The 288358-nt window shown below is 32.9% G+C and overlaps 1 protein-coding gene across 1 annotated transcript; it reads right to left on the reverse strand.

The window, feature by feature from the left end:
- Nucleotides 1-58843: 58843 nt before the first annotated feature.
- OdsH (Ods-site homeobox) lies at nt 58844-197022 on the reverse strand. Its single transcript, XM_085949883.1, has 5 exons — nt 196744-197022; nt 188873-189077; nt 90862-91034; nt 61795-61934; nt 58844-60705 (listed from the first exon to the last, which is right to left on the reverse strand). The coding sequence occupies exons 1-5, from the start codon at nt 197020-197022 to the stop codon at nt 60135-60137; spliced, it is 1368 nt and encodes a 455-aa protein (XP_085806009.1). The 3' UTR covers nt 58844-60134.
- Nucleotides 197023-288358: the final 91336 nt, after the last annotated feature.

Below are 288358 nucleotides of genomic sequence, written 5' to 3' on the forward strand. Positions count from 1 at the left end.
GACCATTTGTATTGATCTTAAATACACCATCGTCATAAATGATGATTATTTCTTTGCTTAATACTCCAGTGTCCACTTAATGCAATATTTATAATAAATTATTGGGGTTTTTGATAACTAAATATAAAATCTAAAACAGTAAACCTGTTGTATTCAATCACTAGGACAATGGTCTCGACAATCTAAATATAAAATTCGTATCTTCACTTCACAATAATTCTGAGTGCCATTAATATAAACAAGTCCATGATAAGATAACTGTATGGAGTTACAAACCTTCCTGTTCCTATTTTTATCTATCAGTGATTATCACCAATTCTATAATCGACACATTTTGACTACTTAATCTGCAAACGGCAAGATATTTTAAGTTTTTATTAAAACTGTCAGTATCCTACATAATAGGTAGGAGAGGAATTTTTGGGATAAACTAAAAAAAACAATTATCAAATTTTAACGCAAGTTATAAGACATATATCTGAAGGTAGGTAGGCATGTATATAAATTATTGTTTAACCCTAAAAATATTATTAAAAAAAATAATCACTTTAACTGGGCAGTAAAAGAAAGAGAATCACCTCAAGCTTGGCAAACGATCAGGGGTTTTCAATTTCTTAAAAAACGGGTAATAACAAAAAGTGAACCGGACAATATCGCAAGCATATTTTTATTTGATTTAATCAGAGTACCTACCTTTGAAAAATTCCAATAATAACCAATCTACATTATTTTGAAAAAAAAAACTTTTTTTGTATTAAAATGAAAAAATCAGAAAAAAGGATAGGTAGGTACTCTGAGATACGATAAATTAATGTATCTTGCTCAATCAGTCATAGGTTTACATGTAGCTATGATGTTGAAATAATTTAAATAAACAATTATTAAAATATTGTCATTTACTTGTTAAAATTCCATTTTACAATAGCTATAATAATTGTATACAATTAAAAAAAATGTTAATAACTATTTTTCTGTCGACTGCGAGATATTAACTAAGATCATTTTGAATTTAGCATTTTTTGAATGGATAAAAGAACATTCCGATAATAATAATTATATTAATCTGTCATAAAATACATATATCGAATGATTACCATTGAAAAATATACGAATATATTGTACTATATTATAATGTTAAATTAGATGAAAATAGTTATTACCTATGATTTTATTAAACCATGTCTGATTCTAAGAACATCATATGGGTAGAGGTTGTATTTACAGATTTTTGTGTTTTTTACGAGAAATGGATGTCAGCCACATGCTCAACATTTATTTTTCATGGATATGGATACAGAACATGGAAAGAAAATTTTACAATTTTAATGCAATTCATTATTTAATTACTTACTCATTAAAAAAATATTCTTATTGAAAAACCCCTGTGTTGCGTGCGCCAGTGTTTATAACATAACAAAATTAGAGATAAAAACAAAATAGAGTTGTTTTATTTCTACTTTTTTTGTAAGATATAAATAAGTAGGTACGTCACTAATCTCCTCCACATGTCCATTTCGTATCTTCTGGCAAGAGAAAAGTCATGCAATTCGTGTACCTAATAATTATATTATGTAAGTTTCATTAGTAGGTAGTATTAAACACTGTTTTTTTAACAATACAAAAAGATAGATTTTAATATAAACTGGATCAATTTATCAAACAATTAATGACTGTTCTATAGATATACTTTATTTTTTTTCAATTGGACCAATAATAAATTAATTATTATGTGTCTACATATAATTTTATTATCTTCAGACGAGTAATGTCATTCTAATCCATAATGTTCAAGAAACAATTTTATGGCATTTTTCTCTATACTAATAACCTTTTTGGGAATATTTAAGGTAGAATTTATAATATATTACTATTTTTCTTTAAGTATATGGACATAGGTACGCACAATATATATACATCTTGTTTCATCCTATCATAGGAAACTCTTTTAGTATTTGGAATATGAATTCTACGAGGTGGCAGGCAGTTGCAACGCATCGGCGCAGGTTTAACTCGATTCCAAATGCATCCTAGTTGATTTTTTTGATTTGTTTTTTTTTTATTAACTGGAGATTTTAATCGGATACATTTGGAATCAAATAAGACCTCCGTCAAAAAGTCATTAAACGCGCCACTGAACGTGCTTTTCTCTATTGAAGGATCTTCGATCTGTGAACTGTGGAGTGCAGGAGAGAATGGATCATTGAAGGTAATGAAACCTATTCAATCAGTGAAGGTCGTGGCCATTAGCGGTGAGGATAACGACTATAAATAATAAGAATTCAGTGAGCTTAAATAATAATTCACCAAGATGCTAGCCTTGAGAGAGTTATAGATATTCAAATTTAAATTAAAATTTATTTAGTTTTTACATACCGTGAACATTACAAATTATAAATTTAAGACGTTCACAACATGACATTTAAAAACAAAGAAACAGTGAAAAGAAGAAATAAATATATTATGTAGTATCACAAAAACAGTATGAAAAGTAAATTAAAAGGAACAGGAAAAACCTAGAAAAATTGTAAAAAATATATATAAATTATAAAGCATGGAAACACAACGAATGAGCTAAGTGGACCCTATTTTATGAAGTTATAAAACAACGTCCACATATACTCGTCCTCACGTAGATGGAATATATCAATATCCGAAGCGATTTAGTTGAACAGAGTTATTGTCCTCCAAATTGGCATCACCAATGGCAGGTTAGTTCTGCTCCACGGGAGAATAAACAACTGATGCTCCCTATTCCCAAGATAGTTATCAGGGATCAACATTATAAGTGGTTTATTAGTTAGAAGAAAGTTGTAGTTTATATTATTAATTTATTGCCAGGTGGACGTAGACGCAGATCGCGGTGTCCACGCAACAAACGGCTAATCACGAATGACGGTGTGGAAACAAAGGGGGCTCGCCGCTCGCCTTCCCATTGGCCGCTTCTCGCCTCGGAAATTATGTTTTAATTGAAATGTTAAAAGAAACGAGAAAATATTTACGGCCGACGACGACTCATCAAAGAAGATGTCGGACGCGAGCTTAATAGATGACGTGTGATGCCACAGCGTGGTGGATTCCTCTTATTTTACAACGCGGCAACACTCAGGGGCTCGGTTGCGTGAATGTGTCTGAAGCTTTCAAAATATTATTTGATATTTGAACTTTCCCCATGTAATCTTCTTTCTTCTTTACGTGACAAACTTTAATGCACATTATTATATGCAGACGTAACATTACTATTAAAATTAAATAAATAATAAACTATTTATTTTATTCACTGAATAAAACACAAGATTTGAGAATGTAAAATTCTATAATATATTGATCACACATCTCATGCATATACACACTAGAAAAAATCTTTTAGTAGAAAAAATACGACACCCTTCCGGACTTGAACCTGTATCCGCTGAATTCGCGCCAGTGTGCTTAACAGTTAATCTACCGTCATCTTACTCAATTACGACAATTTTAACAAGTAGTTGTTACATGAAATGCTTATCGAATTGCGTTATAACGTTGGCTATAGATATAATTTATTTTAAAAACACCTCAGAAAAATACATAATACTCGTATTATAATATACTAGCTGAGCCAGCTGGCTCTCGCCAGTCTGTCTCGCTAGGTCTTGCTGACAGCTTGGCGTCCTAATGAAATGATATTGGATTTTAATAAAATTGTGAAGTATGCAGAGACGGCGCCGTTTGGCATGTCGCTGATTTGTTACTTTTACAATTTGCAAGTCGTTACTGTCGATATAAATTTAGCGTCATATGTATAGTCTATTATGGATTTTGGCCTTCAGGATGTCATCTGATACCATCCCAGGCTGCTAGACCTAGCATAATACCTGACAATTTGATTGCGATTGAATATAATGTAATAGAAGAAGGTTAGCCATATAAAAAATAAATTTAAACTATTAAGTTATTTTGTTTCATTGTCTAAAAAAATGGTTGCAGCCATAGAATAATATTTAAAAAAAAAAAAAAATTGAATTAAAATTTTAGCGATAATATGTTTCACGCTGCGGGACGTTCATATCGAAACAAATGTTGATAAAAGAAGAAACATATAGATCTGAGAGGAAGTAATTATTAGGTTGGAAAAGAATTCGTCCAGCAGTGTATTGATATAAACTGATTATGATAATGGCATTATAAATAGGTAGATTATGTATATTATATAGCGATTATTCATAGGACCAAAAAGAGTAGAATCGGCTTAGAGAAGCCTTCATCCAGCAGTGGATTGACCTGGTCTAATGATGATAACGATGAAATGAATATATTATGTTGAAATATTTGATAAATGCAGCAATGTATATATGAAACAGGAATGGAATTAGTTTTGAGAGGCCTTCATCGAGCAGTGGATTGATCCTGGTTCATGATAATAATGACGATATAAATGGGTAGGTAAATTTTAATATCACCAATTTTAATAGATATAGCAGTTCATATGACCAATAGGATTATTGATACAACCTTCATCCAGTAGTGGAATGCGAATAAGCATAGTGATACATATTAATTCTTCTATATAACCACGCGAATGGAAATAATGGATAATACGACGTAGACGACTCATAGTGTGATTAGGGTATGAAATTATCATAATTCACTATTTTATTTGCTTATACGCACGCATGCATTTTACTAATATTATGTAATAAAATATTTACAATATAAAATGAAATAATATTATATACGTTGTGTAATAATTACCTATAGTAAATGTCATTTTTAATAATTTACCTCCCTAAAAATAATTATGTTTACGTTGTCTTTGAATATAAAAGTTCGAATAAAAATATTTTAGTCTATGTTTGTTATTGTGAATTATTGTAAAGCTGATAAAATAAATGACAGTCGGATAAATGTCAAAAAATGCAATTAATAAGATTCTGCGGTACAGTTCTGTTATGAGGTATTCAGAGGAAAACACATTTTGAAAATAGCCGATATGTTAGGTTTGGTTAGGTTAACCTAACAAATAATCCAGTATATCAGCTATTTTCAAAATGTGTTTTTCGCTGTATTCCTCATAACCGAACTGTACCAGTATGGACATAATAGGTTAACCGAGTGGCTAACATCCATTTATCGTAAACATAAAAAAATCTGTAGTAAATGTGCCGCAGAGGTGGACATGAGATTTTACAACTTTCTTTTTAGACCAAACCAAACCTAACCTGGAGAGTGAAAATAGTTAGTTTTAACACCACATTTCATAATTGGGGAAAGAGAATAATTGACCTCAATACTTATAATAAATAAATTTACTTCAGTGGGTCCAATTTCAAACAGTTTGAAAAATGTAACACTGATCGGTACTATCAAACATAATTGAAAAACGTGAGCAGAATAGTGCATAATACTATTATTTTAAATAACTTAATAATTTGAAAGTCAAGACAACGTACCTATCACAAAATATGTTATATATGAAATCCATTACAATTTAAATTCAAATACCATCGTTATACATTAATATATACATATCTACGTACTCACCGTAATTACTATATTACCAGATAAATAGAATTAGGTTGGAGAGAACTTCATCTAACAGTAGATTGATCGAGGATGATGGTGATTATAATAATGATTTGAATAGGTACCTAGGTAAATATTATCACAAATTTGATAACATAATTTGTGTACGAAAGGAATGGAATTACTTTGCTTGAACAGTTTGATGAAGGTTTGGATTGATTCAGGTTTTTGAAACCCACAATGACTGAGTGGCTAACATGTCGGCTTATAATGTCGTGGACCTGACAAATACATAATATATTGTTTTTCACGGTCTAAAAATATAATATCAGATATGAATGTGACCGTAAATAATATACGTCAAGTGTTGCACTAAAATAATGTCATAATGACCAGAAAACCAGAATGATGTTTTAAATCAGGAGCATATGCACTTACCTGTCGTATAACTTCATCAACAGTAGATACACAATAGGTATTTGCTTCACAACTTAAATTAGAATGGTGACGGTGACACATCATAAACATACAGCTGTCAGATTGATGTGACATGGTATACTTCGCCGGTAATATGAATCTAATATTATAATTTTATATTATCTAATAACAACTTCAAACGATTGAATGTATTATTAGGATAAGTATAGTGTTTTAATATAATATAGGTACACATGTATTAGGTAGTTTTATTTAACCTCTACTGAAAGCGTAATATTATGTTAATTAAGATCGCACCAAATCGCTTGATTGAGAATAATATCCGGATTAAAAATTCACTAAAACATAAACAATTCGCCAAATCACTTGATTGAGAGTAGTATTCGTTTCGAAAAGTCACCAAAACCTAAATAAACATCTCTTGTTTCTAATACAAAGGCATTATTTATCATATTGTCATTACGATTGACGGAGTAGCCGCCATTTTGAAATATAATATTTTCAGTGTTGCAAACACATCGAAAAAATAAATTCCCTAATTAATATGTGTTGTAAAAAAAGTCACGTGCCGATCGAAAATCTATTGTAAAACAGTCAAAATAACCCTAAAAAACCCTAAAACACAACGAAATTTATCAAATTCCATACTTTTATACTTGAATAAAGAACGTTTCTCTACTGAATTTTTCATTTAAACCTATTGGACATGACGAATAAGTCACACAATCGCTCGCAAAAACGGGCACAGCTGTAGGATAATAATATATAGGAGATTATATATTAGAAGAAAAAAACTCTGGGCTGGACTAAAGCCTGTAGGTATCCATCGGATTCCAACCAATGTGCTTTACTAATTTATCTACCTGCGTCCTATCTGAGTACGATTAAATTACTAGTACTTAGGTATAGAGTAGAACTATTGCCCTTGCTGACATTGTCCAGATTGCGATTTCTTCTACTGCGCACGAATTGTTACCATTATTATTTCTGACTGCTCTTACGTGAAGCGCAATGCATCGTTTTCTCTCACTTGGCGTCGCTCTAACTACGTCATATATTCTGTCAAAACTATTAAACTTCACGTTTATGTGGTATGTATATTTATAGTCATGCAATTGAAGCTACAAAATTGCCTAATATTATTGATGACTGGCTTTTGTGGTGTGAATCAAGCTACTGCTAGTCGCTGATATAATGGGTATGTTCTACGAAATATTTCAGGTAGATACTAATAAAAATGTATAAAGAAATCATTCAAAATAAGTTTTTTATTTAAATTTAAGAATATGTCAAAAATTAGATTATAACCCTTTGAACGGGGTTCAACGCGTTATGGCAACACATTCGTCTTTTTGAATCATGCGCGCTATACTGTTGGTACACCTGTAATTACCTCCATTGAAAAATGTACTCAAATTATTACAAGCGATTACGTTTACACTTTTTAATTAAGTACCATTTTTTTTATTTACAGTTGTTGTTAGTTATTACTATTAGTATCAATTTCTAATATTTTTAGTAGAGGGATTAGGTACCTATGCACATAAACGTGTAGGTACGTGTATCTACACTTTTACTTAATCGAACAGTTTTACAGGTTTTCTATTCTAATCATATAATCAGCAAAGCACTGTAATATAACGAGAAGATAATCAATTAAAACAGGGACGCGTCAAGCGGGGGTGTTATGCGTATGGAACACCCGGGCGGCAGGATTCAGGGGGCGGCAATAGTTCGAAAAATATATTTAAAATATGTTATTTATTTTCAAAAACTAAATATTACGATAAAATATATAAAGTAATAACCTACGTGTTTTTCTTAGTGTCAAAGAGCGGGAACTTACCACAAGGTAAAAAAATCGAAGCATCAGAGTGAATTATAATTAATAATATTACGTATAGGTATTCTTATTTGGGACTAAAAGCTCGGATCCATTATAACCCGTTTAGACGTGCATGGATTTACCGCTAACAGTATGTATTATCGCAGCCATAACAAAAAATGCACGTGTAAACACGTATTATCATGAAAATTCCAAGACTGCATGCATGGATCAAAAAAGTATCGTGGCTTCTGAATTTTCATGCGACGTATGCGCATTCGCAGTAGAACGATAATGGCAAACCTACTGGAAACACAAACTATACCGCGCAGAGACTCATTTTGAGGTTAACCGATTTTCACGACCTGTCAAATAGTACCATAAAATAACAACATCGCGTCTCGCTTACTCTTGAAGAATGAGATTGGCGAGACAGTCAGCACTTTTACGTGTGAACAGTAAAGTTATTATCGCGATAGTTTAAAATACACTCTGTTGGTAAATCCATGCACGTGTACAGGCACTATTATTAATTCATCACAGTTGTATAGAAAATAAAGAAAAACAACCTTTTTCAAAAGTGGCAGCAACCTTTTGCGCGTCTTTGAATCCAGATGTCATTCAATGTAAGTGATAGAATTTCATTTTACGACAGTCTTTATACTAATATTAATCAGGTAATAGTGATCGCCTACATTTACGACCACGTGAAGACCACAATGAAGAAAAATACTTTTGGTATTTGGAAATTTTTGGTTCACTCCTTTATGATCACGTCACTGGTTTGCAGCTTGTTGATTATAGGTACATCTAGCGGATATCACGTGCTTAGCCATGTCACAATCACTGTTTCTGTAGTGGTTCCAAATAAAGTTTTTTTGTTAAATCTAAGATATTTCAGTTATTAAATGTTCAAACACGCGCGTCAATATCATTTTACTCCCTACTTTAATTATAGTTTGTCAATTTATGGCTATGACCGTATGTTGTAGCTTAACCACTGGGGAATGACAAAAGAAATGGCGTATTTAAAAAAAACACTACCTTATTCTTAGGCCAATAATTATTATAAAGCAATCAATATTCGTAAGATGTTTATCACACTTGAATGGTAAAAGATATAGCTTATAATAAGTACCTTTAGAATCATCTTCAAATGTGTTAATCTTGCCGATTTTTTGAATAATAAAATGCCTAATTCTTGTCAAATTTGGGATCACAGATTATCAATATAATTTTTTATCGTAAATATTTTACTAAAATTATCTCGTCATAAATTATACTAATAGTTTTATAAATGCGTTTAAAAATTAATAAATGTAAAAAATCTTAACACCACTGCACATTCATGTACCGAAATATGACTATATTCTAAAACATTAGAGCGAGAGGTTTAAAAGAATACTATTTTATGTAACAAAAATACTTTATGCAGTCATCAAATGTTTAAAATAAATATAAAGGATAATAAGGCTTCAAAATCATATAAATAGATTATCTACAATGTTTAAGGAGTGTCCATGATCATCGTTTGAAAATACAATAAAAACTCAATTTTGACCTACGACGAGCATGTGGGCCGTTGCTGCTTTGGAACAACGATTATCGTAGTATCTCCACTTTGCTTCAATACGATTCGTATACAATATGTATATCGTTAAGTACACTGAAAGTCCAGGATAAATCCAGGTGAAAGCTTTTCACCTGGAACCATCGGGTACACTATCTTATGGTCCATCTCTCGCGCCACTTCCATCACTAACGGCTCTGAGAAGCCTGAGACTCCGGTCGTGACATTACCTACTGGTATTACAGCCAAAATAGCTACAGAGTAAAAAAAACTAATGAGAAAATAAGTTGCTAAGTAATAAGTACATAAAAGCAATCAACCGCAATATCGCTGCATATTTTCCGTGCTAATAAGTATGATTTATCATACAAAAAAGATTGAACAAAGCAAAAGTGTAGAAGTGCATCATTACTCAATCTGATACATTTTGTTGGTATATGAGTAGGTACTATATAGGATATATCGCACCCACGCAACTAAACCACCACAAGTCCAAATTTACGTGTTTTGAGTTAATTATTACGTTTCATTGTCTATCGTTCATAGTATATGTACCAAAAATTTCATATCTCTAAGTCATCAAATTCATGTCAAGACTTCATTCAATATCTAAACATATTTCAAAAACACAGTACAAAAATGCGAAAGGTAAAAACTTCAAAGCTGATTTTCTCTGTTTGACGTTTTTTGGATTGTGGCAGTTTAGTTGCGATGGTGCGATATATGTAGGATATAGCGATACAAAAATATTCTGTTCAAAAAGAAAAATACACTTATTAGAAAACATGATATGGGTTACTGGGGTGATAACATTACAAAAGATGCCAACCAGCTGCTAAAAATCAGGAACTGGAAAAGACGTGCGGAGGACCGTTCCCGCTGGAGGACGGCGGTGGAGGAGTCCAGGGCTCGACTTGAGCTATAGCGCCACCGAAGAAAATGAAGATTAGAAAACATAACCACAAAAATAAATTTATAAAAACAAAAAGAACTACTCATATAACAAGTCAGAGTCATATTGGGACTGGCAGACCTAAATAACAGCGTCCGGTTGGTCTGATGTGTTGCCAATGGAGCGTTTAGTAACGTCGACGATTTGCTCACATTTAAGATTTTGTTATAATTTAACAATGACTAGTTTGCACGGTTTCGAGGCCCATTTTTATTTCTACTAACGTAAATATGTTTGTTGTAGGACTTTTTTAGTTACTTACCTTAGCCTACTTCCCTTCAACAGGCACCTTTCACCACTGATACCTATGGCTTCAAGTGTTGGGACTAGTTAAAATAAGATAGTGCAATAAGTAATTAGAAATAAATTATTTGAAGAATTTGCAGTTTTATTATTCATTAAACACTACATTTACGGCTTATATCTCGAGATGATGGTAACTTTGCAATCGTCCAGTGGCGTAGTCATTAAGGCCACAGTTTTTCGGAGGTGTAAATTACAGTTGCCTCAGACAAATTATTTTTTTTCGCATTTTTTTTATCCACCGTCGGTTAATTTTCTCTGTTCAATTAATTATTATTTACGTCGAGAGGTGAGCTTTGCGATGATTCTTCCACTGCCTGAGATTATTTTGAAAAAAAAATATAAGTGGGGTTTCTTCCTATGTAATTAAAAATTTGGTTGCAACAGGAAACGTGTTTCAATTTCGGCGAATGTTTTTTTTAATTTCCATTATTAACAAAAAACAGTTTTCACTTCACAGAATTATAAAAAAAAAAATTAATTCGATTGGTGTATACAGCCAAATCGAAGTATATTTATAATAAACAAAATATATATATAACATCTAATTGACTTAGTGTAAAATATAGCAAGTAAAGTTAATATGGTGAAATACTACTGCAAGATTTCTTAAAAAAATTAGGTAGGTATGTAAATTGTGAATAGGCACATAGGTTTTGCGAAAGTTGAAACTAGGCAGGTTTTCTTTGTTTGACTGTAACTACCAGTTTCTTTGACTTATTTGCACATCTCAACATCTGAATGGAAATAGAATATTTTTATGCAATTGGTATCGCCAATGGGAGGTTAGTTCGGCAGTTTCGGAAAACAATTGCTCCACCGGATTCTCGTGGTGTCTTAGATGATAATATCTTATATGGCCCCCGCATCATAAAGCGGGCCACCCTGTCAGGATCTTTGGCGCCCCCCCTACCTATCGCTTGTTTAATAGCATGTGTGACGCTCAACAGACGCGTTTTTTTTTTTTTAATTTTAGAGGTAAATGTTATTTTTAGCGATTTTTTTATTTATGACTTGAATTATGGATATTTCGAAAATCAACACAAAACAGTCAAAAATTGTACTTACCACAAAATCTCATGTTTTGTAACAGGCGACTTTTTTAATATTAGAGCAAATTCGTGATATGTGTTTATCTCACATATCTGATCAACCCGCCACACCAGCCCCCCTGAGCGCGGGCCCCTAGGCTAGAGCCCTATCAGCCCCTCTCTTGTGGGGGCTATGGTCATAGAGTTGCAGAGTACTCGTTTACGTCGCATTTAAGTCGCAAAAAACACCTAGACAAACGTCTCTTTGTGTGTGGATAAAATATGATGTAGGTTTTTATATTATCTTAGGGAACCTTAAAGTGCGGCCACACCGGCAACAAGTCGCGCGACAACTCGTTAAATTTTACGATAATTATCATAATTGCTTAAGAAATTTTACGATAATTATCATGCTTATCGTAAAATTTAACGAGTTGTCGCGCGACTTGTTTTCGGTGTGGACCCGGCATTATAGCCAAAAACCAAATTACAATACCTAAGACAAATATAAATACTGACTGGTAGACGGAAAATATCTGAGGCGTGCTTAAATAGTATTCTCATTATAAAATATCCATTAATAATGTTACCATGAATACGATAACATTGCTTTGATTACTATAAAATCTAAGCAGGTGCCTACTATCGATAGTAGAATATTCGAATTAAATGCTATTAAAAGTATTTATTTTAATGTGATTGGTAATAAAATGTGACATGATAACTTCTTCATTTTAGACAAATCATAATATTTACAAAGTTGCATTTGAATTTAGAACATGGTTTTTGACATATAAAATAAAACAAACGCCAACGTAATATTATGTAATACGAAGAAAAATTGAAAGAAATCTGCGTAATGCATCAGGATTGTACGACAAAGAAAAATAGTGGCACCATCTAATGTATCTTAACATATTAGATAATACGACATCTAAGCTTACACAACAGAAATTCAGTTGGATAAAGCCATGGATAACAAAACAATGTGTTAAACGTCTGCAATGGGTGATCTGACGCTTGACCAACTGGCAGACTTCCCTGAGATCCAACTCTCTCGAAAATACATCGTAGGCCAAAGCCAAAAACACTATGGACATACCCATTATGCGTATAGTAAGCATTTGTGGAGTTTAAATTCCTCTTCTTTTGTGTGAGTACAGAGAATTCCAAACCACTATGTTATTAAAACCTTTTCCGGTGGACTATCTGCCATCTACCAACCTGATAAAAACACGCTGGCATTGGGTTTCTTCGGGTGCCTCTCTAGTGGAACTATTTCTTGGTAATATGCTTTTGCGTTGGTGACTGTGATTGTGTTTCTGCGGTTATTTTTTAGTATATTGTAGAAATTAACTCGATAATAATTGCTTGTTGTGTATATTGAAAGTGTGTGGATACATTCGTTTTCATAGAGGACCTATTTAATATTTAGATATGATGTTTACTATCACCAAAGTTGCTGACTCACAGTCGGACATGAATGATGCATGTTATGTTAAGACGTTTTCTAAATACTATCTAGGTACTTCATTAATATTCTCTTACTAGCAAATATTGTGGGTTCCGGATGCCGCCAAAGAGTGCGACACATCGTACCCTTGTGGCACAGCCTTGAGTCAAGGGTTCCGTCGTCGTGGCCGGCCCTCCCTCACCCTGCAGTGGTGCTACAAAAGCGATCTAAGCGCTGCAGGTCTGGCATGGCGGGAGGCGCAAGAGTTAGCAATGGATCGAGGGAAGCGGCGCGAACTTGTGCTTACCCTATGCCTCAATGCTGGGTCGTGACAGGGTGAAAGAAGAAAGAAGAAGAAAAAAATATCACCATGTGACAGTACCACCTGTCAACATTCTCATACGTCTTCTCCCTATCTCGCATGCGTTTATGTGTATGTCATGTCTAACTGCTTTGTTATAGTGTTTCAGATTCAATTACTTGTCTGTGAGCTACCTGCCATCAGCCTGGCGGAGACTTTGTGGAGTCTCCTGACTTTTCCGAGTACGCCATCGCTGAAAACGTCCATTGGTCAAGCAGCGACGTTTAACTGAAGGTTTTTCCTCATTCATAATGTTTATATTTTTTGTTTTATTGTGTATATTGCCTAAGGTTACAATTGGTTACATATCTGTTACATTACCCTTAAATCTCTTGGATATGACACTAATTTATCAATAATATAATCACTCGTGCTATTACAATACCTACTGTAAGCATCTGCCAAACTATTATGAGAGTACCTATCATTTGTTTTCTTTCACGACCCGATTAAAATTAACGATTCTTCCGATTTTTTAAATTCTGAATTTGTGTTTATACGTGTATGTTTAATAATTCTTCTACCTATCACACTCTCTCTTACATATTTTCAGATATTTTCTCTCATGCCTTAACGATATTTCAAGACAAATATATGACCTTCTTATTTATGTATGATGAATTCAAATAGATAATATTTATTTCAGGGCTTGAAATAGACCGGAGCGTACCGGAACACCGTTCCGGTTAATAAAATCTCCAAATTTTTTGGTAAAGACCGTCTGACCATAAAATTAGATAATTATGTTCATATTTTCGTAAAATTATCGACCGCTCCGGTTAGTAAAATTTTTCATTTCGAGCGCCGATTTACTTCCATAATAGGGTGGTGGGACTAAAGCTTGCTTTCATGTAGGTATAAATGTTTTCTTCTACATTTTGACGACGTATGTATTTATAAATCCGTCTTATGTTTGGTAATGTAACCTGTACTCTATGGAGGTAGGCTTCGTCTAGAAAAGAAAATTGCAATTTATTCTTTTGTAACAAGACGTGTCTTTAGGCAGTAGTTATCCCTTATCTAATAGCCATTTTACATACCTACATAACGAATTGAACATTATTTTTTGTAACTAATTGTTATTAAAATATTACGAATTATTTTTTAATTGGTTTCATGTGATTACGTTTCCCAATATTTGCACGACCGTGCGCCGGCAGAGCCAGTCTAAACGAAAGCACCGGCGCTGCCTTCTTGCGGATAGTAATTATATGAAACACACTAGTAGATGAGAGAAGAAAATTGAAATTTTTGAACACGCCAACTCAAAGTTATCTCACTACTTGTAGAGACAATTACCACACGTACAGTGTGACTAAAAATAATATTATTATTGCTGTAGGCGCTCTAATATAATTCGTTAAAAGAATTATTATTTTCGTGAGAAAAACACCACGATAAAAATTGTAGATTATTTAAAAAAAAAAACGGATATTATCTTATATATCTCTTTGGTGTATCTGGATGACTAGTGTCTATCTCTTTTAGCTATGTGCCCAATTTCTCGTATGTACTTACATAATATATGGTTTTATCAAACTATGACATATCATTATATTATTATCTACTCATGTTTTTTTTACTTTACGCGTTATGCCCAGCATGCACCTCTCCATATCATACTGTATTAAGGAACTCTAATTTTCTTGTTAAATACTATAATATAACGAATTATAAGAGGATATGTATGTGACTGGTAGAGCATTCAGACACATGCGGTAGGTTTTTATTCATTTGTGAGTCGGTTTTTCGTTACACATTTTTCAGATTCACTCCAACTACAATTTTTCTGTACCGTGAGTAAAAAAATATCCTTTAAAAAAACACAATAAGGTGTGTCATAAAATTTATAATTTAGTAAACTATAGACATTTCTAATAGTGGTAATTTTAATCTTAAATTCGGCATCTATTAATATTACTATAATTATTATATACCGGTGGATGATTTTGTTGATTAAATGTTTTAAATTCTTTATCACCTATTAAATTACGCCCATACATGTGTATAATAATTATTTAATAATTTTTATAGTACAACATCTTTCTAGTTAACTAATACTAAAAAACTAAAAAAACTAAATGTAACTAAGCCACTGTTTGAAAAAAGATTGAACATATTAACACAACGCACCCTCTCCTTCTGCTCTCGTTGGAAGAGTTTTTGATTTTAAAATTACTTATGTGCCGTTCGGAAGATGGGTTTATAGCCCGAAATCGTTTCCAACGTAAATGATTTAGATAAAGTTGAATTTAATGGAAATGAATTTTTTTGAAAACCATTATAATGAAGTTCTACGTCATGTAAACGCCATGTTATTTAAACAAATAATAATGTTATATTATATACATTTGTTGGTAGAAGTCTGTTTACTGGAAGCCAGGCGGGAATAGTGGCAATTTCCATTGCCAATTTCGGCAAAATTCATGGGTTCAAAAATGATAACCGAACCTAAGCTAACAAAATTAAATCCTGTGTATCGGCAATTTTCAAAATTTGTTTGTCTCTGGCTACCACTAAATAGTGAAAAACCCATTTGTTTTATTATAAAATTTATTATTTGACAAAGACAATAATACTTATAGTTATGTACGTACCTCCATAATTATATTGTTGTAGCTTTTACAAAGTTCAGTAAAAATGATAAGTTATTCAATCCATCTGCCGGGCATAATCCAAAGTGTATAGTAGGTATAATTTATATACCTAAGTAATAAATTATAATTTGCCAGAGCAAAGCACTAAGTCAGTTCTTAATGTTCCTAACTCAATATAAATAATTAATTTTGATCATATAAACTTCACAAAAACAACTACAAAAAACGAAACATATAATTTATACGATACCAGAAACGCTTTTGTTGGTACTATTCGTCAAATAATACGCCAAACATTTAATTAGGGTTGGCAGAAAGGTTCCATCATAAGTGGGTGTAATATATATATGATTCCATATTATGAAATAATAAAACACACAGATACCTACCTTTTTATTTAATACATTGGGCACCTTCTTGGGTAGGTACCAATTCTTTCAGACTCTGGCAAACATTGTAGCGTAAGTCTCCATACCAATACCCATCGGTCCAGTCACGGATATTTTTATCCACGAGTTTTGATTTTTCTTAGTTTTTTATAAATCCAAAGTTCTTAGAGTAAAATCATCAGACTTAAAATTTTTGTTTACGATATGCTATATTGTCTTAAAACCTATTCGTTTATTGGTACACAGCACTCATTTTGTTGTTCGTTTTTATGTCAAAATAAACCATCGTATTTATTATAAACCATTAGTATAACATTGTGAACAATAACTCTCACGACGTTTTCTCATAAATTTAAACAAATTGTAAGACCGTTAAGTTTAATGCATTTTAAGTATTGAAACTATAATCTGAAATAATTAGAAATAGGTATTAAATAAATTTATTTCAATTTGTTTATTTTTTGTTACAAAAAAATAATAATTGTGTTTCTTCACTTTTTATACTGAAATTTTAAATTGTTCACAGTGTATAAAAAGTGAAGAAACACAATTATTATTTTTTTGTAACAAAAAATGAACACATTAAAATAATTTTATTTAATAAGTACTCATTTATAATTATTTCAGATTATAGTCTCAATACTTAAAATGCACAAACTTAACGGTCTTACAATAATTTGTTTAAATTTATGAGAAAACGTGAGAGTTATTTGAACTGTTCCGCTGGAGCCATTCCATATATATTTATTTAAAATATTTGATACCGATTAAGCAACTTTTTTTAAACAAAATTTATTTACATAATGAAAATATAGCATGGATTTGCCTCAAATTCGTAAATCAATTAAAGAAAATATCAGAAAATAAAGATTCTCAATCAAAACTAAAAGTTGTTCGGGTAGCACCATTTAATCCTACCTAATTAAACCCAATTTATGTCATGTCATTTCCATCACGAATTGTATTATTATTTTTTTATAATTTTATAAATAATAAAAATGAATTCCATTGTAATAATTAAACCCAACATACAGAAAATGTTTTTAGTAATTATATTTCGATTGGAATGTGAATTAAATAAATTATAATAAAAACCAATGCCAAAAACAAATTAATTATTATGTTCGTAAATATTTTTAATTCAAACGTGATAAAATATACAAGACACCTGTGTACATAGAAAAACGTTAATAATAATTTATATTGATTAAATTCACATTTCACATCGTACCCGCAGTCGTTCACTATATTATTCACTTGGCCATTTTTTTTATTAAAATATCTCGTTTGGTAACTTTTTCGCAACCCTGAATATTAACTCATAAAACATTCGCCTATCAAAATAAGACACCTTACCAATTGTTTATGTTTATAGCGCAATCGAGTCAGCGTGATTGCTTGATTTAAAGAAGAAGAAAAATCTTTTATATTATTAATACAGTAGAAGAAAGATCAATAATTACATTTGCAAGCCTTTAGCTTACATATTGGCAGTTTTAATAAGAAGTTATAGACTTCTTATTTACATAATATATTTAAATAAGACGCACATAATAATAATTATACTTGATGAAAATGTGGCGCCTCCTTTCGGGGTCCAAGCATATTATGACAACGTTTGTGATGCTTCTAAAAACGCCAATGTGAAACCGACCGTATGAATGGAAGTAGTGGGAATAGCATATAGGTATATTATGTAGGTACGTAACAAGGCGGGTAGATTTATAGTTCAGCAGATTGCATCCACAGAAGATTACATACTATACATATTACTACAATCGCTGCGGCAGAACTAGCTGCTAATCACTGCCACCGGTTATAGCCACACGCTATGGATTGCATTTCATAAACTGTTTTAAGTGAGACGTATAGATGCAACTCGCTGTGGAGTTTCGAAAGTCCACAGCAAGCCAGCGTGACTGACCACCACGCGTACCCCACCACTTTCCTTGCCTAATACCTAATATCATGACTCCACGTAATTTCCTGCGTGCATCCCACATGTAAATAGATTAGGCTTGTACCCAAAACCACTGGTAGGATACTCTCCCACCAATTACTGCGACCTGGCGAAGTCTAAATGATTGTATTGTATGAGAATGATTGTATTAGAGTAACTTGTTTAATGTTGCAGCATACAATGCGTTTCGTATTATACAGCGGGAAGCATATCTATGCATATATAATAATATTATATAAGCGCAAAAGTGAACATCTTTTCCAGAAAAGGTTTCTGACGTAGGGCAGAAAAATATGACGCAATTTATAAATCGATATCTTTTAATCACAACGCACGTAGAGTTAAATTTTTAATCATTTTACAACGTTTTTATTAGGTCGTATTCTTATTTGTCCGGTGGTTCTTTGTCCAGTACAAATCTTGCAATCGATTTTTAACTAACTTCCCGACTAGCTAGACATTTGAAAATTTTAAAATATATCAGAACACGATGACAGTGATTTTTTTTAAATACTTTTAGCCATCTTTAAGTAGAATTGAATTCATTTTCAGTTAATTCTGTTTTGTACGATAAATTATTTCGGAAGAAATCCGTTAAAAGTAGAACACTATTATTGGTTGCTAGGGGTCTGGGGTCCTAGCAACTAAATTATTAATATATACGTGCGTTACTATGGAAATCAATATGAAATGTCAAAATGACATTTCAGTATTCTATATTTATTCAGTATTTTTATCAAGAACATTTTTTTTTTTGATCGTCTAAGCTAGTTAAGTCAAGTTTATATGATTCAACAGAAAATTTAAAAACGTTGTATATGAAAAGTTATTTTTATCTTGTAATTATTTATATTAATATGTGTGTTTATTACGACCTAATAAAAAATATATGATAGGACTCAGATAGGTTAAAAATGTATGCGGCATTGTGTCGTTTTATTCTTCATACAGTTGGTCTATTTAATATGCAAAGGCTGGAAGAGAAAAGATAAGTTTGCTTAGTTCGAAATCATGTGTAGAGGTTCCAAAATGACCACTTGAAGGCGATTTACTTCCACGAATTGTATGCTACACGATATTAAAAGCCGTGAAGTCCGCATAGTTAGATGGATAGATGGACTCATACTATCTACCCGACATTGTTTTGTATTAGGCCGCCCCGGGCTCTCCGATAGAAAGAGCGGGACGCACCCACTCGCACGACACGAAAGCGAGCGAGAGGGAGAAAAGCAGACCGGCAGAAATAATTTAGATGTTTTGTAATTTAGTGTAATTTAGCTGTCAGGTCGAGTTATTAAGATATCACGTTCGGTGCTTTCGTATTGCCGACCGAAAGGTGTTTTGCTCTCGGCTCTGTCCGTTGGGACGACCGTACGCGGATACACTGCGTCGAATGGGAGATGTAATATTTTGTGGATTAATTATTAAATTAACAATGGTAAATGATCTTTTTATTAAATTTATATACTTATGTCATTATATCTACAGCAGGTGTGCCTCATATTAATTATATTGCTTGCAATTTAGACGGTTGGTTGTTATTGAATTTTAATTTTGGGGTGTAACTGTGTAGGTATGCTTAATCATTATTTCAAAGAAGAAGGTGAAAGATGGACGAAAAATATACGTTGACAGCAGTGTTATCAAATTTTACCAAAATAATTATAAATTACATTTGGTAAGAACCTAATGTTTTCCTCTAGAATCAGATAGTTGCGAGATTTTTTTAGCCTATACCCCTTTTACACGTGCATGGATTTACTGCTGACAGTACGTATGATCGCGGCCATAACAATAAAATGCACGTGTAAACACGTATTGTCAAGCAAGTTGCAAAATTGCATACATGAATCAAAAAAATTCGGAAACTTCTGAATTTTCATGCGACATTTCGATCTGCACATTCGCAGTAGAACAATAGTGGTGAACCTGCCGGCAAAAAACGAACTACGCCGCGTAGAGACTCATTTTGAGCTTAACTGATTTTTACGACCTGTCAAATAGTACCATAAAATGAACATCGCGTCTCCCTTACTCTTGAAGAATGAGATTGGAAAGACACCACGTTTACGTTTAAACAGTTATTGTCACGATTGTTTAAAATACTCACTATTGCTGCAAATAAATCCATGCAGGTAGGTGCACAGGCGCTATTAGGTATATAAAAACAATCATCAAGATTTGAAGTGGAAAGCTTTTTTTAGCTTTTCTTTTAAATATTTTTTATTCATTTTTCCAGATTTCCCCAGACTCATGACCTTTTCCTACTTTCCCATATTTTTTAGTCATCTTCTGAGCTGCCGTTTTCAAACATTGGGGAACTTGGACGGTAGTTGATAACTCTGGACAATCCTGGATGATAGCAAAAAACCAAATACAATAAATGGCCTTACGTTTATTATCATGAATGTGGACGTCATAGCGGCAATACCGTTGCAAAAGATCCCCCCACATTTTCAAGTAAGAATATCTGAACTCTTTAAAATTAAAAAAAATACGAGTAGTACAACGTGGCATGGAAAGTTGCATGCATGTTGGGCATAACGCGTAAAGATAACAAGAGAAACCAATGGATAAGAAAGCAGATACGAGTACGCGATTTGACAGAGGTCGCTGAGCAGATAAAATGGCAATGGGCCGGACATGTTGCTCAGCGAGCGGACAACCGTTGGTCAATTGCCGTCGTACAATGACACCCAAGGGGCACTAAGCGCACACAGAGACACCCTAAAACTAGCTAGATAGAGCATACATTTCAGTAGATGTATGTAGCAGCAAAGAACTAGCAACCGATAAGAGTGGAGAGAGCAAGGGGAGGCCTTCATCCATCAGTGGATCGACCCTGGCTGATGATGATATTTATAAATGTTATCTTAATTTTCTGTGCGTAATGCTAATAATTGATTTAAAAATATAAGCATTAGCGCATCATATTTAAATTAACATATTCCTATACTATGTTCTTCTTTACTGTCTTTAGCGCTGCATACGCGCCATAAAATTATAGCCAAGATATGGTGGTTCTAGAATTAATAGACGTGGTGTAAAAGATGGTGAAATGTGAGCAACCAGGCAAAAATGTCTCTCAGTGAGCGAATGATGAAAAGAAGTGAGAAATTAAGAAGTGTTTTCATGATAATTAAAATAATTATGTTTTTACAAATTCAATAATTGCAAACCTTTCATAATTCGTAATTCCCACAGTATCGTAAATAGGTAGGTTTTATCGTTAAAAAATATTCCCAATTTTCTACACAAGATTTATAAAATAGCAGCATTAAAATATTAATATAATTTTAATGAACTTTTAAGGCTACTGAATGGTAATAAATAATAATTTAGTACATTTTTATAGTTTCATGTATTAACTAAAATAAAGCGCTGGACATTAATTTTGGTTCAATTATGCCGTCTAGGGTTTAGTGTAGTATAATTATTCATTCAGGGTTATACCTACATTTATATACAAATTGGCCACTGTGGCACTATATTAGATTATACGAGAATAAAGGGACGCTATGTAAGTAGGTATATAAAATTGTCTACTATCTCGAATATAAAAAATAAATATTTACCTATGGTGTAAATAGTCATTGCCAATATTGAGTCGAATAGGCATTAAAGAGGTACCATTAATGACAGAATTACGAGATAACGAAAAATACCAATATAATTTAATAATATAGGACATCATAAATATAAAATTGCTGGAGTGGAATACAGTGTACTGTAAAGAGTAAAACTATTTTGCAAATTAAAAAAAAAATACAATAAATCCATTCTGCGACTATAATACTATAGGTGAATATATTGTGAGAGTATAGAATTATCCAGTAAGTTTGCCAATTCATTCAATATCAAAGGTAAAATTAACGGTACACGTAGTAAAAGATGACGCTTACAACATCGACTTCACGGCGGTCAGTCTCCGATAAGTGATGTCATAACAGAAAGAAGAATTAGAAAATGAGAAGCTCAAAGCTCAAGTCACAAACGCTACAATAGCTTTATGAAAGATTGAGAAAGAAAGCTCGCATATTTCTTAACTTCTTAACATAAAACTTCTTCTCTACACTGCGATTAGCGAAACATTTAAAAACATTTAAGACTATACTAAAAAAAATGTGCACGGGTGGACCGTTAAAGTGCCCACCACCACCCGTCATATATGCACAGCCGTGGATATGCACGGCCGCTTTCTATGACGCTTTAAACGTGTCTGAAAGAAGTGATTTTAAGTGCTCATTCCGTCCCGAGACTGAGCCGCACGGGACTGATGCTGCAACCATCCACCGTAATACATAAAGAAGAAAGTTAAGAAAGAAAATCTTTTTGTTTTTTGGACTGGCTCTGCTGTCCGCTGACGTTAAGCGCTTTGGTTTATTCGTTATACCACTCTGTACAGAAACTGCCATGATTATGTGTTGAAACTGTCGAATAAATACTATAGCTCCATGACAGCAGACTTTTTCAATCAATTGATCAAAGATCTGTGGCGAACAACGAGTCCTGTGAGGATTCTAATTAAGAACTTTTACCTCAGTAATATTTATTAATATTTATTATGTTAGAATGTATTTCTCACCGAAGGTATGGGACACGCAGATGCAGCATTATTCAATCTTAAGGATTTCAATATATAGGCTATCACGATTAAATGAATATCTCACTCCGCATTTTATCTTTGTAGAGAACTGTCACTCTGTATCATCGTACCTCAGGCTAAAATATCTACCACGCTGTTATCTTTTATAATTGTATCACTGTACTTGTGATAATTCATCAAATAAACACGCAACCGATCCCAACAATCATACTTCAGTTCTTCACTCATCTTCTCATCACACCATCATCCGCTTACTTCCAAAGATCTTAATAATAACGATCCTCAGATCCTGCTATTGCAACAAATTTTTTGAGACCATGATTAATACGTCAGATGAATGCAGAACTATTCTAAGTGACATTTGATTTTTCTTTTTGAGAAAGAAGTTCTTAGAAACAACTTACTTCATGTATTTATTATTTGTTTAGATAAATGTATACATCATATTTTAGTTGGACTATTGATGAAATTAATGATACCAGTGGCGAAGACTCCATACTAGGCGATTATTTGAAGCATACCTTCTTAAGAAAAATATTTTTTAATTGCATATTGACTTGTTTATATATTCACTTAATTATAACGTCATATTCTATAAAATAATTTATTTTTCCGACGAGAGTGATGCCGTATGTGTAGGAATGTATTACAAAGATAATTACAAAACAATCTGCAAAGATTTTGTCTTGACGTAAATAAAGGTCTAATTCTCAATTTTTTTCATATGGACTTTACGTCACGTAGCCCCGCCCAGTCTATCAAATTGTATGAACTAAGGTAAGCTCCAATCGCAGAGCCTAAAACCGAAAAAAAATAATTTCTATGGTGTTTAATCGAATATAAATAAATATAGACTCTTTTTAAAAATAAAAAGAACTTTTATCTAATGATTTTTGATGTGTATGAATTTTTTGAAAAAATACTTAATTTAAACTGATCGCTTAATTATTTTATGTCGTCAGTGAGTTTTTGAAGTTTCATTAAATTAGTGTGTACCTATTCATTAGTAGTAATATCGTATTATCTTCTTATTTCTCGTAAGTATACCTGACAAGTGTGTTCTTTTTATCAGATCTCCACAGCCTACGTCTTTCCAAAAGTCACCCTTCGCCACTGAATTATACATACATATTATGTCTATATAAATAATAATTGGATAATTCAAAGAAGAAGTCTTCTGTAAAATATTTCAAATGTTTGTTAGAATAGTTCTGCATTCTTTATGTTTTTCCCCATTGTACCAATCAAAAGAGAGGAGTTTCTTATTAATTTTCTATGACATATTAATACAGAGATATCAATTTTATCGTACTACTTATTCGGGAAATAATTGTCGCAGGTAACTCCTATTTTCCCCCTTTTCATTTTTCACCTCCAGACCCACGATCAAGGGCTATAATATCTTCTTTAATTGGTATACTATCGCGAATAACCAGGCTTGAAAGACGGATTGAAGTTGCTCAATCTATATCTAAATAGATAATACAATATTTTTTCTTCATTTAGATGTTTAAATGTAATTGCCATAGAGCCCCTTGCGCTTACACCCCCGAAAATAGCGTCGGGGTACAAGTGTTATAGCGGGGATTTCGTGTCACCGGGTACTTAATTTGTTGTTATTAAACAGGGCTATTATTAATATTTCAAATGACTCTATTGAAGGAAAGTGTCGCAAATTCTATTAGGGTCGTTGGCTGTGTGCCGGAGCATGCCATGGAATTACGTAGCACGTATCGACAGGGACATACAGCTATGCCGTCAACGAGGGGGTAAACCAAAAATGAAAACCACTATTGTTCGAAAGTTTATTTAAAAGTGAGAAAATTGCTAAATGGAATTTACGATTGACGAATGAGTTAGTGGAATGTTTACTTGGAGTGGCGACATAAACCAATACTCTCCTTCAATCTTGATCAATATTGCACTGTTCAGGTTACTTCAGTTATAATGAGTCCAGTCACTTTATTGAGAATACCTACTGACTGCCCTGCTTAGTAAAAAGACAATGTTTTTAGTTTTATTGAAGCTTTTGTAGGAGATTTAAACTACCTTTTATCTTATAGTATGTAAAATAATTATCGGATTGTTTTGACATAATCTCTAAGTGTCCGGAAATTTGTATGTATGCAGTTCGCCGTATCACACTTCACCGTGAAATGTTTTATCGGAAATATATGGTCGTATATTAAAAACCGTCCAACCTCTTGGGGTCGTATAGTAATTGAGATAAAATCATGTCTAAATAAAGCACGGTTCTTGTCGGCTTATTTATCAGGAAGCCAGCGATATTTTATTATATATTTTGAAAATAGCTGATATACTGGATTATTTGTAAGGTTAGATTAATTTAGGTTAGGTTTATAGGTTAATTTAGATTAGGTTAGGTTCGGTAGGCTTTCAATGTTCTCACAATCTAACATGATAATCTTGTGAATGTCTTTCAACGGTCATTTGTAATAGATCAGAAATACATTTCATTTCAGTAAAATTAATGGAAAATATATACATATGAATAATTGTACCTATCACCAACCCACATATGGTTATTTTTATTGAACCCTTCATCAGCTCTGCTTTTGTGACTTCACTGCACTCTTGCATGCCGTTGGTGTTAGGTTAGCGTGTTTTTTCACTAGAAACAAGAACAACACGGTTTTACTTATGACATGTCGTTTCTTACAGTTGTTGGCTTTTGTTCTAGCAATAAAACATGTTGAAGACGTTAACAATTATTATAAACTAACTAACTAGCCAATTAAAATAAGCACGTGGCTAACTTATTGTGAATTTACTTTACTTGATAAATAAAATATTTATTTTAATAAACAATAATGTGTATTTATTTATTTAGATATAACAGCGATTTACCAATGTACCATAATACAAAGGAAACGTATAGAGTATGTATTAATTATTATAAATATAAAAGAAAATAATATATAGAGACGCTTCACGTGGGTGGGACATGTGTTCCGGATGCCACCAGAAAGTGGTGACACTTGTAGCACAGCCTCAAGGGTTCCATCGCCCCCCATAACGTAGCAGCGGTGCTACAAAAGCGATATATGCGCTGCATGTCTGGCATGGCAGGAGACCCGAGAATTGGCGATAGACCGAAGGAACTGGCGAGAACTTGTGATTTCCCTATGCACCAATGCTGAGGCATGACAGGTTAAAGAAAAAAATGAAAGACAAAAAATAGGTAATTATTAACAACAGTGTAAGTATTAATACTTAAATAGAAAAGATGTTCATTTATTAATAACAACAAAAATAATTATATACTAAGTACCTACTCGTATTTAGCACATACCTAAACAACAAAAATAGGAAAAATATATCAAGTTCTGTAGTGTTATAAAACTAGGTTAACCGCACGATTTACATCATCATTAAATATCACATTTTTCCTGCGTGGAGGTAGCATGAATACCGCAGAGTTAGGTTAGATAAATAGGACTATTTCTGCAATCAAGATCTAACCCACACGTGTTTACAATTAATTATGTATGACTGTTTAATTGTATTAAAGTATTCCGTCAGATGTTTAAATTAATTAATAATCACACATCATATTTTTAAATCAATTGTCTCTCAAATATTGAATTTTCGGTACAAGTCGGTTATGGGGAAGCCAGCGGCAAACACATTTTGAAAATAACCTATATACTGTATTATTTGTTAGGTTGGGTTAGTTTAGGTTATGTTAAGTTAGGTTAGGTTTTCATTCTAGAAATTCATGAATTTTTCCAAAATCGGCTATGACAATTAGCGCGGTTCCCGCCTCCCCCCCCCCATAACCGACTTATACCGGTTGATTACATAGAAAATATGAAAATGTCAGTTAACATCTTTTGAAACTATGGGGGTAATTTATTGTAAGATGGTAGATGTATACTGTAATCTCTTAGGTATATTGTTTATGCCCGGCGTTTTGATATTTGATCGACCAAAATGAGATTCGGTAACCCCCTAGTATATGGGGGTGAAGAATTTCATGCTAATACATAATTTTCTATTCGGTTTTGAAATAATAGAGTCATTTCACTTGTAAATAAGCCCAAATTGCAGAGCCGTGGTGCGCCGTAAGAGCGAATATAAAACAATTTATTCAACTTGCACGATGGGTTATATTTTACTTTGCGCATGTTTCCTGACGATATTATTATTCATGATTTAAAACACCCTATTTATTTATGCATTTGGAGTGAAAAATTATTTAAATTGAAAAGATAAACAAATTGTAAGGTTCATTATTAGTTTTCTAGCGGCTTTGTGGTTGGCCTATGATCAATACCTCCGAAATATGAATGTGTTGAATGATACCGTGGATGAACTAGGTGACACAATCTGGATTAGCCCGTTTTGTACTAAAATTTATTCATAAGTTTTAATATTTCTCCTCCCAGTCACTTCTTGAAGGGTGGGGGAGATGACAGAGTGATAGTTGTTCTTCTTTGCCAGCAAGGAAAGGACATTTTAGAAATCTTCTGGAGGAATAAGAGAATGTGCATCAACTGGGTGACATGGCCTAGATTGACCATGTATTATTATACTATACACGTGTTAATACCGTTCCTCCCAGGTACATTTAAAGAGTGTGGAAGATGACGACTGAATGACGATACCTCTAGGAGGGTAAGTACGTGTTAGAGATCTTTGAGAGATACACCTTATTGTAATGTCAAAATACGGTATTTGGCAGCCCGTCTTATTCAGACATAGGGTAAACATCGAGGTAAACAGTTTACTAAAAAAATATTTAATTATACCCGCGTTAACCCGCGGTAAAATGTTTAGGTTCGGACTACAGTAGAGGTATATGGTATATTCGAATAACAGAACAATTAAAATTAGTAAGTAAGCACCCTTCGTAAACAAACACGGTACAAACACATTTTTTGTAGTTACTTTGAAATAAATAAATAAAAAATTGCACGAAGGCGATTATTATCATCTCGTAATATATAATAAACAAAACAGTAAAATATAATGCGCTTTAGTCAATGAGGATATTACACCGAATTTTAATTCCGATTTGTTATTAGAGGTACATGATTTTGGACAATATCGAATGAGCACAGATAACTACCGCTCAGTTCATGAAGCTACGGAATGGATTTCCATGTAATTAAGCATTAATGGATTCACTATGGATTGAAAATGTCTACAATGACGCATTGTGGCGAGTTAATGGAAATATGTTTTCTTTTTTAGTATACGTGGTACCTGAAAACACATTTTGAGTACATACTTGAGTCATCAATCAAATGACTAATGGCCCCAATATAGAGCTATTGTTAATATTGTAAAGAACTCAAAAAAATGAGCTAACTAAAAATATGTAAAATTATACTATAAGTTACGTAATAAATAATATCGATAATAAAGTAGGTAATTATACATACACAGTTATTTTATTATAATATTATATAGGTTAAGTTAAGTTCAAAAACATATTTTTGTAACCCACCAATATAATAAGTATTTTTTCACTCAATATAAAAATAGCACAGAAACATTGTTGGCCAGGACATTTCTCAAGAGTAGAAGATACCCAATAGAATAAATTCTCTCCAATAAAATAGCTGAAGAAAGAAAAATTGAGAAACCTAAATTAGAATGGTTGGTTTGTGTAAAGAAATATAGTGTTATAAACATAATTATGCTTAATAAATTTTAGATCTACAAAATGTTAATGTGGAAGTCCGTTGAAATGGATTCAACAGGATTGAGAAGAATGAAATCAGGTGAGAGAGGCCTTCATTGATTTAGGCTGACGATGATTAAGTTATATGGATTGTTTTATTAGTCAACAACTACCATCATTGCTGTCACCCCATCATGGTCCCCACATCTTGAAGTGGGCCCCCAGGCCAGGATGCTTGGCGGGCTCCCATACCTATCACTAAGGTTAAAAGGAGTGTGATATTCTACAGCTACACTATAGTGTTCCCTAAATGGTATCCCTAATGGAACCCCAGGGTTCCGCAAAGTAAAATTAAGGGCGTTCCATGTATTTTTTTAGCAATTTTTCGTATTTTTATATAAATCCGCATTCAATTATGAAGCACCCCTTTTTGTGTTAGTCAAGTAACATGCGACCCTTCAAATAATTAAAATAAATCTCTACACGTGAATTATCATTCTATTATATCAATCATCATATCACATAGAATTGCAACACATAGATATATATTTATAAATGCTCATACTCTTCATGTGAAATAGCGCCGCAGGCTACTTTTTTACTATCAGAACAAATTTGGTTTGTGTGTTTATCTCACTTAACTGGTCGACCTGCCACGCCGGGCCCCCAGGCTAGAGCTCTGTCAGCCCCTGCCTTCTTGTGAGGGCCATGCACCCCATTATCAAGACTACGCGTGCGTCGATTAATAGACCGACCTGGATAATTTAATATAATTTATAACATTATTTTGTAAATGGGTTTTTAGGTGCTAGATAAATGCAATTTATGAATATAAACAGCTGAGTATTTATTAGGTTATGGCAATGAAAGAATCTTTCAGCAGACAGAAATGATGGAGACGTTTCCTGGGATGCTGTGGATTCACGTTGCGTTGGAGTGCCAATAATAAGACTATTTTATTTTAGGTCGATGATAAAACTTTTCACAGTATGATCAACACACAAATGAACAGAAAATATTTCACCCCGTAGTATACCTAAATATATTTTTATTTCACAATGTTTTCTTGTTGAAATAATTACTTAATATACAATAATTAGATTTTTACATTTCGTGTAAAAAACCTCTCTATAAACCCAAACTTTTACTTACACCCACTGAATAATCCTAAAATATTATTTTTTATGACCCATTAAATCATTAAACGTCAAACACCTAATTGCCTACAAAAATGAAAAAAACTTGTTATTATTATTTTATTTATGGTTTGGACACCTATTCGAATTAACAGTGCATTAATCATAGCTAAAAAAGCTCCGCCTGCGTCAAAGCTTGAACGAGCTTTTACTTGACGTACCTAATGATAATTGCTTTTACTTTGAATTGGGCACATATTTAATGTAGATAATTGTATTTAATTCTTATTCCTTATGTATAGAAACTTTTCTATTTGAAATAATAAAAGAGTTTGTACATAATATAACAAAGAAATACATGAATAAATGATAATATAACGTATGTTGTAGGTGTAGCTACAATATGCCTACTTACTTCCTGATATAAAAATATAAATACATGGCTGTTAATTTTTCATTGTTATTTACCAAAGATAAATCAAACAATTTTTGTGTTGACATATTATATATGAATAAAGTGGTATATGCTTACAAGAATACACAACTTAAGAAGTGGACAAGGAATTATTATGGAATAATCTGTGGGTCAACAACCTCCGGCCGTGTTAGCAAATACTCGGTGATTACAACAACTCGATAATCATCGAATTGCCAAATCACTTCATCTACGGTCAGCAAATTCTGCAAGTGTGATATACGTTGGGGAAGGTCGACAATCCCAAGCCTTGTCAGCGAAACACTACGAGATAGCAGCAAGCTGACTATCACCTTATTAGCCAATTGTGACCTACATCAATGATAGCTTGCCGCAATTTATCGAATATTCATTTCAATAAACAGAGAGCCACAGTTGATGGGATATAGTACTCACTATCAGCACGCCTCGGATGATGGCACTCTACCAACACGCCTCGGACGGTGATACTTACTATCAGAATGCCTCGGACTGAGCAGACCTTACCGCGCGATATATTTCACGGTCAACTTCACACCTAAACTAAAATAAACGGTCGAGCTACATTCAGTCTGTTCATCTTCAACACTTTCATCCTAAAAATACTTTTCGCCCACCTGACGTGTCTCCATACCGTGCTTAACGTAAATTACAAAGAATGTTTATTCATTAAAAAAAAAAAAATAGTAGGTATTACAACTATTGTCAAATGCGCTATAATAATACATAATAAATTCAAATGTATATAGATATACAATTATTGTAAAATGGATACCCATAAGAAATAGATTTAAAAAATACTTAATTCGTACCACGTACAAGTGCCTAAACTCACCATTTGATGGAAGGAGAGACTTTCATCCAGTAATGGATCCAGAGTCACTAAAATTATGATGATTAGGGGTTATAATATGCAGTGGCGAAGGGTGGAGGTAGGCTGTTAAGATCCGACATAATATATAGTGCACATTAAACTATGTCAGTCATAAGTATTTGTTTTATTTGAACTACTATATTTACATGTAGTGTTGGTTAGTTTTTAAAAATCAATTAAATCCTGACTAAACTAAACCAAAATAGTTTTGGTACGCTTTGGGATTACAAAATTGTGTAAATTTTTTCATTCATAAGTACTTATTTGTACTTTCATACTTTGAATTATACATGTTAAGACCTGCCTAAACCAAACCATAATAAATAAAAAATTTATTCCATCCATAAAATATTCAAAATTAGATATGATTTAATGACATAATTTTAAATTATTTTATCGATAGACAAATATTTTTTGACTATTATCTATTATGGCTTGGTTTCGCAGGGTTTAATTGACTTTAAAAACTAACAAACATCATCTGTAAATAATTGTGGTCTTAGTTCTTACTGACAAAGTTTAGTGTGCACTATTTATATCGGATTAACAGCCTACCTCCACCCTTCGCCACTAATAATATGTTGTGTTTTGTTTGTATTAATAATGTATATTATTCCACCGTGAATTGACAGTTAACACTGTTAAACTGATATAGAAAAATAAAAATATCAGTGCAGTAGCACAATCAATTAATTTTGAATAATTACCATGCAGCTTTATCACGAAGTCGCATGTATACGCGTCCTATATTTCGAAAATAATATCAAAGCTAAAATTGAAAGCATACTCGGGTAATTTGATTTAAATGAAGTATTCAAAATGTTTTAAGCCCCCTCCCCCTCCACCGAAATGTGAAAATAATTCAGCGTTTAAAATCAGTGAAATAAATTACACGTTTAACAATATCCGTAATATTTTGGTTCGGTCCCCGCCGAAAACACGAACGATTTCGTAAATTATTTCTCGAATTTGGGGAAAATAAATTAAAGTTTTGCGACAAAACAACTGTTCTCGTACCAACGGACTTTGCCACGAGGCTTGTTTATTATTCATAGGCTATATTAAAATTGCCCCAAGACGATGTGGGACTTATACTAAAACCATACTCAGTTATCACATTGAAATTTAAAAAAAAATCTTAGGTACTATGTATATTTATCTATTGATGAAAAAATGATGTATCACGATTTACCCTTCTGTGGGGCTATTCTATACTTATCGAACACTAAAGTGATAAATAGTATCAAACTTAGGGTATGTTTGTATCAAAATATTATCACTTATTGTAACAATTACACGAAGTTGGTTTTTATTGTTGCAATAAGTGCGATATTTTAACAGCAGCAAGATATGTGCTACCCACTGAAGAACATATTATTATATATGTGGCTGTCATCAGATTCCTGTAACCCAGATCTCAATTACAATATTATTTATTAAATAAATAATATTATAATTGTAATATTAAATAAATAATATTCATTAAATAAAAAATAAGACACACCCACGGTGGCCGCGTGGCTTAAGCGTTGGACTATCACGCCGTGGGTCCCAGGTTCGAATCCTGGGTCTGGCAAGTAGCAAGTACTTACACATATTGTTTTTCAATTTGTGTGTGAGTCAGGCATTGATATACTACTAGATGAGCAGTTCCCATACAAGTGTCATTTTAAAAATGTACCACAAACGAATATCGTCTTATAATATTTCCTTGTAAGTATAATGCGTTAAGACCGTTAACATGGATTCCCGAATTTCACCCGTATTGCCCTGGCTGTAAAACTAAATTTGCGTTCTTGGAATAGTGAACCTAAGGGTGTCTGCAATGCAAAACAGACAGAGCAAGTCGTCATGCGCTGACTATTAGTTAGAGTAAGATGCAAGCTAGACCGGGCTTACTTAGTAAGTTTTAACAAAGGCCGACTCGCTGAAAATCGGGCGTCATTTTAAGAAGCATATGATTCATCCAGTAGTATATCAATGGAGTCAGGGTATGGACATCTATAGTCTATGGTATGGACCTAATAGGTTGAGCAAGTGGCAATTACAACACTAAAAATACGACACCAATCGGGACTTAAACCTGTAACCACTGAATTCACGCCAATGTGCTTTACTAATTAAACTAGAGGCATCCTTAGTTATTACGACGAAATTAACTAGCAGTTTTACATGAAATGCTTATAAAATAGCGTCATGTTTGGCTATCGATTTTTATGATTTAAATCAAGATATTAATTAAGTGCCCTAATTACTAACCGACACCTGGATCACTCCAAATTTTAGTTTAATAACTTACTTACACTTGCTAATAATGCCAACCTTGCTAAATATTTGTTGAAGACAAAGTTTATTGAAGAGAGAATTGTATGAAAAGTACAGTCTTGCGATAGCGATATGTCTCATTCCTAAAGTCGTAAAATGACCAGGAAAATATGACGCTATCTATATACTTATAGCTATATTTTTACAAAGTAAGTATATCTTTTTCAAAAACACAGCTGTATATATAACGGATAGCCATTAACCAGTGATTGTATTTTTCTGTTCGGCATCAACAGCGTTTTACGGCTAATCTTGTCATTTTAACAGTTTTTTGAAAACTTGAGTTGAACTTTGAGTTTTTTGAGTTGGTTTAACAAAAATTACAATATGTCACAGCTCAGTACTGTCATGAAAAACATCTATATGCCACTCCACGATCAATAATATCTAAATTACACAAACAGATCATCTGGCCCGGTCGAAAAATGTAATTTTGAATCTTTTAGTCAAGTCGCGATCGAGATATTTTTACCGTTTCCAACTCGACGTTAGGGTGGCAAATTGACTCGAAGGTGTTATGTCAGGTACCCTGTAGAACGTTTTGTCAATGTTCTCAGTTGGTTAAATGTTTGCTTTCATAATGATTGTCGCCTGATTATATCCATTATTTTTAGACAATAATAATAAGAAACAGAAACAAAATTCTGGTAAATACAATGGCTAGCTTATTTATTGTCCAAATACAATCTCCAATAGTTTGCGGTGGCATTTGAAGTAAGAAGATACAAATATAAGACTATTTATTACCAAACTAACCAATAGATTTTTTAATTTTAGGTACCTAATGAAAACATGATAAACCATTCAAAACAGGTATCGAAATGATCTAATAGGTACCTGAATTGTTGCGTGCAATTGGACGATTGCCCAAGATGATCTGTGGATGCAACTTCAGTACTAATTATTAATATCCGCGAATATTCACAACACAGAAGTCATTTAATTCAAATAGATATTTATTAACATAATATCACGTCATCGTCACCTCAGTACTACAACTAGATACTCGTAATTTGATTTTCACTGTTTTTGAGATAGCTATTCAATATGATTCTACATTTATTTCTCTACAAAATCATAAAACTAGGGTCAGAAGTTAATGAGAACTGTATTACTTTTGTGTTTGAAAATATTAGATAACTTCAAAACCATAAATGCATTAAATAAATAAAATAATATATCTACGATATTTGTTAATATAATTGAACATTATTTAATTGTTCCCAATTAGACAAGCACAATTTTTCATTTTTATTTTAAATAATTTTTATAGCCTAGATTTATGTTAATCAAGTAAAGTTTAAATTTCATTTTCCCATCAATATAGTTGTAGGTGACGATATAATATATTATTGAATTCTACTAATGTAACAGCATTATCATGAAATTATAATATTGTGCAAGTCAAAGTAAATTTTATTAACTTTGATATTTAAGTTTGGTTCTGTTTCAACGTAACAAATATGAAAAATCTTTTTGTCGTTTTATTATTTTGATTGGTCAGAGTATAGTGTGCCCCCGCGAACAGTAATATTTGTGCTTTTATTATTAAGGGTAGTTAATTATATATTTGCAACGCATTCAAAATAACATTTCAAGTTGGTTTTGATACAAGACTCTGATAAGAGACCGAGATTTTAGTTCCGCGCCCCAACTGTTGGTAAACTTTCAACTAAGCTTATGAGCCCAGTTCCGTATTAGGATTTTTTTTTTTGTTTTTGTCAAATATCTTCGTAAATAACTAAATCGCAGGGGCGGTTTTCATGAAACAGATGGAATAATTGCTTAATAAAAAATAGTTATAAACCTTTGGGAAGATACTCCTTATTTTAAAAGTCTGCATATTATATTATAAAACGTTGTTGAAATTAATATTTGTGTTATTGTTGAGAGACGTGAGTATTAATCCCATTCACTCTCAGGCAATGACATTAATATGGACGAATCATCTGGAAAAGAAAATGACACTCACTTTATTGTCGGGTCTGCCGAATGGCATAATCTGTTCTAACGCCATTACAATAAAGGTGATATTGCTATAAATTCCTGATGCTTTTTGTTGGGTCTGCCGAATGGTTCGGTTCGAACGGGTTCGCTCAAATGAACATTGACATTAGAAACACTGCTCTAACGCCATTACAATAAAGGTCATATTGCTATAAATTCCCGATGCGTGATATCGCATAATGGAGATTGCGTGACGTCTACCTATACATGCGAATGCACGAATTTACTTGCTAGCTACTGTATTGAGTGCGTCGTCCATTAATAATGTCATTGCTCTCAGGTATTTAAGCCCGGTCGCAACATATAAACTTACGTATAGACTGCAAAATATTGAATTTGTTGTCATTCTCACAACACAATATGTAACTTAATGTACCTACCTACTGCCGTACTGGTATGACATTTTTGGTAGAAAAAACATCTGCTTGTCGAGTGTAACAAATTTCACTCTACATGGGGTGCGGGTAGAATAGCCAAATGTTGCATCGGCGCATGGGCAGAGTTGTTTTTCATTCGTTTTGGCTAACCGGATGACGGCACTATCCCGGAACTCTAGTATGTGCAAACGGAAGAGAGTTGCAACAGTAGAGACGATCTCTATGTGCGACCGGGTTAAAAATGTCGACATTCTCGAAGTTCTGCCCGTCGCAAACCAAGGGGATATCTGGATCAAGACCATTGCATATAACATTGATTTCCTAGCGTCGATTTTCAAGTCAATGCTAGACGAATTATTATGGAGCATATCGATTGTCTTATGAATGCCTCAAGAAGGAAATCTCTTCTCTGGAAGATACGCATGATTACCGAGGTAGCGGACAAACGAGAGCAACCCCTTCAATTGCGGTTGCTACTAGCAGTACTAGCTAAGATTGTATGTACTTATTTTATATAGTTTTTTTTAATCAATAATGATGTAATCTCAAGTGATCGTTCTTATTACGAGCTAATTACCACGTTTTTCTTAGCTCGTATTCTTGTTTGTCCGGTGGTTGTTTATCCAGTACAAATCTTGCAATCGATTTTTAACTAACTTCCCGACTAGCTAGACATTTCAAACTTTTAGAATATATCAGAACACGATGCCAATGCATTTTTTAATACTTTTAGCCATCTTTAAGTAGAATTGAATTCATTTTCACTTTCAATTAATTCTGTTTTGTATGAAAAGTTATTTCGGAGGAAATCCGTAATCCAATCCAACATTATTGTTTGCTAAAGGGGTGGTCCTAGCAACTAAATTATTAATATATACGTGCGTTACTATGGACATCAAAATGACATTTCAGTATTCTATATTTGTTTGTTGGTTGCAAAATAGCAAAAAAATGATCTGTTGACAATTGCCTTGTTTGTCAAGTTTATAATTATGATTCAACAGAAAATTTAAAAAACGTGGTATATAAAAAGTTCTTTTTATCTTGTAATTATTTTTCGTTTAGTTAAAGACTGCACATTTCGATACAAGAAGTGATCCGTGCGGTGCAAACGTACGCACTGTAAAAATACATAATTTGTATTGTGGTTTCCTATTCCTATTTTCTTTTTGGGATACTTATTAATTGGATTGATTTAATTTGCAAAGGTAAGAACACAGTTTTAACGTTATAATTTAGTAATAGTGTGTTTAAAATTACTATCCAATGCGTGAATTAATATTCTGCCGAAAAATCAACGCTTTGCCACTTAGCGAGGGTTACATGTAAGTTGTACGTATGCAGTGCATCGTGGGACACTTATTCGTGCGCCGCAGTACGTGAAACATGAGTTCGTATAACATTTTATCAAATGACGAGTTCTTCGTTGAACATTTCACCGTGGAATACATTTGTACGTATCTTACAAAATGTGGCGATAGTTTGCAAATAGTACTGTTCCAATTAGATTAACCCTAACCTAACGTAACCTAACCTAGTAAAGACATCTCATAAAATTCGCTACATGCACACAAATATGCTCCACGGTGAAATTTTCAACGAAGAACTCGTCATTTGATTAAATGTTACACGAACTCGTGTTTCACGTACTGCGGCGCACGATTAAGTGTCCTGCGGTGAACTGTTTACGTACAAATTTCCGTATACGCTAAGCGAGGCATAGCCCTTCTAATGAATCTGATAGATGATAAGACAGACAACTTGCGGAGTAATATTTGTATTGTAAATTGTCCCTACGTCAAATTATTTATGTTTTAGCGATCGAATTTAAAAGTAGATAAATCAAAAAACAAAATATTTTATCGATATATGGTTAAATATTATTAGGTACGAGTGTGTTATGTCCTATGCAACTTATAAAAACTAAACAACTTTTATTTCGTCAATATTATGACGCAAACTTTTAATGTTGTATTTGCGTTGCAGTGTTTCCCAAAGTGTGGTACGCGTACCCCCTGGGGTACGGGAAGAGTATGGTGGGGGTACGCACTGCACCGGGCTTTGGCTGCGCCTGGTGCAACAAGCATTAATACGACATCAATACAACATTCATGCTAGAAGGTTTATCGCATGCGGAAATAGAGCAATTGTTGGAATTATCTTCATACGGATTCTTGAAAAATGAATATAAGGAGTGGACTTTAACATCATTCTGTGTGCAAATGCATGCACAATGTGTATCCTGTTTTAACAGAGAAAGTCCTGAAATATATATTATATTTTCCAACTGCATATCTATGTGAAGTTGCTTTTTCAGCATCTATAGATATTAAGTAAAAAAAAAAGAACAGGCTTTTGGATGTAGAACCGTATCTTAAATTAAAATTAACAACCAGGGAACCAAATTATGATGACCTATCTCAACATAAACAATTTCATCCTTCTCATTGATTATATTGAATGTGATTTATAATATAACTTTTATTTATGTTTTATTATGAATGTTTTTTTTTTAATAAATATATTTTGATTGTTATTAAAGTATATGCATTTTTTTTGACGAGGGGTACTCAGTGTTACGAATATTATAGAAGGGGTACCAACACAGATGTCGAAAGTTTGGGAAAAATAAGATATACAATGATTTCTGAAAATTGAATGAAAAAATACTTTATACTTAAAATATTCTCATAAACAGCTTATCTCCATTTTGTAAGAATTATATTGGTTTGGTTTTTTTTTTCGACCATGTTCGATCCTAATAGGATCATATTATTATGGGCCTCTACAGAGTGGAGGTTTGTATTAACAGATTTTGTTTTTTACGAGAAATGGATGTCAGCCACTTGCTCAACCCATTAGGCCATACCCTGACTCACACACAAATTGAAAACAATATGTGTACTTGCCAGACCCAGATTCGAACCTGGGACCCACGGCATTATAGTCCAATGCTTGTTTATTTATACGATGTCTGTAATGAAAGCCTGGCATCTCTAAAACGTTTGTATTATACTCGCGTATCGTCTTGGTAAGTCAAGTGATTATCAAACGATGTATTCATAGAGGCTAAAAAAAGTCATAGTCGGATCCGGACCTGTCCATGGTGATTAGCGGTGAAAAGTCAGCCGTTAATGTCTTTCTCTCCTTGCCAGGCAATATTACGACGTCAAGTTTGACAGCGGCCTCGCGGGGCAGGGCCGAATCACGCGATCCGACACTTTTGTTTGTCAAATTACCCTCTAAACTGTCGTGCCTTTATTCTAATATGGGAGTACCAAATTCATCTACCCACTCGTATCTCTAATATATTATGTACAGGTGCTATGAAATATTTATTTATTTCATCACCTGAGATCGACACAATGTTGGATAAAGTAAACTCCTAGCATTTTTCCATCTCGGTCCTTATCTTTTCTATGGTAACCGGTCAAAACAAAATTGACAAAACAGAACAGCCAGGGCAAAAATAAAACATTCGTTTTTGTAGAATCTATTTATTAATTAAATACTTAGGTTTATAAACGAAATATGTAATTAAATAAATATTACTTATTTTAAGAAATTTAAATTTTTAAGTGAAATCATCAACTGTATATTAGTAAGTAAGTATATACAATACCCTTATTTTCAAAATAATGCAGCTTTTTTTAAAAATATAATATAAAGTATAGACTATAGAGTATATACAATTTTTATAATGTAATCACTGCATGTCGGCCATTCTGCGTAAAAATCTCAATTTATCTGTTTGATTTTGGTAATCATGCACAACTATTGCCACTCGATTACTAAAGGTCTCATACTTTTTCTTTATATCTTCAAGGTGACCTGTATGACTGTATGAGCATTGGCTAATAATAATCGCTGGCTAAAAAAATGCACTATTTTCAAAATAACGGTTTTGTAAAAAAAAATGTATATTATGCTTAATAAACCCTTGATGATTTCACTTAAAAATTTAAAATTATTGAATATTTATATATATTTTGTTTATAAACGTAAGTTTTATAAGTATTTAATTAATAAAATAAATTCCACAAAAATGATTGTTTCATTTTTTCCCCTGGCTGTTCTGTTTTGTCACTGTTCTGTTTTGTCACCGTTCTGTTTTGTCGTGTTATGTTTTGGTCATGTTCTGTTTTATCACTGTTCTATTTTGTCATGTTCTATTATGTCATGGAACCCTTTCCTATATCTACCAAAATTTTCTTGATAGCCAATTTATACGAAAGGACTCACCGACGACCGAGTATCAATTGGATCATCTTGCTTATTGTGCTGTTAGATTTTATTTTAAAAGATAAATAAACCAAACAATATCTTTTGCACATGTTGGTATTGTAACTAAACAAGCTTCACTTTTTTTAAACTGGTGATCGCTTGCGATATGAAATGATAAATTAATATATTATTAATAATATGTTTTTAATGAAAAAGTTAAAAAAAACACCTTTGAAAGTAAGTGTCATGAAAATGATGTTGTTTTCGCCGGCAGCGCTGACTTGATATGCATAGTCAGACTGTTAGTTAATATTGAATATAAATGATGGAAATTAAAAAAAAATCACAATTATTGTGAATTTGATACTATCTAAAAGTTTCCTTTAAACCAACGCGCCCCGCACTACACTCAGTCTTAATCAAGCGTATTGCGATGCCCTATGTTTGAATGTGAAGAATATGCAATTGTTTATGCCTGGGAATGTCTCAGGAGCAAATGCCCAAGTTGGGCTGAGGTCGCCACGCACTCAAGTGAGCTTTGACTGAGTTTACTGAGACATATTAATATAATCAAAGTGACCATGGGAGAGAGGATCACGGATAATTAACAAAAATGAAGGATTCTAATTAATTTACATATTATGATATATAAAAACAAAGCTAAAACAATATGGACATGCTAGACTATGTGAAGAGATCTTCACGTTTGCAATAAGACGCTGCATTTTTTTTTAATACTAACAATATATGAGGGTAGTATTTTAATTCTATTTTAAGGGCATTATTTTCTCTAGGGATGTCATTAAATGATGCTGTTCAGCATCCACCAAAGATAGATTAACGAAATAAAATAAGAATAATATAGGTATAAAAATGTGGAATCTTTCAACAATCACCATCGTTTTTGGCATGGCAACCCTGAACTGTATTGGCCTCTTCCAAAAACTTTCTACACTTTGCCGAGCATCCTTAAATGGTAGAATGTCTCTTCTTATAGATTTCCATCAACGTTTTATAGTCTAAAACCACACCAGCCATCTGAAATACATAATATTATATAAAAAAATCATATTATAATTATTACACGGCAGCCATTTTAGTTGCCATTTTGGATTTATCTTATCGTATGGACTTCCAATAAAATTTGAGAGCTTTTCATAAAATTCAAAATCGCTTAAAACATATAAATATATACATAAATTACGTACACATCTTTAACTAAATAAGGCAATTTCATTTCTTTGGGGGGATAAGTTTCAAATGGCTTCCTTTCCTAAACGTTTACATCAGGGAACACAGAGTTAATGGGAACTGAAATACCTAATAGGTGTGGAGTAACGGGCAACCGACCTCGAGTATGGAAGAATATCGGATAAACTTAAACACGTGTCAAGAATACGTAAAAGTTTTTCCTTCGTTCTGACAACTGCTCTCGGTTTATACACTGACGCTCATTCAATATTGGTGTATTTAAAGGTTGCAACATACACTATTGCACGTCTATAATGTTTGTTTAATTTTCGTAGGACACTCACACATTCAAAATCCTCCTTCAAAATGTAGTGTATTGGGGTACCTATAGCCTATCGAAATTCTATTTATTAATCTTTGATGTTTATGTACCTAACCTTTGATATAGGTACGCAAAGTTGTAGCATTAAGGTATATAAAATATTATATTTTTCATAAATTAAATGGTTATTAGGATCCATCTATCTTTAATTGAAATCCAATATGAATGTTTAATTTTCTTACTTTCATTCGGCAGTCTATGTAATGTATTAATAATTATGTAGTTTCTAAAATTATTCGTATTATTATTTTAAGTGTTAATATAAATTTTATTACACCAGCCTATTATGATACTCAATCACAGATCTAACTGAGGTTGACATGATGTACGGCAAGGTTAGTCTTCTCCTTAAAATGTGCAGCTTTTTTCTTTAATCGAAGCCAATACAGGGAAGTTCTGCATTTTCATATGCCATGCCTCTCGATAATACTTTCAATAAATGGCAATTTTACAAAAGCTCAGTTAGTAATCAATAAAAATGAACTTTAAAGCACATTCCCAGTATTTCGACGAACGCCGACAGAGCTTTTATTCTCACAATCAGAAATCAAACAAAGCATTAATTATTTTAAAACACAACACTCTCGTCGAGTGTTTCGAATTGAAACACTCGGACGCTGTGGCGAAGCACTAAAATTGCGATGAAATTTAACGGCCGATAAATCGAAGGCTGCTAATTATTTTGCGAATAAAAATTCGATTTCGTGCATGACTGTTGTTGTAGCGATCTGCGGTGTTATTAATAAAATTGACATTAAATTTAGTTACTTTTGTATCGACCTGATATCGATATTGAAAAAGAAGTGTCAATACAGCAAGTAACTGTTAGGTGTGCCCAGCAGAAAAAATCTTAACCGATGAAATAAAGTACTGTACGACAACATTATTTAGGCGACAACAGGAAGTCGCCCGTGTCACTTATAGAATATTTCTCAGTGTTGTCATTTTTTGAGAAAACAAATCCCGTGAAATTAGGTTTTTAATTTATAACAATTCTATTCTCAGTAAGTAATTAATTTATAAATCTAATTATTGTTTGATAAGTATCAATAGAAAAATAATTTCACCTCATTACTATTATATTAGGTTAATTAATACAGCGTAATTATTGAATTTGTAAGGAAATCTATCATTGAACCCACATTAACTGATAATATTGCTGCAGGTATTTATGAATTAAATAATTAGGATAACACAAATTATGACTAAATAAGTAGAAGTGAAAGATATAACATATTCAATATTATATTGATGACCTAATCACATTTTTTTATAATTTACAAATGACGTCTTTTATATCGTATTTTTAGTAAAATTGTTGTAGAAACACATACCTACTGTGAAAATAATTTTCTATAAATTAAATTATATCCACCTAACATTATAAACTTTAAAACAATATGTACCTACTTATCGGTTTAAAAATACAAGAGGACAACTAATTAACTAACCGTAAATACAAATAAGATTAAAATAATTTATAACATCATATGTAAGGTCGTCAACACAACTTTTAAAAGTACATTTCCAAGGACACGACATTAAAAATTGATTAAACCAATCATCATGTGAGGTATTCTACACCAGACATATTGGCTTCATCATCACTCGATACTAATTTATTCACTTTCACTACTGCTATCAAAATTGACACTAAAAACTAAACTTTGGTCACTCATAGTCTCACAACATCTATCTTTTATCATATAATCCTCTTCCAAATGTATTGTGTGTTCACATTGTTTTTTCCAATCGTCCGGTGTTATCGTTCCAAAAGCATCTTCTGTTAGCCTCTGCATGTCAGTTGCTCGGCAATCAACATTATTACTTGCAATTCTTCTTTTCACAAGTGACCACATAAATTCTATTGGGTTAAGATCACAGTGGTATGGTGGTAGACGAACTACTGTTGAGCCTTTTTCTTTGATCAACTCGTCGAATAAATACTTTGGTGGTGGTTTATTTCTATCAATTATTTCTTTTAATTTAGTTTTAACCATATTTTCTTCGAATATAATATTATTTTCTTTCAGCCATTCTTTCATAACGCTTTTTTTATTGGCCATAGTTGGCGGTTTATTTATTTAAACGCTATGGTAAGGGGCATTATCGATAACTATTATAGAATTTGTGGGAATGTTTGGAACAAGGCGTGTTTCCACCCATTGTTTAAAATTATTTGTATTCATATCGTCATGGTAGTCTCCAGATTTTGATTTAGATTTAAATACTACCAATCCATTATTAATAAACCCATTTTCACTCCCAGCATGTATTATGTATAATCGAGGACCAGCGGATTCCGGTTTCAAAACTCCTCTAATATCATCACTATGCCAACATTTATTCATAACATAGGATGCGTGCACGTATGTTTCATCTACATAGAACACAGGACGATTTTCACCAAGTCGATTATTTCACATAGTGTTGAGATATCTACCTCTCCACGCAACTATGTCGTGTCTCTCTATGATAACATTTCTTTTAGAAAGGCTTTTTTAAATTTAAACCCTAGCTTATGTAACCATCGCCGTAAAAATTCTTTGCTTCCTTGAAAGTCCATGCACTCTCTTAAAGAAACTAGTAAGGTTCGCAGCGTCGGAACTTGTTTGCGGACAGTATAAAACTCCTGCACTTTTTGACGTATGGTACATAAGTTCATACTGTCCAATGCAATCTTATTTTTTCCACGGCGTTTTTTTTCCAGGCGTTACGATTTTTGAAGAGGAGGCACTCGCTGTAGCCATTTCTTTCTTAATTCTCGAAACTGTCCTTGGGGATATTCCTGTAAATTAATGATACACTTCCTGTAAGTATCTTTATAATTTTAAGCATTTTTGTAAATTTTACATCTCTGTAATAATTGATTTAATTACAATAATGTTTATTCTTGAAAATATTCTTCTTGCCAATTTATTATAACACTGCCAGTGTACTTAAATGACCATTTATACTTTATTATTATACGTCTAAAAATATGAATAAAACATATTACGATACACACAACTATATAATAAACAAACATAATTTCCAGTATTTGGGGAAATATTTCTAGTATTACAACACTGAATTTTGACATACCAGACATGGCCGCCACCCGTGATATGGGTTTGTTTAAGTATTGTATAGGCTCGCCTTTTAAATGCGACTCTTTTTCTTCTTCACAATACATCAAAAGTTTACTAATAATATTTCGAACACCACTTCGTATAGTTTTGGACATCTTTTGAATATAATAAGCTTCAAATTACGTAATAGATAGATGCGTCCAATGCAAATGTCAAAAATGTAATGAATAATTTAGGGGCGTTCCTAATTTGAAACCGGAAGTTCGATTGTAGTTCACAGTTTTGCCACGTAGCCAAGATCAAGTTGCCGGACAATAGGTATCGTATTTATACGACAGAATATTTATACCTACTAAAGTATTTAAGTATCGGTCATTTTGACATCCCTAAGTGGACCATATTAGGACCTTGCAACTATATTGATTTTGCAGCGTAGCAAATTAACAAACGCTGGATTTGGACTTTCAATATTTTTATTCAGTAGACATGTGTGACCGAACCGGACAATAAATTGACGGCGCAGGCAACTGAACACACATTCAGATTCACATAAATAAAACTATTGAAGAAAATTAAAGCGCAACGCACATTGAGGTGCATATCACGGTGCATGTCGCCTACTGTCACGCTGAAAATTTAGTGTATGGTTTCATCATTTTGCAGAATATTTTGAATGTGCACCCTCTCCGTAAATCTACTGAAGAATGACACTGATGAAGAGTGCCTACTATAATTTATTAGTAATTTGAATTATTATTAATTATTCATGCTAATTTCTATCAATTTTAACTGTTTCTACGAGTGCGTACGTTAAATTTACTTTTGACATTACATCCATAGATAATTTATTGAATATAATCCAACCTGCAGACCATAGATAATAGACGACATTCTCATAGAAAATACATAGTGCCAACCACTAAAAACAAAAATTGTGATTTTGACATGACATTCGAAAAGTATAGGCATATTGTGAAATATGATAAAAACGTTCAAAACGTCATGCAGGTATCGATGCAGTCAAGTTCAACGTGAGGTGACCTCATTGTTGTTTTAGTGATTCTTAGTGGCAGATTTTGCCAACTGACAATGTTCGTTTAAAGGTCCAAAATGTGCTACGGGATGGGAGCATCAGTCTGATAAGATTTTAAATACCAAGAACAATGACATTACATACTTTTTTCCTGTAGCGGCAGCCGTGACAGTAGGTGACATGCACCTCAATTTGGGTCGCGCTTTATAATCACAATGATAACACAAAACTGCTTTCAATTTTTGAATAAGTACCTACATAATTGAGATCTTTCTTCTCTTCCCGGTTGTTCCTTAATGACTGAGGATCGTAACCACCCTGAAATGTCATCTCATTTTGTGCCTTATTATTTCCGTTTCACATCCGATTTTCCCACTAATTTTTGATCCCAGATTATAAAAACTCGTCTACTATTTTGAGATCTCGGGGTACAAATTATTAATTGTTTCACAATAAATACCATTTGAATAATTCGAGATATTTTAGTCAATTAAACAAAGAAATCACGAAGGTGCTCCACGTGGCTGGGACATGACGTGTCCTGGATGCCGTCAGAGAGTGCGATGCTCCGTACCCTTGTGGCACAAACTCAAGAGTTAACCATATAATCTACTAAATTAACCAAAACTATTGACAAGGTACTTTATATTACGCATACAAAAAAAAACTATAATATATTTTAACAATTTGCAAACTAATATTTACCGACTTCACTGTTAGATACACTAAGTTGATTATTCATATGTATACTATCTTACTCTAAGCCGGCTCTCACATCAAAACTCGTCCGCCTGCAACATGACAAATATGTCGATGTGGCGTCATCTTTATTCACAAAACGCACGTTGTCAAATTGATCCCCTAAGATTGGTCGAATGAAACTTATTAATTTGAAAAAAAAACATCTATTGTTGCATGCTTCTCCGACTGCGAGTCGAAGATGCCAGTACGCATACGAATTCTTACGAATTGGTCACTCCTATACCGGCTCGCCGATTGCCGCATACAAATATTTATACCTTTCGAAGGTTACGTGCGACTATCGCAAGCTAGATGTGGGCGGACTTCAGATGCAATACCGGATCGACGTTCTTGGAAGATTTGATTTATGGCTGTGCGGCAGACGAGGCGAGTTTGGATGTGAGACCCGACTAATGCATATTATGAAGATTATACGCGTGCCGAATGCTATCTCACTCAAACTTATAGGTAGTTCAGGCCTTGATTTTACTTGATTTCATTTTAAAATATTTAAATATTTAAAATATAGGTATGTATTTACACTTCTATTAGGTAGATTGATTGCCAGGTGCTCTAATAATATTTTCAACGCGTCAAACAAGATTATACAATTTTCCTAATTTGTAGCAATTACATAATATGTAAGTAATTAGTACCTATATTTTACATGCATAGCCCGAGCCTAAGGGAGGCCCCGGCGTAGTGGGACGAACAGTTAAGTGATATAAACACACCACAGATTTTCTTTAATAGTAAAAAAAAGTCGCCTGCGTTACTATTTTACTTTAATAGTAATAACATTTCAAAATATGTGGCTCTGCGATGAAATAAAAAAATAATAATATATCATGATTGATATAATTAAAGGATAATTCACATGTAGAATTTTATTTTATTATCATTTTTAGTGATAAAATGAGTATTTAACATAAGCACATAATTCTGAAAACACTCGTAAGAAAATATAGCTAATAGAAAAAAACTACCGTAACTCAATTTGGAGAGCACTAATGAGCAGGTTTTAATAAAATTCCAATACTTAGAGGGCTCGCACATCAGAACTCGCCGCATGCGTCTTACGACGAATTCGTCGATGTGACGTCATCGTAAACCAAGAAACAAACGTTATCAAATGGAGCTTCGCAGATTGGCCGATGCAACTGCAACTCTGCGACCCTGCGACATTCGTCTAGTTGCATTGGCCAAAGTCTGCATGTCGATCTCAAAAAATGTCAGCTCCGCGCAAGCGCACAGCCCGCGGCCATCGGCCATTTCTGTCTCTATCTCTGTCTACACTGTCATCTCGCTCATCGCTGGTCACCGCGTTTGACGTTTGTTCATACAATCAACACAATAAAAATGCGGCGAATGTCGATATCGCTAGGCAGATGTGCGAGGTTTTATCAAGGAACACCGCCTGCCCGTTATCGGAAGCTTTGATTTATGGCGCTTAGGCACACGAGGCGAGTTGTGATGTGCGAGCCGGCTTAAAGTTTGTCGCAATTAAGCATGGCAGTTGTAAGTAGCATAGTGGTCATGCACAAGGCGCGAAATCCAAGAGACGCTGGTTCGATTCCAGCCGGGTGTCTCACTTTTTTCGAAGAAAGATTTTTTCTATTGGCAATATTTTCTCATGAATGTTTTCAGAATTATGTATGTTCAATAATTAGAATGATACATTCTTAAATCTTGTAAATTATTCGTTGAATAAAAGAAATAGTTAATTAAAATTGCTATTTATCAAAAATGGCGAATGGTACCATGTTATTTGGCTACCGCAATAAGGGGTGATATGATACCGAGCGCCGACTACTGAATAATTATTCAAGTGGATTTATTTTTAAATACAAAAAATCGCTAAAAATAAACAGAATCCCCTTAATTGTACCTTGCAAACCTATGGAGTTCCTCGGAATACAATTTAGGGATCACTACTGTAGGAAATCACACTATCCTTAACCTTAGCGATAGATAGGGGGCCCGCTTCATGATGTGGGTACCATGTTTACAAGACAGGGTAAAATTATATGGTTTCTCAGTACCAACTCTTCGCCACCATCCATATGTTTGGCAGTCTATGTCGTTGGATCTAAGACATTGTCAATAACACATAATAGTTATATCATAGCCTTACACCGCCATTGAGTCATCAATATTCACAAACATCACGATTGAGTTACAACTTTACACGCCCAACCATAATACATGCTCAGTGCACACTCTTTACTCATCAAAGGATTATTTACTCCTTAAACGGCACAGCTGTTTATTCTTCATCCTACATTTCATGAACTGTGGCGCGCTATCGTCAGAGGGTCGTAATTTTGAATGAAATAACTAGCGAACACAAAATTAATAGGAACTGGCTTACCCTACCAGATGTGGTAGGCGTCAGTGGCGAGGGGTGGAGGTAGGCTGTTAAGTTTTGATATAAATAGTGCATACTAGGCTTTGTCAGACATATTTATTTGTTTTCATTGAACTAAGAATACAATTCGCAGATGGAGTTGGTTAGTTTTTAAAATTCAATTAAACCCTGCCTAGACGAAACCAAATAGATTTTTCTTTCTTTTTCTTCTTCACTTATTTGTTTTCGTTGAATTAAAAATACATATTTAAGATGGTGTTGGTTATTTTTTTATTTAATTCATAAAGACCAGCCCACTAAACCACGGTCGATAAAAATATTCTTCTATTTATGAAGTATCTAAAATTATATATAATTTTAGATATTTTTATATAGATAAACGAATATTTTTTGACTATTATGTACTATGGCTTGGATTAGGCTGGGTTTAACATTTCACTAACAAAGTTAAGTATGCACTATTTATGTCGGACCTTAACAGCCTACCTTCACCCTTCGCCACTCGTAGGTATAATATGGTATGGATTATTATTTCACATAATACGCATTAAAGTAAAAAAAAACACCATTCAATATTTTTGGACAATCGAGGCGAACTGTGTCCCTTGGTTTTATGACATAAAAGTAATAAAGCGAACTCTGCTTCAAAACTTTGGTCCATAGCAACTGGTAAGTAACATTACATTCACGGTTACAATATGTAAATTGTATGTAGGTATTATATTTCGTCGTAGCACATTTCACCGTGAGCTGTATTACCGGAAAGAGATGGCCGTATAGCATTTACTTTTGAAAAACGCGTTGTTTGTGGAGAAGTGCACATAGTAATGTGCAATTGTGGAATGTTCTGATTTTACTAGATTCAATAAGAACATTAATTAAATGATTGGGATCAAATATCTGATATTAGCGTTTTCATTTTATCATCAGAAATTTGGTACGACTTGATACGATCACTCACATTTTACATTCTCGGAAGGGCATTATGCGAAATTTGGGTCAGTCTCGGCCAAACTGGATCGTATGGGATATTTTTAATTTAATGATATATTGTAGTCATGGATCGATGCGACTTATCGAGGGTGTTGTCGTGTCGCAAAGTTTCAGAAAGGCCATTTTAACCTTCAACGCTTTCTTCTAGACTCCGCTGTTTGCTGAAACAGTCGGAGAGTTTTACGATCCGCGGCGAATCTCAAACCTCTTTGTTACCACGCGCCTCCTTTCTTTCGCCTCTTAATGTCTCAATCCGGCAGAATATATTATTATTTGTGTTGCAAGACAAAATACTCGTAAAAATGCATTAACCCTTCGACGACTGGACGACTTTTTTGAAGATAAACTAGTGACCTAAAAGTAGAATTCTACGCATCAGCTCAGTAACTCTACCTTGCATTCAGTGATTTTTACTATGATATTTTGATTATGACGGTTACACGATTTTTCATTGATCCCCCTGTAAATACAGTGATTTATTAGCTATGGTATTTTTACATTTTTATTATGATTATTAGGTACTATTCTTCTTTTACTCTCGTTTTCTATCAAAAGTTGGCGTCCAACTTAAAGTACACTTCCCTATCATGGGCCAGTTGCTTGGCTCAAATACTCAAATATATTTTCAGCCGGGGTCGATTCACTGCTGGATGAAAACCTCCTCCGGCTCCCTCCACTCTTTTTGGTTCCTTGCCTTTCTCTGTCACGTATTTCTACCAAACCTGACGAGTTCGTCAATCCAGCGGCTTTGGGGCGCCCCTGTGGCCGCTTGGTGCCCTTCGGGTACGACTGAATGACTGGATTCATCCAGCGGTTGTCTGTTCGCCATGTGATATGTCTGGTCCACCGCCATTTCATCCATTTCATCTCTCACTCTTATTTGCTTTCTTATCCATTGGTTTTTTCTGCGGTCCTTACGCATTATGCCCATTTCCATGCCACGTTGTGTTCCATGCAATGTTTGGATCTCTCGTGTGTTGAGAGTTTACGTTTCGTAAGCATACGTTAGCATTGGTAGCACACATTGGTTGAATACTTTACACTTCAAGCATAATACTCAAATATTATGTTTAAATCTAGCTTACTCACGAATAACCAGAATGGACTTGGTTCACTATGCTTGTGAACCACTCGAATATCCTAGTCTGGGGGCCCGATTTAGGATGTGGGGTTCATGGCCAGTCGTATCAGATATCCAACACCTTGGATATTGATACACTTACAGAGGTGGCTTAGCCAAGATAATATTTTCCACCTAGGTACACATTTGCTGCCCTTTACTCTTTTCTGTATTATGAGTTGTAGTAAATAATACTTATACGGACGAATTATGCAGTTCTCTTGTCTTATTTACTTCGTCATTGGTAATGTGATTAGCCCATTCATGGTACGTCGATACAGCTACATTTAGAAAGTCTTTAACATCAAAGCTTTGACCCCTTAGAGTTTTAGACCAATAAGGGGTATGATGTAGCACCTTATGGCCCTCCATCGAGTGCCCACAGTTATGTTTTGATTTCCGTTATTTTTTTTAAAGTGCTTCTTGCCATCTTAATATCATGGTGTGGGCTTCAATCTTCATGTACCCGAGGTATTTTTCATGTTCCACACTGTCTTTACAGGACTCACCTTAATGTGCAGGCGGATATTGCCGACATCTTGTTTATTGAGGCTAGTAGCCACTAGAAAAGTTGGAAAACAGAGGAAGTGAAAGGATCTCAATTCGTTCTAGTGACAAGTTGAAGGATGCTGTAAGTGCAGATGTGCAGAGAATGGTGGGGGATCAACGAGGTTAACGGTAGATACTGTACACGTCTCGGTCTTGGCATACATCAAGAATAATGCCTGCCAAAACGAAGGAGAGTCAATAATATTTTCCCCCTGAGTTTAATGTTATTTGTTGTGATTTAGTCCAGTTGAAATTAATGTAGGTATCTTCACAACTTTTTGACGCATCGTAAAATGCATACTAGCTGCTAGGCACTGCTTCCAACGGGAGAAAATGTGGTGTGGTATTTATAAGATCTGAGTGAAAAATACAAATAGTATACTAAAAATGTATAATTTAATTGAGATTAACTAAAATTTTTATTAGTGCCAACAACAGAAATATTATCTACATTGATTTTGTTTTTAAAAAGCGAGTATTCGAAAAAATAATCATGAATGATCATCTTCAGTGTAAACCTGTCACGTTATAGTTATTATATTATATAAACTAGTAATTGTTAAATACTACCGTCCGTATTTTTAGTCTGCGGTTGTTTTAGGGTTAAAAGCTCACAATTAGGTAGGTACTCAGGTAGTGTTTTGCGCCACTTTCTCGAAAAGGCGGTCCACTCCTTTGATGTTTCGACATGCAACCATTAGAATCATGGAAGTTAAAATAATATCCAATAATAATCATTGTTTTGCCGGTTTTCTACCACTCACAGTGAATTTTAAAGTTAGTGTAATTTTTTGAACTAAGATATATTTTTTTTATATATAACTGATTTGTGGAAGCAACGGCGGTTTTCTTTGACGCAAATGACGCAATCGACTCGTCAAAAAATGGACATAATGAGACTCAAATTGATGTCTAACATTTTTCCTTTGAAGGGTTTAGCCTCTAAACTATCGATTTTTTATGATGTATTCGAATTATTTCTTATAACGACGTTTCAACCGAGGTTCTTCAAATTAAAAAAAATCAGAAAGTAATCTGCCTTGTTATTAATTAAGGTAACACCACTTCTTTTACGATTAACAGTTAATGAGGTTTTGCAAAATTATGTTGTTTTCTATACTTAATATAATAAAGAATCTAATCTTTTAAAGTTTATACTTATATTTTTTTCAGTATTGCGTTAAAAAATATTCCATTTGTGTCATTCTTGCGTCCGGGGTTTCACCTTTTGGCATCTCCATACACTATAAGCACTCACCAATTAATTGGTAAATGCACATTGATACATAATACAGTTAATTCTCGTTTACATATTAAATTGATACAAAAAAAGAAAGTGAAAACTTTATTACAATGTAAAGAAGCAAGTATAAAAACTAGTGTTGAAAAGGTTAGTGTTTGGAAAAACTCCGTAGTAAATACATTACAATATACTCACTTATACATTCAGTAACCGCATTCAAATGTTATATATTCTTTATAATAAAGCAATAGGTATATAGTTATAATTGTATTCTGTGTCAGTGTACATTCACCATTGATGACTGCGCATAGTGCCGAAAAGCCGAAACCCAGGTCGCAAAAAATTACGCAAAGGTGTACAAAACTTAAATCAATTAGTATCTAAATTCAAATAAAGTACCTACCCTGAGTCGAGACTCGAGAGCATTAATTTTATAACTAAGTTTGATAATTTAGTATGTGTCTGCGTAAGTTTTACATAGTAAGCGTAAGTGTGGTTTTTGTTTTTGGTTGTTGTTGTTGGTACCTACCAACCCAAAAATCGTTTCTCGCAGTTACAAACCTCTTAAATTGTTAACGATACAAATACAATGTGTTTTTTAATTGTAAAATTTATTGAAGTTATAATTTTTAGGCGCGTTTGGAAAATAAGACCAAAGTGTATTTTTGGCGTGTGACATGTGACACATAATTAATTTTTTCACACAAAAATAAACGCACTCGATTGGATTCGAACCACTGATTGTTCGGTTATCAGCCGAACGCACTACGATTACGCCACTGTATGATACTCCAATTGTGACGATTATACAGTATAATATTATAGTTTAGAATTGTTCCGTTGCCTAGGCAGCAAATTTATTATACAGTGTAATATTATAGTTTAGAATTATTCCGTTGCCTAGGCAGCGAACTTGTGCGAACTCATAGTGGCAGTTGTTACTTTAAAAATAAAAACAACGATAAATAATTATATGATTTAGTAATATAAGTTAAAGTGTACAGAAATAAACCAACGGTGTTCCAATAAGCGGTCCTTTTTATTGAGTGTGTAATTTAACAAGATAATTAAGAGCTAGACTAACACGGAACTATACCGCTTATACCAAGATTCAAAACTCTCCAACTTCATAAAACTCCAGAGGCTAAACTGGGCAGGCCATGTCCAGCGCATGCCTGAGTCACGGATACCGAAGAAGATCCTCGAAGGAAACCCAGGAGGGAAAAGGCCAGTGGGAAAGCCACGCACACGATGGGGTGATAATGTTACAAAAGATGCCAACCAGATACTAAAAATCAGGAACTGGAAAAGACGTGCGGAGGACCGTTCCGGCTGGAGGACAGCGGTGGAGGAGGCCAGGGCTCGACTTGAGCTGTAGCGCCATCGAAGAAGAAGAATTAAGAGCTAGTCAAAGAATCTAGTTTATGACAAGTTTTGTTTTTGTATTGTTACGCCAAAGAAGTATAACTTCTAACGCGCGTACATAAGTACACACACCGATTTTTTTAATTGTAAAATTTATTCTTACCCATGCTATTTTTTTTATCAAGAATCATATCGCTGCGTGTCACAAAGTGAGTAATTATTTTGTAATACCAACATGACCGGTATTGGTCGGTTTTGACTATTTTTACCTAACTAGATGTCTAACTATTTTTTTTTATAAATTAAGAAATTATGTAGAAAAACATTATTATATGCCACTTCTATTTCAATCAAGCTCATTGGAAATCACTGAAATGATTGAGGATAATCACGATACACGTAAATCTTTTTGTAGCTCTTGTCGGTTATTCCATTGCAACCGAGGATCGTATCTGTTCTAAAGTGTAAACATCTTTTGAGCGACCAGACCAAGACTTCTCCTCACAGTAGTCTGCCTATCCCATGTTAGAATGAAATGAAGGTCTCTTCAGTTGATCGCCCCATCGACGCCGACGGTACCTTGGGTAGATTCGTAAGGGTGATCACAATGCCTCCGTTTGTGAATTCAAAAACTTCAATTAAACATATTTCATTGATAATTTCCATTAAATAATCGATACGATATCGAAAAAGTTTTTAAAATAAAAAATTAATTCCCAATCTAGAAGAACTGCATACAAAGTGCGATATTTTTATACAATTTTTTATAAGTACCTACATCTATTTCATTTTTTTTTAATATTAATATCATAATATACATAATTTTTAAACACTTGTGAGGAATATTATATAACCTCTGGGAAAATTTTTTTTGGTAAAAAAAATACGACAAAGTAGGATTCGAACTTGCGCCCCTCGGTTTTTCTTTTCAAAAAGATTTAAGTGTTTTTAAATTATGTATGTTTAATAAAATAATCTTACACTCTTAAATCTTGTGAATTATTCGTTGATTAAAATAATGTGGCAACGATATTTTTGATTCTGTCACCTATTAAAGAACTTAACAAACCACAATTTAACGTTAAAATATATACAAAATATGATGTAAAAATCACTTTCCAAAATATACACATTTTATGTATACCTATCCTTTTTTTAATTTGTAAGCTTATTTATAACAAAAAAAATATATATTTAATATTCTAATATTCTAGATACGTATTAATTATTTTTAATGAAAATGGTTGAATTGAAGGTTTTGTTAAACACGTTATCCTCTGCCTTAAAGTAAGAAATAATTATTATTACTTCTACTAAATAAAATTGAAACCAGCTCAATATTGGTGCACACTTTTCTTTCCACATCCAAAAATCACCATTGCGGAGGAGATATTATATCATAATCATTAGAGGTAACCAATAAGTAAAACAACATTGCTTCTCAAATATTCTCATTTAATAAATAATTGTTAATTATTAATGTTCTATCAATTCTACTAATTCTAATATTGTTTTTTTATAATTTATTGTATGTTATCAATTAATATTGGATCGACGGGTCTTTTCTCGTAGAGGAAAGAACATTTTTTATTACAATTTTTACCTGGCGTGTTTTTCTTAAATTTTAATTATATATTATTTAAATATATCTACTAATTATTTATTAAATACATCTTAGTATAGTTCTTAAATAGTAAAACGTTCTTAATACATAGTTTATACAGTGATATTTTCGTTTAAATACTACTAAAATTAATAATGTTGCTAAATGATGCTATTTACTATTTATGTAGGATGATAAACCAATTATTTATTTATAATGTATTTTTATAACCTTGACGCAACAATGATCTAAGTGCCAATTATGTATTATGTAATAACGATACATTTAGTATATTATAGAAGTGATAATGAAATTATATAGTAACATACATACTTTATGGCATTAATTATTAATAGAACTACTGAACAAGGTGCTAAATTTTCACTTAGAGCCTTGTTGCACCAAGGAGTTGTGCAGGAATAATATGTGAATGTTTTTTTAATAAATAGATATTTTACAATAAAAATCGGTGTATGATTCATTATTAGCAAGTTTCGTTTATAATCACTTTTTTATTTAGTTGAATTTAAAAAATCGCTGTTGCGAAAAAAAATCATTGAAATGAAATGAGAATAAAATTATAGTGGAATTATATTATTTAAATTGTGGTGTTTATATTATTTTAAAACAGTTCCTTGCATTCAGTGGCGTGCGGTTCGTAGATACTGTGGATGCAGCGCATCTCTAAATAAAGAAACATATCAAGTAAAAACCATGGCAATAAATAGATTACTATCACACTTTTATGATGAATATAACGTAAATATTAAAAGAAAAAATATGTATCTACGTAAATATTATACATGGCTGTTATGGCGTGTTAGGATGTCATCATGAAATGTTAATTTATTTGTGGATTAATACATGGAATAGTAATAGCATAATACATTTCGTACAAAGTCTACAGATAGACACCGAGGTCTTTATAAAGAAGAGCATCCCCGATCTCAATAGTCACCGCACGCCAATACTTTATATGCCTAGTGATATAATTTTAAAATTTGTAGCTTTTTAAGGCTGAAAACTGTAATAAATACTAACATCTTGAAAATGCTTTCAATATGTTAGAAAATTATATTCTTGATATTGTATTATATTTTACAACCCTTTAATAAATGAATCCTAATTGAAAAAAAATATTTGTGACACATTGTATACAATGAAAACATTATGCATAGAATACATTTATTGTTTTAACAGATAATTAAACAAAAAATAGCGTTTATTTTTCACAACCTTAATGACGTATATTTACTCAACCGTGGTTACTGGTTTATGATAGCTGAAGTAACTAATAAAATTTATCGATTCAATGTTCTCAATAATATATCAATGCACCTCTTGAGAACGCCGCAAGGGCGACTGACGGACCGACTTCAGCCAGGGACCACAGCCCTCCTCCACCCAGCCGAAGGTGGACGGAAAAGAGCGAGCACGTGTGATTAACCTCCCCATCATCACGCCGCACAATTTTGATAAATAGACGTTAACAAAAATCGTGACACTACCGCGTCTTGCCAAGAAATGTATTCTACGTTAATAAAATAATAATGTTTAATTTCATGATATTTGTGTTATGTGGTACATTAAAAATTATAATAATATTTAATATTGTGTAAATATTACATTTAGTTTTTGATATGTGTACCACAATACTATGGCGGTTGACAATATGGACAGATACGTCGATTGCTTATTATGTTGTTTTTAAATCATACATAATTATAAAACGTCGACAATTAAATATAGTAAAAACAATTCATTATTTATCTCCGGTCTATAAAAAATATATCTTTTCAGATACAGATATAAATAAAGAATATATGATTTTAGAATCATAATATTAGGTATTATTATAATAAAATGGAAATTAAAAATAAACTTAAATTTATTCGTTGGTTTTGGATAAGTTCTGATCAAAGATCTTTTAAGCGAATGTCTAAAAATCATCCAAATATTTTAAGTATAAATATTTTGTATTACAAACCGGGAAAAAATTATAAAGATATTGCACGTATAAAAATCACTTACTACGCTACTGTGATAATTTTTGTACTCGTATTATGAACGAAACAGGCGTAGTTTAATATTTTTATTAACGTTACATAATTGATATCGATCACAAAATCTTTATTTCATTCTAATTATTTAATATGTAGGTATGTAAGTACATCAGATAGTATTAAAACAACAAATGCGTCAATTATAAATACATTCACGTCTCACACACAACTTTTCAAAAATAATTTACAATCACAATGATAATTTATTATTTTATTATTACATTATAAATTAATATGTTACATGATTTTAACATAAGTTCGTGCCCGTGTATTTTCGATCTTATCATGAATTCGACACTGGAAACATTGATTCATTACTATGGAAATCATGACAATATATTTTCTAACGTGTTACTGTTAATATCTGTTAATTCCATAAAAATAACTTTAATTAGAGAAAGAAACCCTCTCATTGTTTTATACACATTTTTTGATGGTTCGTATAGTTTCTCTTTGTGAATTATGATGTTGTTATGTGATACTACACAATAATATGTGCTCATTTGTCAATAATAAATAATAATCACTAGAACTTTTAAAGTATCATAAAATAATGTGTCATTTGACATAATTAATATATTTGTAGGAATTTTTGTTTGACAAATATTTTTTTGCTATAATCGAAGAAAATTTAATAACTTTTAAAGCATGTAAAGTGCTATTTTCGAAAAAAAACGGTTTAGACAACTTTTTTAATTAAAATGACATCAATCTCAAAGATCAAAAAAAATTACATATGTCGTTTTTGTAACCCACCCTTTAATAATTGCAGTGACAATAAATGATGGTGTTTATCATGTGACATAAGTTTACTCAGTAGATTCATGCATGTGTGACATTTAAACAGTTAGTTTCAAATTACGTCAAATCCCAGTTAGAAAATTTTTCAATAATTTTAATTTCAATAATATTTAATTAATGATCTACCTTTTAAATTGCAATATAAAATATTTTTTTTGTGTTGATTAAACAGTGCCACAAAACTTTCCCTTTTTCTCAAGCTTTGAAAATTTGAATTAATATTATATTTATAGTGTTTTTTTTTTAATATGGTGCTAAAATTAAATAAATAATAAATATGTTAGTAGATTATGTATGTATTTAGCTATAATAGCTATTAAATATCTTTATGATTCTTCGTAATAAAAACATAAGACTTAGCGGATATTAGCAGTTCACAGTTACAAATAAGCAACAAATAATTAGCTTTCAACGTCCTTGCAATTTCAAAAGCTCTGAACGTGATCGTATTTGACTTGCATATAGAATAAACCTACAATTTTATCACACCTGTACAGCGTCTTACAAAAATTATTACTTTATAATTTTGAATTCAGATTGGAACCGATTTAGCAACTGGAAAATAATATATAATATGGAAGTATTAAAATATATTTATAGTTTGAATGAATTGTGTTGAGCATACGTCCTATTCGCCACTATTGTCCCTTCCAAGTTAAATTTAGTTCAAAATTTACATAAAAAATATGAACTGTATATGTTAAATATTATCATTATCACTTTTAATGTGAGGTTACAAAACGTTATTCTGGTTATACAGAATTTACTAATTTCCAGTGTCGATTTTCACCTTCTCATATATTGTGAGACTCTTCCAACAGATTAATTTTATTCTGGACGTAATATGATGCAATAATTGAAGGTAAGTAAATGGAGTGATCACAAAATGGAACAATATTATAAACATATTATCATAAATAAAATTTGCTTTCCGCCGACAAATCAGTATGTATATTATTGTTTAAAAAAAACTTATCTGAATACTATTTTAGTTTACTTTTAAGGAACTGAATACATGGCATGTAATAATTATTATCAGAATTCAAATACTAATCTATATTGAATTTAAGGGGTCATCCATATATGAAGTCACGTTTTAATGGTGAGAGGAGGAGATCTGACGATTTGTGACTAACAATATTGGGGCGTTTCAACAAAATAAAAACTCTTTCTTTGTCCGAGAATAAAATATTCCGAGATGACAACAAATACCTACCCTATTATACTTACTGAAAATGTGAATTAAGTAATTTAGACAGGGGGCTAAAATATTTTGTGACGAAATGTACAATGGATTTTTTGTAGGGAGGTAAAAATACCTAAGTACGTGTGACGTCATTTATGGTTGACCTCTAATGGCATACAAATAAAACGAATTAAAATATTTTAATTTGACTTTGAATATAATATGATGCGTGTTTCTCAAACTGTTTTTGTAAAATATTTTTGTAAGTTAAAAATAATCAAAACTTTTATTAATTTGTATTTACAAAACGAGATCCTTTACATTAATCGTTCCGAAAATGTCAAGTCTAATTATTATTAAAAACTAACTATGTACACATTAAATTTCACAAAATTCACGCGTTAAGTAAAGACTCTATACTAAACGGATTCCGCTTCCTATTACCAACACTAGATTTGCTGACGTCACTTCCTGCGGCCATTGAAACGCCCCCTCCACTCAAATCCAGCGATCTCTGCATCCCAAAATCAAATCTCCCTGAAGCTGCCGCAGTCACGAACGGATTTGATAGGAAACTAGCAGCCGGATGACTCTGGTGATGAATATGATGATGATGATTCGTGAGGTTGTTATTAGGATTTGTTTTTCCCGGCGACGGTGTGAAGTGTCTCGACGTCTGTATGTCTGACGTCGAGCTGTCAGAGTTGTGGCTTGAGTTAAGGTTTTCGGCCCGCAGTCTGCTACCCACTGAGAAGTCTTCGGGTCCTGAATCGTCGTCTGAGTCTCCTCCGACGACGTCGATGGTGCAATCCTCGTCTCCGTCGGAGTCGGAGGCTACACCGGCGTTCCTGTGCTGGGCGATATACTCCTGACGCAGCGCTTCCAGATCTACTGCGATGCCTTTCGCTCGCAGCTTTCTGGCTTGCCTGTCGAGAGCTTTGGCGAGCTTTTTTCTTCGTCTCGCTCTATTGAAAAAAAAAACACATATAATTAATTATTAATATCATTTTTAGTGACTTTCTGTGAATTATAATTACCATTTTTTTCAGAGACCATTTCCAAATGCACTCTTTTTTATTTCAATCACCCTAATCTCCATAATAATAGCAATTTAATTTAATAATTTTCCGTTCGACATGATGGATCTTGCAGTAAACAGACGTAAATGATTTTTGAGGTTCAGCGACTCTATTATACTGTATGCAATAATATGAAGTCGTGAGTCGCGAGCTTGAATCGCACATTGGTAATTTAATTATTTTATTTCAATATAATAATATTATGTTAGGATCGTATTCTAGAGCATGGACCTAATGATAAGCAAATGGCTAGCATCCATTTTTTGTAAAAAAAAAATCAATTTTGGGATCTAGCCATAATTCATAGGGTCTTTGACGACTCGGCGCCGGGACAACTGGGTGGCGCAATCGAATGAAATTCGAAAATAAATAGACGTTCGTGAATTATAGGTACTTTTGAAATTTTATTATTTATATTTAAATTATTATATTATCATTTAATACTTGGTGAGAATTTAAATATGCACACGTAAATAATAATTTAATTGTGCATAATATGTTTAAGTTCCAACGAGAAGACATTTATTTCTTATTTTTATATAAAGCCTCAGGCATGATAATAATTCTCAATCCGCAATAAAACAAAAATGTTAAGAGCAAAATGAATTAAAACTACTAAGCAGTATTATATAGAAACTGATTAAAATTACTTATCTACTTTATGTATAAAATTGTAACGAATGTTTATTTATTGCATTCGACAGAGCGTCGCCCAATTGTCCTGGCGCCCAGTTGTCCCATTCCAAATTCATAATATGATTGTGGAATCATTGTGGATTTAAAAATGTATTATGGTCAAGCTGTAAGACGCCACATTTTTCTAGAAAGCTGAAAAGTTGTCCATCATATAAACTACCCAGCAATGTGAAAAAACGAGATTCAAACCCGCAACCTACGGTTACAGAAGCGGCCACTCTACCACTCGGTAATTACGAGAAGATGGTATTTTAGCAGAAATATTAACATTCTTATTACCTTTCTCTCGCCTTTAGTTCACTGGGGGGTATCGGTTCGCCAGAGCAGGATTGGGGGTGGGCGTTATGTGCAGGCCGTCCGGGGCCCTTCTTCGTATGCTCCTTCTTGCGCCACTTTGCCCTTCTATTCTGGAACCATACCTGTTGAAAAAAGACATCAAATAAGACTTCAATAATACCTACATGTACATGTACAAAATTATTTGTATTCGATAATGTCCACCGTGTAGACCAGTGATTCCCAACTTCTTTTTAAAATTTAATTATCTGTCATTTAAATTTTCACCAATTCAGTGAAATGTGGTAGTGTCGAAATTTGTGTAGCTTAAATATCTTGGTAGTTATAATAAAATTATTATGTATTGTTACTTTTTTTTCGTTTCTTTTATGTGGAAAGGGTAAACAATTTAGATTGGTACCTTTAGCGCGGGACTTTCCAGTGATAATGAAAATAATATGCGCTACGAGCAATGCCCAGTTGGTGCGCTAATGCACATCACAATGATATATTTGTATGCTTTGGTGGCTGTTTTATTCAACCAATAAAAATGTAAATGTATTGTTCTTCCCTTATCGTCACAGTTGACAATTCATCGTATATTTTTAAATTTTAGATGAGTGTTACATTTAACCGTTGTGACATTTAAATTTATTTTTCTTTATTTCAAAATCCCACAATAATATGTTTGTTTAAATTCGTATGTAAATAATGCCTAAAATTCTTCGCATAGATTATCACGGAGAAAAACTTTTCAAAAACGTTCTCAAAACATACTTTTTCTGACCATGTCCAATCCTAATAGGATCATAATATGATCCTCCTATTGATTATGGGCTATGATTATGGGCCTCCACAGGTTGGAGGTTTTTATTAACAGATTTTGTTTTTACGAGAAATGGATGTCAGCCATTTGCTGAACCTATTGGGTCCATACTCTGACTCATACACAAATTGAAAAACGATAATATGTGTAGGTACTTCCTAGACTCAGGATGCGAACCTGGGATCCACAACGCTATAGGTCGATAAAATATAATATTTTATGACTAATACCTATCTGTAATATCAAAATACTATTTTCAAATAAATAAATATTTCATGCTCTAACATTAAATTTAAAAGATGTTTTAAAGACATCCTCGGTGGGTATTTTGGTAAGCGGTTATTTTTAAGTAAATTTTCTCTCGTTTTTGTATTTCACGCTGCTTAAAATTTTATTGCGGTATTTGGTATTTGAAACAAAAAAAAAATCTCACGAAAAAAACGCTATGAAAATGTTACTTTTCATACAAGTCACGTTGTTCTCGCATTTGTTGAAAGACCCTCACACATCTTCGCATATATTTTCGTAGCGCAGTTTCAATACAATCAACAGAATGAACGAAAAGAAGTATTAGTATAAGTATTAGAGCAAGAAGTATTCATGGTTAAATGTAAATAATTATCATGTTACATTCGAAGTGGATAATATATTATGAGCCTTAACAGAATGAGCGTTGTATTAACAGACTTTTCAACGATAGGTGTGATTGATTTTCCGAATTTTCCTGAGATTTCTCACTTGTCGAGAAATCATCAATGAGATTCTCAAGAAATTGTCACTAGGCTAAGCCACCGATTGCTACCGGAATTAAAAAAAACTGATTGGAATCTCTTCATTTTTATTCAAAACAAAATATTTTAAATATCCTGATTTTTGACCATAATAACGATAAAAAATCTCTAATTTCATCAGAACGAAAGTTCTTAAATTTGTCGGTAAACTTATTATATTATTACCTATATATCCAAAAATCCTATCCTTAAATATCCTAAAAATAAAAAAAATAGCCAAGAGGAAGTAATTTCGTAATAACGACGATTAAATGAGAATCTAGAGAATTCTCGAATTCTTGAGAAAACAAATATTTTTGATTTCGAGAATCGTTGAATCTCGAGAAATGAAAAAAGTCGAGGAATCACCCGACCCATTTGATCCTTGGTACTTGGTATCTTTGATACAGATATTACAATCTATTCGTTAGAAAATTTAAAAGGGGGCCTCGAAACAGTTTAAAGTCATAAAGTTAAAAAAATATTTTACCTAGATCTTAAAAATATACGTATTTTACACAAACTTAGTATTATTACAACTAACACCAAATAAGCCTATAACATAACTCCTATAAGTATCTACTAAAAATCGATTATTTCCATTGGCCTCCAAATCCCTAAGCTCGCCACTGGTCACTGCACTGGATCAAATACACATTGAAAAAAACTTGCATTTTTGACCATCTTGACTCACGGCATTACATTTACATAAAGACGATCGGTCTAACTATTTTAAGCGACGTTCTATACACTTTAAAATACAACTTCCATTACTTCAAAAGTATGCTAATATAACCTCTACTCTGTAGAAGATCAAACGAATGTATTTATGTAGGTCCTAGTAGGTAATAGTTGAGAAATATAAATTAATATTCCGTACGTTGGTGAATTTGGATATGGACGGCTATAAACAAAAATTTCGACGTTACCTACTTATTCGGGGTTACATGTAAGTTGTACGTATGCAGTTCATTGTGGGACACTTATTCGTGCGCCGCAGTACGTGAAACATGAGTTCGTATAACATTTTATCAATTGACGAGTTCTTCGTTGAACATTTCACCGTGGAATACATTTGTACCTATCTTACAAAATGCGGCAATAGTTTGCAAATAGTACTGTTCCAATTAGATTCACCCTAACCTAACCTAACCTAGTAAAGATATCTCCACATGTTGTTGCATATGTACAAATATATTCCACGGTGAAATGTTCAACGAAGAACTCGTCATTTGATTAAATGTTACACGAACTCATGTTTCACGTACTGCGGCGCACGAGTAAGTGTTCTGCGGTTAACTGTTGTAATTAGTGATTAATAAATAATGCAATTCATTCATAAAAAATCCAGTTTCAGGGTTTATATTAGTAATATACCTATTATGTACAATTAATATTAATCATATTTGGAATTAAGTGTTTAAGTAAAGATATTTATATTATTAATACTATCGACCGAAGGTACTTGATGGAATTTGAATTTAAAGATATTTAGTTTATTACAAGAATCATCCAATTTTAAGACATGTAGGTTGGTATATAATTGTATTGTATTGAATATTGATAAATTTAATAGTATGTAAAATAATTAATATGTGAATTCATTTAAGTCAGTCTGTATATTTCCCACAAGTACATCGAGAGGATTTCCCGTTTTCGTGGCAAGGCATTTAAGTCATCCCCGAAGTGCGTACAAAAAAATCATCCGATCACGTCGCAGAGTGAAGCGACGCGTGCCACCCCTGGCAATAAAAAAAGCGTCTCGCTAAAGCGACTCCATTTTTCTTCAAAAGCCTACATCCAGTGGAAATAAGAAAAACACAGAGGCGACTCGGAAAAAAGAAAATGTATACAAACAATTGTATTTTACAACGTTTTTATGAGCTCGTATTCTTGTTTGTCCGGTGGTTGTTTGTCCAGTACAAATCTTGCAATCGATTTTCAACTAACTTCCCGACTAGCTAGACATTTGAAACTTTTATAATATATCAGAACACGATGCCAATGCATTCTTTTTATACTTTTAGCCATCTTTAAGCAGAATTGAATTCATTTTCAGCTAATTCTGTTTTGTATGGAAAGTTATTTCAGAAAAATTCGTAAAAAGTAAAAGACTATTATTGGTTGCTAAGGGGTTGGTCTTAGCAACTAAATTATTAATATATACGTGCGTTATTATGGAAATCAAAATAAAATGTCAAAATGACATTTCAGTATTCTATATTTGTTTGTTTGTTTGTCTTTTATTTACTTCATATCAAGTACAAGTTTGAACATATTGAGCATAATAATTCATCAGAAAATCTAAAAACGTTATATATAAAAAGGTCTTTTTATCTTGTAATTATTTTTATTCAACTCATACCTTCGAGAGTGACTTCCGAAGTGGGAACAATAATTGCCTTCCCACAGATAACTGCTGGAGACCTGGACTGTCCAAATGGGACAAGAATGCAAATCGATAGCGCAGGATTTTCACATGTACCTATGTATCATTTATTAGTATGTGTTTTAAAGCCTAGAAACGTATATAAAAGAGCACACATCATGTTTTATCTCTAGTAAGTGTCGTCACTCTTTCTGTTTAAAGATGGCTTAAAGAGAATTGTTGACTAAGAGTTTTTATTATCAATCAGGTTTGACAATAAACAGAGAAGATATAATGCTGAGTTCTATGGCCTTTACGAAGATTGCATCGCAGTTGAATTAATCAAGATTCGGAGACTACGCTGGTTAAGTTATATGCACCCAATCAACGACAATGTAATAAAATAAATTAATAGGGCACAAAAGAAGAGGTACAGATTCGCCAGATGGAGCCATAGGTGACTGCCGTATGCTTGTGGTACCGAATTAAAAAGCGGCCGATTGGTAGAAACCGTGATACCACGTCATATTGTCGTAATTTTAATGATGATGATGATAATTATGAATGATCTTTCACCAAGATTTTGCAATTAACTCCATTATGATGATAAAACGGAACGACCTAACAATTAAAAAAAATGTTAAGATGATTGTTTTGATATCAAGTTACTCATTTGATTAGTTATTTAATGGTTGACAGTGTAACAATAACCATTTTCATATACCTATTATTATTGTAACGTTTCCATAGAATAAACTTACGTAATTTTGTAACACCATAATTAGAAAACTTTTGAAAATAATATGATACTAGACAGGATTAGAACCGGCATCCATCGAATTCCAGCAAATGTGGTTTACCAAATAGGCTACGTGCGCCCTACCTAATTACGACGAAATTAAGCTAGTATTAAATTCATATTAATTTATTTTACATAATATAATGAGCATGACAAAATTATAAATTCAAATCGTTCATGACATGGCATAAAAAAAATGTTAACAATATTAAAATAAAAATACAGGTTTATATAAGTACCTACCTAAATAATAACGCCTACCTACAATCATCTCACGTGAGTGGAATATATCGATAGCCGAAGCTATTTGATTGAACATAGTTATCGCTCTCCTAATTGACATTGTTAATGGCAGATTAGTTCTGAAACTTGAGAAAAAACAATGGATGCTCCCGATTTCTAAGGTAATAACTATCAGAGACACACAAGTCAATACTACCAAGAATCGTATAGTTTCAATTTATGCCACGTCCGAAAAAATATGTAGCTAAATAGAGATCCCTTATAAACTTTAAATACCTAAGACAAAATCAGTCGGATAGAGCCACGGATGTTGGTATTCATATATATTTGAAATGAATAAGAAAATGCGTTAGTTTTGGTAATCAGCTTTTGTGATTTGAATCAAGGTAGGTACTGAGAATAGTAATCAACGTACATGCAATTGCTAATAATTTAATAAAATATTTTTTTATTCAACAAATAATTTGCGAGATTTAATAATTTAATGATAACATTATTTATTGAACATAAATTACGGCCCTGTTCACTTATCGATGTACTTAAACGGGACGCCATATCGTATCAGACAGATAAAATTCGATAATGTGGGGGTGTTGGTAGTATCGAGCGTTCACTTGCCTTGCCACAAGTCAATAGGGGTGGCTTTAGCTCTCCTTTTGTCGGAGGAAATTGGGGGAAAATGACGCGCGCCTATTGGTCAACGCGCTAATGAAAAACGTTTTAACCAATCATAAGCAATTTGCGTTTGATAAAAGATTGTGGAAAATTTTGTAAGAAATAATTTGAAATTCGTTCTTTTATTTTTTTTTTGTAATATTACCTTCCTATAAATAAGATGAACCCACATACTAAATTTTATTTTTACAACGTTTTTATTTGTACGGTGGTTGTTTATCCAGTACAAATCTTGCAATCGATTTTTAACTAACTTCCCAACTAGCTAGACATTTTAAACTTTTAGAATATAGCAGAACACGATGCCAAAACATTTTTTTAATACTTTTAGCCATCTTTCAGTGGAATTGAATTCATTTTCAGTTAATTCTGTTTTATATGAATAGTTATTTCGCTAGAAATCTGTAATCCAATCCACTATTATTGGTTGCTAGGGGTCTGGGGTCATAGCAACTAAATTATTTACATATACTTGCGTTACTATGGAAATCAATATGAAATGTCAAAATGACATTTCAGTATTATTTCTATCAAGTACAAATTTTTTTGATCGTTTAAGCTAGTCAAGTCAAGTTTATATGATTCAACAGAAAATTCAAAAATGTTGTATATAAAAAGTTCTTTCTATCTTGTAATTATTTATATGTGCTTATATATTAATTTACTACATGTGTAAATTGACTTTAATGTTTAATACACAATTGTAAATATTCTTAAATACTAATATAACTTCTGATGACTTCCACAAGTATTATTTTACTTACACAAGTAGTGTTATTGTCTATCTAAATTATTATGGTCAATTTATCACTCATAATTATTTTTATTGGTCAAATATTAAAACACTTTTTTATGGTTACTACACTAAAGCAATGCAAGTTTTCTAAGCATTTGCATCTACGAAGAAATATTTTTTTATGAAATTAATATTATATTACCCCAAGCGCACATTAAAAATCTTCTCGACTGCGATATAGGTAGTCATAAATCAAAACTGAGTATGCAACATTTTTTCGTGCGTATAGACGAGGCCATGCTGGGACAGTGACGTCACACGGTAAGCCAAAATGCATGATGCAGTGCAACATTTCGGGATTAAACCTGTGCTGCATGTCGGGTGAAATTTATTCCATATGACACCAGTGAGTCTATTATATACTTATCGACCGCTTAAGTGATAAAATGACAAATATTATCAAACTTAGGGTAGGTCACCCCTCTTGCTGCTGTTAAAATATAGCACTTATTGCAACAATTGCAGCCAACGTATTGTAATTGTTACAATAAGTGCTAATACTTTGATACAAACCTACCCTAAGTTTGATAATATTTATCATTTTATCACTTTAGCGGTCGAAGTAGACCCACAGTTTGCTTTTTTTTCAAACTAAAAGGTTGCAATCATGCGGTGTGCGGCGATACATTTACTTACATGCGTTTTGTGAATGCCAATAAAATCACATCGAGACGAGTTTAGATGTGCGAGCAGACTTACGTCTAGGTACTTTTGTCAGTTTTCATGTCTACTTGGTATTAATAATAGGCCACCCTGAGGATCATAATATAATATATACTTTTGAATTTGTTGTTCTGCCGAATGGTTAACAAGCAAATAAATAATAGCGCTCACTGATATAAAGTCGTCTTCATACATATATTTTGTCTTTGGAATTTTCCTATTTTCGTTCGGTTTCCCTATTCGAGAACAGTTAAGCTGTCAATGTGAAATAGATATATTTTCCCTCTCGAGTGAATCATATGAATTTAAATGCGCCAGATAAGGACAGATGACAGTCTCCGCTTCGATCGCTCTCGAATACTTGTCGCGAGGGAAGCGTACTATATCGCCATGACTTACCGAAATAATAATTTACCTACCTACCAACTCAGTTAGATCTGAGATTCACATGGTTCTAACTATCATAATAGTCTATTTTAATATAATTATTATTACGTCGAAAATAATTTTAGAAATGAATTATTAATACATTACATAAACCGCCGAATGAAAGTAAGTATATTAACATATTAGAATTAAATTAAAGGCAGATGGATCCTTATAACACCTTTGTTTTTGAAAAATATAATATTTTATATATCTAAGGCCTTGTCCAGATGACGAGATTTAACTTGCGTGCATTCCAGGTACACGTGACCTCACTGAGCCGTTTACATATTGTAATCACCGCGTGTCACTTCTCGCGTGCGGTCGAAGTACAGGTGACCTCATTGAGCTGTCCACGTGCACTCGCGGCGTATCGCGGTAAGACACGCGTCATCTGGACAAGCTCTAAATGCTACAACTTTGCGTATATCAAAGATTATGTAGGTATCATAATTCTTTTTTTCCGAAATCGGGACAAAAAAAATCTAATTGAAATAAGGTACCATGAATGGTAGAAATCAGACATAAATAATTGAATTTTGACTATTTACAAAATCGAGAAACTTTGATGTTATTGTAGAAGTGAAATTAGTCGTTTTGAAGCTCAGGTTGTATGTATATTATGTACTTAAATAAATATTTGAAATTGTGTCGGAAATTAGTAATAACTTCAAAATCGCGGCATATCAATTCTCTATAATTAACTTTCGTACTTTATCTAGCTCATCAGTTATAGCAGTTAATATTAATTAAAGTTATAATAGCAGTTAACGGGATCATCTCGACCTGCGTTAAAAAATATCACGCTTGACAGTTCATATCCCGCGATAATTAACTGTCGGAATACAACATATCATATTTATCATTCTTTTATTGATTTTGATGTCAAGTGACATCTATAGTGTGTGTGAAACGTATGGGTAGAGTTGATTATAATTTCAACCACATAAATCTGTTTTCTCTACATATGTTTTCTCATACACGACATATTATGATGGCATACATAATATGTGTGTAAGTATGGATCGTTTACGAAGATTATTTTATTATTCAGATGCAGAGTCTATTAGAAGTTAGTCAATGGTTGTAGTAGATATATCTAGGTATTATTATGATTCTGGTTGATCTTAAATAAAGCAGACATGTTTCCCTTCTCCTCTTGCATCTTTAAAGATGGCTCGCCAGCCCCTAACGACTCCGTAAGGGGGTAAAAAGCGGGGTGTAACGTACCCTCCATCTGTGCGTACAACGAGATGCAATCGCCGCCATTGAAGGGTTGTTTTCTTTTCGTATTGAAGTAAATGTAGCTTGTCATCATACCGAAACGTGTGGGGAATTTAGATTTTTCACTCAATGATGGGTATACTATTGTGTTCATCATCAGAAGTCCTTGCTATACTGTTTTTGTTTGTTTGTTGTCATTCTCTTTCAACTACCAATCTAATCGAAAAGTTTAAACCTATCTAACCTAATCTGAAGGAGATAGGAACAGGTGTGTATTCAGGTGAACTCGATCTAAGCGCCGTGATCGGTTACTACGAAAATAATTATGATGCTATCAGTCACAATTATTGCCCAAAGATTTTTTTGTTTTTCAGTAATAGCATTTAATAACACGTTGCAAAGGATTTATGCTTACGGCTAACAGATCATTTCGTGTATACCATTTAAATCAATACAGATACCGACTAGAAAATACGAGCACTTTCGGAAGATCACCGTCGGTGTCATTTAGGTACAAAATATAATATTATTGTCATTTAGGTACAAAATATAATATTATTGTCATTTAGGTACAAAATATAATATTATTGTCATTTAGGTACAAAATATAATATTATTGTCATTTAGGTACAAAATATAATATTATTGTCATTTAGGTACAAAATATAATATTATTGTCATTTAGGTACAAAATATAATATTATTGTCATTTAGGTACAAAATATAATATTATTGTCATTTAGGTACAAAATATATTATGTTTAACCATAAATAGTGCACATTGATCTTTGTTAGTCATTCGTATTTGTTTTAATTGAACTAAGCCTACAATAATTTACAGATGGTGTTGGTTAGTTTTTAAAAATCAATTAAACCCTGCCTAAACCAAACCATAATATTTTTGGTATACTTTGGGCGATACGAAAATATTGATTGCACACTTTTCCATACTACTTACTTGTTTTCGTTGGATTAAGAATGCGTATTACACATATTGTTTGTTCATTTTTTTAATTCATTAAGCCCTACCTAAACCAAACTATAATAGATAAAAAATATTATTCTATCTATAAAATATCCAAAGTTATGTATGATTTAATTGCATAATTTTAGATATTTTATAGATATTCGTATACGAGTATTTTTTGACTATTATTTATTATGGCTTGGTTTCGCAGGGTTTAATTTAACTTTAAAAAGTAATCAACACCGTCTGTAAATTGTAGTCTTATTTCAATGAAAACAAATACGTATGTCTGATGAAGTTTAGTATGCACTGTTTATAGCGGATCTTAACAGCACACCTCCACCCTTCGCCACTGGGTCATAGAGTATACGAAAGATGAAGAAAGCCAATCCAAGATTTACAAGTAGGTGCTTACATATTTCAGAGTAATAATGATCCTCAATCATGATGGTGAATGAGGAAGAGAGAAGTTTAATCAAACATTTTTGAAATATATTTATTTGCAACGTATATTTAATACGTCTACGTAATACCTATAGTGGATAAAATATTGAAAATTCAAAATCATAGATACACTGTTTACTTTTCAGGATAGCGCCAAAATCTTCTTATTTTCTATTTCATCCGAAATCGTTTTCCATCTGACCCCATAAATTTCCCTTTGGCTCGAACATCTTCTAGATAGTTTTCTTTGAAGTAAATTTTCTTTCGAAATTTTCCGCAAGGATTCACTTTCATTCACTTCAGCTGACTTGGCATAAATTATGCGAAGCCTTTGAACTCAAAAAGGTTTGCTTTCAGGATCTAAAAACTTTCAAACCGGATATCCGCAAGTCAATAATGATATCAGAATCTTTGATATTTGAATTTTATTCGTTTTTTTTCTATTTGAGAAGAGATTTCAGATAATATTATATGTGCATATCTACAACGAGATTGAATGATAAAGTCGTTATGTTGGGTTGAGTTGTGTATTTTGCGGTTAATGGAAAAATTAACTCAGACGTAGGATTTTTTAATTTTATTTTTGCTGAACTGTTCAGGAATTGAGAATTGAAAAATAAATTAATACAACTCATTCAATTTGCTGTTAACTGAAATTATTTAAATTCAAGACAACTCTAGACAACTTCATATTATTGAATATTATTTGTAGTGAACGAAATACACAATAACTACTGTTTTCCAGTGGCGAAGGGTGACCTTTGGAAACAGGTAGGCTGTGGAGAAAGCACACTTGTTAGATGTATTTACGAGAAATAAGAAGATAATCCGACATAACTACTGATGAATATGTAGGTACACAAAAATCGATGAAATTTCAAAAGCTCACTAATGGTATAAAATAAGCAATTAATTTTAATTATGTATTTTCTTAAATATAAACCCAAAATATGCTCAAAATATATTGAAAATATCGGTTGTTGTGAATCTGTTCCATAACAATTTATAATTTAACCCGTAAACTAGACATTTTAAAATACTTCTATATTTAAAACACAGACTTAGATACAATATCAGATTTCAATCCACATAATTGGCAGAATAAATTGTCTTAGCCTATGAATAAACTAACTGACAAATAAAAATCACGAGATAAATTATTTATTATTTTTAACAACAATCAATATTTATATGTGATTGAATCCCTAGAAATATTTTTTCAAATTATCTTATAAATTATTTTGAATAAATGTGCACTTACGTAAAATGTGAGCGCTCCTTAAATAGCTTACCAATTTATATAAGCCGCCGCAGACGTCTTGAAATTATGAGAAAAAAACTTCATATAAAAAAGTTTTCGATTCACGCGAACGTAATCCATACAATATGTGAAGCGAAACGAGATGTCGCTTATTTTTTAAAACCTTCAAGACATGCCATAAATAGTGCTTATTGAAATAGTGGAAAGATCGTAAAATTATTATGACAATTATACGATAGATGTCGTTGGGCATATTGAATATATTATTATGTGATTATATTATTTAATATGTCAATATAAAATTAAAAAATATTTTTCTTAAGAAGGTAGGATTTAAATAATCGCCTAGTATGGAGTCTTCGCCACTGCTGTTGTCTAATGTAATAGTGATTAACTTATTAACTGTTCGTACTACTAAATGGTAGTGAAACGGTGTGGTACTCGTATTTCGAATTAGCTTATGAACAGATTCATAAACTAATTCGTACTAACAAGCAATTTATAGGTACATTTTCAGATATAAATGATGATTTTTTAACCATGTCCGATCCTAATAAGATCATAATATGACCCATATTATGGGTCTCCATATTAGGGTGGAGGTTTGCAATAACAGATTTTTGTTTTTACGAGAAATTGATGTTAGTCACTGGCTCAATCTATTAGGTCCATACCCTGTCTCAAACACAAATTGAAAAACAATATGTGTATTTGCCAGACCCAGGATTTAAACCTGCCCCACAACGTTATAGGCCGATGAGTAAGCTGCTCGGTCATCGTAAGTGTTATTTACTTTCGTTAATATTAAAAAACTAGAAATTGTTAAACTAATAAAATAAATACGTATTGTTTAACTCATTTTAACAAAATTTAACATCAATGTGTTTACCAGATAGGTATTGATTCACAAAATACCTATATAAAAATTACAAGCCTAAGTAAATTCCTAATTATTAAGAATTATACTTACCTGCATAATATATGTGTTGACAGGTATAATATAATCTAAGTATATAATAAAACTTAGGCTATATTTCCATTCAGTTTTAAATTTTTACCATTGATTTTTTATTAGGTATAGTTTGCATATTTTGGATTCGATTATTTTTTATTATTTTTTATAATATATTGGTACCTATGTCATATAAATATACATTCGTTTTTAACACTACAACAGGTTATTAGATCCAATGACAGTAGCGTAGTAAAACAACAGTGCGTTAGTAGAAGCGAAACGATCAAAATATAAACACGCAAACTTTGGAAAACACAAATATATGGTGATCTAACCAGGAATTGTACAGAATCAGAATTATTTTCATTTTGATATATTGTTTGCCTATATACAGCTACCTATTTTTTAATTGGAAAATGTTATTATTATTGTTCTTTTTTATATATACATATAATATATCGATCAATGAAGTGACATTATGCGAAGCCTCATACATTAGTTGGGCTTTTAAAATAAAATATAAAAAATGTGTTCTTCCTTAGAAAAACAGGGTTTAATGAAAAAAGCTAAACATTTTCTTTAAAAATTAGCAGATTTTTTCTCCAACATTTTAAGTAACTAAAACCTTATAAAATCAGGAAAGCAGATCTCAGTTTTCAAGTATGGAGCAGTTGAATTTATATTTCATAATATTATGTAACTCATCAATTTATATATCATATCTACTTGCTATAAAAATCAATTGTAGAATCGTTTATATTATATTGAAATGATGTAGTAAATTCCTATTAAATATATATATATAATATATACCTATTATAATTATTTATATTCTAAAAGGCTGACAGAACAACGACCGCATCGTCTAAAATGCACAATAACCAAAACACCCTTCAAAATAACACATGAACATATCGTTGCAATTTCACACGAGATTATCACATCATAGGGATTCCTATTTTCCGGGAAAATCCCCGGAAAAGGAAATAAGATGGCCGTTCACAACCCCCTTTTAAGGCTGCGGTCCGTTCGCACCACCTCCAGTAAGCAGCCTCGGGGGACGGGGTCATCGCAGACAGATGCCCCCTATCCGATCTTGTGGTTTTTTCTCTTCCTTTTGTTTTGGCCTTGATGTAAATACGGTTCTGTTGCCCTTATAAGCGCTATTAACCCTCCTCTGTAGAGGAAAAGGGATGAAGAATATGTGTATACTTTTCCTGTTAAGGGTTGCTTTATTCGTAGATTTTCCTGTCTCGGCTAAATATTTTAAGAACCCGTAAATATACGTGATGTTATATTATAGTAATAATAATATACAATAATTAAATTACCTAACTGATTTTTATTTAATTTTTTTAAAGCTTGTACATATTTTAATGGAATACAGATAATTAGGAAGTATTGTTTTTCTTTAATTGTATCAACTGTCAATTCTTGTAGGAAAGACATTGTATCAATAAGTTGAAATAAAATACAATAGTTAGTACCTACGTACCAATTTATTTCACATAGATTAATAATTATCATAACTGGTTTCATTAGCTTTAATGGACCATTATCAACTGATGAGTTATTGTTGGGTTATTATTATAACATTATCATCAGTTGATAATATATCATTAAAGCGGACGAGACCAGTCTTGATAATCATTAAATTATGTGAAATAAGTACATAATATTATGTTTAATTTTAATTAATAATTCAGATGACTTAATTAAACTTTTCATATAAGAACATATATATATATATATATATGTTTTTAACATACAACAGGCCATTAAACCCCTTTAAAAGTAGTGTTGTTAGTAGTAGAAATGAAATAATCACAAACATCCAAAATTTAAAAAAAATCCCATAACTATATTGTGACCTCACGGGAATCGAGCTTGGAGTCCCCGGATGATAGGACTGCGCTTTACGCTCTGGACTACAAGAGTCGGATGACCTTACTTAATAATAAATTAAATACCTAATTTGGTACAATTAAATATAGGTAGATACTTGCGTAAATATACTAGTATCAAGAAATAACTAAATAGTTACCTACTTAGACTGTAATATCAGAGTTTCCAATTCTTCTTCGACCATGTCCGATCTTAATAGGATCATATGGGCCTCCACAGATGCCAGCCACTTGCTCTACCTATTAGGTCCATATCCTGACTCACACACAAATTGAAAAACAATACGTGTACTTGCCAGACCCAGGATTTGAACCTGACACCCACGGCGTGATAGTCTAACGCTTAAGCCGCGCGGCCACCGTGGGTTATTATGGTATTATCCAATTATGGTATTTTTAAATAGATGTGTTGCTTCCGATACGTAGGTACTAGGTAGGTAGGTACATATCCCCTCGCGAAGAAAAAAAAAATGGCGTCGGTTACATTATTTAAATATTATATTTACTACCACGATGATACAGAACGGCTATCGTCCAATTGATCGTATTGAAAAAGAAACAAATGATCGCGCACCTTGTTTCACTCTGTCCGATCGGGCGTAATGTGGCGCAAACGGCGCGAAATTTAAAATTTATAAAAAATACCCGGCTATATGTAAGTCAAACTATCACGATGGCGATATTACTAATGATGGAGTAAGTAAATCATACTTCAGAGCCAGAATGTCTTAAGTCCGATTTTTCGAAAATTAGTAATACGGCCAGTTCACACTTTGAGTTTATGTATAACATCAACACAATAATCTATTAACACCAATAAAACAATTAAACCCTAAATACATAGGATTAAGGGCATGGCAAAATAATATGGTAGGTATATTGCGTTTTTCCAAAGGTATTCTTTTTTTTAATGAAGTAATCTCTAACAGAAATAATTAGGTACACTTATTTCAATATTACCTAATATACACAGAACAAATTAATAAATATAATTTAGTAAGGGTATCTGTACCCCAATACACTACATTTTGAAGCAGGGTTTTGAATGTATGAGTGTCATATGAAAATAAAACACACATTATAGACGTGCAATAGTGTATTTTGCAACTTAAATACACCAATACTGAATGAACGTCAGCATATAAGCCGAGAGAAGTTGTCAAAACGAAGGAAAAGCTTAGAATTACGTATTATTGACATGTGTTTAAGTTTATCCCATATAATATGCATAATATTCTTCCACACTCGAGATCGGTTGCCTGTTAAAAGTACTCCACACACGTTAGGTACCTATTTCAGTTTCCATTAATTCTGTATTCTCTGTTTTGTCAACGTTTAGGCAAGGAAGCCATCTCAAACCTATCTCCCCAACAAAATGAAATTGCCTTATTCATTTTTAAATGTGTACCTACGTAATGTATGTACTTATACATATTTATATGTTTGAAGGGATTTTCAATTTTATAAAAAGCTCTCAGATTTTTTTAGAAGTCCATAGGACAAGATATCCGAAATGACAACTAAAATTTCTGCCGTGTAAATAATAAAATTATCATATTATGATGTATATTTAACTATTTCTTTTATTCAACGAATAATTCACAAGATTTAAGAATGTATCATTCTAATTATTGAACATAAGTTACATAATTTTGAAAAACGTACGTATGTTCAATAATTAGAATGATACATTCTTAAATCTTGTGAATTATTTGTTGAATAAAAGAAATAGTTAATTATAAATTATTAGCAAGTTCAAGTAAGTTGCATCATAAAAAATATTGGAGAAATCCACGACGTCGGTTAGTAATCAAAGTAATAGGTATCTACTTTGATTTAAGTAACAAAAATCGATTGCCAAAGTAGCTTGATTTGAAATAGCGCTGATGAGTGGGTATTAAAAGTGACCAATAGTTAAAAATTTGTCGCAATTAGTACCTATGTCACTGCGTAGCATAGAGGTAATGCGCGGATGGGGCGTAAACCCGGGAGATGCAGGGTTCGATTCCCTACCGGAGTGGCTTATTTTTTTCAAAAAAGATTTTTTCTATTGGTTATAATTATATTCTCTCAGAAAGTGTTTTTCAAAATTATGTATGTTCTATATTATAATGTTTTTATATATTTAAAAAAAGACTATAAGGCGATATATTCATCATGGTGACCAAAATGAAATCAATTGGAAATCGGCAGCACTGATTCGTTCGCAATGTAGAGAGTTTTTGGAGGAGGCCAATACAGTCAATGGTTGCCATGCCAAAAACGAAGATGATTTTATTATATCACAATAATATATCTTATTCTTATTTAATTTTGCTAATTTTTTTTCGGTGGACGCTAGACAGCATCATTTAGTGAGATCCCATTCTGTATTCCCTGGTAACATATCTTCTCAGTGATGATTATGAATAATGATTATTAATAAATTATTTCTCATTTTGGAGTTACTTACTACTACACCATGTAACATGTATGCAGTCATTACTCTCATGAATCACGGAGTAATGGAGTGATTGTTAATTATTTCCACATTGGGAAAAAAATATTTATGTTCTCATAGGTAATGTGTGGCGCGGATCATATTTATAATTGCATGTCATTAAAATAATTAAGAATTATTTATGAATACCTCTAACAATTAGCAACGCGTCGGAAATATTCATTAAAGTAATAAAAAATCCCGTAAATTACCGAAACTTTTTGAATTATTTTACGGCTTTATTATGCGAGAGTTTTTTTTAATATAACATCGCTGTGTGTTGACGCCCACAAGCAACGATAAATTTTGTTCAAAAAGACATGCTTTATGTACTTATATGGATTTAATTGATTGACATTGCAAGTTTCTTTAAATTCCTATATTTGTATTTTTTTTACAAAAAAATGGTAGAAGTCGGTTATGTGGGATACAGCGGCAAACACATTTTGAAAATAGCCGATATACTAGATTATTTGTTAGGTTAACCAAACCAAACCAAACCTAACCTAACCTAAACTAAGCCAAACTAACAAATAATCCAGTATATAGGGTATTTTCAAAATATGTTTGCCGCTGTATTCCACATAACCGACTAGAACCAAAAAAAATAATACCAGAGGTCGATAACGTGGCACCCGCGAAAAAATTTAATAGTGCCCGCCACTAACTTTATCAGTGATAAGCTGCCAGCAAGCATATAGCAGCTGAGGCATGGTCTAAATCTAAAACGATCGTGACTACGCGACGCGCTGATTGTGCAAACTTTTTTTGTCATAAAAATTCAACATGCGTCACTTTAATTTTTATTCTTATTTAAGTAATAATAATAATATATTCATTAACATGTGTTGTTTTTCGAGTAAATATGTAACGTTTTTAGTCATTTTTACACGATTTAAGAATTAATTCCTCCGACACCATCACAAAACAAATTGACGTGCTCACAGGTTGACTATCGCTCTCCGAATGGCAAACGCGGGCGAAATTACATCCCACCTATTGCTGAAAATTATTTCCCGTTTCACTAAAATATGCTCTTAAACAGACAAAATGCCGTCCTCTATGATTTTTAATTTCAAATTGCCCAAAAATATACCTATTTTGTACAATGTGACTAAAGTTGATGTCCAAATTTAGCAACGATTTTTTCATATTTTTATAAAATTTACACGTTTTTTATTTACGAAATAGGTAGGTAATTAGGTACAACACTATATTATTTTTTGACAATTACATAACGTCAATGATATTTTCATTAAAAACGCTATAATTTAAAATATGACAAAGATACCAAAGTTTCAATCCTTTGTTAGTGTATCGCGTTCATATAATAATATAGTAGTTGACATTTTTATATAACGTATTATATGGAAAACCGCATAGTCCTGTGGGAGCTTTTATATGTTGAAGTTGTATTGAATACATATTGGAAAACTTTTGTCAGATCGACAAAGTTTCCACAAAGTAACTAACCAGGTTGTAACATCGATAAAAAAGAAATGATTCTTTTATACGTATAAATAGATTCGATATAGGTAGATATATACCTAAGTAATAAACGATAATATATAGGATATATAATGTTTAGTGTAATAAAACTATTTAATTCTACTAATAAATAATACTTAAATAATGTATAACTAGTAGATATGATTTTCACCATTTTAAAAGATCTGTAAGAAGTATATAACCACTTTTTTTAAAAATACGGTACCCAGCTATGCTCGAACTCGCACCCCCTGGGATTCACGCCCGTATGTCCTGACCGCTAAGCTACGTGTGTCGTATCGAATGTTGACGAAATTAGCCAGCGGTTCTTAAAATTCTTACTAAATTGCGTTATTGTTTTTGGTATGTAACCGGCTTTTGTATTTTAAATCAAAAAGTATTAATAATTTACATTAATTACTAACCGATGTCAGGATTATTCAAAAGTATAGTTAATGTACTTGCACTTAAAATAATAAATTAATAAAAAATAGAATGACTTTTCAAATATTATAATAAATATATTGACAGTGATATAGGTGGGTAACAGCGCCATTTGTAAATTAGTATGCAATCATTGTGACTAGGGAATCCAATCCCGAGCCAAAATTCTGATCCCGGGATTTTGAGATTACAATTTGATAATCCCGGGATCCGGGACTGGTCCCGGGATTGGCATTTTTTTCCATTGTTAATATAAAATTTCATATTTACAAATAACATTGATAAAATCGGTCAAAAATAAATCTAGTATAATTTATACTATTTATATTATATACAATGGAGTAAATAATATTGTAATATAAATAATAATGTGAATTTAATAAATAAGATTGCTGATTCTGATAGTTAAGACTTAATGAATGGGTTAGCGAGATTTAAAATAGTAAAGCAAATCATGGTGTACTTATAGCCTTTCCGCTTCATAAATCTAATTAGTCAGCCAAAAATGAAACTGCCGTAAAACGTATGAGATCATGGTGGAATTACTTTGTAAATAGTGCGAAGAATTGTTTTTTTCCAATCATTCTCATTTTTATTAATTTATGTGAAAAATAAAAAGAATCGGCAACTTACACATGGGTATAAATCAAACTTCATTCAAACTTAGTTTATTTCTAATGTAGTTATTTGTTATTAAAAGTATTTTTTCTGTTATATTTTCGTTTTTATTTTATTTTCCATAAAAATTGATATAAAAATCAATCCCGAAAGATTCGGGATTATGTTTATCAATCCCGGGATTCATAGGTATCGAAAATAGCTCGGGAAAAATTGTGACTTGGAAAACCACCTAATTGAAAATATTCATAACTGTTTTACAATCTGTCAATACAAACCTCTACTCTGTGGAGGCCCATATGATCCTATTAGGATCGGACATGGTCGAAAGCAAAAAAGAAAAGCGAAGAAACACCTATAATATAACTACTAAAAAAATATTTTTGAAAAGAGAAATCAGCGAGAGAAAAGAAAATTGATCAATAGGAGAAGAGATGCACTAGGAGCTTATTTATTTTTATGGAGCGTAGATTTAAAAATCCACAGGCACTCATGGTGTTTAACAAATTTTAAATAATCCGACATTTTTTTAAAAGTTGTATCTTCTCTCGAACGAAACGACATTTTTGCGAGGATACTAATGAACTCACCTAAAGATATCGTATTCTGACCTAACAAAATGACTCCACTTAATGATTTCACTAAATTACTCGCCTCTAGACAAAAATACTAGCATAATCTGAACAAGACTTTCGGTAGCAATTATAATTTAAATACAACCTCCATAAAATGCCCTCAGTCGATAGTAGGTATTGATTAAATAAGCCAACTTACAGTGCAAGATAATAACATAAGTTAATCTAGCACCTAAATAATAATAAAATGTGTTTAATTAAAAATTACAAGTCTGATTACATATTTATTTTATTGTCTGACTGTACATGGTAAACGCACCTTGCAACGTTGATTAAGTCATTAGTTTTAAGTCAACCGAGACAGACAATGCATTATTGTAGTAAGAGTAAAAGAGATAGTGAGTGGATGGTAAAGAGTGAAAAAAGAAACAAAAAATAACGCCAGAGGGAAACATACTGCGAAGAAATTATAGCGAAAGAAAGAGAGGAGTGACTAATAAAAATGTTGTCAGAAAAGGACAACAGCTTGTGCTGTAGAGCGGGAAATTTTCAGAGGAAACAAACCGATTGAATTATTTTTGATTAAATTAAAAAAATATATAAAAATAATGTATACATTGTTTTTATTCTCGTTGGTTCTACAATCCTATGTTTTTCAGATTTTTTTTTATGTTCATAATCTTAGCCCAAAAACAACATGTAACTTTGCATGACCTGGGATTCTAAGCCGAGACTCACAGCTTAATAGGCGGACGCATTACCACTGTGCATCGGTGATGATACAAATATAGTATACCTACTTGTCTATCATATTATAATCTTATTAAATTAGAGGTGTTTACGACAGGAGGTTGTTAATAAATTTTGTTTAGAGACCTTTAAATACTATCCACAGAGTGTATACGGCGGAGCTATGGGATGCTGGCATGGCCTGTGAAGACGCGAGAAGACGGGTGCATGAGAGGGATGGATGTAGGTACCGTGTGGTGTCCATATGCTCCAACTAGGGTGCGGACATGGTTAAAAAAGGAGGATAAAGTTTTTACTTGCCGGATGTGCTGTCACGATGAACATTTTTTAAACCAAGAAATTTGCAATATACTGTATTGACTGATGTGCACACAAATGTGTTATTATTGACATATTTACGTATCTAATTTGAGTACGTGGATATATTATGGTACTGTTTCATTAACTTAACTAAATAAATACTCGCAAATAATGTTTTATTTATAAGTATAAAGCAGTAACGTGCACTGACGCTCGATACGTCACCATCCATTGCTTGAGAGCGGCAGAAATAGATAGAAAGAGAATAAAACAATTTCTGGGAAAATATTTCATAAAAAAATTAGATTTATTCAGCTGTGACAATAACCGATTTTGTCAGCCCAATATTAAGTATGTCAGAATTTTAAATGTTATTTCATTTGTCCAACACAAATAAAACAAAAGTCAAACAAACTTTCATTTTATAATATTTTTAAATATTATATTACAAACATTATCGAGTGCTCCGGTTCGTTTCGAATTCAATTTCGAATGACACCCTATTAAAAGCTAAAATACTAACAAATATATTGAATTAGCTGTATATTGAACTTTTAAGTCGATTTAGTCAAGTTGGTTAACTATAGACTTTTAATTATGAACTCCTCAATTGGTCCACGCGTCCCACGATTGGGCGCCACTTATATTGAGAGCGCTAGAGTGAGAGAGAAGGTGTCGTGAAGGGTCGATGCGAGCTTTTATGGCGTATTTAACGCGCCGCAACTCAATTACTTGTCCACCTTTATTATGATAATTTCAATACTGAAAAGGCAATCGGAATCGCTTGACCTCCTCCGGCGGTGAACGGGTTAACTCAGAAATCACAACGATAATAAAATTATGAATGAATCATTATATTATTTATGACCCGTCTAGGTAGGTATAAATAAATATGTCTTGACTGCTTTGTAAGTGAGATGATAGGTATTGTATTGTTGGGTAATTACGATATTACCTTGTGTTGCTACCTGGTTTTCTCTCCACTATCCGTCATGTCTCCACATGCGTTATAGTAATGGTGAAGGGTGTTTAGGCTGTTTTAATTTCGACATAACTAGTGCACACTAAACTTTGTACTTATTTGTTTTCATTGAAACAAATTCGTTGTCAAAATTATTTCTATACCTCAGAGGAAATGTGTCCTATGTCAAAAATAACACTTTCGGGAAAACGTATTTTTATGAACTTTCGACTTCTAAATGGTATCTAAAGAGAAAAGGTAAACTGCCTCAGAAAGAATGGTTACTTTAGTTAGGTACTAAATTTGTAGGTAGATGCATACTTAAATCATTTTCTGCAAAATAGCACATACGAAACACTGGTTTTGAGTAAAGGCCGACTATAGACAGACCGGGTAACGATAATAATGCTAGATATTGATTATTTTCTAATAGAATGCACTAAGCTATTCGCAGTAAATGAAGATTTTTTGTTCAAATTAATTATTAATTTGTATATGAAACTTTCATCATTTTCTACAAACAGAACAGTTTATCATATTATTGTACTCGAAATATGAGAAATAGCTATCACTGTGACAGAAATTTACAGTTTCATGCCACGGCCTGACTTTTACGGTGGGCCTTGGCTCGGAGATAAGATTTATTACCTTATTGAAATATTATATGATACAAATTTCAAATCCACAATATACCTACCTACATACAAAACATTTATTTAATAATAATACCTATACAGGTTGACTATTTTTGACATATAAATTACACCTTTATAACTTATTTAGTATGCTCATCATAATTCCATTAGGATTAAAGTGATTAGATAATTCAAATTAAAAAAAAAATAATAAGCAAACGAGTATAAACTCGTGCGTTTACGAACATACATATTACATACAGCACTACCTTTACAAATCTAGTGTGATAGTTGTTCTATTTTTTACAAAAACATTACAAACTTTATGACTTGTTTAACGACAGCTTTATGACTTGTGTGGTAGGTACTTTTCGTATGTAACGGTCACATTATCTTGTCATCAATGTCATACAAGCGTGTTAATTGCCGTGTTTTATGGCGATATATCACCATATCAACATGATTTATTAAACTGTACGCGTAAACTAGTTACAATATAATGTTATATGGGCAAGACTTTTTATACAAACTAATACCGATACCTATCAATCATTGACTAAAATTTATGGATTACACTATTGAACACAAATATACAAACCCACAAAATACAGGGTTTACCCCGATAGTCAATTTATATTCATGATTATCATTGATGTAGATATATGTAGTATATTTGTGTTCAATAATGTAACCCTCATCAATATTAGGTACGAGGGTGGGTCAATAATTCCTTAGAAAAAAGCATTAAAACAGTTTTTATTTTTGTATTTTTTTTTTTATTTCTCAACATAATCTCCTTGGAGCTCAATACACTTGGTTAGACGTTTCTCAATTTTTTTTAAACCGTCAGAAAAATAAGTTTTCGGAAGGTCCTCAAAATAAGCATTTGTCCGATCGATGACTTCTTCATTTGAAAAAAAACGTTGTCCACTTAGCCATTTTTTTAAGTTTGGGAAAAGGAAAAAGTCACTGGGGGCTAAATCTGGCGAATACGGTGGGTGGTCGACCAATTCGAACTTCAATTCTTCAATTTTAGCCATTGATCGTAAACATGTGTGAACACGGGCATTGTCCTGATGAAAGAGGATTTTTTTCCTGTTTAAATGAGGCCGTTTTTCTTCAATTTTGTTTTTTAGCTGGTCCAATAAAGATGCATAATAATCCCCTGTTATTGTTTTTCCTTTTTCCAAATAGTCAACGAAAATAATTCCACGTGCATCCCAAAATACAGTAGCCATAACCTTACCAGCTGATTTTACGGTTTTCGCCTTCTTTGGACATGGTTCGCCTTTCGCAATCCACTGCTTTGACTGTTCTTTCGTCTCGGGAGTATAGTGGTGTATCCATGTTTCATCTACAGTCACAAAGCGACGAAAAAATTCATCCGGATTGCGTTGCATGAGCGACAACAGGGCTTTAGAGGCCACCACCCTATTGCGTTTATTGTCGACTGTGAGCAAACGCGGCACCCGTCTTGCAGAAATTTTTTTCATGCCCAATTTGTCATGTAAAATAGAAATGACGCTACCTTTTGAGATCCCTGTAACCTCAATTATCTCACTCAACTTTAATCTTCGGTCACTTAACACCATATCGTGGATTTTATTGATCATTTCTGGTGTAGTCACCTCTACAGCACGTCCTGAGCGTGGTTCATCCTTTGTTGATGTACGACCACGTTTAAATTCATTTAACCAGTTATAAATAGTTGCAAGTGAAGGAGCAGATATGCCGTGAACTAAATCCAACTCATTTTTTATTTCCTTTGCTGTTAACCCTTTTATATTAAAATGTTTAATAACAGCTCTAAACTCAATTTTCTCCATTTTCCATTTTTCCATTTTCCACAAGCAAATTTTTTTTTAAATGTACGAGAAACACACAACAACCCGACCAATCTGATTGAAATTTCGCAGCATACTGAATCGGTAGTGCCGCTGCATGAAAACAAACCGCTTACAGTACTAGTCGCGCCACCTGTCGGCTTTTCTAAGGACTTATTGACCCACCCTCGTATGTTACACACAATATTATGAAACCACGTAGATTTTGATAATAATATGGCAGGTATAAGTTATAGTTATTTTAAACTTAAAAAAAACGAGAATTTCAAATATCAGGTAGATACCACTGGCGATGGGTGGAAGTAAGCTTTTAAGACCCGACACAAATAGCGTAGGTACACTAAACTTTAATAGACATACCATATTTTTTTTTATTCAACTAAGACTACAATGTGCATATATTGTTAGTTAGTTTTTGAAAATTAATCAAGCCCTGCGTATATCAAACTATAATTAATAGACAATAAATAGTCAAAAATAGTAGTCTATAAAATATCTACAATAATGCCTTCAAATCATACATAGTTTAAGATATTTTATAAATAGAAGAATATTATTTTTTTTATCTCTTATGGTTTGGGGAAACCACCAACAACTGTAATACCTATTATAGGTATTCAACGAAAACAAATTAGTATGACTAAAAAAGTGTGCACTATTTTTATCGGATAGCACATAGCATACCTAAACTATTGTGGTTTGGTTTAGGCAGGGTTTACCTGTATAGATTTATTAATATCCAGTAAACTGAAGGTAAAAATGCGAGAGAAGCGATTAGTCAGTCCAATTCCGATGTAATTATGAAAAAATGTATAAGGCATCTTTTTAACCGAAAGTGGTCAATTTATAAAGAATTATTGGTAGATACATCAAATGCTTTTGGATTGCGGCGGGGTGGTTATTATGATTTAAAATATCCTGCGGCACTATTTTTCCTAACACTACCCCATTGATGATTACTATGTCAAAATGATGTAACGTTAACAAGTCAATAAATAGGGGTATAGCGAGGTGTTTTAGCACCCGGGTCATTAATAAAAAATGCGCCCCATACGCAATACAAAACTTTCACCTCTGCGCATTTGTACTTATAATACCTCATAAAACTGAACAATAATTCAAGGAATTAGGGAGGAATATAACAATCATATATGTACCTACTTGCCGATAAATAAAAAACAGTAAATTATATTTTCCTTCGAATTAGTGGTGAATTGGGGGTGAATTAGTGTTGGTATTATATAAATGCGAAAAAATACTAAATAATTACATTTTTTTTTATCACGTTTTTAAATTTTCAATTCGAAAACTTGTCAATTCTATGTATCAATAATTTAGGACAAATAAGGCAATTGTCAACAAATCATTTTTTTGCTATTTTGCAACAAACAAATATAGAATACCTACTGAAATGTCATTTTGTTTTCCATTGTTACGCACGTATATATTAATAATTTAGTTGCTATGACCACCCCCTTAGCAACCAATAATAGTGGATTGGATTACGGATTTCTTCCGAAATAACTTTTTATACAAATCAGAATGAACTGAAAATGAATTTAATTCTGCTTAAAGATGGCTAAAAGTATCAAAAGAATGCATTGGCATCGTATTCTGATATATTCTAAAAGTTTAAAATGTCTAGCTAGTCGGGAAGTTAGTTAAAAATCGATTGCAAGATTTGTACTGGATAAACAATCATCGGACAAACAAGAATACGAGCTAAGAAAAACGTGGTAAAATAAGAATATCTAATTAACAATTAATTCTATAATCTTTTATTTTTCTTTTAACCACTTATCCAATCTAAAAGTCTAAATATATCTAACCTAATCCGAAGGAGATAGGTACAGGTCATAGACTATAGATACATCGTACAGGTACGTATTCAGATGATATCGATCTACGAGCCGCGATCGGTTGCTGCGAAAATAATTATTATGCTATCAGTCACAATTTTCCAAAGATTTATTTGTTTTCAGTAATGGCGTTTAATAACACGTTGCAAACGATTTAACACCCGCTGCGCCGGCAGCGCGACACGAACTTATTACGCATTTATACCTACAGCTTATATCATAACAGATGATTCTGAACATTTCCGTGGATAGGTACAGGACCGACTAGAAAAACACGACCACTTTCGGAAGACGCATATTTGCATCATTATTTTCGGTCCCAATAATAAGACTGGCCTCCATATTTTGATTATTACGAGAAATGGATGTTTACCACTGAACACAAACTATTAGGTATATACCTGGGTCCATGGCCCCCATATCCTGAAGCGGGCCCCCAGGCAATATTGTTTGGCAGGCCCCCTACCTATCGCTAAGAGTAAAGTCAGTATAACGCGATACAGTAGCGTTTTCCATGGTGTACGCGGTAAAATTAAGGTCTATTTTTAGAGATTTTTTGTATTTTTAATATGTACATCCATTTGAATTATGGAGTTGTCGAGTTAGGTACACAGTTAAAAATTGCATTGTACAATCAAATATTTTAATTATTAATAATTATTGAACCAAAATAGACTTTTTTTACTATTAGAGCAATTTTGTGGTCTGTACTCTATCATCGATCAATAAGTATCTCACTTATCGGTCGAGTCGTCACGCCGAGCCCCTAGGCTAGAGCCCTGCCAGCCCCCCCTTGTGGGGGCCATGCCTGGGTCCAATGAAAAATATCATGTAATTTTTCACACCCGGGACCCAAACCTGGTGTATTTTGATGGTCTCGAACCTTGGATATTGCCACATAAAAGATTAATAAAATATAAATACAAAATTAGTCACCATACCATCACCATACCTAAGCGTCGACTTAGATGATGGTCAGGCCATAACGCCAGAAGATGGTCAGGCCATAAAACGCAAGAAGTACAATTTCCACCTGACTTTTATAAAATATTACTAATATTGGCCTCAGCTTTTGAGCTTTAAGAATCGATGTCTCCGTCGAATCTTAGGAGTACATCAGTACGACCGCGTTACAAACACTCAAGTTCATGAGCGGATACAGCAGCCTTCGGTGATTGAGGTAATCGCGAAGAGAAGCTTTACGTGGTTGGGACATGTGTTCCGGTTGCCGCCAGAGAGTGCGACACTTCGTACCTTTGTGGCATAGTCTCAAGGGTTTCGTCGCCGCGGCCGGTCCTCTCTCACCCTGCAGTGGTGGCAAAAAAGTGATATACGCGCTGCAGGTCTGGCATGGCGGGAGGTGCGAGAGTTGGCGATGGACCGAGGGAAGTGGCGCGAACTTGTGCTTAATAATGCTGGGGCGTGACAGCGTGAAAGAAGAATTACGAATATTGAATGCGCGTATCGTTTGCGTGACAAACTTTAATGCGACCTTCTTAGAACCAAAACACATGGTAACGCAGGCAGCATTGCGTCAACGAAGGTCTTACTTGATTCCAAATGTATTCAATTGAAATCAAGCAAGGCCATTCCAATTACTATATACATTTATTGCGATTGAATACAATCTTAATCAATTAAGACATCGTCTGCATTGTTGTATTTATTAATTGGCCATAACAGCTTCACCCAAAAAGCAAACCACTTCCCAGTATATTTGCGTTCCCCGATCTAATGAATTGTCATACATTTTGAAACAAAAATGAAAGGGAATTTAAACCTACTAGAGTAAGTTGTAGTAAGTACAATTCAATGATCAACAAATATTGTCTACCAGTGCATAAAATGAATGCAGGTTTTCTAATAGAGAAAAGTATGCAATATCATAGTATTTTTTCTTCATTTTTTCTATGATACCAGTAGGTAAATAAATGTCTTTCGCCAAGATTGTTCACTGTTCGTAATTTCAATAATGCCTACTTAATAATTTCTGGTTATAACTCACCGCTAATTTATTCATCTATATTACTCAATCGTTTTTAATAACTCGCAGTGTAATTTCGATATAATAAATTTGACGTTAATAGAGTCTTCCCACGACAGTTTTGGAATGTGTTGCTTCTGGTTCTAAACATTTACGGTTTTTTTTTTATTTATTTTTTTACTGTACCTATACTACATTAATATTTTTTTTTTGATCATGTCTGATCCTAAGAAGATCATAATATGGGCCTTCACAGAGTGGAGGTTTGCATTACCTAACAGACATTTGTTTTTAAAAGAAATGGATGTTAGCCACTTACTCAACCTAGTAAGTCCATACTCTGACTTCAAACACACATTAAAAAAACAATAATATGTGTACTTGCCAGACCCAGGATTTGAACCTAGGACCCATGTTATTATAAGCCGATGAGTTAGTTGCTTGGCCATCGGCCATAATATTTAGTTTAAGACTGTTTTTTAAGTAGGTACCTATCTAATCTAAGTCCTTACAAGTTTTATAATCTATCTTATTTGAGGATCAAGATAAAAAAAATGCACATAGACAATTCTCTCATTTGAAATATACGGACTTTTTTCTGAACCATTTTTATTCTACTAATTACATACGTAGATATGTACCTACATTAAATGTTATAAAATAGTATATTATTTGACCAGTTTAGTAATATTATTACCAAACTAAGATAAGTCCATTACAAATTTTACCAAGTCCAAAAGTCCTAAATGTTTCATCCCCAAATAATAAAATAAAACTTTAATAAATTGTTAAAATATTTAAGTTACCCTTACCGCAACTCTGCTCTCCTTGAGGTCCAGTCTCATGGCCAAGGCCTCCCTCATGAAGACGTCGGGGTAGTGCGACGCGAGAAATGCCCTCTCCAACTCCTCAAGCTGCCATGAGTTGAAGTTGGTCCGCGACCTTCGCCGCTTTCCACCGTCCGCATCGTCGCAGTCTTGGTTCCCTGGAAAAAGCGGAAAACGTATTTTATAACAAAATTAATAACGAATAGATAGATACGTTTTAAGTTTCCATCCCCAATTATTGAACATATGCCAATGCAAAAAGGGACGAATTTACATGATAGATTAACATTATATACCTAATTATGAAACATTTTGTCAAACACTGACTCATGACTGACTCGCACATACAAACTCAACGCAATCGCAAATTATTCGGAACTTAGTTGAAATCTTTATACTTGTTAATTATAATATTTCATATTCTCCAAAAGAATTAAATATCAATTCTTATGTACCAGTGGCGGCTCGCTGACTTTCTAGGTGGTGGGGTTTAGCCATTAATTATTAAATATACATACCTACCTACTTTATCATATTATACCTACATTATGTACCAAGCTACTAATAAGGAAATGAATATTTTTTCAGAATAAATAATATGATTATCTGAGTCGTTACTTAAGCACATCTAAAGAGCATGCTTAAAAATATAAACGTAATTAATAATTATTATTGTTAGGTATTATTGATTTAAAATAATTATCAGTGTTGAACAACGACATACAGCGAGCGTATTTACTCACTTATTGGTTATTTGATTCGCTCCCCAGTATGCGTATACTATCGCTAATGCATTATCATACTTTGTAGAACGAGATTTTCACTACGGCGATGGGATAATAATAACGGGAAAATAGACGCTATATCTTTCTTAATTAAATTTGTACATAGGTGTCACTTTATAATCGGACGTATTTTATTAAATTAATTATTTTAATACCACGCAATCATCATTATGTTATTACATAATTAACAATCATTGCTTTATTTACTTGCATAATAATAATAAATATCTCTATAAAATTGCGACGGATTTAGACGGATAAAATAAATTAAATAAATCATTTTAATCAAGTAATTAAGTAGGTATATTATGACAATCATAAACGGACGTGTATTTTCGTCATTATAGCGATGTGGGGATGGTCCCTGCGAACCTTTAAGGTACAGCCACCCCTGCTATGTACCTACTATCGATAATTTAAATTCAATCTTTATCAAGTACATACCCTTTACTTCTTGTAAATTGAATTCATAGTCTGATTGACGAGATTATTGTACTATTCCATATCAGTGAGTAGAGCTGTTATAACAGATGGGGTTTGCTGTAAGGCGAACTTTTATCTAAAACTGTGTCAAATTACATGCTAAAATTTTGAATAAAATAGTCGTATTTCAGATAAAATATTAGGACCGTGTGCGAGTTGGCTATCGCTTGGAGGTAAACGATTTAACTGCAAACATTATTTAGTCGATGTTGCATTAATTATTATGTATGTATACAAACTGCATAATACTCGATTTCAGTAATAATTTAACATTATGAATTGCTAGAAAAGATACAAAACAAATGATTCATTAAGGTGCTATCAATATAATATGGTTGTTTTCAAATAAACGCTAATAGTAAATAAACAAAATATATTTAGGTACTTAACCAAACCGTTACTTGCTATAAAATCTGTCAATATTAGAAATACGACAAAACAGATTAATTTGTGTATTTCCTGATAAATACGGACATTAAAATCCACGCATATAACAATAAAAAAACTTTGAAATCATCCCTTTGTGGGCTTTTTATTAAAGGAAAGTGGGATAGTTTCTCAAAATTTACTGCCGTTTTTACAACGCAAATTGCTAAGTGAAAATTGAACGGAATATTTCGCTCCCCTCCCGTGGCGCTTGTAAAAATATAAATCTAACTTAGAAATTATTATATCCGCTGTCTCTGCAACGCGCTCCCTTAAATGGGAAATTTTTAACATACTTTCGCTGCTGTACCTTGGATTTATTTAATATTAAATTTAATGTATGTAATAATTTAAGAATTGGGTTATTGCTAAAAATGCCGGTTAGAAATAAAGTATTTTTTGGTGGAAATGTGTAGGTACATATACTTTATTAAAAAAAATAAACGTACATTATGTAATTTTCTCTTAAGAAACCTTTTTCGGGAGGCAGGTAAGATCAATGTCAGATTGTACAGCCTTTGGAAGAAGATACATTACGTAAAGTATTTTTAAGAAAGGACTATAATCTGTATCCAGATAATGGACCTTCTACTATAATACAACTAACGAATGTGACAGAAGATTAATATTTCATGTAAATAAAAAAAATGTGTGAAATAAGAACCCTAAAATATGTAAGGCAGCAATAAAGTTGACGTAGTATTGATATATACGTTGGGCTTAAATACGGAAAGACTATTGCAGAAAAAATATGATAAATGTTGCCAAGTTATGTTGGATATTGGTTGGATACGTTGCTTGGTGATTTGATGAGCTTTGGTCAATTAATATCGTCATACAGTGGTAGTCAAGAGACACCAAGAGGGAAAATAGCACAGAAAAAAACAGTTCAAACAAAAGCTCAGCAGAAATACGTGGCAATGAAAAGCTCACGTTCGAGGAGAGTGCAATGAGTTAGGGAAGACTTTTATCTAGCGGTGAATTGACCCCGGATGACCAATAAAATATATTTGTTTTTATTCTACGAATAATTCACAAGATTTAAGATTGTACCTAACCCGTAGAAAACCTTAGCGCTTTTAAATGTTTCGGTACAATAATGCCTCAATTTATCGATAGCCAACATTTTGCAATATCACATTTCAATTAAACGTTTGGATTGGATTGTAATGTTTAGTGTAGTGGTGCCGGAGCGCACCGAGTGGTAGAATATAGATATGCTTCACAACTTTGCACCCCGGCTCTAGGATGAAAATGATATAGGTACCTACATAGTACATTCTAAAAATATTTTTTTTATATATATTACCTATTTATTTATTACTAAGTAAATAATGCAAGAGAATATCATTTGTCTAATTTTATGCAAGGTAATCAGGCAAAGAGGCATATCAGTGTAGCAAAAAGTGGAAAGTTATAAAACGTATACTCTAACCTGGGACTTTTGTGTACTCACACAATAATTTTGAGTAACTCGAAAATGGCAAATTATATCGTTGTTATTATTTTATACATATGCATTAAGGGCCCGCTGAAGAGCCCGCCGTTCAAATATAATTTAGTATAAAAAGGACCTCGGCGTCGTAACTACGTCAATTTAAATCGATCTTTTCGCAAAAATCACTAATCATCGGAGATTTTATTTCAAGAAATATTATTATTATTACTGATAATTTCTGCCGCGCGGAGAATTATTATTATTTTATGAACACCTGCGACATGAAGCCGATCAGAAAACAGGGCTGTCAAAATAATATTAAGCATTCATATTTTTTAAATGTTAATTTCATCATGGTTTTTAATCAAACCTGTGCAAGTACGTACTGATAACTTGGGTGGATTTTGTAGCAAACATACTATTGATATATATACGGGTATATTATTATTATAACCCAATTCAAATTGAACATAGGTTGATACTCAAATACTATAATAGTATGTTTATGATTTCGAGAAAATAATACGATGGTATAATTAATCCATATCAATTATTTGAAAACATTACATTCGCACTTTGCACAAAATTACAAACACATTCGAAGTTTGCCGCACACGTACAGACGACGTGATATTTGTTTACGCAAAATCGTCGCTTTTCAAAATGGCGAATTTGATTACCAGATTTTACTGCGATGAATCAGTATGTTCCTTTTTGTCTTTTTTTATTCGTAGGTTTGTTTACTATGTACACCGAGAAATTTCCATTTATAAACTCGGAAACGATTTTTACAGAAGAGTTTTGGAATATAATGCAACCAAAACTGGAAAAAATTCTATCATGGGTGTTGACTTCCTGAATTAGCTAACCCCAGGTCCATGCCACTACGTGAACCACAGTGGATATTAAGCCATTTCCACACTGGCAACAAGTTGCTGGCAACCTCATTAAATTTTACGATACTTACCATAATTGCTTAAGAAATTTTACAATAATTATCGTAAAATCTAACGAGGTTGCCAGCAAATTAACTTGTTGCCAGTGTGGACCCGGCATTAGATGCACAAAACTTAAATAATATATATTATAAATAAAAATTTAAAATTATAAATATATATTATGATTTATGTCTTCGACAGCCCTGATGAAATAAATGTGAAATATGAGTCGGATCAGTCACAGAGCAAATTTATTAACACAAACAACTTTGACACGACCTTTTTATATTAACTAGTAGACCAGATATTATGGACCACATGTTAAAAAATCATATTTTCAATTCTCAAGGCCATTTCTGTAGAACGTCCTCTTAAGAGGTGTACATAGTAAACAAACCTACGAATAAAAAAAGACAAAAAGGAACATACTGATTCATCGCAGTAAAATCTGGTAATCAAATTCGCCATTTTGAAAAGCGACGATTTTGCGTAAACAAATATCACGTGGTCTGTACGTGTGCGGCAAACTTCGAATGTGTTTGTAATTTTGTGCAAAGTGCGAATGTAATGTTTTCAAATAATTGATATGGATTAATTATACCATCGTATTATTTTCTCGAAATCATAAACACACTATAATAGTATTTGAGTATCAACCTATGTTCAATTTGAATTGGGTTATAATAATAATATACCCGTATATATATCAATAGTATGTATGGCAAAATCCACCCAAGTTATCAGTACGTACTTGCACAGGTTTGATTAAAAACCATGATGAAATTAACATTTAAAAAATATGAATGCTTAATATTATTTTGACAGCCCTGTTTTCTGATCGGCTTCATGTCGCAGGTGTTCATAAAATAATAATAATTCTCCGCGCAGCAGAAATTATCAGTAATAATAATAATATTTCTTGAAATAAAATCTCCGATGATTAGTGATTTTTGCGAAAAGATCGATTTAAATTGACGTAGTTACGACGCCGAGGTCCTTTTTATACTAAATTATATTTGAACGGCGGGCTCTTCAGCGGGCCCTTAAGCTTTGTGTAACAATGAGAGATACTTGATTTGACAATTCAATTCTGAAGTGATTATTGGACAATTATAGGCCAACCAATAGTGCTCCATTCACGCCCCTATTAGGTACGTCGATATACTGATAACATTGCTAACTTCTGACTGACTGATTGAATTTTTTTAAATGCAGGTAGTAGGTAGTACCCCACTTACATAATATTACTAATACCTACATATCTTTTAATAATTGCGTAGGCAGGTAACTATTTCATATTTTACAACGTTTTGATTAGGTCGTATTCTTGTTTGTCCGGTGGTTATTTATCCAGTACAAATATTGCGATCGATTTTTAACTAACTTCCCGACTAGCTAGACATTTGAAACTTTTAGAATATACCAGAACACGATGCGAATGCATTCTTTTAATACTTTTAGCCATCTTTAAGTAGAATTGAATTCATTTTCAGTTAATTCTGTTTTGTATGAAAAGTTATTTCGGAAGAAATCCGTAAAAAGTAAAACACTATTATTAGTTGCTAGGGGGTCCTGGGATCCTAGCAACTAAATTATTAATATATACGTGCGTTAATACGGAAATCAATATGAAATGTCAAAATGACATTGCAGTATTCTATATTTATTCAGTATTTCTATCAAGTACAATTTTTTTTGATCATTTAAGCTAGTCAAGTTAAGTTTGTTACAACGTTGTATACAAAAAGTTCTTTTTATCTTGTAATTATTTCGACTGTCTTTGTAAAATTTTCAGTAGATTAGGTATTCATTGCTGCGCATCTATTCTATACACAAGACTGCTATCGGCCGCTATCGGCAGTTATCGCGGGTAGTTTATAATATTTTTGTGTTGAGGTATTATAATTGTTATCTACAATTTGTAAAAACAGTCAAAAATTGTCTATCTCACTCTAAAAGTTAGCACAGCTAAGAGAGGTGCTGTTAAAACATAGCACTTATTGTTACAGTTATAACTATCTTATTGTAAAAATTATAATACTTAAATACAACAAATTGAAAAACTACCTTCGATAGCCGCTGATAGCGGCCAATAGCAGTCTTGTGTATAGAATAGTTGCGCTGAAAAGTTAAAACGTAGATTAGGATAAAGCGGAGGGGGTAATTACAGCTACATATTATGTTTATATTAAAAGGGAGTTCTTAAAATTATTATTTTAAAAAAATCAAGATAAATAGTAGGGAATGTTAATAAATTCATTTACCTACATTTCAATTTGAATTGACTGAACATTTGAATCGAATTATTAAAAATATATATCTACTTATAGGTAGGTACTCAAGCATTATTAGAAAAAGCAAGCAAAAGTTTGCAGGTATGATTAATCGGTACAGTCCGGTTATGAGGAATACAGCGGAAAACATATTTTGAAAATACCCGATATACTGGATTATTTGTTAGTTTGGGTTAGTTTAGGTTAGGTTAGGTTAGGTTAGGTTGGGTTAGGTTAGGTTGGGTTAGGTTAATTTAGGTTAGGTTTGGTAAGGTTAACCTAACAAATAATCCAGTTTATCGGCTATTTTCAAAATGTGTTTTCCGCTGTATTCCTCATAACCGAACTGTACCGATTAATCAATTAATTAAAAACTCAAAATTACAATATTATGTATCATTATTATAAATATGGAAAAAAATGCAAACAATTTGAATAAAATATTGAATAAAAACAAAGTTTATTTAAAATAAATAAACATTAAACAATAAACAATAAATAGTAGGAAGGTACCTCTCATTTGTATCGTATTATAAAATCAAGATGCCAGATTGCGAAAAACAGATCACATTTCAATTTGATTAGAATCAAAACATCTTAATTAAATTAGTTATATTTATGGTGTTTAATTGGATAATACAGAATCACAAAACGGAATACAATTAAACCGACTCAGTGAGGCAATTCCTTTTATTTCACTTTGAAATAATACCGTTCGGAGTCCCCAATAAACTTGGCCGCAATAAACCAGTTGCCTATAATTAAAACGAACTCCCCTTTGGGCTGGCGTCTTCCCGGGCCGCGCGAGTTGGGGAGGGCGGCCGAAATCAAAATCACCCCCCTGGGGGGGACCGCGACGGCGCGATCCCGCCGCCTCTGACGACAGACAGGGACGGCGATATTGTTTGAATTAAAACAAACGACACCCGTCACGGCACTTCGGGGCATTGCTTAATTCACTCACTTCATTTCGTGCGGAGAGAGACACTCTTGAGTGGCCGCACTATACTTGCTATACTACGTCTTGTACCTACTAACTAAGATGTCAGACACGCACAGGATGATTGTTAGAATAATGCCAATTTTAAAAATGATACCACCCTGCCCTCGACGTCACGCAGCCGTATTTAACGGGTTGCAACTTTAGATGTCAAGAATATAAAACTAATTTACGTTCCTCACTAATCAAATTTTGGGGAAACGGGAATGGAACGACTCACTGCCGCTGATAAAAACCCACATGCTACCAATGCCGTTCCTCGAATAAAAGCTATCGTTAATTATAATTATAATGTCGCCTTTTCCCATTAGCTGCCTCTGACATCTAAACTCGCCTCGTCTGCCGCACAGCGATAAATCAAGCCTTCTAGAAACGTCGCTTCAATGTTGCATATGAAGACCACGCACATAGGCACCTAGTGACAGTCGCGCATAATATCTCTAAACGTGTATAAATTGGTTATTCCTGTACCGACGAGCCGGTAAAAGAATGACCCATTCGTAGGTTATATATGAGTTCTGGCGGCTTCGAGTCGCAGCCCGAGATGTGTGCGATTTGTTGCTAGCAGCACTAGTTGTCTTTTTCAAACTAAAACGTCGTATTCCACCAATGTGCGGAGCTTCATTTGGCAAAGTGTGTTTTGTGAATATCGATGATGTCGTATCGACGTATTCGACACGTTGCAAACGAGACGAGTTTTGATGTGTGAACCGGTTTAGACTCAAATTGTATGTCAATTCAGTAGCGCAGCGTAGGCACCAGATGTATTGAATTATTAATTATTGTCGGATATTTTAAATTTAAACAAACAAATTTCAGTATTTAGGTAGGTACGTTTAGAGTAGAGAAATAGTATCAATGCCACATATAAAATTATCTAATATCAACGAAACCTGCTCTTAAACTTAAATCCTTTCTTTCTTTATTTGGCGTCCCGTAGAATGTGCCGCCCGTAAGCAGCGAATAACTTGCCCACTCCTACGAGGTTTAACTGAACAATTTTGCTTGAAATAGCAACGACAGAAGATAATCTAAGCCCTGTAAGAATAATGTTAAATTAAATTTAGATAGAATGATAGATAGATAAAAATATTCTCGAGTTGTCGTAGTGTTTATAATATAATAAATCTCAAATTACCGTACATTTGGCAGAAGAGCATTCAGAAGGAATGGCATTTTCATCAATGCTAATATTTATTCAAAGTGTAATTGAGATGAATTTTACAATTCATACTTGTGAATATTTAAAGTTGTTGAACAAACTTCGAATCTCAGGTGTGTGGCACATGTTTTTTTTTTAATTTTATAAATTGGCGTTTGGCAAAATGCTAATTGATGAAAACACCATTTCATCTGAATGCTCTTCTGCCATTTTTTGTAAAGTGTAAAAATGTTTTCAGTCATAATGTATTCATATAGCCTCATAGAGGTACCTAAGTGTTTTAGTAAATTTTACCAGACGCAAAAAGTTTCTCTAGTAACATGAAAAGAAGTCTTGCTGGCAATAACTTTATTTCTGAATAAAATTATTTGTTCGTGTTTTCCTTTTGAATGAATTTAAAGCCCATTCTATTTAAGTAGGTATATGAAAATTATTAATAATTAAAGACATCGGTATGCATTTAACATTACACTATGCGCGGCTGTAACTGTTCTCGACAAGAAATAACCATTTAGATAGCAATCGTTTAAAATAATTAATATTTCGGAAGCATAATAACAACGATGCGAGCTTTCGTGTATTTCGGGCTTGCGCGCCATCCTCGTTATTTCGTTATTAAAATAATAATAATGATTAAGACGCACAAGAGAAAGATGTTATCGCGCAACTGGCTGTATGTATGGCGTAAGGGCAAACTGAATCTTTACGGCTCACTCGTCAAATTTCAATGGAAATTTACGCGAGGCTGTGTGGATAATATTCCGCGAGGATAGCGACAGTGTCTCACTATACTGTAAAGCGCGAATTATATTTTGGTGCACGTCGCGTACTATCATGTGACGTCACAGTAAGCTGGCGCTATGGGGGAAAAGTGTGTAATCTCGTTTTTCTTGGTGTTTAATTTGTTATCAGACTGATGTGCCCATCCCGTAGCACATTTTCAACGAACATTGTCAGTTAGCAAAATCTGCCGAAATCATCAGAACAAAAATGAGGTCACCTCACGTTGTACTGCACTGCATCGTCACCTGCATGACTGATGACATGAGTTGATCAACTGTATAATAATTAATCGTTGGTCACCCTATTTTCAAACAATAAATTATAAAAAAATGTCTAAATCACACATTTTTATTTCAGTGTTATTAAAACCCCTAGTTAGGCAAGTATGTATATTGCATTCTTTTTAACACAAATGCCATGTTTATGCATTGGAGTAAGAACAATATTTTTTTATTATTTCTTCGAGAGGTAATACTTTACATTGTATCTATTTCACCACGCGCTGATCAAAAATGTCGTTTTTGCCCATGCCTAGCGTAAAAAGTATAAGTAATACAGTTGGTACAAGAGTTACGTTAGCGGTTAGAGGCTCGGTGCAAGAACTGCTGTGCGGAGCGATACGGAAACTGAGATCTGACTGACACAAAGATTGATACTAAGAATAACAATAATAATAATCAATTATGACTCGCTTTATTATATACATTATATGAATACATGAATATTCGGTAAATTGCGAGAGTCATTGTTGATGCAGTTTGCAATTGGGAAATCTACTGGCCTCTGCATTATTGCAACTTGTGTGTGGAGTGTTTAGATGACCAAGTCCGAAGTAGTCGAACCCCATCGAAGAACTTCACGGGTGTAAAATATGGTGACTGTAGATGGGACGTATATGTGATAGTTAAATGACTTGCTAATTACTACGTTGTCGAAACAATGCTGACAACGCCCGAGGTCATGGACCGCTACATAAATAATATTACCTACGATTACAGGTCCAATAATTTTATAGTAGTTAAAGGCATTGATAGCGTTTTTCACGTTAGTTTTACGTCATTAGAAGGAATATTTAATGAATTCGCAATGTATGTGGTTATTGCATTGTTAGTATATTATTTAATTGGTATTTTATTTATTTAAATTATTTTTACGAGTCAGGTTAAACACTTAAGTCTTCACTGGTACTAGACAGACAAGTCAAAACCATAATATTTAAGATAACATATAATTGTAAAATATAATATGAAAACTTTATAGAGACTAATATTTATACCTTATATTTTACGAAATATAGAGAATTAAAAACATAACCTATGTGAACCAATTTATTATTTAATTCACAGATTTTATTTAGATTATTAGTCTATAGTATACTTAGAATATGACAATATATTATGCCGGAATATCATTAAATCTGATGCCTATGGAATAGTACAAAACTGTAATCGATTAAAATTTAAAATCAATTTCCATCAAATATCCTGACTCAAAGTTATTCTCTTTCTGCACTGGCCAGTAATAATGCCTTACAGTCTTGTTATAAAGCTCAGAGCGATATGGGACGTTAAATTATATGACGTAAGAAAATACAGGCTGTATTTTTTCTTAACCGTACATTTTCAGACAGATTTTATAATTTATATAGGTAAGTAATACGAAAAAAGATCTCAGTTAAAATAACAAGATGAGTAAATACAAGTATTTAAAAAAACAGATTCATTAATTCGACAAAATATATATAAAAAAAGTATCAATTACGAGATCATGCAAGAAAATATTCTCTAGAAGACCGAATCTAAATATATTAATGTAAAGCTTAAAAAGCCCACTGGAAACGACGATACGTGGCTTGGAGGTTGCGAAGGGTTTAACGAAAATTTTTGCTCAACTTGTGCATTGTAAAAGCCTTCTCGACATCCACACTACGCCACTTAGCTTACTGTGAACTTTGCTCCAAATGATTAAATTCATCGTTCATAGCAACCTTCACACTAATATCGTCAATATTTTAACATAATTTTAGGCTCATTCAATCGATCAATTTTTTAAATATTAATAGTGAAAATGCCTGAATTTTTAATTTCATCATTTTAAACATGGTCGACTTGTACTGAAACTAAAACATTTAAGATGGCCATGTTACAATGCGCCAATTTACAGAATATTATATTTCTATGGTTTATTGAAATATTTTAAATCTTTTGTTATACTTACATCATTAGAATATTCTTTTGTAACTTAATGCAAAAAAAACAATGTTTGCTATCAAATTATTTGCCACAATAAATTACCAGTTATTATTAGGTAGAAAATTTTCAAAACAATGATATCGCGGTGCTTCAGTTTATGAAAGGAATTCAGCAAACCAAGACGTCTACGAGAACAAAAGACTCGACAAGTTCATAAATTGTATTCGCTAAGTGAAACATTTCCGAGTTTCATTAAACTTTGAAAATTATCATTTAACTTGTGAAAAGCGCGTAAGTTTTGAATCCCCGGGAGTACCCGGCGATAAGTCTTCATATAACAATGGCTTAATGGGAGTTTCCTCGGTAGTCGTTATTACGTCTTGCTACCTATTATAAAACAAGCAGTCGAACGAGGCGTCTGATTTTAATACTCGCTGTTGCTATTATGTCGTGTTACGAGACTGTGGATACATAATCATATTACCAATCTTTAAAATAAAAAGAAGAATAAAACAGTACAAAAAATTTTATGGCTAGGGTCTACGCATATTTTTGGTACTCGTCATATTGTCACGTCAGTCCATGGACGAGTTAACTCGTGCATTCTTGTAAATGTCATGACCTTTGTATAAACTGTTTATGTATATTTTATAAACAATATTTATCATTTTAGTGTGAAAATATTAACGATAAACTCGAAAAACATCTTGATTTGGTAATTTTTCACAAATATGTATCTTTCTGTTCCTATTTCATATTTTTAAGGGATCTATTTTATTCCAAAAATAGCTGGCCTACAAGTCTCTAACTAGTAAAAATTGGCTGGCAGTGATAACGTTAAATAACAGAAAGAAGCCAATCATCGTCAATACTAAAATCTCATGACTAAGAATCATGACACGGGTGAGTTGGTTTTATACAAGCTTTGACTCCACCTCTATTGGCATTCGGCGATACGCAGAGCTTGTGCCAGTGTAAAACCCGAAGTACTTTAGATTTAGCCTGAAAAAATCTCTTTCTTGTCCTCTCTGACCTTTGACATGACAAAATACCACGAGTTTCTCTAGGTTACAATCATCCCTGTGGGCTATATGACAAAAAAATGAAAGTTCAGCGCAGGTAAATTGAGGAGTCTATATCAAATGTGGTGATCGCTGATGATGGACTGGTTCGTCCGTATGGCTCTTAACATCCCATTCCAGCACCACATATCTTCAGTACCTACTGTTAAATTCAAATATTATTTTTTACATAATCATACTCAGTGTTAATACAACGTACCTATCCCAAATCACAAAGTGATTTAATGCAATTATTATAGTTTTTAAATATGGCAATGTCTCAGTAGTTACCATCCAAGACTTACATTGCAATGCAGTCAAGTATGCTTAATGAATATAACAAACTTGGACGCATGGGGTTACTCAATTGATCGATATAGGTAGGTACATTTATCTCACATAACAAAACAATAATATGTAATTTCATTCTTAAATATTAAATTATCTGTATACAGACATACAAGATATTAAAATTAAAATAATGCTGATAGCCACGTCAAACAAAAGAAATTAAAATTGAATCCAAAATATTATGCAAACTTTGTCCGTCGTAAAAATTTTAATTTAGAATTGGCAGGAAAGGTGATTTGAACCAACACACTTTGTATTTTTATATGTAGACGTCAGTTGAGGCCAAGTAAAATTAAAGACCAAAAGATAATTAAACAAACATATTTTGACTTTTATATACTTTCATAGATAACATATTTTTAATATAGATGACTATATAGGTATATTCCCGCGTTTCAGTTGTTTGAAACTGGCGCGAAACTAATGCGAGACTTCGATAGGAAAGTGTCGCTACCGTCCAAATGAAATAAAATAAATTATTTAAATGTTCGTTACATTTCCACGCGAATTATAATGGTGATTTTATTGCCGGCCATTTCAAGGTGGCTTTTGTTTCGTTTGACAGATTTCACGCTCGCTCCGGAAGCTTGCACAACTTCGAAGAAAACAACACAATGGTACCCAACTATGTAGGTAGATGATACTTTGATGATATACCAATACCGAGGTGGGGAGGTCTTCGACAAATTCTATCTTAATACAATAACGTGACAATGAAACAATGAAGATATACGCCTACCAGTCTACCTATCAAAGTAAATTATAAGTAACTTTGTTACTATTAATCCTTGATTTCAATCCAAATTTCAAATGGTATCTCAGTTCATATAACTATTTAAAAATGTTTGTTACCTACTTGTGTTGTTTTACTGAAGGTATACTTCTTTTGGGGCGTTTGGTAGAGAGTGAAATTGAGAGCTGCGCGCGCACACCGTTACGAAAGTGCTCGAAAGTTCAGCTGCAAATCTGTCAGCTGTATACAAACGCAAGTCGGCCATTTGCAATTCCTTACGTAAACAAACGATTAAGCGTCAGAGTGACAGTTATTACTTTAAAAATAAAAACAACGAGAAATAATTATATAGTTTAGTAATATAAGTTAAGGTGTATAGGAATAAACCAACGGCACTCCAATAAGCGGCCCTTTTCTTTCTGGAGTGTGTAATTTAACAAGATAATAAAGAGCTAGTCGAAGAATCTAGATTATCACAAGTTTTGTTTTGTTACGCCAACGTGCGTAAATAAGTACACACACCGATTTTTTATTATTCATTACTTACCTATATTCTCAGCTGATAACAAGAAAATAATATATAACTTGGAAAAGAGTCAGAAACAAACGTTATTCGAAAAAATCCAGGATGGAGTGGAATATTATCCCATAGCTGTCGTTAGGCAAGCGAGTGCTTTAACCAATTACTAATGACTAATTAGACCACCGACATAATTATGCAGGTACTTAATAAGTATTCATGTCGATATTTCGTATCCATATAAAGGCCAAATTACTCATGCCGATTGCCCCGGATCATGAAATGTTACTTTGTATCGTTCACTGGAGTCTCAGATAAAATAGAATAATTCATTCTAATAGATTTAAATTTGTATTATTCCATTTGAGTCGTGTTTTTTCTAACTAAGTTTTGCCTTTCAACATCTTCAGGCACTATGTGCACCCGCCAAAAGGTAAATACGTAAAAAGTGTGTATTTACCTTTTGGTGAGTGCACATAGTGCCTGAAGATGCTGAAAGGCAAAACCCGAGTCTCAAAAAATACTCAAATGGATAATAGTACAAAACTTAAATCCATTATAATTCAAAATAAAATCCCATCAAGTACCTTTGGTCGACAGTATTAATAGAATAATTGATGATTTTTTCTCACTACTCAATCAAAGATCGGTGATAGTTTGATCAAAAATTAATGTGTGTTGTCGGAAAGTCGACTGGCTATAGATACCTAATGTGTGTTTGAATCCCATTAACATAATTTTTACTTTTTATGACATTTATTAAATGCAACAAAACCATTAAACACCACGAACTACATGGTGACCGAGTGATCCAAAGCCACGAATAAAGTTTTCACACAATCATCAAATAAAGGTTAGTGACTGGATTTCCCCAGTCCATCGTAATGATCCGAACCACCGAAATAAAGTCCACAAAAATACCGCCACTCAATTTAAAACATAATCATCGAAACTTTAGAAAGCTCAAAGCTCACGACTAAGTAAACTTTCAAATAAGGAGAAGCTTTTTAATTGGTAAAAACAAAACATAGCTAAAAACTTCCTCTTAAGAATGAGACGAAGTTTTCTTTAAAGCATTGCAACGTTGTCAGTACTAGAGTCTAGAATAGATGGCACGGCATCCGCCGGAAGTGCAATTTTCAATTCCGATTCAATTTCTTTCCGCAGTCCCCCGCCAAGTGTGTATATTCATAAACGAATATTTATTTTTCAATGTTGGCAATAACGCAACGCGAAGTGGCCGCTATTTGCAGCCAATTTGGAATTTTAAATTGCCTTATAAAACCGATTCCAGTGATACCAATTTCCCATTTCCAGAGCGTTATCATTTTAGCGGGACGGTATATGAATTGTTTTATGGCTATTTTTCGTAAATAATGATTTGTTTTCTCTTTTCAAACTGTCTTACCTACGAAAACTTATACCTACAGTTATTAGAGTGAATTGCAATAGTAACTAGTGACATTTTAATGACGGAATTACATAATTTATTAAATAATTATATAAATTGACTGAAACATTAAAATACATACCTACTTCCTACTTAATTTATTATTAATTATCAGATTACTATCAGTATATTGATTTGGAAGCACCATATACCCGTCCATTAATATTTTATGTATAACCATCCCTATAACTATAAATATGTAATTATTATTAAAAACAAATGTAAATTGTTATAAGTAATAATAATTTATGTAAAAAACTATTAATTATTTATTTCATACCGTGTTTAGATATGTAAAATACACTAATATCTAATACTTAAATATTTTTAATTCATATAATAATTGTTCAGTAAATTGTATTAATATTATTGCATGTCCCTAGTGGCAATCGATTTGTAAAAAAGCTTTAAAACGGAGGCGTCTAAACAGTTCCAGAATACCACAATTCTAAAATATGTGTATTTCTCACAAATCTAGTTTAAAATATTATTACCTAGCGCAAAGGCTCTCGTGGTACAGTGCGTAAGGCACTGGAATCTTAGAGGTCATAAAAATGTGTGGATTTCTCAAAGTCTGTGTATTTATGTGATCGTTCTGCTTCTACTACTGAACTACTATTTCACTACACTACTCTAATTGGGCCTCGTTGCCTATTGTAGTGTTTCAGGAAAAATATAACATTTATTATTGAAATTGTATTTCTACATAATATAATATGTTGTATAGATTTTTAATAACACAGGTTTTCAATACGCCGTAAAAAAAAAAATCAAATAATTATATAATTTCTGCATTCCTAATTGCTGGAAAGCCTCAATACAGGACTCAACTCAGTGTTGCCGGCAAGCTAGGTACATCTTGTCATAATCAATCTAATATGTTCAAAATGCTTCCATAACTAGGTACCTACAACGAAATAATGAGTTTAATAATTCTGCGGCGTTGTGTATGATTATCAAAATCAAGCAGATAAATTAACGTTTTTACGTCGAGTGGCCAATATGCAGTAATTATATACATATTATATTAAATATTTATATATATTTCATTTATAAACTTATAAGTATTTAATAATTTATAAATACATACGACAAAGATAAATGTTTTATTTTCCCCCTGGCTGTTCTGTTTTGTCACCGTGCTGTTTCTTCATGTTCTGTTATATCATGTTTTTTTTTGTCCAGTTACCATTATTTTCTGTTAAAAATGTGAATTATGGTATTTATTTTATTTTTATCTTGGAGGGGCTCTAAATTAGTCATTTTGTTTGGCTTCCACATACCTAAGTCCGCTAACATGTCCCTTAATTCCGACATTAGATGTTACTCGGAACTATTAAACACAGTTTCAATGCGTTACGACCGTTACGTCATATTTAATGAAGTTGTTACAATATATTGTATGTACTTACTAACAAAACTAACATATAGGTACTTGACAGTATACAATATGACAACTACGGAAAATGTTCGTCCAAATAATAAAGGTTGTGTATCAATACTAACAATAAAAAACAAGTAAATATTGTAGTAATAAAGTAAGCAGTTAAATACGTAAATAATCTTATTTAAAAAACTGCTTTATTGTGTAACAGTTAAAATAAATTATTTCGTCATTAATATTATATTTTTATTAAAATAAACAATTTAATAGTCGTCGCAATCGGACGGTAAAATTAATAAATGTAATCGGTACAACTAAAACAGAAGCATTGTATTTGTAGCACAGTGAATTAATTTGTAAAGCTACCAGTTTCCTTCTACTGTTTCGCCAGTGGCTTGCATAGAGTGAGAATGCAAACTGTAATAATATAGAATCATAAAATGGTCTTAAAAAATAATATATACTCAAATAACAAGTACGTCTGTAGTGTTATTTAATTGTATAAGTGGGTGCACACTTATTTCATCGGTCAAAAATGATGCATTGGAAATTGAATTTATAAAAAAACTATTTATAATGCTGTGTTTATTTTTGTATAAGAATAATGATTGCTACTTAAATATACATAACATAATTACACATCATCAAGCTCGCTGACTTTAGACTTCCGCGCAAATTTATCATGTGTGCAGCGAATCCAGGATTGACCACTTATACGCAGTGTAAATACGAACTCTGTAATTCTAGGTTGCATTGACCCGTGTAACATTACGTCGCTGTAGGATTGGTTTCCCGAATAGACCAAATGTTCAGGAGACAAAAAACAAATTTCATAATCCTATATTTAAATAATGGAGATATTTAAATTGTTATTTTTACAGCATATGAATGATGTATTCATTACCATTACAAAGTAATTTAAAGAAAGGGATGGTTCTCGTCCAATTAGATACAAAAAGACATTCTGCATTAAGACGTCGATTTCGACAAAAAAGGATATTCGGGAAACCAATTCTATAGCGACGATTAGCTTAGAAATCGGGAGCATCAGTTGTTTATTCGCCCAGACGAACCCGAAAAAGTGCAGTACTTCCTGCCATTGGTGATGCCAACTGGGAAGCCAATAACTTCAACCAAATCATTTCGGATACTGACATATTCCACATACGTGTGGACCCGTTTAAGTCGACGCTATTTTATATAGTTTTTAAATAGGGTCTACTTAGCTCATTTGGTATACCTACCTCGTAATTTTTTACGGTGTTTTTATTAACTTTTTTAATTATTCTGCCTTTTGTATTTATATATCCATATATTGTTAATACTGTAACGTTGTGATCGTATTGAACTTGTAATTTCAAAGTTCACTACATGTCAAAATAAAATACAACTAACACAAATACTAACTGAAACGGAAAATTGTTTAAATGTGTTCTTTTACGTGTACCGACCGAATCTCATTACTTCAGAAATATGTAGGTACATAAAATTATGCATAAGGTATCAATCTGGATTATTTTCTACTTTCGACTAGGTCCCCGCACCACCCTTGTGTCTTCCAACGACCGTCTTGAGTCTTTCCCTTCTAGCGTATCATCGGATATCTGATAATTAATTATTTTATTTGTGGCAAATATTAAATGAAATGAAAAATACTTAAACCCTGGCGGCTAAAATTATTAAACATGGCGCATGCTTTGCCTACTGATTTTCTGAATGCTGGTTGTCCAAATTCTAAAGAAAATCAAATAAATTGCGGGGCGCGGGTTTACACATCATTCCCGAAGCGCTGTTCGCAGCCGACTGGAGTCTCTCGCGGCCGCGCTACTTTTATGACTTTATTTTTCGTTAGGCCTGTGCGATTTTTTGTAACGAATTCACCCGGAAGGTCAAGACAAAAGCATGTATCCATGCTAAAATGATTAATAGGAACAGAGCCATCTTATATTGTCGAGTGCTCCACTGTTCTAGCGTAGGATACTTTTAGGGCTTATTTTAGCTATATATTATTATTGTTATTTGCGGAGACCGAAGCGAAGTGATTTGTCACTGGTTTGACAGAGTTAGTGCGTCGCGTCGATAAGGCGGGAAACTGCACTTTATCGCTGCTATTACACGCGACTTTTCAAATGGCCGTTTCGATTTTGCTCCTTTACAACTCGCGTTCAATTGTTTCAAAAAGTAATAACACGCACATGTTCCAAACATTTCGTATTTTTCATGCATTATAATAACATTTCAAATACACAATAATTATTGTATTAAATAATTAATTCAACAACTAGTATTATGAAATAAGAGATTATACCTATCTTCATTTTTACTATTCATGCTAAATACTTAACAAAATATACTGCTTTCAGTGGCTAAGGGTGAGATCAGAGAAAAAGAACACACTTATTAGGTATACTCTTACGGGGAATAAGAAGATAATACGATATTACTACTCATGAATAGGTACACACTAATGATAGAGACACGCTAATTCGATGACATTTCAATAACTCACTGACGATATAAAATTGAGCGATGAGTTTCAATTATGTATTTTCCTAAACATATTATCTACTTAATTACTTTAATAATAATATATTATACCCAAATATGTTAGAGTTATGCTAACGCAGTATATCGTTTTCCATACACTAGGATAGACATGCTGAGGTCACGTGACATAAAGTTCATACAACAACATCACAATTCCCTGAAAGTAATTCGACAATTATTTTAAAGACAGATGTGCTGTAATCTGTGTTTCTTTATAATACATTCCTGATTTCCTACATATATCTACATGTCGTTGGAAAATTAAATTATTTTTATAGAATACCTATAAGTGATTATAATTTTATTATACGTCAACACAAAAACACAAAAAACATTTCCCTGAAGAAAGTTGGCTTTAATTTTAAATAATCGCCTAGTATGGAGTATTCGCCACTGTTTGCTTTAGAGTTTAGATGATCTTGCACAGGAAACCAAACGGCAAAAAATACCAAGAAGAGTACACATTTATTGACTGAAGAATCTGCGTCCGTGCTTTTATTTACCATTTATTTCAATGTGAGATAATCATCATTTTCTACAAACAGCTTACCATATCGCATTTTAAGTGTAAGCAATAACTAGCATTACCTAAATTCATAGTGTTTAGTGTCGCGGTCTGAATAAAGTGGGCTTTGCTAAGAACCTAAATATATTATATTATGCTTCACTGTTCCTCCTATGTATCCCCTCAATTCTTTTTTATGGCATCGAGTTATAAATACTAAACAAAAAAATATAACGAAACCTAACAGGCACCTACTTATTGTATAAATGAACATTCATTTCGGCGTGCTGGATTCGTTCAGTGGTCCCGAGGATTGAGCGTCGGACTTTTGTGATACAATAATTAATAACTCGAATTGCGATCGAGGCGGTTGGACATATTTTTTTAAAATATCATTCTATTTTAGTGCCTATCCGTGTAATATATATTATAAAAAGGTAACGTCATATAATATTGTTTTGTTCAGTAAAATATTGTAGACAAACAAAATTTTAATTCAAGTAGGTACCTACTGTAAATATGAATGTTTCTTGACTTGTTTTCAGTTATCTACCAAAGCTTACTTACCTCCAAAAAGCACCTTTCGCCACTGGTATATTGGATCGTAGACCCTACCGTTGAAAATAAGCTACCTTAAAAAGACCAACATTTAAGCATATTGAAATAATATTCTCAGTAAGCACAGTGTGTAAAAACAACGTATGCATGAAAATATTGTGACAAATACCAAATTTCCCATGAGGATCAAAATAGAATAATATAGTCTTACTTGTCGTCAGCTTCGTGTTATTATTTTATAAGCAAAGTCAGCGATGTATAATATGATAATATTATATGAGAAGGAAAGGTTTGTTTTCGGGGTAGATATAATGCATCATCAGATTCGTATCTCAAAGCAATAAAAGCGGAGATAAATAAACAATAAAATGAAAATTCTGTTATACGAGAAAAGTACCCCGCCAAATACGTCGGGAGCGGACGTCTGTGGACTAACCAGTGGCTGCAGGTGGCGTTAAAAAATACATTTGACCATTATTACTTAAAGTTTAAAAAAAATATTTAATATTTTATTTGAAAACAGAAAATAATAGGTACTTAAGTAATTTTAATGTCATAAAATAAAATGTATTCATTTGACGGTTGGATGACATAACGACACTATTGTTATCATAACAGCATAGTAAAAAAAATATGAATTCACAAAGCAATCTGAATTTTAAATCATGTAATTTGTTTAAGACGTTAAAAAAAAGTCTAGAAGGAGTTATTTTTACAACGTATTTCTTAGCTCGTATTCTTATTTGTCCGGTACAAATATTGCAATCAAATTTTAACTAACTTCCCGACTAGCTAGACATTTGAAACTTTTATAATTTATACCAGAACACGATGCCAATGAATTTTTTTAATACTTTTAGCCATCTTTAAGTAGAATTGAATTCATTCTCAGTTAATTCTGTTTTGTATGAAAAGTTATTTCGACACCATTATTGGTTGCTAAGCGGATTGTCCTAGCAACTAAATTATTAATGTTCGTTACTATGGAAATCAAAATGAAATGTCAATATGACATTTCAGTATTCTATGATGGTTTAAGCTAGTCAAGTCAAGTTTATATGATTCAACAGAAAATTTAAAAACGTTGTAGGTATATAAAAAGTTCTTTTTATCTTGTAATTATTAATGTGGTTATTTGACAGACTGAAAATCATCAATATTATAGATACAAACATGAATTCTTATTTTAATTGAAGTTTTAAGAATGTTTCTTATCAAAATATTTTTATAAAAAAACTGTTGGTTTATTGAGGAGATCCATTTCTGAATCTAAATCTTTTTCCGTGTGCAGGATTTGAGTCAAATATCCACAAATTTTAAAGGCATTCCGGTACTGCTCCAAGCTATTAATTCATAAGTATACTCTTATCTTTATATTAATACTGTTTTAATTAAATTGAGAATGTAAATGTTTGTATAGTTATAAAATTTTAATTCATGAATATTTATATATCAACGTTTGAGTAGGTATTTAATTTGACAATTTATATTAGAAGGTTAATAAAATGCGACCACCAGAGAAGACGGCTTTATGATGAAGGAAGAATCTAAGATCAAATAGACATGAAATTAGTATCAGGCTATTAGGTGGAAAAGCATACTGCTAAAAGTTGAATTATATCTCTCGTTTTATCCCATTTTTTATTTTTGAGTATTGGTTATTGCTAAAATTATATTACAATATATTCTCTAGATACCTATTTAAATTATATATAACCTATATAAGAGTACTCACTCCTAAAGTGAAAGATGTGAGCTCGAATTCCACTAGGCCTAACATTTTTTTCTATAATTTCTTCTAATATTATGTATATATACGTATTAATAAAAATCTAGCATTCTTAACATCATGTGTACTTACCTATATTCAGTAACTAACTAATTATTTACTTAACTAACTATTATCTACAAAAATGTAAGAATTAATATATTTATTTGGTGATATAACACCTGACGCCGTATATAATCTTGTTATTATAGATGTACCTACCATCATAAATCGTCAGGTGTACGAATTTAGAACAAATCTCACCGTAGTATAAAAAAGTATTGAATGATATGTCAAATCGACTGTTTAATCTGCAAACCAGCCTTTTGAGCGAAAATGACATTTTAATGACATTTTGTTATAAAGCATGTTTTCTATGCTTACACAAAATAACAAACTCCTAAACCTATAAATAAATGCGTTATCATGTCATGTTTTAGAGGACATTGTACATATAGCACTACAATGCCCTAAATATGAAGTTCACAGAGTACAGCTGCGAATTGCGGATATCTATGAGAATGTCGACGAATTGAAGGGTGTCCTGGCGGTGGGTAAGACGGAAGAGCTAGGCAAAATTGTAAAGTTATTTGACAGAATAGGAGTGAGGACCTGATCGACGGATCCTCTTCTAGAAGAGAAGAGGCGATATGACAGCGAGTCGCAGTCAAAGCCTCGGTAAAATCACAAAAAAAAATGCGTTATCGTTCTTCACACAACACAGCCAACTGCAGGTGCCAAATTTCGAATATCATAAATGAAACAACTCTGCTGTTTATATAAAAAAATTCTTTATATATAAAAAGGGAAGCTAAAATAGTATATTAATTCATAGTGCACCTTATTTGTAAAAATAATGTTAAATTCCACTTGATAGTTAAATTGTCATTCTTGAACAATTTTCCCTAATAGAGTTAGCCAGTTTGTAGATTAAGCAGTCAAAATGTTAGCATGTGGCGCCATCATTTAACAACAATATATACTGGTGGATCTGTCTATAGTAATAAAATTCACCCTGATTGATCACAAAAACTAGTCCCTTCCAGTGGCGAAATTCAAAACACTCGATTTATGTACTTATTACGATTTATTCTCGTGATCTCGTGATCATGGATCGGTAGCTTAAATTTTAAAAGATAAGAACACTCACCTTGATAGTAAAAAAGTAGGTTCGCATCCCACTCGGTCCATCTTTTTTATAGTACTTTTTAGGTTTGTTGTTAAAAATTGCATATTCTCATTCATCATAATCTTATAGTTTTAATCTGATATGAACCGTATTTTTAAAAACTTCAAAGAACTGAGAGTAATTATTTAATACAAAAAATAATAAACGATTATACTTTACCTAAAAGATATAATTGTATGAACCTACCGCAAAATTCTCGTTGTAAAATGATAAATGAAATGTCACCACTTTATGTTTCTGAATGTTATTATGGCCAAAACTCCCCCAAAAATATTTTCCAGCGAAGTACTGTTATCTATTGAGTTGTGCGACCTTTTTTGGTTCGTCCAATCCTTCACAGGAGTACCTACTGTCAGGTTTGGCCAACGCAAATTCATTCTCAATTGTAATTAATTTCCCCGTGACATCCAATGAATTAATTGGCCAAATATGAAGATTTCGACGTTATATAAAACTAACTAATTAGGAACCCTATGCATCGTTGATAGTTTGGCAAAAAAATAAATATGGTGGTAGCGTTGCCAATTTTTAAATACCGATTTTCCGTATTTTTTTTTAATATACTTACACACAATGACAAAATTATGAACACATATTATACTTATATATTGAATATCTACCATCATTCATTAATAGTTTTTTTTCTACTATTATAATTATTAATAATGTCCTTGTTTTTCATACAAGGTGATTGTTAGTAATTTTGAACAATCACAAACACCCAGGCTTTGAGAAAATCACATACATAAATATATTGTGTCCTCACCGGAATCGAACACAGAGCTCCCGGATGGAAAGCCACCGCCTTACGCACTGCACCACGAGAGCCGCCCATTCATTAATAGTTAATTTGAGATAGTTATATGATTACTTTATCCAGTGACGTCTCGTGGGGTTAGCTGGCCATGCGTTGATTATGGCCAGCAAACTAAAGAATGGATTATCATTACAACTTTTGAAAGCAGTGGTAGTTTTCCATTAAGCGGAAGATGCGGTCGCTTCGTTAATAAGTACCGATATGTTAGTTTAAAGAAATCAGAATGGGGCGTCCAAACCTGTCAGTGCCTCAGACTATAGAAAACTATAGCTTTTTTGAGATAAGGTTTCGTAAAAATGCTCTAATCCTTAAACTATAATATTAAATACTTCAGTAAATGGTCTGTACATAATTTTTTTACAAGATTTTTGTTGCATTTGTCAATGCATCGAAAAAAAATCGCATACAATTTAAGACTAAAAATGAAAAGGAACATGTTTTGGAAAAAGGTTCCCGCCTCCGCTCCCGTTATGTATATGCAGTCACGTCGATGCGCGACCATATATCATAACCCTTAAGTGTGCCAGTTCAAAGAATTTAAGCCCTCATTTTTGTCCCGAGCGGAGCCGCACGGAACTGGTGATGCAACCTTGCACCGAAGTGCAAAAGTAAATGTATTTTATTTATTTATCGGCAACTATCAAAGTGTCTTTAGTTTGACGAGTCGCAAGGGAAGTCGGGGTTGTCCCGCTCTCCGTACGTTCTGGTGAATTTAGTAAAGGCCTCAAAATTGGCCTCGGTTGCCACCATATCCGCGTGTCCTATTGGGCCCGAATGGGGTCGGACTCGGGCAAACAACTCCGCTCGTTCGAGGCCCTTAAGTGGACAGTCCCACAGTACGTGCTCTGCATCCTGCTGGTCATGTCCACATGAGCAACCCGACCCATGTCCTGCCAGGCCAAACTCCTGTAATTTGGCCGCAAAGTTTCCATGGCCAGTCAAGAATTGACTGGTCCAATGAAAAGGAACAGCATTCTAAGTCTGCCTAAGGGCGGCATTTTGCCTAGGGACGTCGCTGACTTTATCGGCGTTTTATTTAAATGAATACACGCATCGCTGATACAGTACCCCAATAATTTAGACAAAACCTACCACTTAAATTGAAACTTCATATTTACTGTATGTCAGTTGACGTATGCGTAAGAAGAAAATCAAACTATATTTAATATTTTGAATAATAATATTGTATAATAATATGATAACGCTGGCCCAATATTGGATTTTATTTTATAAATAACATGGTTTTACTTTAAAAATCACTTCAATCTTTCGAGCTTTGAAAATCATAGGTATTTTATATTAAAAGGTTTGTAGATAATAATTACATGTACCTATATATTTTAATGTTATTTTTTGTTTTGACGAAATTTGCATGTAAGTATTTTTAATAAGATTTTTATTACTTAAAAGTGAAATATACAAGTAGGTACCTACAATTCTAGAAGTTCTAGAGTATAAGTAAAAAAAACCCCCACTTAAAATTACAAATTATACTATATTTAATACTACCTACAATTTTATTGTTATCAGAATAATAGTTAATCATAAGTATTGTAGCTATTATATAGAATTAAAATTGATAAAAGTACCTAAAAATAATTGGTTTTGTTATTTCATACATATATTTTCAACAGATACCAATTTATTGTTTAATAATGCATTCCAAACCATTATAAAAAAATTTGGGCATACTTAGCTTACTAAATAATGTAAATGCAATAAAAATACAAATACATATAATAATATAATAAAATCACTCATCATAACTTTTCAAAATATTATAATCATCCCATTTCTCATTTGATTCACTTATAACGAAATAACAACACGTTATTTTGCGTTGAATATAATATTATAATAATTTATAATATTATTACAATATATTAATGCATCTATTGGGAAATATGTTATAGGTATTAAATTTGTTGATCCCTGACATTCATCAAATTAATGGTAACAAAAAATAATATTCGAAAACACTTGTCTTGTATCGTTTTGCACGAATAGCACTACTACAAGACTACTTCCCAAGTACACCCTTCTACATAAAATAAGAAGTAAATAATAATATTAATATAATAAATTGTATTACAGATTATTAACTTTAAACTATAGCATGGATTGAATCAACTGGGATGGATAACCACACAAAACTGGAACAATCGTAAATATTTATTTTCAACTGTGTAAAAAGTATTGGCTCCTACTTATTCGGTCAGTATAAATATGAAAAAACAGGAAGTATCTTAATAAAAGGATTTTAATAAACGTTGGGAATAATTTAATACCAACAGGAAGAAAAAAATGCTCATTGGTAAGTATTCAAATAATATATGAGAAAGTATTTACTAATCATATTAAGTAAATCACATTTATAGTTATTTGTATCGGATACTCATAAATTTGGCATGCGAGCATAGACTAATATCCTTCACATACGAGATGGTAACCCTGAATTGCTTTGCGTCCCATATGAATTTGTTTACTTGTAAAAATATCATAATAATAATGGATATATTATGTTTTATCTACTGACACACGTAATTTAAATAATGATTATTTAGTTTTACAACCGATTTTTTAATATTATTACTTGCTCAAACATTATTTTATTCTCCATATTAAAACTGGAGTCTGTATACCGACGCTTCAAAATAAATACTTACCAATGAGTAAAAAGTCTGAGAGTTGAAATTAAAAAAAAAATCAAAATTGTCTGTTAATACTTACTTCAAAAATACGCCCCAAAAGTTTTTCCTTATGTTAAGGCAGTCGAAGAAGATTGCGCCAAGAAGACGGGAATAAGGACGTTTTTTGAAGGAGGCCTAGACCTACATTGGTTTATAGTGCTGATAATAATAAACTTGAATATTTAGAGAAAAATAAATAACTAATACTGGCAGCTTAGCCATGACCGCTTTATAATTAATCTCTAACTAAAGCTTGCAAAAAACTAGTTTTAAAGATATATTTTATTTTTATAATAAAATAAAGTCGAAAATTTACGACGTCGTCGGCTGATTTTATGCGCTCTAATTTTTTAATGTATTAAAATAATTTTAACTAAGAGAAAATATATAATTGTATAATTTCATTGGCGCAAACGGAAACAATAGTTTTTTCGACAAGTCAATTCAGATTTATTTTAATTATATTCCTAAGTAAATTAATAGAAATGAATACTATCGACCGAAGGTACTTTACAGAATTTGATTTTTAATTCTAATGGATTTAAGTTTTCTACTACATATTCCATTTGAGTCGTTTTTTGCGACCCAGGCTTCGCCTTTCGGCATCTTCTGGCACTATAAACCCAAACTCACCAAAAGGCAAATATACACTGACAACGAATACAATTAACTCTAACTTATATAACAAATCAATATAATAAAGTAGGTAAAAACTTTATCACCTACCTATTAAGTCAAGGATCACATTTGCTTTTTGGTGAGTGTACATAGTGCCTGAAGATGCCGAAAGGCGAAACCATGGTCGCAAAAAAACGACTCAAATGGAATAGTACAAAATTTAAATCCATTAGAATTTTGATATAAATGAATTGAAATATAATATAGGTATTAACAGTCATTTCCAATAATCATAAATTCAAGCTTCATGAAGTATCCTCAGTAAAAACTTTAAAGTTTTGGAACACTTAAGCTTTGAGTAGCACACATATGCATTGTGACCTCACTGGAAATCAAACCTGGAGCCTCATAGATAATAAGCTTGTGCATTGGATTACGAATGACGCCTATATCCTGACAGTTCAATAAACGCTTTTTATAGTAGATAAATTAATCAACGATCCTCGTTCTATTAAAAATAAGCAAATAAAATTACAAAACAACTTTATAAGTATTTAAAAAAGGATTTAAAAATAAAGGTGTGCTTTTATATTTAATTATTGTATTGTATGGAAGATAAAAAGGTATTTTATTAATTACTTATGTATCTCAATATTGCTTTAATGCCTTATAAATTTAGGATAATAACTGGAGATCAATAACTAAATGGGAACATTGTAAACAGTATCATTATTTTTCATACGGGCTTATTCTTACAGACCCATATACCTACCTACCTTTAAAGCTTAAATTGCCATCTGCGCACGCATCCCATTGTCATGGTTATAAAGAATGGCCATACACTACACCAATGTACGCGCAGGTGCTAAATTCCGCTTTAATTGTGAACGCAAATACTATATTATTACAGAATAAGCACAGTGTAAGTTATTATTGCAGACGCGGGTAACTAAACGTAACAAGTGCAGATGCTAAATTCTGCATGACATCTAGAATGGCCAACTCAGGTCAAAACTGACTAAAACTCAAGGCATCTGTTACGTCCTCGAAATTGTTTAAAGTAGAAAATCGAATTGGGATTTTCCATATTATGTCTTAATGCAACGGAAGCATATAACATCAAATAAAATAAATCAGCAGAACGAAAACGGATCGATGTAGTTGAGAAAATATTGTCTTAGATGCGAATGCTTAGAAACCCCTGAACTACGAGGCGTACCTATTAATTAATCTTCGAATAATTAATGATAAAAAACTTTGAACCGTATCTCTTTTTCTACTTTGGATATGTGGCTTGGATAGACAGTAACAGTAGGAAATAACTGATCATGATTGATAGCATGAACGGTGAAAGAGGAATGAGAAAAACACTCAGAAGCTGGACTAATCAAATGAAGAATGCGACAAGATCTTCATTGGTATCGGCATTTAGACCAGAAACAACTGGATGAGAATCGGGTGCACAGCTCATGAAGACTACGCATCACTATTAGGCGACAGCTGAGAAAAAGATTAATATACCCGTATATACATCATTATTATTTGTCTAGATAATGGTTATTCAGTTATAAACTCTTGCAATTGCTGCAAGTTACAAGATTCTATCTCCAAACTCAGATTTTTACATACAAATACGTCGCCAGTCCCTCTGTAATGATGTTTAAAACAAATTTAAATTATAATCATTGAAGAAATAATACCTATAGTAAAACAAAACATAATATACAAGTGTGTAGACAAGAGTTCCCTGATGGTAAATATGTGGTTTAAACCAGTTGGACCCTCAAAGTGAGGAACACTATCCTTTACGACTGCGTTCCATTGGACATAAGTCCATCAAATTGTTGGACTTTACACAACATTTATCAATTTCGCTTGAGCCGGTTTCTCTCAGCAACTTTGATCTACGTCCATGAACTCTGCGGCGCACTTCACTAGTGAGCTTTTTATTAATCGTAGTAGTTTATTTTTAATAGGGTATATTTTTAATCCTTATTATCATGAGACGCTACTGTATGAAAATATATATTACGTTTATTTATATAATTACATACCTTGCAATGACTAAGTATGACAAAAAGTTAAATACGTAAATAAGCATCGGTAATATGGTTACCGTCAGGAAATTTGAGTGAATTGCAGAAAAGTTTCAATTATTTTACAAGGAAGTCAAAACAATTAACATAGTTTTTGTGACTCTATTTTAGTTACTGATTAATTTGAACACTCGGTAGTGATAAATTATCTACGTTACAATGACAAAAACTAAGTACGTTTATGCATTTCCGCCAGATATTAGATTCGGTCTTTTTTGTAAGGTTTGATTATCAAGTATTCGTTCAATTCTTTTTTAGTCAGGTAAGTTGGGGCTTAAATAAGAATGGTAATTGACAAAAACCATTTTCTCTAAATATAAGTGGCGCTCGGAGATTAGGTAGGTACTTTTCTGTAGATCATTGGACTTCTTAGTTCTACGTCTAATCGAATACTATGATTCACGTTGTTAGTTTAATAAAAATGTAGAGTAATTATTGTTTATCTTTAATAAATTCGGATGAGCCGAAGCCATCTAGGCATCGTTTTGTATCATAGATTGGCTTATATGTGGTTTTCCAGTCTTATCAGAGTAGCAACGACTTGGAAATTAAGCCACTTACAGAATATGTTGCACACATTTTGACAACTCTCCTGCCATCGTTTTCACGTTATTATGGTTTGGTGTAAAATGTTTTCCTCATTGCGGAAAATATGGCTGAAGTATGCAACTTTTCTGCATTTGATTGCAGTAATAAGATTTTTTTTTAATATATCATTGATGAAGTGATCAAACCAGTCTTATCATTCCACGTTATATGACTGTATAAAGTATTAAATCTTTTTCAAATTATGTAAATTTTGCAATAAATTTATCAATTAAAGATAAAAAAAATATGTATGTAGTTTTAAAGCTTGAAATCTTATGATACTCTTAGTAAATCGCTGTAGCTAAAAAATACTATATGCACTTTCATATAAAATAATGAACTTTGAAATTATAAACAGGTATGTTTTAAATGATTTTTTAAGAATATGATCCACTTAAGGCCTGAACAAAAACGATGCATAAGTGCGAGTGAGAAAGTATTCCGCACCCTTATAATCTCTGCGACACGCGCTAGAGTAAGATAAAAGGTTTACAGATGTGTCGCCAAATCTTAGCTTGTTGCTTAACTAAGCATCGATAACCTGCGAGCGCGTGTTGCTAAAATTGTTTTTTTTTTGTGTTAAACATAAAGTCAGTGGTAAATATTTTTAGTTAATTAAATAGAACAGATGGTTCTGTGTGTTGTATTAAAATGTGGTAGCCGTACTGATAAGCAAGAAAATGGTATTACGTATCATAGGTAAGTTGATACATGTTCGTGATAATTTATTTGTATTGTTATATATTTTAATATGAAGTGACCTAGTTTTTCTTTAAAATAACTTAAATTATGGATAATTTTACCAAATGGTTGCATTTTGACCGCTTAAAAATAATATATAACGTAAAAAAAATAGAAAATTATATTTTAATTCTGAGCATCTAGTGCGAGCACTTTGGACGAGTACTAGCGAAATGGTATATGATATGGTCTCAAACATTTGTATACGAATGCGTTCGCTCGCCCACAAACCAAACGTACGGCACGCAGCTTCATTTAGCAATGCAATGTGTGACGTCTAGATGTATCTATTGTCTAAGGATCCATTTCAAAAATTACCCAGGAGGATTATATACCCCTAAATTCTAAATGGCAGATAAAAATTCAATTATCTACATAAGAACTATCTTATTGTTCATAATTACCGTCTAATTTCATTGATTTCAGTGATGATTTGATGTATATTTATTTTTATGGTGCTGACTACTAATTCGATGTTAAACTGGTATTTATGAGGAGGCTGCCCTCGTAGTCCAGTTCTTAAGACAGTGGCCTTTCCAGGCTCGATTTCCGGTAAGGTAACAATATATTTATATGATTTTTTGAAAGCCTGGGTGTTTTTGATTGTTTCACTTCAATTACTAGCTACAAACTACTGTCGTTAGGATTCATGGCCTGTTGTAGTGTTAAAACTAATATGTGTGCATTTTATTAAATTCTAACTTAGCATTTTTCAATATTTAAGTCTCATAAAATTCCACGATGGCGGCCAAACATTCTTATTATGTTACTTATTTTAAGCGATTATATTAACTCTATAACATTCACCTTTTCACAGAAATCATTCTTGATTTATATTTACTAAAAACATGACTGTTTTAAATGTGATAGATACAAATTTCATCATAACGTGATATTGCTTGTATGAATAGATGTGCTTCATTAAGAACCAATGTAAAAATGTGTTTTAAATTTTTATTTTTCATAAAAAAAATAATAACTCCTCGCTGATTTTTATTGTGTATTTTATTGTTTCTGAAAAGCTTGCATGAGCTTTCGATGCTTTCTGTACCCGAGCGTAGTACCTCCACCCAGTCCCACACAAAGGGGGGTGAGGGACGGTAGAAGATAAGGGACGATTTGTTATGGATGGTTATTCTATTAACTTTTACTGCGTCTGCCATACGTCAAGAAATTGATTTTTATTTTTATTTATTCAAAGCCTCGCTCGAATATCTCCCATCTACATACAATATTTTCCTACGAATACTCATATCATAATAATACCAAGAGAACGAAATTGTTTTTGATATCAAAAGAGGAAATAAATTATCTAGAGTCTAGATAGGACGAGTCTTATACGCATTCAGTATTCGGATATTTGACGTCAGTTCGATTTTTGAGTTGAAACTATTGTACCTACGTGTATTTCTGTTAGTTTCATTATTTTTCATCTTCTATTCGTGGTTTGCATTCTGATTTGAAGTATCTTGCTTTGTTTACTTAATCAACGTACGCATTTTTACAACGTTTTTCTTAGCTCGTATTCTTATTAGTCCGGTACAAATCTTGCAATCGATTTTTAACTAACTTCCCGACTAGCTAGACATTTGAAACTATTAGAATATATCAGAACACGGTGCTTATGCATTTTTTTTAAATACTTTTACCCATCTTTAAGTAGAATTGAATTCATTTTCAGTTAATTCTGTTTTGTATGAAAAGTTATTTCGACACCATTTTTGTTTGCCATGAGTCTGGGGTCAGCAACTAAATTATTAATATTTACGTGCGTTACTATGGAAATCAATATGACATGTCAAAATGACATTTCAGTATTATTTCTATCAAGTACAAATTTTTTTGATCGTTTAAGCTAGTCAAGTCAAGTTTATATGATTCAACAGAAAATTTAAAAACGTTGTATATAAAAGGTTCTTTTTATCTTGTAATTATTAAGTTTTACGTGGTTATTCACAGGTGGGAGTTTGAACGAAGAGGCAGTGAATGATTTTAAGCCCTCTCACGATAAAAAAAATAAAAATCATAAATTCCAACCACCAGCGCAATTAGTAAAAATATCAATGTAACCATCTCCTAGAATCACATCTTATAGGTAACTAAATATATATATACCTACTTATATATACATAAATGGATTAATGCACAGTGATGTTGTTTGTCCAGTTTTATAAGCGTTATTTAGTAATTATGCACAAAACTTCCTTTTACACAATAACTAAATAAAAATAAATTTAAAATTTGTCGAATTCAAATTCATAATATTAGGACTATTTCCAGCGCTCGAAATGGAAAAGTTTACGAACCGGAGCGCTTGAAAATTTTCTGAGGATATTAACATGGCTATCAAATTTTATGGGTATTTTATAAACATAAATGTACTAGATTTTTTGTTATATGGCATATCTAGCTCAGACGGTCAAAATATTTTAACCACGAGACGGAGCGATAACTTTACAGATTCCTCGAACCGGAACGGCGCTCCGGTGCGCTCCGGTCCATTTTGAGCCCTGACTATTTCGCTTTACGATTAATAATTGTTTTTTTAACAAACAAAATTAAGCATACTAGAGTAATTCGCCGTTTACATGTGCATGGATTTACTGTTGACAGTAAAAGTATTATCACGGCCATAATAAGAAAATGTATGGGTAAACATGTATTATCCTGCAGTTGGCAGGATTGCATGCACGAATCAAAAAAGTTTGGAAGCTTCTGAATTTTCATGTGACAGCAGGGATTTTTTCCATCTGCGCCTGCGTAGTAGAACGATAGTGGCGAACCTGCTGGCAAAATAACGAATTATACTCATTTTGAGGTTAACCGATTTTCACTACCTGTCAAATAGTAACATAGACTAAGTTGAATAGTACCATAAAATGACAACATCGCGTCTTGCTTATTCTTGTAGAATGAGATTGGAGAGACAGTCGGCACTTTCACGTTATTGTCACGATAGTTTAAAATACGCACTATTGCTGCCAGCAAATCCATGCACGTATACAGGCGCTATATTGCATTAACCCATCAATATGTAAGTAATTGAAACATTTTTTGTATTCAATGAAAAAGTCACAAGAAATAAAAAATATTTTTTTTATTAAGCTACGAAGTCTCAATTGAGTCTTATTTATGTATATATATATATGTATATATTATTTACATCATTTGAAAAACCTCAAAAACATTTTGCCAGAGTACGTCGGTTGGAATTCAATGAATGCGGACTTGAGTAGTACTCCGTTCCAATATTTATCTCAATCTCTATATTATGTCAAATCAATCAATGAAAAAAATATGCAACTAATCGCATATGCATTTGTTTGCAAGGGAACTCCAAACCTGTAAGTGCATCGAGCGTCCATGTATATAAAACCACCACTCAGACGAACTGCATGTTAAACTGTTTTGGTTAAATATGAAATAAACGTCGAATTACACTCATTATAAAACCGCAATGTACGCATATTTTTATTTATTGATGCTGTTGATAAAAAATTTTATTGACAAAAAAAATCAATGACACAAAATTTTGTCATATCTTTTAATCATTTAAAGGTTTTTAGATATTTTAAATTATATAAATGAAATAACTATTACAAACGTAAATTGTTAAGTAACTTTTTTGTATTGTAAAATGAATGTGTTTTTATATACTTGATATATTTTTATTAGATTTTTTATATTGATATGTAACTAGTTAGCAATACCACAAAAAATCTCACGACAATACATCTAACAAAAAAGTATGTACTAGGTGGGTACCTAAGCAAAAATACAATAGACAAAAACTGTATTTCTGAATTACCTACACACAGATAATTAAATACATACATACAGCACTCTTAAGTTGTGATTATATTGAGATGCACGTCGCGTACTGTCACGCTGTCACGACGACAAATCTAGTGTATGGTTTTGTAATTTTGCAGAATATTTTGAACGTTCAGCATCTCTGTGAATTATATGATGAAAAGTGCCAACTCTAATCTATTAGTATTTTGAATTATTATTCATTATTCATGCTAATTTCAATTAATTTTAACAATTCCTATGTGTGCGTACGTTAAAATAACTTGCAATATTACATAAATAGATAACATTTTAAACAGAATTCAACCTGCATACCATAGATAATAACCAATATTCTTATAGAAAATATAAAGTGCCAACCACAAATACGCGATTTTGATAAGAGTCGAAAATGTATAGGCATGTATAAAATGATAAAAAGTGTTCATTGAGTCATGTAGGTGTCGATGCAGTGCGGTACAGCGTGAGGTGACCTCATTGCTAACTGAGAATGTTCGTTTAACGGCTCAAAATGTGCTACGGGATGGGAGTATCAGTCTGATAACATTTTAAACACCAAGAAAAACGACATAACACACTTTTTCCCGTAGCGGCAGCTTACTGTATCGTCACGTGATAGTACGCAACATGCAGCATAATAGAATCACAACTTTAGTGCCCACAAAAAATATTGGAATGTTAACTTAATAATATGGTAGTTTATAGTAGGTAATCCACTGGTTAGATTAAATTAATAAATTAGCTTTTTTTTACTTTTCATATTTATTGATTTATTTTACACAGCTCTAGAAATTTAACTTTCGGTGATCAAAACTGGTAGGAAGCGACTTTCAACAGATATGACTGGAGGCAGATGCTAAATGAGGCATAAAGGAGACTTGATAGATAAATGTCTTAGCTATCGGGAGTCTTAGCTATTTGTTCTTCAAGGGTACAGAACTAACCTGCCATTGGTAGGCAGCTCTTGTGGTGCAATGCATAAGGCGCTGGCCTTCCACCCGAGAGTTCTGGGTTCGATCTCGGTGAGGACACAATATATTTATGCGATTTTCTCAAAGCCTGGGTTTGTGGTTGTTCAAAATGACTAACAACCACCTTGTACGAAAAAGCAAGTAGATGGTTATTTATAATTACAAAATACCAATTGGGAGGACAATAACTGTGTTCGACCAAATCACTATCACTATCACAAAACAAGCTAATTCAGTGTCATTCCATATCCATTGTTATGATATGTTTAATAAGGTACCTACTATGTGTTAATACTGTTAGTATTAATTTGTTCCCCCCCCTATGTCCATGTTGTGAACGTCTTGAATTTATAATTTGTATAGTTCACTATAATGTTAAAATAAACACATTTTTATTTCAATATTTTAAGAACAAAAACTGATGGAAAACCATTTAAATGCGATATGTGTTAATTTACAACATGTGCCTCTCTCGCATCTCGTAGCTTTAACGTATGTACATAATATTAATACTATCGACAGAGGGTACTTGACTTAGACTATAGATACATCCTATAGATTCATCAGTACTTGATATAATTTGAATTTAAATTCTAATGGATTTAAGTTTTGTACTATTCTATCTGAGTCTTTTTTTTGCGAAAAGTCGAAATCCGCTTTTGGCATCTTCAGGCACTATGCGCACACTGACAACGAATACAATTAATTCTAACTTATATATAAATTAATACAATAAAGTAGGTAAAAACTTTATCACCTATGTATTAGGTCAAGGATCACTATACAAAATATAACAAACAAATTATGAATGGTTAAAGTGGTAGAAGGTTGTAGAAATCTCTACCCACTAATAAATAATACAATACAACATTTGTACATACAATTATGTATAACCTATCGATATGTATTATTTTCTACATTTGAGTAGGAAGAGTCCCTGCACCACCCTCGAGTTTTACAACTACCCCATTACCCTTCTAGTGTATCTACCGTCATCTTATAATCAATTATTTTTCACTGTAAAAATTAATTCCAATTTTAATTTCGAAACTTACGTAATATGATCGTATACACTACAGTGACAGTAACTAAATAAAAGTCAATTAAAAAAATAGATATAATCCAAATAAACAACGTTACCAACGAATATTTTTTTATTTATTTATACTTAAATGAAATTCTGTCATACGTCTCAAAATTTAATCAATCGATATCTTATATGAAAATATTGTCAATATGTTTTTACGTACCATATAAAAATTACAACGATCATAAAAAATATTCACTTAAATTGATAAAAATAAATATGTATAAAATTTTCATTCTTATAGTCATCTTTAACGATCAAAGTAATATATTTCCCGAAGCAAAAACGCTCCGTTGATCCTCTTTTATCTCGTGAACTTTGCATGAGTCTGTCCTGCTTTGTTGATCGAAGGCTATATTATTTCGCTGAGATTGGATAATAATATGGCGTCAATCGATCGTTTTGATTTTTTGAAAGACTCTGATAGAGTCATTAAACTTTTAAGTCGACGAGTTCAAAATAATATTTTTACGACTGGCATAAAACATGAGTTTATAAATTTCGTCAACGATGTCTGATAATAAATGGATTGGTTTAGTAGTAGGTAAGTAAATACATACAGATTTAAATTTTATCTTCATTGACAGTCTGTCAATTATAATACCGTTTTATTGAATATTAATTCAAATCTTTGTAAATGTGTAGATTATGTAACATATTTATTTTTCAAATTTATCCTCTACGCTTCTACGGCGTAGGCATGCTGGCGTAGAATATAATATTTGCTAATCGTATTCTTCTCTGTCGTTATTTTATGGCAGTGGATCATGGCCACCATGAAAATACGTCATTTTCTGAGCGACTAACACTCTCCACCCTTCGTGGCCCACTGCTTCTCTCATGGCAGAGTAAAAGCTGCCCCCAGTAAGCTCCTTTATTTGGTCGCTCCAGTGCACCGACGCTCTTCATATACTTTGCCTTTCCTGAAGGCTACTTAAAATCATCAGTATCTGGTCTGTCCTAAATAATGTATTCAAAAAACTGCAGAATGCGTCTCAGATATATAGTCTGGAGTCTCTGGATAATTGACTGATTCGTCTTGTGCTCTTTCCAAGAAGTACGAAGCGTTTGAACACCACATTTTGAAAGCATCAATTGTCTTCCGATTTTTTTCCTCTGGGTCCATGGTTCGGTACAATTAAAAAATATGGGGAACACTAATATTTACACAAGTTAAATAATGAAAATTATTTATTCTTTTATAAAATACTTACGTTATTTACTCAGACATTTGTGTGGCTTTTATTATAGGTACCTACTGGTTTTTAAATCTTATTTTATACTTATTTATATTACCTATTTGGGAGTTTGTCGCCGTTTCACGTCGTTATCACGTCGGGGTCATCACTTTGACGGTAGATGAGGTGGAGGAGAGAAGTCGTGTTGTTTGGAGTTTTGAAGAGAGTATTTATTTGTCATTTCAAGAATACAGTAATACTTCGATAAAGATGACAGTGTGAGATTATAATCGCAGGTAATGATGTACCCTGGTGAGATCGATGTGCTTAAGAGATTGATTGCAATAATGGACTGAGAGACTTGATTCGATTGGAATGAAGGTTGACTATGTCAAGTGAAGAGCTTGTGATAATAGTAGTTCGTCTTATGACGGACTCGATGAGTGAGTGAGAATACATGCATTTTCCTTCCAATTTCTACAAATGCATTACATATATTACAAGATGTGCTGTCACAATTAACAAATAATAACAGACCCTACTGATCTAGTTATGATTAATGCTGATGATAATTATCGCTGTATTGGTTTGTTTTGAGAACAAAACATACATATTAAAGTGTTTCACTGATTTAATGTTGAGTGGTATTATGATTGCTCCACTTAAATCAATTAGTATTCAAATTCCATCAAGTACCCTCGGTCAATAGTATTAATTTTTTTATACAGGTTTTTGATGAGACTGATAAGATGTGCTGGAACTCCCATTTCCAGAAGTAGTGCCTCAAAAAAGAAAATATGTAAACGCAAATAAAAAATTGGTTACATTACCGTATATAATCGCACTTACTTTAGACCTTAAACATTTCAAAAACGGCTGAAACCGAAGGTGAGGAAAGAGCAAATATCATACATCTGAAACAATAATACATCACTTGGAAAAGCTTTAAAAACACACCTTGAAAATAATACTGAACACACTTATATCGCATAATATGTAATTTATCAATTAAACCACCGATACAAGTAAATATTATTCACTCTTAGAAAAAAATACAGAAAAGCACTGAAAAGTGTTTGTAGCTTTGTTTGTTTTTTCTATTGTGTCGTTATAGCCAATAACAGATGCCTAAAGCAATCAACAAGCATCCAGCCAATTGGTGTATAATGGCGGTTTACTACTTAAATCTGTCAAAATTATTACCTTTAATTGAACGAACATAAATATTTATCAAAATGGAAGTCACCTAACAGACCCGAGATAGACTTGTGGTAACTCATTCGTTAATTATGGAGTCATTGGTCTTAAGTTTAAATACCGAGTTTCACATTCACATTTTGTTGTTTTCGTGCAGAATAAAAAAATCGGCAACAAACCCTTTTTGTAAGATGACACAACCAATTATTTAAACAAAAATAAATTATAATAACGATATCTCTTGGCAGAAAAGCATTTCGTTTATAAACGAAAGATTCTCGCAACGATAAACTCGTAACATCAGCAGTACGGTGCGGTGGTAATCATCAATTTTACCAAAAATGTATTGGTAAAAATATAATTGAAAATTTTATTACAAGTAATTAACTTTGAACTATTGTCAAAATGACATAAAGATTTTCATCACTCTGTATTCAGTGGTTAACATTTTTTATGCGAAAAGTTTCCACGATTAAATTGATGCCAGGTTATCTTTTAATCAATTTCAATCAGCCACGCAATAATCGCAAGCACTAATTTATTCACAAACTAAATTGTATCGTGTGCCAAGGGGTAATAAAAATCAAAATTGTACGTCTCAATCAAAGAGCCCGGGCTCATAACCAATCATAAAGATTCACTTTCTTGGACGTTTCCACGATGTATTAAGTGAATACCTAATAATAAATAGAATAATAAATCGTTAGAGTACAGTATTACACGTATCAACGCATCGTTCATATAAAAGATTGTAGTTCATAATTGTGATAAATAAACAATACTACATTTTAATCATTCCATAAAAAAAACAGCACAAACCCACCAATTTGTCACATGGTTTATTTGGCAACGTACTTAACTACTTAATTAGCACTCTACCATGTCGAAGTTTCTACTATAAAATTCTAGCTTACACTAGAATTTCATGTTCTTATTTTTTTAGTATGAATTAAATGTATCATTTGAAAGCTCATCTGTATCTCTTGTCTTTCTCCATTGTATCATTTACCGATAAATTAATATGGTTGAATGTCTTAAAATACGATTGGGAATATAATTTTTAATCTTTCATTTTATTATCTTATACTGGTTTACAAAAAGTGGCTGGATCGATAATTTCAAGAAGAATACAGGGAGATGAATAATTATTTTCAATTAGTCACAGTGACTGACTGGAAATAGGAATTAACTGAGGAATTCTGAAAGATAATCATTTGACTAGGTTTAAAGCAAAGGGTTTCTCTCCATAAATTCTCCACTGAGACATGCATACAAAAAATATTACACAGTTTTGAGAGGGTTGAGGGTACCTACATTATTAATAATTGTATTAAGTATAACTATATTAATAGAGTATATTGAGCTACATTGACCATTGTTTAAATTTAAAATAATACAGTTATATGGTCTCATCTCAGTCACCATCTTGATGATTTAACATAGAATAAAAAAATCTACTCTCTATATAGGTATATTTATTTTATAGTTATGCTAGTAAACCTTAAAAAAACAGAATAACAGTATTCCACTGAAAATCCTGAAAATCATGACGGCAAAGTGAGGTAATATGCCAGGACAATAATAATCGTTAGAGAGATCGATAGATTTTTGACAACAAATGTTACTCAATTTCATTTTAATAACCCAAAAAACTGTATAAAAAAGCAAAGAAAAATATCAGTGTAAATCTTTCAATCCCATATGCTATAAACTGCGACGCATTGCGTTGCCTCTTGTAATATTGCCTTTATCGTGCTTCTTTAGGCAGGGGCCGAAAGATATTTTGATGGCAGCCCGTACCTGTTATTAGTTCCATGTATATTCAATTAAGTTATTCCTCAAAACAAAGGTATGTCCGCGGGCACTTATTTTATTTTTTGAGCAATTTTCAAATACCCCGACAGCTGCGGCCTATTCTCTACAGAGATTTTCACTAGTAAAATCATATTGATAGCGTTTTTATTATAAATTAATCACATTTATTCTTGTTACTAGTTGTCTACTAAAAAGCAGACTATTCGACCTCATTCGACGATGAATCCGGCTCACCCATCTGAAGCCAAACATTGGCACCATAAATGGCGCTTAATACTAATATGACAAGGAGTCTAAGGTGCTGGTATCCTAATTAGCCGCGTGGTCACTGCCATAACTTCTTCTGAATAAAAAAAAATGTATTCTCTTCCCATGCTTATCAAACATATAGCAAGATATGTAAAACCAATCAATGCACTCCGTAGACATATAAAATAAGTACATATTATTACAGATGGTCTTGGTTAGTTTTTTTTAATTCATTAGCCCTGCCTAAACTAAACCATAATCATTAAACATTATTCTTCTATCGATAAAATATCTAAATTTATGTATGGTTTAATGGCATAATTTTAGATATTTTATAGATAAACGAATTATAGATAATGAATAACGCTTCGATTAGGCTGGGTTTAATTTAATTTAAAAAAAAAACTAACAGACACATACTATCTACACACTTTAGTCTTAGTTCAATGAAATTGAATGCGTTTGACTGACAAAGGTAAAGTGTGCACTATTTATGTCAGGTCTTAACAGCCTATCTCCACACTTCGTCACTGAAATATAATATGTATGAATTTAGTGATATCTTGTAATAGTTTTTGAAATAGCAATGCATCGAAAAATTTCTTTCCATCAAACCGAAGCATTGGTTGAAAATTATTGCCATAGAACATCATAAATCGTACTTATAATATCCACAATACATTGTATTGATAATATTATTACAACGTTTTTCTTAGGTCGTATTCTTATTTGTCCGGTGGTTATTTGTCCGGTACAAATCTTGCAATCGATTTTAATTAACTTCCCGACTAGCTAGACATTTGAAACTTTTATAATATATCAGAACACAATGCCAATGCATTTTTTAATACTTTTAGTCATCTTTAAGTAGAATTTAATTCTGTTTTGTATGAAAAGTTATTTCGATACCATTATTGGTTGCTAAGGGGGTCCTAGCAAATAAATTATTAATATATACGTGCGTTACTATGGAAATCAATATGAAATGACATTTCATTATTCAGTATTTATATCAAGTACAAATTTTTTTGATCGTTTAAGCTAGTCAAGTCAAGTTTATATGATTCAACAGAAAATTTAAAAACGTTGAATATAAAACGTTCTTTTTATCTTGTAATTATTTTGATTATTAACTTAGTTGGTATTACAACTTACAAAGTAAACCTTCCCGTCGTAAGTCGTAACGATATATTGATAATATGAAATTAAACGATTTTTCCCATTCTATGGCAGTGCTTAACCATCGTCGCCGAAGCGGTCACATAAACCAAACCACCTCGTCTCCTACCTGAGTAAACGAGATGTTAGCCGGCCGTACTTACCTGTGGGTTAGCAGTATAGTAATATTACCTCAAGTGGGCTCGGGCACCGCTCGCTCACAAACTATGGGCTAATTTTCTGTTATAACTCAATCAATTTCCGAGGTTGATAAAATACAGACATTACGATGCTCATAATGGCCTCACGTTGTACGATAGTAATTCTCAACCATAAACTTTAGATACATTTATAAAGAAACACGAAGATAACACTCTTCTAAATTGGTACTAATAATCGATAGATTAAGTACAAGTATGTGTTCAGTTCTGTGTATTATGAAAATTGGTTTTAAAATATTCAAATTAATATAAAATCGAAAATTTTCTAAAATACCCTATTTTTACTTGTGTTCGGAAACTTGTACGTATGCAGTTCGCCGTATTTATACTTTACCGTAAAATGTTGTATCGGTAAAATGGCCGTATATCATATAATATAAAATGGACAGTCCAACATCTTTGAGTCGTATAGTACTGACATAAAATTCATCTCTAAATAAAACACGGTTCGGTTGTCGGTTTACACTTTACAGGAAGCCAACAGCAAACGAAATTTGAAAATAGCCGATATATTGGATTATTTGTTAGGTTAGGTTAGGTTTTCATTCTTGAATTTATGAATTTCGCCAAAATCAGCTATGAAAATTAAATTAATGTTCATATTAAATCTAATACAATGGAGACCATATAGTATATGGTCATCTCTTTCCGATAGAAAGCTCGCGGCGAACTGTGCCACGGTGAATGTTTTACGTACAATTTACATGTAACCATTTTTACAGCAAAAGGTATGATGCATACTGTTATGTATAACTCAATCGCTAGATAACCTAATTGAATATATCGCAATGTAGTATATCGTGGGTAACTGTCAAAAGTTGGTATGTCGATAATTTAGGTATTTAGAGTTCACAACGGATTATGTGTATACCTATATATAAATATCTATGCTAGAAAAAATGAAAGGTCATACAATATTATAGAGCATGCATATAAAGCACAAAGCAATTACCATTATGCATGATTTTAAAGGGCATGTCAAACTTCTAATTATTGCAATACAAGATTAGTCCATAACACGATTTCGACACTTAACAACATTTGGCAGTAATCTCACGATATAGGCTACAATATTTTCATCAATATTGTTCCATTAGTGTTTGTAATGAAATCATAACAATTTTTGTGAGACAGGTAAAACAAATTTACTCCCTTTTGCGCTCAAATTCACTCTAAAATTGTTGATTGATAAATCCAGATGTTAAAAGATACGTCTTTATTAACTGAATCAAAAGATATGATTAATATCTCAGAATAAGGTAGTAACTCAAGAATAAGATACATTTTTAATGTAGCCAACGATTAACCAAACGTAACTACGTTATTATTAGAGATGAATATTGTTTCTCTACTTATTGCATTGACCTTAATGTAACCTAATAATAAATGTATTACGCATAATACAAGTTTATTAAAAAAAATACGTTATCAATTGACATGACCCAAGTAATTCAGAAAACCTGGTCATTTTATTTAATTATGTAGATTAATAATACATGTTTGTTTATGTCGGGTCTATCATATTTAGTAAAGGTGGATGAGACTGCGACATTATAAAGAGAATAACAAAGGCAGATATCTCATGTTGAAACTACAATATTTTTTTACGCACACTAATATAATTTGTCAGGCTTTTGTCCTGATCATGTCCCAAATGTCACGCATCACTGTAGTGGGAAGGGTTCTACATACAAGACGCATCGTCTCAACTGTTGTTATTAATACTCCTAACACTTTCAGGATTATCAATTTGGATCTTGGTAGTTATTTAACCGATAAGATTACATTTTAATAACAAAGTATAGCCTGCCCAGGTGAAAACCATGTCACGAATGTAATCATAATCAATAGAGGAGAATTATACATAGGTTTACTATTATGGTGTCGAGATTACTAAGTCAAAGTAAGAGACATTTAAACGAGATATGTAGGTACCTATTTATAAAGGACGAATTGTACAAAACTAGTGATAGTGGTAATACAATTCTTAAAATACCGAAGTTTGTTGATTTTATTCTTTCCTAAATAGATAAATACCATAGAGGTAATAAATAAAAAGAGGGGCAAGGAATCGGCTTTCTCATACAACTGAATGAATCAGGCTAACAATAGCTGACAAATTACGAGAAATAGCGACACGATAAAAAAAATGCAGGGCATCACGGAGGATTTACTTTGTTCATTATAACGTAACCATATAATTAATAATATTAACGTTAATTTTGCCGCAAATTGATTACCAGCCTGTCTCACCATACTTTTTTTATATAACCTGCCCGCTTTACCATACTTTCATATAACCTGCCGCCTATCAAATAGAGATGAAAAATGTTGAAAAATTAACTCTGACAACATTATAATATTCGTTATATTTTGCACATCTGCGTTTACTTATATTATCTATTTTGTTCACGTGTCTACAACTATACCAATATGACTAGATATTTATTTTAAAAATACATACGTCTTATAAATAAAATGAACTCTATGCCTATATATCTACGTACATCCATATGGCTGGTGCAGATCTAGGTGTTTTCCAGTATCATGTACGGAGTGGAATCCTGGACATTAAAAAAATGCCAAAAGAATAAATTGGTCGACGTAATTGAGATATAGTGCTGGCGACAACTGCTGAGGGTGTATTGGACGGAACATAGAACCAATGCATCGATACTTCATGAGCTGCGGATCAGTGAAAGACTGTCATCTGTGTGAGCTGATAATGGAAATTTGAAGCATATCCGGAACTGCACAAGGCATTATTACCTCGATTGTTTTGGCTAGCTAAAAGGTCAAAGGATATACGCTGATGAAGTGAAATGTTCAAATGTAGTAATTTCACCATTAATTGAAATTGAATTGAAAATGAATTGGAATTGAATTGAAATTGAACTGAAAATGAATTGCAATTAAATTGAAATTGGATTGAAATTCAAATTAAATTGATTTGACATTGAATTCAAAAAAGTATGTGAGTATAAATATATATGTACATATTGATTGTATTATCTTCATAACTAAATAGATTTGCCTCAAAAATATGTGTTTAAAAGTCGCGAATCCGCGAGTGTTAAATCATTTTTTGCCGTCATAAACGTGTTCGGGAAAAACACTGTCGGTAACTAACCATCCTATAATAGCTCGATAAGTCGAATGTCTTCATAATGGCCTCTTCACATGTTTCGTGAATGTCGCGTAACCTCTTACTGAGAAAAATCAACACTTTTCTCTCCGCCTGCGACACTCTCATAATAACTATTTCCCGTTAAATTTTTGTATAATAAACAGCTGTACTTTGAGATTTTTTTGGTAATAATTTGAGACTCAATTGAGATGAGCGGAAAAGATAAAATGAGGTAATTCAATGAACTCTCTACACTCAATGTGTTCGTAAATCATTTAACATACATACATAGACTCACTTGGAATACGAAGAGAAGTAGCTAACCAATACACTAACCCAGGTGGCAGTGGCGAAGACTCCATACTGGGCGATTATTTAAAGGCGGCATTCTTAAGAATATATAGATATTACATTATAACAATATATTTATATCAATCTTTCTTTGCGATCTTTGCGAACGATTCATAAGACCATATTATATATCCTGACAAACTGTTGTTTCTTCAGACAAAACGTCAAACACCGTATATTTTGAAATTATGAATGGGCCGTAGTATGCCCATAGACGACAAAATATTGCGAGGCAGAGAGGTGCAAAAGGAGGTACCCACCTTAATGTTACAACAAGTTATTCTTCGGGTGTTATAGAGCATCTGAAATACGTATCTACCTTTTGTAACGTCTCTTTTAATTTGCTCAACTATAAATCAAATGTTTTCTGGTTCATCCTCAAATAACCAGAAAACTTTTCATCGTATTGCCGAAATTATTTGTAGAGTAGTTGAAACTCTCCAAGAGTACTTCGAGATGCATTGACATTATGCACCCAACAACTTCGAATTAAAATTCTTAAATTCTCTGTGAGAAGTAGCTTTCTGGTTAGTTTTGAGAGTGACATTGTTGTTGACTTGAGCGCTCCCAAATGTCAAATGAATTTATACCTAAGCACGTAGCGTGCAATGTGGCAGTAGCACAGAACAGAGAGAGTTCCCTGGGCAGTAGTGTTTTTAGTAAACAAGCATAGCATCTAGCTCAGGACTAGCGAAGCACCTGCTTATGTGGCCGAAGCCTAAAAGTTTATATTCAAAACTATTTTTTTTCTGATTTGGTGTTTGTTTTGTTCGCATACTTACATTATAGTAACTCTTAGATTAATAGTTAGCTATAGGTACTTATCGTGACTTTCATGAATAATCATTTTAGTTAACTGTCAATATTGGAAGACATTATTCTTACAAACCACTAAGGAGTCCACTATGATCACTAATACAATATACTTATATTATAATTGTGTTTGCCTATACAAATACTAATTCTTTATACTTTGTCTGATGGCGCGTGTCCCATCGCGCTTTACGCTCGAGTTCCAAAAATGTGATGCGCCCATATAGCGCGCTTCATTTCGCAGTGACAAGCTAGGTGACGTTATTCATTTTTAAATCGGCATAAAACAATAAGCAAGGCCAACAACTTAATCATGACATACTGTTCCTTTGAGATTTTATATGCCGCGATAATAAGATGTATTCTTGCCATTGTACAACCAAGGTGACGTAATTTATCTTTATATGGCTATAAAACGGTCATTTCGAGCTCGAAGCGGTCGTAATTCATTTTGGAATGGGCATAAAAAACGCCGTGTTGTCGAGAGTAAGCGATCGCCGCTTGTCGCGCGACAGGCGTCACGCCACGAGTGCATGTGCACGGCTCAATGAGGTCATATAACCTGGAATGCGCCTTCTGGACCTGCCCTTAAGGCTATACCTCAGTTGAGGCATGGTCTAAAAAGATCATGGCTAGGCGATGCGCGGATTGCGGGTCGCGGGTGCAAATGACGCATGCCGAACGAAATATAATTTATCATATAAATCCAACATGCGTCCATTTAATGTTCTGTTTATTGTTCTATGATAATATATTCATTGACATGTTTTCTTTTTCATGTAAATGGGTAACGTTTTTAGTCATCTTTACACGATTTATGAATTAATACCCCCGTCGCCATCACGAAACAAATTGACGTATTGACACCTCGACGTTCGCTCTCCGAATGCCAGCGAGTTCAAAATTTCGTCGCGCCTATAGTTGAAAATTATTTGCCGTTTCACTGATGTATCGTCTTAAGGCTTCAGGATTGAAAATTCTGTCCGGCATTTATAACACGAGTAAGAAAAACCTACTAAATAAATATTAGATTTATTTTAAATGTCATCTGGATTAAGTAGATTGTTAATACCAACAATGTTTGTTTCATGTGAATTAATATGAATATTAAATTAAACCTATACTGTTTACATCTTTAGGTACTTGTAAACTATTCAAATGAATATACAATATTATGGTATAGTGAACGCGAATAATAATAATTACTGTCGTTGAGATACAATTTGGCGGGAATTTGACATAACTCCCGCTTAACTGATCAAACGCTTGTATAGATCGTGTTGCCCATAAATATTGCTTTATATTAAAGTAGATTACAACCATCGACTGGCGTTACTTAAGCGTGACTTAATTTAGAAAGAATTAAAAAATATTTATCACTAATTGATTTTACTGCGGCAAATAATTGAGCAAACATACTTACTTAGTTATATTTAATTTTTATGACTTAAATTGCTTTTGAATGGAGTGGTACATCATAACACAACCGGGAGGAGCCCGCCAAGTCATGTATCATCATCATCATCAGCCTGAAGCTGGATGAAGGCTTCTTCAAGCTGCTTCCACTTCTCTCGGTCCTGTGCATTGCATTGCCACGTATTTCCGCAGAACTTTATCATTTCATCGATCCAGCGGTATTTAGGTCTACCTTGCGGACGTTTTGTACTAACGATTGTCTGTTCTTCGAGCTATGTGTCCAGCCCATCTCCATTTAAGGCTTTTAATAAACTCTATTACATTGCAAACCCTTGTCTGCTTCCTTATCCACTCATTCCTTTTTTGTCCTTTCGCGTTATGCCCAGCATGCACCTCTCCATACCACGTTGTGCTACTCTAAGTTTCTGGATCTCTCTTTTACTTAGGGTCTATGTTTCACACGCATATGTGATCACGGAAGCACACACTGGTTGAACACTTTGCGCTTTAGGCTTTAGTATATATATTTTTATAAGTACTAGAAAATTGCAACAAAACAAAAAATATGCAACTTAAATGTTATTTTACATGTTATTAGACCTAATTATAGAAGATTTCAGAGTTTTAAATAAAGGCGTTATTATTTATCAACCTCTTAGCTCAGTTATTCTGATCAGCATAGATTATTAATTAATATTATGCTGGCAATGTGTGATATTGCCGTCAGTAAGCTATCACTGCATTGTATTGTCTATTGTGGCAATGAATTTCTCCTGAGATTCGATTTTATCAACCACCAACAACTTCATTATGGCATTCATATTCGATCAAACCACACTTATAGTGTAATAAACTGTTATTTATATTAATTACGCTTATAAATTAACAATAATTTAATTTGTAAGACTTTGCTACTGATAATATAATAATGAATTGAATGTTGCTAAAAAATAAAGCCTTAGTATTATACAGAGCGAATGAGTCATAATAATTTGAGTTATTATCAAACTAATTTTCTGATAACAAACTTCTAACACTAATGGTACCATGATGTGAATAATATCAAATATTAACTTATATACATTCAGTCTTATGAAAAGTATTTATTTTGATAATATTATATTAGAAAAAACATAAACACCGTAGAAAGGAAAAATGACGTAATCCCTTAAGCGTCAATTACATTGAGCTTCTTTACGAGCTGTTTGTTTGCGAATTTAAAAGCGGGAAATTCAGCTACTGTGATCTGATGATTACACACAAAACTTTCCATTCGCTGATAAGCCACAAGCCAGCGACTATTTAGACAGAACGTAGTTCGTTTTTTTACCGGGAGATTGCTACTGCGCTCTACTGCGCAGACGCAGAAGGCCCATACGCCGGCGTGTAGCGTGTAAAGTTGACCGGCTTTCAACTTTTCTCGTTAGAGTGTTTACAACCTGCTTGTTAGCTTATTCGATGATTACACTGGGCGACTTTACAGGCAGATTGTAAATTCGCCAACAAACAGCTCGTAAAGAAGCTCAATGTAATTGACGCTTTAGACTATAGATATATCCGTAATCCACACAAATCAAATTTTACAGGAGGCACAAAACATTTTTGTTTTGGTTTTCGGTCAAAGTTAAAATATAAAATAGATAATTATTATATCCACAAAGTACATACTTAAAATTATTAATTTGGTTTTTATATTCATAATCTGGTAGGTATTACCTATTGAGTTAATAAAGAAAAACCAACAAAAATTATGGTTAAGTCGTTTTTCTCACTATACTTCCTTCTTTTTTTAATTGACAGCTAAATCCTTTGGACACAACGTATATTTATACAATAAAACCTATTTTGAAAGAAACTGATGGTTACGTTCTTTTTCGTTTCTACAGTTTTTAGATACATATAACCTAAATATCGTAACGATATGTATCGTACGAATTAATTATCCATGAAGCCTTCTATTTTGGCAAATACTAAAAAGAAAGAAGACTGAAAGAATTTTTCTTCCAAAAAACGAGTCGGAACCTTTTGTAAAACTATCACTGGACAAATTTAGGCAGTCTAGTACCCAAAAGGTAGAAAACGTCTGAAAGGTCGACATAGAGGCGACTTGGTCAATGAAATCGTTAATTTCTGCGAGAGAGCTGAAATCAGCTTTGAGATTTGTTCGTTCACCATTGGATGATCAAAGATTATGATGCTATTTATTGTGAAATGGTCCATCAAGTACAGACTCTACATGCTTTAATTCAAAAATTTACGATTCGGCATAATACATGAATGTTTGAGTAGCATTGTTAATATAAACTCATTCGATATAAAGATCTCAAACATATTAGTCAAAGGAACACAAGATAAATTGTACAAGAACATGCCTCCAAGGCTGGAACAATTCATCTTCTCTTTTCTCTTAAGCGGAATGCAATACTAATAATATGATTGAGATCGCTTTTAATAACAACTCGAAAACGCGTCAAAAATTACTTTAATACGTTTTGAACGATAATTTCTTTCTAAAGTGTAGCATACACTTACAATGTCTTCAATGTGCATTTGGTGAGATTTACGTTGGTTTTCAAACTTCCGTATATTGTGGTAGGAGAAAAAAATTATAAAATAAAACAACATAATTAATAATATAATATCACAACAGACCCCTAGATTTTAAATATTTGTACTTTATATATTTTACAGTTATTTTAAAAAACATCGAGCTTCAATATTTTGACTATACCGAAATTTTAAGTTAAACCAAGCTGGCGACTAATTTTCATTTTTCTTATTATTATTGTCCGATATGATTGATTTTCAATTAAGACGTCCTTTATGATACTGAATACGAGTTAATCAATTAATTACAATTGGAAGTCCATAAAATCCAAAGACGCTGGATCATGATTGGATTATTTAATATTGTAATAATCACGCAACAAAATCAGAACGATTTATAACTGCTTAATAATTTACTTATTAATAATAAGTATTTAGTTGGTAGCGATTGTCCACGACTTTGTCCATGAGACATACCTACGTGTATAGAAAAAATACAAAAACACAAAATGAGGAAATATATCTAGTGTTTCGAATTATTAATTTTTAACCGCGCCTCACCTCATATTTTTACAATTGCATTATTTTCTAAAAAAATCTTTTAAATTATGTTCAGTTCACATAGTTTTTGAGTTATAACTGAATAAATAAACAGACGGACAGCCCAATGTTATTTTAGTAGACGAAGTAGTCTATGGATTGTTTTCGTACGCCCTGGGATGGGCTTTCCATCTAGTAAGTAGTGGGCTTAACACACGTGGAGAGCCAACGCACTGACTGAATTTGAGGGTCCCACGATAAACAATTAAATTAAAACCATAAATTCCAACTATTTTACCACGTTTTTATTAGCTCGTATTCTTGTTTGTCCAGTACAATTTTTTTCTTGTTTGTCCAAGATTTGTATTGGACGATTGAAGATTTTTAACTAACTTCCCGACTAGCTAGACATTTGAAACTTAATTATTTATTCAGTATTTTTATCAAGTACAAAAAGTATTTATTAATATCTACATAGAATTGTCAAGTTTATATGATTCAACAAAAAATTTAAAAACGTGGTATATAAAAAGTTTTTTTTATCTTGTAATTATTTTTATATGACTTACCTTAACACGTTCAATAAAACGAAGTACAAACCCGTTTCATACGAACACAGCAAAAATATCAACTTACCTTTGAAATCAATGAATTAATTGATAATAATCATTATTAATCACAATTTTGTAAACAAGTAGGTATGTACATATATACTTGAATAGTTATATTATGGCCCCTTTAATGCCCACGGTGGCCGCGCGGCATAAGCGTTGGACTATCATGCCGTGGGTCCCAGGTTCGAATCCTGGGTCTGGCAAGTACACATATTGTTTTTCAATATGTGTGTGAGTCAAGGTATGTACCTAATAGGTTGAGCAAGTGGCTGACATCCATTTCCCGTAAAAAAAAATCTGTTAATACAAACCTCTACTCTGTGGAGGCCCATATGATCCTATTCGGATCGGACATGGTCGGAAAAAAAATGTCAGTTGCAGGTTAATTTGCAAGAAATTTAAGATTTTGATATACTAGCTATACTAGCTTGAAGTATTTCGAGGCCCCCTTTTAAAGTCATCTGACGAATCGATAGCGTCATTTGCGTCAAATAAAATCGCCGTATGTAATAATTAAGTGGCTACCTCGTAATGTCAGTGCGGCCTTTGCCACGTCGTTATGAAAAAATGACTCCACACGAATCAGTATAGAGACATTATCAGTAAATTAACCGACTTTATAAATCGATGATATCAGCCCAGTTATTAATAATATGATTATTTTTCGGAGCGTTTCGGACGCAATATGTTCTCCACGCTCCAGGGCGCTACCGATTAACTTGTTTTACCCGCGACGCGAGTTTGCGCGGAACCGGACCAACACAGCAGATATTTAAAACTGAAAATAAAAAGTCAATCAAAATAAAAATAATGTCCATTATATTTTATTTAAAAATAATTGCTTTTGTACGGTTGTCATCGAGATATCTGGAGAAATAACGAAAACATTTGATTCTCATGTCTCGAGAAATACATGAATAAGAATCTTGAATATTTGTCTATCAGTAGTTTGTTCAAAAATGACGTGTGAAAGAAGCGCTGCCAACAAAAAGGAAAAAAATCAACCGATTGGACGGAAATTGTTTCTTTTCCGGAAGAGTAGAAAAAATACCGGGAAAACAACACGAATCTCGACGGATTTTTTTCCGGAGGTAATTCACAAAATTTCCAGAAATCAATAAACCAATCTCGGGTTCTTGAGAGTCGAAAAATGTCGAGAAATTACCAGCTCTACAAAAATGTACATCTCTACGTTGGTTGCATTGTCTGTAAATATAAAAATAACATATTGGCTTATGGGTATACGGTATACCATGTTGATTTAGTTACCTATTTTGTATTTACATAATTATCTACCGTTCTTCTGATATTTTACGTTATTGATCTTCTCAATATTTATCGTTCTGCATAAAGAAACCCTCTTTAGGCTCGCAATACTAATGCAAGTCATTTAAAGTAAATACATTTTAAGTAAATCCGCATAAATTATTGAGTTTTCGGCACTCGTCATCACATTATGAAGTACTGATCGTGAGCCCCTTTTGTGATACCCAAGTGACATGCAACCCTTCGCCATATAGGATAAATAGCCATTTTTATTTCTCAAGAAACATACTAAAAATAAAATTTTACTCGTGAATATAATCATTTAATTATATTAATCATCATAATATTATACCACATCAAATTGTATCGCATAGCCAGCCATATATTTTTAAATGTTAATATTCGTATTAAAATAAATTTATCGTGTGTTTATCTCACTTAACTGCCTGGGGGCCACCATAAGCCCGGGGCCCCAAGCTGTAACTCTGTCAGCCCTCCTCCTTGCGGAGGCCATGGTGTCAACCACAAAAGCCTTTACTTAGTTTACAAGCATCTGCGGTGATAACCGTGAATGAAGTGACATTAAAAATATTCGCTTTCCAAACCCGGACCAATCGTATCGCTACTGCTAGATGCAACCAAACATAGTTGAAACTGTATTACTATTAGAGTTTAATAATTCGGGATAAAATTTTACGGTTCCGTGCATGGCTCTAGGCCACACTACCCCATTATTAGTGGAGGGCAACCCAATTTTGGATATTATCCATTTTTTGTAAATTTTATTTTCACAGAAATTGTTTAAAAATATTTTTATTACACGAGGCAGTTCACAGCACTGCCGGGCATGCGGTACGTTAAGAATTTATAATCTCTAGTAAAAGTTGATTGTTTTTGGTGATTTTTTTATTAAAAGCTCACCGAAACCAATTTGCAAAAGGTGACGATATTATATTCTGAACACCCAGTTAATTATTTTTAACTTGACATACCGGTTAGGTTAGTAGGTAGGTATGTGTACACACTATTAACAACATTTTTTTTTCTGAATGCTACTATATTGTGTTACGAAATATTAGGTCTTTAATATCATATACATATCTACCAATATACTGCCCTGCTACGGAAAAATACAGTGTTTTTGGGTTTGGTGAAAGAGAACCCTATTTTTAAACTACCTTTTCTCTTATATTATTTAAAATTATTGCATTGTTTTGACAAACCTAATCTCTAAATATACACATTTAGAGATTATGACAAAACAATCCAATAATTAGGTATTTTACATAACATAAGAGAAACGGTAGTTTAAAACTTGGGTTCTCATTTCACTAAAATCAAAAACACTGTATTTATACTTAGCAAGGCAGTATACTTCATCTGCCAAGTGAGGGCACAACATTTTGCTTAGCAGTCAGTATTATTTGTACTATGATAAGCTGCTTAGTTCCGAATTCCAACAGCGGACCACTTTTGTTGACAATATTTTTTTCTACCATGTTCGATCCTAAGGATACCATAATATGCGCCTCTACAGTGTAGATGTTGTATTAAGAGATTTTTGTTTTCGATCAAAGTGGATGTTAGCCACCTGCTCAACCTATTAGGGAACGACATGTGAGATTTGTCAGAGACAAGATTTGAACTTGGGACCCACGGCATTATAATCCTGACGCGTAACCACTCGGTCATCGTGGTGTAGTAACATTAATGTAAGTTCTCAATACAAATCAAGTACCTAATCGAATCATATTTTTTATTCAATACTAACTATAGGTATTATAGAAGTGCCTTTTTATCATAGTACACACTTATAATAAAAACTTTCATCATTTAACGACTATTTAACTTGTATGTATGAGTACCTATTTCTTATGAATAATCGCTAATATCTAACTACAATATAGGAAACGTATCAAATTACGCCAATAATTAAATACCTATCAACTTTTTCATTTAAATCAATGTACTTATTACTAACAATATTTATAATTGGACATAGTTATGCAGAAAGTAGCCAGTCCACAAAAAAATAAAAAAATGAGATATGATATAGATCAGATGCGAGAAGGTTTTCTCTACGTTCGGCTGAAAATAGCCAAGCCGCAAAAAAAATATTCTTGAAATAAAATACTATTTACAATTTTACATTTTTAATAATCATGTTGTTGCTAAAGTGCCATTATCTCAGCTCGACATTATTGTGGACTGGCTACATTCTGCATAACTACGCTCAATTGGCGTCAAGATCAAACCGATTTTTTTTCTTTAATATTAACCATTAGATTTAAGATTTACATTCGACATCACCCTTAGATAATACATATCGTAGGCTTCGAAATATAAATTAAAACATATAACCTACCTACCTAGACAGGGCTCGAAATGGATCGGAGCGCACCTGAGTGTAGTTCCGTTTCAAAAAATCAACAAAATTATCGCTCCGAAAAAATTGAACACATAAAATAATTAAATAACTATGTTGATATTTTCGTAAAATTATCAAGCGCTCCGGTTCGTAAAATTTTTCATTTTAGAGCGCTGTTGTAATCGTACATTATTTAATCAAAATCACAATTCAAACTATTGGAAATCTGATAAAGACTACCATTCATCATTTATTATGTTATTATTAAAATATTTTTAGTCCCTGTGCTGCCCATGGTAAAAACAGATCTACACGTTACCAATTATTGACAAATGTGATGAAAAACGAGGCAATCACATAGTACTAAATAATATGAATAATAATGTTATTATTCTTCAGTTTAGATATATATATTATGTATATAATATAACAACACAATAAAAAAGGCTTTAGATGGCAATAAATATACCTATACTTAGCCTTGTTATCTGTTTTATAATCAACGCCGACATTTTTTACTGACAAATTTAGATTTATTTTGGTTCACTGAGTAGCTTGTTTTAGATTTATTGGTATGTTGCAAGATTCGGTTCAGGTATTCAGTGATATTTCGTATTCGTTAATAAAAAGCGTGAAATTCTCCAAGACTCTGGGTTGCTATCTATTTAAATCCATTTCGATGAAAATAATCAATTACTGAAGGAAATAGCAGTAACAAAATAGAGTCATTTTCCCACGGCCATTTTGTCCTTTTTATTAGCAGGTTTTCTATCATTATAATTAGACCACGCAATGCGTTGGTAAATTCAGTAATATTTCCAAAAGCTACTAACGGTTACATGTAAATTGTACGTATTACATTTCACCGTAGCACAGCTCGCCGTGAGCTTTCTTATATAAAGAGATGACCGTATACTATACGTTCATCTCTATAATATATCATCGAGATGAAAAAATTACGCGTTGTTCGTGGAGAATAATGTTCTAATTTTATTAGATCCTAACCTAACAAATAATCCAGTATGTAGGCTATTTTCAAAATTTGTTTGCCGCTGGCTTCCTGTAAACCGACAAAACACGTGTTTTATTTAGACATTTTATCTCAGCACTATTAATACGACTCAAAGGGATTGTACGGTCTTTATTATACAACCATATATTTCCGATACAACATTTTACGGTGAAGTGTGATACGGCGAACTGCATACGTACAAATTTCCGGACACGGCTACCAACACTATCTGATAGTAAAACCTCCAATGTAAGGGTTTGTGCAATGGCACGAGAGACATCCTCTGACAGAATTACCAAACATGCAGAAAAATTACATTTAAAAGTATTTTATTCATTCAGTACCCATGTATATAAAAATAATCAGAATTTTTTATTATTATTTAAAAAAAAAAACTTGAGTCCGTATTCATTAATAATTTAAGTTTTAGTATTAATACTATTTTTAATGAATATTTTAATCAATAAATTGTCGTTGAATATTTATTATTATATTGTACAGATTGTTTTTGTACAAACTGACTTCGTATAATAAAAATGATCCTTTTTTCAAATTTTATATATTAATTATACCAGTGGGTCTATTCTATGCTTATCGACCGCTAAAGTGATAAAGTGAAAAATATTATCAAACTTAGGGTAGGTTTGTATCAAAATATTAGCACTTATTGTAACAATTACACGAAGCCGGTTTTTATTGTTGCAATAAGTGCTATATTTTAACAGCACCTATCTTGCTGCTGTTAAAATATCGCACTTATTGCAACAATAAAAACCGGCTTCGTGTAATTGTTACAATAAGTGCTAATATTTTGATATAAACCTACCCTAAGTTTGATACTATTTATCAATTTAGTGTTCGATAAGTATAGAATAGACCCACAGATCAAACCTCCCCTCCACGCCTTGATAATAATTCGTTTTAGTCATAATAATTAAACACAAATAAAATTTTCATTTACATATTATTAATTATATTTACTTAAATAATACATAGTTTTATTAATATATTAGATATTATTTAAAAAATCATTGTGGATTATTATTTTTTTTCCATAAAACAATTCTTGCCGACTGTTTTAAATCTGATCAATTTAAAATTAGATATAGTATAAAATCTGTGACAATCATTTTTCGTCTATTCCATGAACCATGAACGATCTATTAATTACGTAGAGGATGTTCTACTAATGAATGCTACATTCCAGTGACTGACAATAACCTACATGACAGTAATTTATATCAATAATTTTGGGGTGAAATTCTTCTCAATCACTTGAAAAATTAAATTATATATAAATTGTTTTTTTTTTAATATATTACTCTAAAATTCTGTTTGTTAAAAGTTTTTTCCTGGAATGAATGTAATATAAATCCTTCTACTTTATTTATATAGTTTAGTTAATTCAGACATCAGTATCTTGGGTCTTCGAAGTGTACTATGTAACAGGCTGCGTGCACAGTGTCCTATAATTATTAACAACATGCACAGATGCGATTTCTTCTAGTGCACACGAATTACACAGAAACAATTCAATTAATATTATATATTTCTATTTTAGACTTCACTTCCATCCAGCCAATTGCATCGCTTTCTTTTCCTCGGCGCCGTTCCGAATATTATGACTAATGTTCTGTCAAAACTATAGAACTGTACGCTAATGTGATATTATATTAACCTAACCATGAGGAGCATTTATTGACTATCCGTTGGTATATATTTATTTTCTTTTCGATAGGTGCTGCTTTGAAAAACTTTATGGTTTGGGTTACGTATTTAGGTTCACACTTCAGAGTAATAATATAAAGAAATCGGGTATTGTTCAACAAAATGAAGCCGTGTTTCTTGCGTATAAAGCACAGTAGAAGCTCAATTTTATTATTATTAACTTAACTATGAAACGTTATACCATCAAGTTGTTTTTCAGTATGGCTACCAAATTTAAACATAACATAGTTAACTATATTTTCTACTAAATAACTAAAAATAATTAGATACTACTATCTTTATATTTAATACAAAAACAATTAATTTCAGCAACACGTGCTCGCAGTTTTTAATAATGACTGTAGTCATCCAAATCAATATTTACCGGCGACGTGTATAATATATATTTATTTCAGTCGTAGAAATTCTACCTTACTCTAACGCATATGGTGAAGATATAAGCGTGCCGAATGCACTTATGATACGTTTTTGTTCAGGCCTTGGTTCACACCTTGTATTATATAACTTTAGAATATTATAAAACTCCCATCAGTTCCAAAATCAACTTTATTTTTATCAAGTATCCTTAATCAATAGTATATTTTTTGATATTTTTTTAATTTTTATTTTATTAAAATGTATTTCTACTATAACTACATGAAGCATTGCATGAATCGTACTCTATTAAATTTCAATGACCAATTAAGCCAGACCCCAGCTGTTTAGTGACTGACAAATTCTGAAAATAAAATTATTTCATTCGCTAAGTAGTATGGGTAGGTATTTATTGAAAATTGTCTAGAAAATTCATTACCGCATTCGTTTGACAGTTGCCGAATGACTTGTGAAGACTAATTGACCGTATCGACAACTGAATGGTTTTGCCCAGTCAATAGTCGCTCATTTTGGCGGCAATGATTTATTTCATGTACCTACGTAAAAAATATATGTGTACCTATCGCCTAACCTAACTATTCATACCAAGGAGGTTCTAAATTTAAATGTTGGTGCTGCACTGTACGCGAAAAAGCCCACATTCCATTTTCCGCCTAATACCAATAAACAGACCAAATCGTCAAAACAAAATATCTAAAACTATGCACTATGTAATAATATTATTATGTAGCCAGTATCGAGTACATAGCATGTAATAGAAAACTAATTATAGTAGGTTGTATTTGAAACGATATCGTGGAATTTAATGTCAGTTCTCTGATAATCAACCCGTCAAGTGCGTCGCAAATTTTCACACTGAAACTTTAACTATATCCTACAGCTTTGCTTATTTATTTGCTAAAAAGTTGCTGTTTTGTATTTTTAGATATAGAGATATCATTGTAAAACTGAAAATAGTTCACCATTTTCCAAGATGGCGGCCATAGTACCTACAGCAAAATTATGGCATTAATAAAAAGAAAATCAATGATGCAAGTGATAAAGTAATCGACACGCGTATAGTCTCTGCAAAATGTATTAGAGTAAGATAGAAGATAATATATGAAAAGCCAAAAGTGAGATCGTTAAATATTGATTCGATTTATGCAACAAAACTGGTATTTAACAAAAAGTAGGTATTTTAAACATTTTGGTAAAATATATAGTTTTGTATGTAAAATATAATGTTACTGGTCAATGTTTTAGTTAGTCGGCTCTCGTGGCGCAGTACGTAAGGCGCTGGCCTTCCACCCTAGAGTTCTGGGTTCGATTCCTGGTGAGGACACAATATTTAATGTGTTTTTATGTGTTAACCACCTTTTACGAAAAAGCAAGGACATGGTTATTAATAATTCTAAAAAAATGTTTTCGTTAATTTCGTAGAAAATATAGTAAACCGTGTTGTGTTTAAATTTGGTAGCCGTATTGAGAAGCAATATTATAATGGTATATTGTTTTTTAAAATATAAGTTAATAATAATAAAATTAAGGCTCTACTGTGAGTCATACACAAAGAAAACGGCTTCAAATAGCCTGAAGATATCTCTTTATTATTACCGCTTTGATTGAAAAATATAACATTCCTTATTTATAATATGTAACCTTTCTGTGGAGTTTAGAAAATGAAATGATCATAGTTGGGCAAAATCCCACTTTGCCAGCCCTAATACAATGCAGCGTCCTAAGAGTAAGGGCGCCGAGCTAGTGGGGCGAGTGAGTAATATCTCCCTAGGGTCTGATAATTCAAGTGGCCGCATGAGGAAGTCTTCAGGGGACGCGGCGGAGTCTGTTATTTTTGAAGCAGCAGTTGTTTGCTCTGTTCGGCCAACCCCAAATTAGGGGTAGATAATGAAACGAGAGTTAGTCGATGTTGATACTGACAACGAATTACAGACGATAACAAGTTTTTCGATAATTACTTCCAGCAACACGGCGAGATTTGTAATCATTCTGTAGATCTGTATTCAAATGCTAATAGTCTGTGAGAAGTCAGACAAATATCACTAATTTTGAGTATTTTTATGTATTTACTTTATTAATAATATTATCATCATTAGTAACTTAGAATATAATAAAATAATCAAGTTATGTAATATTATAATAATATATTCTGTTCTGTGGTCGAAATTTTAAATGAAAAAGGAATTATTTTACATTTTCCAAAACATTTAACCAGAAATACGCACGGGTCTTTTGCCCAGTTCTAATTTTAAAAATAATTTGTAAGTCGAGAGCAAAACAAAAAAAAAAAAAACAAAAGAGCATAGCTGTCATTCACATTAGGTACTGAAAAATAGTTAATTACTTTAAAAAATACGTGCATATTATTTATTGTGGTTGTTTTTTTAAATATTGTGGAAGATTTTGCAAAGCACAAAAGAGATTTAATGGAAGATTATAGAAAACACCCTTAACTGGCAATTTGGGTAATTTCATTGAATTGTATTTTTGAGGAATTAATAATACCTTCTTTTACATACGCAAGACAGTTACATCGACAGTGGTAATATAATGGGATCAGGTACCAATTTTATAATATTCTTTACATTTCCACGTTTCTTTAAAATTAAATAACCATATCCTTGCTTTTTCGTACAAGGTGGTTGTTAGTAATTTTGAACAATCTTTCAAATCAAAATTGAGAAAAAAAAATATTGAATCGAACCCAGAACTCTCGGGTAGAAGGCCAGCGCCTTATACACTGCACCACGGGAGCCGCCCTACATTTTAGGGCGGCTTATTTACACGTTCCTGAACTTTGGAGGTAGTTTTAAAATTTGGTCAAACCCACTTTTTGATGAAGTGCTAAAAATGTTTTCATTTCTTCTTCCTTAAACGTTTGTGTTTCTTCCTTAACGTATGGCATTCAGCAAGATGGCATCTGGCTTTGCAATGACGTGATCGGTTGAAATGGATTTGATACTGTTTGAAAAGTATTTAGTTCCATATTAAAGAAGTAGGATTTTGAACGAATTGATGTTCAATTTGGCGAATTCCTTCAAGCTCTCCCGAAAGAGTAAGCTAGCATTAAAAATATATTTTTTGGAGTTTACCACTTTTGAAAATTACCTTCTGTATTATAGATATCAGCATAAAGTTTGCGATTCTCTTTTGATGGTTGTATGGCCAATTTATACACATTTTTAGCATATTGACGTAATATAGTAAGTTTTATTGAGAATGGATGTGCCATGTGTCTTATCGGATAATTCTGACATTATTAAGGAATTGTCAATTGTCGTTTGATTTTTTCGTAATATTTTTTCCATTCCACTACAGCGGGATTCACCCTATCGCGCATAAGAATTTTTACAATCTTTTTATACCCCAAACATAGTTCCAGCTCTCGAAATGGAAAATTTTACGAACCGGAACGCTCGACAATTTTCTGAAGATATTTACATTGTAAATTTATCAAATTTTATGTGTATTTTATAACAATAAGTGTGTTAGTTTTTTTTTGTTTTATGACTTATTTAGGTTATATGGTCAAATTATTTTTTCCACGAGACGGAGCTATAAATTTAGAAAATTTTACGGAGCGGAACGGCCCTCCGGTGCGCTCTGGTCCATTTCGAGCCCTGCATAGTTTGTGTAATAGGTACGCCACTACATAATACATATTGCAAGAATACTTATCTTATGTACCTAGGTATGTTTTGATCCCTGTAATAAATCACAGGTCTGTTAATGGACCGCCATTTTAACATTATTTAAAACGGCCACAGATAAATTTAAAAATATATTTGACAAATTCTCTCGCGGCACACCCATGGCCACTTAATTTTATTAAAATCTCACTTAAGCCCAAGGCGCGTTCACATTAAACATTTTATTTATAACTCTTTTATACGTTTCCAATGACACTGTTTTGAATACCAAGTGAGAGATTTTAATTATTAATCAAGCGCTTGCTTGTTTATCAATACGCCGGCGTCAAGACTCGAATAAAGCAAAAAATAATAAAAATGAAAAATACAATCATTAATATAACATGATAAATGCCTTGGAGACGTGTTCGATTTTATCGTATCAAAATCTTGTTACATTGAAATAAAACATAAGCAATTATAATTACATTAAAAAAAACATCCTACGCAGTTTTTCAACGTGTTTTAATAACTACTATTGCGAATCTGTGACGTGGTTTATTCACTAACCACCACAAGAGATACAGCCGCCTGTGCGTGAAAATAATGTTGCTTCAAATTTGAAACAATCTAATAACAAAAAAAATCGTTTACCATTAGTCATTAAGTCGACAAATATAAGTAACAAACACAAATCATTAAGGCGATACTTCAGTGAAACGGCAAATAATTTTCAGCTATAGGCGCGACGAAATTTTGGACTCGCTGGCAGTCTGAGAACGAACGTCGAAGTGTCAATACGTAAATTTGTTTCATGATGGCGACGGGGGTATTAATTCTTAAATCGTGTAAAGATGACTAAAAACGTTACCCATTTACTTTAAAAAGAAAACATGTCAATGAACTGTTACTAATACTGTTACTAATATAACAATAAACAGAACATTAAATGGACGCATATTGGATTAATATGACAAATTATATTTCGGTTGGCATGCGTCATTTTCACCCGCGACCCGCAATCCGCGCATCGCCTAGTCACGATCTCTTTAGACCATGCCTCAGCTGAGATATAGCCTTAAGTTGGCATACTTCAATAATTCAAACATTGTTTATAATCAGACTGATATCATGTTTCTCTATGTATAAATACAATAGATTAAAATATAAAGGGTGATTATAATGATATGCTTATACATAGTGGAAATTCACTATTGTCTGAGTGATCACGGGTTGGTCGATGTAGAGAGAAAGTTAAGAAGCACCCTGTGGTCGCCCCATTCTGCAGCCGCTAGTATACTCTGCACACATTGCACATAAGGATGCGGCGCACCTGATTAAATATAAACGAGGTAAAAGGTTCTAATCAGAAAATATACTGTGGAATATTAAAAATACCTACAACATAAATTTTTCTCAGAATTCTCAATCAAATTCATCATTTCATGTCTCAGTTTTCTAAGAAATCATTGGTACGTAATTCAATGACTAGTTATTTTATTAGTCGTCAAAAAACTTAGGTGTGTACTAAAGTGTATACAAGAAGAAGCAGAGGTTTCGGTACCTAATTACTATATTATGATAAGTATATTTAAATATAATATGTAGGTATATGATTGTTCCATCATTATTATAATATACAGAATTATTAATTTTCTGTAGGTGCTGTTGGTTCTTAGTCAAATTTACATTATCGTGTCATTGTTTTGTTCCTTAATCTGTCGTTTGTCAGAATATGCAGCCGTGCATACCTGCCTTTATACCTCGGAAGACAGTCACTACTTGTCATTACCGGGTTCGTCTGGCTTATCAAATAAACTACCTACTTCACTTTTCACTTTTCGATTTATATAAAGACTGCATTATTAATAATATTACGACAAAAAAAATGACATAATCTCAACATATTTTTATTTAAGTATATAAAACATTTTTTATTCGGTAATTTTTCTCTTGAAAAACTGTATGTATCTACGTTATATTATAACATTTTCTATATTTTACTGTGAATATAACTATTTATAGTTTTTCTACTCTGTAGTGGATACATAAAAAAATGTTCTATCATATTATGATGATTACATTCCAATTCAAATATATTTTAATAAATAAATTCAAATACCATTAACAATATTATTCACTGATTTAATCATACATTCTACAATTTGTCAATTATACTCTTTTGTAACTTTACTATTAATAAATTAAATACATCTATTTAACGATGTATTGACCAATCAACAGTTGGAATTACATTCAAAATTAAGTTGGCCTCAACAAATTAACAGTTTTGATTTAATCTGCAACAATTTATTAACGTCTTAAATTTCAGTTTTATGAGCTTGATCTAAAAGTTGTCTTCTCACGATAAAAATCATTTGTTTCGTTAAATATCAGGTCTTTACATTAATTATATACATAATATCAATTGAAATTGTGTGAAAATTATAGTAAAGTATGTGTCAGTGGCGTGCGGTTCATATATGCTGTAAATGAAAAAGATCTCTAGAAATAACCAATTAAATACAAGACTATCATATTTTATCAGTGCTACTAAGATTGCAATACCATGCGCCATACTAGGTTTTCGTCCGCCGATATTTAATTAGTAATAAAACCCGAAGAACATAGTGTTAATTATAATCTAGATTATGTTTTTTTTCCTTGTAGCATTCATACAAGCAATAGTCGCTGTACGCAACTGGTACGTACATATTATGTATTAGTGGCGAAGAATGCTTGTTATACTCAATACTGGAACAACTGAACTTTGAAATTGCGCAGATTGCGATTTCCTCTACTGCGCACGAATTACATGGCGTAAATATAATTATTGTTATCAATATAATTTCCGAATGCTTAAGTGGTATATTTATAAAAAAAAATGTAGACAGAACAAGCGCGCACAGATAAAAGTAATTTGGGAGGGGTCCATTTATTATATTTTTTTCATCGATTTTAAAACTGACGGGAAGGGGCAGGGTTAACAAAATTTAGAAGGTGTCACTGACTTGGAATAGCAGAATACCGCACTTTTCCAGGTACATTCTTCATCCCCATGCACTACGCACTTTGACTCTAGAATTATACATCTGACTTGCAGGTATTATTACGAGCTGTCGCATCTACAATAAGATTGGTTTTTGAATGCGCGTCGCTTAACGCTCATTATTATTAGGAACTTTAGTAACATCAGAATTTTAAAGCTAAAATTTTATTAGATACTCCAAATAGTCGCACAAATTTATTAAGAGTGCTACAGGTCTTCCAGTTACTACAGACCCTGCATGTCGTAGAATGCCGAGAATAATAGAGCCAACCCGTTTCAAAGACTGTCCATTCAGGCCGTGACCCTTAGTCAAGAACTAGGTAATATTCAATTTAAATATTTTTTTTTAAATAATCTGGGGGGGAGGAATCGTGGATAGTGTAAATAAAGTTCATTCTCTAATCTAATACATTTTTATCTACATTATTTCCCGTTGTGAGAATCTTAAAATAAAAAGGCCCATTCACACAGTGCGGAGTGCGGGTTCACCCCACAGGTTGAACCCTTGCGCGGGTTTGTTGGGCAATAAATAAAAGACAGGCAGCCCCTCGGGTTCGCCGGCGTGTAACGGTTTGCGCAAACCCAATTTGACGCCATGTTAAACGACTCAAAGTGACCTTTTTGATTCACATTCGTATAGAAAAAAAACCTACACCCAATCCTCGGCAATAAAATAGAAAAATATAGGTAACATTATTCTTATATTTATTATTATTGCAATAAGTATACTGTATGAGTGTATGACATGATATTACAGTGTTCATACTATCTATACAGTCAATATTATATAATTTTAATATTTATACTACCTGGATATTTATTAAACTTACAGTTTAGTTGTTCCATGTTCAGGAATTTGTACGTATACAGTTGGCCTTATCACATTCCCCGTGAGCTGTTGTATAGAAAATGATTAAGATCAAATTCATGTATAAATAAAACATAAATAATTACAAGATAAAAATAACTTTTTATATACAACGTTTTTAAATTTTCTGTTGAATTATTGTGCTCAAGATGCTCAAACTTGTACTTGATATGATGTAAATAAAAAACAAACAAATATAGAATACTGAAATGTCATTTTGACATTTCATTTTGAGTGCCATAGTAACGCACGTATATATTAATAATTTAGTTACTAGAACCACCCTCTTAGCCACCAATAATATTCTTTTACTATTTACGGATTTTTCTGAAATAACATTCCATACAAAACAGAATTAACTGAAAATGAATTCAATTCTGCTTAATGGCTAAAAGTATTCAAAGAATGCATTGGCATCGTGTTCTAATATAATATTCTTAAAGTTTCAAATGTCTAGCTAGTCGGGAAGTTAGTTTTGCAAGATTTATACTGGACAAAAAACCACCGGACAAACAAGAATACGAGCTAATAAAAACGTTGTAAAATACGTAATAATAACTACCGGTTACAACAGAGGAAAGACGGAAATAAAATTGGTATGTAAATTATAAATACAATCATATAAGTTGTATATATTTATATGAAATTCTGAATGATTCCAAATCAAATAGGTGACTGTAAGTGTAAAGACGAACCTATCAAATATCTGATAATAATGACAGCGTTATTATCAGACATTTGATACCAATCAATATCAAATTAATGTTCTTATTGAATCTAATAAAATTGGAGCATTGCCATCTGTAATGCCCTACAAAAAAATGTGACATTAGTTTTATATCAATGCTATAAGGCCATCAATATCCGATACGACAGTTCACGGTGAACTGAGGTATGGCGAAATGTAATGCGTACCTACAGCCTAGTTATTCCTTTAATATTATTGTCAGTTTAATCCTTTCTATGGGGACGACACACCTGTTTTTCCCTCGTTAATTGGCCATTCGATATAATTAGCATGTTATTTAAATAGTAATTAAATGCTCTGCGGTCAACAAGTTAAGAACATTTGTCTATATTAAAGCAGAATTATTATATACTTACCAATGTGTTTGCATCCAGAGCATGGATCCTATGGATAGTGTCGGTATCCGTATAGTAGATGCACTAACTATCATCGCTATATTTTAAGCACCCAATGGTGGTTTATTGCATACATAACATTTTGGTAGAGTGGCCTCCAAACTTTGAACGTCTAAAACCGCCACTGCTCATGAGGTACGCAAATGGTTAATAGAAAACTGTGCAAGTACATATACCTTAGAATCTTAGATTTATTTTTATTTATTTATTTAAGTATACAAAATATTGTGGACATAACAAATCTAAATTCAAGACGTACACAACATGAGATTTACATTATAACAAATATTACCCTCACAAGAGAGAAGAAGAGAATATAGAATATTTATAATAATAATAATAATAACAGAAAAAAATTAAATCAAAACATACTTATTAAGTACAATAATTTAATACAGGAAAATAAAATTTTGAAAACAAAAGACACACAATTTTATACAGTTAAATCATGTAATTAGATGTATATAAATATTATTTTTTGAATTATAAATAATACTTACTATCTAATATACCCACAATCTGAAATTTCACTGTTTTTAAAAAAAAATACCACGTACCTATTTATTGAATGATTTTACTAATATGTACGTATTGATTGATATTGCTGATTGTAATATTGAAAATTAATCATTTAAACACTTTCTCTTTAAATTTTGCCACTTCTAAATATTCCTAAATAAGTAATCAGATACCAAGCTTAATTAAAAACTTTCGATCTTTTCTGTTGATGAAAAAACACCACCTACCTATAAAAAGTCCCACACGTTAGAATAGTATTTATAAATAAAAGTCATCGCAAACTCATGGCATTCGACTCATAGATATTTTATTATGTAAATGTATACATATTTGTATTTTGGCTTGTAGGGATTTGGATTTTACTGCAATTTTATTTATAACTATATTTTTTTAGGTACATGCACATGCTTCAAGGGAATAGGCCCTGCAAGAAGATGAACCTCATGGCACAAGAACCTCAGAAACTAGTTTGAGCTCAGCACTCCATCCTTTTACAACAGCGACAGACATGGTGAAATAGCCGAAATCATTGCCGACGACGATAACGGATATAATACAGAAATAAGATAGCTTAAAAATAACTACTTATCATTTTACTGAGGTATTTGCCACTTTTCACTGATGTTATCGACCCAGGACTAGATATTACGTTATAAGTTTTTAAATAAATATGACGAGTAGGTATTAAAAATAAACAAATCCATCTTCTGTATTATAAAAAAAATAATTTAAGATAAGAATTGAGAAAAAAATATTCTCAGTATCTACTCAGTATTTCAATAATATTATTAACACGTTGAAAATTCTTGAATTCTATTTTTAAAGCACCAAGAAAAACTGCTCTGTGGTGTAGGTACATTGAATTTCTAATTGAAAAGTGCAAAAAAAGAAGAACGCCTATCTATCAAGTAGAATTATAAGGCACACATAATGAGAGGACACAAGGCTTGTGTCCTCTCATTATGTGGCAAAGGTACTATAGCTTTCTGGTTTTGATACTACGCAGAACTTTGGTCAAACAGTTTTTGTCACTCGGCCAGTCCACTTACTCTCAAATTATATTGCAGTCGCCTTTACTGCAATATAAATAGAGTTAATTAACAATGATAATATTACGTACATGTACAAAAACGTGTGTGAACAGACACCTATGTCTATATGAGCAGGGTCGTTTTGAGAGACCTTTCATTCTACAAATTATGTATTCATCACTAATTTCGTATAAAGTTTAATACAGTCCAACTTATCATATCTGCTTGTTTAATCAAAAATATATTATGCACAGGACCGTCAAATTTAAGCTCTTGATAATTAATAGCCCGACTTGATTTGATTTAATTACATTGACATTATTTATGTTTTTTCATGTAGCAAAATCTTCAATACTGCAATAATCTGAATTGAAGGCATTATTAAATTTGGCAATACATAAATAATTTCTTGAACGGTGTTAACTGCAGGAAGTTGTAATAATTTAAAAAAAAAACACATAATATGTAGTAAGTAGACACATAATATGTAGTAAGTAGGTACGTAGTATTCTACATTATTTAATATTAAAAATATGTACATGTAGTTACGTGGTTTCGTTAAAGCGGTGTCGTATATTAAATTATGTGAAACTACCTTAATAAAGAGATAAATGATTTATAATACTATTAAAAAAATAATGTTGTAAAATGTTTAGTGTCCCTATCGATCACCTCTCTTTTGTATCCAAAAAATTAAAACCCACATTGGCCTTTCGTTTTGGTTCTAACAAATAGTTTAAAAAACGATAAGGGGGGCATGGTGGTAGCGCGTGGCACGCGTAGTGTGTTGCGTATCATTTTGTTAATTCAAAAATAAATAATGTTAATTAGCCGATCAAACTGAGGGCGATCATCCCCTATTAAACCATAAACGGGAACGTCACTGGACAGGGGTCTTGAAACATCGATTGTCAAGTCACATGATTTTATTGTGTAACTATCATTGACTTATTTTTAGCCATAGAATGAAAAAAAAGGCCCTCGTAAACGATTTTTTTCATATTATACACATGCGTTTGTCCAAACAAATTTTATTATTTCATAAAATGATGAAATTGCTTGAACTACTCTTCTACTCTACTATGCTACTCTGCCTGCATAGAAATTGGCGTCATTATTGCAAATCTGCGTACATCTCTTTGCAGTACCTACGTATGCTTGTTATATTTTGACAACGTATCTGCAGGTATCCGCGTATTGTATGTACATAGTTCAAAAACTAACTCTACGTACATTGCAATAAGGGTGATTATTGCATATTTACGTTCATGTGTTTGTCCTATTCTGCCACAAAGTGTCCATTATATCATTTTGTATGTGAAAGAGTATCCCATTAATCAATGATAACAATATTCAAGGTTGGAATAAATAATTTTGTAATTATTTTATACTCTATTGCATAGACTATAGATACATCTCTATTGTAATTTAGAAATTAACCCTCCAGGCATACGCCCTAGTCTAGAAGGTGGCGATACTTAATTGGGCATGTTAGCATAATAGGTCAGAGACAGCGAATTTGCAATAATCACCCTTATTATCATGTTGCTGGCTCTAGAGCCAATTTCGTAATCAATATACATTATATCTTCTCCATAATATGAAGAGATAATCTAAAATATGCAATGATTTTATGTCACGCCCAATTTTCGCATATTTCTACTACTCAGAGACTCTAAATTCGGTATACAGGTAATACTACGGAAACAATATATTACATTATAATTTAGGAGCGGTCTGATACCTTTAATATATGGTATTCATAAAACTAACTCTTTTGTTAATGAAGCTATCGATCTAAAAACCTACAGTAGTTGATTACTCGTGGATGATTTCCAGAAAGAAATGTAAAAAAATGTAAGTACCTATAGTCGATTTAGTTTTCTAGATAATGAGACTTAAGTATCGTATTAGTGTGTGTTATTGATTTTCATGCATCGCAAAGGGACAGTAACAGCTCCGGTGAAGGAATCAAGACTGATGATCCCCACTATTACGATATTTCTTATTATAATAAATATTCAACGGCTTATGGACCGTCATCAAAAAACCATAAAATTTAGGGAATTTGTCGAGAGTTCCTTTCAAATTTCGTAGTGAACTCTTTCACCTTCCCTGACATAAAGGGTGTTTGTATGTTGTCCAATGAAATGTTGCCAGCCATCAAAAGATGACTTGCTATTATTAAGTCGATACTAAGTCATTCTTAGCTAATTTGGTTCACCATTATCCTCGAAACATTTTACTTTTCACACGTCGTATAGTCAGCACAACAAAAGCACAACTCACACTCAAACCCTTGTTCCTTGATTGAAATGTCAAAATTAATGAAGATATTTTATCAGGAAGCAATAAATAATAGAAAAAAACAATTTTAAATCGACGAAATATTGATTATTTTAATATTATATTTTCGAAGCAAATTTTTGTAAAAATATATGTGGATAGAATGTCGTTTGTTTAAATACTGTACTTATCTTACTTAACCAAACAATAATTATTCATTTTTAAATATCAAAATAACTGTACGTATCTAGGCATATTAGACAAGTACAAATTTAAAAAAATCTATAAAATCTATATATAATCTATAAAAGTCAAACAAAAGAAAACAAATTAAAATCGAATCAAAAATATGCAAATTATTTTCTTAGTCTATGGTAAAAATTAAAAATTGGAAGAATGAAGAAACATACAGACCTACAAACTTATCTAAGAATGGCCAAAAATGGAACTACGAACTACCATAGGACGCCATTTTGAAAATGTCATTCGAATATCAGATTTTGTCCAGTTACGAGTCTTGATTGGCTACTTTTCGACAGTGGCTCCCACATCCCATTCTTCAGATAGGTATGTACATTGTATTATATTTTATAGGTATATTACATATAAAGAACGTCACTCGTTACCTGAAACATCTAGGGTCCAGTAGAGGAAAGATATAAAGCAGATTGTACTTATGTATTTAAAAAAAGTAGGCAGAGTTACATGTACTGTTTATAAATAAAATATTCAATGACAACTTGTGTTGACATATTATTGTTTTGATTCATATGTAGCAGTGGCGATGGGTGGAGGTAGGCTGTTAAGATTCGTCATGAATTAATAGTGCACTACTATTAAACTTTGTCAGTCATACGTACTTGTTAATTTTACATTTTCCAATTATTTTGTGAAAACATTTTGGCCATATTTTACATACGTAGGTCATTTTTCTTGGCAGTAGTAAAATATAATGATGAAATTATAAACTTTTTAATTTTATAAGGGGACTTTAGACAATCTTTTTCTGTTGGCACGTTCCTAAAATATAGTAATAGATACCGGCATAAATTTCCTAATAACTAACAAGAATTTAAATATTATTTGATAGGTACCTACATCCTTGGATGGGTTTTCTAACTAGTTATATAAGTAACATCTGCAACATCTTTAGATAGAACTATATCTTACTAGTCAATAGATACTAACTAACGATTGTTAACATAATATTAAAGTTTAAAATAAGTATCATATTATTGTTACCTTTTCAAGCCGTCAAATAAAGTAAGGGAGACTGGTCGAACCAACTTCTGTTGTTTTAACCCCCTCCCTTATCCTTATTACTGCTCGGAGTTAACTACAAAAATGACGCGAGTCGTTTATTTCGTTAATAGAGTTGCACCCTCCATGAACACTTGGGGGATGAAAGATTGTCGGTACTGTTACTATATAAATAAAACGAATCAAAATAAAATTGTGAGTTGACTGGACTGAAAATAGTCTATTCTCATATTTATAATAATATTTTAATGACTACTGATCAAATATTTGTCTAAAGTCGCAAGCACTTTATCATAGCTTTGATTCAAACAAACTTATCTATTGCCAAGATGTTTTTGAGTTGAGTTTAATTTGTTTTGAACCGATTCTATTGACCATTTAAAGCATATACACTATAATAGTAGGTAATACATCGTAAAAGTCTGAAAAACAAAAAACAAAGAAAGCAATATTGTAAAGCCCCCCCCCCTCCGCTCCTTTGCATTAGTACTTTTTTGTATATCGAATGGTATTATTAACTCAAAACCTTGAAATTTTGAATTGTTTCCCTATACTCCATATAAATTAGGAAGGTATCGAATTATGATCATTATTTGATATTCCGACTAAAGTATTAATCAGATTACATTTTAATAATAAAAATATTCATAATATACGATGTTAATAATAATATAAATCTAACTTCCAATAAATGCCTATTTTACATTGGTTTTTATTCATTTTAACTTTTAATCTTGTACCTACTTATTATTTTTAGATAAGTATGTACGTATTATAGTATAATGAAAATTATCAATAAAACATTACGGTGAGTAACCCTTAATGGAGTTTGACAAGACTTAGTTGATATACTTACGTTCAATTCACCTCATTCAAGAAGAAAAATAGAGACGGCCATTGGATATGTATATATTACTTAAATAATCTAATAAATAAATAATTTAAATGCATTTTTAAATATAAAATGCAAACGAAGTCACTTTCTGTTATAATAGTCCAACCCAGTGAGGGGTGCATTGCATCTGTTAAAGCACACCGCTATAATCAGAATCAACCCCAAAACAAGGCCATTTCAAGGCTCATTCCCTGCCACCCTTACAATGTTATAACAACCCCCTCCACATCTTTAAAATGGCTAGTCTGACTTCAGCTTACTGTTTGTTTTGTTTCGTTTATTATTCATTAAAATCTAGAACTCTTGATTGGCGTCAAACGAATAAAATTTAACCAAGATTTAATAGGAGGCAAATCTCACTTAGACAGATATCAACGTACTTTATTGAAAATTTATTGAGTCAATTTATCTCAATTAATTATACAGCATTTTAAAATGTGCACGATGATTTTTTTCTTATAGTAAAAATATTAACACATTTTAATCGATCCCTTTCTTTTGAGGTTATCAGCTGAAGTACATGGCCTTTCTTGAATGTAATGGGTCAAATAAATATTGGTACTTATACTAAATTCGAACTAGTCGTAGTTTCTTATGTTATTTTTTGGGACAACTATTGATTGGTTGCTTTCTTTTTTTAGTGTAAGCATAGAGACTATCAATGATGTTATTTCACGTTTATTATTTTTGATAAAACAAAAAAAAAGATCATAAACTGACCATGAATACAGATATATCTGTGAAATAAGATCATTTGTAAAATTATCTATGTCTTCTAAGTAGAAGTTATTATTCCTAACAAAATGAAAAATAATCCTGTTAAATTGCAATAATGCTCTCTCAGCTATTTATGTATAGATGAATAAAAAACGAAATACATATTTACCTAAGTACATCTTTAAGGTGAATACTCCGCCTACCAGATTCACTTAGCAGAACAATACAAAGCTTGCAGCTTGAGACAATTTTTTGATAATTTTCATTGTAAAGTAACTAAGTATATTAATTAATACATACGGTTCTTAAAACGATAAAGAGAAAAATATTTATATTTAAAGCCAACAATAAACTTAGGCAATTTAAAAAATCGTTATAAAATATAAATTCGTTAAAGGATCCCATCTTATGAGTACATATTATTTCATGGTCATGTTTTTATCAAAATTTAGTATACTTATTTCTTTTAAATAAAAATGTCTATGACTTGATATTATTTTTATTTATATCGTGCAAACTAGTAATTTATCATTTAATTCTTTACAAATTATTTTCTACACATGATGCGGTTATAAAATGCTATATTTTTTTTCTATTAGAGAGTAACTTATCGCTAAGTAATCATTTATTTAGTTAACTTTTTACTTTAGTTAACTCACATAATTTTTGTTAAATTTAATATACTACGCCATTTAAATATTGATTATGTTCATATTATGCACATCATACAAACCGGGTCAAACGACGTATCCGGAATTTTGTACCTAAACAGTTCACCGCAGGACACTTATTCGTGCGCCGCAGTACGTGAAACATGAGTTCGTGTAATCAAATGACGAGTTCTTCGTTGAACATTTCACCGTGGAGTATATTTGTAGGTATGCTACAACATGTGGTGAATTTTATGAGATGTCTTTACTAGGTTAGGTTAGAGTTAATCTAATTGGAACAGTACTATTTGCAAACTATCGCCGCATTTTGTAAGATACGTGCAAATGTATTCCATGGTGAAATGTTCAACGAAGAACTCGTCATTTGATAAAATGTTATACGAACTCATGTTTCACGTACTGCGGCGCACGAATAAATGTCCCACGATGAACTGCATACGTACAACTTACATGTAACCGTCAAACTACGTTCATTTATTGCCGTACAAAAAATGCATTCGATCATCAATATGATTATTCATACGTCTGGAGAGTCGAGCCACCGGACTGTACCCAAGTAGTAGTATTTGAGATTAACTCTGTATGTGTGGAAATTTTATAGCAAATTAACAGTGATTGAGTGATCAATCATACTGTCAATTTATATGCAGCGACTTTTCGCAACACGCATGCTTTTAAAATAAATTTACCAAATTATCTACACAGAAAAAAACATCGTGAGAAAAAATCTCGCACGGGAGTCACATGACATTTTACAACTTTCTTTTCAACCCTTTCTACTATTTTTTTTCTGCACAGTATTAAACATTTGGGGGAGTGAATTTACTGTGACATTTTTTTTTATTGATAATATTAAAAGACATCATGATGTTTAATGTAGATTTAGTCTTTTTTATTTATAAATAATATAAGTACTTACTTATACAACGATGACACTATATTATCATCTGTGGATTTGTGGTAGGTATAACCTCGAAAATATTAAAAATATCAACTCTATAACTTTAAAATAAATCATTATTTAAACAGGTAAGCAAATTTTAAATATCCTGGTTAGATGCAATGTGACATTAATAGCTGTTCGTAACTTATTATATATTTTTTATTTTATTTCAGAAATGTTTTTTGAATCAATTTTATTTATTGAACTAATGAATTTATGAATGTATTACCAAGTATATATTATAGTATAATTAATATATTCGAATTGATTGAGATCTCACGGAATTATGTGTAGGTATAAAATGGCACCGGAACGCAGTTATCGAACCCTGTTTTCTCCACCCGCCTTGTCGACTGAGTGTCCGACCGGTTCTAATTTAATATTCGCCGTCCAACGTTTTTCTACACATTGATATTTTTTTAATTCACTATGTTTATTTTTCCAAAACTTTTATACATCATTACCGAGCAGATGGCTACAAATCTTGCCGAATAAAAATACGTAGATCTATGTTTTAAAAATATATTAGGATATAGATAAATTTTATCGGTTGTTTTTTAAGTTTGGTAATATATGTTGATATGTATCCAACGGTAGAAAAAATGTTTCAAAGGGGTTAGTGATAGCTACCCTTTTTTGAACAGCAAAAAAGTGAACCAAATTGTCGTCGATTTAGATTTGTCGGTAAAAAATAATCATCACAAAAACAAAACTCCCCTGTCGCTGTGGCTAATTCACAAATAAAAAAGTAATTTCACACTAATTATAAATAATTTTTGGGGTTGGTTAATTATTAAATTTATGGCGCTGCAAACTGTGGGACGATATTTTGAACTAAAAAAATGAAAGCCTACAAACCCGTCGGATATAATATGATCTAATCAAGTTCGGTAGATGCGAAGCACTAAGGGCACATAATAGTGGATTGAACTAATGGACGACTTCATCCAGTGCTGAATCGACAATAGTAAAGTTGGTGATGGTATTGTATTAAATCATTCTAAAAAGCAACAATAGATACTTCTGATTTTCCTAAAGAAACCGGAAGTGTTATATAATCATATAAATTTAATTAGGTATTATAGACTTTATAGCAGTGGCGAAGGGTGGAGGTAGGCTGTTAAAATCCGTTAAAAATAGTGCGCACTAAACTTTGTCAGTCATACTTATTTGTTTTCATTGTACTAAAAATAGGTACAACTTTTAGATGATGCCGGTTAGTTTCTAAAATACAATAAATTATTGAACCCTGCCTAACCAAACCATAGTAGTTTAGGTACGCTATGGATATTCTGACAAAAGTAGTGCAAATTTTTTAATCATACTCATTTGCTTTCGCTGAATTAAGAATAAGTACCTACATAATATTTATTTTTATTAAATGTGTTAGTTAGTTTTTTAAATTCATTAAGCTATGCCTATAGCATATCATAATAGGTATATAAAAAATATTATTATATCTGGCTTGGTTGACGCACTGTTTAATTGAATTTTAAAAACAAACCAACACTATCTTGTGGTCTTAGTTCAATGAAAACAATTAGGTATGACTGACAATGTTTGGTGTGTACTTTTTTATGTCGGATCTTAAATTGTTGAAGAAAATTGTGCCTCAGGCGAGTTTTTATTATAAGAATAATTTCGTATATTTTTTAATAAAATCATAAGAAATATTTTTTCCACCCTCTGAATCCTGCTGCCCGGTTTATTCGCACCCCTGACACCCTCACATAGCGCGCCCCTGTCAATACTTTACTCAATATATTACACGTACTGTTAAACAGGTAGAGTACCTATATTTTTAACCTTTTTACTACACTGATACGCCTCTTTGTCTGATTACCTCGCATAAAATTAGATCAAATGATATTCAATTAAATTAAATTAATATAGGTATGTAGTAATAAATAAATAAATAGATAGGTAATATAATATTTTAAAAAAATATAATATTACAACATTTTCATCCTAGAGCCGGAGTGCAAAGGTATGAAGAGTATGCTCTAAGAGGTTCTTGTCAGTTTAAGTTTAAGTTAAGGGAAGCCAGTGGCAAACAAATTTTGAAAATAGCAGATATAGTGGATTATTTTTTAGGTTCGGTTAGGTTAAGTTTAGGTTAGGTTAGGTTTGGTTTTCATGAATATGAATCTTTTATGTATTACTAGCTGACCCAGCAAACGTTGTTCTGCCATATAAATTATTTCTAGTGAATATTTTGGTTGTTAAATAAAAAATAACGAATCTATCGTAAGTGTGTGGGGATGAGATCTATGACAGAAAGAGGAATAGAGCGCTGTAGACGATGACCGCCGATAAAAACAAAAAACATCAACCATTCATTTTCTCAATTCAAAATGAGTAATGATGTTCATAATGAATGAATTACCTGTGACAGGATCTCGTTGTTTATTGTTTATGCAATATCCGTCTTGTCCCTTCCAGAAAATTAGCGGATATTGGAGAGCGTCGTATGAACGGTGTGTGTCAGCGATGAACTCCAGATTATTGTTTCTTCTTCGAATCACGATTTCTCGCGTCGATGTGCGGTCGCCAACCATGATTCCAGCAATGTCGTCAACAACAGTTACATTGAATCGACGTACGTGCTCTCCAGCTGGTGTTTTATCAGGATTGATGACAATAGCGTGATTGTCACTTTGCAATTCGTGTATGTGTGCTTTGAAGAATTTTAATAATTCATTGTGCTCATTCAACAGGGCGTCCAGTTTGCCGACGATGCGCCTGGCATTAGGCGAATTGAGGTTATTGTAGCCGCAACATGCATCCACACGATTGATGTCCTCACCGCCCATGAAGTAGATTTGTAAAAAATGATGTGGGTCGTTTGGTATTGGCAGCAATGAGCCTACTTTGTGGTACACTTGGCCTTTGATTTTGAACGTTGAATGGAATTGTTGACCATTGCTGCAGTATTGTGAACTATTTCTGTTTCTCCGAACGAAGTTATTTGGAAGCATGAATTGAATGTGTGAATGGACTTCAGGAACAGGTTTGAATCTGGAACCGTGCAGATGAGCAAGCCGTTCAATGGTTCTGGTGGTGTCTCAATTTCTGGTAGTTGCACTTTTCCTGATGCGCAACACATCCCGGCTGACTCATGTTTGAATTTGAGCGCATTGCAATGGGGACATTCTTTGTCCATAGCACCAATCAGCACTTTCGGATGAGCGGAATATTCAATATCTGGCTCGTACTCGAATGCGAGACGAAGGAATGAAGCGGATGTAAATGTTCTATGTACCTGTTGGCGTTGTCAGTTATTTGCTCTGCGTGTGTTAACCACGAACCGGCGCGCTTGGCTCCGTTCCAATTGTCGTTGTTGATTTCGTTCAGCTCGTGCCTCTTGTAATTGAGATGCACGCAATTGCGACATGCTTACACGCACGTTTTTGTTATTTTGTTGGATTTGTTCGTCTGTTCTTTCTGCTCTACTATTTCGCATGTTTGTTGCTTTATTTGTTCGACGGCCCAAATGGCCCCCCTTGCGTCTTGCTGGCATTGTGCACTGTAATACACGCACATAAAAATAGATAAATTAAAATAAATCGTACAAAATTTTGCAGGCACTGCGTTGTGAAATGCCGAATTAAATTTCAAAATGATGCGACGCTTCTCTTGAATTCTTCTCGGACGTAGCGCCATCTGTCATTCAACAACATGAATAATTTCGTTCTGTTTGAAATACGAACGACGGTTAAATTTGTTCATAGAAAAATAATAAAATCGCGATTAAAAATGGGAGGGTAGGGGTAGGAAGGTGAAAATTTGAGGTTATGGGTATTTTTTTATGCCAAATAATAAAAAAAATACAAAAAAAATGTCAAAAAAATAAAAGAAAATTTTTCTGGATAGAGATACCCTAATCACCTAGCGGTATGAAATATACTTGTTGACCTATTCTCATACCTAACAAATATACATAAAACAATTCATAAAAATCGGTCGAGCCATTTCGGAGGAGTTCGACCACAAACATCGTGACACGAGATTTTTATATATTTATAGAGATATATAATATTTATGAATTTTGCCAAAATCGGCTATGAAAATTAGCGCGGTTCCCGCCTGACTTCCTGAAAACCGAGGATACAAAATTACCGATTTTTATAATCATTTTTGCAATTTAAATTGAAACATCCTGGGTCCACTCAATTTCTTAAATAAGTAAGTGCAAACATTTATGTGTCATTCGCCATACCTTTACTGACAACAACCTAAAAATCTAAAGACCTCAGCTATAGAGAAATTAAATACTTTTTCTAATGTTTTTAAGTTGTAGGACGTTACGTTTTATCACTTGTCTGATTGAAAGACAACAAATGATTAGCTGCATTATCATTAATTATTAATATTCAATTGTTGTCTTAGTCGTGTCTGAGCTCAGATTTATCTCCGTGTCTTAACTAAGGTTAAATAAAATGCATTATGTATAATTTCTCAAGATAGCTTGCGACACTTTCTTAAATGACGTAATATTGCTAATTAGGTTTATTAAATTAATTACAATCAATGTTAAATTAAGAGTCTGAACTTCGAAGTTGACCTTTTATTGTCGGCTTTAAGACACATATTATATCTTTAAGTGGTTCCGGTCCTATCTATTTCTTGTACTGCGATAACATTTATCAATGAGACGCTTCACAGGGCATCACTAGGATGGGCAATAATTATTAACTTGATTTCAGCCCGGGGGCCAAACCAGTATATACCAAACAGTATTTATGTAATTTCTTTTATTTTGCTAACTGTATTTTTGTATGTTAAAACCATTGGAACCTTCAGGATTCACCATTATATTATACAGTAAGTATCTGAATAAAAAATTGTGTACATTTTTCAGAAATTGTTCTAGACATATGAAAAAAGCATACTTCAAGACACCGTACAATGTGCGCACTATGCTGTGTGTAAAGTAAGTATTTTTTACACCTCTTGCGCCACGCGCGCGTTGCACGGCCACTCGCAGTGTACTTTGTCGCTAAGAACCAATGTAATTAATACTTTGGACGCTGAAGACGCGCATGCGCGTAATGGCCAGGCGGCCGATCGATGTAATTAACGTGCATTTTAAAGGGGGCAATTAAAATCTCATTATATAGTTGGCAGCGAATGCGTTAAGTACAATATTTATGTATACTTACTCAATTGTTATATTTTAAATTTATGTACTTATACAAATTTACACAGTTTATAAATTCACCCTTATTACAATACAGGTATAAGGCGGATCTCGTGGCGCAGTGCGTAAGGCGCTGGCCTTCCACCCGAGAGTTCTGGATTCGATCCCGGTGAGGACACAATATTTAACTGATTTTCTCAAAGCCTGTGCGTTTGTGATTGTTTAAAATGACTAACAACCACCTTGCACGAAAAAGCAAGGACATCGTTATTAATAATTCTAAAAAAAATGCAGGTATAGGTATTTTTGCCTGTTTATTGTGATGATTAATGATTCTGGCAGACTAAACTTAAGGTAATATTATTTTGTGGCCATTATAGTTTTCATTTTGTCCATTTAACAATGCATCAATAGTGAAAACAATATTCACCAGATCGCACACAAACGACATGATGCAACAAAATTGTCACATATTGTAAGAGATTTTGCACAGGCACCTGCATATTGGTAAATACCTACGATTTTATTAAATAAATAAATAGATTTTCATATATAATATATATAACAAAATTTTAAGGGGCGTATCCGGACAATAATATAACTTGTAATAGATTCACAAACTTCTTAAAAAAACTGATATCTAATAACTAATATTTAATTCAGCCGTAGAAATTCTATCTTACTCTATTGCTAACGCATATTGCGGAACCATAAGCGTGCCGAATACTTCCTCACTCGCACTTTAGGTTCGTTTTTGTTCAGGCCTTGATAGCAACCATGGGTATATTAAACAAAGAAAGTATGATTTTAAAACTATATAATTATAACATATTATTATCCGTTTGGGGGTAATTTTTATTGAAGATCTTTACTTATTTCTTAAATCTATTTCTTAGATATTATATTTTTGATATTTCACTTAATAATTATTATAAAAATCAATAAATCAAATACTGTTATATGGAAAATTTGATTATAATCGAATGGCTGGCATCACATAAAAATAAAATAACTTTTACAAATATATTCAGCCGGGCGCCAAATAAACTAGGGATGGTCCTGATTCCCGGCAAGGCAATTAATATTTATTACAATGTAATATTATTATATTCATCACTTTTAAAATAATTAAAAACAAATAGTTTTCATGTAAACATGTCCGAAGAAGATAATACAGTGTTTTTTCATAGATAGCGAAAATTATTATTAAATTAAATTGGGGAATCAGTGAAAAATGATGTGATACATTATTTTTTTAAAGATGACCTCACAATAATTGAAATGTGTCAGAAATTGAAATGTAACAAGCGTCAAGATATGAGGTTTTTTATCAATATCGTTGTTTAAATTTCAATTAGGTAAATAGTTTTTTGTTGTATTGGTACCTACTCTTTTAATTGGAGGTAGATCCTGCATGTAGGTATTTAACTCCAACATTTCAAATTGATTTGCGGCTTGACTTCCTCCAATAACTCTATCCAACTTTACCTGTCCAAACGGTAGATTCCACCAGAGCCTCAGTTATTATATGACAAGCCTTTTCCTTCACGTCTTAACAACTATTCATGTCAACACCAACAAGAAATTGAAGTACCTACCTAATTAATAAAAAAATGTTAGTTAGGTTTCATCAAGGGCGAGAGACACGCCAGCAGAGAACCTAGCGGAAAAATTCGAAGCTTGCAATTTGAGAATTTTTTTCATAATTTACAATTTCAACTGTATTAATTAATTAATATGCATCTGAAATCATTAAAAAGATTTTTTATTTTTTTTAAATTTAAAGATTAAAGGTATTTATTTAAAATAAATTAAATACCTGCTAAATAACTGTTAATGTGTGTTTTTAAGGAGGAGAGGCATGCCAAGCTTGCAATTTGAGATTTTTTTTGATAATTAACAATTTCAACTGTATTAATTAATAAAAATATATCTGAAAACATTAAAAAGATATTTTTTTTAATTTAAAGATAAACTTACAATTGTAAAAAAAATGTAATAAAATTTGAATTCGTTGCAGGGTCCCATCTTATTATTTTATTTTATTTTATTTATTATTTCACAAAATTAACTTTAGCCACAGCAAAAAAATTTCAATTGGCAATCGATTTGCCATGAGATTCAAAAGGGGCCCTTGAAACAGTTCACATTCCACAATCTTCAAAAGATGATTATTTCACACAAATTGAATATAAAATATTACCCAAAGTATACATAACAAAATTCCTGCAACTAATATCAAAGGGGTCTATAAAATAATCACTCAAACAGATACGTATTTATGTTTACACAAAAAACGAACCACTAAGTAAATTATTATGCCATCGTTGTCAATTGTAATGATAATTTTTTTTTGTTATGTACCTAAAGGATGTGACTCCGTTAAGGAGATACCTACACTGATATTTATTATCTATTAAAAGTTTCTTAGCTAAGCGATATCATTACCTATTCGTTGGATAGGCACAATCTCAAAATAAGAAACCTAGATTAAGCTCTATTCTAAACGCAAAACAACGATAAATGGGTAGATATCTCTTAAATACGCCATCCTCATAGAGGAGGATGTGTGTTTTATTATGCCAACAATATTAACTAATTATTAATTTATTTACAAACGATAAGATGAAAAATCTATATTAGTTCATTCTTTAGGATATACCTAAGTGTGTTGTTTCTACTTCTTTTTTTGTACAATTGAACATATTGGCTTATTTATTATAGACAAAAATTTCGGTGGCTATATTGAAAATAAAAAATCAAATATACCTAGTTAAGATTGTATAGCTACAATGTAATGTAATATAATGTAGATATTAAAAATAAAGTGGACTTATCTACAATACGCTTTTAACCCCAAATTGCTACCATCGCACAGCTTATATCAGTCGTTCATTACTTTAACATTATTTAAATAACAATATAAGTGTTTTGAGGGTTTGTTAATAGTGATAAGATAATTCAATACACTGATTATTACTAATGATTTGATAAGGTCCAACTGTCACTCACTCTGTGATGAGTGATAAACCATGTTTTCCTCTTCAACAGAGTATCAATAATTTAATCGCATACTTATTATAGATTATATATATATATATATATATATATCATAATAATAATAATGTACATATTATATAGGTACCTATGTAGATATATTATGTTCATGGGTATATCCACTCGTGAATGATACTCGTATTATCAATAATTGTAATTATCCATTACTCTTTCCCCATATTCATTATTATGTAACATATTATAGATATATTATCATTTAACATAAGTCACAGCTTGAAATCTAGTTTACCACAAGTAGTATCAAAATGATAACATATTGTAATAAGTGAATAAGTGCTAAAGTCGGTACAGTTACGGTAAAAGTAAGAAATTATTTTTGTTAAATCTAGTTTAATAATTAGAGAAGAGTTATAGTAAAATAAAAAGATCACTTTTTTATATCACGTCAATAATTAATACATGCAATATTATTTTATTTATTATTAGTAGTTATTTGTCATTATTGCGCCATAAAATAATATAAAATTATAAACAATATGAAATTATAATTAGGGATGAAATTAAAATAGACGTATAATTACTATTACAACCAATATCAGTGATGCCAACCGTACTATAATTATAGTATCTACAATACTATAATTTTAATTCCGCTAAAAATGTAAAATACTATAATTTTATGGGATTGAAGATGAAAAATGTTCCTGTACTATATATTTTTCAGAAATACCATAGTTTTTACGCCTTTGTACTATAATCAACCTAGAAAAAGATGGCAACACTGATCAATATACAACACGAAAGAAGAAGACATAGTAAGTTATGTAAATATTAAAATAAAAATTATTAAAAACAATTTTACTTATTTAAAACGTCCACTAAACGTCCACAAATAGAATAATCGCACGGTACACAGCATCATGAAACATCACATCTGTCCTGCGACGGGGTATCATGAAGACCGCAGAGTCACGGGTGATATTGGTGGGAACATGAAAATTAATATTTGCCAGTATAAAGCGTCAATTACATTGAGCTTCTTTACGAGCTGTTTGTTGGCGAATTTATAATCTGCCTGTAAAGTCGCCCAGTGTAATCATCTAACAAGCTAACAAGCAGGTTGTACACACTCTACCGAGAAAAGTTGAAAGCCGGTCAACTTTACACGCTACACGTCAGCGTGTGGGTCTACTGCGTCTGCGCAGTAGAGCGCAGTAGCAACCTCCCGGTAAAAAAACGAACTACGTTCTGTCAAAATAGTCGCTGGCTTGTGGCTTCTCAGCGAGTGGAAAGTTTTGTGTGTAATCATTAAATCGCAGTAGCTGAATCGCCCGCTTTTAAATTCGCCAACAAACAGCTCGTAAAGAAGCTCAATGTAATTGACGCTTAAGACGGATTTTAAATGAACCCACGAAGAAGTAAAAAAAATGCATTAAAAAAGCAATCACTCTTATGGTGGACAAAGATTGCATTAATATCAAATGTACCAACCTATACTTATTATATTATTCCAATACCAATATGTAGGTATCTAAATCCCTGATAAGTAGTAAATATTATATGAAAACAGGAATCCATTTTTTTATATGTACTATTTATTTTTTAACTTTGGTGATATATTGAAATGTGTTATTGTAAGTGCTTATTGCTTCATATTTTGTTTTATGTTAAATAATTTAGAATATTTGGGTTAGTGTCCTTAATCATGTACCTATCTAGTATGAAATATTAATACCCAATTTCATTAATTTAAATGTTATTGACAAAGTATTATTGGACGGATAATTTAATGTATTGGTAGAATATTTGAGTCACCTTTTGAATTTGTTTTGATAAAATGCCTGTTTTATAAAGATTATTTAGTTAAAAATGTCCCTCTGAGGCGGACGAAACCGATCCAGATTTATTTATTAAAAGTGGTTTAAGTACTAAAAAAATTTAGAGTTTTATTAAATTAAATTAATTATGTAGGTACTTAAGTTATGTGCAAGTGTAAGTCAAAACTGCAAAAAAAACATTAAATTTATCTGTTTAAATATAGGAATTTGATATATTATCTAACACTCCTTATAGGTCTTGAAATTATTGTTTTATTTATATTACGTTTATATAATGCATAAAGCTTATTTTATTTGATCTCACAGTATGACCAATACGTAAGTTATTCGAATACTAGTTGAGTGAACTACTCCTGATCTGAAGTAAATGAATGAATCTTTACACTTTTTAGCAAGCATCATTCTGTTTCTTCGCGGTGCGTTGTTGGCCATCGAACCAATAACGACGTGTTAGAGAAGAGAGGTCCAAAAGGCGCCTCCTTTGAAGCAGCCGCGTCATTGACCATTATGCTAACGCCGACAATCGATCTAGTTAGTTGGATTTGTACGTGATAGTATGTTAAGAATGTGATCCAAATGTAACCACTCACAGACTACTTGCAAGGTTTAATATTTAGTTATGGAAATGTATTAGCAAAACTGAGTTTGAATGAAAGGATTCGCTGAAGATTTGAAGTCATACATAATCTTTATAATGAATACAAATGCCATCACAACAGTTTCCAATTTTATCAAACAATTATTACCATTGCCTATCACGAATGACGTGTGTAATTTTGTACCCTTCATAAAATTTGACGATTAGCCAACTAAACACCAATACAACTGAACGATGGACATCTGGGCGCCGCACAAATTAATGAAATGCCAGAAAAAATAAAGGTTTGTTAAGATTTTAAGCAGAAAGTAGATATGCTAATATGAAGTGATTTTCCTGTCGATTGTGTGCTTTGAATTCCGTATAATTTAATTGGACATTGAAAGTAGATTCACTAAAAACTTATTAATCGCAGATATTATAATAAGTGAAAACTGAGTTAACGGTATCCAGGCTAGATACACAAATCATTAGTCTAGTACAGATGTGGGCAAATGCTGCGCCAAGAGCCGCACGAGGCTCTTTGTTGGGTTAAGTGCGGCTCCCAATTTCTCTTAATAAAAATATAACTATGTATTTTCTTTCCCCATTATAATTATTGTATTTTTGCGAGTTTTCCTTTCTAAATGTTCTAAGTGATAAGGTAAGGAAAGTGATAAAGTAAGGATTTTCTCGCATGAATTTTACATAAAATAGTCCACTGACTGGTAAACATCTAGGTACATTCTACAATTCTTATTAGTGGACATTGATAAGTATTATTTGGCTAAAGGAAAATATACACACAAGTTACATTAAGCAGACACATAAGTACCTAATTCCTACTTAGCGCTTAAATTGGGATTGGTTAATAATCTATCATTTTTTTACTCAATAATATTTTTCATCCAGCTTTGTTTTTATAAATCGTGTTTGGTACTTACGTTAAGTATTTCTGTATTTATAAAAAAAAAATAATAAAAAAACTTACTGAACTTACTTATTAGCTATAACTAAAATTTGAATTAGGTAATATACCTTAGTGTGAACAGGTTAACGATCCCTGATAAAGATCAATGTTCTTCTGAAAGAGGTTTGAAATAAATACTTTATGTACAACCAATCGCACACGTACCTATTATTTATTAAAATACATTACATTAAAGTTAATTATCTCGGATTCTTGAGAACATCGATTGATCTAAAGGTATTTAAATGCATGCATAATATAACGCAGTCCAGGTATCCACCTATCCTATCTTTCATTCTCCGTCATATTCAGTCGTGTCATTTTTGACCGGTGCGCGAAAGCCGGTTGTTGAATTATGCGTCAGTTTTAGAACAGGTTGTTAACACAGTTTTTATAGTACCTGCTAAATAAAATGACTTCTATCATGTCATTTCTACGAAAAATAAACTTCTCTAACTACTTGTCAAGGACCTACAGGGCCGCGTTAAGGGTGGTTGCCGCCCGGGTTCCAACGCAACATTGCCGCTCCCCCATAATTATAAATACCTAACAAAAGGAAGTGAAAAATAAAGTTTAAATATCTATCAATATTTTATTTTCATATATTATACAAATTACTTAGGTATTAAGTTTAACATTATCTCATACCTATAAATAATGTAGAATAGCACGAACAGAAATGACTTTTATTATTATCCAAAAAAACAAATTCGTGAGAAAAATTGTCACTTCAAATTATATAACTTTACGACTCGTTCGTATCCTGGTGCCATTTCCCGTAAAAATAATTACATTTTTGCAGTACCTAACGTTATTAGTAGATATGCAACAGTGAAATAAAGACGTGAAAAATTTGATTTTGAAATAAGTCGGTATGCCAATTGATTGTTGAAAGCTATATCTACATAATGAATTACTCGGATTTTTTAAAAATATAACCTATATATTTAAAATTTAAAAAAAATCACTTAAATAACTGGGAGAACTCGCTGTTAATAATGTTATACAACAAAAAAACTTACGATTATCATATAACTACATATTATAAACCGCAGAAAACATCGCGTCCGGAAATTTGTACGTATGCAGTTGGCCGTAATACAGTGTTAATCGTGAGATGTTGTATCGGAAATTAATACATGGATGTAGGTATATTATTTAAATCAATTCCTAGCCTAAATAAACCATTTAAAAATACGTAATAAAATGCGCCTGAATATAAGGGAAAGACAGAAGAAAATAGGTAGGTAAGTAAATTAGAAATACAATCATACAGTATAATCTATGTAAAATTCTGATAGGTTCTCAAATCAAGTAGTACAAAAATCAAATGCTTATTTATGATTATAATGACGGCGTTATAATCAAACATTTGATACCAGTAAATTTAATATCAAATTATTGTTCTTTAATTATTGAATCAAATAAAATTGTAACAGTTCCCACCTACTCTCTGCAATGCTCCACGAAAAACGCTTATTTTTATTATCTCAATGCAATACATAGGTACAGGAATCTCTTTCCAGTGAGACAGTTTACGGTAAACTGAGCTACGGCGAAATGTAATACGTACAATTTACATGTAACCGAAAAATATAGGTATTAACCATTTCGTTTCTATGACAAAAATAATATTAAAGTTCAATTATCTCTAAACTAGTACTTTTGACCTATCCCGCTGTTGCTTGCAGGTAGCGAGATGTATATTTCAACATAAGATTCAGAATATTATATTTTTATGTAAGATTTTGCCGCCCCCCGAAACTTACCGCCTGAATGCTGCACACGTTTGGCGCGTCCCTGCGTACGTACCTTCTTACCTATATACTATACCAAGAGGATAAGTATTACTACTCCGCTGTTTAATCATAACTACGACAGAATCCCCCACCCTATAAATGATTTTGTCAGTAGTCATCTCTCTATTTTATTGTATAGGTAGGTATGAGTAGCTATATACTTGTATCCCTAATCTGGTTAGGATCTAACTAGCGTGTAAATTCACTTTAACGCCTCGTATGTTTTGTCATGATAAAGTCGTGATAAACACATTCAACATGGTTAGGAGTAAAAAATGCCGGCTTTATAATAATACCAAAGTAATTCTATAAAGTTATATCTGGATAACTCAGTAGGGGTATAAGATAAGTAGGTATATCCAGCTACATCTCTTTTATTAATGCCCCGATATGTATATCAACATAATGATAAGTATTATATTCAGGGCTCGAAATGGACCGGAACGCCTCCAAAATTATCGCTCCGTCTCGTAGAAATATTAATTTGACCGTCAGAGGGAGATGTTTAAGGGATAATATAAAAAATCTAACACTTATTTTTTTAAATACATATACAATTATTAGATAACAATTATCGAGCACTCCGGTTGGTGAAATTTTCCATTTCGAGCGCTGAATTATTTCCAGGCAATTTCCATCAGTAATATTTCCTCCATACCTCAGAGAAATTTTCCAGGGTGGTATTGCTCATTTAGAGTGCAGGTAGGCTGTTGATTCGATATAAATAGTGCACACTAAACTTTGCCAGTCACACTTATTTGTTTTTATTGGACGCAATTTTCAGATGGTGCAATTTGGTTTTCAAAATTCAATTAAATCCTGCCTAACCAAACCATAATAGTTTAGGTGTGCTATGGTTGATCCGACAAAATAGTGCGCATTAGTTAGTTAGGTTAGTTTTTTTTTTTAAATTCCAAATGCCAAAATTATACCAAACCACAATCGATAAAATAAATTTTAGATGTTTCTAAGATAAACGAATATTTTTTTACTATTAGGTATCTACTATCGCTTGGATTAGGGAGGGTTTAATTTAATTTTAAAAATACTAACAAACACTATTTACACATTATATTCTTAGTTCAATGATAACAAATACGTTTGACTAATAAAGTTTAATATGCGCTATTTACGTTGGATCTTAACAGCTTACCTCCACACTTCGCCACTGCATTCAGTTATATGCACAGAAGGACGTACTTTTTTTTTAATATTAACTTACATATTATTATGAAAATTTATATATCATGTTCTCGTACTAGAATGTCCATTGAAAGTGAAATATGAATTACTGATTTAACATACTTACATGTTCATACAAAATTTAAATCTTATTACCGCCGATAATTTCGATATTAATTAATATTTCTCCGTTCCACCAATCATACAATATAGAAAATAATATAAATATTTCATCAGATATATATGTATCAATCGTTTTTTTAACTAAAAACAAGACATACGTACCTTACGTGCTAATATAAGTAGGCAAATATGATAATATATTTTGTATGTTGTAAATAAGTAGATATATTGGTACTGGCTACCTATATTGTTTATCTGTATGCATAAAATAGTATTTTGTAGTGTTAACACCAATACCTGCACGCGGCTTGAATACTTTAAAATAATCCAGTTAAATTAATAATTCACTATAATTATAATTCGTTAAAATAATGGCTTGTTTCGGAATTAATTAGTTAGGTATCGTATGAGCGAACTCACATAAACAACAAAAATAATTACAATTTCGGCATGAGAATTTTTTAATCTAAACAGCTTGTTAGTTGAAAGATAAATGTATGAATTAGCATTGAAAATTGCAGTAAATTTAAATTTTTTTATATTAAAATAATACTAATTACTTATACCGTGCACGAAATGTGCAATTTTAAATTGATTTAAACTAAATTTCTGTTTTTTCAGTAACTTATTATTGGTAACAGTGAGTTATTATTATTCTATAAGTATAATATTTTGTATCCAATAATACAGTAGTAATTTGAATATTGTCCGCTTGTAAATTGAAAGCACACCTGTACAGATGGTCTACGTAAAATATCTCAGTTACTGCAGTTCTTGCAGTGGCGAAGGGTAAAGGTAGGCTGTTTATATCTAGCCATATCTCTTTTATTAATGCCCCGATAAATATATCAACATAATAATATGTATTATGTATATTCAGGGCTCCAAATGGACCGAAACGCCCCCAAAATTATAGCTCCTTCTCGTGGAAATATTTATTTGATCGTCTGGGCGAAATATGTCATATACTTATCTAGCTACTTAATAAAAAAACTAAGACACTTATTTTTTTTAAATAAATATTATACAATTAGATAACAATGTTAATATTTTCGTAAAATTATCGAGCGCTCCAGTTCGTAAATTTTTCCATTTCGAGCGCTGATTATATTTCTAGTCAATTTCCGTCAGTAATATTTCCTCCATACCTCAGATAAATAAAAGATACTAGGGTGAGGGGTTCATTCAGAGTGCAGGTAGGCTGTTGATCCGACTTAAATATAGTGTAGGTATATTAAACTTTGTCAGTCATACGTATTTGTTTTTATTTAGCCAACACTACAACTATTTACAGATGGAGTTGTTAAATTAAAAAAAAAAACCTGCCTAAACCAAACCATAATAGTTTTGGTATGCTTTAGGGCTTTAGGCGATCCGAGAAAATTTTGCACACTTTTTAATTTATAAGTACTTATTTGTTTTTGAATTAAGAATAAGTACATAGTACACATGTTATTGGTCAGTTTTTTTAAATTTCATTAAAGCCATGCTTAAACCATGCCATAATATATAAAAATATTATTCTATCTATAAAATATCCATAATTATGAGTGATTTAATGTAATAATTATAGATAGATGAGTATTTTTTTACTATTATCTATAATGGCTTGGTTTTTAATGAATTTTATAAGCTAACCAACACCATCTGTAAATTGTAGTCTCAGTTCAACGAAAACAATTAATACGTACCTACAACCGACAAGCTTAGTTTGCACAATTTATATCGAATCTTAACAGCCTACCTCCACCATTCACCACTGATGTCTTGAAATGATACCCTGAAAAAAATATGTACCTACATTCGAGGCATAAGCATAAGTAGGAGATTATGTGCGATGAGATACTACATTATGACACTGGTCTACGCCTCTACGCCGTAGATCTGTCGAAAAAATGGTCATTAAATATACTGGGTCGGGAAAAAATATTGTTTAATATTATTATTTTGATAGTTATAAAGTTCTGTAGTTTGTGTTGTGTTGTGTTGTGTCGTTAATTGTGATTGATATAATAGAAATAAACATTAAAAATATTGAAATATGCGATTTGTAGGTTTGCTCCTAAATCCCGATTTCTTTATTACACATGGTTTAAATATCCACTTGGTAAAATAATTATCTGGTAACTGGTAATGCTGGTACCTAGGTACCTACATTTATTTTATTGGTAAGATATAAGCTACAAAAGGCGATCATGTTAATTTTCATGCAAGTCTGGTGTAATACCTATTCTAACTTATTTATGAGAAGTTTTAAGCTATTTGCGATGACCCTAGATGTATCGCCATATTATGCCATATGCACATTTCACAAACCAGATGCCTATTTAAAAACGTGTCAGGAAACTTGTACGTATGCAGTTCGCCGTATTACAATTCACAGTGAAATGTTGTACCGATAATATATGGCCGTATATTAAAGAACGTCCAACCTCTTTGGGTCGTATAGTACCTAGATACTGACATAAAATACATGTCTAAGTAAAATGCTATCGGTTTACACTTTACAAAAATCAAACAAATTTTGAAAACAGCCGATATACTGGATTATTTGTTAGGTTTTCATTCCTGAATTCATGAATTTTGCCAAAATCAAATATGAAAATTGAATTAATGTCCATTTTGTATCTAATAAAATTGGAGACCGTATAGTAAATATACGGTCATCTCTTTCTGATAAAAAGCTCACGGCGAACTGTGCCACTGTGAAATGTTCTACGTACAATTTACATGTAACCATTCAAGATCTGGTAAGAAAAACGCTAAGTTGACAACGCTAAATTCAGAAGAAAAGTGATACTCATATAAGATTTGATTGATGAATTTCGAATTAAATATAAAAGCCACTTTATTTCATATTAAAATCGTAAGCATACCTGTAGATTTGATAAACTTAGTCCTCATAAAAAGAAGTTTTCTAAAAACATTATTTTATTTAATTTCGAAAAGAGTGATAAGGGTTCATACACGCAATTGCCTGCTGGTATTAGTAAGATTGTTTGTTTATACCACATTGTTATCCATTATCATTTCATTCTGAAATAGATGGCCTTCAATATATTGTATTGATTAAACGTCATTATGCAAGCCACTCTGAAGTATTGCTAGCATGGCTTCCACAAGAGGGGCTGATGGGGCTCTAGCCTAGGGGCCCAGGCTCAGGGGGCTCGGCGTGGCGGATCTATCAGATATGTGAGATAAACACACGTCACAAGTAAAAAAGTCGCCTGCGGCGCTACTTCACGAAGGGGTTATTAATGTCTAAAATATAAGTTTGTAAGATGCAATTTTTTATTGTATTGTGTTGATACTCGACAAAAAATTTATTTCTTAACTTTCTTCTTTAAGCACTACGGTGCATGGTTGCAGCATCAGTTCCGTGCGGCTCCGTCTCGGGACGGAATGAGCACTTAAAATCACTTCTTTCAGACACGTTTAAAGCGTCATAGAAAGCGGCCGTGCATATCCACGGCTGTGCATATATGACGGGTGGTGGTGGGAACTTTAACGTATGTCCCATAAAAAAAACCCACAAATCAAGTAGATGTATTAAAACTACAAAAATAGCTAAACATAAATTGAAAACCCTTACTTCTACCTCTGACACAATTTTGAAAATGCTTCTGTTGCGCGTCACACATGCCATCAAACTTAGCGATAGGTAGGGGGGCCCGCCAAAGATCCTGGCTGGGGGGCCCGCTTTAGGATCTGGGGGCCATGATTGATAGCTATTTATCAACGATAGATGAGTCGATCTGGCGACTTCTTAGGTTCTGGCTATAAATAAAATGACGTAATATAATTTCATAATAATATAATCATTATCAGCTATCGAAAACGACAAGTCAGAATAAATCCACCAGTGTGTTGCAGGGCTTATTATCTATTAAAAAAACGCAAATAGAAATAGTGTCAAAGCAAACAATAATTATTCAACACCGTATCTGTCAGGAAAATAATGGTAAATTATGTCTATTGATAAATTTATTAGGTCTATCTATTTCAATTGCAATTATAATAATACAAAAGTTCCATAAATATTTACGAGACAATTGATTTTTATATAGGTACACCGAGTGACTTTGTGTTGCGCGCAATAAAAATGATCATGGCGTTATAAACAGATACATATCGTTCTACCTACCAACATTTTATTTGTCGAATAATCAAGTAACTGGGCTGCACCTATAATTAGGTTAAAAATAAAATAATATCCAGAAAAAATAGCTATTAATTCCAGCAGATAAAGCCGCCAACTGAAATATTGCCTACTAAAAATATCATGGGCATGAAAACATAATATTGAAGGAGATAAGTGATCGTCGTAATGCCTACATAGAAAATTGCATTAATATTTTTTTTCACTTTATAATTTCTCTAGTTGCTAGTGCCCTTTACTGTTTTACATTTTCGGTACAAAAACGTTTTATACGTCTCCTATGCTAGGACTGACGAATTCTATTGAGACTTTCAGAGAATACTTTTTAGTTTTTTTGTATAGAACTGTGATTCATTTAGTAGATCGGAGATTTTAAACTCCTAAATAAGTAAAATTTTATTATGTAGGTACCTTCCTAGCTATTATTATACTTATACTTACTTTATTTTTCGCTCTTTCTTTAATTACCCGCCCTTTGATCTTATATATTGTACCTACAACATACGTGTTTCGTATATTTCAACATAAGAGTCAGTTTATAGTGGACCAATTTATCCATGAACATGCTCAGATGCTTTTTTCCAGTGCGCACGAATTACACAAGACGATTGTTGTTTTTATTTAATAAAACGAAATTTTTTTATAGTACTTATTCCACTATAATTAATATATTAGGACCGGTTTCGTCCGCCTCAGTGGGACATTTTCAACTGAATACATTTTTTTAAAACAATATTTATCAAACAAAATTCAAAGCGATAGAAATAATATAACAATAGGTACTCGTACATAATAATTATCCGTCCAATAATACCTTCCCAATATCAGACTAATTTGTAACTAATGAGGTTGGACATTAATATTTCGTACTACGTCAGGGGCATTAAACAAATTATTTAAAATATTAACAAACCACAAAATATTAACAATCTACACTTACAATAACATTAATATCAACAAATAATTATGATTAGTCAAAATTTACAATAAAAATAAAATAAAAAATAAAATAAAACAATATTATCAATTGAAGTGAGATCGAATAAAAAACAAATACAGCCAAAATATGAGTCAAAATTAAATAAAAATTAAAATAATAAATAATGTACAATATATAAAGTTATGTTATGACAATCCCAAATATTAAATAGGGTATAATAATGGAGAAGACACAAAATATAATTGATCATTTAACAAATTAGAATTGGGCAACAATTTATACCTATTAATTTCTAGGATTTCCTGTTTATCCAATTTTATAGATTTCTTATTCAAATGCAGGATTTTAAAATTTTTACTGATATTAAAAGAGTGATTATTTAAACTTAAATGATTTCCAAAAGCTAAAGATTCATTACCATTTTTGGCACAGGCTAAATGTTCTTTGATCCTAGTATTAAAAGAACGTCCCGTTTGTCCAACATATTTGGCATCACAAGAGTCACAACTTAATAGATAAATTCCACTTTGGTTTAGTTTATCTATTCTATCTTTAGTATTCACCAGTATTGAATTTAAATTTTGTGTGTTGTAAAATGTTACATTGAATTTTTTTTATCTATTTTTCTTGAAATATTCTCAGATACTCTTCGTTAGAAGACCAGTCGTTTCTTTTAATTCTGCGCCTTCATACAAATTAGCTAAATTAGGTAATAACTTGTTCAAATATAAATTAGATTTTATACCAAAATTTACAATAAAGAATTCTTTAGATTTAGTTGATAAAATCAAAAATGTTGTGGTACCTGTGAATGCAAAACTCGTGTCTTTTGATGTTGTGAGTTTGTTTACTAGTGTCCCAATAATGGATTTGAAATCAGCAATCTTGGACTTTATAGACATGAAGAATCTTAATCCATTGTTGACAAAAGACATAAAATCTGTGATTGATGCATAGATCATAGATTAATGTTATTGTAAGTGTAGATTGTTAATATTTTGTGGTTTGTTAATATTTTAAATAATTTGTTTAATGCCCCTGACGTAGTATGAAATATTAATGTCCAACCTCATTAGTTACAAATTAGTCTGATATTGGGAAGGTATTATTGGACGGATAATTATTATGTACGAGTACCTATTGTTATATTATTTCTATCGCTTTGAATTTTGTTTGATAAATATTGTTTTAAAAAAATGTATTCAGTTGAAAATATCCCACTGAGGCGAACGAAACCGGTCCTAATATATTAATTAAAGTGGAATAAGTACTATAAAAAATTGCGTTTTATTAAATAAAAACAACAATACAATGCAGTTCCACCATGAATTGACAGTTAACAAAATAAAAGAAATTACACAAGACGAATTTGATTATTGTTACAGTTATATTCTTCGACTTAATTCACATCAATTTTTCTCGCTCCGTACAACTCCTACCAACATACCTTCCACATGTTTATAACTTACTTATTATATTATTTTTTTAATATTAGAAAATGTTTTATCAGGTACATATTTTGCCGCCCTCTGAATTGCACAGCCCGGGTGCAGCGTACTTTCAACAACTCCCTTTTGGCGCTAACCAAATTTTGTGATGAAAGAAAGTGATCATGAATACAGTGGCGGCTCGATAACCATTGTTTTTAATGTCATGGTCATTGTTTTCTCCGCGCATTATTTATTTTTAAACCGAACCGAACTGTAAGAGTTAAGCGGCTTAAATATTTTTTTTCAGTATTACCTACTATATTTTCTATTTTGACAAAATTAATAGGTACCTATCTACCTAATTCTGATTTTTAGAATGTTTTTTATTAAGTATATTATCCAAGTACCTCCCTAAGTAAGAATCTCCAGTCGTAGGTACTTATCACCTTTTTAAAATGCCATCTAAAATTCAGGTCAGGCCGTATGGTTTTCCTTCCCGACACATAAATTCCCTCGTTTCCGGGACACAGTCTTCTCTTCCGGGACAATTTCGGTGAAACCGGGATAGTTGGAAACCCTACAAGGCGAGTCATGGGTGCTTTTTCAAGTTCTACAATTTTTACGCGTAGGTATTATAAGACATAAGTTTGACGATTTACAGACCTTGGCGGCAAAACAAGGGCGACCAGCTAAGAGCTGGGAATCATAATGATCTGGAGTACCTAAGTCTGGTTATCTACTTAGGTAGGTATATCATTCCAGATTCACGGATAGTCTGATATTTATTGAGACAGGATAATACTACAGCAGGATAACCGAATCAATACCGCGCGCCTACTTTCATTTCGGGTAATATAATAATCTTACCTTTACCTTGATCGTCGTTGGAGTCAGTGGAGGGCGGTCTTCTGGGCGGAGGGGGTCTCGCTACAAAGGGCGGCACTGGCAGAAACGGCAGCAGGGGGGGCCAGCAAGGCGCCCTTCCGCCCCCTCCCCACAGCCGGAGCCCCCCGCCCCCCGCCCACACTCCGCCTAGATCCAGTGCGCCTAACGTCGTGATTTCGGCGAGGATCTATGGCTTCTAGACCTGACGCAGCATCACGGGCTTGGGATGATGAAGCCCGCGGTGGTTTTTCACAGCACACTGATTCAAAGTTTTATCGATTTTATCTTAAATTAATAATTGTCGGTTTTATTGTCTTTTCCACATTGATTAGTTAACTAAGTAAAATGATTATTTTATTGTTTTTCACAAATCACAGTAATTTATAATCCATTTATTCTTTTTTTGTTGAGACATAGATGTCTAATATATTATTGCTATGTATTATTATAGGTAAATTATTAAATATATATAATTGTTTATTGGTAGATTATTGAAGTTGTTTTATAAAAGTTCTACACATGATTTATTAAACAGATACCTACCCCTAAGTATCATTTTGTAGTAAATGTTCAAAGCAGATCATTTGTTACACTGAAAATAAAAACCCCGTATGAAAAAGTTAAAAAATTATAGCCTAACTACGTTCAACACACGACGAAGAATAAAAACAAATGGAAATTAATTAATACCTACGTAGATAGATACGTGCTAACCTACTAATTTTATTTTGTCAGATGATTCGTATTGGTTATGTGAGTTTCTGTTTACTATTTTAGTTGACTATTTTTAGGAAATTTTAATCTTAACCTTGTGCCGTTTGATATTGTCGCGGCACTGCATTTTTTTTTAAATTCGGTACTAGAACTAGGTACACATAATAATTACTACTACTAGCTATTATCTAATTCTAAATGAAACACGATATAAATTCTGGAATACTAAAAAAAATGTGTTTTATTAAATGAAATCAATAATAACGTAACGTGGTAGGTAGGTGTATTGATTCGTTTAGAAGGTAATTAAAATAAGGGTAGGTACTGCTCGGTTATACGGAATACAGCAGAAAACGCATTTTGAAAATACCCGATATACTGGATTATTTGTTAGTTTGGGTTAGGTTAGGTTAGATTAGGTTAACCTAACAAATAATCCAGTTTATCGGCTATTTTCAAAATGTGTTTTCCGCTGTATTCCGTATTTCCGAACAGTACCAAAATGAGTAATACCTATAGGTTCCATAGTGTATTCCTAATACCTAACAATAGATAATAATAAGGTATCAATTTTACAAATATTTAGGTAGGCATAAACGAATTAGGTGGGAACCTACCAATCATTCTAATATAATAGGTACCTATCTACATAGCAGGAACAAGATACCTATTGTTTTATCTTTTGATTTTTGTTTACAATAAGTAGGTAGGTACCTAGATACCTACTCAATAAACATAATTATGTGTATATTGTTGGTAGGTAAATTAATTATATTAATGAATTATAGATAATTAATCAGATAGGTACCTACTTACCTCCTCGTAGGTATGTATTAGTAGGTGTCAATACCTACTTAGGCGGTAAGGTCAAGGGTGATCACAGGCCATTTATCTATCGTTTTCTTGCGACCAATTACCGCCATATATTAATATTGGATAGGTACCTACTTATCTAAGAAACCTACTAAAATATTTAAAATATATCGTAGGGAATATAGCCTACCTACGCTTATCTACATACAGGCGGTTGTACTCCTAACGGCGGCCCTGTGGATATTTATTGACAGTAGATAGATAGGTATTATACCACTGTTTAAAAACTCGTCATGCAATTTTAAAATTTACTTATTAGGTATCTGTAATACTTAATAGGTACCTAGTTTGTAGGGACTTAAATTGATAGGTAGGTATAAAGTAAGTAATAATATTTTTTTCTGGGCTGGATGTTTTCTTTATAAAAATGCTATTTACCTGTAAAATGCATTTTTCTCTAAATAGGCAGTTGTAGATATTTACATATTATTTTAATATACCTCCCATATACCTATATACTTATATATATATTGGCATATTGATAGATAAGTCATGTACCTACACCTTATGCATAACAGAATTTTGACTAAACATTGTATTAAATTAAACTATATCCAAATCATAGGACAGATTAATTATTTGTTTGTTCCCTGATCCTAATATTCTTTATATTATCTTCTACCTAGGTACTTTGTCTGATAATAAGTACCTAGCTACCTACAAATTTCAATAATTTGTAATGCCGTGAAAAAAAAATCAGTAAATAATAGACTAGACCGAGTGTAAGTCGCAAATGCCATTTAATTATTTTAGCAAATCGGAATTTTTATCATGTGAAATAAAAAAACGGGATTTAGGAGAAAAAAGCAACCTAAAAAACGCATAGTTCAATATTTATACTCAATTTTTATTTCTATAATAATCATAAATGACAGAACTCAAACTACAAAAATTTTAATCAAAATATTAATATTAAACAATATTTTTCCGGACACTCGCCTAAATTGAAATTGAACAAGTAACTTAAATGTAGGTAGATATTATTTGTATTTGTTGAATAATCTTGATTTTAGCTGTCCTGCACGAGTCAATCTATTTTTGATTAAAAATCGGGACGTTCCACAAAAATCGGGACGTCTGACAACCGTAGGTATAATTAATAGACAATGCCAATAATGCATTTATTTTTTATCGTAACTATTGATAGGACATAAATACCTATGCTTGAGAAAAAATGCCTAATCAATCATTGATAAACCACCATTGACTGTTAAAAATACATATTAGTCATATTATTCTGACACGATTTTTTTTATTTTTACACTTAAGTATAGATACCTATCTATCACATAGTGAATGAAATTTTTACTTAGATACCTAAAGACATAGGTATAATACAAAGAAATCTACCTAAATTTTAATAATATAAATAAAAAGGCAATATAGCCTACCTACGCTTATCTAGGTACATACAGGCGGCTGTACTCCTAACGGCGGCCCTGTGGATATTTATTAACAGTAGATAGATAGGTATAAGCTAGATGTTATTTAGCCACTTATAGGTATGAAAAATATCTGCACATTTAAAAAATTAAGTATATTCATACTTTGTGACGAATCTACCACCGTATCTATTGTAAAGAAGACTGTCACTACATACAACCTTACAAATTAATCTTGTATGATTTACATAACATATTTTTTTCTCACTTTATCATGTACCTAGATAGGTAGGTAGGTACATAACATCACTGGGTAAAAAAAAATGACATTAGCCATATACTTAGGTACCTACATATTAGGTTTTATACAACTTCCTTTTATAAAACATTAAATCTTACTGAGTTACTACGTACCTATTTATTTTTTTAGGATGCGAACTTCACAGAATAGTATGTACTAAGTAGATATATCTACCCAAGTGGGTAGGATATGTTTTAACAGATGATTATATTACCTATATTGGCTAAATTTTTAGATCACAGAGAAGATATTACCTACCCAGGTATGTGACTGACAGCTATTAATTACAAAATAGGTACACAGTAGGTATGTCCCTACCTATCTACATAATCATAAATCACTTCATTTCAAGAAACTCACATAAGCAATCAGAATAACTTTAGTAACACTTCCATACACCGACAATATAGGTAGGTACCTAATTATGTAGGTTGGTGCCTACCTACGTACCTTTAAGTAACTATATATTTGAATTATTTTAATTACAAACAAATCTTATGTCGGTGTAGCTGGACTCCAATTTCGATTATATTTTTTTAAATTTAATTAATGTCTGGCACGAATTTTTATTATAAGTATTTTTTAAAAACAATATTTGCAAACTTGAAGTTTTAATGTTGTTCGAAAATTGAATTTTATAAGTAGATACAAACGAACCTTTTACAAAGTTTCAAAACCATAAACAAACACCACTTGAGAAAATAGTTCCGAACTCAATTTATGATCCGTCCGAAAAAAACAGTTCCGAATTCAAAATACGAACTAACGTAACTGTCAGCGATAGCCGCGCCGCGATTTTACCGGATGTCAATTTTACATTTCATATTTGGAACGTGCGGAACATTTCCCGCGCAACCGCCTCCAAGTACTGACTTCCACATTCAAATTCAAAAAGCTCTGGAACGTTATATAGCGATGTCTCTCTCGCACACAGCACGCTCTCGTTCATTCAGTGAGCCGGCTTTGATTCAAAAAGTGGTTTACATACAACGTGAGGATACTTGATCTCTTTCTAGCACACAAGATTTGGTATAGAAGCTTGGTGAGCTTTACATTTTCTTTCTCTTTCACGCATCCCCACCCTGCTATAGGTTCAACGTATACTGAGGGTGTAAACAGGGATTTTCGCTGACGTTTCAACGGTGTTTACAAAAATATATCCAACCATTATTTAATTAATTAAATTTATCGTTTGTAAAAGTATCACATCTTTTTATTATTCGTAACAATAATGATTGTAACCATGGGTTAAAAATACTTACTATACTTTAATTAGGTACCTGTTATATGACTATATAGTTTAGTTTTTCACTAAGAATGTGTTAAGTAATTAGTTTTAGTCCAGCAAACAAAAATATGACATAAGAATATCTGCACTGATCTCATCATCTATGAAAAGTTGATGGGTTTAGCAAATAAGTCATATGAATTTTTCCAAAGACTGAATTCTTTCTATACTTTTTATACATTGATAAGGATGACTGATGCAGAGAAAGTTAGAAGGCAGCAGCAGAGGTATAGAAGGAGAAATATTTAGATAAATAATAACATATATTGATACAATATTACAGGTGTTGGAAAATCGATGCAACTGACAGAATATAATGAGATGTAGGTACCTATTGTAAATTAGTCAGCAACCTTCAGTCATAGGTAAGAAGAAGAATGTAGGTACTTTTCTATGTCCTGGCACCTCTCATCTATGCACACTCTTCCTCAACTAAAAATCATACAATTTTCTGCCATTTCGATCAAAAGTAGAAGTTATCTACGCATTGTGTGTTTTCTTTGGAAACGTGTGAATTTTACCAAATGTTGGATTCAAACCAACAACCCACGAATAGGCCGTCTCTCTGCCACTACTCCACCGCAGACACATAGTCGTAAGATCTTAATGGTATCATATTATCCTTATACGAGTATAAGTACCTACATATAATAGTAAAAAAGCAAAAATACATTGAAATAATATTTTCAATTTCGAACTTTTGTTATATCGTTGCGTTAGTGTGTTTTTGTTGAAGACCGTTTGACACATGCCACGCCGCTCGGTGTGAAAATGACAGCTCTATCAAAAAATCTACGAGACGGTCTCCGGCTGGGCGTGGCCGAGTGCTCCGTCCGGTCCCGCCCACCATCATGGCGGGCCGACCCTCACTGTCACGCAATTGGCCAGATGACCAAACCAGCCTACGTGCGTTTTCCGAAGTGGGGGCTGGAAGGAAATCTTAGCGATGAGGAAAAACAAGAGAGTTCGGTGTGACAGGATGACATTGTTTTCTAATGAGAGGTGGCGGGAATTTTTTTGAATTTCGCACGTCGCCCTATAGCAAAACCATAATAACTATAATAATACACCGGATACCTAATTGATTGATATTGCGTTGGGTAATTTTATTGAATAATTTTCAGGTAATTAGGTAGGTATGATTGATCATATTAATTTTAATTACCCAGAGGCGGATTAAGACACTTAATGGCCCCAAGCGCAAAGTGATTTTTAGCCTCATAATAAAAATGTTTATGGGTTTCATGTCATTACTTATAGGTAAGTAGGTACTTAAATAAGTAGATATGAGTTTGTATTTTTGGTAGTATGTGCTAAATTATGTAAACGTTTGACCTTACTGTAAACTAAATCCAAGTTTGACCCATCAAAAATATATAGATACCAACTTAGGTACAGTGGCGAAAGGTGGAGGTAGGTACGCTGTGGAGATCCAGCATAAATAATGCACCTTAAACATTGTCAGTAATATTTATTTGTTTAAATTGAACTAAGAATACAAACTTAGTGCATAATAGGTAGGTACCTACATATTAGATTAAAAAAATTACACGTTTATTGAGGCATCAATTATTACCTATCACATGTTACTCAGTCACCAAGCTTACCTTTTTACATTTTTATAAAACACGACGGTCGAGCGGCTTATACCTAATGTCGTTGGTTCCATTTTCGAATCTTGGTTCTGGCAAATAAATAAACATACTTAAGTATTGTTTTTCAATTTGTGTTTCAAGGTTGAGCAAGTGGCTAACATCCGTTTCTCATAAAAACAAACATCTGTCAATACAAACCTCCACTCTGTGGAGGCCCATTATGATCTTATTAGGATCGGACATGGTGCAAAAAAAAATTTAACTAGATGTTTTATAGATAGGTAGATGAATATTTTTAGCAGGGTTTACCTAATCGAAATTTAAAAACCATCTTCAATATGTAGGTATTCTTAGTAGGTATGTTAAAAACAAAAATATGTTTGACTGACAAGGTGTGCAATATTTATTCCGGATCTCCACAGCCTACCTCCATCGTTCGCCACTGTTAAGTATCTACCTACCTGGGCATATCCTACCTATCCACCTACAATCGAACGGTTCGATTCGAACCTTTACGAAGCTATAATAATCGTACCTAGGTACATCAGTACCTACCAATTTATTATGAATGCAATGGTGGAGTTAATTGCGAAATATAAGTACCTACCTACTTACCTATATTATATACCTAGTAGGTATATTTTAAGTATACCTACTTTTTGATGAAGCAGCCGATGTTTTTCACAGGAAATAATAAATAATCACTGTAAAGTAGGTAGGTACCTATAGGAACTATAGACCTACATATTTTGGGTGAGTAATACGTATCAGAATTGTATCAGTACCTATCTAATAGTGTTAATCTAAAACAGAACTGTTGAGCAGTATGTAGGTAGTATCTACCTACTTATTTAATTAATTATGTAGGTAGGTAGGTACTAGAGCAGTGGTTGTTAATCAGTATTCTTCGGAATAATAGTGTCACTTGAAATTGTAAGGTAGGGTAAGGTTGCTATGATTGGACCACTTAACATTGTGATGGTGTAACTCATCAAATATTATTGATAAAATAAAACAAATTGTTCATTTCAATGTATTATTTACTTTATTATGTATACATTTTAGCATCAGTCCAATAAAATGAACCATTTTCGAGATTTAACAGGAAAACCAAATTTTTGTTTGTTTCCGTCTTTGGACCACATGCTCCTTGATTGGACCACTAAGTTTCCATCATTGGACTTTGAAAAAATAATAATAATTTACACACGTGGTCCAATCAAGGTGCTTTATAATAATATTTTATAAAAATGAAACAAAGGCATTCTCCGATTCTTCATGGGCTATCACAAATTCATAGTCAGCAAATACATCTTTATTCAGAAGATAAATGCCTGTCTTCAGAAAGCCATTTGCAGCCGTACCAACAGAAACAGCTCTAGAATAGGCTTATCCAAAGAGCATAGATACTTGAAATGTTGTCACACATCTCACAGGGTTTTGACGAAGCCATTTTTTGGTTTCATCTATGTAATAACTACTCAGCGGCTTAAAAAATGACACATCAGTTTGTGGAATGTATGTGCTGGAAGTGAAAGCATTACTACACCATGTTTTTTTGCATATCTATTGCATCCAAGTTTTTGGTGTGGCTTGTGTGACCGTCCAGTATAAGCAAACCTTTTTTTCTGGAGATGGATTTACATTCTCCACAAAATGTTGCATCCATAGAAAAAATATTTCTTTATTAATATAGCCACTGTCTGGGGGTTGAAAGCAAATATTGAACCAGGTGGTGCTCCATCTTTCAATTCATCTTTTGCTCTCTTCCGTTTAAATATGATAAGCGGGGGAACGAATAGGCCAGCAGCATTGGCACAACATACAGCTGTGGTCGTTGTGCCACGTTCTCCACTAGTGATTGCTCCAACTTGGTGCTTACCTTTCAATGCCAAAATTGTTCTAGGTTTTCTCTGCAAGTTGGAGAGACCCGTTTCATCAATCTTGAATACACGCCGAGCATCGTTAATGTCATGCATATCCATAGATGTCTGAAGTTTATCAAAACAATATTTAATTGTAGCTTGATTAAATCTGGTAGCTCTGTTGAATGAAGTAGCTCTCGGTTATCGTAGGCTCAAGTTTGGACGCCGCTTCATAAACCCGTAATACCATATCTTTCCTGCAATTCGCTTTTCTTTATTAAATCTATTCTTTATATTATTTTGCTCAGCAAATTGAAATGCCAATCACCTGACATCTACTGGAGTGATACCATACAAACAACCTTCAAGCTCGAGAATGTGTTCGCAAAGCTCTGTCTCTAATAATTCTAATGGTAGATCACCTTCGGAACCAACTATCTGAATTTCTTCTTTAGTTTTTGATTGCTTCCATCTAGTCTTCGTTTCAGTGTCGCTTTTGGAACTCCAAACATTCGACTTGCCTTGTTCAAACCTACTTCTTTTTTCTTTAATGGCTGTAATGCCAATGACATGCTGGGCTCATTCCAGGTATATTATTACCTCTCTTCGCCATTATGGAATGCAAAAAGAATATAATATGAAAAATGTTATAAAATCGTTCCCATGATTGGACCGGTCCAATGGTAGAGTTTAACCATGGTCCAATGATAGCAACTACGGGTGCTGTCACAAAAACAAGTTTCACAAAAAAACCAAAGTATTAGCGTAACAACTATTATCATAGTTGCAAATAGAAATTAATTACCTAACATAATTGATGTAAGTACAACCAAATATAGTTAATAGAATCATACTTACATTTGTTTTAGTTTTACTTGATTGTTATATTTTATGCACGATGAATACACCAACGAACGTGACTCATTTACCACATCCAAGACGAGACTGAAACAAGAGAGGCGCGGAAGAGGCATGGAAAGCTTGCTTTGTGGGGTCACTGATGGTTTCTAACGTCTTTTATTTCTGATATACCTACGTGGTCCAATGAAAGCACTGGTCCAATGATCGCAACCTTCCCCTAGGTAGGTAAAAATCGCAAAGGTAGGTATTACCTACTCAAAAACCAACTACCTAAATATCTAAATATGTTTCATTCGCTTTATAATAAAAATGTCATGGGAATTATTTCTGTTATGACAAAACAAATAGTAGGTATTGAGAGGAAAGGTTGTAGAGTATTCTCCAGATAACCTTGCCATTGCACATAGTGACAAGGATTTGTGTGTATACGTAACCGTATAATTGATTAGTAAAAGCCAGGCACTTGATTGGTTTACTCACGTACGCCGTATAATTGTATTAGTAAATTCGAAGCACTTGATTGGTTTACTCACGTTTTAATTTAAAAAAATCTATTACAAATGTCAAGGTTACTCTACCTACTTAGGTATCCAAGTTATTTTTCTTTTTTAAATATGGGAAATTATGTTTGGATCCGAAATACAAAGTGGAAGTTGTGTAGTTCATAGGAAATAAATGCTGTGGATGCAGAACACCCAAAAATACTAGATAAAATAGGTATAGGTACATAAGTAAGTATAAGTACCTATCGCATTAAAATTGATTCAAAGAAGTCTCATTTTCATAAAACAGTTAGCTGCCTACAAATTTTAAAAACATAATAGGTAAGTAGGTACCTACCTACCTAGTTTTATTGATTAAATAATGATTTCTTTTTTATATTTTGAAATGTCGCTTAAGTAATAGGTATGAAGGTACATCATGGCCCACACATCCTAAAACGGCCCCCCCAGCCAGAATCTTTGGCAGGCCCCCCTACCTATCGCTAAGTTTAATGTGTGATGCACAACAGAAGCGTTTTCAAAATTGTGTTAGAGGTAAAAGTAAGGGCCTTCGGTTTATTTTTAGGGATTTTTGTAGTTTTAATACATCTACTTGAATTATGTAGTTGACAAGTAGGTATCAACACAAAACAATAAAAATGCATCTAACGACCTAATTTTTTAAATGTAAAATTCTCTCTCGTGAAATAGCGCCGCAGGTGACTTTTTTACGTGCTATTAGAGCAAATTTGTGATGTATATTTATCTTAAATATGTGACTGACCCGCCACGTCGGACGTCCCCTGAGACCGGGCCCCTAGGCTAGAGCCCTGTCAGCCTCCTCCTTGTGGGGGCCATGAGGTACATAGTCTATAAATTTTAATTACTCGTAAATATAGGTAGGTACTTAGGTATCATAATATCAATACATAATTTGTTTAGTTTTATGACCTTGGTGATTTTATTGTCCAACACATTTTTCAGGCCTTCATCCAGCAGTAGAACGACTTCGGCTGATTATGGTGATGATATTTTTAATACTGTACATTCTAACCTAAACACGCACATATTTACATAGGATACATATTATTATACTTAGCCTACTGGTAGAGACCAATATTGAAAGAGGCCATTGCGAAAGTTTGGCGACCACCCCAATTGGGATGTGGGCATGCGAACCTATTCGCAAAATAAACCCTTCTTAATTCGCGGCCAAAACCGTTAAACCGTTTCCCGAAACGGTCCCCCACCCTGCCGGCCCAAATCAGCCGGCAGGCGCTAATGCATAAATGGAAAATAAAAAAAATAAAGTACCCCGCTCGGTAATTTCCCGCCAAATAGAAAGTTTGGGACTACCATTAGGTACACTTTTACCACTTTAAGTAGCGTCCTTTTATCTCTTTTCCAACTTAAACAGTTTTTCCAATTTTCTTTTCTTCCGTTTCCATTTCAGTTTTCCTACTTGTGAGGTCAACAAGGTACCAGATGAAGGTAGATGTAAAACTATAATTGATTATCCGTATATATATCATACATAATTTGAAAACACTCCTAAGAAATAAAAATAACGACAAGAAATAAATGTTTTTGAAAAAAAATTAGACACTAAGCAGAATTCAAACCTGCGCCTTTGAGTTATGCGCCCATGTTCACTGACCATGGCCCTCACAAGGGGGGCTGACAGTGCTCTAGCCTGGGCGCCCGGGTCAGGAGGGGTCCGGTGTGGTAGGTCAACCAGATAAATGAGATAAACACACATCACAAACTGACGCTAAGAGTAAAAAAGTCATTTGCGGCGCTAATTTACGTCAAATGCTAATGTTGATTATGGTTTTAAAATATGTAGTTATGCGATGCAATTTTTTATGTACCTAATAGTATGTCTATACTCGACAATTCAATAATCCAATTGAATATATTAAAAAATACTGAAAATCGCTAAAAAAAATATACTAAATTAATACTCTTAATTTTACCTCAAACACCATTTAGAAAACGTTACTGTAAAGCACCATCCATACTGCCTTTAATCGTAGTGATAGGTACAGGTAGGTATTATAGGGGCCTACCAAAGATACTGGCGTGGGGGGCCGATTCAGGATGTAGGGCCCATGGAACTGACCACTAGCTAGGTATACGTATCCTTTATAATTGCGACGAAGATAACTAGTGTTTTTACAGTATACTTTCAGAAGCGCTTTCTCAATTTCATGTTTGTCAATCAGCTTTTGAATTTTAAATCAATAAAAATAGTTTGATAGATTATCTTACCAGAGGCGATTTGCAAACTCCTAAAAAATGATTTTTGACAGTCTGAGTGTGAAAGATCAATCGACGTTTTAAAATTCTGGAAATAAACCCATTGTTGTATTTTTATAACCATTGAATTTAATGGCTCCGTCAACTACACTGCCTCGCACCACACCCGGTTTGTAATCGGGCTATCACGGGTACGTTCGTTTGGATGTAAGATCAGTATTTTTTATTAGTGTTCGAAAAATATATTATAAGTACTTTTAGATATATCTACCTTCATATGTATTATTTGTACCTACACGACAACAGGTCATGATGCTCAATTGCAGGTAGTGTAATTACGTAATTGGTAATAGAGTAAAACCATTCTAAATCACCCCAGGCTGAGAAAATCACATAAATATATTGTGACCTCACTGAGAATCGAACCATAGCTCCCGGATGAAAAGCAAGCGCCTTACGCGCTACACTACGAGGGCCATTTGACTTTATAACTGGTAATATCTCAGTTATAACGTATTTAATTAGTATAGGAACCCCAGACTGAAATCGCCATGCACTCAAATGTGCTTTGACCGATTTTTCATCACTTAAAAAAAATTTTTGAAGAAATACCAAACAATTAAAGTGATGAGATTTTTACTTTTGCGATATGGAGCCGAAAATATTCTAACTGCAAAAAAATTGTCTTTGTGGCGACCAGATCGGACCGGCTAAAAGTTAGTTGAACCAACTTAGAACTCTTCTCTCTCAGTAGGTATACATTTGTAGCTGTCAGTATATTATTGATCAAATATCTATTTTTAATGTATCAAATTATTGATATGATAAACCTCATTCGCAACCATTTTCTCTAAACCCAAATACATAAGCACAGCTATGTCGCCACAACCATAATCATCATCAAGAGCCCCACAACCCAAGGTTTCCTCCAAAAATTCTCTCCATCTGTCTCTATCCAAAAAGGCCGCTTTTCAACTAAGTAGCACGCGGAAGTTAGTACCTATCCAATTTTTTAATTTAGCCAAAATATTTTAGGTACCTTCTGTTTTTCATAGACGCTACTGAATTAATACGTAAGAGTCATTCATATTTTGAACATGACCTAACTAACTCCGTGTCCAGATTTTTTTACATACGTAGTTGGACGTATCACTGTTCATCGTGAGATATTGTATCAGAAATATATGGTCGTATAGTATTGAGATAAAAAATACGCTCTTTTCTGCAAGGCAGCTCACAGTGAACAATGTCGCTCGGCAAAATTTAATAATACGTAGATACAATTTACATATAACCAACTAAATAACTTGAACATTTAAAACTAAAATTTATTTATACATAATAATGTACTTTACAAATTACAAATTCAAGACGTTCACAATATGCCATGAAAAAACTTAAAAAAAACATTATAGAAAGAGTAGGTATGTAGGTATATAGAGTTAATTCAGAAATACCTACCAACAGTACCAACTACATACCTATCTGTTATTTATTCTTGATTTGAAATGAAATTAATCATGATTGAAAATTGCAGATTTCATTGAAAATAATATAAATATGGGCACGTCTGGAAAATATAAAAAAAACGTATTAATCCAAATCAAATTTGGAACGCTTTTGAAAGTGGTCGTTAATTCTCTGCGCAATTCACTTTGGCATTCGAATCAAATGCGAGCATAAAATTTCAGACCGATAAAATTATCACGGATGGCTTCAAAGCCGTAACCGCTATTGCTAAGCATCTCTTGTTAATATGATCAGCTAATTTTGGGACGATCGCATTTTTATCGTTTTCATAATATAACTTACCTAGTTGGTTGCAATCTTGCATTCGATTTTCAAAATATTAATATTGAAATTTGAGTACCTACCTACCTACTAGTTTTTAAATTTAGAACATTATTTTTTCTTTTCCGTGTGTAGATACTTATCTCCTTAGAAATAACAAATGTTGGCAGATAGGTTGGTACATAAATTACGTTACATACAATTTTGACACTATTTTTTATATTCTTTCTAGCAACATGCAGCACTGCACAATATAGATTTGGCCTTCACAGCATTCACACAGAGACCTACATAGTGATAGGTTTAGGGACATGGGGGCCCGAAACACTGACTGATTTAAAGGGCCCTCACGACAAAGTTAAGCCGCAGGCATTCAATAACCACTTGTACCTAGATGCGACAGCTTGCAATAACTGGTAGGTATGTGAACATATTTAGTTAAACCTACCTACAGGCCTAGATTTTAGCGCAAGACTAAAAGTGTGGAGTATCTGGGTATAGGGAATACACTTGGAAAAGTGTGGTATTTCTCTATTGAAGCAACGAGAAGTAGATTCCAAATAAGCAGAGTAAATATGGAAGTCAGTGGCAGTTAAAAATATTACTTATGAATACTTTTTTGCAAAATCGACTCCCCCCTCCCAAACCACTTTTCCATATGCGCGCTTATCGATAGTGGTCGCAAAATATCTACCTACAGATACGCTGCGTCGTATACTTACTTATTTACCACGTTTTTCACCATGCGTTTAAAGGTTGTAATAATTTTTTCGTAATTAAATATTTTTTTTTGTATATGAGATAACATAGTGACATCTACTGGCAAATTATCGTAACAAATCGTTACTCTTAGTATCTATTACTATAGGTATAATTTTTTCTCAAATCGCAACACGTTTGTATGGGTAAATGCAAACGCTAATGGACAGCAAACCATCACTCTAGTGATATTGTTAACATGGACACTATATCTGCGACATCGCACCAACAAGACTTTATTATTCCGGCAGCTCTTTGTCTAATTCATTATTTCCTGTTGGTATTCAGAGGCAGTGTTCACTCTCTTCCTTTTTTCCCTCCCTCTCCCTCCGCCCTCTCCGTGCTGCTCTTTTATTTCTATCGCAGCATCCTCCTCTTTTTTCCGTCCACCTACCTACCTACCCTTAAAAATACATTCGTCTCGCTTCTTCAAGGAAAATGGGGTGCGCATGTTGTAAGTGACTTTCCACAGAACGATTTTTTTAAATAACTTAGGCACTTGAGTGCCTACAAATACTGATGTCGAAATTTCCAATACTTTACAAAAACGTGAAAACACTGTTGTGTGGATTGTGTCTAGAAAGCGTACGAATCCGATCATACATTTTTTTAAATTTGTTGTGTAGGTAATGTCAGACCCATGATTATTGGGCCTCTCCCGATAGATTAAATTAATTATTAGGTATAACCATGCCACCTGACCTCCTAGTCAACAATGGACGTACGTACGTCCAAAATTCCTTGATTAACTGTCAAAATATTCAACATGTACTTAACACGTAAGAATTATATCTGATTATAATAATAGAATGTCAGAGAAGAATGTGAATTGCCGAATAAAAGAGACGAAAGTCAAAGGAATTTAATAATAAAGAGTATGCAAGTAACACTGTTCGATAGAAAAAAGTCAGTAGAGGGTCGCCATTGAAAGAAGCAACATCGGCCCCACGACTCAGAGAGAAAAAAAAAGAAACGACATAACCACGCATGGACGTGAAAAAATAGTTAGAGAAACGGATATAGAGAATTAAGTTTAAAGTTAAAGCGAATTAGAAATTAAGCAGTAATATTTAGTGACGGAATGTGTAAGAATAATATTGTGAATTGATGGTGTGTCGTTATAGCCAAAATATAAAAACCACGTTCTCTGAACGAAACAAAATCAAGACTTTTTCATTTTACTGCTACCAATTTCAATTATTATTTAATTTTTGTGAATCTTGGGTCCTACCAACATCCCGAGCTAGCCACAGGACCCGGGATATCTCAGTACCTACGTGCTTTAGCCATTGGTAATTCAATTGTTGCAATATACCTAGCAGGGAACTCAGAAATACCTAACGGGTAAGGAGTAGCAGGTAACCAATCTTCAGTAAGGAATAATCTGGGATAAACTTAAACACGTGTCAAGGATATGCCATGCGTCAAATACTGACAGCTGCTCTCGGTTTATACGTTGATCCAACCTTCGGAGTTTGGGCTTGCCAGTCAGCCTCTGATCGTCCGGTCCAGGATTTCCCTCAACGATTGAGTACTGTCCATTCTTGCTACATGGCCTTGTTGATGGTACATATAACAAAAATAAATGGGAGAGTGTAACAACTATATATTAGATACATATTACTTATACAGAATATTTAAAAATTAAATTCTATTAGGAAGCAGGTACCTAAGTATCCATTTGCTAAAAATTTTAACGTAATTGTCGTATTATGATAACTTAAATAATATGATACATAGATATTTCATCGATTATTGTTATTAAATTTAACTCAACAAAAATTGTGTTAATCGTAATCCACCTCATTTGAACCGTAGCAAACAGATCCGTAATGTGCGATGCCCGTGACGTCCCGTAGGGGTAGTCTGATTGAGCATCGCTTGGGGGCGGCAGTTACCCAAAAGGCGGCAAATCGAGGAGAATCGATAGGTATATAAGTATAGAAATAGCTACCTAAACTTAGTAATACAGGAAATATCTTTCCATTACAAAAATCAGCTACTAGTTGGAAACAAATGTATTAATCCACTGTATGTACTGTAATGTATTAACCTACCTACTGAAATATGACTATATTCTAAAACATTAGATCGAGAGGTTTAAAAGAATTCTATTTTATGTAATAAAAATACTTTATGCAGTCGTCAAATGTTTAAAATAAATATAAAGGATAATAAGGCTTCAAAATTATTTAAATAGATTATGTACAACGTTTAAGGAATGTCCAGGATAATGCTTTGAAAATACCATAAAAGCTCCATTTTGACCTATGCTGAGCATGTGGGCCGTTAAGCGATGGAATTAAAAACGATGGGATCTTGGTTTATTTTTGGTCTCAATAAACTAGTAGCAAATTTATTAGTTCCAAATTAGGTAGTATATACAAAAATATAAATCTATTTTAATATTGTAGGTGCTAATTGTACATAAAGTTTATACAATAAATTATTCACAACATATTGTTTTAGCTGAGCATGAACTTCTACGTCTCTACACCTCTACTACTTCTACTCTCTACGCCGTAGATAAAATTTTGCCGTAGAACCAACGTTTAAACAGTTTAATACCCATAGTGTCTAAATTCTAAACAGCTGACTAATTAATATGACCATACCTGTTTTTTTAATTGTCTCTACACTCCGATGTGGTTCTTGGCCGCCTCATGAAAGGGTTTTAAACATTTTTGATGAGAAATTGATATGACAAATTGCCAGACCCGTGATTTGAACCTGAAACCCACATTCACTTTAATATTCAGGCACTGTGACCGCCATCAATTAGTGATAATAAATTATTCAATATTAACCAGTTGTATCAACTAACAAATTAAAGTTTACTTTGTAAACTTCCGTTTTCCTGTATTTTGTATTTATGTGTAAATAGGCAGATAAATAAATGTAACCATCATAATTTACAATATTTAGATGAGTAATCACAAATATCGCAGATATCATACGGACCTAGTACCTACCTACCCATCTACACAGGTAATAACAAAACGCTAAACTACTCTATGACAACATCTTCTTGGCTACGTGTTAAAACTGTGAACTAACAAGCTCCTCCCATTTAGTCGACAACAGCGCCTTCATTCACGTAGCCAGGAAGATGTTTTTGTCCAATAGTCGACGCGTTATAGCCGCTATCATTCAATACACCAATGCACAACATGTTAATTTTCTATGACTTCAAATAATTCAGCTACACTAAATCGTTAAAAAATCGCCATGAAGTGTTTTAATACAAAATATTAGTATTTTTTATATCATACCTCGCGGAGGTGCGTCCCTCACCCTGCCGACCGCATACACAGAGCAATTATACATTATTTATTTACAGAATTTTGCTACTGTGCATCGTCATACTTAGCAGAGTACGAATGCGTCTTCTTAAAGTAAATAGATCAAACACAATATATAGGTATACACATAAGTAAAGTTGATAGCATTGTAAAAACGGACACTCGACTCAGCTTGTGACGGTTTTTTGATGTCCTATTTTCAACCCCCGCCCCACCTTATTTCCATTGTTACAAATTACTCTTATTATAGCAGATCCTTACTCTCTTATAGCGTAATGTCATGTATGGATGAACCCCTTAACATAATGTATAATAAAAAATGATTAAAATATTTTAGGATGTTGTCAACTTGTTCCCTGTGTGTACACGACTTAAAACTCATTCTAGTTATAATCGAAACTCGTTGTTGGATAGATATCTATCTACTCATTTTGTATTTAACTGCTACCTACTGTAAATTAAAGCACTGCACATAAGTTGACAGCATGTAAAAACGGATACGCGCCTCAGTTTTTGATGGTTTTTTGATGTCCTATTTTCAACCCCCGCCCCACCTTATTTCCATTGTTACAAATTACTCTTATTATAGCAGATCCTTACTCTCTTATAGCGTAATGTCATGTATGGATGAACCCCTTAACATAATGTATAATAAAAAATGATTAAAATATTTTAAGATGTTGTCAACTTGTTCCCTGTGTGTACACGACTTAAAACTCATTCTAGTTATAATCGAAACTCGTTGTTGGATAGATATCTATCTACTCATTTTGTATTTAACTGCTACCTACTGTAAATTAAAGCACTGCACATAAGTTGACAGCATGTAAAAACGGATACGCGCCTCAGTTTTTGATGGTTTTATGATGTCATATTTTTAACCCCCTCCCCTATTCCCTTTGTTAAAAATCACCCTATTATATCAGATGCCTTCTCTTTTATGGCGTGTTGTCATATATGGTCGACCCCTTAACATAATGTATGATAAAAAATGATTAAAATATTTTTAAATGTTGTCAACTTGTATTCTGTCTATACACGGCTTAAAATTCGTTCCAGTTCTAATCGAAATTCGTTGTTGGATAGGTACCTACTCATATTATATTTAACTGCTACCTACCGAAAATTAAAGCATTGTTTAATTTAATTTATATATCATCACGAAATTTAATTAAACTCGTTCCCGAGCGCCCGGAAAGTTTGGCGACAGTAAACTTTTTGGGAATCGAATCACGTGTCGCCAGTTACTCCTCATTACGCCTCCTCCAAAGAGTATAAGTCGCCGTGAAGTTGTGAACAAAACTTGCACCGAAACCCCTCCAAAGCACCTACATGTCTACTAACTAGTCTTACTACGGAACACTGTTCTCTTATAAGAAAAGATTCTGCACCAAAATATTCCATATTTACTGGTGATTTTATGATTGCCGGATAGTTGATCAGCTGATTGACGAAAATGGTATCTAACTTTATTTTTATTTATATTTTGCTTGTTATTTTATTACAATATACCATCTGCATAGTTTACGTGAGCAGTGACGTCATAACGTAGTAGGTACTCGGAAAAAATAGTTACATGTAAATTGTACGTAAAACATTTCACCGTGTTACAGTTCGCCGTGAGTTTTCTATCGGAAAGAGATGACCGTATTCTATACGGTCTCTAATTTCATTAGATTCAATATGAACATTAATTCAATATGAACATTAATTCAATATTCATAGCTGATTTTGGAAAAATTCATGAACTCAAGAATGCAAACCTAACCTAATCTAACATAACAAATAATCCAGTATATCGGCTATTTTCAAAATTTGTTTGCTGCTGGCGTCCTTAATAATTTTACACTAAATTGCAGCTTACTTCTAGTTGAGACTGACATAGGCTGGATCTGGCTTAATCTCTAAAAGCGAGTCAATTTGGTGGATTTAGTGGAATCACACATAAGTAATGTTTAATAATACAGACATGAGTGTCGAACATACACATCTTTCAACACTTTCAAAGAACATTCTGACTAAAGTTAAAAAAATACTTTTACATAACATTGGTCAAAAATGCAGAACTATCCCAAATCACATAAACTATTTTACACGAAAGTTCTTTGGTCTTTGGAATAATCAAATTCGTTTTTTATAGACAAATATACAAAAAATTTGTTCAACGCAATTATTGATGGCAAATTTGATGCATTGAAAAAATAAATAAGTATTTACTTGAATTTGACTGCTTCAATTTCTTATAAAAGTTCTGCATTCGCATGAAGATATATTTTACAACGTTTTTATTAGGTCGTATTCTTGTTTGTCCGGTGGTTGTTTATCCAGTACAAATCTTGCAATCGATTGTTAACTAACTTTCCGATTAGCTAGACATTTTAAACATTTAGAATATATCAGAACACGATGCCAATGTATTATTTTAATACTTTTAGCCATCTTTAAATAGAATTGAATTCATTTTCAGTTAATTCTGTTTTGTATGAAAAGTTATTTCGGAAGAAATCCGTAAAAAGTAAAACACGATTATTGGTTGCTGGCCTAGCAACTAAATTATTAATATATTATACGTGCGTTACTATGGAAATCAATATGAAATGTCAACATGACATTTCAGTATTCTATATTTATTCAGTATTTCTATCAAGTACAATTTTTTTTGATCGTTTTAGCTAGTCAAGTCAATATGATTTAACAAGTTTATATGATTTAACAGAAAATTTAAAAACGTTGTATATAAAAAGTTCTTTCTATCTTGTAATTATTTTTTAATGAGTTGTATTTTAATGCACGTACAATTTTACCAAAATAACATATTCACAATAACAGTAATAACAGATATTAAAATGATTGCACACAGACATCAAAATTAAATAATCTCACTTTAAATTTAAAGTGTAATCAATCACACGCGTAAGAAAATATTATTTGAACCGGGGACAATTAAAACACGTAAAGTTATGTACCCATAAATAAATATGGTTATAATGAACGTTGTGTTAAATGTAATCAAACTTTCGTGGTATTATCCGACATCAGCATGAAGACATCAGTTTACCGCAACTGAACAATTTGAGTTTTACCCAGATTAATGAGTGATGTTTTGTAAATTTTTTTAACGTGCTTTTTAATTTTATCATAATGACCCATCCCTATCTTTTATGAGACATTTGACATAATCTGTTTACCTTTTTTACCAGTTATAGATGATGTCCTTTTTTGTTTCTCGATGTCGTGCTTACAATCTGGCGATTTTGAAAATAAAAAATCTTTACAACACAATTCCATTGCTGCATTATAATATTCCTTCTATCTAGGTTTAAAGAGGCGATGGGACCTCCGAACTTTATGAAATATTAAAAATAATACCCACATTAAAATAAATCAGTGAGTGATTTATTCATCATAAATATATGATATCAGTGTGTGCCTGGCAGTCGTGTAGTACTAAATAAAATAGTGCCGAATCGCTGTTTTATTTTTTTAATTCTCATTCCTTCCTCCCTCTCCCGCCAACGACAGGATGCTAAAGGTCGAATTTCACCATACTAAATATGTAACAGCCACGATAGCCGCGCGGCTTATAGCGTCGTGGATCCCAGGTTCAAATCCTGGGTTTGGCAAGTACACATATTGTTTTTCAATTTGTGTATGAGTCAGAGTATGAACATAATAGCGCAAGTGGCTGACAGCCATTTCTCGTAAAAACAAAATCTCTTAATACAAACTCCACTATGTAGTTGTAGAGGCTCATAATAAATGATCTTATTTGGATCGTACCTACATGGTCGGGGAAATATGTACATTTACCCATAATCACTACAGAATTGAACTAAGTAATCGGTTCACTGACATTTATTTCATTTGCTGGTTCTCATAAGAAGCTTTCAAGATGTGGCTGTATAGACGCATCCTCAAAATTCCATGGACTGACCGGATGATAAATGTTGAAGTTCTCAATCGAATGGGGAAGGACCGAGAAGTTCTACGTAGTATCAAAACCAGGAAACTACAGTAGTACCTCGGCCACATTATGAGAGGACAAAAGTACAGCATTCCCCAAATTGTCATTCAAGGAAAGGTCAATGGTAAGCGTAGCAGTTGACGGTACCGCATTTCGTGGCTTAAGAACCTCCGTGATTGGTACGAGTGCAGCTCCACTGAACTGTTCCGGGTAGCAGACGACAAATCTAAGATTACCTTGATGGTGGCCGGCCTCCGCAAGGGGATGGCACAATAAGAAGAAGATAAATTCTATAAGTGTGTTTCAAAATTATTTTTAGTAACATAATATTGATTATGACATCATGATGATACAACTGAAGTATGCGAAGAAAGACTAAGTTTTAAAGTACGCAGATCATGCAGCTATGTTTTGACTCGCTGATCGAACGGTTGGAGACAACCGTGAACAGACTCGCCGCGAACTCGAACCGTGTAGCTGCATGTCCTCATATGAATGCGACGAAGACCAAATCCATGTGCGGTGTTGCACGCATTGACACCAACACTCCTCTGCAGGTTTCTGTCCGTTGAGCTGGTGACCAGGTTTACATTCAGCTAATTTCGATTTGCATGGAGGTCGAGGTTATGTTTTGTGGGGATCAAATATCGTTTGTTCAACGCGTGCGTGCTACCTATGCTCTTGTATGGCTGTGAGATATGGTATATGGTATATTACCAAGCTTCAAAAGACTCGACTTTTGAGCTTTGAGAATCGATTTCTCCACTCAATCTTTGGGGTACATTTATACGACAGTGTTACATACACTCGACTTTGTAAGTGGGCACGGCAGCTCTCACTGGGTAAAGTAATCATGAAGAGACGCTATACGTGGATGGGACATATGTTCCGAATTTCGCCAGACGGTTCCATTGCCATGGCCAACCCTCTCTCACCCTGCATTGGTGCTACAAAATCAATCTTTGCAGTGAATGACGTGGCGATGGACCAATGGAAGTAGCGCGACTTTATACTTGCCCTATGCTCCAACACTGGGGCATGATAGGGTGAAGTAAGATATTGATACGAACTATCTGAAGAAGTGCCAGTGTGCGCTCTATCTTAGAAATCCCGGGTACCTAGCCGACCCAGCGCGCTCCGACCAACTACAAACGGCTTAAACTACCACTGTAACTGTACCTATATTATCTACTACCTACCCATGCATTTCAAAATTCACTTAGGGTCGTATGCATGAGATTCCCAAATACTTTATAGGCTAAATACTGCTCATTTGTATTCATGAGTGCAAATGTAATCTGTTGGTGTGATCGATGTGACGTTATAATGTATCATGATAATGGCAAACTTATAAAATTTCATTCCCCGATCATTGATTTAAAATTTTGAAATTGTAAATGTGTCTGAAAGTGTGCGAACGGTACCATATAAATTTAATAATCATAAATGAATAATTATTATGAACTTTAAATAATTTATCAGTTATTTTATAACATTTATTTTATAATTCTACTGTACGAAAGGATAAAGTATTCCCAGTTAAAATTTCCATTTTATGGCAATACATAGTTATATTATGATTAACTTCACTTCAATTACTTATATTATGAGATGTCGAAATGGAATAAGAAATGACAGAAATGAAAATGAATTTAGTTTAAAATGTAATAAAATGATCTCTGTATAATATTATACAGATACAGCAGTAGGTACCTATCTTTGCTGTCGTTTAGCGGAGGTATTTTATCGTAATCTTACGTAAACCCATCTTATCCTACTATCTATCTACCATCCTACTATCTAGATTATAGACTATGGATCAAAATTATACGTATTTTGTAAACAGCACGACTAGGAACTGTTTTTAAAGTTCGCAAATGTTTTACAGAGTCTACAAAATGAACGAGGGCCTGAAGCAAACGTTTGTTGTAATGAATGCATTATTAAAATGACATTTGAAAGTGACAGATGAAGCAGCCATTTAGAATGACGTGTGACGTCAGATTGCTTACGTCACAAACAGTGCTATTATACGCTATATGGTAGAAAATCGGTTAAATAGCTTATAAAGAATTTGGGAATCTCATATATACGGCCCTTATGCTTTTGGCTAAAACGTATTGTGGTTGGTATTGTAAAAGAAAACAATTAACAAAAAAATAACTTAGTTAGGTACTTTACACTTTTTTTGAAATATATTTGTAAAGCACCTAACTTGACGCAAGTTACTGGACTGGATGATAATTAATTTCGTATTAAGAGTATTAAGACATCGAAATAATTATTTTCAACGAAAAAAATATTCACTAATGATTGCATGTGAAATACCTACCTACCTATCTACTTAAGGCAGCAATTATCTTAGCCGTTAATAAATAATAATGAAGATTAAAAGTAAACTTCGGTAGGTATATTTCGACTACCTTGTTAGATAGTAACGTATCAAATAATGCATTCTCCAACTGCATGAAAATGTTTTTTTTATAAAATATAAAATATTTTCTCTATAGCGTTAGAGCGGAGCACGGAGAAGCACAGAGCAGTGGAGCAATGGAGTTTCACCCGGAGCACCGAAAATTTATAGTGCTCCACTGCTCCGGATGTTTTTTTTTTATTAAGTATTATATTTTTGTCCTTAAATCCAATGAAAATATATTTGGCACTTTGCAACACTGGAATTATTTGAAATAGGTACCTACGGCAACACTGCTGAGTAATAAATAACCTCACTTTTTTGTCTGAAAAAGCAGATAATGAAAGATGATTTGCTGCCAGATTATTTTGTTTACTTAATAGAATTAATAATTAAACTGACGAATAATAAACCTTATTTCAAAACTTGTACTTATTTTTTATTTTTTTTAACATTTGTATAACATTATAATACTTACATATCAATTAAAACTTTTCACCAAGAGCGGAGAAGACCCTGGAGTGAATCTGGAGCAAATATTAGGTCCCGGAGCGGAGCAACCCAAATAGGGTGCGCTCCAAACCTCTGATTTTTTTTCTTTTTCTATCAAAGATTAAATTGTTATAGTTGATGTACCTTACCCCTGCCCACACCAAACCGAACTGGAAATACTTTCATTTTAGATTCATAATCGAAACTGGATTCATCATTGAAGGACCCATGGACAAACCGCGAGTCCATGTTATTATTTAAACCTAGCTAGGATACCAAATTTTATTTAAGATTTTTTTTATACTTACTCGTCCTGGATTCTGGTACGAATAATTCTTATACCTAAGCATTATTTTTTAACACTCATTTGAACTAAAAATGGTAATTCCGTAAATGGTTATAAATTCGTGTTATTTCTAATTGAAAGATATTTCATCTCAACAATTAATTCATTTTTCAGGCCCCAGCATTGATTTGGGAGTCCTGACCTACAGCCCCTTTAGGACCTAAGGTAAATGCAGGTCGGTTCATAATGTTATGAGAGTTTCTTTAGACGATTTTATCTAGACATATTGACAATCGTTTGTTTAATTATAAAAGTCTGATCCTGGATGAGCAACATCTTTGTGTTAACGACTTCTTGGTCACCCTTGTATAATTATGAAGCCGTAGAACACAAGTTCGAGCCTACGGCTGGTCAGAAATATCTACATTTCTATGTGTACCTATGTGATTCAGTGCAAGAACTTAATGGGTTGGGAAAATGGCTAATAACTATCCCCCGTAAAAAATCTGTTACAACGTTTAGGAACAAACATGGCAATCTACTTATTTACGTTAATGTCATCTATTACAAACTATAAAAGAGATTTTTATTTAAAGCGAATTTTTTTATTTTGTAATATCTGACGCGATTGACCCCTAAAACACTTTCCTATCTGTACACTGTGTAGCCGTATATATTAAAAAAAACATTAACTAACAGGCTGCGTCATCAATCAAATTTGGAATAGCGATTCCCGCCAATCGCTGGCCCCGCCCACATGTCACACCTAGTAATAAATTATAACGAAAAAAAGAACAATCCAAATTAAATAGATCCAGTTCCGAAATAAACGTCGGACAGTCATTTTTCAAACGCAGTTTTGTGTCATGGGTAGGTATGTACTTTTTCTGTAAAATTGAACCGGCACCATTGTGTTGCGTAAGTGGGTATTGTGCCTAACTATGCGGTTATAATTCAGAAGAAAAAATATTATAATCTACCTACACAGCTTTCAAATTATTATTTTTTTAATGATTATGATATATGCATTAGATAATAATAAATTGGAAAAAAACAAAACAAGGCAGATACTTTTACCACGCATGTGTTCTGGGGGTCAAATAATCATTGTAGCTGCTTTTACTTTTTGATAAAAGTTTTACAGAACAAACCACCCAGTATTATAATATATATACATAAGTATATTTATAAATATTATCAGGTCAATGAAAAATTATTCAGTTCTGATCGCCGTATAAAAAGTAGGTGATTAGCCAGTGACGTCCCGTGGGGGTAGGCAGATTGAGCGTCGCTTGAGGGTGGCGGTTACTGGAAGGGTGGCAAATCGAGGAGAATCATTTGGTATATATATAGAAATAGCTACCTAAACTGATTATTTAACAACGAAAATATCTTTCCTTTAAAAAAATCAGCTCACTGATTGGAAAAAAATGTATTAATTAACATAAAAGGTTTAACAGGGCTGTATTTTTTTTGTCGGATTCGCGATGTTTTCTTTACTTCCGTTGCCCTTCGACATGCTAGGTGACCAGAAACGGCACGAACACGGATAATACAAAATATTGTAGGCATATAAAAATGAGGCGGCATTATGGCGCTGCCCAGGGGCGGCATTTTGTCTAGGGACGTCACTGTGGGTAGGTACCAGTGGCGAAGGGCTCCTGTTGAAGGTGTGTAGGCTATTAATGGTTGGTAACTGAATGAAAGTCCTAGAATAGTCATATTATTGAGAGAGCTTGAATGCATATTGCATATTTTAAATCATAAGCAATTCAGGGAGTCATCAGCATCACCAACGGCTGTCATGGCGGATTCAGTTCGCATCTGATGTAGCACAGAGATTTTACATAATGATCAGTATTCAGTAAGGTCTGTTATGATTTATTAATTGCAACAATATCTCTTGCAATACCTTCTTCTAGCATAAACGACTCAAAGGGAATAGTACAAAACTTAAATCCATTTGAATTTAAATTCAAAATAAGCAATATAAAATATTTTAATACGCAGTTACGTTTAAGCGACAAAACATGCATTAAAAAAAGTAAAAAATCAGATTGAGGGCTCTAAAAATAAAAGTGATTAGGACATGCGAACTCTTAAAACGGCCCTACTTTTAGCAGATGCTCTAAGGTTTTCTGTAAAATTCTTCACCCCTCTATAAATAGCTCAATTGATAAAGCATACATACATATGAATCAGGCGAATGATTTTCATCTAATCCTTGTAAAAAATCCGTGAAGAAAACCCCTCCCCCGCGTACATTTGATTCGCAGAGCGAAAATAATTGCAAAAATAATACCCGAATGACCGAGGTTTTCACCACAAGTCATAGTTGTTTTCATCGCCAATGGCTACAGACTAATACTGTAGAAGTTACCAAAGGAAAAACATAATTTTTTCAAACTTTTCAAGGATGGCACAAAACAATTATTTTAATTGACAATGTGTGTTACATGGTTTGTATTTAGCTGCAATTAGTCATCGGGGAACTACATTTCACTATAGTTTTGAGTTGATCACTATATCATTTCTGTAAAATGTATACCTAGTTATTTTAAATTTAGTTAGTACCTACCTACCTAGTAGGTACCTACCTTTAAAATAAAATTACTTACAACATTGTAAAGTATTTAATATTAAAATAATAAATTAATAATAGTCGCGCAGGGTAAATTATTCAGTTGTTACGTCAAGTTTTTTATTATAAAGAAAATTCTTTTTTGAAATTTTAAACGACACAATATTTTGGGCTGTCAACAAAATAAAATCAAATAAAAATAAAAAGGGTGGGGTTTGATATTCCTTGCACGCGACTTCAATCAATCACTTGAGTTACGGGCCATGAGGTTCCCAGTGGCGTTCCCCTAGCAAGCTCGGCCTTGGCACCTATCTACCTAAGCCATAGAAAAGAATTGCAATTCAATTGAAATTGTAAGTACATATTATTACATTGCCAGGTTCTGAAGATACCAACGAACTATTATTTTAATTTGATAATAAATTCAAGTGGGCCATTAAATCGTTAAATCATTCACAATATTATGATTAAAATGGAAGTAAGCATATATAATATATCGAGAATATAGAGGTAAAGATATCATCAATGTACTTACCCATTAGTTAATCTTCATTATTGTATATACCTATTCAAAAAGCTGAAATTTGGGGTTATATTTGATTAACAATTGATTGAACGTGACATGCATCTGGATGAGGGATTGCAATATCGATATTTTAAAACCGGTACCCCAGTTTTTTCCCATATCGAAATACCGGTTTTAAAAATCAGATAATACCGATACCTATATTCGGTATTGATAGTGGAAACACAATGTTTTAATTACCTTAAAAGGTTTAACATGGCTTAAATTTTTTTGTCGGGTTACGCGATGTCTGGTTTACTTCCATTGCCCTTCAACGCCTTTGGAGATCAGTAATGGCACGTGCTATTAAATATTACTTATGCTTTGGTTAATATTTCATACAAAACACATTTTAAAAATTCTGACTAATGCATTGCATCGTATTCTGCGTCAAAGATCATCACCGCTGCGTAAATACAATATGGGTGGATAATGTTCAGCGTGACTTCGGAATACTGGGAGACCGATCTAGATGGATGATAGCCAAGATAGAGATCCTTGGACGTAGAATCTTGAAGAGACCCACAGAAGGCCAGGAAACTAAAGAAGAAAGATTACAATTACTTTGCATTTCTCTTAACTTACATAATAGAGAAACTATCTAAAGAAGGACTTACTATAAGAATAGAAAAAAATAGTTAAATACTAATTATTTTAATGTTTTATGAGCCCCTCCACGAATGCACGCCACGTGGCAGTCTGTCGGCGTCGACTTGACTCCGTCAAAAATATTCAAAAGTTCCCACCGGCAGCCGATTTTTTCAAGCGACCTGTTTATTATTTTACCATTTGTCCCCCCCCCCACTGTGATTATGTTTTTTTATTATTTTGGGTGATAATTATGCATTATGGATGATGTTTTAATATTGATGGTGTGAAAAATCAACTAGGTACACCCCGTTTTCTGATTGTAAAGAACGTTTAAATAAAAATAAAATATAATACAAAAGATTATCAGTCATTTAAGTCGGTTTTAAAATCACTCTAACTCATTATTAATTTATAAATTGGGCTTTTCTACATTGACAATTTAAGGTAGGTATATGGAAGCCCCTGGATGGAGGCACTGGCCGATTTCGACCCTCCGACGATAGAAATTATACATTTTGGGTAATTATTTTTCATATATTTTATGACAGGTTTGTAGGTCGCCATGCAAAATTTAGCCGCCACCTATTGTTAGTTAGGCATACTACAAGAATCTGATTATTGATACTTAATTGATATATTCCACCTACGTGAGGATAAGCCTATAGGCAACGTTCCCTCTAATTTTTCTATTGTGTGTGCGGATCATCGACGCATCTGAGCAGTGGCGTAAATGGGGTTGGTGTCACCAGTCAGTGACGGGCCGTCACGCGGTGCGGCGGTAAATTTACACCCCCTCCCCACAAACACACACATACAATTTTTATTTATAACTTATATTTTTAAGGTATTTATTAATTTCAGTGACAATATTTTTGAATTTTGACGTAAATAAAAAAAAAGGAAATAAAAAAAACGTATTCGTTGATAAAATATATTAAATACTAAACTAGCAGAACGTTTTTTAAATATTTATATTAAGTAAATCTATATATTTGTATGATGGGTTGTTTTTGTTCACTTTTGTGCAAAATAAACATTTATAAAAAATGTGTTTCTTTGGTGATGCGACAAATATTTTTCTTAATAATTTTAAGTACGTAAAAAAATTCTTTCTTCGAATTTTGTCGCATTTCTATTGTACCTAGTTTTTTATACAATATATACTCAGGACCGGCCCTAGGCAATTCAACGCCTTAGGCAAAGCAAAAACACTAGCAAAATCAAAATCTGACAAAGGAAACTTTCTTTTAATATTTTTGTGTGAGGACTGTGCGGGGGATGAAAACATGTGTGCGGACACATTCTGGTACAGGGAACATTGCCTATAAGTGGGTGTTCTTTCTTAAAATTTAAATTTAAATTCTTAAAATAGGGTACTTCCATGAATCTACTTTATAATCTGTGTTAGGTACCTATTTACTCTTTATACTATTTATACTTTTTCTTTATTTTTATTTTTAATGTCATGTTGTGAACGTCTTAAATTTATAATTTGTAAATTATAATATGCCGCCAGAGTGTACGACACTTCGTACCCTTGTGGCATAGCCTCAAGGTCTCCGTCGCCGTGGCTGGCTCTCCCTCACCCTGCAGCGATGCTACAAAAGCGATCTACGCGCTGCACGTCTAGCATGGCGGGAGGCGCGAGAGTTTTGCGCAAGAGTGTTGGCGCGAATTTGTGATTGCCTTATGTCACAATGCTGGGTCGTGACAGAATGAAAGACGAAAAAGAAGAAAAAAGTATAATACACTTTATATTAAAAAATATAGATTATAAACATTCCACATAGATATTTGATGCCAAAAAAGTCAGAAACAATTAAGATTAATGATAATTCCCCTACATGCCTTCTTGTGTTACCGTAATGTTGTTGAATATTTTTAAGATAATGTGAGTGTTACCATACGTGACAGTATTTTAAACTTCAAACAACAGAGGTTGCTCAGAATTATGCGGAATAATAATTAAACACGATTGCCACCCTGAGCATCTAAATTAACAGCCATACACACGAATGACCCGGCCGGGCATCAACCCGCGCGTCACGGACCCGGAAACTTAAGCCAACAGCCCTCAGAGGGCAGCCGCTTTGGACCAATCTGCGCTACGTGCTTTAAAATAATGTCAGAGTTAAAAAGGACATAATGAAATTAGGAACAAACTGAAAACAATATGGCGGCCGGGAGGTGTTTTGCGCGGGAAAGGACCGGTGAGTCGTTACAGTAATGGCCGACAGTTACGAAGTTTTCCGTTGTGCTCACTCGCTCGGCGCGGCGTTTTAAAGGAAGTATTATTGTAATATTATGAAAATGAAGAGACTATTAGAAAACAAACTAAACATTAGTATAATATCATAGCAATTATACAGAAATCTAATTATATTATTGGCTTTCATAAAGCGTCCATATCGTGGATAACATCCAATGACCACTTGTCTGGTGTAACGAAAAAATATGTACCTACGTAGTTACATAATAGTGTAAGTAAAGCATAGTCTAAACCTCGAAGATATACCTACTAAGAAGTACGTCGGAAACCAAAAGGATACTTATATTATCAGTGACGTCTTTAGACAAAATGCCGCCCCTGGGCAACGCCATAATAACGCCCCATTTTTCGTGTTATTTCTGGTCACCATGGACGTCGAAGGGCAACGAAAGTAAACTAGCCATCGCGAACCCGACAAAAAAATACAGTCCTGTTAAACCTTTTATGTTAATTAATATATTTTATTTCCAACCAGTGAGCTGATTTTTTATGGAAAGATATTTTCATTATTAGATACTGAGTTAAGCTATTTCTATACGTAAGTATATACCATATGATTTTCCTCGATTTGCCGCCCTTTGAGTAACTGCCGCTCCCAAGCGACGCTTAATCTGCCTACCCCTACGGGACGTCACTGTATATTATCATAACATAATATATTATAGTATGTTCATAAATTTAGGCAGACATATAAATGTTATGATACAACTTTCGAACAATTACTCATCAAACCGATGGTCTGGATTAGGATTGGGTATACGTTTCACGGAGGCAAATCACTTTAAACTTCTAGCACCTAACTAGTGCAAATAACATCTTCTTTAACACGTGTTTAAGTTTATCCCATATTTATCCACACTAAAGATTTTATGTTTGTTACAGCCTGACCCAGACGTCATTTCAATTTCCGTTATTTTTGTGTTGCCTAGACCGATGCATGTCATATAGGAAGACCCGGTAACTGGAGAAGTGTGGCGAGAGACCGGAGTGAGTGGAGAGCGGTTGTGGAGGAGGCCAAATCCTACCCCGGGATGTAGCGCCGTGGAAGAAGAAGAAGACCGATGCATGCCATAAATTTACTACCGATGTCCTAGCTTATTAAATTATGTCTACAATCTACCTTCCAATGTATCGCTTTTCACCTGTGTTGATTCTTGTTGGGTTTAAGACAAAATGTCATCATTATGATTAGGTACACTACTTACATATTATTATTATGGTAGTCAGGGTTCGAAATGGACCGGCTCCGGTTAGTAAAATCCCAGTATCGCTCTGTCTCGTGGATTAATTAAATATTGCGTTCCAGTTCGTGAAGTACTTGTATTAAAATGTAATGAAGATCACTTACTTTATATATATATTTAGTTGCGCTTTTGTGGACTGTATGAAAGGTGGGTTGAGGATGTTAAGCTGGTCCAAACTGCTGGCTCTTGTTGCGCTCTTCCGACTCCCGGATCCTGCACGCACACACTTATTTCAAATTGTTATGTATAGCACTCTCACTTTTACATCAATCAACTTTCTTTATATAGATGATGACACGATGGTGGATAATGAATTCATGATGACGCATGGCGGTCTTTATGCAACACAATTGAACCGTCACTTGTAAGTCACCCTGTATGGAGTTCGTAAAGAAGACTCTTGGCGCAATCGTGCTATTGATGTAACTGTTTATCAATCACGGTCGACTGGTGGCCGTAACGGTGCGCCTGGACTTGCGACAATAATTTGGATTGTAGGCAGAAGAGAAATATTGGGATGAGAGTGACCACAATTCGTCCAACCATTTTTTATAGTTTAATACAAACTTGTCGGACTCGTGGCTAAAAATAATATTTGCCAATATTATAATGAGTGACGTAAACTATAGGCTTGGGTTTCTATGGTGGCTATAAAAGCTGTTATTCCATTTGACCATCTGAGCTAGATAAAAAAAACAAAAGTTATTTGTGTTATACAAAAAAATATAATATTCCGTAAATTATCGAGCACTCGGGTTCGTGATTTTTTTCATTTCAAGCGCTGGCTAGCATATTACTTAGGTCTAACTGGATTGTAACTTATAGTACTATCGACTTTTGTCCACAGTTTGGCAATATGTTTAAGCATGTACAATAAATAATTACATTTCCTTGGCACTGTTGGCGACGCGTGAAGAAGTATTCTGACTATTTCGTTGCTTTGGCACAACACAGAGGATCGTTAGCTTGCGAGCGTTTACTTAATTCCACCTAGCACCCGACGCACCCCTTCTCATCCCAGTCTTGGCATCATGGAGCGAGACAGCCACCCCTAAATACTATGGGACCGTGCCAGGGTTTATGCGAAGACATCCAGCAAATCATTTACCATTATTTAGGCATTACATTTACCATAGACAGTGATAGAACCAATTTTACGTCTTACGTCATCCGTTAGATAAACCTTTTAACAAGACATTGACAGAAGTAAATAAAGAAAAATTCTGTATTTTCATAAATTGCTTAGAGCATATAATAATATAAACAAACATCAAGTCTAAAAGTATTTTAATAGCTTTTTACAAAGCATTAACTTTGATCAATCATCTGTAACAGGAACTCAATAGCTGCTTTATACTTGCAATAAGTAGGCATAATATATTTGTTTTGATTAAAATGTATCTGTAATGCATGAGAGAAAATATAATAATATGTAAATGTATGAAAAGTGAGCAAGACAAGAGATATGACGTATTAAAAGAGGTAAGATGAGAGACACGTAAACGCAAATTCCAAATTTTAAAAAATGAGCTGACACAAGTAAAATAATCAATTTAATTGGGTCGTCAAAGAAAACAAATGATATAATACTCTCATAATAGTTTGACAGATGACTGAAAATGTTAATAGGTGGCACTGTCGCCTGGTATTTATTTTGAGTAGAAATACTATACTCACCTCTAAACCTTCATTAAATATTATTATAATAAATTCATACCACACTACTGCATGACTGAGGGTTAACTAAATCGAAGATATGTAATAATCATAACCTGGTGTTATTATATTAGACATTTATCACCTCAGTTCTAATTTTATTTAGTGTGAATTGACTTCAAGTTCTAATCCTAGTTTGAGTGAGGCACATTTTAGAGATCTCCTTCAAGCTTACCAGATTCTGGTATATAAAGCTCAAATTACACCAACATACTCTCAAGCCGAAACATGCCATGACTAAAGTATAATAATTTATATTTGTCGCGTATAACTCAATTGACGATCAATGACAGTTGGGTCGATACTCGATGATTACCATGAATGTAATTATTAACTCAACTATCACTGATCTTTGATTGAATCGTGAGCAAAAAATAGGAATTATTCTTTTTTGTCTACGACTCCGGTGGATCTATTGAATGTTGGTAGGTACCTATCATTATTTTGGAAAGATACAATAAAACTGGGAAAGTCAGAGATTGTTGAAAGCGTCGTGTGGTGTTCATAATAATAATATACCTACTCTACTTAGGATCAACGGAAAATGGACTTATAAAAGAAGATAATATAATAATTAAGTTGAAAAAAAAACGTCTCGAAATCACGTTAGTATCTAATTGCAATTTGAAAGTTTGACATGCCCTATCTATAACATCAGACATAATAATTCTAATATAATATATGTGTGCTTTATATGCATGTTCTATATATCGGATGGCATTATTTTTTTTCTAGCATACATATTTATATACAGACACATGATCCGTTGTAAACTCTAAATACCTACATTATCGACTTACCAACTTTTGGCAGCAACATGTAGATATCATGTGATTGGAAACAAAAACAAACCTTCAAATTCTTATAGTATTATACCAATTGTGTTACGTTATCCAACTAGTCAACTCTTATAACAGTGGGTAAACATCCGGAATATAATTTAAAAATGGTATCACATTATGAATAAATCATCCGTAAATAGAAAGCCATTATCGCAATTTAATTACATTACGATTTAACAAAAACATCTCGCAATGATATTTCATCCGGGGAAGTGTTCGCGAAGAGATAGCATCTCGCAAATTACACAGCGCACCTGTCCCGACTCCACCCCTGGCGGAGGCGTCGCCATGGTTACGACGCCGTGACGTCACGGAGAGACGGGAGGAAGTGCGGAGAGGGAGAGAGAGAGAGGCGGAGAGGAGCGTCGGCGCGAGTATCAGTGCCGCCATTAAGCCGACCTGAAACTAATTTAAATTAAATCCTAGTGAATTACCAGCCCCTCTGCTACGGCCCTCAATCACAGAGGGCAGGGGCGGACTCTGCGGAGGGGTCTTATTTATAAATATTCTGCCAATCTATATGTACATTGGACAGTGTAAATTACACATTATAAATTTAAATGGATCCGCCAACTATTTTCGCATGCTAAAATACAAAATTACTTTTACCTATATCCTTGTGTCACATCAGATTTTGCATAGTTTTCTTTATAAATTTTTTAACATTTCCTACTTTATAAAATAATAACATAATGAAACTTTTTACAGACCCATGTGAACACACTGCCACTGTGTTATGTACATTGTTTCGGTTATATGAAGTGTTTTCTTCATTGAATTTGAATTCGAATTTAACAAGAGTTGAACGAATAGTTATCAATTGATCCTCATATTTTCCTTCAAGATTTTGACCAAGATCCACTAAATTGTATACTAGTATATAATAAGTCAAGACAGAATTATATAAGAATCAACATAGACACCAAAATTGCTATAATTATAACCCCCAAAAGCTACCGTGTCCGGTAATTTATACGAAAAAAAAATCCCGAAACCATAAAACCGATTCAGATATGGCAGAACGTCATTCAGGTTTAATGGAATTTGCCAAAGTATTAAATTGCACAAGTTATAAAAAAAGTACCTAGCACTTATAGCATTTATTTATAGATTTACACTTTACACTTAGGTATTATTATTATATATATATTTTTCATTTTACCAACGCTTCAATTAAGTTTCAAAATAAACATAGGATAAGTATAGGTAACCTACGTCCTATAATTAATTTTTGACTTAACTTTTATAATTAAATTGTACATTCATTTTCAAACTGCGTCAAATCCAACACAACATAGAAGTTTTAACGGTTCCCGTTTACACTTGCATGGATTTACTGCTGGCAGTACGTATTATAGCAGCCACAATAATAAAATGCAAGTGTAAACACGTTGCAAGTAAAGTTGCAAGACTGCTTGCATGGATCAAAAAAGTTTAGCGGCTTCTGAATTTTCACGCTGTAGTTGCAACTTGCACGATATTTGTACATGAGCAGTAGAACAATAGTAGCGAATATCACGGAAAAAGTACGAACTACACCCCGCAGAGCATTTTGACCTATACCTATACGCCTGTCGAATTTATCAAATAGCTCCACACGACAACAAATAATGCTTGCTACGCTTCAAGAATGAGATTGGAGAGACAGTCAGCACTTTTGCATGTAAATAGCTATTGTCGCTATTGTCGCTATTGTCGCTATTGTCGCTATTGTTGCCTGTAAATCAATGATCGTGTACGGGCACTATAAAATATTAATTTTAAATAAATTAAATACAATGAACATTTTACTAAAAATAAATATTTGATATCAAATAATTACAATGGTAACTCTGGTTATGTTTTAATCATTGTGAATAAATTTAAATCGGAACATAATTGTATTAAAATAAATACTATGTAGCTAGCTAGGTAGGTACCTACTTATTTTTAAATTGTTCTACATTATAACAGGTAACGCTTCGGTTTGAATGCTCTTTTACCATTTGTGAATCACTCTAACGGTTTCGGCCAACTACCTTTCGTATCAATGACATGCAACGAAAAATCTACATTATTTTTCATTATAATTTGCAATGAGAAAATTCTCCTAAATTCAAAATAAATTTAATAAACTTCGATAATACTTCCAAGACGACACCTCAAAATATCCGCACACTTAAAAAAACTCAGACAGATTATGCAAATGCCCTTCGGAGAACGAAAAAACCCTAAATGTTTATGATACGAAAAGCGATCTCTTTTAACCGGATACGTCCCTCTTCCGTGATAATAGGAAAATAAGAATCCCCACTTTCGTCGGAAAGTTTGCCGGTTTGTCCTGGGGCATTAATTTTAACCCATTTTGAAGTTGCCAAGTAATTCCTGCGCACACCACCCCTCCTAGGACCCCCACCGCTCCATGGAAGTCCTCCAACTTGTGTACACTGTACAGACAGAGGAATATACGGGGTGCAAGGACACCCACCCCTTTGAAAATCTCGAATGTTTCCTCCTCCCTCGTGGGGGTGTTTCAGTACCCCCCCACACCAGAGTTGAGTTCAGTAATTAGAAGCCTATCTTAGGGCTGCGAATTTATCTTGATATGACTGTCTGGTCAGTGTTTGAATAATTTATTTTGGCATTTGTCCATAATTATTTTCAATATCGAGATACGCCATTTTTATACACGTTAATAAATCATACTAGGGCTCACTGATACTCTGATCTGTCTCACTTCTATGTAATGAAGGTGCCACGTTCAAAATCATTGAACCGACATTTGAAATGTATCTTGTATAAAACACTTAAAAGACCAGTTGCCATGTATGGCTCGGAGACATGATGCATGAACAAAAACATGGAAAGAGTGTTGAGCTCATTTGAGCGATGCATGCTACGTGGTATCTTCGGACCCATCAAAAACAAATAAACGGCATTGAGAAAAAGATACAAGTACGGGGGTCACACATCGTACCTACAGTCTATACAATTGGGCGCCTTATATAATTGGGTCTTGAACACAAAAATTTACATTCCGAAACCGGAAGGCACGCGAAGATCTGATCGACCTCACACAAGATGGAGAGATAGTGTCGTATAGGATTTAAAGACCTCGGATAGAGGCAAATGCTGGAGAAGGTCAAGAGCCACATAGTGTTGTTAATTGAACAGGTAATAAATACAAACTCGTCTAATTGTATATATGTAGTAAATATTATGTACATAATAAAATATACACGTGCAATTGGAATTCAATCGCAAAATTGCAAATTCGTAAAATTCAAATTGACTGACAGTTCTTCCTTCGCTCTCTACTGATACTTAAATCGGTATATATTTTAATTTGTTATTTGATTTGCTTACATAACCCATCATGATGTATACTGTATAGGTATAGCAGTGGCGAAGGGTTGAGTTAGGCTGTTAAGATCCGCCATAAATAGTGCACAATAAACTTTGCCAGTCAATTGATTTTTAAAAACTAACCAACACCGTCGGTAGATTGTAGTCTTAGTTCAATAAAAAAAAATTAATACGTCTGACTAACAAAGTTTAATGTGCACTATTTATGGCGGATATTAACAACCTACCTCCACTCCTCACCACTAAGGTAAGTATCATATAACTTGTTTTATTTCTATAGGTTTCAGGACCATTTCAGAGACCATACACACCTACTCAAGATGATCTAAGAATCCTAAATATCGAGATATTAAGATAGGTATAATAGATACACATTACCCAACCACCGTAATATAAGACAAGAATGAACCACAAAAATCTCAGGGAATATAAAAAAAAACTAATCGTTAATATATCCTGATAATCGGTGGATGTTTATATTATTTTTCTTAGTGATCTGCAAACCTCTCAGTACCTCACGCTCCCCACCTACCTAAAGTCGCCACTTCTAATAACAATAGGTATTATAATCATTTTGAAGTTGTTAACAGTCAATTTTTGACGATTGAAAAGACATTCCTATATTAATGAGTTGACAATATCTGTGACTTATTACATACTATTGAATTTTGCATTTCGTGCGAGGCTTTGCCATCTTTTCAATTGTTGAACGTATAATTTAATTAATGTCATGCCACATTCATTTGTTTTGAAAATCTGTCATCGGGTATTTAGTAGAAATAATGTATTTCAATATGGACCACCCCTTTATAAGAATATACTTTTCAAGAGCATGTCCAATCTCAAAAAACACCGCACACCATTGATACCTATGGGAAAGGCTCTTGAAGAACACACCAATGTTTTAGATTATTTTATGGTACCTACATTAGAATTAGATTCTAGTTTGATATGGAGGTAAGAATATAATATTATAATACATCATGCGTAGAATACGCGTTTAGTTATATAAATACAATTATTTTGGTTTGTGAACGGGCTAGAAAAAAATACTTGGACACATGCCATTTTCGTATCATGATTTTTCTAGGTTGGTCCTCCCAATAAACGTATTCTACATTATAAGTATGATTGATCGTGAGGAAAATTGACTTGGTAATTCTAACCCCGTGAGATATACTTGGTTACTACTTTCATGGTTATGAGCTAACATGGAAGAAAGGAAGAAATGATTATTAAATCAAATTTTAATTTTTAAATCGACGCAATTGGGATAATAAAACCAAAACAAGATAAACCTACTACCTATAAATACACCCAATACCCACAAATCAAATTTTTCTCGCAGGAAGTCTATTATTTGTTCAGCTTCCGGAATGGCATACCTACATCTTAATATCGATTCTGCAGACTTAATTAGCGGATGAAGCGACAGCTTTAAAAAACGCCTTTACTCAAGCTTACGGATTTTATCACAGTTTCCACGGAGAAATTCACTTATCCCTTTATCTAAATACCAAGTTAATGCGAGTGTCGTCTTTTCTGCACATGCCGTATTTCCATTTAATGTTTCTAAGATAGTCGAAACAAATGTATACCAACCGGGAAGAAATAGGTAACTACACACGAGAAGCAACTTTTCAGGGGAACGGTTTAAGCCATGTTATTTTATATTTAATTATACAATAATCTCTTTCTTTAATTATATAAACAAACTATAACAATATAGTTTTATAATTTTGTCGTATTTTACATATTTTGTTAAATAACTAAAAACATATTTAATTTAAAAGATATGACTTACGATAAACTGAGAACAAGACTTATCTACTTATTCCCGATTTGTACAGAAATTACGTAATGTACCTACATTGATTGTGAAATAAACTAATTGTGGATAAAAATAATAAAATAATTTCATTTTTTAAATGAAAGAAATACATTTCATTAAACACCAATTTACCTCTTAAGTGCTGAATTATTAATACTTCATTTAGTGGAAAATTGTCCGAGAGGTAAATCACCGCAAAGTATCTCCATAGGATTATTTCCTTTACGAACGATATATTTAAAGTTTGATAATTTAATTGTACTTCAGTAATTTATTATGAGAATGTAGTAGAGATAATACTAAATATAAGTGTAGTGGCTTATAATACATAAACTGTTTAAATTAGTAGTAAAAGTTAAGCATCATTTAAATGTTAGAACCCGACAAAAGAGAGATCCAAAATTTTGCCAAAACAGGCACTTGCCTGCCTACTTAATCCATAACGCGTCACATATTGTTGGGTAGCTGGCATGATAGCCCAAGTACCTAAGCTTCAGAATAACTGAAGCGGCCTTAATTTTAAAGTAAAACTTTACTCCAAGTAAGTCTTGTAGCTCGTGCGCCTATTCTGACCGGAAAAAGTAAAATTATTTTCAATTTTTCGATCATTTATTATGAAAGTCTTTTGAAATCAATCAGACAATATTACTTTTTCGTAAAACTGATTCCATTTTAAACTATAGTCGGTTATGTTGACTGAAAGACTACTGAATATGCTACAAAAGATCCGGCTTTAATTTTCCATTTATAACAATAATTTATTACATAACTATATTTATTTAATTGTTTTAATTGGTTACATGTAAATTGTACGTATTATATTTCGCCGTGAGCTTTCTTATCGGAAAGAGATGACCATATGAACCGAGAGATGAAAAAATTACGGATTGTTCGTGGGGTATTGAAGACAATAATGTACCTGACTTAACCTAACCTAACCTAACCTAACCTAAATAATAATCCAGTTTATCGGCTATTTTCAAAATTTGTTTGCCGCTGGCTTCTTGTAAACCGACAAGAAGCGTGTTTTATTTAGACACGAATTTTATCTACCTACTACTACTATGTATATGATATACTATACGACCCAAAGAGGTGTCTTTAATGTATGACCATATATTTCCGATACAACATTTCAAAATGAAGTGTGATATGGTAAACTGCATACGTACAAAATTCCGGTCACGTATTGTACTTATTCGTCTGTGATTAACCCTATTGGTTGACCTGAATAAAAATAATATATTTTTTTTTAAATAACCCACTATCCGTATAAAATATTAATTGATCAAGAATGTCCAACTAGATGGATCACTAGATGGATCTTGGTCAACGCATCAAAGATCCATTGAGTCTTGAAAATCTAAAATTAAAATCTAATTTACTTGTAATATAATACGATTTAATTTTTAAGGGGACGCATTAGCCATTCTTATTTTTGTTTCCTTAACCAGCTAACGTGAGTGTCATTTTGACGTTAACCATAAGGAATCCTGTGTGGCCTCGTCGTATCACTTGATTCGTATTGCATTAGACACGGCCTGCGGCAGAAGTGAAAAAAAGAAAAGATATAAATAGCAGTGTCTTAAATTGAAGCATAGTCTTCCTTAACCGTCGAGCAATAGGCTCTTTGCATAGTAGGGTATAGTTTTAAGATAAGTGCAAAAAAATGGGAAATCGAGTATCTATTTGTGTTATACTATTTGTAACGCCTTAATATCCTCCTGGAAAATAGATCACAGCCAACTTTTGTAGATGGACATGCCTGATATATAGATCATGTAATTTATAGACCACAAACACATCATTATAGTTGTCATCGATGTGTGGATATAATATAGCCATTTTATTACCATAATTTTTCGAAAACAATTCACTCAATCTATATTCTCTGAGTATCGTCATCAAATTCTTCATTTTTAGATTTACAAGATACGACGGCATATTCGGGAGGCGACCAAGATCTACACTGGATTTTTAATCCAATGAAAAATTAAGAGAACTATATTATTATATTAGGTACATTTTGAGATTGGCTATTCGCTTTAACTTTCAATTAAAAAATATTTGTCAGAATTATTCTAATAAGATCGATACTTTATCAAATAATTAATAAAATGTCAACGGTTGGCAATTTACAATTGTTTCATAATATAATCGTATTATAATTTTTTCTGTGAGTCGCCTATTTGAGATAGAGGTTTGGAGGAAGATTGAGAGGAGGGGGCTAGATTCAGCAACGACAAAGTCTTGGTGAAATTGTAGCATTTTCCTTTGGTAATGATGAATATTGTGGTGTGCTTTCTTCACGCTGATGGCGCTCACCTTTGTTCAAATAATAATAATACGCCCGGAAATGTTACTGAAAAACAGTGGCGTTTGGCAATGTTAGTTTTTTTTGTAATTTTGTATAATTTTATTTATGGTATTTACTGACGTACATATAACAATGAACTTTGCGAAAGTTTTGTTCAGAAAACGGCGGCGTGTTATAGGTATTTGACAGCGGCCACCAAAAAAATAGCAACATTATTGAATTATTCGGTTTCAAATAGGATAAATTTACCGTGGTATTGCTATTTAAGAGTCACGTTTTATATTTAATATAAAATGTACGCGTATAAACGACATATTACAATAATGAACAAATACATATAATAATACCAATGATAGGACGCCCGTGATGGTCGAGCGGTAACGTGTCGGTTAATGTTGTGCATCTCGTGTTCGAATCCTGGGTTTGACAAATTCAAATATTGTTTTTCAATGTATGATTAAAACCAGAGTATGGACCTAATAGATTGAGCAAATGGCTACAATTCATTTCTTGTAAAATCAAAAATCTGTTAATATAACCTACAACCTCCAATATGTGGACCCCCATTTTTATGATCCTCTTAGGATCGAACATGGTGATGTAATAGGTACATATGAATAATACTATATACTATACAAATTTTTTGTAAGCGAAATCAATACCAAAAATATAGCTGTACATATTTGAACCCAAAAGGTCAACCACTACATATATCTCAAACTATAAAATGTAAATAGAGAGCGCATTTGGTTGTCTGAATAATAACTTCAAAAGTTATTTCCCAGTGTCCGCGTAGACCCTTAATGTAATAGAAATACAAAGATTATTAGTAAGGCAACGTGGCATCAAAAGGTGTGCGTTAAGCATAACGCAGAACGACCACAAAATAAATCAATGGATAAGGAAGCAGACAAGTGTACGGGATGTAATAAAGGTCGTTAAGCAGATGAAATGGAAATGGGCTGAAATGTTACTCGGCGAATGGACGAATGCCATCATACAATGGTATACAAAGAGACTAAACGACCACGGGGACACCTTAAAACCCACTGGATAGAAGAATTTATAAAGTTCGGTAGATTTACATGGCAGCGAAGAACTAGGTACTGAGGAAAGCAGCAGGAGCTAGGATCCAGCAGTGGATCAACTCCCGATGATTATGATATGGATAACGGAATGCTGTGATCGCTGGATAGATATAATTATGACATTTAAAATGATACTTATTAATATGCGCGATACGTAAACTAAAATGTATCGTTACAAAAGTCTCGGAGCCGGCGATTTGTTTAGCTAATGAAAAAAATACAGAAGTATCTATGATGTAATTAGATAACTTACGCCGTCACTGGTCAGAACTCATTTTAATATTTAAATACAAGGAGCCCTTAAAGCGAGCATCAGCATAAGTAGGCGAGCGCTTAACCCCAGGCTGACTGAGTCGTTAGCTCTAACTAAAGCGCAGCAGTGGCGTGCCAGTACAGTACAAAGAGCCGGGCGAGGGGGGCATATTTGTATTCATGAATCTTAAACCCTCAGCCGGCTGCGCGCATTATGAGATGTTAACTTTTAACTTAATCGTTGAGTTATTTCTGATATGGAGACGCGAAATTCGTTTTATACAACGGCAAGTATTGAACGTTTCAATTTAGATAATTATAATTGATCATCCTGGTAAAACACCACAGACTTTCATACTCGACTAGACAGTTACTTAATAGCCATGACTAGGGATTGCAATACCAAATGAAAACCTTATGAATGACCTATTGACCCAAGTGTTTTCCTTACGGATTTTGACAATATTTATTATCTATATTATAATAGATTCCTAGGTACCGATATTTCTATAAAAACATATTATATGTACTTAATATTACTTAATTTGATTTATAAATAACGCAAGTAGGTATTACTTCAATTGTCATTTTTGATGCTTCTATATCTAATGATTTATAGTTATTTTATGATTTTAGTTAAATGTAATTTAGTATAGGATTGTCACGATTGTGGTATTATTTATTGCAAAAATATAAAATAAGAAGCCTAGAAAATAATATATTTGACAGAGTGATATTCAAACACAGATATTCAATTTTTTTTCGACCCAAGTGCCTTTTAAGATACAAAAAAAGGCAATTATCTCAAGGCAAGTATCAAACCTATCGACCCAACTGCCATGCAAGATACAATAAACGTAATTATTTCAATGTATCAATCAAGATATCGACCAAGTGCCTTGCAAGACACAATAAAGACAATTATAGTTTCAATGTAACTATCAAACTATAGACCTTGATGCCTTTTAAGCCATAATAAACACAGTTATCTCAAGGCAACTAACAAACTATAGACCCAACTGCCATGCAAGATACAATAAAGGCGATTATTTCAATGCAACAATCAAACCATCGACACAAGGGCCTTGCAAGACACCTGCACATCTATTCTATACACAAGGCTGTTATCGGTGGCTATCGAAGGTATTTTATCATATTTATGTATTTAGGTATTATCATTGTACAATAATTGCTATATTCTAACAGCACCTCTCTTGGTCGTGTTAACCTTTAGAGCGAGATAGACAGTTTTGATGGCTAACTTATTGTAACAATTATAATACCTCAATTATACATAAATAGTGTGACAAACTACCTTCGATAACTGCCGATAGCGGCTGATAGAAGCCTTGTGTACAGAATAGATGCGCATAAAATGCAATTAGCTTAAAGTAATAATTATCAAGCTATCAACCCAAGCGCCATTTAAGGGGGAGAGGCATGCCAGCAGATAACCTAGCGGAAAAATACGAAGCTTGTAATTTGAGATTTTTTTTTGATAATTTACAATTTCAACTATATTAATTAATACATATGTATCTGAAAACATTAAAAATATATATTTTTTTTAATTCAAAGATAAACTTACAATTGTAAAACAATCTAATAAAAAGGATTTCAACTTATACACATTTATATTTTTATAAAAATCGATGTTTTTCAAAATAAATATAAAAAATATTAACGATTAATTAGTCAAAAATCTACACGACGAAAAATTGAAAACTTAATAAACTAAATTTCAATAATAAATATGACCATAAAATATAATGTAATAATAAGATCTGACCCTGCAACAAATTCACATTTTTTTACAATTGTAAGTTTATCTTTGAATTAAAAAAATAAATACAAATATTTTTAATGTTTTCAGATACATATTTATTAATTAATACAGTCGAAATTGTAAATTATCAAAAAAAAAATTGCAAGCTTCGTATTTTCCCGCTAGGTTCTCTGCTGGCATGCCTCTAGAATTATTAAACTCGCGTGACAAACAATTTACGAGATTATGAAGGTATGTACTTATCGTTATATTCCTTTGATTATTATTTAAATAACTGCCACAATATCTAACAATCACTTTTAGCCATGGTGGAAAAGTAGAATGGTTAGTCTATAAAAATAAAACAAGCCTCTCAACCAAGGTAAGGATTTATGGAATTATGAGAAGATCCAAAAACCGTTTATTGGAAATGATCAAACTCAATTTCCTCGTTCGCAGCTCGGGATCAATCCCCAGCGGGGCAATGTGTTTTTATTTGGCCCGACGTTTCGGAGCGCTATCCCTCTCTCCGCCCCTCTTCAAGGCGAAATGAGATTTTAGAAGGTAATCCCGTGTTATTGTTGACGCATCAAGTGGCCATAAAATAGAATTCATTGGCCCCAGATACAAACATAAGACACTTTTTATAAAAGGCAACAGAAACCGTATTTGATTATTTTAAAGCCTCGGTTTTCCCAATATACTCAGGCATGTCCAACATCAAGTAGAATAGACTGTGATCTATAGTATACCATCCAATATCAAAACTGACAGTTATCTACCACATTTTAAGCTAAGATATTATAATATATAACTGACGAGAATAAGTTGTCACAAATTAAACAACAATATTTTAGCTGCCTAGAGTCATAACGCACATATTAAAAAAATCGAGTTTTGAAAAAATCGCAAAAAAACACCAGAACACTGTTTTTTGTAATTAGAAGAAAAGTATTGAACTCTCTTGAATATTAATAAGTGAGTGAGTCCATTTAATTTTTTTGAATATAATATAATAATACTCCTAAGGCTGCAAACACTCAGCACACTATGAAAAAATAGAGCTCCCAGATTGGTTAAAAACGTCTTGGTGACAGAAATTCATTGAAAAATGTTAGTTTTGACACCAACAATAGTCAACTTTGTCAACGATTTTCACATAGTTTAAAGTGACTTCTGATTCCAAGCTATTTTTCTTTATATAGATTAATGCCTTTAAAATCACTTAGGTAACTCAAAAAATAAAAATAAAATCGGTGTGTGTACTTATGTACGCGCGTTAGAAGTTATATTTCTTTGGCGTAAGAAAACAAAAACAAAACTTGTGATAACCTAGATTCTTCGACTAGCTCCTAATTATCTTGTTAAATTACACACTCAAGAAAAAGGACCACTTATTGGAACGCCGTTGGTTTATTTTTATACACTTTAACTTACATTACTAAATTATATAATTATTTATCGTTGTTTTTATTTTTAAAGTAACAACTGCCACTATGACGTTTAATAGTTTGTTTACGTAAGGAATTGAAAATGGCCGAGAATAATAAATTCGCTGCTAGGCAACGAAACAATTCTAAACTTTAATATTATACTGTATAATCGTCATGATTAGAGTATCATACTGTGGCGTAATGGTAGTGCATTCGGCTGATAACGGTCACGGTAAGGGGAAACTATGTCTCAGTTTTAAGCGCGGAGATTCATATCTTATATTTCTCTCACTCATGCGGAAGGCCGCGAGTGACGCAATACGAATAAAGTAATATGTTGTCACGTCGGTTTTCATGTGGTTATTTTAAATTTTGACAACTCAATACATATCGGTATATGGTGCAATCGACCAAAATCCATTCCGCGATTAACGCGCCGGACATGCTGTAATATAGTGTCAAAATAAATATTCAGTTGTACCTTGACAATTTACCGCTGCAGGTAATTTCAGACAAATATCACGTGGGTATCTAATAATGGTACTGATTCGCAAGTTCATTCAAAAAAAAATAATTCCTACATTGAAGAAAATTAATAACAACTAAACAAACAAACTTTCTAAACAATTATTATTGTGTACCGACAACTTTGTTTTACCACAAAATAATGTTTTATAATATTGATCTAATCTACATGAGTGTTTTCTAAACATTTAAAATTTCTAACATTAGTTTTTATACTTTAACCTTTGCTTACCCACTAACATGGTTTTTACGTTCATAATTGTAGGTACTAATTTGTTATATAAACAAGAATTAACTGTTTTATGTGTCAGTCTATCGTTACCATTGGTGAGTGCGCAGCATAATGCCTGAAGATGCCGAAAGGTGAAACCCGGGTCAAGTTGACCCAATTTGAACTAATGTCTATAGTTTACAGTAGTTATGTTAAAACTAAAACTTAGATAGATCCTGACACCGTCTAATAATCAAAGAATATATCATCATCATTATCAGCCTGAATCTATCCACTGCTGGATGAAGGCCTCTTCAAGTTGCTTCCACTTCTCTCGGTCCTGTGCATTGCGTTGCCACGTACTTCCGCAGAACTTTATCATTTCATCGATCCAGCGGCCTCTAGGTCTACCTTGTGGACGTTTTGTACTTCTTGGATACCACTGGATGACTAGATTTGTCCAACGATTGTCTCTTCTTCGAGCTATGTGTCCAGCCCATCTCCATTTAAGGCTTTTAATAAACTCTATTACATCGCAAACCCTTGTCTGCTTCCTTATCCACTCATTCCTCTTTTTGTCCTTTCGCGTTATGCCCAGCATGCACCTCTCCATACCACGTTGTGCTACTCTAAGTTTCTGGATCTCTCTTTTACTTAGGGTCCATGTTTTACACGCATATGTCATCACGGGAAGCACACACTGGTTGAACACTTTGCGCTTTAGGCACAGTGGAAGGTCACTTTTGAAGACATTATTCAGGCGGCCAAAAGCACTCCAGCCTAGCTTTACTCTGCGAACAATTTCATCAAATATACATCTATCTATAGATACTTGTTGTCCCAGATAGATGTAGCTTTTCACCTGTTCGAGCTGAGTGCCATTGTTGAGGATCTCTTTTTGGCCTGCAAAGCAGTTGAACATGACTTTCGTCTTTGTTACATTTATTTTCAAACCTACTTTGTTGCTTACTTCAGCGAGTTCCTGCATTCTGCTTTGGAGGTCTTCTGAGTCTTGCGAGAAAATTACTATGTCATCGGCAAAGCGCAGATGACTCAGGTATTCTCCATTTATGGGGATCCCTTTGTCATTCCAGTCAAGTTGCCTGAATAAGTCTTCAAGGGTAGCTGTAAATAGTTTAGGTGAGATTGTATCACCTTGTCGGACTCCTTTGCTGATAGGAAATCTGCGCGATGGTTTATGGAGATTTACAGATGCTGTTGCGCTACTGTATATATTATTGAAAATATTTATATAGCGTCCAGGGATTCCTTGTTTTCTGAGTGCGTCGAGTATTGAACATTTCTTTATCGAATCAAACGCCTTCTCATAGTCTATAAAACCCATGCATAGTGGCAGTTTGTATTCCTGGTACCGCTCTATGATTTCTCTGACGACTTGGATATGGTCCATAGTGCTGTATCCTCCTTTAAATCCGGCTTGTTCTCTCGGTTGGTTCTCGTCTAGTACATTTTGCAGACGGTTTGAGAGAATTTTTGTGAACGTCTTGTAGAGAATAGGGAGTAGACTTATTGGACGATAATTTGCTAGGTCTTCTCTGTCACCTTTTTTGTGAAGAATGACAATGCTGGCATTTTTCCATACCTCTGGGACATCCTCTTTGCATATGCAGGCTGTGAACAATTGTGCAAGTACTTCATTTGCATCCTTTCCTGCTTTTTTGAGGATATCTATCGTTAAACCGTCTTCCCCGGGGGCTTTCCCACTTTTCATGTAATTTAAAGCATGGGTTACTTCCCAGGATGTAATTTCGGGAGTATAGTCTTCCGAATTTCCATTTCTCTGAAGATCTAAGTCTATAGTCGTATTGTCAGTGTCATCACTGTAGAGATCGCTGTAGAACTCTTCAACTCGGCTTAACAAGTGTTCCCAATTTCTGACGATAGAACCATCTTTTGCTTTTAGTGCTGTGATTTGACGTTTTCCTATCGACAAGCATTGCTTGTTTTTGTTTAAACTTCTGCCTGCTTTCACAATTGCTTGAATGAGGTTTACATTGAATTCAAAGAATATATCGCACCCCCAGTAAAATACTGTAGTAATCCAGAAAATGGCATTTTGCAGGAGAGCCATTTGAAGTTTCAAATATTCTTTGTAAATACAGGAAAAGTCTGAATGTAAAAATTATTCCTCATTTTTATGGAAAAACATGATCTATTTTCAACTGTATCCATCATTTTTCTCTAAAACATATACAAATAAAGATATTTGAAAATTTCATGGTAAAATTTGAATCAACTCAATATTTTCTATGTAAATTTCCCTACCATCACTCTAATAATTTCAACTAATTTGTTGGGCACTGTAAAGGAAGGTTTTCAAAATATTAAGTTATGGTACAATCTTTAAAGATTTATTGAAAAAAAACAAGAAAAATACAATTATTAGTTCAAAACAACAAAAAAATACTTAATTATTTTATTTAATGGGCAAATAAAATTTCTAGATACGATTTTTAATTTTTAAACATCACTTGGAAGAGAAGCAACAAAATCATGATAAAATTCACGATGTTTAGCATTTCAGAGAGAAAACAAATCCTTCTTTTTAATTGTCGTTATTTTTGGCCGCTCTTGATATGCTTTGGATGAATCGAGACCATCCATCGGTAACGGTTTACCTATTTTCCATTGACGAACATTCAATTTACTACATTCTTCATGATAACTTGTTTTAAAAAAATAATGTATGGATAGTCTCTGTCTACTTTTATAACTTTAATCTTCTGCCACAAAAATTTTTCTCCATTTTCATCCGTGTTGTAATTTTTACCGATTTCATCTGCTAGTTTTTTCTTGTTGTGAAAATTATTTGTTGTCATGGGTTTAACAATGTATGGTTGTCCTGTTTTATAACTTGTTTGTACAATGGTAATCATTTGGCCGGGCACAAATATTGGTCCACTTTTTAGAGCCCTAGTCTTCTGCTGCTCAATTGTAGAATGGACAATATCGCCTTCATTTTGGGTATGCCCGATGACCAAAAACTTATGAGAGATCGTTTTATTTTTTTGTGAATTCCTGATGGCATATAAATACATTGCAGCAATGTATTTATTTTTATTCTACCCGGCACAATTGTCTCTGTAAAAAATAAAATGCTCAATGTGATGATATTTTTCACATGCAATGTAATCGAGTACACAGCTACCAATTTTATTTGATCTTCATGCAGCTTGACTCTCATCCCACATGTATCAGTTTGCAATATTTTCAGTGATATTATAGACTGTAAGATTGTACATTGCCGACTTCGTTTATAATAGAAAGTTGACACATTTCCGCAAGGAAGCGGTAAAACAGCCTGCAAATCATATACAGCTACATTAATGACGCTGTTTTGGCCATTAGTTCGGGACTCTGCTACGTCTTTGGTCTTTTCATCCCTTGCCTCTTTTTTTCCAGGTTGATGTGTCTCATACTTTTCTTGAAGTTGTTCTTTTTCTTCTGGTGAACAATTATTGTATGGGTCGCATTCAACCCACAAATCTTTTTTAGGCTTAAAGAAGCCAATATTAAATTTGTCATTAAATATGGATGTGTATAATAGTGTTCTTTTCCAAATGGCATATTGCTGTCAGCTTGTTGTTTTTTGTATAACCGATACATTTCAGCAATTTGTTAATTTACCATCTAAATACAATCTAGATGTCTGTGCACGCAAATAATGTTACTCGATCACTGGAAAGACTTAATGTGAGTTCTTATATCATTTTTTAAATCATCTTCAATTTTTTTGTGATTGCCATGGTGACCTCTTTGTTCTGGAATTGGCGTTCCGAAAAGAAGATCCCTTGTTTTCCACACAGTGCAGCAGTACCTTTCACTCACCCCAAATGTGTTGATAAAGTATTTTTTGCATACTTCTTGTATTTTACTTCCATTTAATTGAAGTTGATAACAAACATTGCTGCCTCTGCTGCTTCCAGTTTTTTTGTTTGAATACTTTGGAACAATAATATCCATGCAACTAGTGAGAAAATTACGATGTATCTCAAGATCTTACTGTACTAACAGAGTTACAACAGTATTTTTTTGAAAAATATTGTTTTAGTTTTTTAGAAAGCTTCTTGTAAAATACTGTCGTAACTTAGTTACAACACTATTTTATTATCGATTTAACAGTTTTCGGAAAGTAATGTACTGTATTAAATGCTTTCTCTCTGACAATATTTGAGTTTGAGATATGACAATATTTTATTAAAATAGCAAAAAAATATACGAATCCAACCACATCCATAACTCGAAAACGCCGATTTCAGACTTACGACAGTATCTTACTGGGGGTGCGATATATATCGTTAAAAATAGGTATATTGATTGAAAATATCAAAAGATAGTCGCCAATAACAACAAAATTTAACAAGTGCAAGTGCAAACACACAGTTGTTAATTAATATCATTATGATCAGGTATGGTACAGTTCACTACTGTTAATAAATCGCATTAGCTAGAACTCTACGGATGCATATTTGTCTTGGTACCCAGCAATATTTTTTCTTAATGATATGTTTCTTAGGTATATCAGGTAAGTATGTTGAAATATGTTAATGCTTGAAAATAAACAATAATGAAAAATGTCCAATACCACAATGTCCACGACACAACAGGTTGCGTATAAAATCATTTTGATCCCCATTGCAAGTAATATAATTCATTGTGTGGCTATAATGCGACCCAGATGTCTCCAAATCGCAATTGTGAAGAGGCAGCGAAGAATATCAGATCAGAATATAACATGGTGACATGTGTCTAACGGAGTACACGAAAGTATAATATATACAATCGCATTGTTGGTTTTGTTATGAGGGATGATCTCTGATAAACGACCAATGGACTGTCGTGTTCGCAATTAGGGTGACAACCTTTTTATTGAATAAATTCTAAAATAGTTATTTTGATTTATTTTCACAATTATAAAAGCAATGCTTCTTTAGGTAGTGGGTATCTCTTGTAACGACAGTGATGATAGTAATGTGTAAGGCACTCATCTTAAAAGCATCAGACTATTAGTGTAGGTGGGAAAACTGGTCGATTTTGAAGACTAAGTATACTTACTACCAGTAGCAAAAAAATACTTGGTATCAAAACTTGTTCCAAAATACTTACTAATATTTGGAATACTATATAGAGCGGTTGGCGGGCGTATGCGACATAAGTCTCATACTAAACTGGAATTAAAACTTAACTCCATATTAGTATTTCAAATATCGGTGTCAATAGAATCCCTAAAAATACACTGAGCTGGGCTTCTCGAAATGCCCCATTTATTATAAAAATTTAAACACATTTTAAATTTATGAGTTGTTTTTATGTTATGTTATCATATTCTTGTTAACGTAAAATGAATAACAATGATTTTTTTATTGTAAACTGCGTCACCTCACTACATTTCCAAGGGAATAATATGCTGCTACAGAAAATTTATGACCTATTTGTTAATCCATAAGATTATGTCATTCGCATGCATATACTAATAAATTAAAATATAAGTGTATTCAAGTGCTACCTCGCTCGCGCGCATTTAATATAAATAGTATTGAAAGTCTACCAACTAGCCAGCGACTCGCGATGATATCAAGTTTTTTGGAACAAGTTTATTGGGCCACATGTACTGAGTATGGGTAGTTTCATCCGATACTTGAGTACACAAACTGGTGACAGTATTTCCAACTCACCTCTACATCAGACGCAACTTTTTTTGGGAACTTTAAAAAAAGTTTTTTAAAACATTCTAAAAAGATTGTTCATACTTATGGTGAAATTACACACAATGACGATCTGGCACATATAAGAGCACTAGTAAGAGCGTTTTAGTGTATATGATCACATATATGCCATTCCGACATATTATACATACATATTATATGACAGCTATGACATCGCATTTACACTCTGTGACACAAGACGCCAACATAAGAAACGGGAGAAAGACGCTGGTGGAACCAATTATGGTCGCCCTTATATCACTATTTCCATCCTATCTCTAATCTATATTATTGTCGCCTTACAGGCAATCAATTCGATTACGGAGTCATTATTAGCGTCAATCACCGTAATTCACCGATTCATAAATTGATTTCCTACTAAGTGTCAACCAGTGGCGAAGGGTGGAGGTAGGCTGTTAAGATCCGACATAAACAGTGCACATTCAACTTTGTCAGACATTTGTATTTGTTTTCGTTGAATTAAGAATACATAATAGTATTACACGTCATGTTGATGGTTAGTTTTTTTTATAATTCATTAAATCCTGACTAAACCAAACTATAGTACTTAGTTAAAAAATAATTTTCTATATGTTAAATATCCAAAATTATGTATGATTTAATGTCATAATATATATAACATAATAATATTTTTTTACTATTATCTATTATGGCTTGGTTTCGCAGGGTTTAATTGAATTTTAAAAACTAACCAATGCCCTCTGTAAATTGTAGTCTTAGTTCGATGAAAACAAATATGTTTGACTGACAAAGTTTAGTCTGTACTATCTATGGTGGATCTTAACAGCCTACCTTCACCTCTGCTGTCAACATCCATATAAAGAAAGTTCCGGTTGATTTATATGAAAGCAAGAGTGCTATTCATAACAATCAGCAACGAGTGTATGCGTGCAGGATCTGGGAGTCAGAAGAGTGCCCTAAGAGTCAGCAGTCTGGACCAGCTTAACATCAAATGTCAGTGCCTGGACACCCCCTGCTTCTGCTGTCCCTCACCAACATCCAAATCCTCAACCCCCCTTTATAGTTTATATAGCCCACAAAAGCGGAGCCAGACCGTGTCCGGAAATTTGTACGTATGCAGTTCGCCGTAGCACACTTCACCATGAAATACTGTATAGGAAATATATGGTCGTATATTAAAGACCGTGCAACCTCTTTGAGTCGTATTGTACTAACATAAAATTCATGTCCAAATAAAACAGGGTTTTTGTTGGTTTACGGTTTACAGGAAGCCAGCAGTAAACAAATTTTGTAAATTGCCGATATACTGGATTATTTGTTATGTTAGGTTAGGTTTTAATCCTTTAATTATTCATGAATTTTGCCAAAATCAGCTATGAAAATTGAATTAATGTTCATATAGAATCTAATAAAATTGGAGACCGTATAGTATAGGGTCATCTCTTTCCGATAAGAAAGCTCACGGCGAACTGTGCCAAGGTGAATTATTTTACGTACAATTTACATGTAACCTTTCTGCTGTCCTTCACCAACATCCAAATGCTGAACCCCCCTTTATATAGTTCACAAAAGCGCAGCCAGACACTAACTAACTAAAACTCTTTTGAATATTCGTACCAATTTTAAATTATGTAAGTTCAATATAAGAATGTTACATTATCAAATCTTGTGAATAATTCATTGAATAAAAATAATCTAGATAAAAAAATCGTCTTTTGCAAATAGCAAAATGTTGTCACCCTATTTTGCGTTGAATTATTTATTCCTTCGTCTCCGATGAACCGCATTTAAAAGGGGGGCAGTTTCAATTATAAAACTCTATCAAATAATAATAACATTGTGTTACATTATTTTTGCAAATGACATGTCGTAATACAATCCAATATTCGCTAGGCGAAGAGTAACTTTTGGAAGGAGATAGGGCGAAGGCTATGGTAGGTAGTGCATTCGTATGCACTTGTTAGTCATAAGTACGCGTCATAAAAAGCTAGTATTGATAATAATATAATATTAAAGTAGTAGTACGTTTTATAACTTTACACTTTTTACTACACTGATACGTCTCTTTGTTTGATTAACTCGCATAAAATTAGATCAAATTTAATGATATTCAATTGTATTAATATAATATCTAGTAATAAATAAATAAATATATATATAAATAGAATATATATGTAAAACATATATATTTTTAGAATATATTACATCATTTTCATACTAGCACCGGAGTTGAAGCATACCTATACGAAGAGTTGGGTATTTCCCGAGAAAATCTCAATCTCGAGATTCGGGATTTCCCGAAATGATGAAATTTTGAATTCTCGAGATTTCGAGAAAATTAAAAAAAAAAACCTGTGAAAATCCTAAAATCTGTGTAAAAACATACAAATTCCAAAAAAATATGTTTTTTTTATTTATGTAATAAGACAAACAAAATAGAAGTAGGAAAACAAAAATATTTCAAAACATTACATCAATCTTGTACTTGAATCAATTAATTCTTCAATACTTGAATCAATTAATTGCGTATAATATTTTTGTCAAATGGTCTAATTTTTAATATAATTATTAGTACAACATTTGAATGCACGAATATTGGTGGTAAAAATAAACAACGCCGTGCATCATTCTCTAAGTAAGTAAATATAGGTATTGTGACGTCACAACTATTACATTATAATTATGCGATTGTTATAATCATAATGCAACGTAAAATTAATTTACCGTTAAGGTTCAGCCGTTCCATGTCTATAATAATCTAGTCAAACGAGAGCTCGAGTGAGCACGCTCAATCGACAACAGTTGTATATAGGCGCGCACCCCTTCACCTTCGCCTCGTTTCAATATACCTCTGCTATCTTCTTCATCTTCGGCCATATCCGCCCCATAGTTGTAAGATATTGACGCTACGAGGCGCCTCGAAGAGTCCCTGTCGCTCGCCAGTCTTCTTGCATGGTTCACCGCTCTTTTATTGCATGAAGTTTATGAATAGGTACTTAAAAAAGTGTTTTTTAATAAATTGATTGTCTGATATTCTGTTAAATATTTTTTTCTGACCAATATAACGACTCGTCAAGAATATTGTTACAAATGCGTTACCTCCAAGAAGTTTTAACATGTAACTTCGGAAGATGTTGAGATATTCCATTTTCAAAACGACTATTTACGATTAGTTTAGGTTTACAGCCTGAAACAGTTGTCAAGATTAATATCGTAGAATTAACAAAAATCTTTGTTTTAATGCAATTTTAATGACCACGTATTAATTAACAGCCTTCTTTTATTAGGAAATATGCAGTTAATATCCTTTCAATCAATTGTGATGTAGGTATTTATTTCAGTTGGCATTTTACTTTATTTTCAGTATACCAGTGTAATGATTACACTGAATTGCAATGGCGAAGGGTGGCGGTAGGCTGTTAAGATTCGACATAAATAGTGCACACTTAACTTTGTCAGTCAAACGTATTTGTTTTCATTGCACTAAGACTACAACGTATAGATAGTCTTTGTTAGTTTTTAAAATTCAAATAAACCCTTCTTTATCCATAGTAGATAATAGTCAAAAAATATTCGTTTATCTATAAAATATCTAAAATTATGACATTACACCATACAGCATTTTGGATATTTTATAGATAGAATTTGGAAAAAAACTAACCAACACCATGAGTAAAATATGTACCTATACTTAATTCAACAAAAATAAATAAGCACCTATGACTGAAAAAAGTATGCACTATTTTGTCGAATCGCCCATATCATACTTAAACTACGATGTTTTGGCTTAGGCAGAGTTTAATTAAAATTTAATTGAACCACCTGCAAAGTATATTCTTAGTTCAATGAAAACAAATAAGTATGACGGAACAACGTTAAGCGTGCACTATTTATGTCGAAACTTAACGCCCTACCCCCTTAACTACCTCCACGCCTCGAAACTGCTGAATAGTTTTTTAGACAATATCTATGATAATATTGCGTAACTGTAAATGTAACAACTGTAATTTTTATTCGTTAAAAATAAACATTGTCAGGTAGGTACCTACATACCCAATCGACAATATTAAACCTCATCCACATGTGGCAATCTGGTTAGACACAATCTATCAGATTATTTTAATCATATTGTGTAAACGTCCACATGAAGTGACAATGAGATGTTGTGACGCGGGCAATAATTATCTATGGCAAGATCTTTTTGACATAATTAGAAACAAGAGATGTGTGCATTTGGAATAATTTTTATTATTGCAACCCTAAATCGCATCTGTCAGTAAATTGACACATAACATTTTAAATCGTTTCGGTAAATACCTATTGTTCAATTAGAAATGAAATTTTTAATAATGTATAAGGAAATAATATTTTATATTTAAATACAGGTGTTGTAGTGTTTTTCTAATCATTGTGCCATACCCTATCGAAAGCTGACCTCCGTTAGGACCATCTTGACTAATATAATTGTCTGCTGTCCAGAACACTTCGGTATAGGCGTCCTTGTTCTAATCATGGATTTTTTTAGCCCAAAAATGCAGTCTTCCTGTCGTACATAATCTCTGGATAACGGGTAGATATATGTTTTATTTTCGTTCTTTCAAAATTACCTACACGAAATGGGAAAGATATCGAACGGTTTTTGTAGAGCGATAGTCTACTGAAAGACTTGTGAGTGTACTAGAAGTCTGGAGAAAACGTGTAAAGCAGAAAGGAGTCTACTTGATACAACTATGCTCCAGCTTAGACTATACCGATAGCAGTTGCGAAGGGTGGAGGTAGACTGTGATGATCCGACATAAAAAGTGCACATTAAACTCTGACAGTCATTCGTAGTGGTTTTTATTGATACAATTTACAAATGGTGTTACTTAGCAAGTTTTTAAGGATTAATTAAACCTTGCCTAAACAAAATCATAACAGTTTTTTGGGCGATACGATAACATTGCGCAAACTTCTTCATTCATATTTATTTGTTTTCGTTGAATTAAGAATAGGTACATATTACGCATGTTATTAGGTAGTTAGTTTTTTTTAATTCATTAAGGCCAGCCTAAACCAAATCACAGTTGATAAAAAATAGTATTCTATCAGCTATAAAATATCGAAAATTGGCATAATTGTTGATATTCTATAGATAGACGATTTTTTTACTATTATCTATTACGGTTTGGTTCAGTCAGAGTTTAATTGAACTTTAAAAACTAACCAACACCATCTGTCAATTGTAGTCTTCTGTGTAAACAAATACGTATAACTGACAAAGTTTATTGCGGACTATTTATGTCGGATCATAACAGCCTACCTCCACCCTTCGTCACTAATCGGTAGAAAATAGTTTTGAATGGTACAGAACAGATTAAGTTGGTAGACATTAAACTTAAATGTCGAATATATTTTTTATTATTATAAGTTAAATTAAATAATTGAATTTAAGTGAAGGCAACCTTATATCCAAATACGTACCTGCTAGCGCCCAATAAACCACCGCCAGGCCCAAATCCAGGCGCAGGCGGCCGCCGATATTTTGTTCCCCGCGGAGTTATGCGCGTCGGCAAAAATGAAATAAATTGTAATTTATTTAACCTCTTTGCGGCGGCTGACGGCGTCGTGGGGTGGGGATTCAAAAAGGGGAAAGGGAGACTGTGGGGGCCCTGATTGGACGACGGATTGCTTTACAAGCTGTTCTCTTTGGGGACGCTTTCCACTGTTGGTTATTTAGGTAATTAAAAAAGAGAAATTGCAAAAATATAGCGGTCGCCCGGGGTATTTCGATATAAATTATGACGCAGTGAAATAAAGAACTTAGTTCGTGATCATCACTAGGCCCTGTCTACTTATACCTGATGCTTGCTATATCATCATCTTTAGCTGGATGATAACATCCCCTAGCTCTTTCGACTTTTCCGCCTCTTGTCTTACACTGGTTGCCGTAGAAATCGTTGAGATGGAAGGGGGGGGGGTCTAATTCGAAAAAATATCCATTATATATTTTTTATAGATTTTTATGGCGGCAGAAGGGGCAGAGTTAAGAAAATCCAGCATTTGCCACTCACTTCCATATTTACTCTGCCTACTACTTATAGCTTCTCGTCGCTTCAACCGTGGAATACCATACTTTTCCATATATATTCCCTATACTCAGACACTTCGCATTCTACCATGAGGCGAACGTTATACTAGCTACTCCAAAAGTAGTGGATAACAAAAAATAAGTATTTTTCTAATTTCCCCCAATCTCATTGTATTTTCCCAACTTTTGTGTCGAGCAAATATTTCCATTGAGCATCTGAAAAATAAAATCAGATCTCCTAAGCGACTCTGCTCATAAACATCTAGGTCTGCTACTGCACATGTTATTATATTGTAAACATATAAATACAAACGAATACAGTATAAAATTAACTCTACCTATGTAGATACAATAAGAGTGGTTTGTTGGAAACCCATAAATGCATATCATAGGTATGACGTAGTTGATAAAAAAATGTGTATATTTAAATATGAAGGATTATTGCTAATTTGTGTTGGTATTTTTAATCTATTTTGCTAACACGTCCAATTTAATATTAATACTTTGGACGCGGAAGACGCACACGGCGCGTAATGACCAGGCGGCCGATCGATGTAATTAACGTGCATTTTAAAGGGGGCAATTAAAATCTCATTATCTATTCAGCAGCGAATGCGTTAATATTTTCGATGCGAGAGAGTATGGCAATAATGTGTTTTTATTATTTTATAATTTTCAATAACTCTTTCCCATGTATTTTTCATAAGTAACTGTATTTACTGTTTGATTTAATTATGTTTTCTGTGTCACCCTGCTATTGTGTCAATTACTTATTATTTTTATCCTGTTGATTAATCTAAAAAAATCAGAACTTGTAAAAACCACCCCATTGTGCGGCCATATAAAAAAGAATTGTAGAACAAAAGATATATAATACTCGTATTATACTGTATATAATCAAGAGGTCTTTGAGTGTTGTAATAGTTAATATTATTGTCATGAATTGTGCTTAGGTATACAATTGCATACCTACTGTGGTATGACGTCTTTCTTATCAAAAGAAGTGAGCATTTTATAAATTAAAATCAAGGAATCTTTAAAAATGTTTTAGTGTCGTGAAATGCGTGAAGAGAGGCTATAAAGCATTTTTGAAATTCTGGTTTTTATTTGTGAAAATCCGGAATATCACTTTTATTTATTCCCGGCCACTGAAGAATGCATCAAAACGATATAAAAATACACAAAGCGTGACCAAAAAACTGTGTGAACATGCCTTTCGAGCAGATGAAAATTTATCACCACGTGGGATGTTCAAGACATACAGAAAAAAAACACATTTTATTAAATCTGTACATCCAATACCTACAGTAATAAATACCTAATTATTATATTGATTTGAATATGTTTAGCTTTCACAATCAACATCAAATATTTACATAATACTGTATGTTGCTACAAACATCGGCAGATTGGCTTAGCGCCCGCCATAACAATGAGAGAAATCCCAGTAGGCCGATATTTTTTTTTTACTAAATAATATGTTTATTGATAATAGCCAAATACATGTAGGTATAAATTCCAAATATATCAGGTAAAATTGTAAAATACGTGATAATTCATATCATTGTGCTTTATCGTATTGTATTTATTGAATTTCATTGCCTAACGAGTCATAGGTTTAACATTCAACGATATAATTCATTAATTTCATATAGTCAGCGTGTTTTAAAAAAATATTATATTTCTAATTTAATTTTGGTCCGATTGATTAGAAAATTTTCCGGCTGCAGACTACCGGTCAGCTCATAAGTAGGTATATATACATATATATATATAAATATATATGTATACATATGTATGTAAATTCTATATATATAAAAATATACGAAGTTCATATATTTTAATACATAATATGAAATTTCTCTTTCTTTCAATATGTGTAGTTAAAGTAACTTACTGGGGATAGTCTTCACTCTGCCGCGCTGAAAAAAGCAGAATGATCACCGTAAGGAAGGCCCACTAGTAGATATAGTCAAACAGTAACACGAAACTGTAAATTTCGATGGTAGTGCTAGTTATTGCTCATACTTCGAATGTAATATAGTAAACTGTTAATAGAAAATTATTGCATAGTATGTAAATGGTAATAATTTTAATGAACTATAATATAATCAAAACTCTTCATTTATTACGAACAGGTTACCGCATTGCATTCGAAGATAATCAATAACTATTACTGCCACTGTAATTCGCAATTCAGTGTCACGGTCAGGGCCTGAATATAGTCAGCCTTCGCCGTGACAGGTGGAGAGTCTTGGTCGCATAGAAGTTGACTGCATTTCAGAAGGATCATGATCTTCAGTCATGAGAAATGGACGAGAAGAGAAGAGGCATTGTAAGTATCATTTTGTCTTCACCTCAAATAAAATTATTTTAGTTTTTATATAAAATTTCTTTCATTTAGATCACGGGTTCACAAAGTGTGTCCCGCGTGACTTTGATTTCTTCATATCGAACATTAAAAATTACATTTCAAATTAAATATCCTATGGCAAGAATGAAGACTTTCACTTGAGGTATATCTAAATATAGTTAAGCATACTCATCAAATGGCTTCTTTATTTTGAAGTAGATACTTACCCATATTTTTGGGGAAAAATCTACGATGAATAAATTAAACTTTAACAGACAACCATATATCGCATCTATTATTCACACCACAAAATTGGAGCCTAGATTGCAGGATTTAGTTTCAAACAAACAATTGCATAAATCACGTGATGAAAAAAGTAGTAATAATAATGTATATATTTAATTAAAAATATAATAAGTATATTAAGTGAATCTACATTTTATATTCACTTAAGATTCTTAAATGTCTTGCCAATTCTTTGTTACGATAATGTAATTTTGTGTTATTTTAATGTGTGTATCTAGTATATAAACGTTACAGTAAGTAACTATATTCTATGTCAGTCATATATTTACCATAGTACCTACCTGAAGATGCCGGAAGGAAAACCCGGCTCGCTAAAACGCTTAAGACAAAAATGATTCACACGGAATAGGACTAGTATATACCTAACTTAAGTACATAAACTAGAATTGATACATTTATTGTGAAAAATTTCTTTTAGAAAATAAATTAAATATGTACATTACAAACCGCCCTTCGAAGTACATATCTATCCCGAGTACCGAGCACCTCGCGTAAAAACGTGTATACACGCTGTTTCCGCCTAATAAAAATTGAGTTTTATAAAGAAATATAGCCCGTCTGGGAATAAATATATATAAATGGCGCGGCCCTACGGTGTGAGACGTGCTTTATAATATTACTATAAGCGCCCACATAGAGAAAGTCACTACTCATACAATAATTCGGGAGGATTTTGTGATGTGTGAGGCCGGCATTATTATTTATTTATTTCACAAAAAAAATGAAACCACCTATATACTATTTGATTCTAAACTTTTATTTTGTTTTAGCATTTAATAAATGTATAACAAATTCTTCTTCTTTCTTTCTTTGCGCAACATACTAGGACTATATTTGGTTATCCCCAAACATTATGACCAATAAACAATAGGTGAGTATCATGCATGGTTTAGGACCAAAAACCAAACCTCTAATGGTGTAAACTGGTCGACTCGCCCTGCCACACTTATTGGGCAATGCAGTATTAAAAATATCATTGAATTTTTGTCGAGTGGTCGTACCGTTCGTAAAATTGACTTGTGAGCCACCGTTTTACTGCCACCCATGGGCTTTGCATCCAATCGTTCAATAATTGTTATCATATAGGTGCTTACCTTCAGTCTATAACGTATTATTGTGGGATCGAGTTGATTGATCACCAGTGAAACACTTGTAGATGCTTGATATATTTTGTTAATGTATTAATGTATGAGTTACATCTTGTAAGTGTGCGTGTTGCCTGTGCCGAGGCCCGCATCGGATTATTTGAGTTGACGACGCTACAGTATTAATTACTGATAATAATTATTACCCCAAAGAAAACGACTTGATTAGATAAACAAAAATTCCACCAAATCGGGTATTCGTTGCGCAGAATAGATATACGTGTAGAGATTTATTTCATGCAGTAAAGATCCATTCTATATTATTAAGACAATGGTGATTAAGTTAAGGTTGTTTTTTGTTTTCACTAGCACCTTCAACTAGACAATAACAAAAGTAGAATAGGTATGACTATATCTATGTGCATTTTCTTTATGATACCTGTGAAATGAAAACATTTGTATGATGGTGACATATACATACCTACCGGCTATATACATCATGCGTCCTATATAATATGTATTTCCAATTGTTTTTTTTTTTAATACATCTGTCTGAAACTGAAAAATATTTCATATCAATATAATAGTATTATTAATATAGGTAAAGGATTTATAGATACCACACTCAGCACTATCTAACAGCTTCACAACCACACCTATATATGAGGTGTATACTAACAAAAACAGATAAGTCCACAATTCTATATTAGTGGGAAATAATGTTTGCTTGCGTCAGGAACTACTTGGTTTCAACATTTTTAATCATATTTTTTTTTCAAACTGAAACAGTATGCATACTTATATTGTATTGTTTAACCGCTATTTGCAGTACATTCATGAACACTTAAATCGAACAAGAATCATCAGTCATAACAATGATCACTTGAAATCCTAATCGGTTTTGTAAATCGTTAAGTTTTCAAAGAATTTCCTCATGTGGTTTTGGGGCGTTTTAGAAGTTATAGACCATTACATCATATTGTAATCAGCACATAGAAAATGTTTTTTTATTATATTATGAGCATATGTGGACGTATCGGTTTTTGTTACTTGACGCCTTATTTTATCCTTTGTTTAAATGATACAAATTTTATACCGAGGGTTTTATGCATATTATGTGAACACTTATGCATTAAACGCAATAGCGAAATTATATGTAGGTATCTTAAATGGATAAGCTTTTCTTGATACTACATAAGTGTGGAAGAAGCTGGATACTTCTTCTATAGTATCTACAAAGAGAAGTAAATGATCTATCCCACCTCGCAGAGAAAATTGGCGAATCCGTAGGCAGAGGATATTATCTAAACTACGTAAACTCCGTAAGTTGCTCAATGTCAAAGGTATAGGTGATCAGTAACGACTAAAACTAAACAAATTCTAATGGATTTAAGTTTTGTACTATTCTATTTGAGTCATTTTTTGCAATCCGGCTTTCGCCTTTCGGCATCTTCAGGCACTGTGTACACTCACCGAAAGGCAAATAAACACTGACAACTAATACTATTAACACTAACTTATATAACCAATCAACACAATACAGTAGGTAAAACCTCCATTACCTACCTATCAAGTCAAGGGTCACAATAAAAAATGTAACATACAAATTATGAATAAGTAGTGTTTGTAAAAAAACCCCATATATTAATAATAATACACTCGATAAACGTATAATAAATAGTCAAAACCTAATAATAGATCATTAATAATTATTATAAACAATAATAATTACAAGATAAAAAGAACTTTTTATATACCACGTTTTTAAATTTTCTGTTGAATCATATAAACTTGACTTGACTAGCTTAAATGATCAAAATAGATCAAAAGACAATTCTATGCAATCATAATTTAGGACAAATAAGGCAACTGTCAACAAATCATTTTTTTTGCTATTTTGCACCAAACAAACAAATATAGAATACTGAAATGTCATTTTGATTTCCATAGTAACGCACGTATATATTAATAATTTAGTTGCTAGGACCACCTCTTTAGCAACCAATAATAGTGGATTGGATTACGGATTTCTTCCGAAATAACTTTTCATACAAAACAGAATTAACTGAAAATTAATTCAATTCTAATTAAAGATGGCTAAAAGTAAAAAAATATGCATTGGCATCGTGTTCTGATTTATTCTAATAGTTTCGAATGTCTAGCTAGTCGGGAAGTTAGTTAAAATCGATTGCAAGATTTGTACTGTATAAACAATCACCGGGCAAACAAGAATACGAGCTAAAAAAAATGTGGTAAAAATACTACACTCATGAGGTGTAAAATCATCCATTCTAGGAACAATGGTGTCAACTAATGAATGAGATATATATATCTGATATCAGTCAAAAGTTATTAGTTAAACAGTTAATATTCAATAATATTCTTACATGATACGTACTTTTTATAATATTATGTTTTTTAATCTAACAAATCCACAAGTATAGCCACCTAATATAAGTATATATTTCTATACACACGTATACATACCTACATCCTCATAGATATATTATATAAATGTTGTATATCAATACCATTGATCATTAATTAATTTATAGTCTCGCATATAAACTATCATATAGATAGGATATAGCGATAACTAAACACTAAAATTAATAACAATTCCCTCATAGTTCCATAAGTCTCCTCTACAAAATGATGAACTATGTATACCAACACCCGTTCGTAGTTTGTTCACCACCTCACAACTGAAGTCACGTATGCATCGAGACATCCGCGTCGTTCCATGTTTAAACTTTTCACTGAGGCATCGGCGTCGCTTTTCCTCGCATAGCGTCGACCATTTTTCTTTGTGGCTGCAAGTCAGCTTTTCTATGATGTACTTGTAAACACTCAAAGATGAATCCATACATTTGAACAGTGGCTGAAAACTAAAAGCATACGTGCCATTATAATGAGAATTATTTTTTTATTTGCTGACATATCTACTGATTTTATTAGGCGTCATTTATTTTGAGTTACTATACCGATACCTTAGTACATTATATTATATAAATAACTGTTGGACAGTATTCAAAATAGCGACAACAAAATAAAACTTTTGTTATTAACAGCAAACCAATTGGATGTGTGACTTATTATAAATGTTTAGGAACATGGGTCAATAATGGGGAATGGGACAAGCCTCAAAAGAGTATCAGAGAATAAAATTACAGTAGGGACCTACTGTATAAATCGCTACTTAAGGAATTAATATTAGGATCAGACATGGTCAAAAAAAACCTAGTTGAGTAGGTATTCTTGGGCTTCAAGTTGATAGAAGTCGCTAAGCAGATGAAATGGCAATGGGTTGGACATGTCGCTTGGCGAATGGATAAACGATTATTGATAAATTTCATCATACAGCGGTGCAAAAGGGGCACTAAACGATCAAAGGGACACCCTAAAATACCTGTCTAGCATAAAATGCAGTGGATGTACGTGGCATCAAAGAACTGGGTGTCGACAAGAGTGGAAGCAGCGAGAGGAGACTATCATCCAGCAGTGGATTGATACCGACTGATGGTGATGATGATATAAATTATTACTCTAACGTTCACATGTCATTTATAAATAAACACACGTTGTAGTAAATGCTTGTGATTAAATAAGTTATTTTTGTGTCAACGTAAACATTAAATATTCGTTTACTATAGAGTATTTGCCACTAGTACTGAATAAATAAATTTAAAAAAAAATACTATAGGTTATAAGAAAAGTTTGTACAGTTTTATTTCGGCATCACTTTAAACCGAATATGTAAATAGGCAAGAAACGTACAAGTCAGTATGCAGACAGATCCAACACTGTGTGTGAAATCACCGTGGAAACTCCATACCTCAGCTCTTAGGCCTCATTATATATTCCGGTGGCGTCGTAGAGATGGTTTTCACGGTACTACAGCCTCCATAAAAAGCGCTTTGCCATTCCGCATTTCCTTCTCTCGCTCTCCCCTTTCCCGTGAGTTGACTTAACCGATTTTTTGCGGAGCGCTTTCTTAGTTGACGAGGCGGTTTTTTACTGCCCCATCGAGCGGCAATGATTGCGGCGTTTTGAACAAGTGTCTTATTTGATGAAGCACAATCGACTGTTCAGGGTTTAGTGTAAACCCATTTTATAGGTAGGTAAATATTTATTCTTATTATACTTATGACTATAATCTAAAATTATGTTTAATCAGTCACAATCAATAAGCTATTCGAAATATATGTACATATTATTTTATCACGATATTAGGTACTTATAAAGAATAACAATGAATTTCGCATTTACCCCACTTACGACTTATAGCTTTCCGTCGTTTCAACCGTGGAATTTTGCACTTTCCAGGTGCATTCCTCATACCCAGACACTCTGCATATCGAGTTTCGACCATATCCGATCCTAATAGGATCATAATATGGGCCTCCACAGAGTAGAGGTTTGTATTAACAGATTTTATTTTTTACGAGAAATGGATGTCAGCCACTTGCTCAACCTATTAGGTCCATACCCTGACTCACACACAAATTGAAAAACAATATGTGTACTTGCCAGACTCAGGAGTCGAACCTGGGACCCACGGCGTGATACTCCAACGCCTAAGTCGCGCGGCCACCGTGGGTATCGAGTTTAGCGATGAATATCCGGCCTGTATATACAACTACCGGTTTATGAGTTATTTACAAGAGGTCATCAAATGCGCGTAGCCTGACAATCATAATTATTAAGATTCATCATTAGAGTCCATTAGAGTCCGTTTGTGTCGTCCGTGCTGTCTTGTCTCATGCCGTAAGAATATTAAATCAAACGTTTGATTCCTGAGAAGATTCATGGGTATAACACTAACACATACGTGCATGTCGTATAATGCCGAGAGAAGTGGGGCCAGCCAATTGAGAAAGCTGTTTGACAGCTATATAATCTGCGTCACGATCCTCACGCATGAGGTGTTGATAAAAAAGAATAAGTAATATTCCATTCATTTACGTCAGACATGTTCGATGCGTCGATCGGGAGGATTTTGGATTTTGGTCAACGCGTCATAAGCCCGGCCCATAAGAATTGAGTTTTAAAAATCTATAAATCGCGTGAATTTGATTTATGATTAATATGATTTCAATGATTTTAAGGGGAATCTTTCACCATTCCTATTTTTATTTCCTTATAGAGCTTCTGGGAAAATCATTTTCAAAAAACCATGAAGACGCTCGCATGATCTCGTCGTATCACTTGATTCGTATTGTATCACTCACGGCCTGCCGCAAGAATGAGAGAAAGAAAAGATGTAAATTCCTGTACATTACACTGAGGCGTAGTTTCCTCTTACCGCCGTGTAGTAGGCTCCCGGTAGGTACAGTAAAACAATAGTTTGATGATGAGTACAATGAGTGCTCAAAAGAAGACCAAAACTTATCATTTTCACAACGAATGGGAAATTGAGTATGTCTTTGTGTATTAATTTGTAACGCCTCAGTGTTCTCAGATAAATATATGTAATGGATGTATCCATAGTCTAAGATGTAATGCATTTATCGAAGTTGAAGAATGTCAGTGCAAGAGTATAATAGATCACAGCCTATTTAAAGTTGGACATGCATCATGCCTGAACTACATAATTCGTATTTTAATCGTTCTTGGGGGATAGGATCCAGACTTGAACCAACCCTCGTGTGCGCGCCTGTCTTGGATACCACTGGGTACCAAGGAGCTAGGATTTTATCATCGTTTCGATGATCTATCCATCGACGCGATTTCAACGCATAATACTTCACCACTTGTTGTTTCTTTGACGGTTCCAGTGCATTATACCCAACACGCATAACTTTTTTCATACCTACCTTGCTAAATTACCATTAGTTTTTGAAACTTTTTTGGATTTAGTTCATTCCACATTTAGTACCCACAGTATTTCAAATAAGATAATATATAAATAATCACCTAATTTGATTCCCATAATTTGACATGATCCCTATTCTTATGGTTAAATTAATCCATTGCATGCAGCGTCAGTCTAACAGGATAAAGAGGACCAGAAGATGTGATTTAAAGTATATTTTCGGGTTGGTACTTGGTGTGTTCTCGCTTAGGGTATGATGCCGAAATCACTGGGGGTGACTTACAGTCTAGGGTGACTTTAATTACGTTGTTGGGCTAGGGGTGACAACAAACCCCCTTTATGTATAAAGTAAAACGTTCGACAAACAATTCGTGTGCAAAAATTAAGGAATTGTTGATCAATAAATAATCAACGATATGTGAAAAAGATTAATGTAGTTTTCAGTTTGTTGCGAAATGGACGAGATGATACTATCAACTGTTCGTTTTCTCATGGTGTAGGTAAAACTAAAAGTTCATTGGTTACAATGTGATAAACCAAATTGCTACAAAAATATCAACAAATTTTATTTGAATTACCTATTTCTTTTTATTCAACGAATAATTCACAAGATTTTAAGAATGTACCATTCTCATTATTGAACATACATTTTTTTCAAAAAAGATTTTTTCTATTGGCTATATTTTCTCATGAGTGTTTTCAAAATTATGTATATTCAAATTGTATTTGCGTGAAGAGAGTTAAGGTGAAGGATGTTTTACGAAATTATCTGATCGATGTTCCCTCGTAATATGTGCGCATGTACGCGCGCACACTTCACAAGGTATAATAATTTGACGGGTACATTTATCTACGTAAAACAAATGGTGAATATTTGCGCACATGTTTTTGTTTATGCAAAATTTACTACTAAAATCTATTATAAATTATTATTCTCGCACATAATATAAAAATAAGAGAAAACGTTGGTTAAGACAAGATATCAGTTACTTATTAAATTAGTGTATGTTTAGCTCACTTGATGTAGGTAAGTGCTTCCTTATATATTATATAATATATAATTTATGTTTCTACTCATTTTTTTTTTAATTTTTCACGTCATGTAGTATAATTCTTGAACTTATAATTTGAAATAAAATAAATACATTTGAATGTTTCTCTAATGAGGTGCTCTGATAAAGCATACCTTTTGATATCTGAAAGATACTTAGTATCCCAAGATGAAAGACTAACCCAAAGAAAACATCTCCTGCAGCAGTAGCTAGATGCATGACGAAAATCGAAGTATGCTGGTCTGCTTTAATATCAGGTTCAAAAGCAGAAGGCTGGTAACAAAGCAATCTCCAGTGTAACCATTGTAAAATAAACAATGTTTTATATTATTATTAATCCCTCACGTTCAATTAATTTTTTTATTTTGGCGATTTAACGACAAAATATTATTATATCTCTGATGACGAATCGTTCACAAGTTCAACATTCTGAGCTTATTTCAAATGATTTTTTTTACATTCTTGTACTCGCCAAGCGGCAGAGTGGAGTGGAGAGACGATGCCAATAAATAGGTGATAAAATGTGGTAATCATAGGGATTTGAACCGGAAAAATTACGCCGGGAGCGTGTTGAATCTAGTTAAATATTAACTGCTTTTTATCCGCATTATTATTGTGATAGGGCGACCCTGAATACATTGTTGGTCTATGAAATTACCGTCAAAATTGGTAAGGTTCTTAATATCATATTTTACAGAGATGCTTCTGACTAATACTGATTACAGAAGTAGACTCGTCATCATCATCACCAGCCGAGGTCGGTTCACCGCTATATAAAGGCTTCCTTTTGCCTTTTCCATAATTATCGCTCCTCAGATCTTCACTGTGTACCTACTGCCGCTGAACTTAGTGATTTTAGTGGGTTTTAATGTGACGCTGAAGACGTTTAATGTACCTACCTATTCACCTGTTTGGCTGACCCAGTTTTATTTCATCAGCTTGGTGACTTCTATCATATCGCGTACTTTTGTCAGTATGCATTGATTTAATTTATGATGTTGTCGCGTTATGCCTAACACGTATCTTTCCAGGTTTCTTTAGTCACTCACACACACATACTCTAGGTACATAACCTATAAATCTACCTTATTTTCAACTGTCATTAGCAAGCTTCTGTATTCTGCTCAAAATTGAATTTGGGTTACTTGCAAACTTGACAATCTGGGCTAGCCTAAATTTGTCAGATTTTACATATTAAACTTCAATTATATTAAGTAAAACTAATATAGAAGCTTCTAGCGGTTTTCCCGATATATACACAATTGCAATCATGACCAAGTAAATTGTGGTGAGTCACTATTACCCAGAGATTAATGCCATTACTAGTAGGTACTCGAAAAAGCTTTACTAAATTGTTATTATCGTAAAAGACTGAGATGTTATATCACATAGCATTATACTTTGTAGTGCCTAAGAAACTGTATATGTACAATGTACATCTTCGAGTCTCAAACTAAATGTCTTCATGTGTCATAAGAAGCATGGCACAACGATCCAATACTATTGTCTCCTTGCCATAGTCTGCAGTAAAGACCTAATCAAGCGGACGTCAAACGCGACTATGGGAATATGATTTGTAGCGTGCGGTTTACGACGCAATCGCCGAAGCGTTGTCAGCCGTAGTCCGTGATGTGATGCATCACTCGCTAATTTACGATTGTATAAACCACACGCGGTAGATACGTCTAAAGCCATTGGCGTACGTGGAACAATATGAATAAAAGCAAACCGCCAATAATAAAAATATACAAACTGCCTGGGTCATTCATTCACATGAATGGCGGTAGGATGGAATCGAGAGAGAAACACCGTCACCAGTAAAAACAGTCTAATTCAAATTGATTTATTTTTAATTTAATATGACAAAAAATAAAAATATTTAAATAGCAATTCGGGATAAAAAGAATAAAAAAATTAAAATAAGTAGATATATAGGTGAAAGCACACCGGTTGAACTAAGTAGACAATATCTTAAAAACGTCCACGTAAGTGGAATATATCAACAATATCCAAAGCTATTTGATTGAACAAAAATTACTGAACTCTCAATTGGTATTACCAATGACATGTTAGTCCATCACTTACGAAGAACAAGCTCCAGATTTATAAGATGCCGTACGGCGTACACAAAATAATATAAGTAATGCGACTCCATACCCTTGTAGTACCTACAGTATTATGGATTCTTTTGCAGAGTCCGACCCTCCCTTACCGTGCAGCGGTGCTACAAAACCAATATACGTGCTTCAGGTCTCCCACGGCGGGAGGCGCAAGACAAATCAATGAACTGAACGAAGTGGCACGACCTTGTGCTTGCCATAGTTCCGATACTGGAGCATAACAAGAAGAAGTATGGATTATATACGTCGGAATAGATGCTACTGTAGGTACTATGCATCCGCCCAGATATTATGTTTTTGGATCTAGGGCTTGAACCCATTGGTTTGAACGAATGGCTAACACGTATTTCTTCTTAATTCTTCACTATGTGAAAATCAATTCACTCCACTTTGACATATAAAATAATATTGTACTTAATTTCTGTAGGTACTATAGACCGAATTATGTAATTCTACCAACGAATAACAATATATTTTGTAATCAGATCTGATTTTGGATTTTTTTTGTTGTACCGTATATGAAAAATACTTACACGATTCATGCAATATACTTAGTATAGTCAAATATTAAATACGCATATATATAACCGATAAATAATGGGTAGGTATGTATATTGCGAATAAAACGGGATTGTATGAAATAAAATAATTGCGAAAATTTTACATAATTGATAATGCTTTTTTAACATTTATCAACAATTTCTTTAACGTGTAACAAAGCACGCCACTGTGCAATTTCTACGAGGATAATAATGATTGGAAATCGAATAGTATAAGATAATTTGTGTCAACAATCAAAATCAGATAATAATATAAACGTACCTATCTATATAATATATGCCTACATAATATACTTAATAGTATATTGAAAGCTTCACAAAATAGTATTTTATTAAAATGGACTTAGCCACAAGTTGTAAATGTCAAATGCACTGAACTCAATGACGTCGTACTAAAAACTACATATTACATTATAGAGACATCGCCGGTAAAAATTATTGTTGATTATAATGTACGGTAGCCTAGTGTAGAGCACCCGTCTCTGAAGCCATGGGTTCGATTACACCTCTAGGGGAAACGTCATGTTGGTATAATATCACGATTTGTGTATGGCCGCCTTTCATGACGTTATAAACGTGACAAAATAAAATGATCTTGTGTCATAATTTCTTCTTAAACGTTAAAAGTCTCTGTTCCACGCCTTAAGCGATCAATTACTAGAATGCAGATAACTGTATTGACTCTTGATCACCACAGCAGTAAAAAACGGTGAACTTACTGCCAATCGTATGAGTTTGGACTTGTTACCCGAGCAATATGTCCATGAGGTGGAAAAAATACATGATTGAAACCATATCCTCTGGGAATATCCTGAAATGTGTACGGAAAAGAAGGAGATGATCAGGTAGTCTAACCAGCTGTTTGTCCTATTGAACCGTCTGACAGTGACCTGATCGCCACAAAGGTAAAATGTATGGCATTTTAATGCGGGTGTAAAAATCTCTTCACATAGAATTGAATTTACTTTGTTTTGTATTACTTCCTTATACTATTTATTTATGTTGTCTCCATGCTCCTCTTTTCCATGAGCGCATTTTATTAAAAGAAAAAACTAAATTTAAACTCAGTCAAACCATACTTGAGTGCGTGGTGACCTCAGCCTCGAATAACTGCTTTTGGGACATTCCCAGGCGTACATAATCCTGATGCTTCACATCAAACGTAAGCCCTTGTGATACGTTCGATTAAGACCGAGCGTGGTGCGGGTCGGGTTCGTCTGATGGTGTATGTTGCTCCATTCATTGAACACTGTAACACGATTATAACAGTGACACATTACCAGTAAAACTCATTACCTACCTTTAGTTACATCATCATCATTGTAACAATACGTTGTCAATAAAATAACCCAAGTAATCAGAAAGCAGTTCAAGTCAGATCTATATTGCTCAGCGTTTGGAATTTTCTGCAATATAAATCAAACAGGAATCATCTACAACGCATTCTGTAACAAATCTAAATTTAACTATAACTATAAAATCAAAATGTTGAAGTAAACCATTAAATCTATACAGATAAATCCCAAACAACATATTATTATGAAAAAGAAGTTAAAAAAATGCCTGGTCCATAAATTTTCATACAAACCATGAAAACAGAGTTCGTTGATCTTGCATATAAAAATGGTATTTATGACAAACAAGAACATGTTTCAATTATATCGTTAAACATACCATAGCGAGATCCATTTGGCAGAAGAAATTCTTAAACATTTTTTCATTGGTACCATCAATTCCATTGTCCAGAATTAGGTGCTTCCAGCTATAAATAGTTCTTATCTGCGTTCCTTTCCTTATTACTTATTCGATTTTCGTCAATTTTCGAAGATCGTCTATTTTTTCTGTTCGGCTATTTGTTTTTCTTTCGCCAATTTATCTTGATGAATCCGGAAAACTATAACACAAAAAGAAAAACAAAAGAAAAGTGATGGGTCAAGCTTTTTTGTTATTTTTTTCGATTCCTCTTTTCGGTTATTTGTTTAGCAATTGCGACCGATTCTGACTATGACCACATACCTCACGAAACTGCGACTCTGTAAATTTGCGAGCAGGTGCGAATTTAGGTATTAATTATTGAGAAACGTTGCGTTGTTAAGTTAATATACGGATACAGTTAAATGTCAAAGCAACTCCTTTCAAATCTTTTTAAAAATAACAATCAATGCGTTTAAATTTAGATTTATATGCTTTGTTTACATCTATGGTTTTCTAACAATTTATCATGAAGACCTTTTAAATTATATCCACAAATAGGATCATAGTCACAGATCATAGAAAAATTTTTAGACTACTCGTACCTTCTTAAAATCGGTATCCGGAATATTCTTCGCCTAAAATTATTGAACCACAATAATTCATATATTCCATAATTCTTCGACTGGAAAATTCTTTCCCGCTTACATTGTAGAATTATATAGTTAAGACTAGGGGGTGTCGAGTCCAACAACAAGAACTTGAGTGAAGAACTTTATACTTTAAGCACCAAGAAATACAGCGTATAGTCCACAATATTGTTTCCATAAATTAACCTAAATGTTATTTTTCTAAAATTAAAATTAAAAACTCACGCCGGTAAAAGACAAGATCTGAGAGCCTTCATTTTTTCTATTCCCAGTGCACGTCATTACATGATTATTGACTTCTCAGAATATGGGACCAGGTAAAATGTTTGTTACAACACCTTATAGATGTTTGTAGACTTTTACAATACGTTTTTTAATACAATTTAATCTTAATATTTCTCTGCGTTGTAACTAATTATTATAAGATCATCAGAAGCAAATTTTGGCCGAATCCACAGTTACACAGGGAAACAGAATCAAAATAATGCAAAACACGCTATTCTACATAAACATATTAATTATGATTTTTTAAATTTTAACATATTGGACAAATGTAATATAATCTATATAAATGCCATCGCAAATCAAAATATTTTCTTCAATATATCCGCAAAAAATTGTGGACAAAGAACGTTTCTAGACCAATAAAAATTAGCCCAATAAACTACTTAGTATAAACAGTATTTCCTTTATTCTATGACCGCCAACCTCCACTAAAAATAGGCAAGTAGTAAATAAAATAACAAAATACATAACACGTTGACAGCTAAACTAGTATTACATTTTTTTTTTAAATAATGCCTACTTAGGAAAAAGGCAGCGACGTTTGATCGTCCGACACGGTGAACATTTCTAAAGTACGCTATGACCCGCCAAGAATTATACAGCCATGAATGATGAGAGAGAAAAGATTTCCCCTATTATAAAATGGAAAATCCTTTTGAAGGTAATGTACAATTTTTACTTGAAATAAGACCATAATAGACGTTTGAAGAGAACAATTTTTACGAGGAATTACCTATTATTAACAATTTTCTCAATATTTAGATATATGTAGGTATTTGATCCAATTACACGATAAAAACCCTCAACCCTATTACGTTGGAAGTGAGCTTAATCTAGCGCAAAATATCTAAATATTATAATATTATAGATGCTTTTAATATTATAATTGCTTTATTGACTTTTATCATCAATTATAGAAGACACACATTTTCTTTTAATTTTATATTTGTCAGAAATTAATAATATTGGTGTTAGTTCGACCCTGTCTATAAATAGGTATCCGTGTAAAATACTTTTTTCTGGTATTTCGATAAGAATTCGCTGAGCTCTTTCGAGATGATCAAATTGCTGTACTTGTGTGACAACACCTATCAATTTATTTCTGGCTCGTCTTCAAACAAACAATGGGCTATACGTTGCCAGATTAATAGACAAGCTGTGACAAAAACTATATATTTTTTGATTCATGAGTAAAAAAACTTTCATATAAAATGCTAGCTGATCTTGAGGTAAAAATCTTCTTCTTCCTTTGGCGTTGTTTTCTATCGAAGGTTGGTAACTAATTTACGGTGGGTACTGATAACGTCCGGCTGGATGATGCGTGGATGTGCTCGCAGGCCTTCATCTTCGCGTTTGCAGAGACTTGGAACACAGTTATATTTCAGTAAAAGCAAAGAAAACAGGAAACGGAACTTGTAATTTGATACCTCAGCGCAAAATTGGATTTATTATTAGTGGCACAATTAAAATAGTTAGTTCAGTTGTAAAGGACGAATAATTTATTATCTAAAACATTTGATAAATCATTACTAAGGGCTACACATTGTCTAGGTAGAGACGGTTTGATTATCTCACTGACAGGCACTTCGGATCATTGATAATCGATAGGACACAATATTACACTTGTTATTAGACGTATTAATAATTGTTTAGATTATTATTAAGCGTACGTCGCTAATTAAGTAGTGTTGAAAATTGTAGAGAAAAGCAGAACTTTTTTATATTAACGATGTTTAATAATGCAATCCATATGCAATCAAAAGGAACATGTGAAAAAGTGACACTTGTTTGGAACAAGTGAAAACATGACTCATTTGTTTTTTTAAACAAATGAAAATGCAGTAAACTGCATTACCGCTCGAGCTTTCATTTATTATTTTCGCCAATTGATGTCACTATAGTAGTATGATTTTGAGTAATTATTTGGAGGGAATCCGCGCAATTTCAAGCCGTACTTCCCTCTTCGGGGTACGTTTTCAACTGAAAAATATTTAAAATTAATTTCTTTTGTTCCTGTTACATGGCGATTTAACGACAATTTTGAAATTGTTGACCATTATGCGACTTTATGCGACTTTGAGCGCATTATGAAGTCGAACATTTTTTTTCTAGATCTAATAAAGCTAAGGATATAGTGAGGTTCCTGATAGTGTGCTGGGTGATGTACGTTTTCATTCGCAATATATATTTCGATATTATTTAGATTTTTGATAGTGAATTAAGACATTTATGTATGGAATCTGCATAGGGTCGGGTAGGTTTGGTGTTACCGACACCTCCCTATCCCAGTCGTATCAAATCCACAACGGTTACATGTAAATTGTACGTTAAACATTTCACCGTGGCATAGTTCACCATGAGCTTTCTTATCGGAAAGAAATGACCGTAAACTATACGGTTTCCAATTTTATTAGATTCAAAATGAACTTAATTCAATTTTCATAGCTGATTTTGGCAAAATTCATGAATTATTGAAGAATGAAAACCTAACCTAACATAGCCTAACAAATACTCCAGTATTTCAAAATTTGTTTGCTGCTGGCTTCCTGTAAAGTGTAAACTAACAAGAACCGTGTTTTATTTAAACATGAATTTTATATCAGTACTATACGACCCAAAGAGGTTGGAAGAAAGATGACAATTTAGAGAGTGGATAAGATAGAATCCAAATTAACTTATAAATACCTACTAAAAGGAACTGACCACCCAAAAAATATGTAATCGTATATGCGGCTATTTTCTTTCTGCGATATCAAGGGATGGGAATGTTGGGAAAATCAAATCATTTTGAGAAAGATTACTTTGACTCAACAGTATTATCATCAGCTATTTTTTGTAGCACCCGCCAAAATTGGACACAAAGGTATTTATTTTATGGGATTTCTCATTGTTCACATATAAAACTGTATTCATAAACATAATATGTTCACTCTAAAAATAATATGTATCTAGCTATCAGTGGCGTGCGGTTCATAGATACTGTTGATGCGGACCATCCCCAAAAATAAATCACTTTTAAATAGTATTAAGTAGGTTGCGCAATTGATGGGTAAATTTTACTTAAATTTTGTAAACATTATCGTAAGACTTTCCGTATCCGGAAATTTGTACATAAACAGTTCACCGCAGGACGTTTATTCGTGCGCCGCAGTACGTGAAACATGAGTTCGTGTAACATTTAATCAAATGGCGAGTTCTTCATTGAACATTTCACCGTGGAGTATATTTGTGCGTATACTACAACATGTGGAGATGTCTTTACTAGGTTAAGTTAGGTTAGGTTAGGTTAGGGTTAATCTAATTGGAACAGTACTATTAGCAAACTATCGCCGCATTTTGTAAGATACGTACAAATGTATTCCACGGTGAAATGTTCAACGAAGAACTCGTCATTTAATAAAATGTTATACGAACTCATGTTTCACGTACTGCGGCGCACGAATAAGTGTCCCACGATGAACTGCATACGTACAACTTACATGTAACCAAGACTTTCACGGTTAGCTATTATTCACGTTCTATTCTTACATTATGTAAATTATTGTGCTTAGAATTTCACAGAACTACCACTCTACAATATTCATCAGCTACTCATCACGATTGAATTAGTTTTTTTTTTAAATCCTAAGTATACAACATGTATCAAATAATCGGTAGGTATGTATTTTCCCAACGAAATGCCAAAAGCAGAATTAGTCACCGCACGTTATTGCTAGCTGTAAACATAATCTTGAATAAAACAAAATATATACCCACCTACATGGTAGTCAATGATGGATTTATATTATCGTGTTATTACACTGTATATGAACATTCTATGTTAAGTGTATCTACATAATAATATTTAACCCTTTGGCTGCTACGATGTTGTGCAAAATCCGGTCGAGGATTGCTACCAATAATTGTCGATAAATTAAAGTATTGTATTATTTTTAGACGCCTTACCACTCTAATTGATTCTGCGAAATCGGAATATTATGAAAACACGTTTCGTAAATAATTTATCGTTTTGAATAGATAATTAGGCAATTAGATATCCCCCGCTTCATGTACCGTTAAAATTAATTGAACTTCTCTTTCTCGCTCTATCATACTGACGATCACGTGTGCAAGCGAAACGAACTATCGAGTTTTGATTTTTAACAGCTATTGGAAACAATCGGTTACTTCAAAATATTATTTTAATTCCATTCGATTGCGTTAGCTAACAACACGTACTCCCCATAACATCTTATTGAGAAAATAATTCCTCATTTGGATTATAATTTTAATTCCTGCAAAATGATTACGGACAGCGAAAGTGATAGCGAAATAATGGCAGCTTTTCGAGGAACTCGAAGAATTAGCAGCTCTACCGATTCTGATAGTGAATTTGTGGATAATAATCAACTCATGGGTGATAGTGACAACTCTTTATATGACTCTGATTTAGTATAATATTTTAGTATTTTTAGGGAAACACTGCTCTAAAATACTTTTCCCACTGTTTCAAATGTATAAAATTAAATAAAAAATTGTCATTCTACCCAGAATTTGACTGTAAACAAATAAAAAACGAAATTCGTTTATATTGTAAACTGAAATTTGTAATTGGAATTAATGCTTTTATTATAAAAATGCTGATGCAATGAAAAAAAATACAATAGTTATAAGTTCTAACTCTACCCAGTCACAAAACATGTATAAATCAAGTTATATTACACAACAATAAAACTAAATATATCAAAAATGTTTCATACCGCTGGAGCAGTAGTATGTTCCAAAATTAACTTGACATTTCAAGCATCAAATGCAAAACGACGATCGTTGTTAGCATTTCTGGTCATTATCAAAAACAACGATATATCGTTGCGTAGCATTCTAAGGGTTAAAACAACCTTAGAAAAAATTTAACCAAATGGGACTTGATCACGCATACTATACTCAATACTGCAATCGGGACAGTGGGCATGACCGATTCAGTTATATCACTGTACAGGTACTGAAACAATAATAACATTGGTATTTAAGCTAAATTTAATTATATAAATTCCGTTCTGCCTTTTTCAATGTATTTTAAATCAATGTGTTATTATTATAATACTGACTTTTATTAATTTTTAGACTTTTAAATTTAAATTTAATAATTTATAAGTTTAATAATTAATTATTTATAGTTATGTCTAGCTGTTGTAATTTTTAAGGAATTATAATACCTATGTTGTTTGAATGTTATGTTGTCCATTTACAAATCCCGATAAGTCCACAATATAATATTTGTGGTAAGTTTTTGTGTTTCAAGCTTTAAATGTTAGTTTCATTTACTCATGTTATTGTTATATTTTCAAAGTAGAACAGTATTTCCATTTTATTAGACGAGTATCTCTTTATTACATTACATGTATCTTCTTACTCGGCGTTTCATCCCAAGGTGAAATTTCGCCTTCTCCACAAATGCCCTCCACTAACTTCTAACCTTCGCCAGTTCTTTCCATTTCCAAGCTATTCCATCCTGCTCCAGTCCTTCTGTACCCAGTCAATTTACCACATTCTTGGTCTCCCTATAGGTCACTTCCGCTGGTGCCTTGTTTGGCAAATATAATAAATATGAAGATCATAACAATGAATATATCGGCATTTATTTGTTTGTATCAGTAATTAATCGGGTTATGTAGTCACTTAGTTTTTAAAAAAATTTACCATATGGGCATTTTTGCCAAAGATTGTACTATATAATAGACTTTTATTAAATGGGTGTAGGTTCAAGTCGCATTCGTTATATTTCTGGGCATTCAATCTGATACTTATGTATGTTTCTGAGGCTGTACCAAAATATATTTAAAGTAAGTCCAGCACCGGTTTCGTCCACCTTTCAATATACCGATATCTATTATTGGTATATGATAATATATATACTTACAAGTTATGTGGTAGCTATTATAGTACTATGTTTTCTTATTTTTCTTTAAGCCCATCAAGAATTAACATTCAACACATTCCATTTCTAATAAATACTCACTAATTCTATTTTTCTGGTAAAAAAAATCATTGTCAATTTTACCGGTAAATAAATAATATTAAATTACAAAATTCTCTCCATTTTTCAAAAATACAGACCAAGTCAAAATATATTTTTATGATGAGAGTTTTTGTCATTTGTCTAAATCACGATCAAACACATATTGAGAAAACAACACTTGTAAATTTTCATGATAAAGCGTTCTAACCAGCGTCCCACTAGAGAGCCGGATGCTCTGAAATTCTCTATCTTCTTCCCAGGCGTTGTCCACTCCTTAACCGGATCATAATATTATGGCCACCACACGGCGCCCTAGAATCCCTATCTCATACCAATCTTCTTGCGGAAGGTAACACTCTTTACGTTCATTATTATTATAATTTAAAAAAAAATGTAATTTTATATTTCGACCAATAGGTATTATACTAACTTATCATGTTTTTTCTTCTTCAACAGAACTCGCAAAATGTATACTGCCCTTCAGCGCTCGAAATGGAAAAGTTTACGAACCGGAGCGCTCGACAAATTTTCTGAAGATATTTATATAGTCATCGAATCGTATGTGTATTTTATAAAAATAAGTGTGTCAGATTTTCTATTCTATGCCCTATCTAGCTCAGGTGGTCAACATATTTTTTCCACGAGACGGAGCGATAATTTTACAAATTTCACGAGTCGGAACGGCGCTCCGGTGCGTTCCGTTCCATTTCGAGCCCTGCTGCCCTTCCAATGAAGAAGGCAGTAACTCGCAAAATTTGTAAAATTGAGTTATGAATGCCATCTTTTAGGTAATTTTGAAAGCTATGTATTCTGTTCATTTTAAAATCAGAATTATCACTAAAATACCGTTAAAATCCTTAGTAAAAAAATGGACATCCGTTAAAACAATACAAATTTCTTAGCAAAAAGTCAGTAATTGCACCTATTTATTGCAGTTACTGCTTGTTTATTATTAATTTATTTGTATTTTAACATCCTACTAATAAAATTATCACCTTTTTTTATTAATTCACAGCACTAAAGTTTAAATAAAAACACAATATGTCATTTATCTTGAAAATGTGTGAGAGTCAGTTACTGCCTGTTCTGTGCACATTGTCCTTATTGCGATCGACAGAATCCGCTATACAACGATGATGTTCAACGTACATATCACGAGGACCCGGAAGAAACGTTACACAATATATGAAATACCTTAGCAACATTGCATGGAAATATTTTCCTCTAGTAGCATGAAATAAGGCTGCAATCGTCTCGAAGGCTTTTTATTATCGACATACATATATACATTCGTTTAGGTATAGATATATATTATTGTATAGGCGGTGTCGATGTGGTGTTTTGATTTGATTTGATTCGATTCGCAGCGCTCTCAATTTATACAGGATTACATTATACACACACAGCGCGTCCTTACATAAGGGTACAGTCAGCAAATCTGTATGTCAAATATTTGGTTTTAATTGATTTATTTTTCAATTAGTTGGTTAATTTTGTCACGATAAGGGTGTGTTTTGAACTTTTAGTTATAATAGTGGTTAAATTGGCAACCATAGAAATTATATTCTATACATTAGCGCATTAAAACATAGTGGCTATAAGGACGTTTTCTATAATAATTTTACTTACCAACACTATTTTATATTAGACATGTTTTTACAATTATTTAAAAACGTATTTATTTAAATAGTTCTTGAATAACTGAGTATAATGTATAATATGAAGAAGAATGGTAATGATATTTTTTGAATTATGAGAATTGAATTACATATTCAATATAATATATTATTATCTAGTGTAATTTATTGTAATTAATAAAATGTTTAAATATAACTACTGACTGCCCGTTGTTTCCTTTATAAAATCAACTATGGTATAGGACTCACAATTTAGCAATGAAAAATATAATAGTAGGTATCTACCTAAGCATAGTGACATTTTATTTTTGGTTTAACGTTACATAAAAGAGATTATACCTATATCATTAACATATTATATCACCATAATTAACTAATTTTAAAATAGGTTAATAAATTTTAGCTTGCCCAGTCCACGTCAATGCGCAATGGGATTTTGACAACAAATTTTACATTCATTTGTTTTTTTTATTTTTTTGTCATCTGAAATCAAGTAAAGATAATTAATTTTAAGATTGGGATTTGTCGTAAAATTTTACATATACTTACATATAGAGTGTATATGGCGGAGCTACGGGATGCTGGTTTGACCTGGAACGAAGCAAGAAGACTGGCGAGCGACAGGGATTCTTGGAGGCGCCGCGTGGTGTCCGTATGGTCCAATTAAGGGGCGGATATGGCCGAAGAAGAAGACGTAATATTATACCTATACTTATTTATATTTTTTATTTTTATTTTTATTAATTACATCATAATCGGTTATTTTTAATTTAAATGACATTCATTAATTAATTTAAGAAAACAAAACATTGTGGATAAATTCAGGACGTTCACAACATGAGTTTTACAGGTGGCTCTCGTGGTGCAGTGCGTAAGGCGCTTGCCTTCCACCGGAGAGTTCTGGGTTCGATTTCCGGTCAGGACACAATATTAATATGTTTTTCTCAAAGCCTGGGTGTTTGTGATTTTTCAAAATGACTAACAACCACCTAGTACGAAAAAGCAAGGACATGGTTATTAATAATTCTAAAAAAAACACGAGTTTACATTGTAACAAATATTACTCTCACAAAAGAGAAGAAGACGATAATAATAATAAAAACAAACAATTTTGTACAATAAAATAAAGTTTCAAAAACAAAATGCGAAGTAGGTTCATCATTGAAAATGTCGATGTCTTTAGGGTGTGCATTTACTAGTCTTGCACCCCTCGCTAATGGTGCCTGGTGGGCTTGACACGATGTTTTACTTCATATCAATTTTCGAGTTGGTATTTAAAAATCACTATCAAATTAAGGTTGTTTATTACAACTAAGTAATAATATAAAATAAATCAAAACTGGGAATTTCAAAAAGACTTCATCGCATGAGTTAAAAATGCATCTACCTAAATTGGAATACATCGATATCGATTGCAATTTGAAAACAACTATTACTCTCACAATTATTAACATCATTAATTATGATTGCAGGTTAGTTATACCTATACCCTGAGAAAACACACAACTGATGCTATTATGGTTTCTTAATAATATCAAACTGATTATCTCCCTTTGAGAAAACTGTTCCGGTGATTTGGTACCGCTCCCCGCCGATGAAGCCCTCCCCCTCCCCCTTCAGTTACATTTGTATGGCGAGGCAATAAAGTCGAGATCGAGTCGGAAAAAATAAACTGTAACAGGCGCGGCTGCAGGATGCGGGCGCAATAGATAGAGGGCAGGGGCGAAATCGAGGGGCGTCATCTATATCACCCGACGAAAGAATTCGCAGATTCTATGACAATTGTAATCAGAGGCAGAAATTTAGACGCGATGCGATTGGTCGATTCTGTACCTGGAGAATCAAACTTAGATATATATATATTATATGTAGGTCAGCTGAATGCAAAACTATTCAAACTTACATTTGAAATTTTTGAGGAGAGAGTTTTTTGAAACAACGTACTGAAATTATTTATTATCTTTATGGATAAATGGATGCATCATATTTTAGTAGGATTATTGATGAAAAAAATGGTGCATACACTTGTCCATATAAATAATAAATAACTGAAGTAGGCTGTTTCAAAAAACTCTTCTGCAAAATATTTCAAATGTGAGTAGTTAGAATAGTTCTGCATTCAGCTGACGCATTAATTTAATGGATATAACATATCAACACTATCTACCACAGATGATTCACTGGTAGATTCTTATATATTATAAGTGAATAAATGCTTTTTCTATGTTACTCCAATCCTCACGGTTCTTATCTTTTCGTAAACATTTTTCGACGATGGAAAGCAATGGCGAAGACTCCATACTAATCAATTAATTATTACTAATCGCTTACCTTAAAACTACCGGTGGCGAAAACTTGATATGAAATGATTATTTAGTATTTAAACTATCATGTACACGTACAGGTTTATAATAATACTTGTAACTTGACATTTTAGGAACGGACACGTGTCTCGTATTATCGATCTATATTGAAATTCTCTTGACGATTATTGATATTTCCGTCACATTATTGTCTATGCTCTAAAATAAGCATAGACATGTCACATTTTTGGCAATCTGTATACCTACAGCTTTCTTATTCTGCTGCACATCGGCTTTTTCTATTAATAGTATATCTTCGATATTACGAGTACTTAAGATTTGCCGAGTCTTAAGAGATGGAGTATCTTTGAGAGCTAAACGCGAACAGTCTAGATAGGATGCATAGTATGTTTGGTGGAGCCTTTGAGAAATCCTATCTGACTGACATATATTATGTAAGTCCAGAAAGGTAACTTACAGTCTCTCGTGGTGCAGTGTGTAAGGCGCTGGTCTTTCATATGGGAGCTCCGGGTTTGATTCCCGGCGAGGACACAATGTATTATTTATGTGATTTTCTAAAAGTACGGGTATTTGTTTCACTTATATACTAAATACACTACTATCATTGGGCCTCTAAGCCTGCTGTAGTGTTAAATAGAATATATATATATATATATATATATATATATGTGTGTCGAGGTATATATTTTGAAATTACTTACATACCTAATAGTAATATAAAACAGAAGATGAATACATACAGCCAACAACACGTCCAAAACGAAAATCCAGATATAGGTACCATAAAATTTGTGTATTTATTTCTGCGTGGCTATCTTAAACGCATACCTACATTTAAATAAAACCTTAAAAATTCTAATCAACAACAATTCATACTCTGTTGGTGCCGCAGGTGAATATTTCGTCACTTCCATGGAGTCTTCCTTAAAAAATATATTTTTCATTGAACTTTTAAATAAAATCCACAACTTAATGCCTCCTTTTGTATTCTTCTATTCCTCGTTTATATAAAAATTCATACCAAGTAAAACTACTTCAGTAATTCTTATGATTCAATATCTATCAATAACTAAACAATGAATTTTCTTTATTACTACCAAAACTGCTTGCAGACCTCCAGTTGAGAATCACTGATCGTTTACCTTGAAAAAATAGCATTCGCTTGTGTTTTTATTTAAGCAAGTTAATGGCATCCAGTGGCGAAGGGTGGAGGTAGGCTGTTTAGATCCAACATCAACAGTGCACACTAAACTTTCTCAATCATACGCAGTGGCGCACCCAGGGGGGGGGCCGAGGGGCCTTGCCCTCCCCCCAAAAACATTGAAATTGAAAGCCAATAGATTAGACAAATAAAAACACGGCAAAAAAATGATTTGAAATTCCCCAGCACCCTCTAGAAAAATTTCTTAGATTTTAATTTCTAACACAAAAATTTCGAAACACTAATGTCGGTTTTTTTTAGAAACTCAATCTCTAATGGAAATGTCAAAAAATTCTCGGTGTCCACCCGAATTCCGGAGTGGTGTACACCGAGTGCAATAGACAAAAGTCCGATAAACGAGAAATTAGGCTGTGTTCTGTTGGGTAGGTTTGTGTACCTATAAGTTAAATGCAATAATACTTTTTTTTCCATTTTAACTACCATGGGCTGACAGGGCTACAGCCTGGGGGCCCGGGCTTAAGAGGGCCCGGCGTGGCGGCTCGTCTAATTGTGAGATAAACACACACCAGAAATTTGTTATATTATAAAAAAAAATCGCATGTGGGGCTATACTACTTCATCAAAATTAACATAAAAAATATGAAGTATGATGAAAATATGATATACGTAACTACATGATAATAATTCACGTGTATCATTTTATATTACAATTATTTTCAGTGTTTCTAGAAAAATAAAATTGGTTATTTATCCAATATCGAAGGGTCGAATGCTACTTGGCTACCACAAGAGGGGGTCGCGACCAGTGGTTCATAGTATGATAACGATCGATAATATCATATGAGGTCCGACAAATCAAGAATTCAAGGGAATTATTTAACAATATAGATAAATCCACGGAATACCATTTGGGAACACTACTGTAGAACATCACATTCCTCTTAACCCTGGTGATAGGTAAGGGGGCCCGTCAAACATTCATGATGTGGGGGCCATGCCCACCACTGTCGGTGGTGCTGTAAATAAAAAAAAAAAAACATTTTTATCGGTGGAATTCAGCATAAATTTTGTGGCTCTAGACCAGTGGTTCTTAACCGGTGCACCGCTGGCTTGTTGCAAGTGCACCGCGAAAATAATGATAAAAGCAGAAAAATCCGTGAAATAGCGAAAACCGAAAAAGTCCTTCGTGAAATTATGAAAGCCGATGAAAGATCTAATGTGATTTCGATGATGCCGAATCGATCGCACGCGTCTACCGTTGGCCTCACAGGTTTTCGTTTCATAAATGAAAACAAAATAGTGGATCAATATGTATGCTGCTCACCGAGCGTACAACATGACAAGATGTTTTTGATTATATTTCTTCATACTTAGAACAATCTAAAATATCATGGAGGAATTTGTATGGATGGTGCTCCGTCAATGTTAGGCTCATTTAAAGGATTTGTTACCCTCGCAAAGACAAGAAACCCTAACATTATATCTACGCACTGTTTTATTTACACAGGGAATCTATAGTTTCGAAAACATTACCGCAGTGCTAAAACCTGTAAGTACTAGACCAATATGGTAAATTTCATCAAATCCAGACCTTTAAAAATAGGCATTTAAAAAAAAAACTTTGCATTTCTATGGAAGCTAAGTACGAATGTTTGCTTTTTCACACTGAATTGAGGTGGTTACAGTGGCGCACCCAGGGAGGGGGGGGGGGAAAGGGGCACTGACACCCCCCAAACATGAAAATTATCAGAATGATTTTAATCATTAAAATTGAAAGCCAATAAACCTTTGGGCTTAGACAAATAAAAACACTGGCAAAAAATGATTTGTAATTCTCCAGCACCCTTTTTAGAACAATTTCTTAGATTTTAATTTCTAACACAAAAATTTCGAAACACTTATGTCAGGTTTTTTTAGAAATCCAATCCCTAATGGAACTATCAAAAAATTCTCGGTGTCCACCCGAATTCCGAAGTGGTGTAGGTCATGGCTGGGGAGGGCTGACAGGGCTCTAGCCTGGGGGCCCGGCATGCCGGGTTGACGAGATAAGTGAAATAAACACACATCATAAATTAGCTTTAATAGTAAAAAAGTCGCCTGCGGCGCTATTATACTTCATGGCCATGAACATTTTCAATTACTTATATAATTGTGCAATATATTTTTTGATTATTATGTGTCGATACTCGACAGCTCCATTATTAAAGTGGGTGTATTGAAAATCGCCAATAATTCACTGTATAAGTAGTACCCTTAATTTGAACTAAAACACAATTTGAAAAACGTTAATGTAGTGTTTCACACTGCCTTTAATCTTAGCGGTAGGTAGGGGGCCCGCCAAATATCCTAGCCTGAGGGCCCGTTTCAGGATGTGGAGACCATGGTGTAGGTACACCGAGTGCAATAGACAACGAGAAATTAGGCTGTGAAGAAGAAAAAGACCCTATGGGACTATTTTACAATCTCCTCCTTGGGCCCCCCCCAATATTAAATCCTGGGTGCGCCACTGATCATACGTATTTGTTTTCATTGAACTATGACTGCAACGTGTAGAATATAGATAGAGTTGGTTAGTTTTTAAAGTTCAATTAGACCCTGCGTAGACCAAGCCATAATAGAGAATAGTCAAAAACTATTCATCTATCTATAATATTATGCCATGTGTAGATAGAAGAATATTTTTTGTATGGTTCTGTTTATCCAGGGCGTAATGAATTTTAAAAAAACTAACCAACACCATCTGTAATATTAGTATGTATTCATAATTCAACGGAACCAAACAAGCATAACTGAAAAAGTGTGCACTGTTTTTGTCGGATCGCCCATAGCATACAAAAATTCTTTTTGGTTTTTATTTGGTTTAGGCAGGGTTTGTTGGATTTTTAAAAACTAGCCAACAGTGTCTGCACATTGTAGTCTTAGTTCAATAATAACGTATGACTGAGAAAGTTAATTGTTTGAACACAGAATCAATGGAAACTGAAATACCTAACGGGTGTGGAGTAACAGGCAACCGATCTCGGGTGTGGAAGAATATGGGATAAATTTTAACACGTGTCAATAATACGTCATTCAAAGCTTGTCCTTCGTTCTGAAACTGCTCTCAGTTCATGCACTGACGCTCATTCAATATTGGTGTATTTGATGGTTACAACACACACTATTGTACGTCTATAATGTGTGTTTCATTTTCGTAGAACACTCACACATTCAAAACCCTACTTCAAAATTTTGTGTATTTGGGGTATAGCCTATCTGAATTATATTTATTAATCTGTTCTGCGGTCTTCTATCTTCTTCTGTCACATAGATAATACAAGAGAATGAAATATTATTTCAATAAGTACCTAGTAGAGCTTTAATCCCATTGTTAAAACATAGAGCAGTAAGACTATACTATAAGCACTAACTTACATTGATTTTGATAACACTTAGGTACTTTGGGGGTATATTTCACCCCCTGCTCATAGTTGAGGGGGTCCGGCTTCCGTATCTGGGCGGGTGGATCTTGCTAATTCCGCTAATATGGGCGGCAGTGCAGGAGGAGATTGTGACGTCACGCGTGCCCACACGTGCCGGGACCATTAAAGCGCTCAGATACCATCCTTTGGCAACGGCATCTAGCTTAGGATAGTATTATAATATAATATATTACAAAGATTCATGGAGGATGATTTGAACGGTTAAGTACATGTAAATTGCACCTATTATATTTTGCTGTATTACAGTTCACCGTGAACTATAGTATTGGCAATAGACGGCCACATAGCATTGAGATCAATAATGACTCGTTATTAATTACTCGTAAGAGATTTTAATTTTAACCTTAACAGATAGATATTTGTTTCACGAGAAATGGTTCACATAATATAATATATTACATTGTTACATGCATGACATTGAGGGTTCATGGAAGATCATTAATTTGAACGGTTAAGTACATGTAAATTGCACGTATTATATTTCGCCGTATTACAGTTCACCGAGAGCTATCGTATTGGCAATAGATGGCCGTATAGCATTGAGATCAAAACATGACTCGTTATTACTCGTAAGAGATCTTAACAGATCTTAGTTTCATTGTAAACGGTTGTTCACACATTGAAAAACAAAATGTAATTTTTTTTGCCAGATCCGGGATTCGAGCCCGGCTCACGATATTCATTATTTGTGGAGAATTGTAGACGCAATGTGATGATCTATTGAACTATTGGTCCACTTACTTTGTGTTATCTGGTCGTTTTACCTTGGCGAAATTTTGAAACAAAAGAAGTCAAATTTTTATCATTTTTGAGTTAGTGTGCAGATTTAAATGTATATTCACGTTCTCTTAATGCTGAAAATTTGGGAGTCCAATGTCACATGGTATTCAAAATACTTCTAAAATTGTGGTAGTCCAAATATTATAATTCTTTAGGGCTGAAAGAGTGGATGTCCAATTTAAGTCATTTTTTCTTTCAACTATAGCAAAAAGATTAATTTTAAAAGTGCGGAAGTCCAACGTACGGAGTTTTAATCCAAACGCGAGTGAGTATTTTAACTAGATTAAATTAACTATGTTAAAACTGCTCTCGTGTAAAACATTGAATATGTGACTTCCAGACTTTCAGCTCTAATGTACAGTTATTATAATTACGTAAGTATGTAAGCACTATACGAAACATGTATATATGTCCATTCATCCTACTGCTTTGCTAAATAACTACCTATATTATGTTTAACCGTTCAGTGACCATGCAAAAGCAATCGTCTCCAATTCTCATGAGGGGTCCCCACGGATCTCTGGCCATACGTTAGCGGTCGCATTATCTATGCACTATAAAATATACAGGATTAAAGGAATTACAATAATGGATTGCTTTTTTGCTCCCCCACTTTGTCGGATTTATATTATGTATTATTTGGGAATTATCTTTTTGATGTTGCGATGATACAGATCAGATAAGGCTTTAGTAATATGCATTTAATACACCCGAGAATAATGGGGATTATTTTTGGAAAAATACCATGGGAACTGAGAGCCTACCTACGAATACAAAAATATATACATACCTAGATACTTAATATACGTAGTTACTATGAATAATAAGAATGCTGCTTTAAATGCCTGCATATTTTACAAACTATTTATTGGCTACAGGGAACTCAGAAATAATGGTAACTGAAATACCTCTTGCAACCGATCTTGAGTAAGGAAGAATACGGGATAAATTTAAACACGTGTCAAGAATACGCCTTACATCGAATACTGATAAATGCTCTCGGTTTATGCGTTGATGCTCATTTAATATTGATGTAGGTATTACACACACACTGTGGTCCATTTTCGTAAAACACTCACTCATTCAAAACCCTACGTCAATATTTACTGTATTGTATAGGTATAGTCTATCGGAATTATATTTATTATCTGTTCTGTGATTGGCTATCTATAGAATATTTTTATTTAAAAATATATTAAATATTAATGACATTAAATAAACTCTTATATAATTAGTAGATATATATATGGAAGCGAAGCCGAAGAAAGTAAAATACAAGTAAAAGATTGCCTAAAGTCCACATATAAAGTTGATATCTAATTCCAGTATCAATCTTTTACCACTCCCAAGTATTGCGTTTGTAAAATTACTATCTCAACAATTAATAATTAATGAAGTCATTTAAATGGCAAGAATGTCTTTATAAATCTTCCAATAAATCATTTACATACCTACATGCTTTTCAAAATTTTCTCCATTATTTTAACGAACCACGACACACACAAACAATAGTTACACCTGTATTGTAAAAAAACATATACCTACTCACAATAATACCAAAACGAGTGCCATTCTATCACATAAGCTGAGGCTATTTGTTATTAAGCCTAACAGGCCCTTTTTGTATATTTTTTATTCATTTTGGCACGCTGGATTCGTCCCATCGTCCCGAGGTCTGTCCTTCCGACTCTTGTGACATCACAATTTGATCGCGATCGAGCTACTAATTAAATTAATTTACTTTTTTTAAATATCTATTTTAGTGCATGGTGTCTTTTTTTCGTATACCTAACATTTAGTATAAAAAGGTAAAATATAATGTTTTTTGTTCATTAACATATTCAAGACGAACAAAACTCAAAATTAACTTAACTACTGTAAATATGACTGTTCTAGTACTTGTTTTCAGTTATCTACCACAGCCCACTTACCTTCATAAGGCACCCTTCGACACTGTTATACCTACATGTGTAATTTAAATTTAATTAATAGCTCTAATGGATTCAAGCTCTGTACTATTCCATTTAAGTCTTGTCTTGCGACCCGGGTTTCGCCTTTCGGCATCTTCAGGCGTCGTGTACACTCACCAAAGGCAAACACACACTAACAACGAACACTCTTAAATCTACCTTATATAGTAAATCAATACAATAAAGTAGGTAAAAACTCCATTACCTACTCCTACATATCTAGTCAGAGGTCACAAAAATACAATAAACAAATTATGAATAGTTGAAGTGTGAGTAAAAAACCTAATTAGTAAAAACCCTATCTTATTAATAACAATACACTCGATAGCATATTATTATAATAAATCGTCAAACCTAATAATAGATCATTATTCTTTATAAACAATAAAATACTACACACAAGAGGTGTAAATCGTCAATTCTAAGAAAAATAATTAATGGAGTTGACTAATGAGATATTAGTCTTTAATAATACTCTTACAGGGTACCTTCTTTTATAACACTATTTAAAAAAAACTATACATATAAACTCGCTTAATATTATATATATAAATCACCTAATATAATATTATTAATTAATAGCTGTTGTTCAAACCGTAATTCGAATGACAGTAACGCTATTGTCATATCCTTTGTTCAATAATCAACTTCAAATTATATTTTTTAATCGGAACTGCGCAGAGATCCGCGCGCATTTCATCATTATTTTTCGGAAAATTTATATTTTATATAAGATTCAAAAGAACCTGTCAAATTTTCGTTTTTCATACGGAAGGACAAAGGACGTATTACAGAGAGTTGTTGTCAATAATATAATATTGATGTTATTTTAACCGGTATAATAATATGAAGTCCATGTTATTCGACGGGCACTTTACGGTGCTCTTTTGTCGTGTCCACATCAGCGCCCCCTTACTGCACTTATTTTGTTTGGGGTGACTTAATCCTCAGCTAATAAAGCATCTTTACACGAGCAGTGGCGTAAATAAGTTTATTTTTGAAGAGGAATGAGTTCAATACTGCTACGCTATTGCTAATAAAGAAAATAATGGTTGTCTGCATATTATATTCGATTGCATTTAGGTATTTAAATATTCCACTTGAATGAAGTGAGTATTTGTATGGATTAGCGTTCTTTGATAAAATATGTTATTCTTAATTTATTATTTCGAATCAGATTTGAGAGTAGGTCGATTGATGAGGTCCTTTGTCAGAAGTATGGCCATGTGGTGAATAGTGTTCAAAATATTTCGTCCTCCAAACCGCTTTACTTGAAGTTTTATTGCATATATTAGACATATTAATGGATAATCTCTATAAAATTATGTGCCAAGACAATTATATAGAGATTGAGAAGAATATGATCAGAAAAGAACTTTTTTCATCCGTCAGTGAATATTATAGATATAATCACGGTTATCCCGAGCAACTAAAAATCGTGCCCGGAAACTTGTACGTATGCAGTTCGCCGTATCACACTTCACCGTGAAATGTTGTATCGGAAATACATGGTCGTATATTAAAGACCGTCCAACCTCTTTGGGTCGTATAGCACTGACATAATATTCATGTCTAAATAAAACACGGTTCTTGTCAGTTTACACCTTACAGAAAGATAGCAGCAAACAAATTTTGAAAATAGCCGATATACCGGATTATTTGTTAGGTTAGGTTAGTTTTTCATTCTTAAATTCATGAATTTTGCCAAAATATTTTAATTGTGTATCGATATTTGATAACTCCATAATTCAAATGAATGTATTAATATATACAAAAAAAAAACACTAAATATACACATTAATTTTACCGCGTAGACCATTAAGAAAACGCTACTAACTGTTGAGGGTCACACTGCCTTTATCCTTAGCGATAGGTAGGGGGGGCGTCAAAGATCCTAGCCTGGGGGCCTGTTTCAGGATATGGGGGCATGGTCAGAATATAGGCACGAAACCGTAAACAATGCTTCCGGTTTGACATTCACAAGATGCGGAAACAATGGTACTTGTTCTGAAATAACTCTGGTTTTTAAGATTTCGTTTTGTTTAAATTTTCACCCCGCGTTAAAGTATCAAAATAACCTCTCTCTAAAACGCCAACACTGAAGAACAGGGGTAAAATTTACGGCGATAATTTCACACTTTATAATGTAATAATATAATAGTATCAAATTTTATTTAGTGGCGCGTGACCGGCACGTGTGTTTGCGCGGGCTCGAATCCCAGGCGGCCGTAGATCCCAGTGTAACGGAGAACCACCGAATTATTTCAGGCTTTGTTTTGATCCACAGTATGTTTGGGGGATTAAGGACCTGAATGGGGCATTACGGGTGTTTATTTATAATGGATGTGATATAAAACTTCTTGATCTTTTCGATTAGGGCGAAGATGTTCTGCGGAATATGATTCGCCCCTGACAAATGGGGAATGTAGAGCAGTGGCGAAGACTCCTTACTTGGTGAGTTTTTAAAGTCTATCTTAATAAAAATAATTGTCATATTGGCGTAGGTACCTATTTTACATTAAATCAGTAACAGTCTAACAGGGGAGGGGTATCGATACGTAATATAATTACATAACGGTTATCTATATGAAAATGCGCTACGTCGTGTATATTTCGTTCGATCAAAAGCAGGATGTGACAATAAAAAGTGTTCAAAGGCTGTAATAACCCGTACACAAGTGTATCGTATATTGTATAGAATATCGTGAATTTTAAGACTTTTCATTATTAGATGTCAAGCAAATAATAAAAAAAAATGATTTGTTAAATCATAATTAACATAAAAATATTATCGTATGGCTTTGGTTCTGGATTTAAATTTTCATGAAAACTAACAAACGTCATCTATTTTCTTAATTATACGATATTATTTTACGTTTATATTTATGTATAGTGTATATTAATTAACTGTAATATGATATTATTATAATATTTACATGATAAAAAGAACTTTTCATATACCACGTTTTTTAATTTTCTGTTGAATCATATAAACTTGACAATTATAATGTATCAATAAAAACTTTTTATTGTACTTGATAGAAATACTGAATAAATATTATAGAATATTGAAATGTCATTTTGTCATTTTATATTGATTTCCATAGTAACGCACGTATATTTTAATAATTCAGTTGCTAGGACCCCCTTAGCAACCGACAATAATAACTTTCCATACAAAACAGAATTAACTGAAAATAAATTCAATTCTGCTTAAAAATGGCTAAATGTATTAAAAGAATACACTGTCGTTGTGTTCTGATATATTCTAAAAGTTTCAAATGTCTAGCTAGTCAGGAAGTTAGTTAAAAATCTTCAATCGTCAAATAAAAATCTTGGACAAACAAGAAAAAAAATGTACTTGACACACAAAAAAAAATCTGTACCAGACAAACAAGAATACGAGCTAATAAAAACGTAGTAATAATAAAAATAGCCCATCTACTTCCAAAAGTCAATCTTCGCCACTTAGAGTAGAGCTATCTAAAGAGAGATGATCGGTGTACCTTCTCGAATAAATGGAGAAATCAAACATTAATTTATTTAAGTAAGCAAAACATTGTGGATATAAAATCAAAATTCAGGACGTTCACATCATGAGATTTACATTATAACAAATATTACCTACTCTCACAAGAGAGAAGAAAATAAAAATAATAATAAAAAAACAAACAATTTTATACTTACAATAAAATAAAGTTTCAAAAACAAAATTCAAAAAACATTATTGAAAATTTCTATGTCTTTAGGGAGCTAAATTACTAGTTTTGCACCCCTAGCTAGTGGAGCCTGGTAGGCTTGACTCGAGGAAACAGCTCTGATCCAGAATAGGTCATGGCTGCGACCACGTAGGTAATTGACAAGCGCATATAAATTTTAATTCTTTAGGACGCCAGGATTGGAAACCATCCCTCGCGATAGCAGGCAAAAATGTTTCAAAAGCAGTCCTACGAGATTCAAGAGAGTGAAAATTAAGCATGCCTTATAGAAAGGCAGTCGGAAAGTAATCGTTTGACGAATTATTAAAAGGAAAATATGTAGTTATATGTCTTAAAATAAAGACATCGAAGAAATTTATTCTGACAAATAGGTAAATATTAGTGTAAAGATTGCAAAAAAGTTATAAAACGTATACTCTACCATTGATGAGTGTGTATCCTGAAGATTCTGAAAGTGCGAAACCCGTATCGCAAAACATACTCAAATGAAATAATACTAAATGTCCAGTTTTTTTGCCCACTGCCTATGGAAAACGTTGTTTACGTACAAGTATTCTTTGTCTGGACTAAGCTTTATCATTTACTTCACCGTTTATCAAAATCAAATCCCATCGCTAGCTTCCTGCTGTCCAATGGAACGTAACTCGTGAAAAGAGTGGTACACTATTACATTTAGAATAATAATTGATGACGCTTGTGTGCGTTACAGAGAGAAACATCAGTTAAAATAAAATTATTATAATAATATACGTTGCTGTGGAAAAATGATAATTTACCTACCTACCTACACACGAAAATGGATAACATGCAGTAAATTATTTTTTCGCGAAACAAAGAAAACTTGAATACACATTAAAACTTGTTTCGGATCAAATGGCGCGAACTTTTCTAGTCAAAAAGCACGATCGGCACTGCGTTACACGATTTTATAATTCGTAAGTAAAAGTAAATATTATTTCGTAGATCTAAATTTGTGTTTTTATAATAATTAATCTCATAAAACTACGATGTGTACAAAATTTACAAAGTGGTGCAAATCACAAAAAAAGTTTGAGGAAACAAGAAGAATAATGAATTTTTATATTATGTGAATTTCTCACAATAACGATGTTTGTTAACTGTCGATTCTTAAAAAAATATATATTATCTAATGTGTAATAATTACCTACTCCACAAAATTAAAAAATATTCTAAGCCGGTTGCTATCCTAAACGTATACTTGCTTGTCGATACAGGCGGCCTTTCTGGTCCGGATCCCCCCCCCTGAGAACGTAATAAATGTAAATTATTCAGGTGGATAAAAAATTCTTTCTTCTTCACTAGGACACCATGATTAAAGATCGTGACCCGGATGAGTAATCAATGGAACTCATGAATTGACACTACCATCCTAATAATAATTATGACCACGTGTATTTGATAATCACACGTGACTGTGACAGGTCGTAATGATTCGTAAATGAGCACCCGTAGTTATTGCTGCAGGTCAGGTATCCATAGCTAGATTCAAAGTGCGTCTGTGTATGGGGAGTGTCTGGGTATGGGGAATGTACACGAAAAGTGCATAGTAGGCGGGTTAAATACGGAAATCATTGGCACCTACTAAATTTTGTTAACCCCCCCCCCCTGTCTTGAAATGAGTAAATTATTGTGAATATATCTTTTAAATTTTAAATGGACCCCCCTCTCCCCATACTATTTTTCTGTGTTAGCGCCTGTGTCAATATGTATATCAGAATACTGCTGAATTATTACTTAAAAAATCTATTCTTGCCCTTGAAAATAAATCAGTCTAATTAATGTTTATACCAGCACGAAAATAATAACAGAAAACCACAATACGAATATATTTAGTTGATTAGGAATCAAGTCCAAGAAATCATATGATATTGTATATTGTGTACAGTCCATACGTTTGCATTAATCATTTTCTATACAATATGTTTGCATTGCCATGCTACGGTACCTAGTTCTGTTAGCGAAAGGATACGACACATTCAATTTAATACAATTATCCGAATCAATCAATACGCAAGTACCTCTCTAAAAATATTAAAAATCAAAATAAATATTTTTTTAATTCAAAGATAATTTTACAATTTATAAACTGTTGTGTATAAATGTTGGATAGCCTAATCTTATTAATATTATTAGTTCGTCATATTATACGGTTATTTTTTCATCAAAACGTACTTTAATAAATTATTTTAAAGATCATTGTAGTATTTTTAAATTAATTTAAAAAAATATATTTTTTTGAATAACTTGAAATCTTTTTTATCGAAACAATGTTCGGTGTTGTAATCAAATATTCTCTCTGGAAGCAGAGGTGAATTTTCTACCTCTTTGTGTTTGACCAATGTTTTATTTGTCATTAGGTAAACTAAATTTATTTCGTTAAAATCAATGGATAAACCCACCGTGAGACGCATGCTTGTCTGTGATGATATATCGCATAAGTCTGAAAACAATATTGGTTTTTTTATTTATTGCCAAAGAGACGGAACGCGAGAGATTTGTTTATTTGAAAACTTTTCTATTATAATGCGAATTTTCTTTGTTTTTTATTGGTTTTCTTTTGCGAAACAAATCATAAATAAACTTTCAGGCATAGGTGATGTACTCTCGTAAGTGCTTAATATTAGTTTGAGAAACACGGTAACATAAACATCATCAGTCATCAGACGAGAAACTATGGATTACGTTAGCATTTAATTGATAAAAAAATGATAATATAAATAATTATATTCAATTCTAAAGTTAAGTTATTTATTAGTTATATTAAATTGTTGGAAATCGCTGGTTTACAGAGATATTTACAGCTGTATTCAGAATAACATATTATTATACATTGATGCAACAGTCAGTGTAAGTAAAGCTTCATAAGTCGTCTTGCAGGCTTCCTATTAGCAAGTGTGTCCTACAAGGCGATACGATCTCACCAAAAATTATCCATCGCTACTTGGCCTATTGAGGTGACTTAGCTGGGATAACTGTCGTTGCGAACGACATAGCAGATCTTCAGAACAGGGTGCAGGAGATTGCAAATTAAATCCGCAAAGTAGTTTTAAATAAATGTCTAAAAGACAAAAGTACTGGTGAACTGCTTTGCTGCACCAAAAGCGAGCGGGTCAACAACTACGTCTATCTTGGACAACAAATATCAATTGACGGTCGTATGTGTGACTGGCATGGAGAACATTTGGGCACCAGAATAGTATCTTCAAAAGTGACTTAAGTAAGTGTGTTAAGCGCGGTGGCCAACCCACGTGTGCGTCCAGTGCTCACATATGCGTGTGAAATATGGATTCTTAATGTAATAGAAGTCCAAAAATTGCAAACAGCGTTACAGACAAATACAATCACTGGAATATCGTAGAAATATACCCAGTGTATAATATTATATTGTGAATGGCGTAACGTGGCCTGGAAAGGTGCATGTTGGGCATAACACGGAAAAACCACACAATAAATCAATGGATAAGGAAGCAGACAAGA

Source organism: Rhyacophila brunnea, unplaced genomic scaffold (assembly GCF_057557595.1).
Source record: "Rhyacophila brunnea isolate RB1 unplaced genomic scaffold, BYU_Rbru_1.0 scaffold_22, whole genome shotgun sequence".
In the NCBI taxonomy this organism is placed as follows: Eukaryota; Metazoa; Arthropoda; class Insecta; order Trichoptera; family Rhyacophilidae; genus Rhyacophila; species Rhyacophila brunnea.

Bases quoted from the DNA above. Each gene is read 5' to 3' on its own strand.
- OdsH (XM_085949883.1), bottom strand. From the start codon at position 197,022: ATGCATGACATTAACGATGCTCGGCGTGTATTCAAGATTGATGAAACG. The intron at 189,078-196,743 runs GTGGCTATATTA...TAGAAGCCATAG, and splicing joins TTGCTTTCAACCCCCAGACA to ATCCTCGCCGAAATCACGAC. The intron at 61,935-90,861 runs GTAAGGGTAACT...TTTTTTCAACAG, and splicing joins TCAAGGAGAGCAGAGTTGCG to GTATGGTTCCAGAATAGAAG.